Source organism: Lactuca virosa, chromosome 5 (genome assembly GCF_052849685.1).
Source record: "Lactuca virosa cultivar CGN04683 chromosome 5, Lactuca_virosa_CGN04683_v6, whole genome shotgun sequence".
Classification (NCBI taxonomy): domain Eukaryota; kingdom Viridiplantae; phylum Streptophyta; class Magnoliopsida; order Asterales; family Asteraceae; genus Lactuca; species Lactuca virosa.
In genome coordinates, this window is record NC_136430.1 from 201,787,653 (window position 1) to 202,076,010 (window position 288,358).

The 288,358-nt window shown below is 38.0% G+C and overlaps 9 protein-coding genes, 2 long non-coding RNA genes and 5 pseudogenes across 15 annotated transcripts; 4 read left to right on the forward strand and 12 right to left on the reverse strand.

Moving 5' to 3' along the window:
- Window positions 1-23,081: 23,081 nt before the first annotated feature.
- On the reverse strand, window positions 23,082-24,134 carry LOC145112243 (uncharacterized). The gene is made up of 2 exons (XM_079048433.1): window positions 23,826-24,134; window positions 23,082-23,651 (listed from the first exon to the last, which is right to left on the reverse strand). The coding sequence occupies exons 1-2, from the start codon at window positions 24,132-24,134 to the stop codon at window positions 23,082-23,084; spliced, it is 879 nt and encodes a 292-aa protein (XP_078904559.1).
- A 652-nt stretch (window positions 24,135-24,786) lies between these two features.
- On the forward strand, window positions 24,787-28,390 carry LOC145111107 (G-type lectin S-receptor-like serine/threonine-protein kinase CES101). Of its 2 annotated transcripts, XM_079047403.1 has the most exons (7): window positions 24,787-26,035; window positions 26,236-26,343; window positions 26,428-26,630; window positions 26,729-26,939; window positions 27,031-27,268; window positions 27,603-27,753; window positions 27,899-28,390. In XM_079047403.1, exons 1-7 carry the CDS (start codon window positions 24,868-24,870, stop codon window positions 28,205-28,207), a joined length of 2,388 nt encoding a protein of 795 aa, XP_078903529.1. In that variant the 5' UTR covers window positions 24,787-24,867; the 3' UTR covers window positions 28,208-28,390. The 2 variants fall into 2 exon arrangements, with proteins under 2 accessions (XP_078903529.1, XP_078903528.1); XM_079047402.1 differs by lacking the exon at window positions 27,603-27,753 and having other exon boundaries at window positions 24,790-26,035; window positions 27,899-28,012.
- A 2,286-nt stretch (window positions 28,391-30,676) lies between these two features.
- LOC145115024 (G-type lectin S-receptor-like serine/threonine-protein kinase At1g67520) lies at window positions 30,677-35,206 on the reverse strand. Of its 2 annotated transcripts, none has more exons than XM_079051171.1 (9): window positions 34,696-35,205; window positions 34,503-34,613; window positions 32,862-34,400; window positions 32,669-32,788; window positions 32,382-32,581; window positions 32,069-32,279; window positions 31,750-31,987; window positions 31,391-31,541; window positions 30,677-31,065 (listed from the first exon to the last, which is right to left on the reverse strand). In XM_079051171.1, the coding sequence occupies exons 3-9, from the start codon at window positions 34,165-34,167 to the stop codon at window positions 30,751-30,753; spliced, it is 2,541 nt and encodes an 846-aa protein (XP_078907297.1). In that variant the 5' UTR covers window positions 34,168-34,400; window positions 34,503-34,613; window positions 34,696-35,205; the 3' UTR covers window positions 30,677-30,750. The 2 variants fall into 2 exon arrangements, with proteins under 2 accessions (XP_078907297.1, XP_078907298.1); XM_079051172.1 differs by having other exon boundaries at window positions 30,959-31,179; window positions 34,696-35,206.
- A 17,241-nt stretch (window positions 35,207-52,447) lies between these two features.
- Window positions 52,448-53,164, reverse strand: LOC145112244 (uncharacterized). Its single transcript, XM_079048434.1, has one exon. The coding sequence runs from the start codon at window positions 53,162-53,164 to the stop codon at window positions 52,448-52,450; it is 717 nt and encodes a 238-aa protein (XP_078904560.1).
- A 160-nt stretch (window positions 53,165-53,324) lies between these two features.
- On the reverse strand, window positions 53,325-55,532 carry LOC145115026 (thaumatin-like protein 1). The gene is made up of 2 exons (XM_079051174.1): window positions 55,330-55,532; window positions 53,325-55,250 (listed from the first exon to the last, which is right to left on the reverse strand). The coding sequence occupies exons 1-2, from the start codon at window positions 55,421-55,423 to the stop codon at window positions 54,532-54,534; spliced, it is 813 nt and encodes a 270-aa protein (XP_078907300.1). The 5' UTR covers window positions 55,424-55,532; the 3' UTR covers window positions 53,325-54,531.
- Window positions 53,716-54,504, reverse strand: LOC145112245 (G-type lectin S-receptor-like serine/threonine-protein kinase CES101). Its single transcript, XM_079048435.1, has one exon. It carries the CDS (start codon window positions 54,502-54,504, stop codon window positions 53,716-53,718), a length of 789 nt encoding a protein of 262 aa, XP_078904561.1.
- A 54,785-nt stretch (window positions 55,533-110,317) lies between the features above and the next one.
- LOC145112246 (G-type lectin S-receptor-like serine/threonine-protein kinase CES101) lies at window positions 110,318-159,851 on the forward strand (annotated as a pseudogene).
- On the forward strand, window positions 112,671-115,458 carry LOC145115027 (uncharacterized). The gene is made up of 3 exons (XR_013711396.1): window positions 112,671-113,348; window positions 114,281-114,338; window positions 115,301-115,458. It is a non-coding gene; the product is annotated as an uncharacterized LOC145115027 (long non-coding RNA).
- LOC145115028 (uncharacterized) lies at window positions 144,615-147,917 on the forward strand. The gene is made up of 3 exons (XR_013711397.1): window positions 144,615-144,667; window positions 146,241-146,601; window positions 147,844-147,917. It is a non-coding gene; the product is annotated as an uncharacterized LOC145115028 (long non-coding RNA).
- Window positions 159,852-160,329: 478 nt separating the features above from the next.
- Window positions 160,330-162,454, reverse strand: LOC145112247 (G-type lectin S-receptor-like serine/threonine-protein kinase At1g11330; annotated as a pseudogene). Its single transcript, XR_013710474.1, has 6 exons — window positions 162,405-162,454; window positions 162,050-162,218; window positions 161,743-161,953; window positions 161,374-161,609; window positions 161,015-161,165; window positions 160,330-160,741 (listed from the first exon to the last, which is right to left on the reverse strand). The product of XR_013710474.1 is annotated as a G-type lectin S-receptor-like serine/threonine-protein kinase At1g11330 (transcript).
- A 5,085-nt stretch (window positions 162,455-167,539) lies between these two features.
- LOC145115025 (thaumatin-like protein 1) lies at window positions 167,540-169,339 on the reverse strand. The gene is made up of 2 exons (XM_079051173.1): window positions 169,031-169,339; window positions 167,540-168,956 (listed from the first exon to the last, which is right to left on the reverse strand). Exons 1-2 carry the CDS (start codon window positions 169,125-169,127, stop codon window positions 167,797-167,799), a joined length of 1,257 nt encoding a protein of 418 aa, XP_078907299.1. The 5' UTR covers window positions 169,128-169,339; the 3' UTR covers window positions 167,540-167,796.
- Window positions 169,340-193,924: 24,585 nt separating this feature from the next.
- Window positions 193,925-198,264, reverse strand: LOC145116074 (G-type lectin S-receptor-like serine/threonine-protein kinase At1g67520). The gene is made up of 8 exons (XM_079052437.1): window positions 197,964-198,264; window positions 196,090-197,889; window positions 195,898-196,017; window positions 195,612-195,811; window positions 195,299-195,509; window positions 194,976-195,213; window positions 194,614-194,764; window positions 193,925-194,336 (listed from the first exon to the last, which is right to left on the reverse strand). Exons 1-8 carry the CDS (start codon window positions 198,058-198,060, stop codon window positions 194,028-194,030), a joined length of 3,126 nt encoding a protein of 1,041 aa, XP_078908563.1. The 5' UTR covers window positions 198,061-198,264; the 3' UTR covers window positions 193,925-194,027.
- A 3,132-nt stretch (window positions 198,265-201,396) lies between these two features.
- LOC145116076 (G-type lectin S-receptor-like serine/threonine-protein kinase At1g11330) lies at window positions 201,397-203,210 on the reverse strand (annotated as a pseudogene).
- A 3,670-nt stretch (window positions 203,211-206,880) lies between these two features.
- LOC145116075 (G-type lectin S-receptor-like serine/threonine-protein kinase At1g67520) lies at window positions 206,881-211,302 on the reverse strand. The gene is made up of 8 exons (XM_079052438.1): window positions 211,000-211,302; window positions 209,126-210,925; window positions 208,934-209,053; window positions 208,648-208,847; window positions 208,335-208,545; window positions 208,012-208,249; window positions 207,650-207,800; window positions 206,881-207,372 (listed from the first exon to the last, which is right to left on the reverse strand). The coding sequence occupies exons 1-8, from the start codon at window positions 211,094-211,096 to the stop codon at window positions 207,064-207,066; spliced, it is 3,126 nt and encodes a 1,041-aa protein (XP_078908564.1). The 5' UTR covers window positions 211,097-211,302; the 3' UTR covers window positions 206,881-207,063.
- Window positions 211,303-213,986: 2,684 nt separating this feature from the next.
- LOC145116374 (G-type lectin S-receptor-like serine/threonine-protein kinase B120) lies at window positions 213,987-218,288 on the reverse strand (annotated as a pseudogene). Its single transcript, XR_013712045.1, has 8 exons — window positions 217,933-218,288; window positions 216,080-217,841; window positions 215,888-216,007; window positions 215,613-215,812; window positions 215,301-215,510; window positions 214,956-215,193; window positions 214,597-214,747; window positions 213,987-214,456 (listed from the first exon to the last, which is right to left on the reverse strand). The product of XR_013712045.1 is annotated as a G-type lectin S-receptor-like serine/threonine-protein kinase B120 (transcript).
- Window positions 217,264-218,029, reverse strand: LOC145112249 (thaumatin-like protein 1 pseudogene; annotated as a pseudogene).
- Window positions 218,289-288,358: the final 70,070 nt, after the last annotated feature.

Here is a 288,358-nt window from a genome sequence, read left to right on the forward strand (position 1 = left end):
CGGAGGGCAAAGATGTAAGTTCCTAAGTGTTATTTTGTTCAAGAGCATGGATCTCCTTTTGCATGGCTTCTTTCGAGGAAAATTTTTAATAGCCTGATGAAAGAACTTTATCTCATTGTGGGTGGCGATCGCAGCTAAAAAGGACTTGTGATCATTAGAAAATTTTTCATATGAGACATAATTAGTGAGAGGATGTACCGTGGAGGCGACTCAATTGGTAGCGGGTTGCGGATGACTTATCGAAGGAGGCAGATGTATGTCATAATCTTTGAAGCGAACTGGCTGAGATCGAGTTCGAGTCTCTCTGTTGTTGTCAGTGTTGCTGATTTCTTGGTTCTCTTGATTGTCGCTCTCTATGGGTTCGTTGTTTTCATCGATGGTAGCATTATCTAGCTCGAGAGTATCGTGATGATCTTGGGCTTCATCCCAGATGTGGCTATCGACGATGGAAGGATGCTGAACCGGAGTCGTGGTGACCTCCTTATCAGTGAAAACAAAGAGGTCTTCATATTCTTCATTTGTCTCCTTACTTTCTTGTATTCGTTTCATTGGAAATTCATGTTCTAGAAATATTACATCTCTTGAGACTACTACCCTTTTGTACTCCAAGTCATAAATTTTGTAGCCCTTCGTCCCCTGTGGATAACCAACAAAGATACCTGGTCTACCTCGCGGCTCAAACTTGTCTCCACCGGTTTCTGTGCTTCGGTAGTAGGCTAAACACCCAAATACTCTCATGTGATCATAAGTGGGTGATTGATTAAAAAGAACTTCATAGGGAGTGACCCCATTGAGCACTTTCGAGGGAAGCCTGTTGATCACGTAAGTAGCGGTCAGAATACATTCTCCCCAAAAAGCTTTGGGAAGATTGCCCTGGAAACGAAGGGCTCGTTCCGTCTCAAGAAAATGTCTATTCTTGCGTTCTATCACCCCATTTTGTTGGGGGTGTATATGGACAAGAAGTCTCCAAGACAATACCCTCTTGTGCATAAAAGCTATGCATTTTGTGAGAGACAAATTCTCTCCCGTTGTCACACCTTATACGTTTGATCTCCTTTCCAAACTGTGTTTTGACCATCTTGTGAAAGTTTATGAGGTATGTGCTAGCCTTATGCTTATGTTTGAGAAGGAATGTGCATACGGATCGACTAAAATCATCTACTATAGTCAAAAAATAAAAAGCCTTTGAAAAAGATGGGGTTCTATATTTTCCCCACACATCACAATGTATAAGATCAAAACAATTTGTAGTCTTTATTTCACTAATGGGAAAGGAAGCCTTGTATGTTTAGCCTTAAAACAAGCATCACACACTTCAGTTTGAGTATTTCTAGAAACATTTTTAACAAAGCCTAAACTAGAAATCTTCTTGGGTGATGGATGACCTAGCCTCTTGTGGCAAACCTCAAAGGTAGTAACGAAAGCTTTCCTCTCCATTGCCCCCATTCGATATAGTCCTCCAACGCAATTACCCGCACCAATCAAGTCCCTCGTCACTAACTTCTGCATCACAAAGAAATCAGGAAAGAAGGTTATAGCACAATGTAAGTTCTTGGCAAGCTTATTCACAGATAACAAATTATAATTGAAATTCGGAACATATAGGACTCCATTAATCTTAAGGCCTCCTAGAAGGGTATGTTAACGCTCCCCGATAACAGGTATTTTGTCACCATTAGGAATGATGACGGGTGCCTCCTTCGTGTAAGTGATTTTGTTATCAAGAAGATCACTCCTGTGGGTGATGTGATCGGTAGCACCCGAGTCAACGACCCATCCATCGTAAGAATTTTCTCTACCTGCCAAGTCAGCCTTCAGAATTGTCTCATTGTGTCACACCCCCAAACCAGAATGGCGGAAACGTTCAGGGGTGGATGACGTCATTTATAGTATCACAACTATTGCATGACAGTAATCAAAGTAAACACAACCATTACATTAATTAAGTAAAAATATTTACATCAGTTTGATTCATGTTTATAGACACCAAAAGGTATGACAAAAGCAAAAGACGAGACTCTATACGCCCCGTCTTCTCAAAACTCCAGGAGGTACCTGTCTACTGATTTCTTGAGAATACAAGCAGTTTTGAAAGAGTATCAACATAAAGCTAGTGAGTTCATAAGTATGTTTTGAGAGGATAAATCGGTTAAGAAATCAATGAATGTATTCGTATGCTTCCAAGAAAATCCATTATTTTCTAACATGTGTATTTTGTTAATGAATCTCATTGAATGTGTTGTGCATTGTTTGATTGAATAAGAAACCTCTATTTACAAGAAAAACTCTGGTTATCCCCAGTATGTATAGTAAGTTTCGGAAAGCTTTGAAAACTTTAATATGTATAGTAGTTTTATTATTATATAATAAAACTATTTAAAATTATCATCATTCATACATTTATTGTATATTTTTAGTTCCAAATTTATGAGTTGTTATAACCATACTTGACCATTGAATTGCCTGAACGACGTTCTTCAGCCGTCAGAATCGAAATGACTTTGTCACCCAGGCTTGCCGGCCTAACTGTAGCTAGCAGTTATGGTGCGGGATTGTCAATCCCGTATAGATCTATACACAAACTCACGTTCCCCCTCCAGGAGACTCTGGTTATAATCTTAGGACTTTTGTTAGTACTTAGGTAAGTACGCGAAGAATGCTTACTCATAAAATGCTGTACTAACGATTACATGTAGAATAAAATGAATCCATTGAATTTAACTTGCTGTCTAAATACCTCATAAACTACACATTTAATAGTTTATATGTCTGTGTGCATTGAATCTATGATTTGTACCTTGATATGTTAATTGTTCCATAAACTATACCTATTATAGTTTATATGTTCGTTCATGAATCCAAAATATGTTTTACATTAAAAGTTCTATGATTATGATGAAGACTTCCCTTATGCTCTGCATAATAAAAAAGGGACAAAATATCTACATATTTTATATACGTATAGAAATTGTATGATTGTATCAATTGCATCCGTTTTAAGGTTATTGAAATCCTTTTTTATAAATTTCATAAAGTTGTTTATGTTTGGCTTGTATTTCCCCCTGAAAACGTTAAAAACAGTAAAGACATAGGGGTATGAACTCACAGTTAGTCGTGTGCAAACGTCGAATTAACGAATTGGAATGAAGACCCTCGAGTTGTAGCGTATGACACTTAACGGAATCCTAATAACAATTAAATACATAAATGTATCTAAATTTGCGATTTCGTTAGATAAAGTGTTAGAAAAACACTTGCTTTTGGTTAAGGAATGTTATCGGGACAGGATTGAATCAAGAAAAGTGGGTTTTTAGTCAAATGCACCACTGAGGAAGTGTGTTCGGCCGTGAAAGGAGTGTACGACCGTGAACCGTGTACGGCCGTAGACTGCTTCTTGAATGGTGTACGGTCTCTGAAGGTGTACGACCATGAACCGTGTACGGTCAATGAACTTGAAGGTATACCGCCGTATACTCAAAAACATGAGTGTTGGAATGGGTGAAAAACGTGTCCTAGATGCTCTGAAATGAACCCCAATGGTGTTTTTCAATGTTCTTCGGAAGAATAAAGGTGCTTTAGGGGTGTACGGTCAAGAGTCTAGAGAGAGAAAGAGAAAGTGTCCGGTCAGAAACGTGTCCTAGGGGTAGGGTCTCGTATTTATAGGGATTTGTCGATGGTCGGTGGTGGGGTCCACCCAACATTGGCCGTAAACGAGTGTACGACCGTACACGGGTGTACAGCCGTGAACTCAAGTCAGGCCGTGAACCCGGTCTTGTTTGAAGGAATTTCCGAAATTTCGCGTGGTTTTGGTCCCGACTCCTGTATGAAGCTCAATTATATAAAAAACTGACTTTCCAAACCAAAGGAATTCGACGGGACTCAATAAAATTCACATTTTATTAACGGAAATTCGGTTACTGGAAACGGAAAAAGATTCGGGTTGTCACATCATCCCCCCATTAGAGGGAATTTCTTCCCGAAATTAAGACACATAATACAAATCATGGACTCGGAAATAGATGGGGATACTTCTGTTTCATTGAATCTTCGTGCTCCCAAGTGAATTCAGGTCCCCGTTTGGCATTCCAACGAACCTTCACTATCGGGATACGACTTTGTTTCGTTCGTTTAACTTCCCGATCCATGATTTCCATGGGTTCTTCCACGAAGTGTAAACTATTGTCTAGTTCAATCTCATCGAGGGGAATCACAAGTGTCTCATCGGACAGACACTTCTTTAGGTTCGAGACGTGAAAGACAGGATGAATGTTACTAAGTTCTCGGGGTAAATGAAGTTTGTATGCTACGGGACCGATCCTAGCGAGGATCTCTAATGGTCCAATGTATCTTGGATTCAGCTTTCCACGCTTTCCGAAGCGTATCATGCCTTTCCAGGGTGAGACCTTCAAAAGAACACGATCACCAACCTAAAACTCCAAGGGTTTTCGTCTCTTATCGGCGTAGCTCTTTTGTCTATCTCTTGAAGCTTTTAGTCGTTCCCTGATTTGTACGATCTTTTCAGTAGTCTTTCGGATGATTTTTGGGCCTGTGAGATGGATGTCCCACGACTTACCAAAATCTATGACACATGCTCTGAACATGTCTTCCAATGTCTGAATGGTCCTCACTCTGCCCGTCTGTTTGTGGATGATAAGTTGTGCTCATATCTAGTTTAGTTCCAAGATCCTTCTGCAGTGACTGCCAAAATCTCGAGGTGAATCTGCTATCTCGATCGGAGATAATGGACACAGACACACCATGCAGACGAACTATCTCTTGGATGTAGATTCGTGTAAGTCTTTCCATTTTGGAGTTTTCTTTGATTGGCAAGAAGTGGGCGGATTTAGTTAATCGATCGACAATTACCCAAATTGTGTCGTGCCCACTTGGAGACTTGGGCAACTTAGTAATGAAATCCATTGTAATCCTTTCCCACTTCCACTCAGGTATTTCTGGTTGCTGGAGTAGACCTGAGGGCTTTTGATAATCAACCTTCACCTTGGCGCAAGTCAGGCACTTGCCCACGAAGGTAGCGATCTCTGCTTTCATGTTCGGCCACCAATATAGTCACTTGAGATCCAGATACATCTTATTTGAACCTGGGTGAACGGAGTATCTAGTCTTGTGAGCTTCGTTCATGACAAAATCCCTGTAACCACCGTACTTTGGGGTCCAGATCCGGTTCATGAAATAGTAGACTCCATCACCTTTGATTTCTAGGTTCTTTTCCATCCCCCTCAAAGCTTCATCCGATTTGTTCTCTGGTTTCAAGGCTTCCTGCTGAGCCTCTTTGATTTGAGCGGATAAATGGGAATGGATGGTCATTGTCAGTGCCTTCACTCTACGACCTGAATACTCCTTTCGGCTGAGGGCATCTGCTACCACATTGGCCTTGCCGGGATGGTAGCGTATTTCACACTCATAATCACTGAGCAGCTCTACCCATCGCCGTTGCCTCATGTTCAAATCTTTTTGATCGAAGATATGTTGTAGGCTCTTATGGTCAGTGAAGACCGTGCACTTGGTTCCGTAGAGATAATGTCTCCAAATCTTTAACACAAAGACCACTGCTCCCAACTCCAAATCGTGAGTTGTATAGTTGACCTCGTGTACTTTCAACTGCCTCGAGGCATAGGGAATAACCTTTCCTCGCTGCACGAGCACACAACCTAGGCCCTGATTGGATGCATCACAGTAGACAACGAAGTCCTCCGTCCCTTCCGGTAGGGACAAGATAGGTGCGCTGCATAGGGCCTGCTTCAATGTCTGAAATGCAGTGTCTTGTTTTTCTTCCTAACTAAAGGTTACACCTTTCTATGTCAGGGTGGTTAAAGGCTTAGCAGTTTTGGAGAAATTCTAGATAAATCTGCGATAATAGCCAGTGAGACCCAAGAATTGACGAATTTCTGTGGGCGTCTTCGGTGCTCACCAATTCTCAATCGCTTTGATCTTGGAAGGGTCCACATGTATGCCTTCCTCGCTAACCACATGACCAAGGAAGGTTACTTTTCAGATCCAGAATTCGCACTTTGAAAACTTTGCATATAATTTCTCCGCCCTTAATGTTTCTAACACTAGTTTCAAGTGTTCTCTATGGTCTTCCTCACTTCGAGAGTAGACAAGTATATCGTCAATGAACACGATTACAAACTTGTCAAAGAATGGTTGGCACACCCGACTCATCAGATCCATGAATACCGCCGTTGCGTTGGTTAGACCAAAGGGCATTACTACAAACTCGTAGTGTCCATAACGAGTTCAGAATGCTGTCTTGGGGACATCATTCTCATGAACTCGCAACTGATGGTACCCTGATCTTAGGTCTATTTTCGAGAAGTAACTGGCTCCCTGAAGTTGATCAAAAAGGTCGTCGATTTTGGGTAAGGGATAACGGTTCTTGACGGTAAGCTTGTTCAGTTCTCGATAATCAATGCACATTCGAAAGGATACATCCTTCTTTTTCACAAACAAGACTGGGGCTCCCCAAGGTGAGGAACTCGGTCTTATGAATCCTTTGCTGAGTAGCTCATTGAGATGGATGGACAACTCTTGCATTTCTGCTGGCGCTAAACGGTAATGGGATTTAGCTACGGGAGTAGCTCCGGGGATTAAGTCGATGCGGAACTCGACTTGGCGCACGAGAGGGATTCCGGGAAGATATTCGGGGAAGACATCAGGAAAGTTGCAGACTTCGGGGATGCTCTCGAGGTCCTTAACTTCCTGCTTTTCGTTAACAACATGGGCGAGGAATGTATGGCACTCCTTCCGCAGACATTTCTGAGCCTGAATGCAGGAAATGATATGAAGGTTTGAGCTGAGTTTATCACCGTAGACTGTGAGGGTTTCGCCCGAGGGTAAATTGAGACAGATGGCTTTTTCGTAGCAAAGGATATCAACATGATTGGGGTTCAACCAATCCATGTCGATGATGACATCAAAGCTTTTTATGGAAATTGGCATAAGGTCGAGGGGGAAGGAATGATCGTTTAGGGTAAGGGTACAACCTATGAATATGCCGTTAGTGCTCTCTTTCTTTCTGTTAGCCATCTCGATGGTAAATGTTTCGGTTAAAGGTTGGGATTTATGTTTGAGTAGATGCTTAAATGCATGACTAACAAAACTTCTCTCCGCACCAGAATCGAAAAGAATGCATGCATAAGAGTCGTCGAGGAGAAACGTACCCATAACAACTGTGGGATCAGCAACTGCCTCCTCCTGGCCCATCGCCAGCACCCTCCCTGTGTTACCACCTGTTGTTGCCTTGGGGCAATTTCTTTTGAAGTGTCCAACCTCCCCACAGCCATAACAGGCCTGACCCACGCCCGTTTCAGCAGCCTGGTTAGTCGGTTGAGCTGGTGTCTTGCAGAATCGCGTTGTATGCCCCTTTCTGCCACATTTGTTGCATTGCATTTCTCTATAAACTCCCAAATGATGGAAGTTGCATCTGTTGCACAAAGGTAGGTTTCCAGCATAGCGGCTGAGAGTTGTTGGAGTAGTGGGAACTGCAGCAGGAGTAGTAGCAGCGTGGACTGCCACTGTTTGTTGTTTCTTTGAGGGCTCCTGTGAAGACTGGCCCTTTCGTTTGTTCCAAAACTTCTTCTTCCCACCACTTGCCTTCGGTGGTTCGGGAGCGACTGTCACTTCATCCAGATCAACCCCGTGATCTATCAGGGTCTGCGCCAGACACTTGGCGCTGTCAAAAGTGGTAGGCTTAGCAGCCAAAACATTTCCTTGAGTTGGGGGTGTCAATCCCCAAATATATCTTTCTATCTTCTTGCTTTCCGGGGTGACCATCCCCGGGCAGAGAAGAGCCAGATCGCAGAATCTAGTTGTGTAGGTAGCAATGTCGGAACCCTTCATCTTTAGGTTCCAGAGCTCGTGCTCTAACTTCTACATCTCGCCCCGTGGGCAGTACTCAGCAAGCATAAGCTCCTTTATGCTCTCCCAACCCATAGCATTTGCTACTGGCAGGGTTAGGGATTTGACTCGACCATTCCACCAGGTCAGTGCTCTGTCGGTGAAGGTGCAGGCGGCAAACTTCACCTTGCTTGCCTCAGAACAAGCGCAAATCTCGAAGATGGATTCGATCTTCTTGAACCATCAGGTTAAGGCAATGACTCCTCCATTGCCGTCGAAGGATTTAGGTTTCACATTCATGAAGTCCTTATAGGAACACTCCTTCTGATGTCCCTGATCGCCGAGATTCTGGGGATGAATACCACCTCCAGGCCCGCTAGCCCCACCAGGGTTAATTTACGCCATTACTGCAGTTACGGCGGCTGTAACTGCTGCCTGGAACATGGTAGGATCAAACTGAGGAGGTGGTGGCGGTGGAGGGTTGTTGTTCTTTCTGTTGGGTCTCTTTCTGGGAGGCATCTTGTTCAAAAATAACCAGGAAGAAGAGGATGGTAAGTCCCCTAGATTTTGAATCAAGAGATATGAAACAGGATATATCTCAGCCTGACAGATAAAGTGTTCTACTAAGCGATAAAGAGAGAAAGATTACTAATACAAGTAAACTATCTCTAGGAAGAAATGAGTAGCAACACTTGGAAAGAATTTCTACACTGTATTTGGCTCTAGCTAAAATACTCCTATAGTATTTTATGTTGTATGCCCTGTTCTATCGATATCTTGATGTATATAGCTTGGTAAGTTTTAGGCTTGCTGCAACACTACGATCACTCCCAGACACATGTTGGTCATGTCTCAAATAAATATAGTTGATCAGGCTATATTGATCCCCAAACATGATTACATAACTACCCAGGTTTAACCGCAGTGTCCAACATCCAAATACTTATGTTTTGTTCTACTCATGATATTGTTTTTGGTACTTAGGGATACTTGTATACTCTTTATAAATACTTATATTTTAAAAATATACTTTTAGTTCAGAGCACTTCGGCCCCTTAGTGTTTATAGTTATATACCATGTAAGGTTCGGTATACTTAGTTCACTATAAACAAGGGCTCTGATACCAATCTGTCACACCCCAAACCAGAACGGCGGAAACATTGGGGGTGGATGACATCATGTATAGTATCACAACCATTGCATTACAGTAATCAAAGTAAACACAACCATTACATTAATTAAGTAAAAATATTTACATCAGTTTGATTCATGTTTATAGAAACCAAAAGGTATGACAAAAGCAAAAGACGAGACTATATACGCTCCATCTTCTCAAAACTCCAGGAGGTACCTGTCTATTGATTTCCTGAGAATACAAGCAGTTTTGAAAGAGTATCAGCATAAAGCTGGTGAGTTGATAAGTATGTTTTGAGAGGATAAATCGGTTAAGAAATCAATGAATGTAATCGTATGCTTCCAAGAAAATCCATTATTTTCTAACATGTGTATTTTGTTACTGAATCTCATTGAATGTGTTGTGCATTGTTTGATTGAATAAGAAACCTCTATTTACAAGAAAAACTCTGGTTATCCCCAGTATGTATAGTAAGTTTCGGAAAGCTTTGAAAACTATAATATGTATAGTAGTTCTATTATTATATAATAAAACTATTTAAAATTATCATCATTCATACATTTATCGTATATTTTTAGTACCAAATTTATGAGTTGTTATAACCATACTTGACCATTGAATTGCCTGAACGACGTTCTTCAGCCGTCGGAATCGAAATGACTTTGTCACCCAGGCTTGCCGGCCTAACTGTAGCTAGCAGTTATGGTGCGGGATTGTCAATCCCGTATAGATCTATACACAATATAGCTTGGTAAGTTTTAGGCTTGCTGCAACACTACGATCACTCCCAGACACATGTTGGTCATGTCTCAAATAAATATAGTTGATCAGGCTATATTGATCCCCAAACATGATTACATAACTACCCAGGTTTAACCGCAGTGTCCAACATCCAAATACTTATGTTTTGTTCTACTCATGATATTGTTTTTGGTACTTAGGGATACTTGTATACTCTTTATAAATACTTATATTTTAAAAATATACTTTTAGTTCAGAGCACTTCGGCCCCTTAGTGTTTATAGTTATATACCATGTAAGGTTCGGTATACTTAGTTCACTATAAACAAGGGCTCTGATACCAATCTGTCACACCCCAAACCAGAACGGCGGAAACATTGGGGGTGGATGACATCATGTATAGTATCACAACCATTGCATTACAGTAATCAAAGTAAACACAACCATTACATTAATTAAGTAAAAATATTTACATCAGTTTGATTCATGTTTATAGAAACCAAAAGGTATGACAAAAGCAAAAGACGAGACTCTATACGCTCCGTCTTCTCAAAACTCTAGGAGGTACCTGTCTATTGATTTCCTGAGAATACAAGCAGTTTTGAAAGAGTATCAGCATAAAGCTGGTGAGTTGATAAGTATGTTTTGAGAGGATAAATCGGTTAAGAAATCAATGAATGTAATCGTATGCTTCCAAGAAAATCCATTATTTTCTAACATGTGTATTTTGTTACTGAATCTCATTGAATGTGTTGTGCATTGTTTGATTGAATAAGAAACCTCTATTTACAAGAAAAACTCTGGTTATCCCCAGTATGTATAGTAAGTTTCGGAAAGCTTTGAAAACTATAATATGTATAGTAGTTCTATTATTATATAATAAAACTATTTAAAATTATCATCATTCATACATTTATCGTATATTTTTAGTACCAAATTTATGAGTTGTTATAACCATACTTGACCATTGAATTGCCTGAACGACGTTCTTCAGCCGTCGGAATCGAAATGACTTTGTCACCCAGGCTTGCCGGCCTAACTGTAGCTAGCAGTTATGGTGCGGGATTGTCAATCCCGTATAGATCTATACACAATATAGCTTGGTAAGTTTTAGGCTTGCTGCAACACTACGATCACTCCCAGACACATGTTGGTCATGTCTCAAATAAATATAGTTGATCAGGCTATATTGATCCCCAAACATGATTACATAACTACCCAGGTTTAACCGCAGTGTCCAACATCCAAATACTTATGTTTTGTTCTACTCATGATATTGTTTTTGGTACTTAGGGATACTTGTATACTCTTTATAAATACTTATATTTTAAAAATATACTTTTAGTTCAGAGCACTTCGGCCCCTTAGTGTTTATAGTTATATACCATGTAAGGTTCGGTATACTTAGTTCACTATAAACAAGGGCTCTGATACCAATCTGTCACACCCCAAACCAGAACGGCGGAAACATTGGGGGTGGATGACATCATGTATAGTATCACAACCATTGCATTACAGTAATCAAAGTAAACACAACCATTACATTAATTAAGTAAAAATATTTACATCAGTTTGATTCATGTTTATAGAAACCAAAAGGTATGACAAAAGCAAAAGACGAGACTCTATACGCTCCGTCTTCTCAAAACTCCAGGAGGTACCTGTCTATTGATTTCCTGAGAATACAAGCAGTTTTGAAAGAGTATCAGCATAAAGCTGGTGAGTTGATAAGTATGTTTTGAGAGGATAAATCGGTTAAGAAATCAATGAATGTAATCGTATGCTTCCAAGAAAATCCATTATTTTCTAACATGTGTATTTTGTTACTGAATCTCATTGAATGTGTTGTGCATTGTTTGATTGAATAAGAAACCTCTATTTACAAGAAAAACTCTGGTTATCCCCAGTATGTATAGTAAGTTTCGGAAAGCTTTGAAAACTATAATATGTATAGTAGTTCTATTATTATATAATAAAACTATTTAAAATTATCATCATTCATACATTTATCGTATATTTTTAGTACCAAATTTATGAGTTGTTATAACCATACTTGACCATTGAATTGCCTGAACGACGTTCTTCAGCCGTCGGAATCGAAATGACTTTGTCACCCAGGCTTGCCGGCCTAACTGTAGCTAGCAGTTATGGTGCGGGATTGTCAATCCCGTATAGATCTATACACAATATAGCTTGGTAAGTTTTAGGCTTGCTGCAACACTACGATCACTCCCAGACACATGTTGGTCATGTCTCAAATAAATATAGTTGATCAGGCTATATTGATCCCCAAACATGATTACATAACTACCCAGGTTTAACCGCAGTGTCCAACATCCAAATACTTATGTTTTGTTCTACTCATGATATTGTTTTTGGTACTTAGGGATACTTGTATACTCTTTATAAATACTTATATTTTAAAAATATACTTTTAGTTCAGAGCACTTCGGCCCCTTAGTGTTTATAGTTATATACCATGTAAGGTTCGGTATACTTAGTTCACTATAAACAAGGGCTCTGATACCAATCTGTCACACCCCAAACCAGAACGGCGGAAACATTGGGGGTGGATGACATCATGTATAGTATCACAACCATTGCATTACAGTAATCAAAGTAAACACAACCATTACATTAATTAAGTAAAAATATTTACATCAGTTTGATTCATGTTTATAGAAACCAAAAGGTATGACAAAAGCAAAAGACGAGACTCTATACGCTCCGTCTTCTCAAAACTCTAGGAGGTACCTGTCTATTGATTTCCTGAGAATACAAGCAGTTTTGAAAGAGTATCAGCATAAAGCTGGTGAGTTGATAAGTATGTTTTGAGAGGATAAATCGGTTAAGAAATCAATGAATGTAATCGTATGCTTCCAAGAAAATCCATTATTTTCTAACATGTGTATTTTGTTACTGAATCTCATTGAATGTGTTGTGCATTGTTTGATTGAATAAGAAACCTCTATTTACAAGAAAAACTCTGGTTATCCCCAGTATGTATAGTAAGTTTCGGAAAGCTTTGAAAACTATAATATGTATAGTAGTTCTATTATTATATAATAAAACTATTTAAAATTATCATCATTTATACGTTTATCGTATATTTTTAGTACCAAATTTATGAGTTGTTATAACCATACTTGACCATTGAATTGCCTGAACGACGTTCTTCAGCCGTCGGAATCGAAATGACTTTGTCACCCAGGCTTGCCGGCCTAACTGTAGCTAGCAGTTATGGTGCGGGATTGTCAATCCCGTATAGATCTATACACAATATAGCTTGGTAAGTTTTAGGCTTGCTGCAACACTACGATCACTCCCAGACACATGTTGGTCATGTCTCAAATAAATATAGTTGATCAGGCTATATTGATCCCCAAACATGATTACATAACTACCCAGGTTTAACCGCAGTGTCCAACATCCAAATACTTATGTTTTGTTCTACTCATGATATTGTTTTTGGTACTTAGGGATACTTGTATACTCTTTATAAATACTTATATTTTAAAAATATACTTTTAGTTCAGAGCACTTCGGCCCCTTAGTGTTTATAGTTATATACCATGTAAGGTTCGGTATACTTAGTTCACTATAAACAAGGGCTCTGATACCAATCTGTCACACCCCAAACCAGAACGGCGGAAACATTGGGGGTGGATGACATCATGTATAGTATCACAACCATTGCATTACAGTAATCAAAGTAAACACAACCATTACATTAATTAAGTAAAAATATTTACATCAGTTTGATTCATGTTTATAGAAACCAAAAGGTATGACAAAAGCAAAAGACGAGACTCTATACGCTCCGTCTTCTCAAAACTCCAGGAGGTACCTGTCTATTGATTTCCTGAGAATACAAGCAGTTTTGAAAGAGTATCAGCATAAAGCTGGTGAGTTGATAAGTATGTTTTGAGAGGATAAATCGGTTAAGAAATCAATGAATGTAATCGTATGCTTCCAAGAAAATCCATTATTTTCTAACATGTGTATTTTGTTACTGAATCTCATTGAATGTGTTGTGCATTGTTTGATTGAATAAGAAACCTCTATTTACAAGAAAAACTCTGGTTATCCCCAGTATGTATAGTAAGTTTCGGAAAGCTTTGAAAACTATAATATGTATAGTAGTTCTATTATTATATAATAAAACTATTTAAAATTATCATCATTCATACATTTATCGTATATTTTTAGTACCAAATTTATGAGTTGTTATAACCATACTTGACCATTGAATTGCCTGAACGACGTTCTTCAGCCGTCGGAATCGAAATGACTTTGTCACCCAGGCTTGCCGGCCTAACTGTAGCTAGCAGTTATGGTGCGGGATTGTCAATCCCGTATAGATCTATACACAATATAGCTTGGTAAGTTTTAGGCTTGCTGCAACACTACGATCACTCCCAGACACATGTTGGTCATGTCTCAAATAAATATAGTTGATCAGGCTATATTGATCCCCAAACATGATTACATAACTACCCAGGTTTAACCGCAGTGTCCAACATCCAAATACTTATGTTTTGTTCTACTCATGATATTGTTTTTGGTACTTAGGGATACTTGTATACTCTTTATAAATACTTATATTTTAAAAATATACTTTTAGTTCAGAGCACTTCGGCCCCTTAGTGTTTATAGTTATATACCATGTAAGGTTCGGTATACTTAGTTCACTATAAACAAGGGCTCTGATACCAATCTGTCACACCCCAAACCAGAACGGCGGAAACATTGGGGGTGGATGACATCATGTATAGTATCACAACCATTGCATTACAGTAATCAAAGTAAACACAACCATTACATTAATTAAGTAAAAATATTTACATCAGTTTGATTCATGTTTATAGAAACCAAAAGGTATGACAAAAGCAAAAGACGAGACTCTATACGCTCCGTCTTCTCAAAACTCTAGGAGGTACCTGTCTATTGATTTCCTGAGAATACAAGCAGTTTTGAAAGAGTATCAGCATAAAGCTGGTGAGTTGATAAGTATGTTTTGAGAGGATAAATCGGTTAAGAAATCAATGAATGTAATCGTATGCTTCCAAGAAAATCCATTATTTTCTAACATGTGTATTTTGTTACTGAATCTCATTGAATGTGTTGTGTATTGTTTGATTGAATAAGAAACCTCTATTTACAAGAAAAACTCTGGTTATCCCCAGTATGTATAGTAAGTTTCGGAAAGCTTTGAAAACTATAATATGTATAGTAGTTCTATTATTATATAATAAAACTATTTAAAATTATCATCATTTATACGTTTATCGTATATTTTTAGTACCAAATTTATGAGTTGTTATAACCATACTTGACCATTGAATTGCCTGAACGACGTTCTTCAGCCGTCGGAATCGAAATGACTTTGTCACCCAGGCTTGCCGGCCTAACTGTAGCTAGCAGTTATGGTGCGGGATTGTCAATCCCGTATAGATCTATACACAATATAGCTTGGTAAGTTTTAGGCTTGCTGCAACACTACGATCACTCCCAGACACATGTTGGTCATGTCTCAAATAAATATAGTTGATCAGGCTATATTGATCCCCAAACATGATTACATAACTACCCAGGTTTAACCGCAGTGTCCAACATCCAAATACTTATGTTTTGTTCTACTCATGATATTGTTTTTGGTACTTAGGGATACTTGTATACTCTTTATAAATACTTATATTTTAAAAATATACTTTTAGTTCAGAGCACTTCGGCCCCTTAGTGTTTATAGTTATATACCATGTAAGGTTCGGTATACTTAGTTCACTATAAACAAGGGCTCTGATACCAATCTGTCACACCCCAAACCAGAACGGCGGAAACATTGGGGGTGGATGACATCATGTATAGTATCACAACCATTGCATTACAGTAATCAAAGTAAACACAACCATTACATTAATTAAGTAAAAATATTTACATCAGTTTGATTCATGTTTATAGAAACCAAAAGGTATGACAAAAGCAAAAGACGAGACTCTATACGCTCCGTCTTCTCAAAACTCCAGGAGGTACCTGTCTATTGATTTCCTGAGAATACAAGCAGTTTTGAAAGAGTATCAGCATAAAGCTGGTGAGTTGATAAGTATGTTTTGAGAGGATAAATCGGTTAAGAAATCAATGAATGTAATCGTATGCTTCCAAGAAAATCCATTATTTTCTAACATGTGTATTTTGTTACTGAATCTCATTGAATGTGTTGTGCATTGTTTGATTGAATAAGAAACCTCTATTTACAAGAAAAACTCTGGTTATCCCCAGTATGTATAGTAAGTTTCGGAAAGCTTTGAAAACTATAATATGTATAGTAGTTCTATTATTATATAATAAAACTATTTAAAATTATCATCATTCATACATTTATCGTATATTTTTAGTACCAAATTTATGAGTTGTTATAACCATACTTGACCATTGAATTGCCTGAACGACGTTCTTCAGCCGTCGGAATCGAAATGACTTTGTCACCCAGGCTTGCCGGCCTAACTGTAGCTAGCAGTTATGGTGCGGGATTGTCAATCCCGTATAGATCTATACACAATATAGCTTGGTAAGTTTTAGGCTTGCTGCAACACTACGATCACTCCCAGACACATGTTGGTCATGTCTCAAATAAATATAGTTGATCAGGCTATATTGATCCCCAAACATGATTACATAACTACCCAGGTTTAACCGCAGTGTCCAACATCCAAATACTTATGTTTTGTTCTACTCATGATATTGTTTTTGGTACTTAGGGATACTTGTATACTCTTTATAAATACTTATATTTTAAAAATATACTTTTAGTTCAGAGCACTTCGGCCCCTTAGTGTTTATAGTTATATACCATGTAAGGTTCGGTATACTTAGTTCACTATAAACAAGGGCTCTGATACCAATCTGTCACACCCCAAACCAGAACGGCGGAAACATTGGGGGTGGATGACATCATGTATAGTATCACAACCATTGCATTACAGTAATCAAAGTAAACACAACCATTACATTAATTAAGTAAAAATATTTACATCAGTTTGATTCATGTTTATAGAAACCAAAAGGTATGACAAAAGCAAAAGACGAGACTCTATACGCTCCGTCTTCTCAAAACTCCAGGAGGTACCTGTCTATTGATTTCCTGAGAATACAAGCAGTTTTGAAAGAGTATCAGCATAAAGCTGGTGAGTTGATAAGTATGTTTTGAGAGGATAAATCGGTTAAGAAATCAATGAATGTAATCGTATGCTTCCAAGAAAATCCATTATTTTCTAACATGTGTATTTTGTTACTGAATCTCATTGAATGTGTTGTGCATTGTTTGATTGAATAAGAAACCTCTATTTACAAGAAAAACTCTGGTTATCCCCAGTATGTATAGTAAGTTTCGGAAAGCTTTGAAAACTATAATATGTATAGTAGTTCTATTATTATATAATAAAACTATTTAAAATTATCATCATTCATACATTTATCGTATATTTTTAGTACCAAATTTATGAGTTGTTATAACCATACTTGACCATTGAATTGCCTGAACGACGTTCTTCAGCCGTCGGAATCGAAATGACTTTGTCACCCAGGCTTGCCGGCCTAACTGTAGCTAGCAGTTATGGTGCGGGATTGTCAATCCCGTATAGATCTATACACAATATAGCTTGGTAAGTTTTAGGCTTGCTGCAACACTACGATCACTCCCAGACACATGTTGGTCATGTCTCAAATAAATATAGTTGATCAGGCTATATTGATCCCCAAACATGATTACATAACTACCCAGGTTTAACCGCAGTGTCCAACATCCAAATACTTATGTTTTGTTCTACTCATGATATTGTTTTTGGTACTTAGGGATACTTGTATACTCTTTATAAATACTTATATTTTAAAAATATACTTTTAGTTCAGAGCACTTCGGCCCCTTAGTGTTTATAGTTATATACCATGTAAGGTTCGGTATACTTAGTTCACTATAAACAAGGGCTCTGATACCAATCTGTCACACCCCAAACCAGAACGGCGGAAACATTGGGGGTGGATGACATCATGTATAGTATCACAACCATTGCATTACAGTAATCAAAGTAAACACAACCATTACATTAATTAAGTAAAAATATTTACATCAGTTTGATTCATGTTTATAGAAACCAAAAGGTATGACAAAAGCAAAAGACGAGACTCTATACGCTCCGTCTTCTCAAAACTCTAGGAGGTACCTGTCTATTGATTTCCTGAGAATACAAGCAGTTTTGAAAGAGTATCAGCATAAAGCTGGTGAGTTGATAAGTATGTTTTGAGAGGATAAATCGGTTAAGAAATCAATGAATGTAATCGTATGCTTCCAAGAAAATCCATTATTTTCTAACATGTGTATTTTGTTACTGAATCTCATTGAATGTGTTGTGCATTGTTTGATTGAATAAGAAACCTCTATTTACAAGAAAAACTCTGGTTATCCCCAGTATGTATAGTAAGTTTCGGAAAGCTTTGAAAACTATAATATGTATAGTAGTTCTATTATTATATAATAAAACTATTTAAAATTATCATCATTCATACATTTATCGTATATTTTTAGTACCAAATTTATGAGTTGTTATAACCATACTTGACCATTGAATTGCCTGAACGACGTTCTTCAGCCGTCGGAATCGAAATGACTTTGTCACCCAGGCTTGCCGGCCTAACTGTAGCTAGCAGTTATGGTGCGGGATTGTCAATCCCGTATAGATCTATACACAATATAGCTTGGTAAGTTTTAGGCTTGCTGCAACACTACGATCACTCCCAGACACATGTTGGTCATGTCTCAAATAAATATAGTTGATCAGGCTATATTGATCCCCAAACATGATTACATAACTACCCAGGTTTAACCGCAGTGTCCAACATCCAAATACTTATGTTTTGTTCTACTCATGATATTGTTTTTGGTACTTAGGGATACTTGTATACTCTTTATAAATACTTATATTTTAAAAATATACTTTTAGTTCAGAGCACTTCGGCCCCTTAGTGTTTATAGTTATATACCATGTAAGGTTCGGTATACTTAGTTCACTATAAACAAGGGCTCTGATACCAATCTGTCACACCCCAAACCAGAACGGCGGAAACATTGGGGGTGGATGACATCATGTATAGTATCACAACCATTGCATTACAGTAATCAAAGTAAACACAACCATTACATTAATTAAGTAAAAATATTTACATCAGTTTGATTCATGTTTATAGAAACCAAAAGGTATGACAAAAGCAAAAGACGAGACTCTATACGCTCCGTCTTCTCAAAACTCTAGGAGGTACCTGTCTATTGATTTCCTGAGAATACAAGCAGTTTTGAAAGAGTATCAGCATAAAGCTGGTGAGTTGATAAGTATGTTTTGAGAGGATAAATCGGTTAAGAAATCAATGAATGTAATCGTATGCTTCCAAGAAAATCCATTATTTTCTAACATGTGTATTTTGTTACTGAATCTCATTGAATGTGTTGTGCATTGTTTGATTGAATAAGAAACCTCTATTTACAAGAAAAACTCTGGTTATCCCCAGTATGTATAGTAAGTTTCGGAAAGCTTTGAAAACTATAATATGTATAGTAGTTCTATTATTATATAATAAAACTATTTAAAATTATCATCATTCATACATTTATCGTATATTTTTAGTACCAAATTTATGAGTTGTTATAACCATACTTGACCATTGAATTGCCTGAACGACGTTCTTCAGCCGTCGGAATCGAAATGACTTTGTCACCCAGGCTTGCCGGCCTAACTGTAGCTAGCAGTTATGGTGCGGGATTGTCAATCCCGTATAGATCTATACACAATATAGCTTGGTAAGTTTTAGGCTTGCTGCAACACTACGATCACTCCCAGACACATGTTGGTCATGTCTCAAATAAATATAGTTGATCAGGCTATATTGATCCCCAAACATGATTACATAACTACCCAGGTTTAACCGCAGTGTCCAACATCCAAATACTTATGTTTTGTTCTACTCATGATATTGTTTTTGGTACTTAGGGATACTTGTATACTCTTTATAAATACTTATATTTTAAAAATATACTTTTAGTTCAGAGCACTTCGGCCCCTTAGTGTTTATAGTTATATACCATGTAAGGGTCGGTATACTTAGTTCACTATAAACAAGGGCTCTGATACCAATCTGTCACACCCCAAACCAGAACGGCGGAAACATTGGGGGTGGATGACATCATGTATAGTATCACAACCATTGCATTACAGTAATCAAAGTAAACACAACCATTACATTAATTAAGTAAAAATATTTACATCAGTTTGATTCATGTTTATAGAAACCAAAAGGTATGACAAAAGCAAAAGACGAGACTCTATACGCTCCGTCTTCTCAAAACTCCAGGAGGTACCTGTCTATTGATTTCCTGAGAATACAAGCAGTTTTGAAAGAGTATCAGCATAAAGCTGGTGAGTTGATAAGTATGTTTTGAGAGGATAAATCGGTTAAGAAATCAATGAATGTAATCGTATGCTTCCAAGAAAATCCATTATTTTCTAACATGTGTATTTTGTTACTGAATCTCATTGAATGTGTTGTGCATTGTTTGATTGAATAAGAAACCTCTATTTACAAGAAAAACTCTGGTTATCCCCAGTATGTATAGTAAGTTTCGGAAAGCTTTGAAAACTATAATATGTATAGTAGTTCTATTATTATATAATAAAACTATTTAAAATTATCATCATTCATACATTTATCGTATATTTTTAGTACCAAATTTATGAGTTGTTATAACCATACTTGACCATTGAATTGCCTGAACGACGTTCTTCAGCCGTCGGAATCGAAATGACTTTGTCACCCAGGCTTTCCGGCCTAACTGTAGCTAGCAGTTATGGTGCGGGATTGTCAATCCCGTATAGATCTATACACAATATAGCTTGGTAAGTTTTAGGCTTGCTGCAACACTACGATCACTCCCAGACACATGTTGGTCATGTCTCAAATAAATATAGTTGATCAGGCTATATTGATCCCCAAACATGATTACATAACTACCCAGGTTTAACCGCAGTGTCCAACATCCAAATACTTATGTTTTGTTCTACTCATGATATTGTTTTTGGTACTTAGGGATACTTGTATACTCTTTATAAATACTTATATTTTAAAAATATACTTTTAGTTCAGAGCACTTCGGCCCCTTAGTGTTTATAGTTATATACCATGTAAGGTTCGGTATACTTAGTTCACTATAAACAAGGGCTCTGATACCAATCTGTCACACCCCAAACCAGAACGGCGGAAACATTGGGGGTGGATGACATCATGTATAGTATCACAACCATTGCATTACAGTAATCAAAGTAAACACAACCATTACATTAATTAAGTAAAAATATTTACATCAGTTTGATTCATGTTTATAGAAACCAAAAGGTATGACAAAAGCAAAAGACGAGACTCTATACGCTCCGTCTTCTCAAAACTCTAGGAGGTACCTGTCTATTGATTTCCTGAGAATACAAGCAGTTTTGAAAGAGTATCAGCATAAAGCTGGTGAGTTGATAAGTATGTTTTGAGAGGATAAATCGGTTAAGAAATCAATGAATGTAATCGTATGCTTCCAAGAAAATCCATTATTTTCTAACATGTGTATTTTGTTACTGAATCTCATTGAATGTGTTGTGCATTGTTTGATTGAATAAGAAACCTTTATTTACAAGAAAAACTCTCCCCAGTATGTATAGTAAGTTTCGGAAAGCTTTGAAAACTATAATATGTATAGTAGTTCTATTATTATATAATAAAACTATTTAAAATTATCATCATTCATACATTTATCGTATATTTTTAGTACCAAATTTATGAGTTGTTATAACCATACTTGACCATTGAATTGCCTGAACGACGTTCTTCAGCCGTCGGAATCGAAATGACTTTGTCACCCAGGCTTGCCGGCCTAACTGTAGCTAGCAGTTATGGTGCGGGATTGTCAATCCCGTATAGATCTATACACAAACTCACGTTCCCCCTCCAGGAGACTCTGGTTATAATCTCAGGACTTTTGTTAGTACTTAGGTAAGTACGCGAAGAATGCTTACTCATAAAATGTTGTACTAACGATTACATGTAGAATAAAATGAATCCATTGAATTTAACTTGCTGTCTAAATACCTCATAAACTACACACTTAATAGTTTATATGTCTGGTTGCATTGAATCTATGATTTGTACCTTGATATGTTAATTGTTCCATAAACTATACCTATTATAGTTTATATGTTCGTTCATGAATCCAAAATATGTTTTACATTGAAAGTTCTATGATTATGATGAAGACTTCCCTTATGCTCTGCATAATACAAAAGGGACAAAATATCTAGACATTTTATATACGTATAGAAAATGTATGATTGTATCAATTGCATCCGTTTTAAGTTTATTGAAATCCTTTTTTTATAAATTTTATAAAATCGTTTATGTTTGGCTTGTTTTCCCCCCTGAAAACGTTAAAAACAGTAAAGACATAGGGGTATGAACTCACAGTTAGTCGTGCGCAAACGTCGAATTAACGAATTGGAATGAAGACCCTCGAGTTGTAGCGTGTGGCACTTAACGGAATCCTAATAACAATTAAATACATAAATGTATCTAAATTAGCGATTTCGCTAGATAAAGTGTTATAAAAACACTTGCTTTTGGTTAAGGAATGTTACCGGGACTTGATTGAATCAAGAAAAGTGGGTTTTTAGTCAAATGCACCACTGAGGAAGTGTGTTCGGCCGTGAAGGGAGTGTACGGCCGTGAACCGTGTACGACCGTAAACTGCATCTTGAATGGTGTACGGTCTCTGAAGGTGTACGGCTGTGAACTGTGTACGGCCAATGAACTTGAAGGTATACGACCGTATACTCAAGAACAGGAGTGTTGGAATGGGTGAAAAACGTGTCCTAGATGCTCCGAAATGAACCCCAATGGTGTTTTTCGATGTTCTTCGGAAGAATAAAGGTGCTTTAGGGGTGTACGGTCAAGAGTCTAGAGAGAGAAAGAGAGAGTGACCGGTCAGAAAAGTGTAAATGAGGGGTAGCGTCTCGTATTTATAGGGATTTGTCGATGGTCGGTGGTGGGGTCCACCCAACATTGGCCGTAAACGAGTGTACGACCGTGAACCCGGTCTTGTTCGAAGGAATTTCCGAAATTTCGCGTGGTTTTGGTCCCGACTCCTATATGAAGCTCAATTATATAACAAAATGACTTTCCAAACCAAAGGAATTCGACGGGACTCAATAAAATTCAAATTTTATTAACAGAAATTCGGTTACTGGAAACGAAAAAAGATTCGGGTTGTCACACATTGAGTGACTCCTCCTTGAAGTGTTCCACAAAGAGGTGATATTGCTCATCAGTTAGCCCTGGTATAGGGCTAGGACCGATCTCCACGCAAGCTGCCTTCGGCTTGGGTTTATCCTTCTTCCCGGGCCACCAGTCCGGATACCCTATCTTCTTGAAACACCCATCCTTATTGTGACCATTTTTCCCACAAAAAGTGCATTTATCTGCCTTGTCATTACTTTGCTTGAATGTCTTTGGAGTGGGCTTGCTAGCTGGTTGAGTTCCTTGCCCTTGTGTGTTTTTCTTCCCCATTAAATTCACTTGAAAAGCCACTGCTTCACCACCAACTCTTCTTAAACCTCCAGAAATTGCTCGTTGTTGCTCATCTTCAGCCACTAGACGGTATATTGCCCCCAAGGACGGAGCGGGCTTCATAGCAAGTATTTGTGTACGGATGATAGAAAAATCATCATCGAGTCCCATGAGAAATTCATAGATCTTCTCATTTTCTTTAAGTTCACTCAATCTTTTTCCCAATTCGCAGTCACATCCGTCACACGTGCAACGGGGCATGGGAAGAACAAGCTGCAATTCATCCCACACAGCCTTTAGTTTCGTGTAGTAAGAAGAGACAGAAGATCCATCTTGTCTAGTGGCATTTAACGACTGTTTCAACTCATAGGCACGTGGTGCTCCCTCCTTCTCGAATCATTCTTCAAGGTCCTTCCAGATTTCGGCTGAAGTATTTGCATATCTAACACTGGTTCGAATGTCTTTCTCCATGGCTGTTGTCATCCATTCCTTCACCATGGCATCGGCTCGCATCCAAGCCATGTACGCAGGTGCTGTTGATTCCAGCTTCTTGACTGATCCATCGACCAATCCTATCTTATTCTTTGCAAACAGAAAATTAGTCATCTCCTGCTTCCATTCATTGAAATTATTGTCGTTCAATATGTCGTTAACTTGCATCTGTTTCGGGTAGTCAGACGGGTGGATATAGAAGGGTGAATTGGCATCGATGACATCTCCGTCCTTCTTGCTTCCGTCTCCTTTCTCCCCCGTCATGATCGTCGTTAACCTATGACCTAATGGATCATAGGCTTTGATACCATAAAAGATCTAATTGAGAATTCGTGCACTCTTTCATTCATTCATTACGTAACAGGTTTTGAATACAAAGCAATCAGGATATATATATCCTGAGATCCTGAAATTCAGTAAAAGATAACAAAAACAAAGAAGTAGATAAAAAGAAATAGATAAATACGAAACATCTGTGATTATCCATTCACTGGAATAATCTAGATTCCTTTATAGCCTAACACCCCCTTAATTCCCAAAATCAACGCCACAGAATCCCAAGTCTAATTATTAGTTAATACTAACGTAGAACTTTATGAGCAGCAATTCTTTGCTCCGATTTCTATCAAGTATTGTTTTGATTAGATCTTCAGCACTGTCGGTTATGTGCGACCATGGATCGTTTGGAATGGGTTGAGTGCTGATTCCGATGCTATGGAACACCTATGATTCTGTGATGATGGAATGGTGACAGGTGATGAAGAAGCAGACAGCGTTTTGAACGTCTCTTTCATGGTAGCCAATTTTAAAATAATATCTGACTCTCCGTTTCTTCAAATTTGCTGACCAAAGAGTCTTTCTGCCCTGGGCAGGTGCCGGCCCGGTCAAAGACAAATAGTCGATGTCTGCACTTAATGGATCTGACCCCATTATAAAACATCAATCAAAATTCCACCTCAACTCTCTTTATTTTAATTCCTTCGTGAATTGTTGAAGAATGAATATTCTCATTATCTTCATTATCGTATGTACAAATCTAATCATCAACTGTTTTCTTGCCACTGGTGTTTCAACGATCAAAATTGGGGATCAACTCAACCTCACTTCTCAACTTCTTTCCCCTATTAGCAGATTCACATTAGGATTCTTCACCATTAACGCTACAAACCACACTTATTTAGGAATTTGGTACACCAATGATTTGGACTTCACGAAAGTATGGGTAGCCAACCCATCCACACCGATCAGGTCTAGCTTTGGGGTTCTCATGATCCATCCCGACACTAGGAGATTGATCATTTCCACGGGAGGAACAACCCTTTTGAATATCTCCGATAGTCAATACACTTCTAGTCCAAATTTGACAGCAACTCTTGAAGAAACTGGTAATTTCCAGCTGAAGAACCAAGAAACTGATGACCAGACTCTGTGGCAGAGTTTCGATTATCCAACTAACGTTCTTTTACCAGGTATGAAACTTGGAGTGGACCTTAGAACGGAGAGAAGCTGGAACTTAACTTCTTGGATGAGCGATGAAATCCCTGATTCGGGTGCATTCACCTTGAGTTGGGAACCCACTGGAAAAACATCTCAGAGATTTATGATTCGAAGAAGAGGACAACCCTACTGGACCAGTGGGAATCTAAATAATCAAATCTTTCCATACATGTTTCAGTTGAATATTCCATATAGCCGAACCATTTACAATCTCAGTTTTGTATACAGTCACGAAGAGAGATACTTCAGTTTCCATGACATCAGTGGTTATCTACCAATGTGGGTTTTAAATCCAGGTGGCCAAGTTCATGATAATGATAATATTGGAGTGTGGACTCCTGAATTCTGTTATGGGTATGATTCAGATGGGTGTGTGGCAGATTCTAATATGCTTCAGTATAGGAGCGAAAATGATAAATTTAGCAGCATAAAAGGGGATTTTGCTCGTGACATGACGAGAGTGTCATATGATGATAATTCAAGCCTCAGTATTAGTGACTGTATGGTGAGGTGCTGGAATGATTGCAGCTGTCTGGGGTTTATCACAAGTACCAACGGGACCACTTGTAACACATGGTATGGAACCAAATCAATCAATAACTTTTCAATCGATCCAGAAAGGAATGCTGCGCCAAAATATGTTTTAGTTTCTTCAAATCTGGGTAAAGGTAAATAATTCAATGGCTTGTGGGTTGCTTTGTTATGTATTTCTGTTGCTTTAATTCAACATACTGCCTAAACTCCTGATTCATATAGATATTGCCGCCAGTTTGATTATATATAGATACAAAGAGCTTAAATGATGCACTTACTGTTTTAATTAGTAAGGAATATGGCCTCAATATCTAACACAAGACATTATATACAGAAAATGCTAAAAAATGGATTTGGGCGCCCGTTGTTGCTTCCATTATTTTACTTCTGTTTTGCCTTGCTCTATTGTGGTATCTTAAGAAGAGTAAGCTTGGACGAGAAGGTTTGACACTTCAAGTATTCATTTGTTTTGCTTCTGTTTGTTAAAACAATTTCATTTTCTAAGTGATGATTTTTTTTACTAAAGAGGAGAATAGAAAAAAGAGAGACGATGAATATTTTCTGGAGCCGATGGCTTCAGACAACTTCAAGGATGCAACAAATCTCGAAAGTAATGGCAGAAAAGGAACTGACTTGGTGGTGTTCAGCTTTGCAGCTATAGCAACAGCCACAAATGAGTTTGCAAGTGAAAATAAGCTGGGAGAGGGTGGGTTTGGGCCTGTTTATAAGGTACTTATGTTTTTCACATGGGTTGTGCTTTCAGAAACTGCTAATAGTTTTTCCGCTACCATCTGACAAAAAGATATATTTTGTGTTTATGAGTAAAGGGGAAACTTAGTGATGAACAAGAAATTGCAATTAAAAGACTTTCAATAACGTCGGGGCAAGGACTTGTGGAATTCAAGAATGAACTCGTACTTATTGCCAAACTTCAACATAGAAATCTTGTCCGGGTTCTAGGTTGTTGTATTAGTGGAGAAGAAAAAATGTTGATTTATGAGTATATGCCCAATAAGAGTTTGGGTTTCTTTATCTTTGGTAAGAAAAATTACTAAACTAAATGAATTTGATGATTTGAGTTTAGGTATTACTTCATTGTATCTGAAATGGTTAAAACGTTTGCATTAAGATGAAACAAGAAAGACACTGCTTGACTGGCCTAAACGATGGAACATAATTGAAGGGATTTCTCAGGGCTTGCTTTATTTACATAAGTACTCTAGAACGCGAGTCATTCACAGGGATATGAAAGCAAGTAATGTTTTGTTGGATGAAAGTATGAATCCCAATATTTCTGATTTTGGTATTGCGAGAATCTTCAAACAAAATGAGTCCGAAGCAATGACTAATAGGATTGTTGGAACATAGTAAGAACGTCCTTCCCTTTCACTTGTCTATGTTGTATATTGGTTTTAGTCAAAACTGTTTACTTATACCACACAGGGTGGGAGCATAGTTTCTTTTAAGCTTCAAATTTAAATGTAAGACGTAATAATTATCAATGTCCCACATCAGCTTATATGTCACTATATATGTGTTGGAGTCTATCCTTTCTCCATAAGGGCTCTTTTGGAAAGAAAATTAAGACTCTACATATATCTTAAATACGATCGGATAATGGATATATACACATACATATCTTCAAGTACGAGTGTAATTTGGTGCTTGAGGTACTGAATCTATGTGAAATATGTTACACAGTGGTTACATGTCTCCTGAATATGCAATGGAAGGGACTTTCTCGGTGAAATCTGATGTTTTCAGCTTTGGAGTCTTAACCTTAGAAATTGTCAGCGGAAGAAGAAATACAAGCTTCTCTTATCTTGACAAAACAGTCAATCTAATCAGATACATAAGCTCACTTGAAATATATATATATATATATATATATATATATATATATATATATATTGCAGCCACTGCAATTGAATAATATTTTGCGTGACGTGAAAAAGTCGAATTACATGTAATAATTGAAGACTTTGGAATGGTTTTAGGCATGGGAGCTATGGTTGAAAGGGGATGCATTGGTGTTAGAGGACCAAACGCTAACAAATACTCATGTCATACACCAATTATTGAGGACTATCCATGTGGCACTTCTCTGCATACAAGAAAACGCATTAGATAGACCAGAGATGTCAGATGTGATCTCTATGCTTAACAATGACACCATGTCATTACCTGTCCCAAAGCAACCAACATTTTTCATTGGCAGAAGTGTCTTGAAGTCAACTTCAGTTGAAAGAAAGTTAGAGGACTATTCTGTAAACAATATGACCATTACAGTGATGGAGGCTCAATAGCGTATCATAGTCATTGTTGTCGAATCACTATATTAATACTAAATCCTTTCTACTATTTTTTTTTCTATAGCTTTAGACAAGTTGTTGAGATAAACACTTGGATTTTCTATTTGGTGCTTTTACTCGTGGGTTGGTGCCCAAACTTGAATTCATATTGATTCGACTTTGGGGCAACCAAGATTCTTTATGGTCAAGGTTGGTTTTGGTGTTTGATATTCGATTTTGTTGGAAAGTGATGGATGAAATCTCAGATTCCTCTTGACTGAATTTAAACATGTTTGGTTGCTCTTGTGAATGTGTATACAATTGACTGACACCATGAGGAAATTGAAGAGACAAATTAACATGATTTAAAACCTAAACTAATAAGGGAATGTAAAAATCTATGAAGGGATGATAATTATAAATTATTTATATATTTCCACAAATGCAGCCCAGTCACATTTCGATGATGCTTCTATTTAGTGACCGGTCTTCCCCAATCAAGCTGCATAAATTCCAGTGTAACACCCCGACTCTCGGGTACAAATTTTTACAGCTTTATTTTCATTTGGGAAGGCCTACTCGACGAGTTCGATGCCCCAACTCGTCGCGTAGGAACGAGTTTGGCCACGTGTTTTAAGTGACCAACTCGACGAGTTGGAGGACCCAACTCGACGAGTTGGAGCTGGAATGAGAAACCCTAATTTCCGGGGTTTTACACCCTATTTAAAGGGTCATTTGCCCCCTTAGCCTCCCTTACAACCCCGTTTTGAGTCCAGAAACCCTAAATCGATGTTTACTCTTCATTTTATATGTAAAGAAACTTGGAAGGTGATCTTGTGAAAGGAACTAGAAGACTAAAGGGATTGGAGCAAGGAGAAACGTGTGGATCCAGTTTCTACTTCTTCTTGGCATCATTTTGGAGGTAACAAGTCGTTACCTTGACTTATCCTTAGATAGATCTCTTCATGCAAGGTTTAGGGTCATTTTTAGCATAATTATGAGTCAATCCGGGTATTGGGGCATGATCTGAAGTTGTAACTTCAGATTTGGATTCCTATATGTCCCTATAGCCATAAAGTCATCAGATTTAGCAAGCTAAGGTCTCTCTTCTCGGTTTAACCTTCCCTTTATCTTGTTTTGACTCTTATGGCCTTACATGCATGTAAAGTCTGCAACTTTACGTAGTTAACATACCCTAGGAGGCTAGATCTACTGATTGGAGCATTGGAGTAGCTTAGAATCGCCTGGACAAGAAATGGACTGCATGAACTCGACGAGGTGGATAAGCCAACTCGACGAGTTGGGGAGGGTTTTCCGTTATTGGTTCCTGCATGGACCCGGCGAGTTAGTGAGACGACTTGACGAGTCAGTTAGGGTTTTCCCCGACTTTTGGACACACATAGACTCGACGAGTTGTCTGGAAACTCGGCGAGTCAACTAGGGTTTTCACGATTTCTCGAGTTCAAGAAGGACTCGACGAGTCTGTGAGCTGCACTCGACGTGTTGGGTCAACCTGGGTTGTTGACCTTGACCGTTGACTTTGACTTTGACCAAGGGTTCACCAGTTTGACTTCATGGGGGTATTTTGGTAAATTGGGAAATTATGGAAGTGGATCATTGGTGGATGTAGGTGTTGGAGTTGGGGCTATACTTGGAGGATTTGACTTTAGCACTCTAAGCTACTTGCAAGGTGAGTTGTCCTCACTATACTAAGGGGCCTAAAGCACCAAGGCCGACCCATAAGATTTGATATCCTACTAGTTATTGATATGTTGAGTATGAGTTAGCTATGTATGCTAGACTCGTACTGAGGGCTAATTATTTATATTCCAGTCCAAGGACCGAAAGAGCAAGCCAGAAATAGGTTGTGGGCCGTGGGGCAAGCCAGACTTATGCTTTGGGCTCGAGAGCAAGCCAGATATGAGCTGTGGGCCGGGGAGGGCATAGCAGACTCATATTGTGGGCTCAGGGGTAATCCAGTCTGTGTAGCTGTGGACCCATTACAAGCTGTTATGATATTATTGTTATTGTTATGTAGATGGTATGAGTATCGGTATATTGGGGGTAACTCACTAAGCCTTCGAGCTTACATTTATGAGTTTTGTTTTAGGTACTTCTGAGGACTGCGGGAAGGCGAAGGCGTGACATACACATCCTCATATTTTATGACTTGGGATTTCTGGGAACTTTGATATGAAACTATTTTGAAAACACTTTGTAATAATTAATGGTTTCTGAATGATTTTAAAAAGTTTTAATTTGACATGATTTTTATGCATGTTACATCCAGACTTCCTAGACTGAGAAAGCTTTGAAATTGAGCTAATAATGAATCTACTATCCACAAGCTTGCACAAGATGTTCTTTACTTATTTATCAACGTATTTAATATGGATAGACCTCTAAAAAGGGTACTTTGTATTTTGAAGTGGCAATTCTGGATGCATATAACAATTAACAAGTATAGAAAAGTGGATTTGCATCTCCTATAAAAATGAATAAATATAAATTATATTACAGAAAAGTTTTTCACAAAGAATGATATGCTGAAGCTACTTTCAAACCCTATCGACCCCAACAACAGAGATGGTCACATTATTCACAGAGAAATCTTCTGCTTTGATTTCATATGAAGTTGATTTTGAGTCCCCTCCACCTATCAAAAATGTTGGTCTGTTTGGAGTGGGTAGTGATATGGAGTCATTGAGAAGCATGGAGATCATCTCTGATGTTGTTGGCCTATCTATTGCATTCTTTTGTACACAGAGAAGGGCAACATGAACAATCCTCAAGAATTGTTGTTCATCACAAGTATTTCCAAGTGATGGGTCCTTTAATTCCAATGTATCCCCTTGTTGCCATAGCACCCATGCCTAAATCATTAACAGATGATTAATGATTTGATCAATTTTTCCTTTAATTCCAATTTTTCCTTAATTCCAATGTATCCCCTTGTTGCCATAGCACCCATGCCATAGCACCCATGCCTAAATCATTAAGGTTAAACTGGTTAATAAGTAATAAAAGTCAACGAGTAAATTCCCCTTTGCTTCTGTAGCTTGTATCAGTTAAGCTGTTTGGACATCGTGGATATATAGGTCAACCGTAATATATAATTGTGTGAGTGAATAATGTAAGATGGTCTCATTTTTATTTAAGATGCTAAAGATGTTAAAATTTGAATTTGACTTTACTTACATATCCAATAAGGTTGTATGTCTCATCAAGATGGACAAAGCTACTATTTCTTCTTCCACTGATGATTTCCAGGATCAAGACACCAAAGCTGAAGATATCGGACTTGACTGAGAAAATCCCCCTCATTGCGTACTCAGGAGACATATAACCACTGAATACAAAATAGTCCCCAAGACTTTTTAGAAATAGATAGCATTGAATCAGAAAAACAACAAATTCATCTAAAAGATACTCTATCTAGATTTGTATAATTATGCTAGTTCTCCTTGGTAATATTAAATCTAACTTTTTGATGATAGATGGACCATGAAAGAGAATAACTCAATGGGATTTTTGATATTTAAAGGGAGATGACTTACTATGTTCCAACCACCCTGTTAGTCATTGCCTCGGTCTCATTTTGCTCGCATATTCTTGCCATACCAAAATCAGAAATCTTGGGGTTCATCCTCTCATCTAAAAGAATGTTATTAGCTTTTAGATCCCTATGAATAACTTTCATTCTTGAGTACTTATGCAAGTACAACAACCCTTGAGCAATTCCTTCAATAATGATAAATCGTTTAGGCCAATCCAACTCTGGCTTTCTGTTTTCATCTGCAAGCCGGTGAAAGAGTTTATAATAAATGTCACAAGTAAAAGAATTGAATGCACTTATGTTTTAAACAATATGCATACCAAATACGAAGAAATCTAAACTTTTATTGGGCATATATTCATATATTAACATCTTTTCTTCCCCGTGAATGCAACAACCGAGAACTCGAACAAGATTTGTATGTTGGAGTTTAGCTATGAGTACTAGTTCATTCTTGAATTCCACAAGCCCTTGCTTTGATGTTCTTGAAAGCCTTTTGATTGCTATTTCTCTCCCATCACTTAGTTTTCCCTGTTTTTATAATTGAATGATATATCTTTTTGTTAAAATGGACATACAAATGCAAGAACCAAAAAGATCCATCATAAAAGTTTGAAGTGACAGTAGTGTAACCTTGTAAACAAGTCCAAAACCACCTTGTCCGAGCTTATTTTCAACCGAGAAATCATTGGTGGCAGCCATGATAGAGGAAAAGCTAAATAATAATAAATCATTTCCTTTCACACCATCTGGTTCAAGTCGATGTACATCCTTGAAGCTTTCAGAAGTTGTCAGCTCCACAAAATATTCATCTCTCTCCCGTCTCTCAATTTCTACAATCAAACATCAGTGACTTAACAAAAGATGCAACTAGAAAGTACAAACATCAGCTTGATTTAATATCGTTGCTGGTTCTATACCTTTTTGTCTATGCTTTCTCTTCTTTATATACCATAAAGCCCCAAAACAAAGGAAAACAAGAGGAATGGAAACAGTAATGGATATCCATATCCAATTCTTGCTCTTTTGTGTATTGTTTCCTGCATTTTGGCTTGTTTAGTTTTAAGGAGGTTTTAAATGGTATCAAAAACCATCGGAAATCAACATTATTACCTGTACTTCGATTGTCTGGATTTTGGCTGATCACATACTTTGATGTAGAGTTATCAAGAGGATTAACCAAAAACCTATTGATTCCTGTCCAAATTACACAACCAGTTCCATTGGTGGTATTACTATTGAACCCCACACACTTGCAATCATTCCAGCACTTAACAAAACAATCGTTAAAGCTTAAGCTTGAGTTCCCATCAGTAACACTTTTTGTCATATCCTGAGCAAAATCCCCATTCTTTTTACTAAAATTATCGTTCTCTGTCCTGCACTTAGGAAAACTCGACTCCACACAACCATTACCAGTATCGTATCCATAACAAAACTCAGGGCTCCAAGCAGTAGCATTATTAATATCTCTAATATGGCCGTTTGGTGTCAAAATCCACATGGGTAAAACAGAAGTACTACCATCATAGCTAAAGTATCTTTCTTTATTGTTGTATACAAAAGTGAGATTATACATGGATTGACTACCTGGGCCATTCAATGCAAACATATATTGAAATATTTTGTTGTTTAGATTCCCACTAGTCCAGTAGGGTCGTCCTCGTCGTCGAATCATTAATCTCTGGGATCCTTTTTGAGTGGGTTCCCAACTCAGAGTAAAAGGTCCTGATTCAGGGTTTTCATTGCTCAACCAAGAAGTCAAAGTCCAATTCTGGCCTGCTGTCATGTCATACCCAAGCTTCATGCCAGGTAAAAGTACATTGGTTGGGTGATCAAAACTCTGCCACAAAACTCTTTTGTCAACTTGGTTAATCAGCCGGAAATTACCATTATCTTCGAGGGTTGCAGTCACATTTGCGTTTGGACCCAGTTTAACATCGGTGATTCTCATTAGAGTTTTGGATCCTGCACTGATGACCAAGTCTCCGGTTTTGGCACTGATGGATAGGGTATGAGTGCCTGGGGTGGATATGATCGGTGCATTTGGATTAGCTACCCATACTTTTGTGGATAGAACATCGCTTGTGTACCAAATTCCCAAGTAACTGTAATCTTCACCAAAGAACCCTAATGTAAAATTTCCACGCACCGAAACAAGCTGGTCTGTAGACTTGAGTTGGCCACCAAGTTTGATTGTTGAAAATGAATCTGCAGCAGCACAAAATCTAATGGTGTAATTGGCACCATTACACGTATATATGCTAGACTTTCGATCGGACCTGGTAGTATATATTTCAGATCTTGGGCAGGCTGATCTAAAAAACTGATCATATGCTGTTGGCTTGCAAGATGAGGGTGACGAGAAGGAGTCACCGCAACAATACTCTGGAGAGCCAAAAGCTAAGCAAGCACTCATACATACCTTTCCATCTGCTGAACTTAGCTCCTTTGGACACTGCTTATTCAAGTCTTCAACACAACCCGTCTTCGCACAACTACTTAAACCTGAACCTGAACCTGAAGTGGCCTCCACAAGTATGGGCAAATTGTAGCCCTCGGAAATGCTGACATCATAAAAATCCTGGCTGTGGGTTTGGGTTTGATTGATGCTGAAATCAGTAAAAGTGGTCCCATTGCTGCCGTAGTCACCTGTAACACATGACCATTTATCTGACCTATTGAAGTTGCAACCTGTCCGACCCCATATACTACCTTCCCAGATAGTCGGAGCTTTTATAGAGCGTGAATTACCTTTTGCGAGCTCAAATCCGGTTTCATTTATAAAAGGTCGATAGCTATTGATAACAGGCCAGATAGTGAACCCACAGTCGTTTACAATAGTAAAAGTAACCCCGAAGGCTCCTGTAAGTCCGTATAAAATTGCATTAATAACGAAATTTTGTTGTGTACGAGTTTTTTTTTTGGTACAGACGCGTAGATGTACCTTTACAAAAGAAGAGGAAAAAGAGAAAGCTCAGAGTTTGAGAAACCACTGCTACATGAACTTGCGAAGATGCTGACAATGACCAAGAACCCGTTATTCAAATAATAAAATCTTGTATTTTCTAGAAAATGGTATCGATTTCTCAAAAAGATGTTTAACTAAAGTAAGAGACGTAAATCTTTATCTTGGTGCTTCTCCTTGTGCCCATATTGATGTTAGGCCTGGATGGAGCCAAGATCCTCCATGACAGCAGCTTGCCTACTCATGGCAGCTTTGGCCTTTGGGTGGTGGTGGTGGCTGCCGAACTTTCTTTTTTGATTAATTACTGACGTTGGTGGTGGGTGATTTGAAAACTGAATATGTTCCACGTTTATTAAAAAGAATATGCAAAGCAGAAACAAAAGGAAACATAATACTATATCATAGAGCCAAGTGAGCACGTTCATTAGAACTGGATGTACGTAGTTGACCGGGTCAACACCATAGCATCATTGTCTAGCACCATTCTCAATACTCGGTAAGCCAATGCTTTTTATAATTCACTCGTGGTTTTCTTTACATAATATACAAATGGGTACTTCCCAAAGTAATTCTTATAAAGATCCGCGCTTGGCTGCACCGTCATCTTTTACAGTTGCACATGGTAAAATTTTGTCTCATTATCACACCTGCACATGGACATTGAGGACTATGATGAGTCAGATTTAAAACTTACATACTTTTATTACTATTAAAAAGCAACGTGATGAAACAATTACTATATTAGTATTTTATTACCTACTTTTTTAAGTTATAAACATTGTGTTTCATGATTAATCCTGTATATGTATATGTATATGTATATGACTGTAGCAAATCAGCTAGATTGACTTCTGTTACCAAGGAGACCCACAGTCTTCGTCTTTTCCAATTTAATCAAATGCATGTAGTTGATCATATTTTATTATAAACTAACATTACATGTTAAAGAATCCATGTACGAACTTTTCATACATCGTCCATCGCTTAAAAAAACCAAATATTTTCATTCCATCCACGTTACTAGAAAACAACGGGTTTTGCTACAGAAAATAGCTACGGAAAATTTTCGATGGTAATTACCTATATAATACCTACAGAATGAGATGCCTTAATTTAGTAACAAAATAGCTATGGAATAGCGACGGACGTAAATACGTAGGTATTCTGTTGGTAATTAGCTACGGAACAGCTATATAATAGCGACGGAAGTAAATCCGTAGGTAGTTAGCTACAGAGTAGCTACATACTACTTACGGAAGAGAATAACTACAAAATAGCTAGGAAATAGCGACGGGTTTATAATTTTATTATTATTATTATTATTATTATTATTATTATTATTATTATTATTATTATCCCCGTTATTATTATTATTATTATTCCAATTATTATTATTTTTCATTATTCGAGTCTTAAAACTTTTTTTTAGATCGTTTTGTTTTTGCATATTTAAAACACAAACAATTAAAAATCATACTAAGAGTACTAATAATAATAATAATAATAATAATAATAATAATAATAATAATAAACATAATGATAATATATAATAATGATAACAAATGTGTTTAACATACAAACAAACGAACAAAAGAAAAAAAACTATGTTTAACACATTAATAAGGTGAAATAATATACGTTTAATGTATAAATAATGAAAAATAATGATAATTAGGGAAACATGTATATTTGTATAACTATATATGTGTGTATGTATTTATGTATGTATGTATGTATGTATGTATGTATGTATGTGAGTATATGTATGTACATATATGTATATGTATGTATGTGTATGTGTGCATGTGTGTGCTTCTGTATATGTATGTATGTGTGTATGTATGTGTATGTGTATATGTGTATTTGAATGTGTATGTGTATGTGTATGTGTATGTTTATGTGTGTATGTGTATATGTATGTATGTGTATGTGTATGTATGTGTGTATGTGTATGTGTATGTGCATGTATTTAAAAGAAACAAAGTAGCTTGTTAGTGAAAGTGTAAACATTACAATGTGAAACAATGAAATCAATAATGGACCCGAAGGTCCATACACCATTATGAATGATATTAATAGTTATAAGTTGGTGAAAATATAGATAATAATGTATAATAGAGGTGTGAAAATACGAAGTGGAAAAAACGACGTTCGGTGCTCGAAAATACAAAAATAAGAAAAATTTGTCACGAATCCGTAGGTAATTACTTACGGATTAGCTATGCATGTAGTTAAAGATGGTTCTCATACCAACAGATGTGATGGAAATATAGTGTTCAAGATCAAGTTTCAAAACATAAAATGTCGATTTTACAACAGAAGACTTTAAAATAAAACTTCGACAACATAAAATCGACAACAAGATCACTTTACATGTAGATGCAATATTTTAATACAACAACCACAAAAGGATAAGGTAAACAACCTTAGTTGTCCTTTGGTACTTACGGGAGGCTGACCGATGATGATGATGTTAAGAACTCGAAATTGAATCTCTCTAGATTAAGTCCGCCAACAAGCTCTAACTGCAACTTGGAATGCTAGTTCATTATTGTCGAAACATCCTTTTAAGATTGAAAATTGAGTCCAACATACTTTTGTTCTAAGAGAGGAAATTCAAAAACTAAGATTCTAGCTTTTATATTCAAAAGAAAAAGAAATGTAATGTCGAACCTTATAATATCATGAGTCGAATTAGTGTCAAGCAGATATTATGTTAACATCATTATCAACCGATGAATCTTTCAGTGCAACGTCACTTGTGCTTCAAGGTTCCAGATCTGTTATCTTAGTGATATGATCTTCTTTTGTATTATGTATATCTTATTGTATTTCAAATCCCTGATTTGTAGGGATTTCATTCTAGAATAGTCTTGACCCTAGTATACAAGTTACACTAGGGTTCTTTGTAAGATACGACACTTTGTGCATTTTCTCTTTGTGAGAGTTGTTAATCAAAATTGGTTTTTGATTAATCGTCGTTCTTTATTGCTTGATATTCTGTTAGTACATTCCAACAACTAGTATCAGAGTAGGTTTTCTTTTATCAAGCAATGGCATGTTCTTATGGATCTAAGCCTACTATTAGTTATATATCAGCTACCAAAATTCCTTTTTTCAATGAAAAGAATTTTGCAATGTGGAAATGCAATGCCATGGTTGTTCTTGAAACCGTGGACTGCAATATGTTGGATATCCTCCCTGACAGTCCACATATTCCAACTTTTAGAGACGAAAGAAGGTGTTCCCACTAGAGTAAAAAAGAGGACTCCACCACATCAATACACATACTAAGATAAGAAACTGCTCAATCTTGATGCTCGTATATGCTCTGTAGCAAACTCTCTTCCATATAACACATACCATCTTGTTTAGAATTGTACTTTAGTCAGAGAGATGATAGACACGTTAACTGTGGCTTATGAAGAGACTGATGAAGTTAAGGCTACCAGAGAGAACAATTTTAATCAAAAGTATAAACATTGTTTTGTTCACGAGAACGAATCTCTAACTCAAACTTTAAATCACTTTAATCTTTTAGTAACCAAATTAAAGTGATTTAAAGTTTGAGTTAAAGTGATTAATTATATTCGAAAGTATAAACATTGTTTTGTTTTGGTAAAGAATTAACAAACTAATTTCGTAACCAAATTAGTAAGTCCGGTGTGATGTTAATTTTATGATGTTAAGAACTAGAGTGTTAAATATCTTAAAATACGTTGAAGATCTTGGTAGAGCCCAAGATCCTAGGGAAAGGTAATGATATTTAGAAATCTATCGAACATAATTAATCCGTGTTAAAGTGAAAACAAGTGTATTTTAAGTAATTAGGACAAAAGTGGTTTTAAGACGATTCTCAAGTGATTTATAAATAAGAAGCTATTAAGTACTTAAAAAGATATCAAGATACCACATGATATCGTGATATTTAATCTGTAAATAAACTAACAATCAATTAAGTGTGCAAAAAGTGTTGTGATCGATTAAATAATCATAAACAAGTAAAATCAAGAAAGGAACACTATGATATATGAGGAAAGCTCTTAATTCTTTTGGATCTCTAACATAAAACCTCAAGAGGTGATAAACTCACATGCCTTAGAACTTATGTTAACTAAAAAAAAATGGTTAAAGTTGTTAGCTGATCTTAGAGAGAAAGTGTTTGTGCCCAAGTGTCAAGAGAATTAGAGAGATATGAGAAGTGAATGTGTTTGTGTGCATATACTAAACTAGTCTTTTTATATATAATGATAATAACTAAAATTTGGAGAAGCTTAGGATTCTCCTTGATGTTTTTTTGACCCGGATTTCTCAAGGGTCATCAACGTTCTTTTAGTATTAACCACATGATTTTGAATTGGTCTTGTTCTTTTTCGTTAGGTATTAACTCCTTGCATAAGATTTCACAAGAAAAACGATGAAAATCCGTGATATTGAATAAATACAATATCTTGGGCTTGACTGAGATGTTAGTTCAAGTTCAAGATATATGAATAGTAAGTTGAAAATTCTACCAATAACAATTACCCCCATAAATCTTCAATCCAAGATCCTCGGTGATTGGAGATTTCTAGAATCCTTGAGTCGAATAATTTAGTCGTTATTTACTGGAAAGTCGGAACGTCTGTTCAATTTCCGAACAAATTTGAATTAAAAATAATTCGTTTATCCATAAATTGTTATTACATTCTTTCATCTTCGTTCATCAAGTCCATTCCTTAGGTAAGCTTGTCTATTTCTTCTGCTTCTTCTAAAATCATAGATAAAATCATCATTGCCTTGAAAAATGACAATGAGGGTTTTATCTACAAAGACTTCATAGAATCAGGGGTGCTTAAAATAATAGAGAAACCAACACTTTCTCTAACACTAGAATCGAATCTGTTAGGACATAAATAGTATTCCCTTTGCAAACAATCTTCAGGTCGTATGACACAAGATTGAGATCCAGTTTCGTATATGCGTCACATATTTGTTTCTACCACATTCCTTTCCCGTTTGGGCTTTGTTTTACTTTTCCATCTTTGATTTTTGAATTCTTTGAGGTTACACGTTTCCCTTTTGTCCAAATCATGTCCATGGTTTTGCGTGTTTTGTTCTAGATAGATTATCTCAATAAAAAGAGAATCTTGATTTTGGTTTGTCTGATATTGCTAGTTTCTATGATCTTAAAACTTTTGGTTCTTCCCGTATTGCTTTGAAAATAAATCCAGAGAGAAACCATTTAGTTCTGAACACGTCTTTCCATAGTACTGGATGAAAAAAGAAATACTTTTTTTTGTTATTAGGAGTTCTCTGATTGATGGTGATACCTTAGGTGTCAAGTGGGTAAGTTCGGTAGGATCTTAGTTTTCTTTCTTCTGATTTCTATAATTTTAGGAGGGAGTGCTAACTTCTTGTTTTACAATAGTTCCCAAATTTGAAGATCGATTCCTACCTCGAAAGGATAGCGAAGAAAAAATTTGCAAGTTCTTGGAGCTATCTGAAGATTTGAGGTCTTTTAGAATTGTCTCGGATTGTACCAACTCATCGTAAGATCGGTCAACCCTCAACATGTCTATTGGTAGTGATTTATATCTTTTATTCTCGAGATATATTCTCTCTTCCTTTTATCTACTAACTCAGTGCAATTTTGACAGGTTCAAGAATCAATAGTTATGCTTCTATTTTTTCAAACTTCAATGTGGATGAGTTTTTCTCAAGTGGTTCTCTATTGAAGGCTGAAAAACTATCACACCCCCAAACTGGATAGCGGAAACGTCCGGGGGTGGAACGAAAACACAGTATCACAATAATTGTATACATTGAAACACAAGTACATAAATAACTATCATATCATATGATTATATCAGTTACAAGAACCAAATGTTACTTAGTACCAAAATACATTACAAGGTTTGCATGTTATCAAATAAAGTAGTTCTCGTAATGATATTTGATGTCTTGTCTTCAAAAGTAGCTCCACTGATCCGAGCATAATTGTTTACTGAGATTACATGTCGTTTTAAAGTCAACATAAAGTTTGTGAGTTCATAAGAGTTCAGTTGTAGAAAAAATACGATATTTTTCCGTAGATGAAATTTGTATCTCCGTGTTGCAAAAAGTTTTGTATTTGTACGCCTTCAACATAAAAGAAGAATGTATGCGTATAGTATGTATCCAAAAGCATTTATAAAATAAAAGTTCCCTTAACTTCTAAACTTATAAAAATGTGACTTGTCATGTGATTTTTATTATCGAAAAACCGTGTGTATACGTAAATAACCATACTTATAAATGTTGTGTATAAGTAAATAACCATACTTATATTGTATATTGCACTAGAATTTACTATTCGATATTATCGTGAGCCCCTATAATCGAGCTATCGACTGTAATGCTACCCGTCACGACGCTTCTTCGGACGTCGTGAAATGTTAAGACAATTGTCACCCCAGACCTGCCGATCTAGCTGTAAGTAGCAGCTTAGGTGCAGGATTGTCAGTCCCGTATAGATCTATACACAATTCTCCCACTCACTTAAGATTTAACGATTATAAGGTCCGGGACTTAGCGTAATGGTTGAAGAAACGTCTCACATAACACGTCGAAAGTATGTAATTCTAGCTTGTAAATGAAATCGAAGCTTTCCCATGTTCAAAGTGTTGTTCTACATGTATGTTGGTTACCCAATGTGTAATAGTATTTACCCAATGGATAATGGTATTATTTAATGGGTAATGGTTTTATCCAATGTGTAAACACAATGTTTTAATCTTTTAAAACTAGACTTTTGGTTAAAATGCTAGTTTGTGTTTATCCAATGTGTAATAATATTATCCACTGGATAAAGATACTATCCACCATACAATAGATCCAATATTAGAAACTTGTGCATATGAAAGAATGAGACTTGTGTGCTTTCCTTGAAAACATGAATATATGTATATATCTTCATAAATAGAACATAAACATGCATGTAATAGTATTACCCAAAGGTTAAAAGTTTATCCAAAATATATTAGATCTAGGACCTTTGTGTAAAGTTATTGTCCAACATGTATTTTGTTTGCATGGTGTAGTGGTGTTGATTATGATGACAAATGCTAAATATGAAAGATCTAGTGAATCATCATCCAAATCATGAACACATGGAGTAAATAAATCTTTTAAGCTCTCATTAGTTTGGTTAGAAAGAGTACAAATGAGTTTGCTATTTTCTCTCTCTAAAACTAATGCTCCCTAAAATGGTTCATTTCATAATGGGAGTCACTCACTTCCTATTTATAGGAAAGATTCAACCCATTTACACATAAAAGAGGGTAAGGCATAAAACTCCACATCCAAGCATGACATTGCACCCTAACATTCTCCCCCTTAATGTTAGGAGTGGATGTCCCAACTTCAATATCCAACGAGCTCGCGCAATCATGAAACATCCAAAAAATACGGTCCCAAAAATTTCATTTGTAATTTATAAATAATATCATGGTAACCCAAAACATCTCATAAAAACATAAATGATAGTATCTCAAAACATCATATCAAAACATTGTGTTGAAATTACATGTCCAAATATCAAAGTAAATCATCCCAGGCTAAACTCTATGGTGTGTGAAATGCAGTCATCCTTGCAATATGTAACTTAACGTATTCGTTTGATAGTTAATTAAAGATAAGTAGATCTCCTAAGAGCACGAAGCAAGCAGCATTCGAGCATTGAGTAACAAAACCAAGCATATCCTATTCAGGCCATCTTATCGCTGACTAATCAGTACTAGCATGAAATTCAATAAGCACATATAGCAGGGACATAAGGCATCTTCCTAGATCCTTAGCCCTAATCTAGCATGCAGTTCTCATAATCATATCATATCATAACATAACATATATGGGTATCTTGGGGAAAACTTACTTGAGCTCGGCCGGTTACACGCATCACACACACCTTGTTCTTTCTCAAAACTATTTATTTTAAATTTTAAAAAAACTAACTTCTTGTAAAAATCTTTCACACCGTCGATTTGAGTCCAGACACCCCCGAAGGTGTGTCCGAATCCCTCAAACCAAGGCTCTGATACCAACTTGTAACATCCCAAAAATACGGACCAAAAATTTCATTTTAAATTAAGCAAATATAAAACCATTTGTCTAAAAATCACATAGTAATAATACATAGATCAACCAATGTATCCATAGTCAGAACATATCATAACAAAATCATATCAGAGTATAAATCCCATAGATCTCTGGTGCGGAAAATCATGTGTGTGATGCGAGGCTACCGTGTCGGCTCCTTTCCCTTCGAGGAAGAAGTACTTGAAACCAAAACTGAAAATCGTAAGCACAAAGCTTAGTGAGTTCCCCCATCATACCACATACCATATAATCACATAATGCCTAGCATATTTGGGTGATGGCCTCCCCTTCGGTCTCTTTCAATCAGTAACCTGCCTAGCAAATTTGGGTGCTGGCCTCCCCTTCGGTCTCTTTCAACCGGTAACCGGGGACTATTTCACCCTACCACTACCACATAATAATCTAGCATAAACATATCAATCATATACAGCCTAACATATTTGGGTGTTGGCCTCCCCTTCGGTATCTTTCAACCGGTAACCGGGGACTATTTCACTCCCTATCTCTACCACATAATAACATAGCATACTGGCACAAAAAACATATCAGATAGTGGCATACCAGACAATTATCACAAAGACAATCATCTCATCTATAATCATCTACTAGTGAGCCGACATTGGTGCCTTAGACCCACTTCTACTGGAAGGTAACTCACCTCAATGTTGTGCATTAACTGAACTGTCCTCGGTGCTGGTATCAACTCTTTTCAAACTCCTACACATAACATCTCTTTTAGTTACTCTTTCAAACTTATAACCCCTTTAAGGGTCGACTCTGGTCAATGGTCAAGTCAAAGGTCAACACCCTGGTCAAAGTCAACCCTCTGGTCCAAGTCAACATTCTGGTTGACTCAACTCGCCGAGTTGGTCCGTCAACTCATTGAGTTCCATTATTCAAAGAACCTCGAACTCGCGATCTAACTCTTCGAGTTATGCTGTAACTCGCCGAGTTTCTCCTTATGACAGAATCGGGATATTCCGTTCGAACTCGTCGAGTCCTTCCTTGGATTCGTCGAGTTCTGCTTCATACAAGTCAGGACATTTTCTCATCAACTCGCCGAGTCCATCCTTGGACTCGTCAAGTTCCTTGATCTTCCAGTCTTTAAACACGTCCAACCTGTTGAGTCATCTTCTAGACTCAACAAGTTTGCTCAGAAACAGTAAAGGTTGAGGAACCACGACCCAACTCGCCGAGTCCTAAGAACAACTCGTCGAGTTCCCCAAAGTCTAAATCCATACAGTCGATTTTAGTCAGGCTTAATGCATCCAAAACGTAGATCTGGCCTCCTAGGGTCGATATAACACGTAAAGTTACAAACTTTACGTTAATTCATGGGTTATCTAGCTTAAAAGGCCCTAAAATGAGGATCACAAGTTGCATGGGACTCTCATGGCTATAAAGTTGGCACCTTTATGCCATGGAGCCCCTCAAAGGTTCCAGATCTGAAGTCAATACCTCAAGACATGCTTGCATTCATGAATGGTTCCAAAAATGGCTCCTTAAAGCCCTAACTACTCCAAGAAGAGATCTAATAGATGAATGGACAAGGTATAAACTTTATACCTCAAATGAGCTGGAAATGGAGCACAAACACTAGATCCACTTGCTTCCTCTTGAACCCCCAAGCTTCTTGTTTCTTTGCAAGCTTCAACATCACCAAAAGTACACAACAATGGTTCAAGAACACTCAAAATGGGTTAGGGTTTCGAATTAGGGTTTTCTGGACTAAGGAAGGCGATGAGGGAGGCCACAATGGGGTGTTAAGGCCTTTAAATATGGTGCAAACCCTGAAAATTAGGGTTTCACTCTGGCAGACCTACTCGTCGAGTCGAGGCTCCTCGACTCGTCGCGTAGCCTTCAAGTCCCGCGTCCAACATATCCAATTCCTACCTGACGAGTTTGGGGCCTCCAACTCATCGAGTCCCTTAACAAATATGAATAATTCTTATTTAAATACGTACCAGGAACCGGGCGTTACAAATCTCCCCTACTTATTTTAGACTTCTTCCTCGAAATCTGCTGCTACATCCGAAAAAAGCTCGGGGTAGTGCTCCCTTATCTCGTCCTCTGGCTCCCAAGTCTATTATGAGCCCTTGCGGTTCTGCCATTGCACCTTCACCAAATCGATCTTCTTGTTCCTCAGATCCTTCGTCTTCCTGTCAAGGATGGCTACTGGTCGCTCAATGTAGTTCAGGCTGTCATGCACCTGAATATCCTCTAGAGGCACCACCGCAGAGTCATCTACTAGGCACTTCCGCAGCTGGGAGACATGAAAGGTACTGTGGATCTGAGTAAGCTCGGCTGGCAGATCTAGCCTGTACGCCACCTTGCCCACCCGAGCTGTAACCCTGAAAGGTCCGATGTATTTGGGGCCCAACTTGCCCCGCTTCCTGAACCTGATGACACCTTTCCAAGGTGACACCTTCAGGAGAACCCTATCCCCGACCTGAAATCCAGGTCCGATCGGCGTTTGTCGGCGTAGCTCTTCTTCCGACTCTGAGCAGTCTAAAGCCTGCTCCTGACCTGTTGTATCCTCTCCGTCGTCTTGAGCACCACTTCGGTACTCCCCATAACCCTCTGCCCAACCTCTCCCCAACATATCGGGGTCTTGCACTTCCTCCCATAAAACATCTCGAAGGGAGGACGGTCCATACTCGCGTGGTAGCTATTATTGTAGGAAAACTCTACCAAGGGAAGGTAGGTATCCCAACTACCACTGAAGTCTAAAACACATGCTCGCAACATGTCCTCCAAGGTCTGGATGGTCCGCTCACTCTGGCCATCCGTCTGAGGGTGGAAGGCGGTGCTAAAATGCAGATGAGTACCCAACTCGTCATGAAATTTCTTCTAGAATCTGGAAGTGAATCGCACGTCTCGGTCAGAAATCACAGAGACTGGCACTCCGTGTCGTGCTACCTCCTCTTGAATGTAGATGTCGGCCAGCTTCTCGGTCGAAATGCTCTCCTGGATCGGAATGTTAGTCTAATGTTAACCGAGACTAATTAATAGTCTTGCTATTATTACTATTATATAAGCGTTAAAACAATACTCTTCACCCACTATATACAGACAGGGGCCAGACATGGAACACCGGAGGGCAGGATCATTTTGGCATATAACACTTCTGAAATCCAGCAACCCAAGCGGCCCTCCAAACCAAATTCCCCGTACCGTGAGTGGTTAAAAAGATATTATAACGACACTTATATAACTCATAATAATAGCCCAAATATTTATTATAAGGTCCTAATAACATTACTATATTGAAACATAAGTTATACTAAAGATAGGTTAGGCGTAGCTCACTTACAACGGGTTTTTCTCAAAATCGGGCTCCGCTGGAGCAGCGTTCCCGAGCCGAAAGGCTCTTTTTTCGGAGCCGTCGGGCGCTTCGGGGCTTCCGCCTCGTGCTAGGGAGGTTCCCTAGGCTTTTCGGGGGGTTTCGGGGCTAGAGAGAGGTTCTAGAGAGAGGGGGAAGTGATGGGAGGTGTGAGGAATGAAGAGGGCTTCACCTCTTATTTATAGGGGGCTGGAGGAAGATTCACATCGTGAATTTCTTGATGTTCACGTCGTGAGTGAGCTTGGGCTCCAAGTCTGAGCCAGGTGCTGACACGTGGCATCACACACAGGGTGGAAATCAGTCGATTTTCAAAAATTCATAACTTTCGCATCCGTTTTCGATGTTCTTTATACCCACACATAGGTAAAAATAAGATCTACAACTTTTATTTTGACTCCGTCGGCTAATTCTCGACCGATCTTAAATTTAACAGTACGAGGAGATTATATTGTTAAATATCTGCGTAAAATTCATAACTTCTACATACGGACTCCGTTTTCATCTTTCTTTTTACCGTTGAGTTCCTATTAATGAGATATTCAATTCTCATTTAGGTCGCATAGTCCAAAAACCGCTCAATCTAAAATTCGAGTTTCGGGGTGTGCAATGCTAAGCTAAATCTTAGAAAATTCATAACTTCCTCATACGAAGTCAGATTTGGGCGTTCTTTTTATGGACGCTCTCGGTTTTACATATTCTACGAATTTCGTTTAGATTACTAAGGCTAAAAAGTCCTCTATCATAAATTCACTATTTACATCTTCCGGTGTCGTGCCAGTTTTGCCGCGAAACTTCGATGTGCCATAACTTCTTCGTTATAACTCGGATTTTGGCGTTCTTTATATGTACGGAACCCTTGTAACATATGCTACAACTTGGTTAAGATTAATCCTTCTAAATAATCTTTCATCAAAAACTCATTTTTTGATGTTCATTGTCACTAAATTGACTACCCGGATCTGCGGGCGTTACATAAAAAGCTAGATGTGAATTCATTCTGCGGGCTTTACATAAAAACTTAATTTTTGATGCTCATTGTCTCTATTGGTGCATTTTAGCACACAATAAAGGTAAGAAACACATTAACCTAGCCTTATATATATATATATATATATATATATATATATATATATATATATATATATAGCGGTTCCGACGGGTACCTAACGGGTAGCGGTTCCGTAAAAATGAAAACCAGAACCAGAACCATTTAAGGCGGCTCCGATTCCGGAACTGACGGTTCTGAGGCGGTTTCGGTTCTGAAAGTGGGTAATCAGTTCCGCTGCTCATCCCTACTTTCGACACACATAATCAATTAATGTGTGAACATAAACCACTAATAGTCATACATAGTTTGTTTTACCATGACCATTGTTTACTTTTAGACACGCATAATAATTTAAATTGTCACACTCATAGCCGTACTTTATTATTATTATTATTATTATTATTATTATTATTAAACAATGGCCATAAATTACTTATAGTCACATGTTGTTTCCTTTAGCATTATTATTGTTTACCTTTCAACACCGATAAACAATTTAAGCGTGACCATAAACTAATAATAGTCATACATTTTTTGTTTTAGCACGACCATTGTTTAGTTTTAAATACACACAATAACTTAAACTGTCACCTTAAATTACTTATAGATATACTTTGTTTATTATTATTAAACAATGACTATAAATTATTGATAGTCACATGTTTCCTTCCTTTAACATTAACATTGTTTACTTGTCGACACACATAAGCAATTAATAGTCATTGTTTTGTTTGTTTTCCCGTGACCATTATAATCTTTTAGACACACATCTCAGATTCCGATTACCCTATATATTAATTATGATAAGATAAATAATTTTATACCTAATCTATATTAATTCATTCATGTTTAAAAAACCTTTTTACACTTTTTTACAAAAAATTATTTATAAAAAGCTTGACAAAAATAGTAATTATATAACCTTATCTGTAAAACATAATATTTGTATATATAATCTTGTCCATGTTATTTAATTAAATATTTGAATAAAAAATAATAATTATACAATCTTATTTATATTAAAAGAACAAAAAAGAAAAAGAAAAACATGATTTAAGTAAACTATGTTACAAATTATTATTATAGTAGTTATGTAATCTTTAACAAATATAGACAAATAAAATATTAAAAAATATATTCTAAAAAAACTTCAAAAAAATATAAGCAAAAAAATGTAAAAGAAAAACATTAAACAATATATTCGAACAAAACATCAAAAAAAATTTTAAATCATAAAAAATATATAAAAAACAAAAATAAATAAATAAAATTACATAAATGATCCATGTCACAACAACAAATTACATAAATGGTCTTTTAACAAATATAACCTAACAGAAAATGTTAACCATTAGGCAAAAGGACCTCCCATATTTATTTGAAACCTGAAAAGTACTCTTCGCGTCCAAACTTCCTAAAAAATCTGCAATAGCTTTTATTTATTTATTTTATTTTATTTTTTGTTTTTTAGATTTGTTTTTTTTTTCTTTTTTGTGTTTTTTTTGCAAACCACAAAACAAATATGTGATTTATCTAGGATTTTATGTTAAGAACTTTTTTTGTTTAAAGAAAACTAAAAAGTCTCATTGTCCAATGTAGTTTTTCTTTTCAATCATTTTTTTAAATAAAAAACAATCAAAAACTTTGAAAAACTCCATGGGAAACAAGCTCATAGCATGTTTTATTACAATTTGTTGTATATTTGATTGAGAAAATGATTTAGAAAGGTGATTAACTTTTCAATAAGTTCACATCTGGGTAACTATTTTTTTTTGTACACATCTAGGTAACAAACTTGTTGGAAGTGTTCACATATGACTATTATGACCGGCAGTAGCAGGTTACATCCTAGATGTGAACAATTTCACAAGTTCGTTACGTAGATATGTACAAAAAAGATAGTTACCAAATATGAACAAAACGAAAAGTAAGATTAAATTACACGAATGGTCCTTGTGGTTTGGGGGAATTTGTGTTTTGGGTCCCTAACTTATTTTTTAACTCGGATGGTCCCTACTGTTTATTTTTGTTGTGCATTTGGTCCCTCCCTGTCTTACCTAAAAAGACTATTGTGTCCTTATTAATTTATTTTTTAATTAATTTTCTTATTTATGTATTTATTTTTTATATATTTAAAAAAATTAGTCGACCTCACATATTTGTATCTCCTACCCTAAACCTGAAACCACATTTAAGAAATTTAATTTGGGTCCCATCGGTCTTCATCCCATCTGTCATCCTCCTCAACTTCTATTTCATTTCCATTTTTAGTGACATCGACGTCTTCATCATCGTTCTTTTTTGGTCCTTCAACTCTGGCGAACCAACACCATGAGGAAATTGAAGAGACAAATTAACATGATTTAAAACCTAAACTAATAAAGGAATGTAAAAATCTATGAAGGGATGATATTTATAAATTAGTTACATATTTCCACAAATGCAGCCCAATCACATTTCGATGATGCTTCTATTTAGTGACCAGTCTTCCCCCATCAGGCTGCATAAACACCAGACTTCCTAGACTGAGAAAACTTTTACATTGAGCTAATAATGAATCTACTATATCCACAAGCTTGCACAAGATGTTCTTTACTTCTTTATCGACATATATAATATGGATAGACCCAAGGGTGGTCCTACAATGGGGGCAGTGGGGGCAGCTGCCCCTACAACAAAAAAAAATAATTAAAAAATAATTTTTTTTCAAAAATATTATATTTTAACTATTCAAAATTATATATTTTAACTCTTCAAACAAATTTGCCCCCATAAAAAGTTTTAAAATTCTTTTTTGCCCCCCCTTTGAAAAATTTTTGGGTCCACCCCTGGATAGACCTATAAAGAGTGTTCATTATATTATGATGTGGCAATTTTGCATGCATATAACAATTAACAAGTATAGAAAAATGGATTTGCATCTCCTACAAAAGTGAATAAATACAGAAAAGTTTTTCACAAAGAATGATGTGCTGAAGCTACGTTCATACCCTATCGACCCCCAACAACAGAGATGGTCACATTATTCACAGAGAAATCTTCTGCTTTGGTTTCATATGAAGTTGACTTTGAGAAATCTTCTGCTTTGGTTTCATATGAAGAATGATTGGCCATAATTTCCAGTCTTTACTAGCTGCAAGAGCTAGCAGCACCCGTACAGTAGTTATCTTCACCACTGGACTGAATGTTTCATCATAGTCCAGTCCATATTGTTGTGAGAACCCTCGAGCCACCAAACAAGCCTTGTATCTTTCAATTGATCCATCTGTGCGTCGCTTTAATTTATAAACCCACTTGCAGGAAATGGGTTTTATATCTCTTGGTCTTGGTACCAGTTCCCACGTTTGATTCTGCTTTAAGGCTGTAACTTCTTCTTCCATTGCCTTCTGCCAAGCTTTATTCTTAATTGCTTCTTCATATGTCTCCGGCTCTTTAACACCGTCTTCTAAAATAGCTGCATTAGCATACTTGGGATTAGGCTTTCGGATTCTTTCCGTCCTTCGAAGTTGTGGAGGCGGCGTCTCCCTTTCACCGGCATTACTTGTTTGAGTTACTTCTTGCTCAATGACATCAATGTCGCTCGGATCTTCAGGTGTATCAACACTTGACCAAATGTGTGCAGTTTGCTCCCCCATCTTTTGTTTTAAAACTTCTTCAATATTTTCCGAGTCTGGTAATACTTTCTTCTCTAAGGACCACCATGAAGATGCTTCATCGAACACTACATCTCTTGAAGTGTAGCATCTTCCGCTTGTTGGATCACAACACCTCCATCCTTTTCTTTGATTGTCATATCCAACAAATATACACCTGACTGCTTTCTTGTCAAACTTGCTACGTAAATGACTAGGTACAAATACGTAGCAGACACAACCAAATACTCGAAAGTAGCTAATAGTAGGTTTCATGTTCCATAGTGTCTCAAATGGTGAGATGAAACCTAACCTTGGTTGGGGAAGTTTATTGATCACATGGGCAGCAGTTCGCATTGCTTCAGCCCAAAATCTTCCTGGGACATTCTTCGCGTGTAGCATGCTTCGACAAATTTCTGCAAGATGTGGATTCTTTCTCTCAGCTACACCATTTTGTTGAGGTGTGTTGGCACATGTGAATTGATGACGTATACCACATTCTTTTAGATAGCTATTGAATTCTTCCGAGGTGTATTCTCCTCCATTGTCTGAGCGTAGACACCGAATCTTCTTTCTCACTTCTCCTTCGACCGTTGTCTTGAATTCTAGAAACTTTGAGAATGTTTCAGATTTTTCTTTCATGAAGAAAACCCACACATATCTCAAATAATCATCAATGAATGTCACCATGTACCGCATCCCGCTAATTGATGTCTGCTTGACTGGACCGAACACATCCGAGTGAATTAACTCTAGTGGCTTCTTTGCTCTAAAATTTGACTCCTTGTATGGTAATTGATGAGCTTTACCATACTGACATCCAGCACAAACAACATCTGTTTTAACTTCAAGTTGAGGTAAGCCACTGAGCATGGATTTCTCCATTATTACCTTCAACTTGTGATAACCAACATGTCCCAGCCGTGCATGCCATAGATCTGCTGTCTCGTTCTTACGAGTCTTATCTACATAGGCAGACTCTGCGGAGAGAACATAGACGGACTCCACTCTCCGTCCTTCCATTGTTGGCTTTTCTGATATTTTAAGATCTCGATAGACCTTCACATCTTGTGGGCCAAACAAGACGTAGTTTCCTGATGATGTTAGTTGCGATACCGATAACAAGTTCTTCTTCATACCTGGCACGTGATAGACATTATGTAGTGACACCATGTCAGATTTATTACCAGGCATGATCGTTGTTTTGCCAATCTGAGCAATTGGAAGTCGTGCATTGTTGGCTGTAAGTACCATGCGACTCCCTTTGTACTCCTTCACGTCTTGTAGTTTGTTCTGATCACCAGTCATGTGATTGGAGCATCCTGAATCAATGATCCAGTCATTCTCATAGTTGATATGCTCTCCCATCATTGCCATGAGCGCCAACTCGTTTTCTTCTATGGCGCATAATGCCTCAGCATCCCATTCATCCTCTATTTCCTTTTTGGAAGTTACGACATTGCTTTCCACAGACTTTTTCTTTGACCAACAATCTTTGGACATGTGGCCCCACTTTCCACAATTGTTGCAGTTGCCTTCGAACCTCCTCCCCCGAGAACTCTTATTGTCGGTCTTTTGAGATCTCCATGGTTATGAGGTTCCTGGCTGACTCTTCCATTTGTCAGCATTTTTGTATCCTTCTTTAGAAGGTGGCTTGAAATTTCTCCGACTTTTACTTGTGTAGAGTGCTTCTTCTTCACTCTTCAGCGTGATGCCTCCCATTTGCTTAGCCATAGCTTCTTGGCTGGCCAACAAATTCTCAAACTCTACAAGTGATGGTTGAACGGGCCATCCTTGTACAGCAGTAACGAAGCTTCTATATTCCGGCCTCAGTCCATGGATGATGATCCTCTTCATTTGAGCTTCTGTAATGACGGATTGCGGATCTAGTTCAGTAATCTCCCGACATATCGACTTGACCTTGTGGAAATATTGAGCAATCGTCATGTCACGTTGTGAGATTGATAATAGCTCGTTCTCCAAAAGTTGTAGTCTTGTATCATTCTTCTTTGAGAAAAGCGTCACAAACGTGTCCCAAGCTTCTTTCGGTGTGTTCTCGTCCCGAATATGCTCCAACATCTCTTCTTCGATTGTGGTCTTCAAGGCAAACATTGCTTTGCCTGCTTTGATTTTCCATTTGCGTAGAGCGTCATTAACATCTTCCTCCGGAGGCGTGGTTTCGCTTCCGCCAACGACCTCCCATAGATCTTGTCCTTGTAAGTAGGACTTCATACATGTTTCCCATGTTTTGTAGTTGTTGTTGTTGAGTTTCTTGATTCCTCCGACGACTTGGAGATCACCCATCATGTTGGCAGTACCTCGGTAATACCAAACAAGCTAGTTTCGACACTAAACTTGCAGAGTCACAAACTACTCACGATACAACGAGAATCACTCGTTCTCACTATCAAGAAACCTTGCTCTGATACCAGATTGTTGAACACGACTCTTTGTATGGGAAACAAAAAGACTTTTATTAAGACACTTAAGAAGACCTTACACTTTGTGAGACTACTACACACTTTGCTCTCTTTGAGGCTTTCTTGGATGGTTTGGAGCAAATGAGCTCCACACCTATTTATAGGCCTCTTAGGAAGGTTCTAGATACTAGTATACACTTACTACCTACTAGATAACTCTAGAAATATCTAACATACTCTATATGCTTCCATATGTTTCTAGAATATTCTACCATGTTCTGGAGAGGTCTAGGTTGCTCCAGTGTCTTCTAGAATGATCCATAACCTTCCAGGGTCTTCCATGTCGTTCTAGAGTATTCTAGACTCTTCCGGTATATTCCGGAGTCTTCCATAGTCTTCCATAATGTTCTAGAATCTTCTAGAGCGTTCTAGAACAAGCTAAAGTCTTCTAGATAATATTTGTTCTATTGGGCTAGTGATGATCTTTAACACAGTATCGTATCCATAACAAAACTCAGGGCTCCAAGCAGCAGCATTATTAATATCTCTAATTTGTCCTTTTGGTGTCAAAATCCACATGGGTAAAGCAGCAGTATTACCATCATAGCTAAAGTATCTTGCTTTATTGTTGTATACAGAAGTGAGATTATACATGGATTGACTACCTGGGCCATTCAATGCAAACATATATTGAAATATTTGGTTGTTTAGATTTCCACTAGTCCAGTAGGGTTGTCCTCGTCGTCGGATCATTAATCTCTGGGATGCTTTTTGAGTGGGTTCCCAACTCAAAGTAAAAGCTCCTGATTTTGGGATTTCATTGCTCAACCAAGAAGTCAAGGTCCAATTCTGCCCCATTTCCATGTCATACCCAAGCTTCATGCCAGGTAAAAGTACATTGGTTGGGTGATCAAAACTCTGCCACAAAACTCTTTTGTCAACTTGGTTAATCAGCCGGAAATTACCATTATCTTCGAGGGTTGCAGTCACATTTGCGTTTGGACCCAGTTTAACATCGGTGATTCTCATTAGAGTTTTGGATCCTGCACTGATGACCAAGTCTCCGGTTTTGGCACTGATGGATAGGGTATGAGTGCCTGGGGTGGATATGATCGGTGCATTTGGATTAGCTACCCATACTTTTGTGGATTGAACATCGCTTGTGTACCAAATTCCCAAGTAACTGTAGTTTTCACCAAAGAACCCTAATGTGAAATTTCCACGCATGGAAACAAGCTGGTCTGTAGACTTGAGTTAACCGCCAAATTTGATTTTTGAAAATGAATTGGCAGCCGCACAAAATCTGATAGTGTAATCGGCACCACTACACAAAAATGTAGTAGTCTGTAGATCATATGTGGTACTATAAGATCTTGGGCAGGCTGACCTAAACAACTGCGCATATGCTGTTGGCTTGCAAGATGAGGGTGATGAAAACGAGTCACTGCAACAATACTCGGGAGAGCCAGAAGCTGTACAAGCGCTCTTACACACCTGACCACCTGCAAAAGTTAGCTCCCTTGGACAGCGCTGATTCAAGTCTTCAACACAACCCGTCTTTGCACAACTACGTAAACTGGAACCTGAACCGGCAGTTGGCTCCACAAGCATTCGCAAATTGTAGCCCTGGTCAATGCTGACATCATAAATGTCCTGGCTGTTGATTTCGATTTGATTGATGAAGAAATCAGCAATCGTGGCGGGTGTTGTTCTTCCATATGGATTACACTCCATTTCATTGGTGACATTTGTGCCGCAATTACCTGTGGTACATGACCATTTACCTGAGCTATTGAAGTTGCAACCTGTCCGACCCCATATACTACCAATCCAGTCACCCGGAGCTTGAAAAGAGCGTGAGTTACCTTTTGTGAGCGCAAATCCGGTTTCATTTAAACTCGGAATGCTAAAGATTGCAGGCCAGATAGTGAACCCACAGTCGTTTACAATAGTAAAAGTAACCCCCAAGGCTCCTGCAAATTCGTATAAAATTGTATTAAGAACAAAATCTTAGTGTGTGTATGTGTGTTTGGTACAGAAGTGTAGATCTACCATTTGAAAAGAAGAGGAAAAAGAGAAAGCTCAGAGTTTGAGAAACCACTGCTACATGAACTTGTGAAGATGCTGACAACGACCAAGAACCCATTATTCAATAAAATCTTGTATTTTCTAGAAAATAGTATCGATTTTTCAAAAACGTGTGTAACTAAAGTTAGAGACGTGAATCTTTATCTTGGTGCTTCTGCTTGTATCCATAATGATGTTAGGCGTGGATGGAGCCAATATCATCCATGATAGCAGGCTAGCAGCTTTGGCCTTTGGGTGGTGGTGGTTATTGTCAAACTTTCTTTTTGATTAATTATTAACGTTGGTAGTGGTGTTGATTTGAAAACTAAATATGTTCCACATTTATTAAGGAAATATGCTAATTGCTAAGAGGTAGGAAAATAGTTTATTTAAATAAATTAAAAATCAAGAACAAAATAGTTTTTTAGGTTAGACAGAAACAGAAATTAAATGGGTAATAAAAACAAATAGATTTGCAAGTTAAAAAAATAAATTAAAGACCAAACATATAAATTATTTTGTGTAATTAATTATTTTGTGTAATTTATATTTGATAAAGCAAAGTGAACGCGTGTTTATTACAATTGGATGTATATAGTTGACCAGGTCAACAGCATAGCATCTTTGTCTAACACCATTCTCAACAGTTTGAATATTATAATTCACTCGTCCTTTTCTTTGCATAATATACAAATGGGGACTTCCCAAAGTAATTCTACATAATGATCCGTGCTTCAGGTGTTTGGCTGCATTCCTGCATCGTCATCTTTATATTTGCACATGGTAAAGTTGTGTCTCATTATCGCAATGGCACATGGGCCTTTAGCACTACGATAGTCAGGTCATCATATTTTTTTGTAAACTTACATAATTCAGATATTCTATTATGCAAGAATTTCATATATACCCTTAATAAACAATAAAATATCATATTTATCCGACTTAATCTCTAAATATCATATATATCCTTTCTAAGCTTTCAAAATATTATATTTACCGAAAATTTTTTGTTTTAAACATTTTTAATCATTTTAAATTCTTATTTTTATCATTTGACTATTATACCCTTATAATAAAACTAAGTTTACAATATCACTTATACCCTTCATAAATTGTCAAAATATCATATTTACCAAAACTATTATTTTAATCAATTTGAATAACATAAATATTAATGCAACAAATTAACATAAAGAGCCTAACTAATTATAATTTTTTCAAGAAAAATGCCGCAAACCAATTTTACTAACAAAAAAACTAAGTTTATAACAGAATAAACTATACTCATAAATAAAACATGTAATTATTATTATGTGGAAGTGGAAGAATGATTCCTATGAAGACAATAAATCCATTACCCATATGTTATATTAAGTTCATACCGGTGATTTAGACCCATAAAATAGTTGAGACCCATAAAATAATGACCAAAATGAATTGGTAAACCGTTTCTTTAGATATTGTATTTCATCAAAGAAGTTGACAGAAAGAAAAGTGGCGTATTGGATCAAGAAACTGGAGTAGATACAAATAAACCAAGAAAAAAAAACACTAGTTAAATGGGAATCATCTCTATCAATTTGTGAACAGTATCAAGTAACAAGACATCATAATCTACAGTTCTACACATATCTAAGGAATTGACAAGAACATATGTATATCATGACCACTTTGTTCTCACAAGTTAATGATATTAGTAGCTTGAGTAAGAATAATGATCACTTGCTTTTGAAAAATCCATGGATTACTCTCGACCATCACTTTAAGCTCTTCCCAAGCACCTTTCCTTGGCCAAAAATAGTAAGGACTTAATGGAATACTCTCGTATCCTGGAATCACTTGGTCTAGTGCAAGACCGATGTTTTTCTCCATCCATATATACTTCAAACTAACCTTGGTTTCTCCATCGGCTTCACAACAACTCCCAGTAACACAGTAAAACACAATTTCAAATCCCTGATGATGAAATTAGTAATACAAGATTCCAAAATTGCTAATGATGAAATCAATAAAACACAATTCATCATCTTTTGGAATTAAAGTCGTTGGTGAGGAATTAGAAACGATTCGAAAACAAGAAGTCGTTGATAATGAAATCATGTGTTGGAATTGAAGTCGTTGATAAGGTAATCAACGATGATTCAAGAATAGAAGAGCAGTGACATCAATGCCCTGGTGGATCGAAGTTGCTGATGAGGAAATGGGCGATGGGTCTGAACGGCGGAGCAACGTGGACAATGGCTGACTTGGGTTGTTTGTGTTTCCACTTTCCAGACTTGGTTCGTGTTTGTGATGGGATACAAATTATTTTTGCAATCCTAAAATGAGGGTATTATTGTCAATTTCAATTTGTTTTTAGTTAAAATGATTTAGAATAATTAAAAAAATATTAAAAAATTGTTAAAAAAAAAGATTTGGGTAAATATGATATTTTGAAAGCTTAGGAAGATTATATATGATATTTAGAAATTATGTTGCTTAAATATGATATTTTGTTGTTTATTAAGGACATATATGAAATTCTTCCTTCTATTATTAATATACATATGAAATATGAAAAGCATAACTTGTTTATGAAGAGTGGCTTTTTGTGAGAGAATTTGTTTAAATTACAAAAATGGTTCTTAAATTTTATTGAACTTGACACTTTTGGTTTGATTTTTTATTTTTTTTACACTTTTGATCCTATTTTTTATTTTTTATATATATATTAAAGATATTTGTGAGAGAATTGTCTTAATTTAAATAAGTGGTCCCTGAATTGGCTTAATTTACATAAATGGTCCCTTTATTTTGTTGAACTTGATACTTTTGGTCCCATTCTTCTTTTATATATATATATATATATATATATACATAAGATTTTTGTGAGGGAATTGACTTAACTTAAATAAATGGTCCCTAGATTTTGTTGAACTCGATACTTTTGGTCCCATTTATGTTTGTAAAAAAATACACTGTGGGCGAAGCTCGAAATCACCTACTAGTTACTATTATTTAACAACGTGAGAAACAATAGCTATATTAATATTTTATTAACTACTTTCTGTTGTTTATAAACACGGTTCAAAATAACGCTAGACGGTCATCTGACGTCAATGTCAAGTTTCAGACTTTTACGATTTGTGGTGAGATATATCGTTTGTAAGCTGTGACTTAAGGCGACAATTTTATATATGATTAATAATTTTATGTATATATATATATTCTACTATTATTCATTTTTACATACATATATAATTTAAGGCGACATTTTGTTAAAACGGGACGTCGAGTACAAGTTTTTGAATCATGACACACCTTAACAAAACCATAACGAATTTTAGAACCTTGGTTATAAACTATCTATTTCAAGAATAATACTGTAATCTCTATTATAAACAAACTTGATAAACAGTAACTATATTAATTAACAAAGTTGATAAATAGTAACTATATTAATTATCTTATTACTTACTTTTTATTCATTATAAAGGTTTTTTCAAGTATAATATTCTATTTGGTTATAATATTATATTTGTCTCCAACTCATTTCACACCCAAAATCATTTTAATAAAGTCAAAAACCACCTATGTTTGTGTGAAACTTGTTTGTCAAAACCTGAAATCAATTACAATTATTAATAAAGTTTTTATTAATATTAATATATCAAACTGTTTTCACATAAAACGATGTCCATATATATACCTCAAAGTTAATCATATTTTACTTTATACCCTTCAAGTTTTATAAATCTATAAAATTACATTTTAATTTTTAATTAATGTTTTAATTTATTAGAACTTCATATAAAATGTGTTTTTTTCCAACACTAAAATATGATATTTACCATATTTACCAAGGTAATATAAAAAATTAAAAAAAAGTATTCAACTCGTAAATTACAAAGCAGACTCACAAATAAGAGACAACTCCACGGTTTCGAAAAGTCTCATGCTAATACTATTATACATGAAACCAACAATAAAAACTCAAAAAAATTATTGTTTGTTTATAATCTGATTAATTTAGTACCATAATTAGGCCCTCGCCTAAAAGTTAATACTATATTTTATATTACATGATATTATCAATAAAGTAAACCCATAAGAAAAAAAAAATAGTTTATTTTTTCACATATTTTTAAATCATGGATTTGTCCTTAGTTATGGTATTTTGTTATAAAACTGTTATACCATAATTAGCCTCTCAACTAAAATTTGACATTACCATAATTCTGGAGTAGCTCATAATCTCTTACAAATGTTACAATAAATATTTTTAACAAGACGGTAGTAAGTGCAAATTGTAATTTTTATTTACTGTACACATGCTTGATAAACAAAATAGTTGTATATATGTTTTTGTGTGACATTATTAATAATGCAGAGAAAAAAAAATTAGATCCCATCCAAATGACTATTAACATAATTTTTATTAATCGCAGATATAAAGATTAATAATCAACTAACTACACTATTTATGAGAGAGAGAGATTCTTAATAAAATTTAAAAGTATATAAAAAAAGAAAATTTAATTAAAATAACAATATAAAATAAAAAAATGTAAAAACATTTTTTACGGCAAAAAAAGAAAAAAAGGACAATGACGTGCAAATTTAAAACGACGGACACTAACGTGTAAAAGTTTTAATTATTACTTTTGTTTTGAAAAATATAGCATCAATTGTGCAATTTTATCTTATAATTATAAACATAGGCAAAAAGTTAATTAGTTTGAACCAAAAAGTAAAAATAAACAAAATTAATTATATCAAATACCACAGAAATTATATTAGGTATCATTAGTAGATATAGTCAATATATTTTTTAACATTTATTTTGATTGATCTGACTAAGGTGGTTTCTACTATGGTGCTGATAGAATGTATGGCAAGATTGTCTTCTATTACCAAGGAGATGAGTTGTCGAGCCTTCCTCCTTTCCAATCATTTTTTATTACCCTTTTTTAACCAAAACTTTTTGTAGATTTCAAATTCACAAAATTGCAAAAATGGTCCATTTTGATTTTTGAAAATTGTTATTTTGGTTTAAAAAGTTTTGGACTAGCATCACTATCACTAGTCCAAAATAAAAGTTTTTTTTTTTTTGTTTTTTTTGTGGTTTTCATCCATCCAAAATTAGAAGACCTTAAAATAACTAGTTTATTATTTTTATTTGGTTTTTTTCTTTTCATTTTCTTTAGTTAACAGTTTTTCTAATTAAAAAAATAATAAAGAAAATCACACCTACACACCTACCCATTTTTTCCACTAGTAATCTAATGTCTCACACCAATAATGACCAATTTTTCTATCCCCTTCTCCGCGCCTTCTCTCTCTTTCTCACCATGAATAACCATCTTCGCGAAGCGTATGTACTAGTCGCTCGCTAGAAATGTCCAACCTAAAGTTAGTTAGGGTTTACCGACAGGAAATGAGATAGAAAGCGAAGGAACAAATGTAGGATTTTCACATTTTGGACATAGAAACGCCACCATAATCATCAGTAATTTAGCGCTACCATTATCTTCATCGGTTAACCTAACGTCGCCGTCATCTTCATCGATGGATACTCGAAACCGTTGGAGGCTCGGACATGGAAATAAATGAAGATAATCTCGAGTGGGCTGTAGAAGGCGGTAAATCCAAATTAGGGTTTTCAAACCCTAAACCGCCCCTCTATTCTCCATGTCATATTTTGATAAAACCCTAGAATTATAGAGACATCTAAGTGTTAAGCGCTCAAGCGACAGTGGTTTGTTAAAGCTAGAGTTCAGGTGATGGCAGAGATTTGGTGATAATGGAGGCAAAAGATAAAGATACGGTTTGTAGGTTTAGGGTTTGAGTGTTCGTTGATATGTATTGTAGAGAGTGAATAGTATTAGACATAAGGACAAATGATAGATTAAATGATATACAAGAACACGATTGTAATGTTGCCACTTTTAGTCCTTATGTTTATAGTAACTTTTTTTAGTTTGATTTTAGCCACAATACTTTTTCTTTGTTGCCACTTTTAGTCCCTATGTTTATGCCTTTACAATTTTACCCCATGCAAAGCATGGGTTCTCCACTAGTTGATATTAAACCAAATTACCAAATCCAAAATAAAATACATGTATGTTTATGCCTTTACAATTGTATTTTATATGTATTTAATACTAGGAAAGAACAAACATTTGCTACCTACAACTATAATCACAATACAATATAAACACTAATATTGAAAGTCCAAAACACATTATTCAAACATCATTCCAAACTTTTACTTTTTTAGTCCCTTATTAACAACACAACATATTTACTAATCAAGTAACAATATCAAGTAATTACTTATCAAGTAAATTACTATATATTCGTATATTAAACCAAAAGAACGTACATATCATTAATTATCATAATATGAAAGTACATATCAACAAACTACTCATAAATTATACCAAACTCCCTAGAAAACAAAACGAAACAAGCATCCCACAAACAAATTTCACACCTAAACACCCATTTGTATCCATTCACAAAAGCGTCTGACACACTAATTACAGACTTATGCATTGCACAAGTTCTATGGAAGCCATGGAAGTGTACATGTTTCCTCCCCTCCCTATTCAAGTTGAGATGAACCTTAGAACAAGTTGCTCTAAGATTCCACTTACCTTTAATTTTGCTCTGTGGTAAGCATTTTTCAACATGTCCAAAGCTTCCTGCTTCATATGTCTCCCTTCAGCCATCACCATCATTCCCAGGACAAATGTTGAATCCAAATGTCCCAATGAAGATGCTTCCTCAAGCATCGTTTTCCCTTCATGATCAGCTTTTGAGAAAAATAACTTCATATGAAAAAAAACATTAAACACATAATTTCTAGTTAAAGTAATGCAAAACAAGAAACAAATTAATTAATACTATGCATATATATAACAACATACCAATCCATTCCTGAACAGAATATTTGGGTTTCTCATCTCTATGCATTTGTTGACAACTGTATGTTTCTGGTCAGACCAACCACGAAATCGTAATCCATCTACCTCCATATGTTTATATACTTCATTCGTTTTTCCTGCCTCATTAAAGAATCTGCAACTGCAAAGGAAACACAACATTCACTCCAAAATGTAAAGACAACTCAAATACACTTGCGAAACTGAATGATCGAAGACAAAACTTACACACTCTTTATCCTGAAAGCCTCGACTGCTGAAATTTTTCCCAAGTCGACTATTATTTTCTCCATCACTTCCAATGGCATGTCTGTTAGCGATTTCCTTTGATTTATTGATTACATCTTCAAAGAAGTACTGGCTTTCATAATAATAAACCTTCACTAAGATAACGATTCTGCGAAAATGATTTTAGGGTTTTTTGATTGTCGAAATTTTGAAATTGGGGTTTTTTGCAAGTGACTGAAATAAGAGTGAACAACTGAAACAACGTGTTTCGTCGGAAAACATTATGGCGCCTAGAAGATGTTCCATTATAAAATGACCAAATTGTCCTCATACATACAATGACTCATATTTAATTAGTAAGGGTAGTTTTGTCAAAAGTCATAATTAAAAGAAAAATCAATTTCTATTTTAATACACAACCGGCACAAATGATATATGTTGACCAATGACCCATATGTCATCCATGGGTGATACCATCACACCATAAGCAACTACCATGTTGACCAATGACCCATATGTCATCCATGGACACCATAAGCAACTATACCATGTTGACCAATGACTCGTATGTCATCCATGGACACCATAAGCAACTACCATGTTGACCAATGACTCGTATGTCATCCATGGACACCATAAGCAACTATCATGTTGACCAATGACCCATATATTATCCATGGACACCATAAGCAACTACACCATGTTGACCAATGACTCGTATGTCATCCATGGACACCATAAACAACTACCATGTTGACCAATGACCTGTATGTCATCTGTCACACCCCAAAACCGGAACGGCGGAAACGTTCGGGGGTGGAGGACGTCATGTAAAGTATCACAACAAAGCATAGTAGTAAACAAGCAACAACATCATCCATTGCATTAATAATATAATTTAATACAAGTGTGTTCTGTGAAGTTTATAAGACACCAAAAATGTAAATCAAAATAAGAGATGAGTCTTGAACGAGCTCCATCTTCTCAAAACCTGGCATCGGTACCCCGTCTACTGATGACCTGAGAATACAAGTTATTTTGAAAGAGTTTATCAGCTTTAAAGCTGGTGAGTTCATAAGCATTTTAGTGTCATTGTTTGTATGAAAAATGTTTGTAAGTGTTTGATGTATAAGTTTGTATATGTTTGTAGTAAATGTTTGTATCTCCTAGAAAATCCTATATTTTCTACTAAACGTAGCCTTCTACCAAGGCATCAAATGTTCAGTATGCTTGTTTCTTGTAAGAGTGTGTATTTTCCCAAGTGTGACTATCATCAACCAAAAATATAGTTTTTACATTACCCTTTATGTGAGAAGATCACAATGTGAATGCAATGGGGAAATAATAAAGTACTGTAGTGTTGTATTATAGTAACTACTGATGTACTATTTACCTTAATCCGGCCGTTAATTAAGGTATAATGTGAAATGGTTGCACCATACTATCGACTAATAACACGACGATGAAAGACGTCGGAAGAAATGACATTTGTCACCCGTATACTTGCAAGTCCCACTGTAGCGAACATCAAGGTGTAGGATAGTCAATCCAGTATAGATCTATACACAAACTCACGCTCTCCCTCCAGGAGACTCTGGATACAAATCGGGCCATGAAAGTGATGTCATGCCCCGAACAATGGTTCACATTTATGTTATAGTATACTTGTATATGTATTGTATGTACTATAGTACTGTATGTTCTCTCTGTCTAGTATATAGTATGTTCTGTTTCTCATATAGTATGTTCTGTTTCTCATATAGTATGTTCTGTTTCTCATATAGTATGTATTGACTCATGTATGAACTGACTCTTTGTATGTTTCCTTGTACTAGAAGTAATGAGTAGTATCTTCCTAAACTATACCTATTATATTTTACTAGTAGAATTGTTTGTATAACTGAATGTATTGAGCTGAGATAAAAGCTTTTATGTCTTATACATATATACATAATATATAACTAAGGATCAAACGAGACTCGGACAAACAACCGGGTACTCTAAGTCCACAACCAAACGAGGAACATGAAATAAAGTGAGTTATCAGTCCTAAGTCCTTCAAACCTTAATTATATAACTATATATGCATTAGACATGATTTTGACAATATATATAAGTTTAGAAAGAAGTTTTGTAAAACCTTTTGAAGAGTTTAAATAAATATTGATGACTTGATGTCATTTTATAAAACGATTTAAAAGCAGTTTGGCATATAGAAACATGTTTGATAAAGAGTTTAACGTGTAAAACAAGTTTGGTAAACAGTTTGAAGTAGTTTGTTTGATAAAGCAGTTGAAAGTATAGTAAATCCATTTGTTTGATAGTTATTAATCACATGTGATTGATATAATAACTATAATGTTTCAACTTGTATCCCCCCGCCCATAAAAGCATTTAAAATCATTTAAAAGGTAGATTAAGGGGGTATGAACTCACCTGTAGTGAGTGGTTTGGATGAACGAGTGGTATAGGATGCTAAGTGTCAAGTGAAGACTTGAGCACACACACGGATCCTATTTATCATATAATGATACAAATATGCATCAAATTAGAGTTTTAAACAACTAATTATGCAAGTAAAGACACCCTAGGACATGGAAAACACTTTGATTCAAGTGCTAGAAGTACCAAGGGTTGCATCTTAGGGTTGTAGGTCCTCACATTGGAGTTTACGGCCAACATGGATGTATCACATGAGTTTACGGCCCAGGGTTAAACCCCCATGAGTTTACGGCCATAAAATCATGGTATTTTGTACCAAATGGCGTTTTAAGGTCTTACAAGTCATTTGGAAGTGTTCTAGGTTCGAGTCTAATCCTTAGGAAGGAGTGGTGGCACAATTGCACCACTAAATAGTGTTTACGGCCCAAGGTGATTGCCTTGGCCGTAAACACCATATGTTCTTGAGTTTCTTGATGTTTTCTAAGTGTTTAACAAGTGATTCAAGCATATAACAAGCTAAGAGTAGTGTACTTACTTATAAGAAGCTTGTAAGGGTGTTTAAGGTCCAAGAACACTAGTGTGTGTTCTTGGTGTTCTTGGTGAAATGAAGAGAACTTGAAGATCTATCAAAATGAAGAGATTTTCATGGATGAAATCACTTACAATCACTAGATAAGGAGATGTAACAACAAATCAAGAGAAAGAATTATTACATTTTTGGAAGATCGGGATGAAGATCTTATGATACTTGAGAGAGAAATGGGGTTTCTAGCCTTGAAATGGAAGAGAAATGAGGAAAATGATGTAAACTCATGTATTTAACATGAGTTCACGGCCAAACTCATGAGTTTACGGCCCAAACATGAAGGTTTGGCCGTAAACTCCATTTAATGGGTTTAAGGCTTGATTAAGGTACACTGGACTCAAGCAGATACTTCCTAACACCCGATTCTTGAATATACTAGGCTTAGAACACTCAAACAGACTCTAAACAGTGCTAAATGATAGCAAAAACAAGTCTGACTTTGATTGAATTGATTGACTGTACAAGATAGAAATTTTGGGTTGTCACATCATCCCCTGTTAGAGAGAATTTCGTCCCGAAATTAGAATTTAAGAAAATAAGTAGTTACAAATAACTAAGTAAAAAGATGAGGATATTTCAATTTCATTTGATCCTCGCGCTCCCAAGTGAATTCAGGTCCTCGCTTGGCGTTCCAGCGAACCTTCACTATCGGGATACGGCTTTGTTTCGTTTGCTTGACCTCTCGGTCCATGATCTCTACAGGTTCTTCCACGAAGTTGAGGCTCTCGTTGATCTCGATCTCGTCGAGTGGGATAACAAGACTCTCATCGGACAGACATTTTTTCAAGTTCGAGACATGGAAAGTAGAATATACGTTACTGAGTTCACGAGGTAGATTGAGTTTGTAAGCTACAGGGCCGATTCTTGCGAGAATCTCGAAAGGCCCTACGTATCTTGGATTTAGCTTTCTACGCTTTCCGAAGCGTATCAAGCCCTTCCAGGGTGAGACTTTCGAAAGAACGCGGTCTCCCACCTGGAATTCCAAAGGTTTCCTTCTCTTGTCAGCATAGCTTTTCTGTCGGTCTCTAGAGGCTTTCAATCGTTCACGAATCTGAACGATCTTCTCTGTCGTTTCCCGAATGATCTCCGGACCTTCGGAGCAATTACCACTGCCCCTAACTCCAGATCGTGTGTTGTATAGCTGGCTTCGAGTGTTTTAAGTTGACGGGAGGCATAGGCAATGACCTTACCTCATTGCATCAGAATACAACCGAGCCCTTGATTGGATGCATCGCAATAGACCACGAAGTCTTCTATTCCTTCTAGGAGGGATAGTATCAGTGCGGTGCATAAGGCTCGCTTTAGCGTTTGGAACGCTTTCTCTTACTTCTCTTCCCAGTCAGAGGCCACGTCCTTCTGGGTCAAAGTCGTAAGAGGTTTCGCAATTTGGAGAGAAGTTCTGAATGAACCTACGATAGTAGCCAGTGAGACCTAGAAATTTACGAATTTTTGTAGGTGTCTTCGGAGCTGACCAGTTCTCAATGGCCTTGATTTTGGAAGTGTCCACATGAATTCCCTCTTCACTAACAACGTGACCCAGGAATTCGACTCTTCGAATCCAAAACTCGCATTTAGAGCACTTCGCGTAGAGCTTCTCTGATCGCAATGGTTCCAAGATCTGATGTAGATGCTTACCATGCTCTTCCTTACTAAGAGAGTAGATAAGTATGACATCTATGAAGACAATGACGAACTGATCCAAGTAAGGATGAAATACCCTATTCATTAAGTCCATGAATACTGCGGGCGCATTGGTCAATCCGAATGGCATCACTACAAATTCGTAGTGTCTGTAACGAGTTCGGAAGGCTGTCTTCGGGACATCCTCCTCTAGCACTCGTAACTGATGATACCCGGATCTCAGATCTATCTTTGAAAAGTAACTCGCCCCTTGAAGTTGGTCGAACAAATCATCTATGCGAGGCAGAGTGTAACGATTTTTAACGGTAAGCTTGTTGAGCTGATTATAGTCGATGCACATACGAAACGATCTGTTTGTCTTCTTGACGAACAAGACCGGAGCTCCCCAGGGTGAGACGATTGGTCTTAGAAAGCCCTTGCTGAGCAGTTCGTTAATTTGACCGGACAGTTCTTGCATCTCTACAGGTGCTAGATGGTATGGCGATTTGGCTATTGGGGTAGCCCCTGGAATTAAGTCGATTCTGAACTCGACTTGACATCGCGGAGGTAAATCCTGGGAGTTCTCCTGGAAAGATGTCGAGGAAATCTAAAAGAAAGTACGATTACTCATGAATTAAAGAAAGGATAAGTACTTCTGTTCTATTTGTATCTCTTGTCCCGATCGGCGGGAAAGGCATTTGTTTGGCTTCTAAGTTTATTCGTATGACATCACGATCACTCGTAATCTTGAGCAGTCTCCATCCTGAAGTTCATATTATAAGTCATATTTGGTTCATCAATCACAGCTTCGCGTATACGAGTCGTATATAATTAAGATTGAAAAGGCAGTCGAATAAATGATTCTTCTCTAAGCTCACATCCAAACAAGGGAAAAAAGTTAAAGCTGAATCATCAATTCTAAGCCTATAGAACCTTCATTATATACCACTCTTGCGTATACATTCCTCAGCGATAGATTAACCGTATGGGTCTTCGGATTGAACTTGACGTACTGTACGAGCTGTATACCGGGGAGGTTTCTTCGGGAAGGATACGAAACATAAGATACCCTACGCATGAGTATCTCGGAGTTCTGGAATGACGGCTTCGCTAGAAAGGCGATTACGGGGAAAAGGATCTTTGCACGAGACTGGTATTGTGAGGATTGAATTGACTCAAGTTACATGATAATATCGGACTACTCGGAATAATAGGCGTTAGACTAGATCATAAAAAAGTGTTACAAAAAAACATAATGGTGCAACTCTGACAGAGTTTCAGTACTTTAGTTTTATCTATGAAACTACTGCTGCGAACAAGGTATACTACAAAAAGCAAGTATACGCAGCACGAGAGTCCCTTGACTGACGGAATCTCGTAAAAAGATAAGACTCGAGTTGCACTAGTTTTTAACACTTTATAAGTCTACTATCGAAACGCCCTAGTATTTCAACGTGGGTCCGGAGTAGTCTCTCCTGCAGCAGTGATCCTTAGTATCTTCCCGTCTGCGCCAGAGTTCTTTGTTATTGGACAATCCTTCTTGAGATGTCCTATCTCACCGCATAAATGACATATATGGCTTGTACCAGCGTCGGTGGTGGAAGTGATGTGTCGGGTCGGAGTTATGTGGACACGAGTGCTTTCGTTGTTCCTCCCTTTTGGACAATTCCTTTTATAGTGTCCGGTTTCACCACAACCATAGCAAGCCGGACTGACCCCGATGCTAGTGGCTTGGAAGATGGTTCGTGCCGGCGCTCTACAGACACGAGTAGTGTGCCCCATTTGATTGCAATTATTGCATTGCAAATCACGGCAAACTCCGCTATGATGAAAATTACACTTTTCACACTTTGGGAGTGTACCCTCATATGGTTTGATCGGTGCTGAAGTGGCAGGGGTCGCCACTTGTTGCGGTTGCATGGCAAGTCTTTGAGATCGCCTGCGTTCCTTTTGGGCTTGACGCTTTCGTTTCTTATACTCAGATTTGTGGCTTTGGGTGTTTGTAACAGTTATCATTTGTTGATTTCCCAGATTGTTACAACAATTTGAATTGCCAACACCTTTTACAACCTCGATTGTGTTACCAGCGTTGAAGTGTGCAAGGACAGCTGCCACGACAGCTGTTACCGCGGCTTGGAAGGTGGCGGCGTCTATATGAAGGATCGGGGTTTCGTCGTTCGGCTGACTATTTCTGGATGACGACATGATTCTGTTATATGACAAGAAAAGGAGTTCGTGAGTGATTATGGTCGGTCCTAGATGTATTCTACTCATTCATGTAAATGTTTATTTTTCGTTTTGTTAAACTGTTCTCGGTGGTTTGACCTACATCCCTATGATGCAGTACTGGTAAAGAGTTGAAGTAAGTTCGTAGAATGATCACTAGACGATTGCTATTTCGAACTAGGCTATCATTGGTTGGTGGATAACATGATCCAACCTTCGACAAGAATTGGAAGTGATCCTTGAGCTAATTTACCATAGCTCAATAATTTGACGAAAGTGAGGTTTAGATAGAATTCTAACGATAGTATGATGAAAGTATTTGAACAAGGATTGTCACAGAAATTAGCCGACTGTCAATATCATTGATATTTAAGATGTAATAAGTTTGGGAAAAATGACCTTGGAGTAGGTCTTACATCATATCCGAAGTAGAAAAGTTTTGACAGCATAAAGGCCTATCTAAAAAGTACTCACAGTATAGGGATAGTTACATAGAAAAGTGCTACTTGGAGCATAGATAGGAAGACTATTCCTTAAACCAAGGAAAGAAAGGTAGAATATCTCCTACAGGTGACGGTTATCCCTCGAGTGAACCCTTAGTTCAGCCAGCTGACGCTCCACATCAAGCAGGTGCCTTTCGTACACCCTTTGGCATACTTAGAGCTCTATGACTTCAGCTCGAGTTTCAGCTAGCTCTTGCTGCAGGGCCTTGTGGTCTCCCCTAGATCTCTCACGAGCATCTTCCAGATGAATGGTGTGGATGGTATGCATTCTTGCATTGGCGTTAACTTCCGTGATTCGATGGAGAGCTGTCCTGCCCTGAATTTCATTTCGGGTAACTCTGCGGACCAGGAGTGGCAAGACTCTGTCTGCTGAGCCTCCTTCGCTCAGGTCATAAAAGCTTCGGTCTCCATTGAATGACGTGGGCTGATTCTGCTCTTGGCTCCATGTTTCCAAGCTTTCCACCCAAGAAGGCGTCGGGACTTGAAAAGCCGGATGAGGGTTAGGATTTGGTACAGGAGCCACCGGGGGTAGGTTATTAACCTCAGGCTCAGAGTCCGAACCATCAGAAAAGCCTTCAGCCTGGTGATAATCCAAAGGGATTGGGTGATCCTCCTCTGGCTCTGCTTCAAACCATCCTCCAATACCTTGGTTAGGGAAGTACGGGTCGCCGTGGGGATGGAATCCAACCATGTTATCTACGCGAGAAATAGGGATAAAGAAATAATTAATAGACGTACTAATTGGATAATTATAAGATGATCTTTATCAGTTACTTCAATACTTGTATAGTGCATACCAGTTATATGTAATCAAAACAGGATAGACCTTCGAATAAGTGAACCTAACTCCAAATCCACAAGGAACAGGGAGTAAAGCAAAGGTCACAGATTCTAAGTCTATGACATCCTAGTTACATATAACCTTAGCGTATCCACTTAACAACTATTGACCTACTAATGAAGACCTTTAGTTCTCAGATAAGTAATTATGGTAACGCAAAATACTCCTATAGTATTTTAGGTTTATGTTTTGTTCTAATGTTTTCATTGTAGTAGTATTGGTAAGTTTTTAGACTTGTTGCCACACCACAACCATTCTCAGGCATATGATAATCACTTCTCGGACCAACATGGTTGATCAGGCTATGTCACTCCCAGAACTGATCATACATCCCCGAGTCTACTTGTGATGTTCAACAATCGTAATACTTTTGCTCTGTCCTAGTGACACTGATTTTAGTATGAATGCAGGTATGTATACTTGGTTAAATATTTTAGTATTTAAAAGTATAAACTCTTGATCAGAGTATTTTAATCTCGCTGTGTTTATAGTTTGTATATCGTTTATGGGTTGATACACTCGATTCACTATAAACAATGCTCTGATACCAATCTGTCACACCCCAAAACCGGAACGGCGGAAACGTTTGGGGGTGGAGGACGTCATGTACAGTATCACAACAAAGCATAGTAGTAAACAAGCAAAAACATCATCCATTGCATTAATAATATAATTTAATACAAGTGTGTTCTGTGAAGTTTATAAGACACCAACAATGTAAATCAAAATAAGAGATGAGTCTTGAACAAGCTCCATCTTCTCAAAACCTGGCATCGGTACCTGTCTATTGATGACCTGAGAATACAAGTTATTTTGAAAGAGTTTATCAGCTTTAAAGCGGGTGAGTTCATAAGCATTTTAGTGTCATTGTTTGTATGAAAAATGTTTGTAAGTGTTTGATGTATAAGTTTGTATATGTTTGTAGTAAATGTTTGTATCTCCTAGAAAATCCTATATTTTCTACTAAACGTAGCCTTCTACCAAGGCATCAAATGTTCTGTATGCTTGTTTCTTGTAAGAGTGTGTATTTTCCCAAGTGTGACTATCATCAACCAAAAATATAGTTTTTACATTACCCTTTATGTGAGAAGATCACAATGTGAATGCAATGGGGAAATAATAAAGTACTGTAGTGTTGTATTATAGTAACTACTGATGTACTATTTACCTTAATCCGGCCGTTAATTAAGGTATAATGTGAAATGGTTGCACCATACTATCGACTAATAACACGACGATGAAAGACGTCGGAAGAAATGACATTTGTCACCCGTATACTTGCAAGTCCCACTGTAGCGAACATCAAGGTGTAGGATAGTCAATCCAGTATAGATCTATACACAAACTCACGCTCTCCCTCCAGGAGACTCTGGATACAAATCGGGCCACGACAGTGATGTCATGCCCCGAACAATGGTTCACATTTATGTTATAGTATACTTGTATATGTATTGTATGTACTATAGTATTGTATGTTCTCTCTGTCTAGTATATAGTATGTTCTGTTTCTCATATAGTATGTTCTGTTTCTCATATAGTATGTTCTGTTTCTCATATAGTATGTATTGACTCATGTATGAACTGACTCTTTGTATGTTTCCTTGTACTAGAAGTAATGAGTAGTATCTTCCTAAACTATACCTATTATATTTTACTAGTAGAATTGTTTGTATAACTGAATGTATTGAGTTGAGATAAAAGCTTTTATGTCTTACACATATATACATAATATATAACTAAGGATCAAACGACACCCGGACAAACAACCGGGTACTCTAAGTCCACAACCAAACGAGGAACATGAAATAAAGTGAGTTATCAGTCCTAAGTCCTTCAAGCCTTACTTATATAACTATATATGCATTAGACATGATTTTGACAATATATATAAGTTTAGAAAGAAGTTTTGTAAAACCTTTTGAAGAGTTTAAATAAATATTGATGACTTGATGTCATTTTATAAAACGATTTAAAAGCAGTTTGGCATATAGAAACATGTTTGATAAAGAGTTTAATGTGTAAAACAAGTTTGGTAAACAGTTTGAAGTAGTTTGTTTGATAAAGCAGTTAAAAGTATAGTAAATCCATTTGTTTGATAGTTATTAATCACATGTGATTGATATAATAACTATAATGTTTCAACTTGTATCCCCCCTCCCATAAAAGCATTTAAAATCATTTAAAAGGTAGATTAAGGGGGTATGAACTCACCTGTAGTGAGTGGTTTGGATGAACGAGTGGTATAGGATGCTAAGTGTCAAGTGAAGACTTGAGCACACACACGGATCCTATTTATCATATAATGATACAAATATGCATCAAATTAGAGTTTTAAACAACTAATTATGCAAGTAAAGACACCCTAGGACATGAAAAACACTTTGATTCAAGTGCTAGAAGTATCAAGGGTTGCATCTTAGGGTTGTAGGGCCTCACATTGGAGTTTACGGCCAACATGGATGTATCACATGAGTTTACGGCCCAGGGGTAAACCCCCATGAGTTTACGGCCGTAAACTCATGGTATTTTGTACCAAATGGCGTTTTAAGGTCTTACAAGTCATTAGGAAGCGTTCTAGGTTAGAGTCTAAGCCTTAAGAAGGAGTGGTGGCACAATTGCACCACTAAATAATGTTTACGGCCCAAGGTGATTTCCTTGGCCGTAAACACCGTATGTTCTTGAGTTTCTTGATGTTTTCTAAGTGTTTAACAAGTGATTCAAGCATATAACAAGCTAAGAGTAGTGTACTTACTTATAAGAAGCTTGTAAGGGTGTTTAAGGTCCAAGAACACTAGTGTGTGTTCTTGGTGAAATAAAGAACACTTGAAGATCTATCGAAATGAAGAGATTTTCATGGATGAAATCATGTACAATCACTAGATAAGGAGATGTAACAACAAATCAAGAGAAAGAATTCTTACATTTTTGGAAGATCGGGATGAAGATCTTATGATACTTGAGAGAAAAATGGGGTTTCAAGCCTTGAAATGGAAGAGAAATGAGGAAAATGATGTAAACGCATGTATTTAACATGAGTTCACGGCCAAACTCATGAGTTTACGGCCCAAACATGAAGGTTTGGCCGTAAACTCCATTTAATGGGTTTAAGGCTTGATTAAGGTACACTGGACTCAAGCAGATACTTCCTAACACCCGATTCTTGAAAATACTAGGCTTAGAACACTCAAACAGACTCTAAACAGTGCTAAATGATAGCAGAAACAAGTCTGACTTTGATTGAATTGATTGACTGTACAAGATAGAAATTTCTGGTTGTCACATCATCCATGGACACCATAAGCAACTACCATGTTGACCAATGACCCATATGTCATCCATGGACACCATAAGCAACTACCATGTTGACCAATGACCCGTATGTCATCCATGGACACCATAAGCAACTACCATGTTGACCAATAACCCATATATCATCCATGGACACCATTAGCAACTACCATGTTGATCAATGACCCGTATGTCATCCATGGACACCATAAGCAACCACACCATGTTGACCAATGACCCGTATGTCATCCATGGACACCATAAGCAACTACCATGTTGACCAGTGACCCATATGTCATCCATGGACACCATAAACAACTACACCATGTTGACCAATGACCCGTATGTCATCCATGGACACCATAAGCAACTACCATGTTGACCAATCACTAATGACCCATATATCATCCTTGGACACCATAAGCAACTACACCATGTTGAACAATGACCCGTATGTCATCCATAGACACCATAAGTAACTACCATGTTGACCAATGACCCATATGTCATCCATGGACACCATAAGTAACTACCATGTTGACCAATGACCCATATGTCATCCATGGACACCATAAGCAACTACCATGTTGACCAATGACCCATATGTCATCCATGGACACCATAAACAACTACCATGTTAACCAATGACCCATATGTCATCCATGGAAACCATAAGCAACTACCATGTTGATGCATGACCCTTATGTCATCCATGAATACCATAAACAACTACCATGTTGACCGATGACCCATATGTCATCCATGGACACCGTAAGCAACTACCATGTTGACCAATGACCTGTATCTCATCCATGGACACCATAAGCAACTACCATATTGACCAATGACCCGCATGTCATCCATGGACACCATAAGCAACTACCATGTTGACTAATGACCCATATGTCATCCATGGATACCATAAGTAACTACCATGTTGATTAATGGCCCATATGTCATCCATGGACACCATAAGCAACTACCATGTTTACCAATGACCCGTATGTCATCCATGGACACCATAAGCAACTACCATGTTGACCAATGAGCCATATGTCATCCATGGACACCATAAGCAACTACCATGTTGACTAATCACCCATATGTCATCCATAGACACCATAAGCAACTACCATGTTGACCAATGACCCACATGTCATCCATAGACACCATAAGCAACTACCATGTTGACCAATGACCTGTATGTCATCCATGGACACCATAAGCAACTACCATGTTGACCAATGACCTGTATGTCATCCATGGACACCATAAGCAACTACATTGTTGACCAATGACCCATATGTCATCCATGGGTGATACAATCACACCATAAGCAACTACGATATATATTGACATGAACCGTACGTCTTTTATATATAAATTTTGGTTTAAACATAAAAGCATAAAGATGTATAGTTTATTAATGTTTAATCCTCGTTTATAATTTAAATTAAAATTATACTATGAACACCTCGTTAGTTTATGTTCTTTCTTGATGTTACCTAGATGTATATACCCTATCTATCAATCTGGAACTACTTTAATAAATTTGAATTACTAAATATTTAGCGGTAATTAGCACAGTTCGAATTGTTAATTAGCGGAGCTTCAAAATATTTTTCAATTCCTTTCCCTCCAACCTGCACACGATTAGCCTGCATATTAGGGTAAGTTTACTAATTAGAAATAGGGTTCACATTTTCTGTAATCATCATCTACGGCGTCTAATTGATCGAAATCTTGGTTCATTATACGTTTGTGCACTGACTTTGGCGATATAGGTTGTCGCTCATCTAAAATTTATTTTTATTTAATTTACTGTTATCGTGATGATCGTTTCTTGTTCTGTGATCATCTTCATGTATATTATTATCTTAAATTACAAGTAAATTGGTTTTGATTGTATTCAATAGTTTGCATGCGTAGTAATGCCTTCATATATAATTATTTTTATTATTTGTTTCTCTCTTCTTATCAATAGTTTATCATCTTTAATACATTGGTATTGACTACAGTTTTTGTTAATTTTTAAGCAAGAAAGATGTCGAACTCGAAAGCAAAAGGAGTATCAGGTGCGAAGCCAAATAAATTCATTACACCACAGGTTATGTAACGCAACAGGATTTCAGCTGCAAAATTCATAAACAAACATTTACAAGATGAAGAAATCGACTTCCCAATACCAACAATCACATCCAAAGCACCTATAACATCTACAAAAAAACCCTATACCTAAATCATTAACATCAACCATGAGTACCACTTCCTCGGCATCACTTACAACATCCACACCGTCCTTAGAAAATACATCTAAAACTCCAGAAACTAGAACAATACAATCTTCAACACTTAAATCAATAACCAAAACTTCAGCACCTACATCATCTAAACCATCCTCAACACCGACACCAACTACCACATCATCAACGCCTAAGTCCATAACAATTGTTCGTATGAAACAATTGTTGGATAAGGTGTCTAAGTCCATAACTTATTTGGTATATACTTGACCCGACCCGACATGGTCCATTTGGGTTGCACTTCACCCGAACTATTTATATGGATAACATTATGAGAAGAGTATATTTGCGGCTTATTAATATATTATAAGTTATAATATATTAATATGAAATTGTATTATTTAATTAGTATTCGTCTTAAATTAATTATGAATTAATTTAGTGATCAAATGGTGACTAATTAAACATGGGCTATTATATTTATATAGTGTGGGCGAACACTCATTATGGTAATGGGCTAAGCTTATATGGGAGTCCATGGATGATCCATGGAGCTCTTAACCCATGGATCCTTGGAAAGGAAAAGACATGGGTTATTAGGGTTTACCCTAATCATGTGCACTATATAAACAAGCTTGTGATGCATGAAATGACACCCTAAGTGTGTGTGAAGAAAGGTGGCCGATTTCTAGAGCATAAATATACTCTCTCATAAGTTTTCCAAGTTTGTGGTGATTTGTGATTTCCATTTGAGGCATTCACATTATTGGTGCTTGGCTCTCAAACTCCTAAGGAATCAATTCACAAACAAAGGTATGTAATTCATCTAGTTCTTTTATGTTTAAAAGTTCCCCATGCCATGCTAGATAAGTTATAAACCTTGGAAAACAAATTTTGCATGTATTTTTGACAAACATAGATCCAAGGTTTATTAGGGTTGCATGTACACTTAGGAAGTGTTAGAATGCTCAAAACCCAACAGTGGTATCAGAGCCTAGGCTTGTTTGTTGATACTTGATGCAAAATTGTGTTAAAAATTGAAATTGTTTGCTGTCTGAACAGTGGACTCGCCGAGTCCATGGGGGGACTCGACGAGTCCAAGTGAAAATTCATCCTACTCGTCGTGTAGGTTCGTGCACTCGACGAGTAGAATGAACTGACAACAGATTTTCGACTTTTGTTGCTGGAAATGGACTAGAAACATTACCGTAAACTATTTTGGTGTTTTAAAACCTGTTTTAGATGGTGTAATGTTTATGCTAATCCATTTACAATGGCTTATATCAAAATTCCATGATTTTATTTGCTCATATAATTCTTGAAATCTTGATGATCATGTTCATGTTCTTATGAGTTTAGAAAAATGATAGGAATTATTTGCTGGATTGTTTATCATTAATTCTTGATCATTTATGTGTTTTAATGGAGTCCATAATTTGTCCTCAAGTTATGGATATCCAAAGGTCACTTTCTTTTAAACACACATTTAAACACATAAGTTACATAAAAATGAAGAGTCTTCATTTTTATGAACCATTAACTCATAAGTTATGAAATGAAAAAGTTTTGAAAAGTTTCAAAACTTGCCCTCAAGTTTTGGAATTTGTAAAGTTACACACACTTTAATATACTTTAATTCCAACCCTTAGAGTTTTAAAAGTTAAAATTCAACCCTTATACTATTTATAACATTAATGGTTAATTATTATATATATGTATAAGATCAAGTCGTTTTACCGTTAGTAGGCCTCATTCACGAAGCCGGTCTATAAGGGGGGTATAAGGTTGTTGCCTATAAAATGGCAACTTAATTGGTGTCCATTCTCACCCACCGCTTCCTTGATCGGTGGAGGGTCGTTAGCCGAACGGGTAGGACAATGACTTTAATTCTCATTAAAAGTATAATGATTATAAAGTAACTAAATATTTTTATAATTCTCAATCTTATTTACTTTAGGAAAATGTGAATTTGGTGCTAACCCATGAAATTCACACTTTGTACCTTACCAAGTCGTTGGTGGATCGTGTGTGGTTAACCGGCACACTAACTTGGACTAGTAAGGATCACGAAGGGTGACTTAATGTTTATCATAGATCGGTGGAGCGTGTGTGGTTAACCGGCACATCGATTAGGTGATAATATTAAGGGTACCAAGTGAGTTTGCATGGTTATTCACACCTTGTTTTGTGATCCTCGGCATCCCAGTCACAAAACTTGAAGGGCACAATCGAGATTGAAACATGTCATTGAAAGTTCAATGAATCTCAAAAGATCTAGGAGTTTCAAATCCAATTAAAACTTAATAATTTATTTTGTTTTTCATGGTGGAAATTGGTGAATCGTTATTCACCTACCTTCAAATATTTTATAGCTTGGATTACGACATCCCTCTTCCAAGTTATAAAATATTGTGTTGGGTCCTAGCCTTAATATTTCATATTGGGTGTTTTATTAAGGACTTAAAATCAACTAACTTGAATATCTCCCATTGTAGATGTCTGTTTTAGACAACTGTGATCTTCCCAAATCTCATGGAAATCATACTTCTCTACCTCCACCTCCTCCATTTATTCTCCCTGACCCACAAGCTCGAAGACTTGAAAAATTCAAGGTCACTCAAGCCCTACTAGCAATGAAACATAAAGATGGAAGACCTGTGTGCACTCATGTCTTAGGAATGAAGTCACACTTTGACAGGTTGAGAATGTTGGGTGTCGTTGTCCCAAGGAAGTTGGCTATTGACTGGGTTCTTCAGTCACTTCCAGAGTCATATAGTGAGTTCATTCAGAACTACTATGTGATAAATCACGACATGACCCTAATAGATCTATCTTATTTGCTTGTTGCTGCTGAGTCAGAAATGATGTGGCGCAATGGTCAAGCAAATATGGGTGGAAGGTCTATTTCTCAAACTTCCATGGACATGGACATTGGTAACATTGGAAGTCCAGAAAAGCCTTTTCTTCCCAATGGAAAGGGATCGGCCTTGGTCGACCCTGTTGACCAAAAGGCAAAGGGAAAGGCTAAGTTTGTGATAATCTCGTGTACCATTGCTAAAGAGTCTATATGTTTTATTGTCATGAGAAGGGTCATTGGAAGCGAAGCTGCCCTAAATACGTAAAAGATCTGAAAGCAAGTAGAAACAAAAGGTTTGACTCTGCTTCAGGTAAGTCCACTATCTAACTCTGTTAAGTTCCTTATTGATGATTCTTAATACAAAATGTGACTCGGTTACATTTTGGTGTCTGGAAGGATCAAGCAAAGGGAAGGACACTTAATAAAAGGAGTATGCTGAATCTGATAGCGAATATGGATGGTTCGAAGATCGGATTCTTGAGCTGCTACATAAGAGTTATGATAGATTGCTAGAAGATATGTAATAGCATAGTTTTCATTTAAAGTTGCATTGTAAGGAAAAAGTTTTTGTGCATTTATAAATAAATAAAATTTTGTTTTATTTTATTATATCTCCTTGCAATGGCATTTTATGAAAAATTGATGTTTGTATGGTTCTAGCAATAATGGAAATGTGCATTTGATTCTTTCATTAGTGGTAGTGTCTAAATTTATCAAATAAGGAAAGATTCTCATCACCTAAGGTTTCAATTGGACTGAAACTTGGAATCATGCAGGTTGTATTGCGTGAGAATTTTCATTTTTGGAAAGTTAAGACTAATTTCCTGACCACATGTATATGTGAGACAGGTGAAAGACTAAAGGATCGGGTACACTGGGTGTGCGCAGGTCAAAGTCCACCACAAAGATCGATAAGACTATTCGTCATGATTTACTAAAGTTTAGTAAATATGGTTGTACCTACAAGTTGAAGTACAATTCTGAAACATTGGAAAAGTTTCAATGTATGGCAGGACGAATGGGAAGAATCAAATTGGGCAGAAAGATAAAAGTTTCTCAAATCTGAAAAGATGGGAGAGTACTTTAGTATCTTGTTTTATGACCATCTTAATGATTAAGAAACCATGTCACAATTCATCCTCTAAGGACATCTTAGTGAATTTTATGGCTAAGAAGAGGATTCATGAATTGTTGGAATGGTTAAAATCAAGAAGATGAATCATACTTCGTTCCAAAAACAAGTCTTAGAGTCATACTCCAAGATTGTAACTTGAGTGACACATCTTAAAGAAGGTTTATAACACTTGTCAAATGTAAGAGTAAAATGTTTTCTACTCTTGTACATTTGAAATTGGTAAGTTGTGATGTTTTAGATAAAACAAAGACCAACTGACATCAATTGTGTGAAGTGTTTATCTTGATAAGAATCCGCACGGACTCTTGAATGTTTGTTTGGTTGTCAAGGAATGATTCTTGACAAAGAGAAACTTGCATGTCAAGAGGACAGTGGGAGTCTTAAAGGTCTTCAGAGTTTCAAGAGCCAATCAAGGATAAAACCTATAGTTTATCGCTAGCACACGACTTGAGGTTTGTAACCTATCGTGTTGACATAATTCTTGTTCCTGTGCCTATTCCGGTAAAGTTGACTATGTATGTGAGTTCTGTGAGTTCTCAATTGTATGCATAACAACTTGGAAGCAATGGTGGGCCCTTGGGCTACCAAGAGGCAAGAAATCAAGATTGAACAAGTTCAATCCATATGTTTTGAGTTTGTCACTAACCTTGTCTTTTGATTACGGTTTTGACAAATTCATATGGATAGGAACACTTACATTATAAAATCTAAGTGTCATAAGTTTTTTTTCCGATTCATGAAAATGATGGTAGGGAAACGCTTTCGCTAAGTAGATTTTAAGTAGATAGCAATTGTGTTGTTTGCATTCTCAAAGTCGTTAGTGGAGCGTGTGTGGTTAACCGACACACTAACATGGACTTGTGAGAAATGGCAAACAGGTCTAAACATTATGATTACGACATCCCTCTTCATAATTGTTTAGACACACATGTGAGATATCTAAAGAAAGATGTAAGAGTCTGGGAAGCTTAGATAAAGTTTTGTCGAAGCATCTCGTATCAGAAGTCAGAACTTTGGTGATGAAAGTCAATAAAGTATTGATTTCTAGAAGTCGATTTCTGAGTACATGTCAAAGCTAGTGGGAGCATAATTGTTGTGCTAAATAATTATTATGCTAGTGGGAGCATAATCAATTATGATGAGTATTGTTAATCATAGAAAACAAGATTTTCACTTGGAAAAATGTTGTTTTGCTATAATTAAGGGAAAGGAGATTATACTTCAGTTCAATCCTAACAAGTTTAGATTGAGATTTCAATCATCTTTAGTCAATGATATATATATATATATATATATATATATATATATATATATATATATATATATATATATATATATATATATGAATTTTATGTTGGAATGGTTCAACATAAGGAAATTCTATATATATTGCGTTCTCAAATTCGATTATGATCACGGCATCCCTTTTCATAGTCGATTTTTGAAAACATGGCAAATAAATTAAAAAAATACTGTAGCAAAAGACCGATCTAGTATCAGGTCTTTATGTGAGACATCATGAATCGTGTCCCATATGCTTCAGGTATAGGATCGGTCACATGTGCTATAATATTCATCCTTTCTAAATTTTCCAAATGCTCAGAGCATTAAGAGGGGAAAAGTCTAGAATTGGATAAGACTAAAATGATTAAGCAATTGTCGAGGACAATCTAAGGTTCACCAAAGATTGGTTGCTCAGGGACAGTTGGAAGTATAGTGTTAAATTTTGGAAGGACCATATGGATATATTCTGAAAAGAGGTAGCTCTTGTTCATATATGATAATCAAAATGGGAATATGGAAATTTTCCATATTGGGAGTTGGATATTAAGAATCTATGAGAAAGTTAAAAACTTTTATGCAAGAAGGATGTTCAAAGCAATGTACTTTGAATATGAGAGTTCGTTTCCATAGAAGTGACCTCCTTTGGAATACTCTATAATGACTGTTGACAAGTTTTGTAACTTTTGTGCATAGTCATTGCAAGAGGATCAATGCATATAAGTTTGGAATCTAACAGATTACAGTAAATGACAAGAATTTGGTATTCTTTCATTTACGGTAAGGATTTGGGACTGTGAAATGAGCATCATTGGAATCATGTTCAATTGATCTACTTCACAAAGTAAAGATCATAGACAAACATAGTGTGCACACTTGATGTATGGCATGACTATTGTTTAGAAAACATAGTGTACATGCTTGGAGCATGGGACAACTATTGTTTTAATTCAAGTGTTAAGTTGATAAATCGAAACAGAATAATGTGAATCAATATGGTGATGAATAAAAGGTGTTTTATTTATATTCATAAGGGCTGAAACCATAGTGGATTCAATTATTCTTGTGTTTCACTTTGCATGTTTTGACTTCCATAATAACTAGGTTATTCTTTCTGAATGATTAAGTTATTCAAACCATCCACAGTCGGTCATATGTTGGAAGTAGATATGAATCAAGACTGTCATGAGTTGGTTGTAGAGGTCTAAGATGTTGAACATGGCTACAACACTCATGAGTGCTCATAAGTTATGAGTATTGGATTCAACCCACGCTCACTTGCATCACTTCATGGAATTTATCTCAAGTGATCGTGAGACGGTAATATCATATAAGTCTTCAAACCTAGAGATATGAGTTGTTACCTATGAGTTGGTTGTACATTGATTGCACGAAAACGCATCAGTAACTTGATGTTATAAAACGTGCCTTTGTGTATAATTCAACAAATAGTAGAAACAAGTATATGAGTCGAAGTTTATCTGTTCCTTCTAGTCCTTGGAGGATTAGAAGCGATATCTGGGCCCCTCGATGATTTTGTTTTGACCTATGTACCGGGCCCGGTCAGAACTAAATTGATGTGTTCGATTAAGTTCTTTGTCAAACAAATCGGAAATCAGGAAATAAACTGCTGGACAATAAGTAAGACATTGTTCCATGTATTTGTCCGGCTGATATCATGAGAGCAGAGGATTATGTGATCACTTATCTAAAATGGCGTTTCATAGTTCAACAGAGTTTTCGAGAGCTACGATTGCCGGTTGGTTCCTGAAGTCATATAGGCAAATATAGTTATTAGACTTATCCAAGTGGGAGACTGTTGGATAAGGTGTCTAAGTCCATAACTTATTTGGTATATACTTGACCCGACCCGGCATGGTCCATTTGGGTTGCACTTCACCCGAACTATTTATATGGATAACATTATGAGAAGAGTATATTTGCGGCTTATTAATATATTATAAGTTATAATATATTAATATGAAATTGTATTATTTAATTAGTATTCGTCTTAAATTAATTATGAATTAATTTAGTGATCAAATGGTGACTAATTAAACATGGGCTATTATATTTATATAGTGTGGGCTAACACTCATTATGGTAATGGGCTAAGCTTATATGGGAGTCCATGGATGATCCATGGAGCTCTTAACCCATGGATCCTTGGAAAGGAAAAGACATGGGTTATTAGGGTTTACCCTAATCATGTGCACTATATAAACAAGCTTGTGATGCATGAAATGACACCCTAAGTGTGTGTGAAGAAAGGTGGCCGATTTCTAGAGCATAGATATACTCTCTCATAAGTTTTCCACGTTTGTGGTGATTTGTGATTTCCATTTGAGGCATTCACATTATTGGTGCTTGGCTCTCAAACTCCTAAGGAATCAATTCACAAACAAAGGTATGTAATTCATCTAGTTCTTTTATGTTTAAAAGTTCCCCATGCCATGCTAGATAAGTTATAAACCTTGGAAAACAAATTTTGCATGTATTTTAGATAAACATAGATCCAAGGTTTATTAGGGTTGCATGTACACTTAGGAAGTGTTAGAATACTCAAAACCCAACAACAATAGACTCGCTGGTGAGGCAAGCTTGGGCAAGGAAAGAAGCAACAAGTTATGGTCAATATCTCTTCAACATGCGGAGCCCAAAAAGAAACAAACATGGCTTTAAACTAGCTCATATTCCACAGGAAGTCTGGAACTCCTAGCAATTAAAATGGAATACAGAAGAATACAAGGTAAAATCTGAGCAGAACAATAAAAATAGGTGTAACGGTGTGGCTAATGGAGTAGCAAAACCTACACATAATGCTGGATCTGCAAGTCATTTGAAGATAGCTTCTGATTTGGTAATTTTTTAAATGGTACATCGTATAAATGTTTATATATGTTTATCTGTATATTTGAAATTTTATATGGTATATATGCAGAAGAGGAAATTAGGACGTGATCCACCCCATAGTGAATTGTTCCTGTATACACACACGAACAATCTGTTGGGTTATGAGCATAACATCATTCATATAGTGTTCATGCAACCTTAATTGCTTTGATCTAGGTTTTCTACTATGAACACAACAACATTGAATACCAAAGCAATGATCCTATGAACTAGCATATAACAATCTTATTGACATAAACTATGGTTTAGATCTTACCTTTCTCGTTCTGTAGTAATAGCAAGTTCTCCTTGAATATCCTTGACCTTTGAAAGTTTAGTGCCTCAAATGTTGCACCTCTAATGGAGTCACAAACACCACTAACAACAAGATGACTTAGGAAAGGGGAGGAAAGTGGCTAGGGTAACACCATGAAGCATAGGGTCGAAATCCTTATGTTAGGGGTCTATTTATACTTGTAGCTGCTAGGGTTTTTTAGGTGGAAACCCTAATATGATTGCTTAAGCCTTAAGCAGCTCATGGACTCCTTCTAGAATATCCCTTGGACGATTTTCTTATGGGCTTCCCATAGAATTCGTCCAACCTATATTCCAAGGTGATCCATCAGCCCAATTGCAATTATCTTATAATTACAGTTCCAATCCCCTAAGTTTAATTAATCTCTTTTGACCACAAAATTAATTAATTCTTGATCAATAGTAATTAAACAATATGATTTCTCTTTTAATATATTATTCATACAATATATTAATAAATCATAAGTAATCCTCTTTCTCCATAATTAATCCTATCAGTTGCTATGGTGAAGGCAACCCAAAAGGACCATGCTCATAATCGGGTAAAGTACATACCAAAATAGTTATGGGCTTAGAAACCTAATACAACAGTCTCCCACTCTGTTAAGTCTAATAACTATTTTGCAAGTACGACTTCAAAACCTGATCAGAAATCGTGGCTTTCAAAAGTCGCAGTTAACTCTGATCTTATCAGAAACGCGTTGTTTAGATAAGGGATAATATATTCCTCCATTCTAGATATCGTATGAACTAATATATTCCTCCATTCTAGATATCGTATGAACTGAGACTTGGATTTTAATCATACTCTCTGTTCATGTATTGTTTCCCAATTTCCGATTTATGACGACTGACAACAGACTACAATTGAACCCATCAACTTAGTCCAGGCTTGGCCAAACGCTTAAGGGTGTCATCACTAAATCATCGAGGGGCCCACATATATCTCTTTTATCGAACTTTGGGTAAAAGGAACGGATAAACTTCAAATCAAATGCTCGCTTGTACCTACTCATCAAATCACACACAACAATATGTTTTATAACACCAAGTTAATGGTGCGTTTACATATTATCAATGTGCAACCGACTTGTAAATTACAACTCACATGTCTCAGTTTCAAGAATATAAGATATTATCGTCTCACTAATCACTCGTGATAAAATCCATGAAGTGATTCAAGTGAGTGTGGGTTTAATCCAATACTCAAATCTTATTTCAGGAGTACTCATGAACACTGCATCAGACTTTTGCTATGTCTAAAACGCTTCAGACAATCTACAGTTGGATTCATGATAGTCTAGCTTCAATACCTACTTCCAAAGTATTTATCGACTGTGGATGGTTTGAATAATCTAATTATTCAGGAAGTCAAAACATGCAAAGTGAAACACAAGAATAATACTAATCCTATATGGCCCTAAACTTTTGAGTATAAATACACCTTTATTTAATCACCATATTGATTACTCATTATTCATTGTATAATGTTTCGGATAATCAACTTATTACTTGAATTATAACAATAGTTGTCCCATGCTCCAAGCATGCACACTATGTTTACCTATGGTCCTTACTTTGTAAAATAGAACACATTTCCAATGATGCTCATTTCACAATTCCCAATCCTTACCATAAGTGTAAGAATATCAAATTCTTGCCACTATTAGAATGTGTTAGATTCAAACATTTAATGCAACGATCCTTTCGTAATGTCACAGCACCAAAGCCACCAAGACTTTGCCAATTATATTACAAAATTATCTATTGGAGATTGTTACAAGGCAATTCCATAGATATGAAGTCTCACATTCAAAGTACATTCCTTTGAACATTCTTCTTGCATAAAAGTTTCTAATCTTGACATAGATTCTCGATATCCAACTCCCAATATGGAAACATTTCCACATTTTGCATATGACAACTCATTATTAATAGAATCATATCTAATCATAATAATGTCATTATGGTCCATTTGTTACTATACTTCCAACTGCCCATAAGTAACCAATCCTTGGCGAACCTTAGATTGTCCTTGACAGTCGTTTAATTATTTTAGTCATATCCGGTTTTGGTCCTTTTCCCTCTTAATGCCCTAGGCATTTGGAAAATTTAGAATGGTCGAATATTACAACATATGCAATCGATCCTGTACCTGAAGCGTATGGGACACGATTCATAATGAAAAACGTGATACTTTACCAGTTTCTTGCTATAATATTGCCATATATAAAATTCCCTTATGTTGAATCTTTTCAACATAACATTTATATATTTTCTTTTACTAAATTTGATTATAATTTCTCGATCTAAGCTTTTAGATTTGAAATGAGGTATAATATTCTCTCCCTTAATTATAGCAAAACAACTTTTCAACCCCTGCAACTTTGCAAAGTGAAACTTTTGTTTTCTATAATTAATATTGTTAACTTATAATACTTAAAATAATAATCATGCTCCCACTAACATGATAATTCTACCATACCAGCATAACATTTATGCTCCCACTAGCTTTGAAACGTATTCAGAAAACAGTTGGGCTTCTAGAAATCAATACTTGTTGACTTCCAAAGTTCATATTTCTAATACGATATGCTTTGATAAGCCTTTATCTAAGCTTCTCAAACTCATACACCTTTCCTTAGATAGCTCATATATATGTCTAAACTAATTCAGAACTTATAGAAATAATTCCTAAATGTTTAGACTAATTACCAACTCTCACAATTCGAACTATGAAGAGGGATGCCGTAATCATAATCGAATTTGAGAACGCAAATATCACAATTGCTATCTCCTTAAAATCTCTCTTAGTGAAAGCGTTTCCTCACAATCATTTTCATGAAGCGGAGAGAAACCTTATCACTTATATGTATGGTGTATGTGCTCTTATCCATGTGAATTTGTCATAACCATAATCATAAGATAAAGTTTGTGACAAATCCAAACTTATATGGACAGAACTTGTTCATTCTTAATTTCTTTCCATCAAGGGTCCCACCATTGCTTCCAAGTTTTTTACCAGCTCACCTATACTAGTCAATGGACTTTCATTGAACAAGGTGCTTCCCTTTATTCAGTCAATTGAGAACTCGTAGAACTCATATGCATAAGTAACTTTACTGGAATGACATATAAACAAAATTTTGTCAACACGATAGGTTATAAACCTCAAGTTGTGTGCTAGTGTCTAATAGGTTTACTCTTGATTAGTTCTTGAACCTTTTCAAGATCATTTAGACTCCCACTGACCTCTTGACATATAAGATTCTCTTTGTCAAGAAACATTTCTTGACAAAAAAATATTCAGAAGTTAGTGAGGATTCTTATCAAGACAAACACTACACACAATTGGTCTTAGTTGGTCTTTGTCTTATCCAAGATGTCATAGCTTACCAATTTCAAACGTGCAAGAGTAAGAAAAACATTTTTCTACTCCACATTTGATGAGTGTGTTAAAACTTCTTAAGATGTGTCACTCAAGTCACAATCTTGGAGTATGACTCTAAGACTTGATTTTGAAACGAAGTATGATTCATCCTTTTGATTTAACCATTTCAACAATTTCCGATTCCTCTTCTTAGCCATACTAGTTCACTAAGGTGTCCTTAGAGGATCAATTGTGATATGGTTTCATAATCAATGAGATGATCATAAAACATGATACTAAAGTATTCTCCCATCTTTTCAGATTGGAGAAACTTTTATCTTTCTTCCTTATTGATTCTTCTTATTCGTTCTGTCATACATTGAAACTTTTCAATGATTCAGAATTATACTTAATCTTGTAAGTATAACCATATTTACTAAACTTTTAGCAAATATGATGGGTTTTGAGCATCCTAACATCCTTAAGGTGCACATACAACCCTAGAAGCTTTGGAACTATGTTTTCTCAATTATACATGCAAAATGATTTCCAAAGCTTTAACATATCTAGCATGCAATCCTAGGTACATGAATAACAAAATTCTAGATAGAATTACATAACTTTTCTTTGTAGTGAGTAGCTTGAAGTTTAAGAGCCTAGCACCAATAGTGTGGATGCCTCAAGTGGTGTCACAAATCACCAAAACAAATTAGAAGCTCTTGAGAGAATAAGAACACTATAGAAATCGGCTCACCCTTATGCTCACAAACACACTAGTGCCAATTATTGAACCAAAGACTCCTTTATATAGTATGGAGGATTAGGGTTACATGCATGCAAACCCTAACACCCATGACTCTTCATTTACATAGGATCTTTGGGTTAAAAGATCCATGGACTATCCATGGACCTCATATACTCTTAGCCCATCCTAAATTAATCTTAGCCCAATCCATATATATAAATAAGAGTCCATATTTAATTAGCTCCATTTTGATCACTAAATTAATTCTAAATTAATTCTTGATCAATACTAATTAAATAATTATGATTTCATATTAATATATTATAACTAATAATATATTAATATATCATAAACATCTTATTCTCAAAAGTATATCCATACAAGTTGTTAGGTGAAGTGCAACCCAAATGGACCATGCCGGGTCGGGTCAAGTTGATACGAAATATAGTTACGGACTGAGACACATTATCCAACAGTCTCCCACTTGGATAAGTCTAATAACTATAGTTGCAAGTATAACTTCAGGAACCAACCATAAATCGTAGCTCTTTAAAACTCTGTTGAACTATGGAGCGCCATTTTAGATAAGTGATCATATACTCCTCTGTTCTCAAGATATCAGCCGGACAAACACATGGAACATGGTCTAACTTATTGTCCAGCATTTGTTTCTCGATCTCTAATTTGTTTGACATAGAACTAAATTGAACACATCAATTAGGTTCTGACCGGGCCCGACACATAAGTCAAAACCAAATCATCGAGGGGCCCATATATCACTTCTATTGCTAGAAGGAACAGATAAACTTTGACTCATATGCTTGTACTAACTACTTGTTGAATTATGCACAAAAGCACGTTTTATGACATCAAGTTACTGATGCGTTTTCGTACAATCAATGGATAACGAACTCATAGTCAACAACTCATATCTCTAGGTTTGAAGATATATATGATATTACCGTCTTGCGATCACTCGAGATAAATTCCATGAAGTGATACAAGCGAGAGTGGGTTTAATCCAATACTCAGACCTTATGAGCACTCATGAATGTTGTAGCAACCATTGCTATGTCTAATGCACCTTAGACAAATCATACAAGCCAAATTCATGATAGTCTTGATTCATATCTACCTCCGACATATGACCGACTGTGGAGAGTTTGAATAAAATAATTATTCTGGAAGTCAAAACATGCAAAATTGAAACAATAGTAAACGATCAACATAGGATAGTAACACTTTACTCATAAATAAATAACAACTTTTATTTAATCATCAAATGTCAATTACATTTTACAAGTTTCTGAAATCTAATTACTAAAGCTAATATCGTCCCTTAGTCCGATGCTTCTTGCATGCTGCAAATGCCTAACCCTAGTCAGTCCCTTCGTGAGGGGATCTGCAGGGTTCTCTTCTGACGATACCCTCTTTGCCACGAGGAGTCCTTCTTCTATCTTGTGTCTTATGAAGTGGTATTTTCTATCAATGTGTCTGGATCTACCGTGATCTCTTGGTTCCTTAGCTAAGGTAACCACACTATTGCTGTCATAGAAAATCTCCACAGGCTCTTGTATAGCTGGCAAAACTCCAAGATCTCCAATGAAGTTCTTCAGGCATATCGCCTCCTTCGCCGCTTCACTCGCTGCTATGTACTCTGATTCACAAGTAAAATCAGCTACTGTCTCCTGCTTGGAACTTTTCCAACTAATTGCTCCTCCATTTAGGGTAAAGACCCAGCCTGACTGAGAGCGGAAATTATCCCTGTCATTCTGAAAGTTAGCATCACTATACCCAATCACTCTCAAGTCATCACTCCCACCAAGGGTAAGGACCCAATCCTTAGTCCTCCGTAGGTACTTGAGAATATTCTTTACCGCAGTCCAGTGTGCCATGCCAGGATTTCCCTGAAATCTGCTAACCATGCTCAAAGCAAAGGCCACATCAGGGCGAGTACAAGTCATAGCATACATGATCGAGCCAACAGCAGAAGCATATGGAAACCGACTCGTCTAAGCTATCTCAGCCTCTGTTCTCGGACTCTGAGTCTTACTCAGTTTGGCATTGTACTGGATCGGTAAGTCCCCTTTCTTGGAATTCTGCGTGTTGAATCTTTTCAACACCTTATCCAAGTAGGTACTCTGAATAAGTCCAATTAGTCTCTTACTCCTGTCTCTCAATATCTTTATCCCTAGGATATAGGCAGCTTCTCCAAGGTCCTTCATAGCGAAACACTTCCCAATCCAGGACTTAACCTCCTGCAAAGTTGGGATATCATTTCCTATGAGTAGTATCTCATCCACATACAACACCAGAAAGCTAACTATACTCCCACTAGCCCTAACATACACACATGACTCATCTTCGCTCCTCGAAAAGCCAAACTCTTTGACTTTCTCATCGAAGCAAAGATTCCATCTGCGAGATGCTTGTTTCAATGCATAAATGGATTTCTCAAGCTTACACACCCTATTAGGGTACTTTGCATCGACAAAACCCTCTGGCTGAGCCATGTAAACATCCTCAGCCAACTTCCCATTAAGGAAAGCGGTTTTGACATCCATTTTCCATATTTCATAATCATGAAATGCAACTATGGCCAGCAAAACTCTAATAGACTTAATCTTCACTACTGGTGAGAAGGTCTCATCATAGTCAACTCCCGGAGTTTGAGTAAAGCCCTTTGCCACCGGTCTTGATTTGTAGGTGTGTACCTTCCCATCCATGTCGGTCTTCTTTTTGAAGATCCGTTTGCACCCAACTGTCTTACGACCTGGTACATTGTCAACCAAGTTCCAAACTTGATTGTCATACATGGACTGAATCTCGTTGTCCATAGCCTCCTTCCACTTAGCAGACTCAGGGTCTGCCATGGCTTCCCTGTAATGATTAGGTTCATCCAAATCTATTAGTGTACTATCACTAATAAATGTATCACCTTCAGTGGTGATGTGATAACCATAATAAAAATCAGGTGTGTTCCTAACTCTAGTGGAACGCCTCGGAGGTACGGACTCATCTATCGGCTCAACAGGAGTTTCCTCCTCAGGTTGGTTGATAGTGTTTGAGGTTCCTTCACCACTTGAATCTTGAAGCTCTTCAAGGTCAATTTGCCTCCCACTGTTTCCTTGGCTTATGAATTCTCTCTCACAAAAGACTCCCCTTCTTGCTACAAAGACCACATTTTTACTAGGCCTGTAGAAGAGGTAACCAAAGGATCTTTGTGGATAGCCGATGAAAATACACCTCTCACTTCGAGGTTCGAGCTTGTTGTGAGACTCACGCCTCACGAAAGCCTCGCAACCCCAAATCTTGATGTGATCCAAATTGGGAACTTTCCCAGTCCACATCTCGTGAGGTGTTTTGGCAACCTTCTTAGTAGGGACCAGATTAAGGATATGGGCGGCAGTCTCTAAGGCATACCCCTAGAATGAGATTGGTAATGAAGCTCGACTCATCATGGAACAAACCATGTCCAACAAGGTCCGATTGCGCCTATCGGCAACACCATTCAACTGTGGTGTCATAGGAGGTGTCAATTGTGAGACTATCCCACATTCCTTAAGATAGTCAAGGAACTCAAAACTAAGATACTTTCCTCCCCGATCGGATCGGAGCATCTTGATATTCGTGCCCAACTGATTCTCGACTTCCTGCTTAAACTCTTTGAACTTTTCAAAGGTTTCTGACTTATGCTTGATTAAGTAGATATATCCATATCTATTATAATCATCAGTAAAAGTCACATAGTACCGATTAGCATCCCTTGTGGCTGATTTGAAGGGTCCACGCACATCTGTGTGTATGAGATCCAACAAACCCTCACCCCTCTCACAAGTACCAGTGAAGGGTGACTTTGTCATTTTTCCAAGTAAACAAGACTCGCAACTATCATCTGACTTTAGGTCAAATGATTCCAAAACTCCAGCCTTCTGGAGTTGGCCTATGCGCTTCTTGTTAACATGTCCAAGACGACAATGCCACAAGGATGCTTTATCTAAGCTCATCGAAGAATCGATATGATATACATTATTTCATAAGTTGTCTACAATCGACACAGTTTCATATACACCATCACAAGGTAATGCTTTAAAATAAAACACATTATTATAAAAAGCAGCAATAGCACCAATTTTATTATCAAATGAAAATGTGAAACCTTATTTGTACAAACTATGAAGGGAAATAATATTTCTTGCCATTTCTGACGAGTAACAACATTTATTCAAATCTAAAGTTAACCCATTATTAAGAAATAAAGAATAAACTCGAATCTTGGTCACAGGTGATGCTTTCCTATTGCCCATGATTAGGTTTATCTTCCCGTGCTCCACTTCTTCACTACTTCTTAGGCCCTGCAAATCAGTACAAATGTGAATACCACAACCTGTATCAAGCACCCAAGAGTTAGTATGCAATGAGTTACCAGACAATCTAGTATAAATACCTGCATGGGTGGGTTTAACTTTCCCATCCTTTACATCCTGCAAGTATTTGGGGCAGCTTCGCTTCCAGTGCCCCTTTTCGTGGCAGTAGAAGCATTGTGATTCCTTTGGGTTTGAAGAAGGAGGAATGAGACCTTTCTTGGTCCCACTTGAAGAGGAGCCATCAAGGGACTTTCCCTTGGTACCCTTCGAAGGGGTCTTCCTGTTCTTCCCCTTTCCTTGCCCAATTGCCAGAACAGGGGCTGTTGTAGGAGTAGGAGTACAAGTAACAGCCGATTTACCTTTAAAGCCACTTTCAGCGGTCCTTAAAAGTCCTTGAAGCTTGCTAAGTGTGACTTCCTCCTTGTTCATATGATAAGTCATACGAAACTGATCATAACTTGGAGGTAAGGAATGGAGAATGATATCAATCGCCATGTCCTCAGGAAAGTCCACATTAAGCTTCAGCAACCGGTCCACGAACCTTTGCATTTTCTGCAAGTGACCGGTGATGGGTTCACCATCCTTCATCCTGGTTGTTATCATGGAGGAGATGATTTCATACCTCTCTTGACGCACGCTCTGATGGTACCTTTCCATCAGATCCAAGTGCATCTCATAGGGGTAGAAGTCTTCATAGGATTTCTGGAGTTCGGGAGTCATAGTAGCCAACATGATGCATGACACTTTGGTAGCATCCCTCTCATGTGTAGTGTACTCTACAGCTCCTCAGGAGTAGCAGAGGACTCATTTATGACCTTAAGCTCCCTATCAAGGACATATTCCTTGTCCTCATAGCGGGTAATCATCTTGATGTTTCTAATCCATTCATTTAAGTTAGACCCATCAAAAGTGACTTTCCCGCACAAGTTCATGAGGGAAAAAGATCTTGTAGGGTTTGAGCCAGCAACAGTGTTGTTTGACATCTGAAAAGAAAGAAGGACAAGTTTAATTAGATGAAGAATCCTTAATAAGTCACCCAAATGAAATATTAAGCCTAGGACCCTACAAACTATTTCATAACTTGGAAGAGGGATGCCGTAATCCAAGCTATATAATATTTGAAGGTAGGTAAATGACGATTTACCAATTTCCACCATGAAAAACAAAATAAATTATTAAGTTTTAATTGGATTTGAAACTCCTAGATCTTTGAGATACATTGAACTTTCAATGGCATGTTTGAATCTCGATTGTGCCCTCTCAAGTTTGTGACTGGGATGCCGAGGATCACAAAGAAGGTGTGAATAACCATGCAAATTGACTTAGTACCCTTAATTTTATCACCTAATCGATGTGTCGGTTAACCACACGCGCTCCACCGATCTATGATAAAACTTAAGTTACCCTTTGTCACTTTTACTAGTCCTTGTTAGTGTGTCGGTTAACCACACACGCTCCACTAACGACTTGGTAAGGTACAAAGTGTAATTTCATGGGTTAGCACCTATTTCACATTTTCCTAAAGTAACTAAGAATGGGAATTTATAAAGGTTTTAGTTACTTTATAATTTCATTATACTTTTAATGAGGTTTAAGGTCCTATCCTACCCGTTCGGCTAACGACCCTCCACCAGTCAAGAAAGCGGTGAGTGAGAGTGGACACCTATTAAACTGCCATTTTATAGGCAGTAATCTTATACCTCCATTATAGACCGGCTTCGTGAATGAGGCCTACTAACGGTAAGACTGACTTATTCTTATACATATATATAATAATTAAACTTTTAATATTATGGAAGTATAAGGGTTGAATTTTAAACTTTTAAAATTCCAAGGATCTATTTGGAATTAAAGTATTAATGTGTGAGACTTTACAAATTCCAAGACTTGAGGGCAAGTTTTAAAACTATTCAAGACTCTTCAACTTCATAACTTATGAGTTAATGGCCAATAAAATGAAGACTCTTCATTTTATGTAACCTATGAGTTATTTAAATGGTTTTAATGAAAAAGACTTTTAGTAATCCATAACTTGAGGAAAAATTATGGATTCCATTAAAACATACAATCATGGGTTTTAACTAATCATAATAATCAAACAAACATACATACATGATCATATTCAAACTCATAGTGCAAGACAATTCATATTATCAAATTCAAGACAATTAGCATAATCATATTAACACTAATCTTGAAAGTATGGCAACTACCTTGTAACTGGATTAGGATATTCATTACCATATCATAAAAAACAGTTTAAATGATTCAAAACAGTTATAGGTAAGGATCCTAACCCAATTCTGGCCAAAAAACTCGAACAACATGCATTCTGCTCATCAAACTCGTCGAGTTCCTTGAAAAACTTGTCGAGTTCATGCCAAAAGTCATGAACTCGTCGAGTTTTCTACATAAACTCGTCGAGTTTTGCAGTCTGGACAGATTTCAGCTTTGCAAAATCACATAAACAACAATATAACAGAAAACAAGCCTGGGCTCTGATACCACTGATGGGTTTTGAGCATCCTAACATCCTTAAGGTGCACATACAACCCTAGAAGCTTTGGAACTATGTTTTCTCTATTATACATGCAAAATGATTTCCATAGCTTTAACATATCTAGCATGCAATCCTAGGTACATGAATAACAAAATTCTAGATAGAATTACATACCTTTTCTTTGTAGTGAGTAGCTTGGAGTTTATGAGCCTAGCACCAATAGTGTGGATCCCTCAAGTGGTGTCACAAATCACCAAAACAAATTGGAAGCCTTTGAGAGAATAAGAACACTATAGAAATTGGCTCACCCTTATGCTTACACACACACTAGTGCCAATTCTTGAACCAAAGACTCCTTTATATAGTATGGAGGATTAGGGTTACATGCATGCAAACCCTAACACCCATGACTCTTTACTTACATAGGATCCATGGGTTAAAAGCTCCATGGACTATCCATGGACCTCATATACTCTTAGTCCATCCTAAATAAATCTTAGCCCAATCCATATATATAAATAAGAGTCCATATTTAATTAGCTCCATTTTGATCACTAAATTAATTCTAAATTAATTCTTGATCAATACTAATTAAATAATTATGATTTCATATTAATATATTATAACTAATAATATATTAATATATCATAAACATCTTATTCTTAAAAGTATATCCATACAAGTTGTTTGGTGAAGTGCAACCCAAATGGACCATGCCGGGTCGGGTCAAGTTGATACACAATATAGTTACGGACTTAGACACCTTATCCAACAAAATCATGACGAATACTTTTATCATTATTTGTGGCGGACGTGACTTAGTGCACAACAATGTGTACTAGATCCTTTATTCCTTCACTTGACTCACATACTTATGCGAACAAGGAATTAGTCTTAATTTCCCAAATATGAAGGTTCTCGTTCATCATACAATATAAGTCGCACGATTCCAAGTTTCTGTCCAACTGAAACTTGGGTGACGAGAATTTTCCTTATTTGGTAAATTCTGACACTACCACAAATAACACAACTAAGAATCACATTCACTTAATATTGCTTATAATAGAAACACACAAGCATCAATTTTCAAAAATGACATTGCAAGGAGATATAAATAAGACAAAACTCAAAATTTATTTTATTTATAAAAGGTGCGGAAAACTTGTCCTTACAATGCAAATTCAAATGAAAACTATGCCATTACATATTCCTAAGCAATCTATCATAACTCTAAGCAGCAGCTCAAAAATCCGATCATCGAATCATGCAATCGAAATCCATTTCTTCACGATCAGACTCAGCTCACTTCTTCCTTTAAGCTTGCTTTCTTTTCTCCGATCCTAAAAAACATCAAAATGTAATCTTATCACATCATATATTAAGAATATACAAATAGGAAGTTAATAGAGTTAGATAGTGGATTTTACCTGAAGCAGAGTCATACATCTTGACTCTCCCATCTCTTAGATCTCTCAGGTAGTCAGGGCAGCTTGGTAACCAATGCCCCTTCTTTTGGAAGTAGAAACATATGGATTCTTTTAGAATAGTACACGAGACTATCTCAGACTTAGCCTTTCTCTTGTGTAGAGAAAACTTTTCTGGACTTCGAATGTTGCCATTTCCTATAGAAGGATGGGATATTGATTTACCGGACAAATTTGCTTGACCAGTGCGCCAAATCATCGTTGATTCAGCAGCAATAAGTAAATAAGTAAAATCAATAAGGGCCACGTCGTCGTCCATCATGTAGTACTCTCCAATGAACTCACTATATAATTCGGGAAGTGATTGAAGAACCAAGTCAACAACCAACTTCCTTGAGACATCGACACCCAACATCCTTAACCTGTCAATGTGTGACTTCATCTTTAAGACGTGTGCACACACAGACTTTCCATATTTGTATCTTATTGCCAATAGGGTTTGAGTGATCTTGAACTTTTCAAGCCTTCGGACACGTGGGTCAGGGAGAATTATTGGAGGAGGTGGAGGAAGTGAAGCATGATTTTCATTTCCACAATCCAATCGTGGAACATCATCTTCACGTGGAAAACTTTTTCCAACGGATTCAGGAAGACCATAGTTGTTAGACTTTGACATCTACAAACGCGAGAAATTCAAGTTAGTTGATTGAGTCCTTAATAAAACACCCAAATAAGATATTAAGGCTAGGACCCAACACAATATTCTATAACTCGGAATAGGGATGCCGTAATCCAGCTGCAGAATATTTGAAGGTAGGTAAATGACGATTTACCAATTTCCACCATGAAAAACAAAAATTGAAAATTAGGTTTTAAATGAATTGAAACTCCTAGATCCTTTGAGATTCATTGAAATTTTCAATGGCATGTTTAAATCTCGATTGTGCCCTTCATGTTTGCGACTGGGATGTCGAGGATCACAAACAAGGTGTGGATAACCATGCAAATTAGCTTAGTACTCTCGAAGATGTATATCACCCAATCAATGTGCCGGTTAACCACACACACTCCATTGATATATGATAATCTACGAGCTACCCATTTCCATCCTTCATTGGTCCCATATTACTGTGTCGGTTAACCACACACGCTCCACTAACGACCAACAAGGTGCAATGTGCAATTTCATGGATTAGCACCAACTCCACATTTTTCTTAATGTAACTAATATTTGGGAATTTATGAGAGTGTTTAGTTACTTCGTATTTCATTATACTTATAATGGAAGGTTGTGTCCTATCCTACCCGTTCGGCTAACGACCCTCCACTAAGTGTGGTGGGTAAGAGTGGATACCCATTCAATTGCCATTTTATATGCAATTTCCTTAAACCCCCCTTAGATAACAGCTTTGTGAATGAGGCCTACTAACAGTAAGACTGATTACTTATACATATATAATATTAAACTTTTAATTCTATATAGTATAAGGGTGTATTTTACACTTTTAAAATACTATGTGGCATAATCTATTAATAAATTAAACTTTTAATTTAATTAACTTAAACCATATTATTATGGATTTATTAATTATCTTCTTTAATTAAACACTTAATTAATTTTATAAAACCATAAGGGTGTAATTTGAACTTTTCAAAATACTAGGGTCTTAGAATTTAATATTTCAAAATTAATATCTTTTAATTAAATTTTAAATTCCAAAACTTGAGGACAAGTTTTGAAACCTTTCAATAAATTAGGGTTTAACTATTTAAATTTCAAAAACTAAAACTTTTAAGTTCAAATTTAAACTATAAAACCTAAATGGTGTAAATTGAAACTTTTCAATCTTACTAGGTCACATATTTGACTAATAATAATCCTACATTATCCATATTTAACCAAATCCATTAATTTTGATGAGGATAACCATTTCAAACATAAAAAATCGATTTTAGGCAATAAAAACGAGTTTTGGAAGCAATCCTCAACAAAATCTGGCAGGAAAATCGAAAAATCCGGCAACAGACCCTTGGACTCTTCGAGTCCACTATGGAACTCGTTGAGTAGGACCTACTCGTCGAGTCCATATAGGGACTCGGCGAGTCTGCCGGTCAGAAGGCAAAATTTTCGATTTTCTTGAACTTTGGCAATTCACTTTTGCATCTATTCACTAGAAGAACGACCTAGGATTTGATACCATTGTTGGGTTATGAGCATAACATAATTCCCATGGTGTTCATGCAACCCTAATTGCTTTGATCTAGGTTTTCTACTATGAACACAACAACATTGAATACCAAAGCAATGATCCTATGAACTAGCATATAACAATCTTATTGACATATAAACTAGGGTTTAGATCTTACCTTTCTCGTTCTGTAGTAATAGCAAGTTCTCCTTGAATATCCTTGACCTTTGAAAGCTTAGTGCCTCAAATGTTGCACCTCTAATGGAGTCACAAACACCACTAACAACAAGATGACTTAGGAGAGGGGAGGAAATTGGCTAGGGTAACACCAGGAAGCATAGGGCCGAAATCCTTATGTTAGGGGTCTATTTATACTTGTAGATGCTAGGGTTTTTTAGATGGAAACCCTAATATGACTGCTTAAGCCTTAAGCAACTCATGGACTCCTTCTAGAATATCCCTTGGACGATTTTCTTATGGGCTTCCCATAGAATTCGTCCAACCTATATTCCAAGGTGATCCATCAGCCCAATTGCAATTATCTTATAATTACAGTTCCAGTCCCCTAAGTTTAATTAATCTCTTTTGACCACAAAATTAATTAATTCTTGATCAATAGTAATTAAAACATATGATTTCTCTTTTAATATATTATTCATACAATATATTAATAAATCATAAGTAATCCTCTTTCTCCATAATTCATCCTATCAGTTGCTATGGTGAAGGCAACCCAAAAGGACCATGCTCATAATCGGGTCAAGTACATATCAAAATAGTTATGGGCTTAGACACCTAATCCAACAGAATCACGATGGAGTCACTTTCACAAATGAAAAATATAGACAAATTCATGTAATATTCATTTCAGTGTTAAACTTTTATATTGTAGCTAGTCCATAATATCATTCATAAATTTAATATCTTTTAACTTATATTATTTATATTTTGTAGGCGGCCTATACAGAGAAACGGGAAGTGTTGGAAGCTGAAGGTGTTGAATTTGAGGAGGACAAGCTATTTTATGGTGTTGTTGGTGGTCATCATAAAAAAAGAAGACTTTATGGATTAGGTTCTTTTGCAAAGGTAGTTCCTAACAGGAATGGTAAAATGGATGTATCTTACATTCCGAAAAAAATGATGAAATAGAAGAAATGCGGGAGCTTGTTGCTAAACAAAAACAACAAAACGAAGATCTTAAAGAAATGATGAACGCCCAACAAGAAGAAAACAACGTAAGGGTCGGGCATCTTGAAAAACAACTTCAAACGGCATAGAATCTTATTAATGTCTTTACAAAACAACAACAATAGTAGGTTGATATATGTTTATTGTAGAGTATTTATTTTAGATTAGCAAGTTTCCTCTTTCCATGTAATAATTAATTATTGTATTATTTTATCATATAATGGTTTTGATTTTTTTGTTATTTTTGTTTTTCATATATTACTACAAAATAATTTGGATATAATTTATAAATCAATTATCCATCAGTCCATATGGAATCTTGTATATAATATACACCACGAAAATTGCTAGGGATTCATGACCACGGAATTTGCTAGTAAGTCATCAAACGGAATTCGCTAGGGATTCAACACGACGAAATTTGCTACGGAATCACCACCACGGAATTTGCTACGGAATGACCACCACGGAATTTACTAGGGAATCACCACCATGGAATTTACTAAGGAATGACCACCACAGAATTTACTAGGGATTCACCAGCACGGAAGTTGCTAGGGAACCACCACCACGGAATTTGTGATGGAATAACTACCACAGATTGTGTGACGGAAACCTACTACGGAATACACGACGGAATACCATCTACCACAGATTTCATTCCGTTGTCACATTTGTGACGTAAGTATAGTTTCCGTAGCAAACCTTCGCTACGGCGTTTTTAGGGACGAAAATGGGCCATTGCAAATTACATAGCAAATCATCGTTTATAACGAAATTTAAGCTTTTCGCAACGGATTCCTTCCGTAGCAAAGTTGTGTTTTTCTTGTAGTGTGCTCAGTTGGTGTTCGAGTGGGTGCGTGCGTGTTTTTTATCGGCCGAAAAGCGTGGGAGCCACCATGGCAGCCCGCCATGGTGGCCATTACCTTATTGCCGCCCCCTGCCACCCTCTACCACCACCGGCCACCACAAGGGTGGCTGTGTGTGTGTGTTTTTATGTTAGTTAGTGTGTGTGTGTTTATTTTTGGATTAAAGCATTGTAATTGTAATTAACAAAAAGAATAATGAAAAAAGAAACTCAAAACCACCACCGTGAGGTGGTGGCTACCACCTCCTGCCGCCACCAACCGTCATGTTGGGTGACAGTATGCTTAGTTGTGTTTGGGTTGGTTTTGGAGTGCTTGGACACGATTTGACTAGGACTATAACCACCACCGTGAGCCGCCGTTGACGACCACTACCCGAGGTGGTAGTGGGTGGTACCCGACTAGTAAAACCCTAATGGGGTTAAAAATTTAGTTTGGGCCTATTAGGCTATGATTGGGTTGGAAACCCTAATTAGGGTTTAGAAAACCCTAATTTTGGATATATGGGCCTTGGACTTATCGGGACCCACATTCGGTCATTGGAATGGAATTGTGAATTACACCCAATCACACCATATGACTTATCTAGTAGAGTGATGGACTTAATGGATTAAGTCCTTAATGGGTTAACTGATAAACACTTAACCCTAATCGTCATTTCATGTGACTCTTGATGGGCCAACTATTAACAAGTAAATGGACTAGAATATTTGGTTTGGGCTTTATGATAAGGCCCATTGGACAGGCTTCGGCCCATAGTTGGACCTTGATGATTATGAGATATTGCACCATTAGAATGTCAAGTGTTGGACCAAGAATAAATGGTTGAGCCTTAAGGCAAGACCATGTAGAGGTTTGGGCCCAATTTGGAAACATGGGCCATAGTTGGGCCTTGGTTCTTTATTAGACTTTTGGGCCTTTAGATTGGGCCTTGAGCTTGAGTAAAGCTAAGTTAGGGGTAAAGTAGTCTTTTACCCCAAGCATGGACTTATGGGTATGTGTTGGGAACCCAATTATTAATTGGGTGTTATTTTGATGTTGACAGATTTGGGAATCTGTCATCCAACAGCTAGGGTTTTGTCAGCGGGACTTCAGTAGTGTGAGGTGAGTCTTCTCCTATAGGAACAGGTCTAAGGCGCCAAGGCCGAGTTGTATATGTGTGATAGTATATGCCAGGGTTATCCCGATGTAGATGGTATGTTTCCGGACTTCGATCCGATGTCGGGGCAAGCCTGAGCAATGTTAGTATGCTTGATGTCTTTGTGATTATTGCATGTGTTTTTCTATGTGTTCTGGACTTTGCTCCGATGTCGGGGCGAGCCCGAGGAATGTTCATCGTATATGTTATGTGTTCCGTACTTCGGTCCGATGTCGGGGCAAGCCCGAGGGATGTTTAGCTTTTATGTGATTATGTTATACTTGTTGATATGCTATATATACCGGACTTCGGTCTGATGCCGGGCGGGGCCCGATGTCGGTTTCGTCCGATGTCGGGCGGGGCCCGATGTAGTGGGCTAGGCCCAATATGTGATTTTGTATGTGGCATGTGGTAGCTTGGGGAGACTCACTAAGTTTCGTGCTTACAGTTTTCAGTTTTGCTTTCAGGTACTTCGGTTTCAAAGGAGGAGCTCGGGATGATTGCAGTGCACACACCATTTATTCATCCTTGGATGTTTTCACTCTGATATTTTGACACATGATTTTGATACAGTATTTTGTTATGATGATTTGAGATACATGACTTTTGATCTTTACTGTGATGTTTGATGAATTATGGTTTTCTTAAGTGATTTTAAAACAAAATTTTTGGTCTGTATTTTTGGGATGTTTCAACGACGATGTAAATACTAGTGTTTAAGCTCTTTGATTGGATCCTAGAAGATTAAAAATTGATAACTCAAATAATGTAGATATTATTAGCGTGTAAAAGTATAGAACTCATTAACTTCTTATACATACACTCAACTATATATACATAGAATATTAAAGTCTATCTAATCATAAGAATACGCATTTAGGATGGCAAATAAGCACAAAAAGCTGCTCAAACTAGCACACGTTTATACTCAGGAGCATAATAGTCCACATGATAAAAACTATACCGAAGAAGTTTAATAAGCTGTACCAACTACTTCAGTATCAAAACATCTTCGGACCAACTCTAATTCTTCGGACAACATTACCCCCCTTTATGAAGGGTCATAATGTTGTAGATGTCACTCACAATTATGTACAACACTAATTATAGCTTTCCTTACTTCGATCCATAATGAAAGTTGATCTCGAATCTCCTTCTTATATTTTTCAGGATAAGACTTCAAGAAAAATTTGAACCATAAGAATTTGAATAGGTGATGTTGGAAACGTATACTTTTGATCAACTTCGAAAAAAAAACTTTTTCCTTAACCTCTTCCTTTCTTTTCCCAGATATACAATTCCCTAAGTCTTGATAACAATTTCTCCATCCTAATACTTCTTAATATCTTCTAACATAGTATCCGGGGATTCAATGGTCTTTCCAAACTCCTTAACTAGCACTATATCTATTAGTGAAATATGATTGTAGTAATATTGCATGAAAGCCCTCACATGTTGATAACCAATGTTGAAAATAGTTAATCAAAAATTATTTTGATTAATTAATTAAAAGGATTTAATTAATTAAGGAGGATGAATATTAATTAATCTAAGGGATTAATTGGGATATTCCAGAGCCTTATGGAGATGAGCATGGACAATTTACATATCCCTTGGATATGGATATGACATGTTCATTTCAGATAAGGATAAACCCTAGGGTTTGTATCATTCTTGAATATTCCTTGCCTGACTATAAATAGACTACTAGGGTAAACTATGGTTGCAAGTTATCCCTTTACCTGAAATTGTCCAACCTCTGCCCATCTCTCTCCTTGGACGAAAACTACAACGTCTCTCTTAGGGTTAGGTGATTTTCGAATAAACGTACCCTAGATTGGGTTAAATCATTTTGCTTTTGGTGTTGTGGATCTGTAGAGGGGTACTCTTTCAGATCTTTCATCTTTGCAACAAGTTGGCACGTATGAGATCACAAGCAAGCAATTCTGAGGTTGGTAATTCTTATATTTTGTTGTTTTTCAAATTATGTTGCTACATTTGGATTGTGTACTCGATGCTAATATTTATTGTTAGAGTGGCCTTTGCTTTAGTCATAAATAGAATTGTTTGTTAAGTCTTTAGTCACATCTATTTAAGAAAACTTTGAAAAAACTTTGTTGTAATAAAGCATTTTGTCCAATAATTGTGGCTATAAACTCTCTTTCTCTTTGCCCAACACCTCCGCCCAAACGGTTAATGGTAATGTACTGGCAGAGATCGAAACTTATTTGATGATGGTTGCTTATTAATACCCCCACTTCTTGAAGCCACCGTGCCTCCTCTCCGATTAGCTTATGTGTTTACTTTTTGGCACACGTAAGCAATTAAATTGAATAACTTGACGAATTTAACATCTAACCACTAATCGACTGTTCAAAAAAAAAAGAACATAATCAATTAAAACGTGACCATCAACTACTAATAGCCATGTCTTTTCTTTTTCCATGACCACTGTTTACTTTAAAACGCATAAAAACTTAACCCATCACCGTAAAATACTTATAGTTCAAGGTTTTTTCCATTAAACCGCAACCATAAAATACATATAGGCATACATTTTTTATTAAATTCTGACCATAAATAATATTTAGTCACATTTGTTATCCATTTATCATTAGTATTATTACTTTTCGACACACGTAGCCAATTAAACTATGACCATAAACTGTTTATAGTGATATATATATATATATATATATATATATATATATATATATATATATATATATATATATATATATATATATATATATATATTAGTATGAACATTGTTTACTTTTAAACACACAAATTTAAAACGTTACCGTAAAATACTTATAGTCGTATGCTTTTTTAATCTTAAAATGTGCCAATAAATTACTTATAGTCACATGTTTTTCTTTCTATCCTTAGTATTGTTTAATGTTTGACACATATAAGCAATTAGGGCGTAACCATAAACTACTTATAGTCATATATTTTTTGTTTTAACATGACGATTATTTACTTTTAGAGACACATAAAAACTTAGATTGTTGTCATAAATTACTTATAGTCGTACTTTTTTATTATTAAACAATGACCATAAATTACTTATAGTCATATGTTTTTCCTTTAACATTAATATTGTTTACTTTTTAACACACATAAGCAATTAAAAGTGTGACAATAAACTACTAACAATAATATGTTTTTTGGTTTACCGTAACAATTATATACTTTTGGTTGACATACATAATAACTTAAACCGTCACCATAAAAATACTTATATTACAAGTTTTCCCCCTAAAAACTGTGACCATAAAATACATATAGTCGTACGTTATTTTTCCTTAAACAATGACCATAACTTACTTATAGTCATATATTTTTTCCTTTACCGTTAGTATTGTTTACTTTTCGACACACACATAATCAATTAATGTATGACCATAATATCATCTGTTTTTTTATTTTACCATGATCATTGTATACTTTTAGACGCACATAAGAACTTATACGGTCACCATAAAAATACTTATGCTACAAGATTTTTTTCCTTTTAATCGTGACCATAAAATACATATAGCCGTACATTTTTTTTCTTAAACAATGACCATAAATTACTTATATTCACATGTTTTTCCTTTATCATCAATATCGTTACTTTTCAACACACATAATCAATTAATGTATTTTGACACACAAAATCAATTAATGTGTGGACATAAAACTACTAATAGAGATACATTTTTTGTTTTACCATGACCATTGTTTACTTTTAGATACACATAATAATTTAAATTGCCACCATAAATTACTTATAGTCGTACTTTATTATTATTAGGGGTGAGCAAAAACTGAACCGCAAACGGGAAAAACCGAAAAAACCGCATAAACCGAAACCAAAAAACCAAAACCGAAATGAAAACCGACGGTGCGGTTTTTAGTTTTGCAAAAACCAAAAATGTTCGGTGCGGTGCGGTTTCTAGTCTTGCAAAAACCACAAAAAAACCGAACCGCACCGAATATATATATATATATATATATATATATATATATATATATATATATATATATATATATATATATATATATATATATATATATATATTAAGTGGTGACATTTGTATAAACGAAGAACTCATGACAATTAAATTTTCTATAAATAGAAATATCTATCTTATCATAGGAGATGATTGTGTATTTTTATGTGTATTTTTAAGCATATATATACTGATATTTACAAAAACAAATAATGTTTATTATATTGTTTAACATTTTTAATATTAAGAGTACTAGTGATGGTAATATCAGTTTTATGAATACATTAATTGATATTATCATATGTACCTATGAAAAAAAATATTATATTTAATTCGTATTATATTCAAACATTAGAAGTATGTTAGATAAGTGGTTATGTTATTTAATTTCAAACCAAGAGGTGGTGGTATCGGTTCATCTCCAAGATATCATATGGACTTTAAATTTCTCAGCCTTATAAGAGTATCCCTCATCGCATTTGAGATAAAACCTTCACTATTCTCACATTTGATATAAGAGAGTCAAGTCTATGGCTTTTAACCCACATATTTGAGGAGTCGTACATTGTTGGGGATGAAAATTTGGTGCTCCTCATCTCTACATAAAGTTTCTTAAAAAATGATTAACACTTCTCATCCGAGTCGAAGTAACTCATTGAGTTACCTGAGTTTTAGTAAAAAGGCAAAACAAAAACCAAATAAAAAAACTGAAAAAAAATTGAACCGCAAAAATCAAGCCGCATAAAAACCGAACGGTGCGGTTTCTAAACTTCAAGAAACCGAAGCTGTGGTTTTTGGTTCGGTTTTGACAAAAACCCGCACCGAACCGCACCATGCTCACCCCTAATTATTATTATTATTAAACATTGACCATAATTTACTTATAGTCGGATGTTGTCTCCTTTTACATTATTATTGTTTACCTTTCAACACCCATAAACAATTTAAGTGTGACCATAAACTACTAATAGTCATATGTTTTTTTGTTTTATCATGACCATTGTTTACTTTTAAACACACACAATAACTTAGACTGTCACCATAAATTACATATAGGCATACTTTGTTTATTATTATTAAATAATGACTATAAATTACTGATAGTCACATGTTTCCTTCCTTTAACGTTAACATTGTTTACTTGTCGTCACTCATAAGCAATTAAAGTGTGATCATAAACTACTAATAATCATTGTTTTGTTTGTTTTCCCGTGACCATTATAAACTTTTATATACATATTTCGGATTCCGATTAGCCTATATATTAATTATGATAAAATAAATAACTTTATACCTAATCTATATTACTATTCATGTTTTAAAAATCTTTTTACACTTTTTTATAAAAAATATTTATAAAAAGCTCTACAAAAGTAGTAATTATATAACCTTATCTGTAAAAAATAATAATTGTATAATCTTGTCTATTTTATTTAATTAAATATTTGAATAAAAAATAATAATAATACAATCTTATTTATATTACAAGAACAAAAAAGAAATGGAAAAACATGATTTAAGTAAATTATGTTACACATTATTATTATAGTAGCCACGTAAACAAGATATTCGAACAAAACGTCAAAAAAAAATTAAATCATAAAAATATATAAAAATCAATAATAAATAATAGATAAAATTACATAAATGGTCCATGTCACAAGAACAAATTACATAAATGGTCTCTTGGCAAAAATAACTTAAAAAAAATGTTAACATGCAAAAGAATCTCCCATATTTATTTGAAAACTAGGCAAATGCCCGCGCGTTGCGCATAAATACATATATAGTTGAAATCTTTACAAATATATGTTTTTTTTTAAATATAACAATAATGTTGTTGTTAAATTTGATATAATAATCCGTATACTAAATTGATATAATATATTGATTATTTTGAATTATATGATAATATATACACCTATTATATCTGTATAATCTCAACCGTTTAAATGATTTCTACCCGCGAGTTACTCATGAATAAAATTTAACATAATATACGGCTTAATGTTATTTATAGTTTTTGTTATTGTTAATTAATTTTTTAAAATTTATTTTCTTAACATTTTAATTTCTATCATTATAATTATTTAAAACATTAGTCATTGTTTTTTGATTTTAAAGGTAATAATCATTTATATAGAGTTATTTTTAACTATTGTTATTGTAAGTGAATTTAAACTACTTATTTGAAAACTTTTAATGATTATACAAATATTTTTAGGAAATATTTTAGTTAAATTGATATTATAATTTAGTTTTTGCATTTAGCATTACAATTTATGACTTTTAACTATTCACAAAATATTCATTGAGTTTTTTAGTGGAACTGAAATTTATATTTAAGTTAACACTTTAATGTTATATATTTAAATTAACAATTTAAGTATTTTGTCCAAACTATTCAAAAATTATAGCTTTAAATTGATAATGGTTTACATACAACAACATATTAAATCTAATAAATTAAGGATAATATGTTAAAAGTTAAAGACATAACTTTATAAGTAGAAGTAAATATATTATTTTAATATTGAAATTTAGTTTATTTATGATTACACTTTAGGTTAGATATTTATTTAACCTTATTAACCAAATTGTAATCATTATTTGAAAGACACTACAATTTATCACTTTTACCTATTTACAAAATATTATTTGGATTGTTTAAGTTAAATTTATAATTTAAATATTTAATATAAATTGTTCAAAAGTTGTAGCTTTAAAATGATAATGGTTTACATCCAACAATATATTAAAACTAATAAATTAAGTATAATATGTAAAAAGTTAAAAAAACATAACTTTATAAGTAGAAGTAAAGATATTATCTTAATATTGAAATTTAGTTTATATATGATTACACTTTAGGTTTGATATTTATTTAATATTATTAACCAACTTATAATCATTATTAGAAATAAATTGAAAAGTCATGAGAGTTTAAAATGAATGTAGTGAAAAGAAAAATGCATGGGAGTTTCAAATTAATGTGGTGAAAGAAAAAAAATGTTTCCTTTATAATATAGTATGATTGAAACGAGAAAAATACTCTTCGTGTCCAAACTTCTTAAAAAAACCTGTAGTTATTTTATTTTATTTTATTTTTGCAAACTATAAAACAAATATGTGATTTATCTAAGATTTTATGTTAAAAACTTTTTGTTTAAAGAAAACTAAAAAGTCTCATTGTCCAATGTAGTTTTTCTTTTCAATCATTTTTTTAAAATAAAAAACACTCAAAAACATTGAAAAACTCCATGGGAAACAAGCTCATAACATGTTTTATTACGATTTGTTGTATTGTTGTATATTTGATTAAACACCCCCACAATTCAAAGTTTACGGACTACCGCATATAGAAAACGTGTAGACTGTACATAGAGGTCCAATGGACCGGTGGGAATGCTCTTCGCTGTTCCATCAGCCTTTCCGGCCCCGATGGACGATAATCCGATATCGACAATACTTATTATCAACGGTTATATGTGGTACGATTGTTGAGGGTCCTTTCTGCTGCTCTGGAACTGTCCTGGTGAAGGGTACTCCGGTAGTGAAAAAGAATCAGATGGTGTCACAATGGAACGGTGATCGACGATGATGAGCCCGGTCTTTTGGCTGTCGCTTTCATGGTATCCAATTTTAAAACTATTTCTGACTCCGTCTTTCTTCAAATTCGTTGACAAAAGAGAAATTGTCATTGATGGCTCCTGATAGATCAGAACCCTATAATATAATAAAGCATCAAACTCTCAAGATTCAAATTCAGGTATTTTTATTTCCATTAAAATACTAAAAAATGAAGATTCTAACCATCTTCACAATTCTATATACCATCCTAATCATAAACCTTTTCTCGTCCACCGGTGTTTCAACTATCAAAGCTGGTGACCAACTCAACCTCACTACGTCTCAGCTTGTTTCCCCGGGTGGCAACTTCACCGTAGGGTTCTTTAACACCACAAACTACATATATGTAGGAATTTGGTATACCAATGATGAAACCTTCAAAGTATGGGTAGCCAACCAATCCACACCGATCATATCCAGCTCTGGTGTCTTCATGATCGATCCAGACACTGGAAAATTGATCATCGCCACTAGAGGAACAACACTTGTAAACATATCTGACAATCAATCCAGTCTTGATTCTAATATTACAGCAACTCTCGAAGACACGGGTAATTTCTGGCTGAAAAACGAAACTGACAACCGGACTCTATGGCAGAGTTTTGATTATCCAACCAATGTTCTCTTACCAGGTATGAAACTTGGGTCGGACCTTAGAACGGGAATGAACTGGAACTTAACTTCTTGCTTGAGCAATGATATTGCTGATTTTGGTGTTTTTACTTTGAGCTGGGAACCAACTGATGAAGCATCTAAGAGATTAATGATTCGAAGACGAGGTCAACCCTACTGGACTAGTGGGAATCTAAATAATCAAAAAATTCCATACATGCCAGCGTTGAATAATCCATTTAGAAAATACCTGTATAATCTCAGTTATGTATACAATGACGAAGAAATGTGTAACGACCCGTTATTTCAAATCAATGTAATAGTTTAGATTAACTTGTAACTAGTTTTAAAAGTAATAAAGAGAAATTATTTGAATATGATGTGCATTTACTTATTTGATCCTCAAAAATAAAATGTTAAATAAGCATGATATCTATTAGGAAAGTAGTAGTGGTCGTGACAAGGATTCTGGTAATATAAGGAACGCTGAAATCCGAGTTGTAACGAAGAAGTTATGACCTATCGAAGTTTCGCGACAGAACCGACACAACGTTGTGTGACGTAAAAGTGAATTTACGATAAAATACATTTTAGCTTATACGATCTAAATGAAAGTCTTAGTATACGTAAAACCGAGAGTGTGCATAAAAAGAACGTCCAAATCTGACTTCTTTTGACGAAGTTATGAATTTTCTAAGAGTTGGCAAAGTAGTATGCAGCCCAAAACTCGAATTTCAGATCGAAAAAACTTTTAGTCAAAACAACCTAAACGAGAATCGGAGATCTTGTCAATAGAAATTCAAAGGTAAAAAGACAGATGAAAACGAACGTCAGATAAAGAAGTTATGAATTTTTAAGGGACTTTTCCTGTCCCGGCTTGTTAAACATATAACTTTATAAATAAAGTGAAAATTAGCTAACAGAGTCTAACTAAAAGTTGTAGAGCACGGTCTCACCTACGCGTGGATATAAAGAACGTCAAAAATTGAGCTCGTATGCGAAAGTTATGAATTTTTGAAGTTTGAAATATTAATTCTCGAAGGAGTACGCCCCGCGTACAAAAGAGTACGCCCAACGTACTCATACTAGCTTCGATGCGTGTTAGTATCCTTGACACATCCGAAGCTCGGAACCCGATCAGAGGACTCGTATCTCGTACACACAACGTACGAAGGTATGCTGTGCATACCGAAGTACGCCCATCGTACGGCGAGGCCTCAACCTCCTATAAATAGCATGCGAGACCTCCGGGTTTTGGTTACAATTTTTCTCACACTTTCACCTCAAAAACCCTTCTAAGCCCTTCTTGTAACATCCTGTTTAAAATGGGATAATTAATGATAAATCCGAAACCTCGAGAAGTAATTTTATTATGATTTTATATTATTATTGTCCAAAACCAAATAATAATTAGTTGGGAGTTGGTTCGGGAAGCCAAATGACAAGATTTATATCTGTAGGGGTTAAAGTGTAATTTTGGGACTTAATTTGTAAAGATTTTCATAAGTCAAGGGGTGTTTGGTATCATTTGGATTTAATATGAAAGGATTTTGGATGGATGAGGTTAAATGGGTAAATTATGTACCTAAGTTGAAAAGAAATTGTCATGGAGGGGCTATATGGTAACCTTTGGGGCTTGAATTGTTATAAATTTTGGATGTTGGGGGTTGTTTTGTAAATTGTACCCTTACTTTGAAATAGATTTCATGGGGAGGGGCCAGATATGTAAAATGTGTATAAGTTGTATGGAGCGGGACTTGAACCCGGCTCCCTTCCCCGTCGCCCTGTTAGCCCCATATATATATATATATATATATATATATATATATATATATATATATATATATATATATATATATATATATATATATATATATATATATATATATATTCTTTAACCGCATGCAACCCCCCTTTAACCCTAAACCTAATTCTCGCAGCCGCCACCTTCCTGTTGTGCTTCCAGCCGCCACCACCCTAGTTCCGTTCAACCAAGGTCGTCGACGGGGTTCCTGCTGTGGTCACTCCTGATTGCCATTCTCCTTCTGTTTCAGCGAAGATACGCCCCAGCCGTGCCCGTCGCCATCACAACTTGAGTGGCTGTTTTCTGTGGTGCTCCGGTTGCCGCCATCTCCAATTTTGCGGCTGTTTTCCTTCCGGTAAAATTAAGAGGACACCATGAGCACCGCCTGCCACCATCCTTCTTCTCGTATTTCCGTTAGTCGTTGCTGCTGCTGTCACCCTCTTCAGTCCTCTGCCGCCGCTGCCGGATGTTGTGGGCAACAAGGAGCTCCCTGTGGGACGTCGGAGGCCGTAGACGAGAGGTTGAACCGGAGCTGTGGTCGTATGAAGGGCAGGTCGAACCTGCTGCTGTTGGGTTTCGTTGTGGCTATCCGCCGCCGCCGGTAGTCATGGTTGTGGCCATTTGGGTTGTTACTGCCATCATTACACGCCACCAGGTGGGTGACCGAGCTTATCTCGCAAGCGGAGGAGTGTTTGTGTGCGTGTGTTTCACGTGTAAGGGCTGTGAGATCGTTCCTTGGCCGGAGATTCGAGGAAAACCCCGCTGCCGCCATGCACCACCGTAGGTGGGTGTGTTAAAGTGGCTGTGTGTGTGTATTAGTGTGTGTGTGTATTATTAGTATGTGTGTGTGTGTGTTTGGATGGTATTGTAAATTGTACAAATAGAATAATGGAAAGAAAGTCAAAACCACCACCGGCCATCGTGTCGGGTGGCGGTGTGTTTAGTTGTGTTAGGATTGCTTGTTGGATGTTTGGACAAAGGACTAAACCCTAACGGGCCAAAAGAAACCCTAGTGGGCCCAATGAGACCTTAATGGGCCCAATGAAGCCCTAATGGACCTAAAAGCCCAACCATTTGATTAATCGGCTAGTAATTGGGTTGGAAACCCTAGTTAGGGTTTGGGAAAAACCCTAATGCCATGAAACCCTAATTGTGGGAATCGTTTGGGACACACACGAGAATTAATTATTAAACCTAAAATAATAATTAATAATCATTGGCAAACTAGCTTAATGCAATAATGGACTTAATGGATTAAGTCCTTAATGGGTTAAGTAAGAAACTCTTAACCCTAACCATTATTTCATGTGAAAGCCCTAATTTCACTTGGGCCTTGAGTCGGGCCTTCCTATTGGGCTTTGGTGATTGGACTATTAATGGGCTTCCAACAATAAGCAAATGGACTAAATAATTATATGGGTTTTAGGAAAAGGCCCATGTGAGAGTCTTGGGCCCAATTTAGAAAATTGGGCCATTGATGGGCTATAATTGGGCCTTTATGATTATGTGATATTGGGCCATGGGAATACCAAGAGTTCGGACTAGAATTAATGGATGGGCCTTAAGGTAAGACCAGGTGCAGGTTTGGGCCCAATTTGGAAAATTGGGCCATATGTTGGGCTTTGGGCCATTACTTGACTTTTTGGGTCTTTGGAGTGTGAGTTGGACCTTGGACTTGGAACCAATTATTAATTGGGTATTGTTTGATGTTGACAGTTCGGGAAGCTGTCAACCAGCAGCTGGAGTTTTATCTGCGGGACTTCAGCAATGCCAGGTGAGTTATCCTCACTATATCAACAGGGTCTACGGCACCAAGGCCGACCATTTATGATTTACATCCTGGTTTAGGATGGTTACTATGTTATTGATATGCTAGATTACATCCTGGTTTAGGATGGTTGCTATGTTATTGATATGCTAATTACATCCTGGTTTAGGATGGTTGCTATGTTATTGATATGCTAGGTTACATCCTGGTTTAGGACGGTTGCTATGTTATTGATATGCTAGATTACATCCTGGTTTAGGATGGTTGCTATGTTATTGATATGCTAGATTTCATCCTGGTTTAGGATGGTTGCTATGTTAGATTTCGGTTAGATCGGTACCCTGGTTATAGTATGCTTGTATGCTGTTATGATATGTTAGATCGGTATCCTGGTAGATAGGATGTTGTTATGCTATTATGATTGTTATATCGGTATCCTTGTATATAGGATGATTCTATGTTAGTAACCTAGTTAGGTCGGTATCCTAGTTATAGGATGTTGCTATGATTGGTGATCTGTTAGATTGGTATGACTGTTTGATTTATGTAAGTGTATGATATCTATGTTAGTGACCTAGTTATAGGATATATATGCAAGTGTATGATATTTATGTACACATGCTGGTTTGATTTGGGGTTGGGTTGAGGCAGTCCTGCTTTGTGCTGGAGGCCAATATACCCAGGGCGGTCCGGATAACCTGAAGGCCCTGCAAAGGGATTCATTCAGACCGAAGGCCCGACGAGCAGTCCGGATAGGCTGTAGGCCCTGCGAGGCGGTCCAGACGTGCCGAAGGCGCGGAGAACAGTCCATATAGACTGAAGGCCTGTGAGGCGGTCCAGTCAGGATAACGACTCATTATGCATGCTGTTCTCTATTGGTTATATGATATGGTTATGTTTGTATGGTGTTGGTATTTTGGGGTAACTCACTAAGCTCTCGGGCTTACAGTTTCAGTTTATTGTTTCAGGTACATCAGATGATCGCAGGAAGGCAAAGGGGTGATCGTACAGCTCCTCATATTTTATGGTTTTTGTGAATTGATTCTGGGGATACTCTGATGTCTAAACTATTTTGAAAATAAACTATAATAGCTTGATGGTTTTAAAATGTATTAAAAAGTTTTAATTTGGCTTGAATTTTATGGGTGTTACAAGTTGGTATCAGAGCCTTGGTTTGAGTGAATTGGAGGAACATTCATGTGAATCCAGTCTCAAATCAAGGAAAGGTTTTCAAAATGATTCCTAAAATGGTTTTCAAAATAAGTAAATGAGGACGCAGAGTGTACGATCAGCCGGAGCCAGTAAGTAGACCCCAAAATACCATACAGTTATTTGATTATGTGATATGTTAGAACAGCATGCTAGTGCTAGGCTAGGGATCTTCAGGAATTGCATGATAGAATTGCTTGATTACATTATGCCTGCTAGCCTAGGGTTTCCTTTATATGAGATTGACATCATTATTGTAGTTACTTAGTGTATGCATCACGGTTATACATAATTAAGATCTTATAGCATGATAATGTTTGATTTGGCCTTATGTTCTGTTATTGTTTGACTGGGGGCTTAAGGTGGGATCGGATATTCGAAAGTCTATCGGGTCCAACGTTATGTATGACTAGCATACACTAGTGCTGCAGGGTTGGTGGAAGTTTCATGGATGGGCGGGTTATGTGAGGCCGGGAGGCCAGTTACAGAACATTTAGCATTCCTCTAGGAGTGAGGATTGAGCGCTTGCTATATTTATGTATATTGTTAGGGTGTTGTGATGATACTTGAGACAAATATGGGTAGGTGTGGAAGGTAGTATGGGCCCGTACTACTGAAAGCACAGGACCCATACGCGTAGCAAGGAAGTCACAACCCCTAAGGTTTGGTTGAGAGTTGTTCGCCTGTCATTATATGGATTATCAGAGATCTTTCTGGTGTCTTACCAGAATGATGGTTACGAGACGTCTTGAGACCGGATCCAGGTTAGGATCGGGAGCTGGTAGCCAGGATAGGCCAGCATTGTTAGATGACCGTGTCAGTGAGATCATCCGGGAGGAGGTGATTGAGTTTGTCTGGGGACAATTTTTGGAGATGTTTAGGTCTATTAAGACCGCCATGGTTGAGTATTTCGACGAGCTCTATGCAGCCATTGCCGAGACGGTTGCCGCGGCAGCTATAATAGCTGTAACGACGGCAAGGGGAGCAGCTGGTTGAGCTTTCTGGTACCGGGATTTGTTACTAAGACATATTCTGATGAGCAGAGGGCTGCAGTTACTTGGGACCAGGGAGATATTCTGTACTCGTTACATTCTGCAGGTTGAGCGGGAGAGTCTAGCACATGAGGTTCTATATTTGGGGCTTCGGGGGTTTTGCTCGAGGCCAGAATGTGAGTCGCGAGGACTCCGGAAAGGATTGATGATTATGTCCAGCTGGGGTTTTGCAGCGGGAAGTAGAATGGTTAATTGGTGGATTGGAATGTCGTTTTATAGGGCAAGGATTGTGCCCTTTCAGTTTTCGAGCTCAAAGGAGTGGGCAGACTTGGGACCCCAGAATCAGGTTGTGTTCCATCTCGGGTCAGCTAGTCGCAGGGGTTGGAGTCAGTATTTCAGCGCTGGTGAGCGCAGGCGGGTCGATGTGGCATGAGTATCTTATGAGGTGTACGCGATTACCATTCCGACTTCTAGGAGTTAAGATCCGATTCACCTTGGATCTCTTGTATCGGGCGGTAACGATTGATTGTACGATCTATTGCACTTTTGGGATTGGAGACTATGTCTTGGTGTTGAGTTGAAAAACTCTTTGATCGATTAGATCTTTAACAGGTTAAACAACAAAAACAAACAAGCAAACACAGAAAAACACAAGATGGAATCAAATAATGCTTAATGATTCAAAGTAGTCACGCCTCAGCAGAGCTCGATCAAGAACTTCCACTGTAGAGGCGTGCTAGGGTTTGTAGTACAATAATGAAAATAATAAAAGCGATATCTACTAAGGATGCATGCATGCACCATAAATACTAAACCCTAATAAAATAATCACGGTTGGATACGCCCAAACCGGATAACAAAATTGGGCTAAGGATCGAGCCCAATGACGCAACACAATTAGACCCAACATTCTCCCCCTTTGCGTCAAAAAGGCGAGATACTACTTTGGTTGAGTGACCTTGACCTGCTTCACAACCTTGAACAGCCGAGGGATAATCGCAAGAAGTGTCTGCCGAAACTGAATGTACCAACGAAGCATATCGGTGAACAACTTCTTGTCAGCTTGTGAATGGCAGATGCGATTTCTTGATCCATATTAGCTACTTCGTGAATGTAACAAACATGCATTTGCTTGATGTGATCAATAATCGGCTGATACTCCAGTGGATTGGATAACATAATGTTGTTGAGGAGTATCCAGTCATGCGTGTTCAAGTTCGGTAGATCAGCCAGGGAAACAGTATGGACCGAGCTATCCGAGCCTCGGGTTACTTTGAATTTGACATTAACAAATTTCCCAGCCGAAGAGGGCTTCAATACCTTGACCTATTGTAATTTTCTTCAGGCTCCATGTCAAGTATTGTGGCTGAGCAAACTCCCGATAAAATTCCAATAAATCCCGATCTACCTTCGGGTCTGGAGAGGGAACGACAGCAGTTGAGGTAAAGTAATGGAAGATAAATGCCTTTCGGTTGATTGGCATATCGAATTGAGCATCCTTCGAGTTCTCAAGACCGAACGACATCACAGGTTCAAGCCAGTGAGTACTCGGTTCATCAATGACTTCTCTCTGGAGCGATTCAATGGTCCATTCCAGAAACATTGACTTCTTTTTCTGTACGAGTTCCTTTTCTTTCATTTCTTTCTCCAAATGATCCATCTTTTCCCTAAGCTCTTGATCAGATGGCTTGAACTTCTGATTAGGTTTAGAAGGACTCCCTGTCATGATGTCTTCAACATCATCATCTTCTTCTACATCATCTTCTCCAATCTTTCTCTTTTTCTTTTCCCACTTACTGGCCGAAGCTACATTATCCTTCGGTCCAGCAGTAGCTTTTGGTTCTGGAGGGGGTGGAGGTTGAGTTTTGACAGTCTTGCCTTGTGAATTCTTTTCTCCCCTTGTTCCGGAAGAACAGTGGTCTCCGGAACACCCTCAATTCTACTTAGAATATCCAAAGTTGGGCGTAGCTTCTCAGCTAAGTGACGTCTAATAGAGATAGTTAAGATGGAGTCATGGGCGTCTAGGAGATGGAGCAAGATTGAATGGACATCACCCACAGAACTGCGAATCACCTGTCGTTCAGACTTTAAATCGTCAAGCTCTTTAGTTGCAGCTCGGAGCTTTAAATTCTGAATTTTGAGCTGAGAGGTTCGCTTGTCCAGCTCATCCATTATTTTGTTTTCGACAGCGAGCTCCGCCTCGAGCTGAGTTAAGAGAGTATCAACTTTGGTATGGTGCTCTTTGTTAGCAGATTCAATGGCTTGTCGAGCCGCTTTAAGTTGTGACAGCTTAGCCTCCAGTGATCGTGTGAGAGAATCAACAGAAGCGTTCACTGTTTGTGCATTTTTCTGAGCAGCTGCTTGCAAAGTATCCAAAAAGATTTGAGCCTCTGATATTAGTTTTTCGACTTTTGCGGTCGTACCCTTGCATTCTTTTGTTGAGGCTTCAACAGCAAGCGAAGCTTTCTGGCACTGGGAGGTAGAGGCGTCAATAGCCTTTGCAGCATTCGAGATGGAGGTATCATGTTCTTTGACAACTGAAGAGAACAAGGCTTTGAGAGCAGCTTCTGAGTAAGGACCAGAAGAGGAGGAAGAAAGTAACTGAACAATTTTATCAGTTACAATCTTGAGATGTCTCTTGGTGAGTGGAGCGTCTTCTTCGTCATCGCTTTGGACACGATAAGGACTGAAGTAAGTAGAATCAAACTCCATGTACTCACCACCAAGAACGGTATTGGTTTCGGTTGAACGGGTAGGAGATAGAGGTTTTGTGGTTACAGGGGTTTCGGGTGGTGAAGAACGAACCCCCGTATCAGATACGTTGGTTTGAACTCTAGTGGTGGTTGTAGTGGTAGTTTCAGTAAAAATGGGTGTAGGAATGGGAATGGTAGAAGAAGGTTGTGATGTGATAACTGGGAAAGTGGGAGGTAAGGAAATAGGTGGAGGAGAAGGTGCTTTGGAGCGAACTTGTACCTCTGGTGTTGGCGATCGAGGTGGGGTATCTCCACGAGCCGAACCATCATCATCAGAGCTTTCGCTCTCAGATTCGCTATGAATGGGTTGTTTATGTCCAGTAGGGATATACTCGGAGTCTGAGTCGTTTGATGATTGAAGGATAAGCTTCCGAGCGGGCTTCTTGGTCTTCTTCTGCTTGGGCTGGGAAGGTGCTGCCTTCTCAGATTTTCGCTTCCTTAGAGTTTGACCCTTTGAAACGAGACCCCCTTTATCTCCCGTTTTCGCTTCTTGCTTCTTTCCACGCTTAGCATGTTTGTCTGCTTCCTCAATAGATTTAAGCATTTCAAGAGAAAGTTCCCTTGGACCAGAAGAAGGGAGCTTCTTATACTCTTAAATAATCTTGCTCGCAGGAGAAACACAAGCGTACATTGCCTCAGGAATTGAGCCAACGAAATGAAACTTTGACGGATGTGTGACAATGATATTAATGGTGTGAAAAGTAGTTGTGGAGGAGAGAAGTGAGTCTGCCATGATAGGAACATGATAACGCTCCATAATCCATTGAGTTATGATGGTCCAGAAGCGGGCACAAGAAACCTCTGTGTGGCGAGAAGCAGATGTCAAACTCTGGACAAGTTGAAGCCATAGAACCATACCATAATCCAGGTTGATGCCAGTGTATAAACCATAGAGTAAAGTCATGAAGGACTTGCTAGCACCATCAGATGCAACACTTCGTTCAGAAAGCCCTTTGAAGAGAAGGGTGAAAAGGCCATTCCATTGAGGAGGGAGGCATGATTTCTTGAACCTGGTGACAGTAGTTAGCGTTTCAATGTATCCCATGTTGTAGAACATAGAGAAAAGCTGACCGGTGGGGATGGAATCAGGGTTCACCATGGATTCGTCATAAGAAAGACCTAGCAATGAGCAGAAACGATTCTTGGAGATCGAAGCCCTTTGGTTGAGAATGTCAAAGTAGATATTCTCTGCACCCTTGTCATACGTAGCGGTGGAATAAATTTGAGAAAGACATGCCATTGGAACAACTTCCACCATTGAGAGAGCCTTGACAAGTGGGGAATATTTTAGACATTCCACCACTTGATACATGTAAGTATCGTAGAGGAACGGGGAAAGATCAATCAGCAGATTCTGGTTAGACTTGATTGCAAGAAGAGTGGAGCATCCAGTGGTTTCTTGAACAGAGGAAGATTCTGCCATTGGTGTAACTTGAAGAAGACGAAGATGAACAGTGAGAATGGAATCGTCGGAAATTGCTTTGTTGCTTGTGAGAGAAGGAGTGTGGTAAAGATCAAGATGATGGTACCAAAAATCCTTATATACGATTTTGTGGAGAGAGAAGAAATCCAGAGTAATGATTCCTTTAATTTGGGAAACGACGCCTAAAAAGGCGTGATTAGACAACTGGCAACCCCGATAAAGTAGCTGATGATGCTTGCTTATGTAACTGTTCAAATTCACGCGCCTTTATCCTCCTTTCAAATGTCAATCGATTAAGCTTCCTGCTGAGTCACCCGTTGAACCTTTAAAGGAATCTTTTTTTCCTTAAGAACCAAAGGTGTTATATTTACTCATCCCTTCGTTTGAAAATAACTGCATTATATTGTTAAGAATCAAAGCTAGACTTTTGGAAAATCCAAGATTTTCATGCAAGATAGTGTCAAAGATAAAGAAATAAATCAAACTTTTTGTAGGATTTTGTGATGTCATTTAAGACATAAAGCGGTGGATCCCGGGCACGAATCTCTTCCTTCAAAGTCAAGAGAGACTTCAAAGTGCTTGTGTGTATTCCGGTTGAATTACGATCAAATACTTGTTGAGAAGTATTGAAAGGCATCTTTTTATATAAGGCCATTAAGGGTGGCCTTCACTTCAATTCTAGATTCTGATACTTGACATAAGATCAAAATAGAACGAAGTACTTGTGAGACCGGTGTGGCCTGTTAAACAAGTAGGTTAGTAACATATTCAGTGACTTATCGATAGATAATAATTGGAAATCTCAAACAAATAAAGAAATTTGGATCCTTTGGGTAGAAAAATCTTGGCGAAAGACATTTTCATAAGGATCTCTAAAAAAGAAAAGGAGATTTCAGGATACATCCACAAAAGTGTTTTCGTTAATTCAAGGTGAAAGCTAAAGCAATTATTTGTTCTCCGTCAATACATTATAGGAATTGAATCTTGGGTTTCACTTAGTACGTAGTGACACGAAACTAAGATCATGAACACAGAAGTTGTGTAACCATAAACCTCAGTGGTAGTGCTGAGAGTCTCAAGGGTTACAATTATGAAATGAAGGATTAATGGAGAATAAGATTAAGGAGGTTAACGAACGAATGTACCTCTGCTATGAAATAGGACCAAGCAGAAAAAATCTTAACTCATGTTAGAGTAGAGTTAGGTAGCTCATGATAAGAGTGAATTTGTTAGCCTAATAGGGAAGACATGATCGGTATTTATCAAGTCATTAAGGCGTCACTCAAAATCTTTAGAGGCTTGGGTCAACATACAACAGCATGCTTCCAGGGACACTTAGCTAATATAGAGATAAGGAATTATACCTGTCCCAGCTCCATCATCAAGAATGTTCCTTATATATTGATAAGACAAAGACTGAATAATTTAAAATAAAGAAAAATATTTTTGAGTTGTGGTTTGCATTTTCTTAAAAGAAATAAAAACAAAAATGAAAAATAAATTCTGGATTTTATAGTATTTTCTTAAAAAGATAATAATAAAGAAAATTTTTGGATTTTATTAAAACAAAGTAAAAACATAGTGTAAAATATAAGAAAAGGGAAAAGTAGACATACTATACAACTGAAACTGTCACTTGAAAATAGAGAAGCGAACCGAGCCCGGTAGGACCGAACCCAAAATAGACCGAGCGTTCGGTTCATTTTGGTTCCCAGAAGAACCGAACCCGAAATGGACCGAACCCGAAATAGACCGAGCTTTCGGTTCATTTCGGTTCCAACTTTTATTAAGGCGAAAGTGACTTTGGTACAGATTCAGCTTCCAATATTCCTAAGCCTTGTAGGATTTTATTAAAATTGGTTTCAGGCAAGGCTTTAGTAAAGATGTCTGCCAATTGATCAGTAGTCCTAACAAAATGAATTTCCACATTACCGTCTTCCACATGATCTTGATGAAGTGATACCTCAGTGCTATGTGTTTCGTCTTTGAGTGTTGAACTGGGTTATGACAAATCCTAATTGTGCTCTCTGAGTCACAATATAGTGGGATTTTCTTCATGTTCAGGCCATAGTCTCGAAGTTGACTTTGTATCTATATGACTTGAGAGGTGCACGATGCTGCAGCTATGTATTCTGCTTCGGCAGTTGAGAGTGAGACACAGGTTTGTTTCTTTGACTGTCAGCTAACTAGTTTGCCATCCAAAAATTGGCATCCTCCTGTGGTACTCTTTCGGTCTAGACCACATCCTCCAAGATCGGCATCTGAGAATGCTTGGACAAAGAATCCTAACTTCGCTGGGTACCGTAGGCCGAGCGAAGAAGTTCGCTTCAGGTATCGAAAGATATTCTTCACAGCTAGCAGGTGAGGTTCGCGTGGATTAACTTGAAACCTAGCACAATAGCAAACAGAAAACATTATGTCTGGTAGACTTGTTGTTAGATACATTAGCGACCCTATCATTTGACGATAGAGGGTCATGTCAGCAGCCGGTTTGTCCAGAGAAGGTGTTAACTTTGTGCCAAACGCCATAGGAACCTTCACTTTTGAATCTCCCAACATTCCAAACTTGGCCAGCAAAGTCTTCGTGTAAGCCTCTTGATTAATAAAAATACCTTCAGGACCCTGTCTAATATTCAAGCCAAGGAAAAAGTTAATCGGACCCATTGAGCTCATTTCAAATTTAGTCTCCATCAACTTCCTAAATTCAGTTGTTAAGCTAGGATTTGTGGAGTCGAAGATGATGTCATCAACGTAAATTTGAACTATCATAAGGTGGTCACCCTCTTTCTTTCGAAAGAAGGTTGGGTCAATCGAACCTTGCTTAAACTTGGACATTTTAAGAAATCTAGTCAGAGTTTCATACCATGCCCTTGGTGCTTGCTTGAGTGCATAGACTGCCTTGTCCATAATGTAGCAGTGACCTAGATACTTCTCGTTCATGAAACCGGTGGTTGCTCTACATACACCGTCTCTTCTACTTCTCCATTTAAGAAAGCACACTTCACATCCATTTGGTATACTTCAAAGTTCTTGTGTGCAGCATAAGCAAGAAAAATGCGAACTGACTCTAGCCTAGCTACGGGAGCGAAGGTCTCTTCATAATCAATGCCTTCTTCTTGACAATAACCTTTCACAACCAATCTTGCCTTGTTGCGAATTACATTTCCTTCCTTGTCCATTTTGTTCCTGAAAACCCACTTAAGTCCAACCACAGAAGCATCCTTTGGAGTTGGAATCAGTCTCCATACTTTGTTTCGCTCGAACTCATTGAGTTCGTCCTGCATGGCCTGTACCCAATCAGAATGATCGAGTGCAGTGTTGACCATCTTCGGTTCAACTTTGGAAACGAATGAATTAAACATGCAAAATTCCACATTAGAGAATAGTGCAGTTTGTTTCGCTTTCAGTTGAGAGCGCGTGAGAACTTTTTCTGGTGGTTTACCAATAATTTGTGTTTGAGGATGATCTTTGGTCCATTTGATGAGGGGTGGGTAATTAGGATCATAAGAAGGATCCAGTTCAGCATCCACTTCTTCTTCGAGTTCTGATTGAATATCATCATCGTTTGAATTTGCATTCTCCCCCTCGAACGATGATACTTCCTCCGGTTCCGGCTCAGAATACTTTCCCTGGACTTGGCTTTCGGTTGGTGTTGATGATGATGGACTCTCCCCATGGAATGATGAATCTTGGTTATTTGGATGAGACGAACCCTCCCCCTGAACATAAGAGATGTCTCTGGGAGGTTTGGTTGAGTTAGACTATTCGTCTGCTTGAGGTTGTTCAACTGCCATTTTCTTTGCAGCGTCATCGATTATCTTCTTCAGGTGATCTACCTTGTTGTCTATAGCTTTAGATTCAGAGTGAATGGCCGTTTCTGGTTCATCAAATAACATCATGTACTGCTCAAAGAGATTTGAAATGGGTACCGTAACTTGACCAGAAATGGGAAATAATTCCTCCACTGAGCCTTCGGTTGTCTTCAGTTTGTTGACATAGTTATCATCAAAGGTAACATAATAGGTCTCCTCTATTTTCTTTGAACGCTTGTTGAGAACTCTATATGCTTTGGAGGTTAAGGAATAACCCATAAAGTTTCCTTCGTCTGCTTTGACATCAAACTTGTTTCGGTGCTCCTTTGAATTGAAGATGAAGCATCTTGAACCGAACACATGGAAAAACTTTGCATTGGGCTTTCGGTTGTTCAAGATCTCATAGGGAGTGATTGAGAAGCGTTTGTTGAGATAATATTTGTTCTGCATAAAACATGCAGCAGCAATGGCGTCAGCCCAGAAGTATAGACGTAGAGAAGCGAAACTCAGCATGGTTCGGGCTGCTTCACATAGAGATCGGTTTTGCCTTTTGACAATTCCATTATGTTGTGGGGTATGTAGAGCCGAAAAGTTGTGAGTTGTTCCCTTCTCTGCGAGAAAATCTTCAAAGTCTTTGTTCTTAAACTCCAACCCGTTGTCGCTTCTTATGTTGCGAACTACTTTTCGTAGTTGAACTTCTATCTGTTTGATAAAGAGTTTAAGTTTGGGAGTGGCCTCTGATTTCTGTTTTAAAAAGAACACCCAAATAAACCGAGAAAAATCATCCACTATGACAAGTATGTACTTGTTGCCGCCAATGCTTTGGATTGAGGAAGGATCACATAAATCAATGTGCAGTAATTCGAGTGGTTCAATAACTTTTGTGTTGATTCGAGAGGGATGACTCTGCCGACTTTGCTTTCCCATTTCACATGCGGTACATATGTGTTCTTTATCGAACTTCAGAACAGGAAGACCTCGAACGTGATCCCCAAGCACCAGTTTGTTGATGTCTTTAAAATTGAGATGGGAGAGTCTTCGGTGCCATAGCCAGCTTTCGTCTGAATGAGCCTTTGTGAGCAAGCAAACTGCTGGTTTTCCTCGTATTGGATTGAGATTCAAAGGGTACATCTCTCATTTTCGTTTTGATTTCTGCAAGACGTTATTCGTCTTCTTTTCAATGATCTCTGAGCCATCGTCATCGAACGAAACCTTTAATCCAGTGCCGACCACTAGTTGAGAGACACTAATGAGGTTGTGTTGAAGACTTTCAACGTATGCCACTTTTCGAATTGAAAAATCACCATTGGTAATCGTGCCATAGCCTTTGATTGTGCCAAAAGAATTATTACCATACTTGACACATCCACCATCTTGAAGAGACCGAAATTCCCTCAGTTCTTCCTTTCTTCCTGTCATGTGAAGCGAGCAGCCACTATCTATATACCATTCATCATCGAACTGCTCGTCACACATAACCTGCAAAAGTTAAGCAGATTTAGGAACCCAAAGTTTCTTGGGTCCTTGTGAGCCTTTTACATAACAGGGAATGGTAAGAGAAACATCGACCATAAAGGTTCTTTTTATTAGAGTTGTTTCATCTTTTCTTTTTATGGTGAAAACTTTGATTTTATTAGATTTGAACTTTTCAGATTCAGTTTTTGATTTGACGTCAGCAATCTTTTGGTTCTTCACTTTGGAAACAAACACCATCTTCTTTTCAACTTCTGGAAGGAGCTTTCCTTTACCTTTTCTATCATTCTGTGAATGAGAATGAGAAGGATGAGATTTGGGGTTAGTGTAAGACTTTCGATTATTGCCCTTACTTGGTTGGGAGCCGAAACTACCTTCCCTTCGGTTCCTCTCAATGGATGATTTAGGACCGAAACCATCATTTTGGTTTCTCACAAATTGAGGACCGAAGCTTCCTTTTCGGTTGTCGTTCATCTGATGACTGAAACTTCTCTTTTGGTTATTGTGTCCTTTTGGACCGCAACTTTGTTTTCAGTTATCTTGATTTTGAGGACCGAAACTCCTTTTTCGGTTGTCCTGATTCTGAGGATCGAAACTCATCTTTCGATTGTCCTGATTCTGAGGACTATAAGGAGCTGAGTTTGTTTTTGTTTCTTCTTTTGATCTAGAAGCTTTTTCACAGCGAACGTAATTAGGATTTTGAGATCGCCAAAACTGCTTCCTTTCAGTGAGATTCTTCTTGTATCTTAAATTTAGTTGATGCTTTCTCTCTAACACTTGTTTTGGAGTTTTATGGATGTTGGCCTTTCACTTTGGTACTTGAGCATGACTTTCGCTCTTTAGAGAAGAGGTTTTGCTTGATATCTTGACTGGATCGTCTAAGTCAATTTTAGTACCACTTGTACTCGACACATCAAATCGAGTAGGATCATTAAGTGGTTCTGCCACATACCTACCTTTCACTCTCCATGATGTTTTCTGAGACAGACCTTCTGTTTCATCAGCATTATCTATCGGTGCTGACCAGAAAAACTCATCGCAACCATCAGCATTATCTTCTTCTACTAATGCCGTTAGTTCGGCTGTTTGTTGCTGTGTAACTCCTTGAATTGTGTAAACTTGATTTGGAGTTGTTTGTATCTTTTGATATACAACAGCTTTTGCCTTGAGGACTTTAGTCTTGTCTTTTGATGAGCGAGCGAACTCAACAGAATTTTCAGAAATAAGATTTTTATTGGTTTTGGGTTCGCTCTTGACAAATTCAGAACAGTCCACCTCATCTTCTATAGATATTTCACTGATATCATCCTCCTCATTGAATTCAGAAGTGTTTTCAGTGTCAATTTTGTTTTCTGAACTCAACTTGGCATTCATAGAGTCAAATTTCTGTACAGTTTCGGTTTTGATTTTTAGTTTGTCATTTTCATCCAAAAAAATTTTGAGCATGTCCTTATGGTCTTTTGACTTTATGAAGGACTCTATTTTGTCAAGACCAATTTTGTAAGAGGGAGAGATATCATCAGAAGAAACAACATTTTCACAGTTGTATGCATCGGCATCGATTTCATCCTCCTTGAACTCAAGGAAGAGTAAAATCATACGATGTATCTTCTTTCCTATATCACAATTAAGATGCAGTTGAGTAATGTTGGAACACAATCTTTTAGCAATTAAACAAAAAACATTCCGTTGTTTCAAAAGCTTTAAATTATCTCTTTGCAAATAAATTGTTTCATCCCTAGACCTAATCAACTCCTTCTCCTTTTGCTCTATCCAAATATGCCTTTCCTCACTCTTCGATGATACCCTGCTGATTTGATCAGTTAGGTTAGAGTTTGTGACGCGAGTTTGAGATAAACTACCACTTATACTAGAAAATTTAGATTTTAATCCATTTAGTTCCTTTTCATAGTTTGTGATGGGGATATTTAAAGAAACAAGAATAGATTGTACCTTTTTGATCAACTCATCGCATTCATTGATCTGCACACTGACATGTTTCGCTGCAAAACACCTATCTTCTCGCTCTTTCGTTTCATCTCGTCCCCCATCGGTGGTATAACCTCTCATTTTTGACACCTCAGAAGTCACCATTAGACACTTTCTAGCAAATTTTCCTTCTTTCACTAACAAAGCCCCGCCATGAGTTGGCTTCCTTACTTCCTCATCTTCAGAATCAGTCGACCAAACTTCAACACCGCCAAATTTATCATCAACAGTATTTCCCTGCACAATTAAAGCATTCATTGTGTTATGAGATCCAGCTTTCTTTTTCTTGATTTCATCCAATCGACGTAGAAGGCTTGCTTCCTCATCATCCTCTTCATTCTTTTCAGACTTCTTTCTCAACATACAATCTTTGGCAAAGTGGTTTTTGCCTCCACAGTAGTGACAATTAAAGCCTGAGTCACCGCCAAGTTTGGCTTCCTTCTTTGGTTCTTCTGTCTGTGAGACACTCTTCGGTTCCTCCTTCACTTTCTCAGCACTGTAGCTTCCCTACCAGTTTTGGTTCTTATTGGCTGGGAATCTTCTTTTGATGAACTTCTTGGGATTGGACACCATTAACGCAAAATTTTCACTTGTTAGATCATACTCAGAAAGATCTAAATCTTCTTCTTCTTCAGCATCATTCTTTCCTTTTGAGATTAGAGCTAATGATCCCATGCCAGAAACCACATTCGTTTCTTTAGATACTGCACTCTCATGTGACTTCAATATTACTACTAGCTTTGCAAGAGAGTAAGACTTAAATTGTTCGTGTTCTTTCACATTGGACACCACAGCCATCCATTCGGTTCTAAGGCCATTCATAAATGTGACCTTTTGTTCAATGACTTTCCTTTCTATCCCATGCTTTATCATTTTACAAAGAAGATGATTAAAGCGATCGAAAGCTTGAATGAGCTTCTCTTCAGGCTTCTGCTTAAAGTCACCAAATTCAGAGAGCAATAAAGTTTGGATGGAATGCTCAAGATCTTCATCTGTGGAATATAGTTCCTTCAACCTATCCCATATCTCCTTCGTTGTTGTGCATGAACTCACCAATCGAAACGTGTCCGATTGCAAAGCAAACCTAATCATCCTTAAGGCTTTGATGTTGCACTGAAACTTTTCTTTCTCATCTTGGGGTATGTCTTTCACATCATTAACAAGTTGATTGTACTCCTTTTGAATTTTGACAACTCTTGAAGTGCTTGAATGAGCGAATGGACCAACTGTTATCGCCTCCCAGATCAAGTATCCATTGTCTTCAGAACCAATCACGTAGTCTTCAAAGTGATGCGTCTAGACTTCATAATCCTGAGTGTACAGTATGGGAATTCTCGTCGTCGATCCAATGCTGTTGGAGATGTTGATTGGGTTTGACTGGGAATCATCCATGGACATGACTATGTTTGTTTAAAAACCTGCTAAAGATCAGACTTGTAAATAATGTTAGGGTAAGATTGATTTAAAGAACTACGTTAATAGATAATGACGGTTCTAACAGGATCAATCAAAGCGGAAAAACCCTAAGATCTTCTTCTACAGAAGAGATGTGTATGGATTACACAGTCTTCTGCTCTGATACCAATTGTTGAGTTGAAAAACTCTTTGATCGATTAGATCTTTAACAGGTTAAACAGAAAAAACAAACAAGCAAACACAAAAAAACACAAGATGGAATCAAATGATGCTTAATGATTCAAAGTAGTCACGCCTCAGCAGAGCTCGATCAAGAACTTCCACTGTAGAGGCGTGCTAGGGTTTGTAGTACAATAATGAAAATAATAAAAGCGATATCTACTAAGGATGCATGCATGCACCTTAAATACTAAACCCTAATAAAACAATCACGGTTGGATAGGCCCAAACCGGATAACAAAACTTGGCTAAGGACTGAGCCCAATGACACAACACAATTAGACCCAACACTTGGGAGTAGTTTGTAGCCCGGTATAGGGCAGAGGTTGTTTCAACTACTGCAGTTCCGATGTGGATGATCGAGTTGGTGAGTGAGTCAGGGTGCGAGACCCTGAATGATATGATTTCTAGAGTCGAGAGCGGGAGATTTGTTGGAGCACCTTGGAAAGAAGGGTATTATATGGGAGGTCTGCGGACAGGGTCCCACAGGATGGTTATTCAACATTGTCAGGATTCAGTGGTTTTAGTAACCGTTATTGATTGGCGGAGGAAAGCGCCAATTGAAGTAGCTCGTTGTTGAGACACTAGTTGGAGCATCTATTTTTGGACTTCAAGGTTTGTGTGTGGGATCATTCAAGTATTAGGGACCGTCGGTTTCACTGGGATTCAGGAAGTGTTCAACTATTTCTTAGAAGTGTGTGATCATCTGAGGTTGGCTAGTAAAGGAGTATTATTTGGAAAGGCCTGGTTGTCGTCAGATCGATCGTTGGAAAGTGAGAAGGATTGGGAATTCTCAAATTTTCATGTATTGTAAAGACTTAGTTGAATCTAAGTAGGGGAGAATCGTCCCGGAACGCAGAAACAGGATAGGTTTTGAAACTGGGATAAGCTTCGTATCGTTTTCAGGAAGGAAGACAACCCTAAGGGCTGCTTAGTTTGAGTGCTGTGTGAGTTGGGAGTTCGGTAAAACTCCCCAGCATATGAATCGCGTCTTCTCGGTGCTTGATAGCAGGACTTGGGGAAATCAGTTTGGAATTATAGCTATGAATTATGTTCAGTTGTGTGTTAGGTCGAGTGCGTGTTCGAACAGTATGGAAAGTGTTGTAAGACTACGGGGGTAGCCATAGCATTCACTAGCGATCAGGTAGTATGGAGAGTGTTGTAAGACTACGAGGGTAGCCGTAGCATTCACTAGCAAACAGGTAGTATGGGGAGTGATGTAAGTCTGTGGGTGTAGCCGCAACATTCACTAGGTTAGTAGATAGCATGGGCGCGTTGTTAGGACGAGGAAGGGACTGTAGTAACCACCAGTTTGGGTGTGGCAGTGAGGATATGGAAATCCACGGATGGGTTTATGGGTTCCAAAGAGGGACTAGACCTGGTTAAGCCAGTGATAAGACTGCAGGAACGTCACTATAGTTATGAGATCAAGGAAGCAATGGATTGCTTAAGGTTGCTTGTGATGTAAGGCTACCATTGGTCATGTAGCAAATCGCTTTTAGCCATGGATTTGGTAAGACAGGATTCGAGGCATGGATCCCATCGGTTGGATCAGGAAGTTGTTGGAGTCGCAGTGGCATGATAACTAGTGGCAACTAGTTCTAGGGAAGGGTTTCGTTCAAAAGTCGTGTGAGGCAACTTTATGGGAGCCCTTTAACTCCTCGATCGGACCAGAACCCGATATGTCAGATGATTGGTGAATGAATTGAGACCAGGGAGGGCTCGGTAGATTTTGGAAAGCAACCTTGTGGCAGCATACTGCTTCAGGCAGATTAGTGTTCAGACAGTTTCCGTGTTTAGGGCGATATTGACGAGTTGTGTCTTCAGGTGTATGAGAAGTATCTAGATGTTGGAACCCCCAGATATTAGAAACTGAATATCTAGATGAGAAACAAGCGGTCTGGGCTCAACAATAATGATTTAGTATGAGAGGTCTGTCAGGGAGCTAGACCATCTCGAGACTTCAGGTTTCGGATCGAGTAAATATGATCATATTGCCATGGATTCGTTTATTTACAGGTTTTAGAACCCTGCGAGGGGTGGTTACGGTTGCCTTGGAAAGGCTAGGGTTATGCTCGGGATTGTAGTTCAGGTTGTTTGACATGTAAGGAATGAGAATAAACGATTTCGAGGACGAAATCAAATTTAAGTGGGGGAGAGTTGTAACATCCTGTTTAAAATGGGATAATTAATGATAAACTCGGAACCCCTAGAAGTAATTTTATTATGATTTTATATTATTATTATCCATGATAAACCCGGAACCCCTAGAAGTAATTTAAAATGGGATAATTAATGATAAACCCGGAACCCCTCGAAGGAGTACGCCTGTCACACCCCCAAACCAAGGATGGCGGAAACGTCCGGGGGTGGATGACTTCATGTATAGTATCATAACAACAATTGTAATAGTAATTGAAGCAAACACAACCAACATATATATAATTGAAAAAGTGACATCATTGTATGAATTACATGTTTACGAATCAATTACAATATATTGACAAAATATGAAATAGTAGACGCCTTAGCGCCCCATCCTCAAAAGCACTTGGTTACCTGTTTAATGATTTCCTGAGAATACAAGTTGTTTGAAAAAGTGTCAACACAAAGGTTGGTGAGTTCATAAGCTTTTGTTTGGTATTATTAAAAGCCTTTCGTTTGTAAAAGTAGTATTTGTGTTAGAAAATCCAATATTTTCCTTAATGTGTAAATGTAGTCTTAAAACCCAAAGACCGAAATGTACAAGTAATTTGTCATATTTATAGTAAAACAATGCAAGTTTAAATCGACATAAACTCGTTAAATTTTAATGAAGTTCCTGTAAATTCCAATGTTTATTAATACTTTATGTGAGTTTATTATAACCATACTATGACCAAGGTTGCCTAAAACGACGTTCTTCAGGCGTCGGAAATGTTATGCCATTTGTCACCCCAGACCTATCGGTCTAACTGTTGCATGCAGTTTAGGTGTGGGTTTGTCAAACCCAATATAGATCTATACACAACTATCACGCTCTCCCTCAAGGAGACTCTGGTTACAATACAGGACTTAATGGTAATTTGAAGTAAATGTCTCACAAAGTCATTAACGGAATTACGTGTTATCAAAACTTGGTACCGTATGGCCGTACCTTGCTTAATGAAAATATCCTTTGTATAAATGTACCCTTTTTAAATGTATGTGTTATGTAATGTATCATAAACTATACCTATTATAGTTTATCAACCAAGGGTAGTACGTAGTAATGTATGCAAACTATATTCAAAATAGTTTATTAAATGTTTGAATGTATCGGTTGTACTTTGATTATAATCACTTGTTATTCTTTATATTTTATATGTCCAAATCCATTTGTAAACTGATGTGTGTCTAAATATTAAGATAAAATGTCATATATTGCCATAACATATAATCACATAAAGATATACACCTTGCTCAACATGTTACAAGGTGAAATGAAATTGACAGCAACTTTTCGTTAAATACAGTTTCTGTTACTGTTCTTAGAAAATTTATAGAAAAATCATCAAAGCTCCAAATCCAAATCCGCAAATTCTGAGAGTTTGGAATATGAGTCTAGTTTGTTCGTAAATTTTATCATGATTTTTAGTGATCTCTAACAGAGGTGAAAATGTTCATAATCACAGACTGGTCCGGGTTTGCCTCTGAAATGATAGGCAGTTTTGTAAAAATCACCATAAATTGTAGAAAAATCATATGGAGATGTGCAAGTAGCCATTTTAAAGCTACGAGTTTGAACTACTTGCACCTGGAACAGTTTTGAAAACTAAAATATTTAAGTTGACCAAAACAGTCCGTGATCGAAGTTCATCTTTTCTGATGTAATCTGATAGAAAAAGTTTAATTGTGTTCTTGATGATTTTACTTGTATTCCCCCCTTAAAACTTAAGAAAAACATGTAAATGTAGGGGTATGAACTCACCTTATGTGTTCTTAGAGGATGGATGTTGGAGAAGAGAAGTGTTCAACTCAAAAACACTTAGAAGATGCCTTGACGAATCGAGAACCAAGAGTGGAAGAAAGCTTGATGATTAACCTTGGAAGTCTTGAAATTGAGAGAGAATGGTGTAGAAAATGAGTGACTTAAGCCTTGTATTTATACTAGTAAGAATTACTATTCATATATAATTCTTTAATAATAAGTGTTAAATGTTGACATTCTCCATATAACTAGTTAGTGTATATGACATATTCATGATGTAATCATGACAAATGTTTCTAGAAGATGGTTAATACTAATTGGCTAATAATAGTAATTTTTAAAACGTAAATAGTAAATAGTAGGTAGTAAATAGTAAATAGTAAATAGTAAATAGTAAATATGATGAGATTTTTACAATTGTCATATTTGTAAACCCCGTTAAGCCATGTTTAAGAGTCTTACACAGCCCCCGATAATTGTGCAATAGTGTTTTATCGCTTTGGTTCGTTGTTTAGCACTGTTAAGGCTAAGGAAAATCAAACACATGAATTTTCCAAATGATGTTTTCTCATTAAAATAGCGAATTGTACAACGTAAACCTTAACATACAAGGGTTAATGGAGTTGACCGGTTTGACTTGTTGACTTTGTTTGACTTTGACTTGACCGAAATTTGACGGTTGTCACATCATCCCCCCGTTAGAAGAAATTTCGTCCCGAAATTTGCATTTTTGACTGGGACTTCAAGAGTTCGGGAATAGATGTGGATACTTTTGTTTCATCTGATCCTCGCGTTCCCAGGTGAATTCGGGTCCTTGTTTAGCGTTCCAACGGACCTTCACGATGGGAATACGACTTTGTTTCGTTCGTTTGATTTCCCGATCCATTATTTCGACTGGTTCCTCCACGAAGTGGAGATTTTCGTTAACTTCGATTTCGTCGAGTGGTATTACGAGTGTCTCATCAGACAAACACTTCTTTAGGTTCGACACGTGAAATGTGGGATGTACTTTGTCGAGTTCCTGAGGTAATCGAAGTTTGTATGCTACTGGCCCAATCCTAGCAAGGATTTCGAATGGCCCGATGTACCTTGGATTTAGTTTCCCGCGTTTGCCGAATCGTATCATTCCTTTCCAAGGGGAAACTTTTAGTAGTACACGATCACCCACCTGGAATTCCAAGGGTTTGCGTCGTTTGTCTGCGTAACTCTTTTGCCGATCGCGAGACGCTTTCAGTCTTTCTCGAATTTGAACGATCTTTTCTGTGGTTTCCCTTATGATTTCAGGGCCAGTGAGGGTGCTATTAGAGACTTGCCCTCTAGCTAGCTGTGTATCCCCCACCTCAGCCCAATACAGGGGTGATCTGCATTTGCGACCGTAAAGAGCTTCGAATGGAGCCACTTTGATGCTAGTATGATAGCTGTTATTGTAGGAGAATTCGATAAGCGGTAGATGGGTATCCCATGCTTTACCGAAGTCTATCACACAAGCTCTTAACATGTCTTCCAACGTTTGAATGGTTCGTTCGCTCTGTCCGTCGGTTTGTGGGTGGTAGGCCGTACTCATGTCAAGCCTAGTTCCCAATGATTTTTGTAGAGACTGCCAAAACCGTGAGGTAAATCTACTATCTCTATCGGAGATAATGGATATCGGCACACCATGGAGTCGTACAATCTCTTTGATGTACGTTCTAGTCAGCTTCTCCATCTTGTCGGTTTCTTTTATCGGTAGGAAGTGTGCTGATTTGGTCAATCTGTCTACGATTACCCATATGGTGTCAAGCCCGCCCGATGTCTTAGGCAGCTTGGTTATGAAGTCCATGGTTATTCGTTCCCACTTCCACTGAGGTATATCCGGCTGTTGTAATAGCCCGGATGGTTTCTGGTATTCGATTTTGACCTTGGCGCAAGTCAGACACTTGCTCACATAGGTAGCAATCTCAGCTTTCATGTTCGGCCACCAGTATAATTTCTTGAGGTCCAGATACATCTTATCCGACCCGGGATGGATGGAGTATCGAGTCTTGTGTGCTTCATTCATGACGACGTCTCGGAGTCCACCGAACTTCGGTGTCCAAATCCGGTTCATGATATAACGTGCTCCATCATCCTTGACTTCTAAGTTTTTATCCATTCCCCTTAATGTCTCTCCTGCCACCTTTTCTGGTTTCAAAGCTTCCAGTTGAGCTTCCTTGATTTGTATGGTCAGGTGGGAATGGATTGTCATTGTTAAGGATTTTACTCGGCGGCCCGAGTACTCCTTCCTGCTTAGAGCATCGGCCACTACATTGGCCTTGCCCGGATGATAACGAATTTCGCACTCGTAGTCATTCAGCAACTCTACCCATCTCCTCTGTCGCATGTTGAGCTCTTTCTGATTGAGGATATGCTGAAGACTTTTGTGATCAGTGAAGATAGTGCATTTCGTGCCGTAGAGGTAGTGTCTCCAGATCTTCAAAGCGAATACTACTGCTCCTAATTCCAGGTCGTGGGTAGTATAATTAACCTCGTGCGTCTTAAGCTGTCTTGATGCATACACGATAACCTTCCCTCTCTACATGAGCACACATCCGAGGCCTTGATTCGAAGCATCACAGTACACTACGAAGTCTTCGGTTCCCTCTGGGAGAGACAAGATCGGTGCGCTGCATAGGGCTTGTTTTAACGTTTGGAAAGCAGTTTCTTGTTTATTTTCCCACTTGAATATCACACCTTTCTGCGTCAAGGTGGTGAGTGGTTTCGCAATCTTGGAGAAGTTTTGTATAAATCTTCGGTAGTAGCCAGCAAGCCCAAGGAATTGTTGAATTTCGGTTGGCGTCTTGGGTGCTGACCAATTCTCGATTGCCTTGATCTTGGAGGGATCCACATGTATGCCTTTCTCACTTACCACATGGCCAAGGAAATCCACTTCTCTAATCCAGAATTCACACTTAGAGAACTTAGCATAAAGCTTCTCCGCTCTTAGTGTCTCTAGTACTTGGCGTAGATGTAGGCGATGCTCTTCTTCGCTTCGCGAGTAGATCAAGATATCGTCGATGAATACGATTACAAACTTGTCTAGGTAGGGTCGACACACTCTATTCATTAGGTCCATGAATACCGCAGGTGCGTTTGTTAAACCGAAGGACATCACCACAAACTCGTAGTGCCCATAGCGAGTTCTGAATGCAGTTTTGGGAATATCTTCTTCTTGAACTCGTAGCTGATGGTAACCTGACCTTAGGTCGATCCTTGAGAAGAAATTTGCTCCTTGGAGTTGGTCGAAAAGGTCGTCGATTCGGGGTAGAGGATATCGGTTCTTGATGGTGAGTTTGTTTAGTTCCCGATAGTCGATGCACATGCGAAAGGATCCGTCCTTCTTCTTTACAAAAAGGACTGGTGCTCCCCAAGGTGAGAAGCTTGGTCTGATGAACCCTTTGCTCAAAAGCTCGTTCAACTGACTGGACAACTCTTGCATTTCTGTTGGTGCGAGGCGGTATGGAGCTCTGGCTATGGGGGTAGCTTCGGGTATTAAGTCAATTCTGAAATCGACTTGTCGTGCGAGTGGTACACCAGGAAGATCTTCTGGGAACACATCCGGGAAGTTACACACTTCGGGGATGTCTTTGATGTCTTTCACGTCTTGTTTCTTGTCTACTACGTGGGCCAAGAAGGCGTGGTACTCCTTCCGGAGATACTTTTGGGCTTTGATGCATGAGATGATTTGTAAATTCGCACTAGGTTTGTCACCATAGATGAGAAGGGTTTCGTCATTTGGTAGATTGAGGCGAACGGCCCTTTCGTAACATAGAATGTCGGCGCGGTGAGGAACTAACCAATCCATCCGGATGATTACGTCGAAGCTTTTTATGGTGACTGGCATCAGGTCAATTTTAAATGTATGGTTGTCTAGAGTGAGAGTACACTCTGAGTATATATCGCTAGTTCGTTCTACTTTCCCATTTGCCATTTCTACTACATAAGTATCCTTTAGTGATTGGGGATTTTGTTCAAGTAATTGTTTATATTGGTGGCTCACGAAACTCCTCTCCGCTTCACTATCGAATAGTACGCATGCATAAGAGTTATTGAGGAGAAACGTACCGGTAACCACCGTGGGATCCTCGACTGCTTCCCCATGTCCTATTGCCAGGACTCTTCCTACTCCACCAGCATTAGGGGCTTGTGCTTTGGGGCAGTTTCTTTTGAAGTGACCGGAGTCTCCACAGTTGCAGCAGGTTCGGGTTGCCCCCGTACTGGCGACTTGGTTGATTGGTCGAGCCGGCGCTTTACAGAAACGAGCAGTGTGCCCCTTCCTGTCGCAGTTGTTACAGTGCATCTCCCTACAAGCACCATTGTGGTGAAAGTTGCACTTGTTGCACTTAGGTAGGGTTCCAGCATATGGCTTCGGTGGTGCTAGAGTGGTAGCAGTAGTGGCAGCATTAGTGGCAGCATGGACAGCAACAGTTTGTTGCTTCTTAGCGGGGTCCTATGCTGGTTGGCTCTTCTTTTGGTTCCAGAACTTCCTTTTGTTGTTTCCCCCTTTTGATTGATCAGTGGTGGTGGTTGTAGTATTATGACCGACTCGGTGGTCAACAAGTTGTTGTGCCAGCTCCCTGGCACTGTCAAAAGTAGTTGGCCTTGAAGCCAGGACACTACTTTGCACTTGGGGAGACAGTCCCCAAAGGTATCGCTCCACCTTTTTCTCCTCCGGAGTAACCATTGTTGGGCAGAGGAGAGCCAATTCATTGAATCGGGTGGTGTAGGTTTCAAGGTCGGAGCCCGTCATCCTGAGGTTCCAAAGTTCTTCTTCCAGCTTTTGAATTTCACCTCTCGGGCAGTACTCCTTCATCATCAAGGTTTTTAGTTCTGCCCAGGATATGGAGCTAGCTACTTCGAGAGTAAGTGAATTAATCCGACAGTTCCACCAAGTAAGGGCCCGGCCGGTGAAAGTGAAGGCTGCGAACTTAACTTTGCTCGCTTCGGGGCAAGAGCACACTTGAAAGACTACTTCAGTCTTTTCAAACCATTGCATTAAAGTGATGACTCCCCCTCTCCCATTGAAGTTGTCGGGTTTGCCATTGGTGAAGTCTTTGTAGGAACACTCTCTTGTACGCCACGTACTGTCTCCATGGTTAGAGTTTGTAGCACCCGATCCAGAACCACCAGCTCCGTTTGTCCCTATCTGCGATATTGCGGCCGCTACGACTGCTGTTACTGCAGCCTGGAACATCGCAGGATCAAACTGTGGAGGCAGCGGCGGAGGAGGTGTTGCTATGTTGCCGGAAGGTCTTGGTCTTCTCCTTGGCGGCATGGTTCTGTCGTAAGTCGTAAACCAATGTACTTTTAGTAAAAGTATATTTATAGGAAGAGAAATCTTTTATACATAAAGTATATTATTACGTTGTTTTCCGGTATGTTTACGATACATACGATTTTATACTTTTAATTGACCCAATACATTGGGTTATGAGGTAAAATGAAAGTATAAAATATTTTATTTGAGTCTCCTTGTTTCCAAGTATATGACTGTTTGTAAAAGTTTTACATATACTAATTTAGTCGGGACATAATTAATATATTATATTTTAAAATGATCTTTATCGGTTACTAAATTAGTTGCAAAGTGCATACCAGTCATATGTGATTAAGATATAATAGTCCTTCGAATAGATGACCCTAACTCCAAGACCACAACCAAACAAGGACAGGAAGTGAAACAAAGATACATAAATTCTAAGTCTATAGCATCTTAGTTACATATGACCTTAGCGCATCCACTTAGCAGCTATTGATCTATAAATAAAGACCTATTTAATTCTCAGATAATTTATTATAGTAACACAAAATACTCCTATAGTATTTGTAAATGTTTAGTTTTGAGTTCTTAAAGTATCATTTTGTAGTGTGTTATTAGGTTTGTTAGATTTGTTATCCATCCTGACCATCCCCCGGTATATGCAAGTAAATTCCCGGACATATATAGTTGATCAGGCTATATCCTTCCCAGATTTAATCCACATATACTAAGGCATACTCAAAATGTTCAACTCTTCTTCTTTTGCTTTATGTTTTCGCTAGTTATGATACCATGCGAGCATGTAATGTATGTATGTATACTTTAATCAAGAAAATCATTTATTTTCTAAGAGTATATTTATTTGAAAAATGCACAAATCAGAGACTATTAGTCCCAATTGTGTTTATAGTTTGTATATCTTATGTGGTTTGATATACTTAATTTACTATAAACTATGCTCTGATACCAATCTGTCACACCCCCAAACCAAGGATGGCGGAAACGTCCGGGGGTGGATGACTTCATGTATAGTATCATAACAACAATTGTAATAGTAATTGAACCAAACACAACCAACATATATATAATTGAAAAAGTGACATCATTGTATGAATTACATGTTTACGAATCAATTACAATATATTGACAAAATATGAAATAGTAAACGCCTTACCGCCCCATCCTCAAAAGCACTTGGTTACCTGTTTAATGATTTCCTGAGAATACAAGTTGTTTGAAAAAGTGTCAACACAAAGGTTGGTGAGTTCATAAGCTTTTGTTTGGTATTATTAAAAGCCTTTCGTTTGTAAAAGTAGTATTTGTGTTAGAAAATCCAATATTTTCCTTAATGTGTAAATGTAGTCTTAAAACCCAAAGACCGAAATGTACAAGTAATTTGTCATATTTATAGTAAAACAATGCAAGTTTAAATCGACATAAACTCATTAAATTTTAATGAAGTTCCCGTAAATTCCAATGTTTATTAATACTTTATGTGAGTTTATTATAACCATACTATGACCAAGGTTGCCTAAAACGACGTTCTTCAGGCGTCGGAAATGTTATGCCATTTGTCACCCCATACCTATCGGTCTAACTGTTGCATGCAGTTTAGGTGTGGGTTTGTCAAACCCAATATAGATCTATACACAACTATCACGCTCTCCCTCAAGGAGACTCTGGTTACAATACAGGACTTAATGGTAATTTGAAGTAAATGTCTCACAAAGTCATTAACGGAATTACGTGTTATCAAAACTTGGTACCGTATGGCCGTACCTTGTTTAATGAAAATATCATTTGTATAAATGTACCCTTTTTAAATGTATGTGTTATGTAATGTATCATAAACTATACCTATTATAGTTTATCAACCAAGGGTAGTACGTAGTAATGTATGCAAACTATATTCAAAATAGTTTATTAAATGTTTGAATGTATCGGTTGTACTTTGATTATAATCACTTGTTATTCTTTATATTTTATATGTCCAAATCCATTTGTAAACTGATGTGTGTCTAAATATTAAGATAAAATGTCATATATTGCCATAACATATAATCACATAAAGATATACACCTTGCTCAACATGTTACAAGGTGAAATGAAATTGACAGCAACTTTTCGTTGAATACAGTTTCTGTTACTGTTCTTAGAAAATTTATAGAAAAATCATCAAAGCTCCAAATCCAAATCCGCAAATTCTGAGAGTTTGGAATATGAGTCTAGTTTGTTCGTAAATTTTATCATGATTTTTAGTGATCTCTAACAGAGGTGAAAATGTTCATAATCACAGACTGGTCCGGGTTTGCCTCTGAAATGATAGGCAGTTTTGTAAAAATCACCATAAATTGTAGACAAATCATATGGAGATGTTCAAGTAGCCATTTTAAAGCTAAGAGTTTGAACTACTTGCACCTGGAACAGTTTTGAAAACTAAAATATTTAAGTTGACCAAAACAGTCCGTGATCGAAGTTCATCTTTTCTGATGTAATCTGATAGAAAAAGTTTAATTGTGTTCTTGATGATTTTACTTGTATTCCCCCCTTAAAACTTAAGAAAAACATGTAAATGTAGGGGTATGAACTCACCTTATGTGTTCTTAGAGGATGGATGTTGGAGAAGAGAAGTGTTCAACTCAAAAACACTTAGAAGATGCCTTGACGAATCGAGAACCAAGAGTGGAAGAAAGCTTGATGATTAACCTTGGAAGTCTTGAAATTGAGAGAGAATGGTGTAGAAAATGAGTGACTTAAGCCTTGTATTTATACTAGTAAGAATTACTATTCATATATAATTCTTTAATAATAAGTGTTAAATGTTGACATTCTCCATATAACTAGTTAGTGTATATGACATATTCATGATGTAATCATGACAAATGTTTCTAGAAGATGGTTAATACTAATTGGCTAATAATAGTAATTTTTAAAACGTAAATAGTAAATAGTAGGTAGTAAATAGTAAATAGTAAATAGTAAATAGTAAATATGATGAGATTTTTACAATTGTCATATTTGTAAACCCCGTTAAGCCATGTTTAAGAGTCTTACACAGCCCCCGATAATTGTGCAATAGTGTTTTATCACTTTGGTTCGTTGTTTAGCACTGTTAAGGCTAAGGAAAATCAAACACATGAATTTTCCAAATGATGTTTTCTCATTAAAATAACGAATTGTACAACATAAACCTTAACATACAAGGGTTAATGGAGTTGACCGGTTTGACTTGTTGACTTTGTTTGACTTTGACTTGACCGAAATTTGACGGTTGTCACAATGCCCCACGTACAAAAGAGTACGCCCAACGTACTCAGACTAGCTTCGATGCGTATTAGTATCCTTGACACATCCGAAGCTCGGAACCCGATCAGAGGACTCGTATCTCGTACACACAACGTACGAAGGTGTGCTGTGCATACAGAAGTACGCCCATCATACGGCGAGGCCTCAACCTCCTATAAATAGCATGCGAGACATCCGGGTTTTGGTTACAATTTTTCTCACACTTTCACCTCAAACACCCTTCTAAGCCCTTCTTGTAAAATCCTGTTTAAAATGGGATAATTAAAGATAAACCCAAAACCTTGAGAAGTAATTTTCTTATGATTTTATATTATTATTGTCCAAAACTAAATAATAATTAGTTGGGAGTTGGTTCGGGAAGGCAAATGACAAGATTTATATCTCTAGGGGTTAAAGTGTAATTTTGGGACTTAATTTGTAAAGATTTTCATAAGTCAAGGGGTGTTTGGTATCATTTGGGTTTAATATGAAAGGATTTTGGATGGATGAGGTTAAATGGGTAATTTATGTACCTAAGTTGAAAAAGAAATTGTCATGGAGGGGCTATATGGTAACCATTGGGGCTTGAATTGTTATAAATTTTGGATGTTGGGGGCTGTTTTGTAAATTGTACCCTTAATTTGAAAAAGATTTCATGGGGAGGGGCCAGATATGTAAAATGTGTATAAGTTGTACGGAGCGGGACTTGAACCCGGCTCCCTTCCCCGTCGCCCTGTTAGCCCTATATATATATATATATATATATATATATATATATATATATATATATATATATATATATATATATATATATATATATATATATATATATTCTTTAACCGCATGCAACCCCCCTTTTAACCCTAAACCTAATTCTCGCAGCCGCCACCTTCCTGTTGTGCTTCCAGCCGCCACCACCCTAGTTCCGTTCAACCAAGGTCGTCGATGGGGTTGCTGCTATGGTCACTCCCGATTGCCATTCTCCTTCTGTTTCAGCGAAGATACGCCCCAGCCGTGCCCATCGCCATCACAGCTCGAGTGGCTGTTTTCTGTGGTGCTCCGGTTGCCGCCATCTCCAATTTTGCGGCTGTTTTCCTTCCGGCAAAATTAAGAGGACACCGTGAGCACCGCCTGCCACCATCCTTCTTCTCCTATTTCCGTTAGTCGTTGCTGCTGCTGTCACCCTCTTCAGTCCTCTGCCGCCGCTGCCGGATGTTGTGGGCAGCAAGGAGCTCCCTGTGGGACGTCGGAGGCCGTAGACGAGAGGTTGAACCGTAGTTGAGGCCGTATGAAGGACATGTCGAACCTGGTGTTGTTGGGTTTCGTTGTGGCTATCCGCCGCCGCCGGTAGTCATGGTTGTGGTCATTTGGGCTGTTACTGCCATCATTACACACCACCAGGTGGGTGGCCGAGCTTATCTCGCAAGCGGAGGAGTGTTTGTGTGCGTGTGTTTCACGTGTAAGGGCTGTGAGATCGTTCCTTGGTCGGAGATTCGAGGAAAACCCCGCTGCCACCATGCACCATCGTAGGTGGGTCTGTTTTAGTGGATGTGTGTGTATTAGTGTGTGTGTGTATTATTAGTATGTGCGTGTGTGTGTTTGGATGGTATTGTAAATTGTACAAATGGAATAATGGAAAGAAAGTCAAAACCACCACCGTGAGGTGGTGGCTGCCGCCTCCTGCCGCCACCGGCCGCCGTGTCGGGTGGCGGTGTGCTTAGGTTTGTTAGGATTGCTTGTTGGATGTTTGGACAAAGGACTAAACTCTAATGGGCCAAAAGAAACCCTAGTGGGCCCAATGAGACCTTAATGGGCCCAATGAAGCCCTAATGGACCTAAAAGCCCAACCATTTGATTAATGGGCTAGTAATTGGGTTGGAAACCCTAGTTAGGGTTTGGGAAAAACCCTAATGCCATGAAACCCTAATTGTGGGAATCGTTTGGGACACACACGAGAATTAATTATTAAACCTAAAATAATAATTAATAATCATTGGCAAACTAGCTTAATGCAATAATGGACTTAATGGATTAAGTCCTTAATGGGTTAAGTAAGAAACACTTAACCCTAACCATTATTTCATGTGAAAGCCCTAATTTCACTTGGGCCTTGAGTCGGGCCTTCCTATTGGGCTTTGGTGATTGGACTATTAATGGGCTTCCAAGAATAAGCAAATGGACTAAATAATTATATGGGTTTTAGGATAAGGCCCATGTGAGAGTCTTGGGCCCAATTTAGAAAATTGGGCCATAATTGGGCCTTTATGATTATGTGATATTGGGCCATGGGAATACCAAGAGTTCAGACTACAATTAATGTATGGGCCTTAAGGTAAGACCAGGTGCAGGTTTGGGCCCAATTTGGAAAATTGGGCCATATGTTGGGCTTTGGCCCATTACTTGACTTTTTGGGTCTTTGGAGTGTGAGTTGGACCTTGGACTTGGAACCAATTATTAATTGGGTATTGTTTGATGTTGACAGTTCGGGAAGCTGTCAACCAGCAGCTGGAGTTTTATCTGCGGGACTTCAGCAATGCCAGGTGAGTTATCCTCACTATATCAACAGGGTCTACGGCACCAAGGCCGACCATTTATGATTTACATCCTGGTTTAGGATGGTTACTATGTTATTGATATGCTAGATTACATCCTGGTTTAGGATGGTTGCTATGTTATTGATATGCTAATTACATCCTGGTTTAGGATGGTTGCTATGCTATTGATATGCTAGGTTACATCCTGGTTTAGGACGGTTGCTATGTTATTGATATGCTAGATTACATCCTGGTTTAGGATGGTTGCTATGTTATTGATATGCTAGATTTCATCCTGGTTTAGGATGGTTGCTATGTTAGATTTCGGTTAGATCGGTACCCTGGTTATAGTATGCTTGTATGCTGTTATGATATGTTAGATCGGTATCCTGGTAGATAGGATGTTGTTATGCTATTATGATTGTTATATCGGTATCCTGGTATATAGGATGATTCTATGTTAGTAACCTAGTTAGGTCGGTATCCTAGTTATAGGATGTTGCTATGATTGGTGATCTGTTAGATTGGTATGACTGTTTGATTTATGTAAGTGTATGATATCTATGTTAGTGACCTAGTTATAGGATATTGTTTGATGTTGACAGTTCGGGAAGCTGTCAACCAGCAGCTGGAGTTTTATCTGCGGGACTTCAGCAGTGCCAGGTGAGTTATCCTCACTATATCAACAGGGTCTACGGCACCAAGGCCGACCATTTATGATTTACATCCTGGTTTAGGATGGTTGCTATGTTATTGATATGCTAGATTACATCCTGGTTTAGGATGGTTGCTATGTTATTGATATGCTAGATTACATCTTGGTTTAGGATGGTTGCTATGTTAATTATATGCTAGGTTACATCCTGGTTTAGGATGGTTGCTATGTTATTGATATGCTAGATTACATCCTAGTCTAGGATGGTTGCTATGTTATTGATATGCTAGATTTCATCCTGGTATAGGATGGTTGCTATGTTAGATTTCGGTTAGATCGGTATCCTGGTTATAGTATGCTTGTATGATGTTATGATCTGTTAGATCGGTATCCTGGTAGATAGGATGTTGCTATGCTATTATGATTGTTATATCGGTATCCTGGTATATAGGATGATGCTATGTTAGTGACCTGGTTAGGTCGGTATCCTAGTTATAGGATGTTGCTATGATTGGTGATCTGTTTGATTGGTATGACTGTTATATATATGCAAGTGTATGATATTTATGTACACATGTTGGTTTGATTTGTGGTTGGGTTGAGACAGTCATGCTTTATGTTGGAGGCTAACATACCCAGGGCAGTCCGGATAACCTGAAGGCCCTGCAAAGGCATTCAGTCAGACCGAAGGCCCGACGAGCGGTCCGAATAGGCTGTAGGCCCTACGAGGCGGTCCAGACGTGCCGAAGGCGCGGAGAACAGTCCATATAGGCTGAAGGCCTGTGAGGCGGTCCAGTCAGGCTGACGACTCATTATGCATGCTGTTCTGTATTGGTTATATGATATGGTTATGTTTTTATGGTGTTGGTATTTTTGGGTAACTCACTATGCTCTCGGACTTACAATTTCAGTTTATTGTTTCAGGTACATCAGATGATCGCAGGAAGGCAAAGGCATGATCGTACATCTCCTCATATTTTATGGTTTTATGAATTGATTCTGGGGATACTCTGAGGTCTAAACTATTTTGAAAACAAACTATAATAACTTGATGGTTTTAAAATGTATTAAAAAGTTTTAATTTGGCTTGAATTTTATGGGTGTTACACTTCTAAAACCCCCAAAGCCTAAGGAAACCCCCTAACACCCGAAGAAAGCCCGAAGCAATCGAATTCCTCAAGAAAATAAGCTTTTTCAGTCGAAACTCTGCCCGCGCGGAACTCGATTTTCACCAGAAACTCGTAATTTCAAGTAGCGAAGCGCTGCCCAAATCAACACTTATCAAGTGAGTTCATACCCCTACGTTTTCATGATTTTTCACTGTTTTATGGGGGAATACAAGTAAAACACAAGAAATTTGTGTTAATATATATATATATATATATATATATATATATATATATATGTTTTTTCAATATTTATTAATTGTTGCCATCAATAAAATTATATATTTATGTATATATAAATGATATAATTAGGATTCAACAGGCTTAGAATGGATGATTTGACTCCATTTCCTGTTCTTTGTTTGGTTGTGGGCTTGGGGTAGAATTATTTATTCGACTGTCTGTTTAATCAAAATTATTTAAATATTATAATTATATAAGTATAAATTCATTTTTAAACTTAGAGGGAAATACAGGTAAAACACAAGGAAATCTTGTGATAAACATCAATGTTATTCAAATAGTTTTCAGTTGACGTTTTCATACAAAAACAAACATATAAACTATAATATGTATAGTTTATGGAACAAACGTACTATTTTACAAGTTCAGGTTACATTACAGAAACAAGCATCTAAACTATGATAGGTATAGTTTATTCATTTCAAAATGAGTTTTCATTATTCTACACGTAACCGTCGATATAGCTTTGTGAGAAATACTTCAATCCCAGTCCTGAAATTATAACCAGAGTCTCCTGGAGGTAGAGCATGACACTTGTGTATAGATCTATACGGGACTGACAATCCCGCACCATAGCTGCTTGCAACAGCTAGGCCGGCATGCCTGTGGTGACAAATGTTGTACCAATTATTACGCCTAAAGAACGTCGTGTTCAGGCATTCTGATGTCATCAAGTGTGGTTATCATAACTCACAATTTGGTATTGAACAATACGATTAGTGTATGAATAATTAAACAACTTCACATAGTTTTATTTGAAAATAAAACTATAATACAATATTTTACCGTACAGCTAGTGAATCGAGGCACTTATAGTTACAGAGTTTTTCATACAAATACAAATACAGAGTACTATACCAGTACAGAGAAAACATACATTTAATGGTTTTATGTGAGTTAAAATTACGCTATACTATTTCAGAGTACAGTAACAACTACACATTTCGGTCTTAGTGTATTAAGACTAAAGAACATTTACAACGGAAAATATGAGATTTTCTGGGGAAAAACATACTTACATTTTCAAGGAACAAATGACCGATTTCCAATTACAAACATGCTTATGAACTCACCAACTTAATTGTTGACACTCTTTTTAAAACCACTTGTATTCTCAGGAAAACAATAAGCAGGTATCCACAGGTTTTGAAGAAGATGGAGCTTCATAGACTAATGTCTTTTTAACTTTGGATAAACATTATGTTATCATGTATACAATGGTTTTGAACACAAATGTAAAACTTATATTTTATCAATACATGGTTGGTGTACTTTGATTTCTATTATACAATTTTTGTGATACTGTATATGACGTCCTCCGCCCCTGAATGTTTCCACCGTTCCGGTTTAGGGGTGTAACAGATTGGTATCAGAGCATTGTTTATTGTGAATTAAGTATATCAAACCATAAAAGATATACAACTATAAATACAATGGGGCTAAAGCACTCTGACTAAGAGTTATACTTTTAAAATATAACAATATTTTTATAAAAGTATACATACATGTTTACATACCAGGACAAGTATCACAAGAAGAACAAAACAGAAGTATTTAGATGTTGAATACTACAGTCAAACCTAGACAGTTATGTAATCATATCTGGGATAAATATAGCTTGATCAACTATATTTATTTGAGATATGACCAACATGTGTTTGGGAGTGATCGTGGTGTTGCAACAAGTCTAAAACTTACCAATAAACCATACAGAGAACCTTTATCATTTAAAATACTATAGGAGTATTTTGTAATACTATAAAACAACATGTTTACATTCTTTCTATGCTTCTTACCTCTAAATTCTCGTATAGACATAATGGTAGGATATCCCCTGAACGGAGATCCCTACTTCCCTGATCAAGGGAATAATGGTTGGGTTGAAGATGATCCTGAAGAGGATCTCGAGGAGGACGAGCATGAAGAGAAGATGGATGAGGATTCCGATGAGGAGCCCCAGGTCTACAACCCACCTCCTATCCCTATTCCCAGACAACACTTTCATGGCCGACGCCCCACATAGGGTCAACACCCTCTTTTCGGTATGAACATCGATTTCTACAACCTCGAAGGAGGAAGTTGTGCCGACAGGGCCCTCCCTGTCATAATATACCGCGTCTCTCGCCAGATTGATCAATCACGAATATCGATCAACCGAATTCTGGAAGCTAACGCTACTTCCCAAGTTAACGTCGTTAATCTTCGTCGTCTGGACGGAGATCATGATCAAACTAGAAACCACAAAGAGAGGCTTCAAGAAGAGATGGTTGCTGCTCAAGCCGAAATTAGAGCACTTCGAGAGCATCAAACCACACTAGAGAGGCGTTTGATGGGAAAAGAGCACTTGGCTACAAAATCCATTGCCCAGAACCGTACTCGCCGTAAGTAGTGTTTACAGTACCTCTATTTTGATATAAACTAGGATCTCGGATATGTATACTACTTTTATCTATATGTAAAACTCCACCCTACGATTAAGTGAATACACTACTCGTAGGTCATAATGTTGTCAAATTTTCCCTAATGTAGATATAATATAGATCTATATCAAGGTTAAATATTTCCAACTGTATGTACAAAAATATGCATCAAATGACAAGCATTTTACTTCATTGGGAGTTACCATAATTTTCATAAACATTTTGTTTCATAACATTTTGGTTGTAGACTTAGGGCAGACCTATTATGTTTAACAATCTATTTAATCTTAGTTACATACAACTTGTATACATCAAATGAATATAGAAAAACCTGGTACAGAATACATTATACAAATTCATTACAAGTGTTGCTATAAACAAAATTGGCGATTGTTTACTTATATTAATAGAATTTTATTGTAAATCGCTTAATAGAACACTATAACAAGTCAGGAAATAATGCAACTAGAATTAAGATACGTCTTATTCAATATCACCTGACTCATGATCAATATAGAGTACTTATCACCATTTTTCTTAAATCATTATAGATAAATATGCCCCCAGGGAAGTCCAACAGAAAGAACAACAATCCACCAAATCCACCACCGCCGCCACCTCCTCAGTATGATACTGTTATATTCCAAGCAGCAGTAACTGCCGCCGTGGCAGCAACAATAACATAGATTAATGCCAGTGGCATCCGTGCGGCAGGTAGTGGTGCCCATCCTTCTAATCATTGGGATAGTAATGGTCTCCCGAAGGAATGCTCATATAAGGACTTCACCAATGCTAAAACTCGATCCTTTGATGGCACGGAAGGTGTCATTACATTAAGTTTTTGGTTCGAGAAAATCGAATCAATATTCGAAATCAGCACATGCCCCGAGTCTAGCAAAGTAAAATTTGTAGTGTGCACCTTTACAAATAGAGCTCTCACTTGGTGGAATAGCCAAGTCAAATCCCTGACTCTCCCGATAGCTAACGGTATGAGTTGGAATGATTTGAAAGAACTAATGCTAGCTGAATACTGCCCAATGCTAAAACTCGATCCTTTGATGGCACGGGAGGACTTCACCAATGCTAAAACTAGATCCTTTGATGGCACGGGAGGTGTCATTACAATAAGTTGTTGGTTCAAGAAAATCGAATCAATATTCGAAATCTGCACATGCCCTGAGTCTAGCAAAATAAAATTTGCAGTGTGCACCTTTACAGATAGAGCTCTCACTTGGTGGAATAACCAAGTTAAATCCCCGACTCTCCCGATAGCCAACGGTATGAGTTGGAATGATTTGACAGAACTAATGCTACCTGAATACTGCTCGATGGGCGAAATGCAAAAACTAGAACAGGAACTCTGCAGTCTGAAGATGAAGGGCTCCGACATCATTGCTTACACTGCTAGGTTCAGTGACCTGGCTCTACTGTGTTCCGGGATGGTCACCCCGAAAAGTAAAAAGGTGGAGAGGTATATATGGGGATTAACTCCCCCGACTCAAGGAAACGTTGTTGCCGCCAATCCACTTACTTTTGATAGTGCCAAACGTCTGGCACAAACATTAGTAGATCATGGAGTTATTCAAGATTCCATACCAGCCGTTCCTGAAAAGCCCAAAAAGGAGGCAGCAAAAAGAAATTTTGGAATAAACGAAAGGGGCAATCATCACAAGAGCCTTCTAAGAAACAACAAATAGTGGCGGTACACAGTGCTATTGTTCCTGTTGCTGTCCCATCCCCTATTCCTACTACTACTTCTGCTACCCCAACAACCCCAAGTCGATACACTGGAACTCTGCCAAAGTGCAATAAATGCAACTTCCATCACACGAGAATTTGTAGGGAAATGCACTGCAGAAACTGTAATAAGAGGGGGCATACTGCCCGTTTCTGCAAAGCGCCAGCACAGGCCATCTATCAAGTCCCCACCGCAAGAGTAAGTCAAGCTTGTTATGAGTGTGGGGAAATTGGGCACTTCAAGAGAAACTACCCAAATACAAAGAATGATGGTGATGTGGGGAGAATCTTGGCAATTGGCCATGAAGAAGCGATGACAGATCCTAACGTGGTTACCGTTACGTTTCTTCTCAACAATTCTTAAGCATGCATTTTTTTCGATAGTGGTGCGGAGAAAAGCTTTGTGAGCCATAAATTCAAACATCTATTAAGACAAAATCCTCAAACGTTAAAAGATACATTCACAGTAGAGATGGAAAATGGAAAGACCGAGAGCACAAATGACATATACATAGGATGCACAGTTACCCTAAACAACCATTCATTCCAAATTGACCTTATGTCGGTCTCAATTAAAAGTTTTGACATTATAATCGGCATGGATTGGTTAAGTTTTCATCGTGCTGATATCATATGTTTTGAAAGAGCCATTCATCTTAATCTACCAAGTAACGAATCTCTTTTTATCTATGGCGACAAATCCGGTGCAACTCTTCAAATCATTTCTTGCGTCAAGGCCAAGAAGTATATGTGCAAAGATTACTGTAGCTCATGTGGTTGATAAAACACAAGAAGTGAAAAACATCAAGGATATTCCTGAAGTCTGTAATTTCCCTGATGTATTCCCCGAAGATCTCTCAGGAGTTCCTCCTGAACGCCAAGTCGAATTCTGAATCGACTTGTTTCCTGGAGCTACGCCCGTAGCTAAATTTCCATACCGTTTAGCACCGTAAAAAATACAGGAACTATCCAGCTAATTGAACGGTCTTCTAAGAAAAGGATTCATAAGACCAAGCTTCTCACCCTGGGGAGCACCGGTCTTGTTCGTGAAGAAGAAGGATGGATCGTTCCGAATGTTCATAGACTACCGCGAACTAAACAAGCTAACCATTAAGAATTGATACCCTCTACCACAAATATATGACCTCTTCGATCAACTTCAAGGGGCAAGCTTCTTCTCCAAGATTGACCTGAGATCAGGATACCATCAGTTACGAGTCCAGGAAGCTGATATTCCAAAGACTGCTTTTAGAACTTGCTACGGTCACTATGAATTTGTAGTGATGCCCTTTGGTTTAACGAACGCTCATGCAGTGTTCATGGACCTGATGAACCGTGTGTATCGACCTTACTTAGACAAGTTTGTTATTGTTTTCATTGACGATATACTAGTCTATTCCCGAAGTAAGGAAGAAAACAACCAACACTTACGACAAGTCTTGGAAACTTTAAGGGCAGAGAAATTGTACGCGAAGTTCTCAACGTGTGAATTTTGTATCCGGAAGGTAGAATTCTTGGGTCATGTAGTCAGCAAGGAAGGGATACATGTTGATCCCTCCAAGATCAAGGCTATCAAAAACTGGACGACCCCACGAACCCCAAATGAGATTCGTCAGTTTCTAGGTCTCGCTGGCTATTATAGAAGGTTCATCCAAAATTTCTCAAAGACTGCAAAGCCACTCACCACTCTGACTCAAAAGGGTGTAACCTTCAATTATGAGGAGAAACAAGAAACTGCTTTCCAGACACTAAAGCAAGCCCTCTGCAGCGCACCAATCTTGTTCCTCCCAGAAGGGACAGAAGATTTTGTAGTGTACTCTGATGCGTCCAAGCAAGGGTTAGGTTACGTTCTTATGCAACGAGGAAAAGTCATATCTTATGCCTCGAGACAGCTTAAGAATCACGAGGTCAACTACACCACGCATGATCTCGAACTCGGAGCAGTGGTTTTCGCTTTGAAATCTGGAGGCATTACTTGTATGGTACGAAATGCACAATCTTTACTGATCACAAAAGCCTCCGGCATATATTTGATCAGAAGGAACTTAACATGAGGCAACGACGATGGGTAGAGCTACTCAATGATTATGAATGTGAGATTCGCTATCATCCCAACAAAGCCAATGTGGTAGCAGATGCCCTCAGTCGGAAAGAGTACTCAGGCCGTCGAGTAAAGTCTCTGACCATGACCATCCATTCCCACCTATTCACACAGATCAAGGAGGCTCAGCTGGAAGCCTTGAAACCTGAGAACATGACGAGTGAAGCCTTATGGGAAATGGAAAATAATTCAGAAATCAAGGGTGACGGAGTTCATTATCTCATGAACCGGATCGGGACACCGAAGTTTGGTGGCTACAGAGATGTTGTCATGAATGAAGCCCATAAAACTCGATACTCCGTTCATCTAGGTTCAGACAAGATGTATCTAGACCTTAAGAAACTCTATTGGTGGCCAAACATGAAAGCTAAAATTGCTACCTATGTGGGCAAGTGTCTAACTTGCGCCAAAGTTAAGGTAGAATATCAAAAGCCCTTAGGTTTATTACAACAGCCAAAAATACCTGAGTGGAAGTGGGAGCGGATTACAATGGATTTCATAACCAAGTTACCCAGGACAATAGGTGGCCATGACACCATTTGGGTAATCGTTGACAGATTAACCAAATCCGCACACTTCCTGCCATTAAAAGAAACTGACAAAATGGAGAAGTTAACAAGGACGTATATTAAAGAGATGGTCCGATTGCATGGTGTGCCAATATCCATTATCTCTGACCGAGATAGTAGATTTACCTTGCGTTTTTGGCATTCACTACAAAAGTCCTTAGGAACAAATCTTGACATGAGTACAGCGTACCATCCTCGGGCTGATGGGCAAAGTGAGAGAACCATACAAACGCTAGAAGACATGTTAAGGGCTTGTGTGATAGATTTTGGTAAAGCTTGGGATACCCATTTACCACTAGTTGAATTTTCATACAACAATAGCTATCACACTAGCATCAAAGTTGCACCCTTTGAAGCCCTCTATGGCCGTAAGTGCAGATCTCCACTGTGCTGGGCTGAAGAAGGTGATACGCAACTAGCCAAGAACCAAGTACCCGACAGTACTCTAACCAGTCCCGAGATCATTCGAGAAACCACAGAAAATATTATACAAATCCAGGAACGATTGAAAGCTTCTAGAGACAGAGAGAAGAGTTATGCAGACAAACGACGAAAACCCTTGGAATTCCAGGTTGGTGACCGCGTCTTGTTAAAGGTCTCGCCCTGGAAAGGAATGATACGCTTTGGCAAAAGTGGAAAACTAAGTCCAAGGTACATCAGACCATTCGAGATTCTTGTTAGAATTGGTCCAGTTGCTTATAAACTCAAACTACCGCATGAACTCAGTAACATTCATCCCACTTTTCACGTCTCAAATCTCAAGAAATGTCTATCTGATAAAAACCCTTGTAATTCCACTCGATGAAATCGAATTAAACGAGAGTCTACACTTCATAGAAGAACCTGTGGAGGTCATGGATAGGGAAATCAAAAGAACATAACAAAGCCGTATACCAATAGTGAAGGTTCGCTGAAATGCCAAGCAGAGACCTAAATTCACTTGGGAACGGGAAGATCAGATGAAACAGAAATATCCACATCTTTTCCCTAATTCATGAGTACCACTTTAGAAATAATTTCGGGACGAAATTCCCTCTAACAGAAGGATAATGTAACGACCCGTTATTTCAAATCAATGTAATAGCTTAGATTAACTTGTAACTAGTTTTTAAAGTAATAAAGAGAAATTATTTGAATATTATGTGCATTTACTTATTTGATCCTCAAAAATAAAGTGTTAAATAAACATGATATCTATGAGGAAATTAGTAGCAGTCATGACAACGATTCCAGAAATATAAGGAACACTGAAATCTGAGTTGTAACGAAGAAGTTATGACCTATCAAAGTTTCGCGATAGAACCGACACAACGCTGTGTGACGTAAAAAGTGAATTTACGATAAAATACTTTTTAGCTTATACGATCTAAATGAAAGTTGTAGTATACGTAAAACCGAGAGCGTGCATAAAAGGAACGTCAAAATCTGACTTTGTGTGACAAAGTTATGAATTTTCTAAGAGTTGGCATACCAGTATGCAGCCCAAAACTTGAATTTTAAATCGAGCAACTTTTAGCCAAAATAACCTAAACGATAATCGGAGATCTTGTCAATAGAAATTCAAAGCTAAAAAGACAGACGAAAACGGACGTTGGATAAAGAAGTTATGAATTTTTAACGGACTTTTCCTGTCACGGCCTGTTAAAAATATAACTTTAAAAATAAAGTAAAAATTAGCTAACAGAGTCTAAATGAAAGTTGTAGAGCACGGTCTCACCTATGCGTGGATATAAAGAACGTCAAAAACAGAGCTCGTATGCAAAGGTTATGAATTTTTGAAGTTTGAAAAATTAATCGTCGAAGGAGTACGCCCCGCGTACAAAAGAGTACGCCCTGCGTACTCGGACTAGTTTTGATGCGTGTTAGTAGCCTGGACACATCAGAAGCTCGAAACCCAATCAGAGGACACATATCTCGTACGCGCGGCGTATAAAGGTATGCTATGCATACCGAAGTACGCCCATCGTACAGCGAGGCCTCAGCCTCCTATAAATAGCATGCGAGACCTCCGGGTTTCGGTTACAATTTTTCTCACACTTTCACCTCAAACACCCTTCTAAGCCCTTCTAAAACCCCCGAAGCCTAAAGAAACCCCCTAACACCCGAAGAAAGCCCGAAGCAATCGAATTCCTCGAGAAAATAAGCTTTTTCAGTCGAAACTCTGCCCGCGCGGAACTCGATTTTCACCAGAAACTCGTAATTTCAAGTAGCGAAGCACTGCCCAAATCAACACTCATCAAGTGAGTTCATACCCCTATGTTTTCATGATTTTTCACTGTTTTAGGGGGAATACAAGTAAAACACAACAAATTTGTGTTTATATATATATATATATATATATATATATATATATATATATATATATATATATATATATATATACATATATATATATATATATATATATATATATATATATATATATATATATGTTTTCAATATTTATTAATTGTTGCCATCAATAAAATTATATATTTATGTATATATAAATGATATAATTAGGATTCAACAGGCTTAGAATGGATGATTTGACTCCATTTCATGTTCCTTGTTTCGTTGTGGGCTTGGGGTAGAATTATTTATTCGACTGTCTGTTTAATCAAAATTATTTAAATATTATAATTATATAAGTATAAATTCATTTTTAAACTTAGAGGGAAATACAGGTAAAACACAAGGAAATCTTGTGATAAACATCCACATTATTCAAATAGTTTTCAGTTGACGTTTTCATACAGAAACAAACGTATAAAATATAATATGTATAGTTTATGGAACAAACGTACTATTTTACAAGTTCAGGTTACATTACAGAAACAAACATATAAACTATGATAGGTATAGTTTATGAGACATACATACAGTTTATTCATTTCAAAATGAGTTTTCATTATTCTATACGTAACCGTCGATATAGCTTTGTGAGACATACTTCAATCCCAGTCCTGAAATTATAACCAGAGTCTCCTTGAGGGAGAGCATGACACTTGTGTATAGATCTATACGGGGCTGACAATCCCGCACCTGAGCTACTTGCAACAGCTAGGCCGGCATGCGTGTGGTGACAAATGTCGTACCAATTACGACGCCTGAAGAACGTCGTGTTCAGGCATTCCGATGTCATCAAGTATGGTTATGATAACTCACAATTTGGTATTGAACAATACGATTAGTGCATGAATAATTAAACAACTTCACATAGTTTTATTTGAAAATAAAACTATAATACAGTATTTTACCGTACAGCTAGTGAATCCAGACACTTACAGTTATAGAGTTTTTCATACAAAGAAAAATACAGAATACTGTACTAGTACAGAGAAAACATACATTTCATGGTTTTATGTGAGTTAAAACTACACTATACTATTTCAGAGTACAGTAACAACTACACATTTCGGTCTTAGGGTATTAAGACTACAAACATTTACAACAGAAAATATGGGATTTTCTGGGGAAAACAAACTTACATTTTCAAGGAACAGATGACTGATTTCCAGTTACAAACATGCTTATGAACTCACCAACTTAATTGTTGACACTCTTTTCAAAATCACTTGTATTCTCAGGCAAACAATAAGCAGGTATCCACAGGTTTTCAAGAAGATGGAGCTTCATAGACTAATGTCATTTTAACTTATGATATACATTATGTTATCATGTATACAATGGTTTTGAACACAAATGTAAAACTTATATTTTATATATACATGGTTGTTGTACTTTGATTTCTATTATGCAATTGTTGTGATACTACACATGACGTCCTCCGCCCCCGAATGTTTTCGCCGTTCCGGTTTGGGGGTGTGACAAGAGGTACTTTAGTTTCCATGGAATCAATGGCGTTTAACCCATGTGGTTTTTGACTCCAGGTGGCCGAGTTCAAGATGCGGATAACTATGCAGTTTGGACTACTAAATTCTGTTATGGGTATGATTTGGGTGACGGGTGTGTGGAAGATTCTAATATGATTCAGTGTAGGGATGAGAATGATAAGTTTAACTAGTTGAATGGAGATTTTGCACCTATGACGAGAAGCTCGAATGATGACAATTCAAGCCTAAGTATGAGCGATTGTATGGTGAGGTGCTGGAATGATTGTAGCTGTCTTGGGTTTACCACAAGTAGCAATGGAACTGGTTATATTACATGGACTGGAGCTAAATCAGTCGATAACTTTTCAATCAGTCCAACAGGGAGTGCTGTATTAAAGTATGTTTTAATTTCTCCAATTCCGATAATTTCTCCAAATCCAAGTAAAGGTAAACAGTTGTGATTGATTTAATGGTTTCTGGGTTACTTGTTAATTGTTATGTATTTTCATAGCTTTAAACCAACATATTTTCTAAACTCTTGAGTGACATGAATATAGTCCACATACAGTTTGATTATTAATATATAGCTTAAATTAATTATACACCAGGAAATGCTAAAAACTGGATCTGGGCACCCATTGTTGCTTCCATTATTTTACTTCTCTTTTCTGCTGGTCTACTGTGGTATCTAAAGAAGAATAAGCTTAGACGAGAAGGTATGACATTTTACACGTTCTTTTGGTATGCTTGAGTTGTTTAAAACAATTTCACTTTCTAAGCCATGATTTTTTTATTGAAGAGGAAAAGAGACAAAAGAGAGATGATGAATATTTCTTGGAGCTAATAGCTTCTGACAGCTTCAAGGATGCAAGTAATCTTGAAAGTAATGGCAAAAAAGGAAGCGACTTGATGGTGTTCAGCTTTGCTACCATTGTGACAGCCACAAATGACTTCGCAAGTGAAAATAAGCTCGGAGAGGGTGGTTTTGGACCTGTTTATAAGGTACTTTTATCTTTAATATTTATTGTGTTTTCAGAAAATGCTAATAGTTTTCTCTCTTCCATCTTACTAAACAAGATCTTATTTGTGGAGAAGAAAAAATGTTGATTTATGAGTACATGCGGAACAAGAGCTTGGATTTCTTTCACTTTGGTAAGAAAAAAAATTAAAAAATCTACAATATATTTCTACAATGATTTTAGCTTCAATAGAACTATGGTTTAAATGACTTGTTAAAACAATTGCATAGATGAAACAAGAAAGACACTGCTAGACTAGCCGAAACGATGGAACATCATTGAAGGGGTTGCTCAAGGGTTGCTTTACTTACATAAATACTCAAGAATGTGAGTTATTCACAGGGATCTAAAAGCAAGTAACGTTTTGTTAGATGAAAGTATGAACCCCAAGATTTCTGATTTTGGTATGGCGAGAATCTTCAAACAAAATGAGACCGAAGCAATTACCAATAGGGTGGTTGGAACATAGTAAGAATAGTGCTTTTTCTCTTTTACTTCTCTATGTTGGATATTTTGTCAAATAATCCTGTTTACCTTACACCATAGGGTTGGAACATAATTGATTTTAAGTTTCAATACTACATGTAAGAGATAATAAAATGGGATCATGGAGACATTAATATATACCTCGAAAGTATGAGTGATATTTGGTCTTTAAGGTACTGAATCTACGTGAAATACATTACACAGTGGTTACATGTCTCTCGAGTATCCAATGGAAGGAACTTTCTTCGTGAAATCTGATGTCTTCAGCTTTTGAGTCTTAACCTTAGAAATTGTCAGTGGAAGAAGAAATACAAGCTTCTCCTATCTTGACAAAACCGTCAATCTTATCAGATACGTAAGTTCACTTGTAATATACTGTTTTTACATCCCCTACATTAGCATAATATTTTTTTTGACTTGAAAAGTCGAATTACATGTACTGATTGAAGAATTTGGAATACTTTTAGGCATGGGAGCTATGGCTAAAATGGGATGCATTGGTGTTAGAGGACCCAACTCTAGCAAATTCTCATGTCATACACCAATTATTAAGGAGTATCCATGTGGCACTTCTCTGCGTACAAGAAAACGCATTGGATAGACCAGAGATGTCGGAGGTGATCTCTATGCTTAACAATGACTCAATGTCATTACCTGTCCCAAAGCAGCCAGCATTCTTCATTGGCAGAAGTGCCTCGAAGTCAACTTCAGTTGAAAGAAAGTTAGAGGACTATTCTATAAACAATATGACCATTACAGTAATGGAGGCTCGATAGTGTATCATAGTCATTGTTGTGGAATCACTATATTATTACTAAATCCTTTCTATTGATTTTTTTCTATAGCTTTAGACGAGTTGTTGAGATAAACACTTGGATTTTCTATTTGGTGCTTTTACTCATGGGTTGGTGCCCAAACTTGTATCCATATTGATTGGACTTTGGGGCAACCAAGATCTTTATGGTCACGGTTGCTTTTGGTGGTGGATATTCAGTTTTTTTGGAAAGTGATGGAATGAAATCTCAGATTCCGCTTGACTGAATTTAAACATGTTTGGTTGCTCTTGTGAATATTGTGTATACAATTGACTGACACCATGAGGAAATTGAAGAGACAAATTAACATGATTTAAAACCTAAACTAATAAAGGAATGTAAAAATCTATGAAGGGATGATATTTATAAATTAGTTATATATTTCCACAAATGCAGCCCAATCACATTTCGATGATGCTTCTATTTAGTGACCAGTCTTCCCGAATCAGGCTGCATAAACACCAGACTTCCTAGTCGACTGAGAAAACGTTGAAATTTAGCTAATAATGAATCTACTATATCCACAAGCTTGCACAAGATGTTCTTTACTTCTTTATCGACATATATAATATGGATAGACGTATGAAGAGTGTTCTTTATATTCTGATGTGGCAATTCTCCATGCATATAACAATTAACAAGTATAGAAAAATGGATTTGCATCTCCTACAAAAGTGAATAAATATAAATTATATTACAAAAAAGTTTTTCACAAAGAATGATATGCTGAAGCTACGTTCATACCCTATCGACTCCCAACAACAGAGATGGTCACATTATTCACAGAGAAATCTTCTGCTTTGGTTTCATATGAAGTTGACTTTGAGTCCCCTCCACCTATCAGAAATGTTGGTCTGTTTGGAGTGGGTAATGATATGGAATCATTGAGAAGCATGGAGATCATCTCGGATGTTGTTGGCCTATCTATTGCATTCTCTTGTACACACAGAAGGGCAACATGAACAATCCTCAAGAATTGTTGTTCATCACAAGTATTTCCAAGTGATGGGTCCTTCAATTCCAATGTATCCCCTTGTTTCCATAGCACCCATGCCTAAATCACTAACAGATGATTAATGATTTGATCAATTTTCCCTTGATTACTTTCCAACAAAGTGGTAAGGTTAAACTGGTTAACACGTAATAAAAGTAAACTAGTAAATTCCCCTTTGCTTCTGTAGCGTGTATCTGTTAAGCTGTTTGGACATCGTGGATATATATATATAGGTCAACCGTAATATATAATTGTGTGAGTGAATAATGTAAGATGGTCTCATTTTTATTTAAGATGTTAAAGATGTTAAAATTTGAATTTGACTTTACTTACATATCCAATAAGGCTGTATGTCTCATCAAGATGGACAAAGCTACTATTTCTTCTTCCACTGATGATTTCCAGGATCAAGACACCAAAGCTGAAGATATCGGACTTGACTGAGAAAATCCCCCTCATTGCGTACACAGGAGACATATAACCACTGAATACAAAATAGTCAGCAAGACTTTTTAGTAATAGATAGCATTGAATCAGAAAAACAACAAATTCATCTAAAAGATACTCTATCTAGATTTGTATAATTGTGCTAGTTCTCTTTGGTAATATTAAATCTAACTTTTTGATGATAGATTGACATTGAAAGCGTATAACTCAATGAGATTTTTGATACATCAAGAGATATGACTTACTATGTTCCAACCACCCTGTTAGTCATTGCCTCTGTGTCAGTTTGCTCGCATATTCTTGCCATACCAAAATCAGAAATCTTGGGGTTCATCCTCTCATCTAAAAGAATGTTATTAGCTTTTAGATCCCTATGAATAACTTTCATTCTTGAGTACTTATGCAACTACAACAACCCTTGAGCAATTCCTTCAATAATGATAAATCGTTTAGGCCAATCCAACTGTCTTTCTGTTTTCATCTGCAAGCCAGTGAAAGAGGCTATAATGAATATCACAAGTAAATTAAAGAACTGAATGGACTTATGTCTCAAACAATGCATATCACAAGTAAATTAAAGAACTGAATGCACTTATGTCTCAAACAATGCATACCAAATACGAAGAAATCTAAACTTTTGTTGGGCATATATTCATATATTAACATCTTTTTTTCTCCATGAATACAACAACCAAGAACCCGAACAAGATTTGTATGCTGGAGTTTAGCTATGAGTACTAGTTCATTCTTGAATTCCACAAGCCCTTGACTTAATGTTCTTGAAAGCCTTTTGATTGCAATTTGTCGCCCATCACTTAGTTTTCCCTGTTTTCATAATTGTATGATATATCTTTTAGTTAAATAGATATATAAATGCAATAACTAACAAGTGATAAAAGTTTGAAGTGGCATAAGTGTAACCTTGTAAACAGGACCAAAACCACCTTGTCCCAGCTTATTTTGAAATGAAAAATCATTTGTGGCAGCCATGATAGAGGAAAAGCTAAATAATAACAAATCATTTCCTTTCACACCATTTGATTCAAGCTGATGTACATCCTTGAAGCTTTCAGAAGCTGTCAGTATTAGACTAGCCGATTATATAATATATATTGTGATAGATTGTATTATTTGTATTTGAGAGGTTGTCAAGTGTAAATATTGTAACCTATTTATATTCACGTGAATAAGAGGGAACAGACGATTTTTGCCTGATTCTATTATGGTATCAGAGCGACGCCTTCTCTGTGAAACCTAGCAGCCGAAATTCTTCAACCCTAGTTGCAAATCATCGTCCCTCTCATCTCTTCTTCCTGTTCTACTCATTGGATCTCATCTAATCCAATGTCAACTCCTCTTCATCCTGCTGTATCAAACATCCGCAATTACATTCCTATTACTCTTGAGATCGAAAACGGACAATATACATCTTGGGCTGAACTATTCAGAATCCATTGTCGTGCTTTCCAGGTACTCGATCATATCCTGCCTCCTGCTAAAGTCACTCCCTCTTCTACCAGTGAAAAAGATAAAGATGTTGCTGTCAAGACCAATGAACAATGGTCCCACCTAGATGCCATTGTTCTGCAATGGATATATGGGACAATATCTAGAGATTTACTTATCACCATCCTCACTCCAGGAGCCACCGCAGCTGATGTCTGGGAAGCAATAGAGCATATCTTCATTGATAGTAAACCTGCCAAAGCTCTCTACCTTCAACAAAAATTCACCAACACCAAACTTGAAAACTTTGCCAATATGGCTGCCTACTGTCAAGAAGTCAAGAACCTTTCAGATCAACTCACTGATGTGGATGCTCCTGTTGATAATCAACGTTTGGTACTGCAACTCATCGTTGGCCTTACGGATCAATACGATAGCATTGCTACCCTTCTCCAACAATCTACACCGCTTCCCGACTTCTACACCACCCGATCAAAGTTATGTCTTGAAGAAACCATGAAATCTCTACAAACACCCACTGGCAACGCCCTTACTGCTTCATCCGTCACCACTGTCGCACCGCCATCAGTTAATGTCGTGCCTTCTGGCAGTCATGACCAGCGTGATATATCAGATACACCCCAATCTCATCATCCTCGGTCTTCGGTTAGAGGCACCTCCGAAGGTTTTCATCATGGCAGGGGCAAGGGCATGCGCGGAAGGGGTCGGGGACGCGGTCGTGGGCGCGGATCGTACACTCAACAGCAACACCCGCCATGGATGAACTGGAATGGCCCTACTTGGAACTCTCCACCGGTTCCATACCCTACAGCTCCTCGTTATCAGTTTCGCCCACCAGCAGCCGGCATTTTGGGTCCTTCTCCTGCACATGCTTATGCTACCTCTGAAGCTTACACTCCCACTAATATCGAACAGGCCATGCACACGATGACACTGAATCAGGACACCAACTGGTATCTTGACACAGGCGCCACCAATCACATGACAAATACCACAGGTAAAATCTCAACTTATGTTAATAATAGCGGACCAAACTGTATTGTCGTTGGTAATGGTTCACACATACCGATTCATGGCTCTGGACACACCACACTTCAGCCTCCCTTCCCACCTCTCAAACTCTTAAATATTTTGCATGCTCTGAACCTCATTAAAAACCTTTTGTCTGTCCGTCGCCTTACCACTGATAATTTTGTTACTATTGAATTTGACCCTTTTGGTTGTCTTGTGAAGGATTACCAGACGCAGATTCCTATCCTCCGATGTGATAGCACCGAAGATCTCTACCTTCTTTCACTGCCAAATGCACATGTCACATGTCCTTCCACATTTGCTGCTTTGTCACAAGATCTTTGGCACCATCGCTTGGGACATCCCGGATCTTCTTCTTTACGTGTTTTAAATAAAAACAAGTTTATTTCTGTTCGTTCTTTTTCTAATAAACATATTTGTCAATCTTGTGTATATGGAAAACATATCAAGTTACCATTTTATGCTTCTACATCCTTTACATCTTTACCTTTTCATATTGCTCATAGTGATCTATGGACCTCACCCGTTCTTAGCTCAGGAGGTCACCGTTATTATGTGTTGTTTATTGATGATTAAACTGATTATTTATGGACCTACCCACTATCCAACAAATCAAAAGTCTTCTCTGTTTTTCTCAACTTCTATAAACACATCACCACTCAATTTGAACGTCCCATCAAAAGTTTCCAGTGTGACAATGGCACCGAATATAACAACAAGTCCTTTCATAACTTCTGCACTACTAATGGTATGCAGTTTCGTTTTTCTTGTCCTCACACATCACCGCCTAAATGGAAAAGCGGAACGAACCATCCGCACCATCAATAACATGGTTCGTACTCTCCTTGCTCACGCGTCTCTCCCTACCACCTTTTGGCACCATGCCCTTCAAATGGCCACTTACATTCTCAATATTCTTCCACACAAAACAAAACACTATTCTACTCCTACTTTCCTTCTTTTTCACAAACATCCCACCTATGATCATCTTAAAGTTTTCGGTTGCCTATGCTATCCTCTTACACCTTCCACCTCCAGTCATAAACTTGCAAACCGATCCTCTCCTTGTGTCTTCCTTGGATATCCCTCCAATCACAGGGGGTATAAATGCTACGAACTTTCCACTCGCAAGATCATAATATCATGACATGTTGTATTCGATGAACATGTTTTCCCATTTGCTAAACTTCACTCGTCCCCTCCCGTCTATGACTTCCTTCAACATTCACTCACAACCGAACCACATCCAACCGTCTGGGATTCGGTTAACTATCCCACTGACCAAACATCTCCTGTTCCACTCCAACCTCTCCCAACTCTTCTCAGAATATCGAGTCAAGTAGACTCACACCCACATCCCCAAAGACTCCGACACCTATAAATTCCACTACTACCGCCGATGCACCACCCCTCATCCATACTTATTCTCGTCGCCGGCAGACCAACACTCAACAAAACATATCACCACTTCCTACAACCAACGCCCAATCACCCACTCATATTCCCAATCCACCACCTCCACCTCCACCAACTCGCACCATTACCACCCGGAGTATGTCCGACATCACTAAACCAAAACAACCTTTATCCTTACATACTTCTACCGCCACCACCATTGCTCCCCTTCCTCGCAACCCCATTGATGCTCTATCCATACCTGAGTGGAACCATGCCATGACTGACGAGTTTAACGCTCTTATTGATAATAATACTTGGGATTTAGTACCTCGTCGCTCCAACATGAACATAAAGCGTGTTTGGTTCCTTAGAGCGCTATAAAGCGCGTTTGGTTTGTGATGGCAGGTCTCAACAGGTGGGTGTCGATTGCGAGGAAACTTTCAGCCCGGTCGTTAAACCGGCTACCATCCGGACGGTTCTCAGCATTGCTCTATACAAAAAGTGGGCGATCAACCAACTCGACGTCAAAAATGCCTTCCTTCATGGGCACCTCTCTGAGACTGTTTTTATGCATCAACCCCTTGGTTTTCGAGATTCTAGATTTCCTAATCATGTTTGCAGATTAAAGCGGTCCTTATACGGCTTGAAACAAGCACCCCGCGCATGGTACCAACGCTTCACAGACTACGTTACGACTCTCGGTTTTCGGCATAGCACATGTGATCACTCTTTATTTGTCTACAACCATGGCATTGACACTGCTTATTTCCTCTTATATGTAGACGATATCATCTTCACCGCCTCTTCTTCGGTTCTTCACCAACAACTTCTATCATGCCTTTCATCTGAGTTTTCCATGAAGGACTTAGGTCCCTTACATTACTTCCTTGGCATCTCGGTCAAACGTGACACTACCGGCATGTTCCTGTCTCAAGCTAAATACGCTTCAGAAATAATAGCACGAGCCAAAATGGGAGATTGTAACCCTGTACACACGCTGGTAGACACAGCCGGAAAACTAAGTAGTTAACATTCACCAGGCCCGACATATCTTACGCTGTTCAGCAAGTTTGCATGCACATGCATGCACCTTGATTTGCCCACTAGAACGCTCTAAAACGCATAATTCGATATGTTAAGGGCACAATGCATATGGGATTATACATGAATGTCAGTACACCAACCAACCTTGTGTCCTACACTGATGCAGACTGGGCGGGTTGCCCGGACACCCGTCGTTCTACCTCAGGCTACTGTGTTTACTTGGGGGACAACTTGATTTCCTGGTCATCTAAACGTCAAACAGCTATTTCTCGATCGAGCGCTAAGGTGGAATACAGAGGGGTCGCTAATGTAGTCGCCGAAATTTGCTGGATACGTAATCTGCTTTTAGAGCTTGGTCTACCACCTCGACACACGTCTTTGGTCTATTGTGATAATGTAAGCGCCATTTATTTATCTCAGAATCCGATTCAGCATCAATGTACCAAGCATATTGAGATTGATATTCATTTCGTTCGGGAGAAAGTTCAAAGAGGGCAGGTTCGAGTGTTACATGTACCCTCAAGATATCAGTTTGCTGACATTTTTACAAAAGGCCTACCTCGTGTCCTATTCGATGATTTCCGTTCCAGTCTAAGCATTCGTCAACCTCCTCCTTAGACTGAGGGGGTATATTAGACTAGCCGATTATATCATATATATTGTGATAGATTGTATTATTTGTATTTGAGAGGTTGTCAAGTGTAAATATTGTAACCTATTTATATTCACGTGAATAAGAGGGAACGGACGATTTTTGCCTGATTCTATTAGTCAGCTCCAAGAAATATTCATCTCTTCCGTCTCTCGTATTCTACAATCAATCTCAGTGACTTAACAGAAGATGCAACTAGAAGTACAAACATAAGCTATTTTTAATATCGTTGCTATTTCTATACCTTTTTGTCTATGCTTTCTCTTCTTATATACCATAAAGCCCCAAAACAAAGGAAAACAAGAAGAATGGAAACGCTAATGGATATCCATATCCAATTCCTGTTCTTTTGTGTTTTGTTTCCTGCATTTTGGCTTGTTTAGTTTTACGGATGTTTAAATGGTAGCAAAAACCATTAGAAATCAACCTTATTACCTGTATTTCGATTGCCTAGATTTTGGCTGATCACATACTTTGACGTAGAGTTATCATGACGATTAACCAAAAAACTATTGATACCTGTCCAAATTACACAACCACTTCCATTGATGGTACTGCTACTAAACCCCACACAATTGCAATCATTCCAGCACTTAACAAAACAATCGTTAATGCTTAAGCTTGAGTTCCCATCAGTTGTACTTTTTGTCCTATCTTGATAAAAATCCCCATTCTTTTTACTAAAATTATCGTTCTCTGTCCTGCACTGAGGCAAACTCGACTCCACGTAACCATTACCAGAATCCTATCCATAACAAAACTCAGGGCTCCAAGCAGTAGCATTATTAATATCTCTAATTTGGCCTTTTGGTGTTAAAATCCACATGGGTAAAGCAGCAATATTACCATCATAGCTAAAGTATCTTTCTTTATTTTTGTATACAAAAGTGAGATTATACATGGATTGACTACCTGGGCCATTCAATGCAAACATATATTGAAATATTTTGTTATTTAGATTCCCACTAGTCCAGTAGGGTCGTCCTCGTCGTCGAATCATTAATCTCTGGGATCCTTTTTGAGTGGGTTCCCAACTCAGAGTAAAAGGTCCTGATTTAGGGTTTTCATTACTCAATCAATAAGTCAAAGTCCAATTGTGGCCTGTTGCCGTGTCATACCCAAGCTTCATGCCATGTAAAAGTACATTGGTTGGGTGATCAAAACTCTGCCACAAAACTCTTTTGTCAACTTGGTTAATCAGCCTGAAGTTACCATTATCTTCGAGGGTTGCAGTCACATTTGCGTTTGGACCAATTTTAACATCGGTGATTCTCATTAGAGTTTTCGATCCTGCACTGATGACCAAGTCTCCGGTTTTGGCACTGATGGATAGGGTATGAGTGCCTGGGGTGGATATGATCGGTGCATTTGGATTAGCTACCCATACTTTTGCGGATTGAACATCGCTTGTGTACCAAATTCCCAAGTAACTGTAATCTTCACAAAAGAACCCTAATGTGAAATTTCCACGCACGGAAACAAGCTGGTCTGTAGACTTGAGTTGGCCACCAAGTTTGATTGTTGAAAATGAATCTGCAGCAGCACAAAATCTAATGGTGTAATCGGCACCATTACAAGTAAATGTAGTAGTCTGTAGATCCCATAGATCGGACGGGGTACTATACGTAAAAGATCTTGGGCACGCTGATCGAAACAACTGATCATATGCTGTTGGCTTGCACGATGAGGGTGACGAGAAAGAGTCACTGCAACAATACTCTGGAGAGTGAAAGGCCATGCAAGCGCTCATACACACCTTTCCATCGGCTGAACTTAGCTCGGTTGGACACCGCTGATTCAAGTCTTTAACACAACCCGTCTTAGCACAACTACGTAAACTAGAACCTGAACCGGAAGTCGCCTCCACAAGTATTGGCAAATTGTAGCCCTGGGCAATGCTGACATGATAAAAATCCTGGCTGTGGGTTTGGGTTTGATTGATTCTGAAATCAACAACTGTGGCGGGTATTATTACATCATATACACTACAATCCATATCATTGGTGCCATTGATTCTGCAGTCACCTGTGGCACACGACCATTTACCTGACCTATTATAGTTGCAACCTGTCTGACCCCATATACTACCAAGCCATACACTCGGAGCGTCAAAAGAGCGTGAACTACCCTTTGGGAGCTCAAATGTAGTTTCATTTAAACTCGTTGTGCTAATGATAACAGGCCAAATGGTAAACCCACAGTCGTTTACAATATTAAAAGTAACCCCCAAGGCTCCTGCAAATTCGTATAAAATTGCATTAAGAACAAAATCTTACTGTTTATTTTTGGATACAGAAGCATATACATACCTTTAGAAAAGAAGAGGAAAAAGAGAAAACTCAGAATTTGAGAAACCACTGCTACATGAGCTTGTGAAGATGCTGCTAACAACGACCAAGAACCCATTATTCATTCTAATCTTGTATTTTCTAGAACATAGTATCGATTTCTCAAAAAGATGTGTAACTAAAGTTAGAGACGTGAATCTTCATCTCGATGTTACTGCTTGTATCCATATTGATGTTAGGTTTGGATGGAGCCAATATCATCCATGATAGCAGGCAAGCAGCTTTGGCCTTTGGGTGGTGGTGGTGGTTGTCAAACTTTCTTTTAGATTAATTATTAACCGGTAGTGGTGGTGATTTAAAAACTAAATATGTTCCACGTTTATTAAGGAAATATGCTAAGCAGAAGGAAACGTAATCATATCTAGCATTTTTCTTCAACATGCATTTGAAACCCCCATAAAAATTGTCAACACCTCATGCATTTGAAATCCCACACCATTTCACTTTCAAAGTAATTAATCACACATAATCTCATTCCAAGAAAATCACACACTCTATAAGTTCAACACCTCATGCATTTCAAACCCCCACACCCTTTCACCTTCATTATATATGTAGTTATATTAGTATATTTTTCTTACAAAAAGTCGTCATTTGGTTGAAGATATTATGATTTAAAATTTTTCATATAGTTGAAGCATTCACGATACAAATATGATGATTTGAAGAAATGGGTTATCTCGCACTCGATGGTAATTGTAATATGATTTTTTTCTTTCAACCAAAACAAATGAAGCTTTTCTATTCTTTCTTTATATTCAATTTCTCATTTGACCTTTATATGTGATTTGTATGTATTACTCAATCTTGAATGTGACTCTCCAAACATCAATGTTTTGCTTGTAATATCTTTCTCATTCTTCTTTTTCAAGAAAAACATTTTGATTGCAGGTTAGTGAATAATTGTCATCAAATTTCTATGGTTGAATGGTGTTCAATAAAGAAAGAAGATTCAGAAAACGAATATAGGTTTTTTTTGTTTGAGCAAAGTAGACGAATGTTAGTTTTTTCTTTTAATTTAAATGTATATTTATGTAACATTTTTATTTATATATTCAACCACCCAATGTTCTTATTTATTTGATTGTAGTTTTTCTATTTTGATTATGTTTATTTTCTATTATTTTTTTGTTGGGTTATCCTACACAACATATTTACAAGACAATATTTAAAAGATAACATAATTTTTAACATTTGATATGTAATTATGATGACTTATCATGATATGTTCTTCATATGAAATTAATTTATCCATATTACTACGACAAAAATTACATATGACATTTACGAAAATATATATTATATGTGATTTGTTTAACATATATATGCACATATGTATGTTATAATTTATAATTTAATATCTTTATGTTTAATAATTGAAGGGATTAAAATGATGCATCAAAACCAATTATTTAGATGAATATAATAATAATAATAATAATAATAATAATAATAATAATAATAATAATAATAAATACACATTTCCAAGTAGTGTATTCATTTGAAACTCACACTACAACTCAAGAGTTTTCTAATTTATGTATATTTATTAGTTACAACTCAAGAGTTTTTAACTTATGATTATTAATTAGTAATCACTAATAACTTTTTATTTTCCTTTCTTTTATAAGGTTGTAAAGTTTTGCTCATTAAAAACATTAATGTATTTTAAGAGATTTGTGATTTAAATATGAAAATTTAATATAAATGTTATAATAAATGTTTTAGTGTTTTTGTGTTATTAAAAGTTCTAGTATTTATTTTTCATATTTTTTATTATTCATTGTATATATATATATATATATATATATATATATATCTTTTTTAATACAAATGTTATAATCGATGCTTTTGTATTTTTATGTTACTAAAATTGTAGTTCATATTTTTTATTATTAATTTGAAACTCACACTACAACTCAAGATTTTCTAATTTATATATATTTATTAGTTACAACTCAAAAATTTTTAACTTATGATTATTAATTAGTAATCACTAATAACTTTTAATTTTCCTTTCTTTTATAAGGTTGTAAAGTTTTGCTCATTAAAAACATTAATGTATTTGAAGAGATTTGTGATTTAAATCTAAAAAGTTAATATAAATGTTATAATAAATGTTTTAGTGTTTTTATGTTATTAAAAGTTGTAGTGTTTATTTTAATATTTTTTATTATTCGTTGTATATATATCTTTTTTAATACAAATGTTATAATAGATGTTTTTGTATTTTTATGTTACTAAAAGTTGTAGTTCATATTTTTGTTCATACATTTTGTTACCCGTTATATATAGATTATCATACTTTTGATATATAATTTACATAATTTTAAAGGATTTATAAAATTATCAAATAATTGTATATATCACAATGACTTAAAAATTAAAATTATAATCATCATATCATACTATATTATAAAGGAAACATTTTTTTCTTTCACCACATTCATTTGAAACTTCCAACTTTTCATATTTCCATACAATATACTTAATTTATTGACTTAAATATGGTTTTAGTTGTAAACATTATCATAAATGGAAGAATTTGTGACTTATCAATATGATATACTTAATTTGTTAACTTCAATATATAGTTAAATAAATAACCTACATTAATATATCAAATAAACTTAAAAATTTAGTGTAAAATTTAAAACCTAAAGTAAAATATCAAATAATATTTTAAAAAAATCAATATATATTTTTAAACATAGTTAAAAGGAAAACATTAAATATAATAATAATAAAAGAACCTAAATTGATGAATCGAATTAACTAAAAGGTGTCTGAAAACTATATTCTAACATATATTTTTAACATGTGCCGTGCGTTCGCAACATGCGGGAATTCATCTAGTATTTAATAAAGCCAAGTGAACGCGCAGCATGTTCATTAGAATTGGATGTATATAGTTGACCTGGTCAACACCATGGCATCTTTGTCTAGCACCATTCTCAATACTCGGTAAGCCAAGGCTTGGATATTATAATTCACTCGTGGTTTTCTTTGCATAATATACAAATGGGGACTTCCCAAAGTAATTCTACTTAATGATCCGTGCTTGGCTGCGTCGTCATCTTTACAGCTGCACATGGTAATATTGTGTCTCATTTGACAATTGCATATGGAAATTGAGCAATGTGATAATCAGATCATCATATTTTTTTAAAACTTACATATTATATTACGATTATTTAACATCGTGAGAAAACAGTAATTATATTAATATTTTATTTCCTACTTTCTCACTACAATAAATAAAGCATTTAGGGACGCCACCTTTAGCAATGATGCTGACTTAAGCGGCGATATGACACGCCTAATGTCGCCCCTGCTAAAGCCAAAGTCGTCGCTAAAGATTCACATCAGCAGTCTGTGTGTCGATGCCAAGATTCAATCTTGGTCCTACATTCTTTCGTTGACCTAACGGTTGGGGTTCCTCCGTACATACCTAATAGCGACGTCCTCAATAGAGATGTCGATGTCGTCGCTAATGGTCTCGAAAATATGAGCAGGAACACCTCCCTCCAACTCGTCGCCGCAATTAGGGGTATCCCTTTAATTGATCTCTTGTCCCAGAACAGCTGCTCACGATCATTTCCTCTCCCACCTTCGATTCTCCGACGGTTTCAGTCGAGTGTACTCAGCCGAGTTACCAGTGCCACCTGCATCCTCCACCACTTACGTCGACGATCTATTTCCACCCTCACCGAAGGTCGAGTTTACTGACGCTGATAAAACACTTCGAATCTCCGGGCTTCGTCGGCGACGATAGGTGCTCATTTCCCTCTTTCCTCTTTCTTTATATATGTTGAACGAAATTTGTACTCTAGTTTGATGATTTTAGTGATTTTAGGGACTATTGCATACCACCACCGTCGCTGCACGATTGTTCTCCGGCGAGTACAACAACCACAACCACCGGTGAAATCCCCTACTTTCTCTTTCTCTTTCTGTTCTAACCTTTTGTTTGAACTTAATTTTATGAATTGATAGTTTTCAGGCATCAACATCGCCATTGTGTTCTTCTCCAACGACCACCATCACAACACCATCGTACAACACACTTTTCTGTTGATTTCCGGCCACATGTGTGGTTTTTTAAAATTATGTATATGAATGTGTGTATTGGTTTATATGTTGAACACTTTTTCTGTTTATATGTTTCTTTGCATGCAAGAATGAAATTATTGGTATAAATGTGTTTATTTTGTGGAATATGTGTGTATTTTGTGGTACATGTGTGTATTTGAATATATAAATGGATATGTATTTATATATATATATATATATATATATATATATATATATATATATATATATATATATATATATATATATATATATATATTTGTTTATATGTTCCTTTGTGTGAAATTAGAAGTATGAAATAGTTGTATTTGAGAGATATGAAATTAGAAGTATGAAGAATATGTGTGTATTTGTATATATGAATGGATGTGTATTTGTATTGTAATGACGTAAATTTTCAAAACAATTTTTCATTTTTCAAACAACATAATTATCATTTAAACATTCTCAAATCTCATGTTCAACAATTGTCATCAAATAAAACATATCCCAAGATCATAAATAAAATCCTCGGTCTGTGTGTACGGATCATGCCGGCGCCTTCCCGCGATCGTCGCTAGTACCTGAAACACATAACACATAACACTGTAAGCATAAATGCTTAGTGAGTTCTCCAAAATACCACATACAACACATATTAGCCACTCGAGGCTATAACTCTGTATGACCCTCTGGTCAAAGTGTCTCAGTGGGACCCTCCAGTCCCATAACTCTATGGACCCTCTGGCCCTAACTCTGTAATCTCTGAATCACACATAGCACAGAATCACATAGATATCACATCATATATTAGCATACAACATACTCTGTCACATACTCTAATTACCACTCTAGGTAAAGTATAGTGAGAAGACTCACCTCGGGTAACTCGGTAAATCTCGAACTCGGAAATACTGATCTAGCCTCCGCCTAATCACATAAAATAATTACTCTAATCAATACGACTCTCAAAGGCTAGGCTATTACCTCTCTAAGTTCTCTCAGGAGGGTAAAAGACCATTTTACCCCTCCAATGGCTCAAAAGTCCAAACATTGACTAGACCCTAAAAGTCAACGAAAGTCAACGGTCAACTTTGACCAGACTCGTCGAGTGCACATAGGTGACTCGGCGAGTCCAAGCGTGTCCTCTGGGTCTATCTAAACCTCACTCGACTCGTCGAGCGAACCTTCCAATCGACGAGTTACCATTGGTCATGAATCGCGGGGCAACCCGACTCGACTCGTCGAGTCCCCTTATGGACTCGGCGAGTTCCTTCCATGGCAACACTCAAACGACCTTCTGAGGTCAGATCTGCTTCTCCAACTAGTAGATCTAACCTTCTAGCACTCAAAAGTCACGTAAAGGTTCGAACTTTAGGCCCATGCATCACACTATCATCTCTATATGCCAAAATAACCCTTAATATGATAACCTAGGCCCAAAAACTCATAAAGGATTGCATAAAGCTGAAGAATAGGGACTCTCTGGACCTCTCAAGGTCCATATCCGATAATATTGTCACAAGGGGACATCACACACACTAGATCTCTTACCAAAAGTGAAGAGAAGAAACCCTAGATTCATGAAATCTATTACTCAAATGAAGATGGACATGAATCCTTACCTCCCACAGCAGCTCTGAATGAAATGATGGAAGATTTGAGTCCCACAAGTCATCCTAGCTCGAAATCCTTCCTTCCCTTTGCTAAAACACACCAAAGAATGATGAATTAGCCCTCCTCTTGCTCTACAAGCATTCTCTCTTCTCTCTAGGGTTTCTCAGGGGTGTAGTGGCCGCAAATGAAGGCCATAAAGGCCTTTAAATAGGGAACATACCCAAAGATTTAGGGTTTCTGCCGCCATCACAGACTCGTCGAGTCACCTAGCCGACTCGTCGAGTCCATTCATTAATCCAGTCAGCGAATCGCGATCCTACTTGACGAGTCTAGGCGTCAACTCGTCGAGTCCCTCTCTTTAACTCAAAATAAAAGGTTAAAATAAAATACCTGGGAATCCGGATGTTACAATTCTCCCCCACTAGAATCAGACTTCGCCCTCGAAGTCTCGCTCTGCAAACAACTCTGGATACTGCTCCCGCATCTCCAACTCCGGCTCCCAAGTCAGCTCGGACCATCTCCGATGTTGCCACTGGACCTGAACCAGGGGCACCTCCTTGTTCCTCAGAACCTTGACCTTTCGATCCCGGATCGCGATCGGTCTCTCACATAATTCAGGCTTGCATCCACCTGAATATCCTCCAGCGGCACCACCGCCGACTCGTCGGCTATACACTTCCTCAACTGAGTCACGTGGAAGGTATCATGTATCTGGTTCAACTCCACAGGTAGCTCCAAACGATACGCTACTCTGCCCACCCTCGCGGTCACCCGAAAACGGACCAATGTACCGGGGTCCTAGCTTGCCCCTTTTCCTGAATCGGATCACTCCTTTTCAAGGAGATACCTTCAGGAGAACGAAGTCTCCCACCTGGAACTCGAGCTCGGATCGTCGCCTATCCGCATAACTCTTCTAGCGACTATGAGCTGTCAACAATCTCTATCTGACCTGCTGTATTTGCTCTGTCGTCTGAAGCACTATCTCGGTGCTACCCATCACTCGCTTCCCTACCTCTCCACAGCAGATGGGAGTCCGACACCTCCTCGCATACAACAACTCAAAGGGAGGCATGCCAATACTCGAATGGTGGCTGTTGTTATAGGAAAACTCAGCCAATGGCAGATACGTGTCCCAACTCCCTCCGAAGTCCAACACACATGCTCGAAGCATGTCCTCGAGCGTCTGAATCGTTCGCTCACTCTAACCGTCCGTCTGTGGGTTTTAAGCGGTACTGAAATGAAGCCTCGTGCCCAACTCCTCATGGAACTTCTTCCAGAACCTGGAAGTGAAACGTACATCTCGATCTGACACAATCGAGATCGGCACTCCATGCCGCGATACCACCTCCCTCACATACAACTCTGCCAGCCTCTCAGCGAAAGAGCTCTCACTAATAGCAAGAAAGTGAGCGCTCTTCGTCAGCCGGTCGACGATCACCCAAATTGCATCGACACCCCTTGCGGTCCTCGTTAATTTGGTGATAAAATCCATAGAAATCTGTTCCCACTTCCACTGGGGAATCTCAAGTGGCTGCAACTTGCCATGCGGACGCTGGTGCTCGGCCTTAACCCTGCGACAGGTCAAGCACCTCTCAACGAACCACGCTACATCCCTCTTCATACAGGGCCACCAATATTCTCTTTTCAGGTCTAAATACATCTTAGTGGCCCCGGGATGGATCGAGAACCTGGACCTATGCGCCTCCTTCATCAGTATGGTACGTGTGTAACATCCAAAATTTCACGTCCAAAAATTTCATTTTTAAATCAATACTATGGAAAACATTTGTGAATAAACATCGTTTGATCATATCATTTCATAAACATATTTCGTGTCTGAAAACCAAAACATAAAAACAACCATAATGTCAGAGTACAAAATCCCAGAATAACTCATGGTGCGGAAAACATTGTGCGTGTATGATGTGCCGCTACCGCGCCAGCTCCTTCCCCTTCGATGAAGAGGTACCTGAAAACAAAACTGTAACTGTAAGCACGAAGCTTAGTGAGTTCCCCCATTGTACCACATACCATACAAACACATAGCATACATACTACCGGGCAATTCTGGGGTGCCCGAGCTACCCGATACGGCCATTCTGGGGTGCCGACCTACCCGTGTCAAGCCATTTTGGGGTGCTGACCTACCCATGTCAAGCCATTCGGGGGTGCTGACCTACCCATGTCAAGCCATTCTGGGGTGCTGACCTACCCGTTGGTCCTAACAACCGAACTTGGGGCTATTCCCCACCTACTACCACTATCACATATAACATAGCATGCCAACATATAAACATATCATCACATGCTGTCAGACATATCTGGGGTGTCTGACCTACCCTTCGGTCCTTACAACCGAACTCTACTACTATCACTTATAACATATCATGCCAGCATATAACATATCAGGTAGCAGCAAAACTAGATGATATCACAAAGACAATCACCTAACATACAACTCCAAATGGTGGGCCGGCATTGTGGCCGAAGACCCACCGCTACTGGAAGGTAACTCACCTCGTAGTAGCTGCTGATCTGTGCGGGAAATCCTCTGACTGTTACTGCTGCTGCCCCGGAAATCCTCCGGCTATAATTCCCACAAAACACTTAGTCATACACTGCCAACTGCTTTTAGGGTAAAATGATCATTTTACCCCTGACTAAGTCAAAGTCAAAATCAAAGTCAACTTCCAGTTGACCTGACTCGCCGAGTTGGTTCGCCAACTCGCCGAGTCCCTATCCTTCTATTTGACCTTATACACGTCTCTACTCGTCGAGTTAGGCGATGACTCGACGAGTTTTCCTGCTAATTGAACATCTACTGAATCTTCATCCGACTCGCCGAGTTGTATGAACAACTCGTCGAGTTCATCTTCAACGGATGAACAGGTCATGTCCTTGACTCGCCGAGTTGTATGAACAACTCGTCGAGTTCATCTTCAATCTTAAGAAGATTGCCTTGGACTCGCCGAGTCTGTTCATGCACTCGCCGAGTCCCATGAATTCCAGAACCTTGGCTTAGTCCAGAACGTTGGGTCACTCCCCGGGACCTCCCTGAAACCTTTCCACACTTAACTGGGTCCTTGACCCATAACAGAAAAGGGAGTCAAGCCTCGGACTCGCCGAGTCCCAAGAACGACTCGCCGAGTCGAGTATGTCCAAGTCTCATTTTCTCGATTTCAGGTGTACAACACTTGTCCAAAAGGTAGATCTAGGCTCCTAGGACCGTTCTAGCATGTAAAGCTACGAACTTTACGTGCATGCATGAGACTTTTGAGCCTAAAGGCCCTAAAATGGCTCCTACAATGCATGGGGCCTTCCTTGAGTGCCAAAAGCCACTCCTTTCTGCCTTGTAACCCCTCCAAGGACCTAGATCTGAAACTTCAACCCCCAACCATGCTTGCAATCATGGTTGGTGACCAAAATGGCTTAGAAAAGCCCTAAAACTTCACAAAATGGGATCTATCAAATGGAAGAGCAAGGTACAGACTTTTTACCTTCAATGAGCTGAAAATGGTGCACAAACTCGGATCCCTTTAGCCTCCTCTTGTTCCTTCAAGCTTTTCCTTCCCTCCTTGGATCACAAAAGCACCAAAGTCACTCCAAATGCCTTAGATTGCTTCAATAACGGATAGGGTTTGCTATGGGGGTCTTCTGGGAGCAAATGGGACGAAGGAGGCCGAGTTAAAGTGTTTAAATAGGGTGCAAACCCTCGGATTAGGGTTTTTGTCCAGACAGGGTCTACTCGCCGAGTCCGGGACCCGACTCGCCGAGTCCACCGCTTAAGTCTCGCGTCCCCTCTCGCTTCTACTCGGCGAGTTGGTCCTTCAACTCGCCGAGTCCAAGGCCAAAAATGCAAAATATTTAAAGAACTACTAAAAAGAATACGTACCAAGAACCAGGTGCTACAAATCTCCCCCACTTATTTTAGACTTCGTCCTCGAAGTCTGCTGCTCGTTCCTGAAACAGCTCGGGGTAATGCTCCATCATCTCGTCCATCGGCTCCCAAGTCCACTCCGACCCCTTCCGGTGCTGCCATTGCACCTTCACGAGTTCCACTCTTTTGTTCCTCAGATCCTTCGACTTCCGGTCAAGGATCGCTACAGGCCGCTCGATGTAATTCAGGCTGTCATCAACCTGAATGTCCTCCAAGGGTACTGCTGAGTCGTCCACCAGGCACTTCCGCAGCTGGGAGACGTGGAAAGTGATGTGGATCTGGCTGAGTTCGGCTGGCAGATCCAGCCTGTACGCCACCTTGCCCACCCGGGCTACGACCCTGAACGGTCCAATGTACCTTGGGCCCAACTTGCCCCGCTTCCTGAATCGAATGACGCCTTTCCAAGGCGACACTTTCAGGAGAACCATATCCCCGACCTGGAACTCCAGGTCTGATTGACGTTTATCGACATAACTTTTCTGCCGACTCTGAGCAGTCTGAAGCCTGCTCCGGACCTGCTGAATCTTCTCTATCGTCTTGAGCACCACTTCGATGCTACCCATGACCCTTTGGCCAACCTCACCCCAGCATATCGGGGTCCTGCACCTCCTCCCGTATAACATCTCAAAGGGAGGACGATCAATACTCGCGTGGTAGTTGTTGTTGTAGGAGAACTCAACCAATGGAAGGTAGGTATCCCAACTACCTCCGAAGTCTAACACGCATGCTCGCAGCATATCCTCCAGAGTCTGGATGGTCCGCTCGCTCTGACCATCTGCCTGCGGGTGAAAGGCGGTGCTGAAATGCAGACAAGTACCCAACTCGTCGTGGAATTTCTTCCAAAATCTAGAAGTGAACCGAACATCCCTGTCAGAAATCACGGAGACCGGCACCCCGTGACGAGCCACCACCTCTCGAATATAAATATCGGCCAGCTTTTCGGCCGATATGCTCTCCTGGATCGGTATAAAATGGGCACTCTTGGTCAACCGATCCACGATGACCCATATGGAATCCACTCCCCGCGCGGTCCTGGGAAGCTTGGTGATGAAATCCATAGTAATATCTTCCCACTTCCACAGGGGAATATCCAACGGCTGCATCTTGCCGTGTGGCCTCTGGTGCTCGGCCTTGACCTTCCTGCAGGTCAAGCACCGCTCCACATACCATGCTACATCTCGCTTCATGCAGGGCCACCAATAATCAAGACGAAGATCCCTATACATCTTCGTCGCCCCGGGATGAATGGAGAATCGGGATTTGTGCGCCTCCTCCATCAGAACCTGGCGCACGCCTCCGAGGTATGGAACCCACACCCTGCGGTGTAATGTCAAAAATCCCCTGCTGTCATAGTCGAAGGAGGAAACCTGACCCACTATACGCTCACTCTTCCGATGTTCCTCCTTCATAGCCTCCTGCTGGGCCTCTCGGATCTGCTCTAATAACAGGGTCACTACTGTCATCCGCATGCAGATATCTCTGATCGGCGCCGCATTGCGATTAAGCGCATCGGCCACCACGTTGGCCGTCCCCGGTTGGTAGAGGATTTCACAATCATAATCCTTCACCACGTCCAACCACCGACGCTGCCTCATGTTCAGATTTGGCTGATCCATGAGATACATCAGGCTCTTGTGGTCCGTGTAAATGGTACAACGAACCCCATAGAGGTAATGACGCCAAATCTTGAGGGTGAATACAACAGCCCCCAACTCCAAATCATGTGTCGGGTAATTCGCCTCGTGAGGCTTCAGCTGCCTCGAAGCGTAGGCAATAACGTGCCCTCTCTGCATCAAAATCGCGCCTAAACCCGAAATAGACACGTCGCAGTATACCACAAAATCCTCTACGCCCTCTGGCAGGGCCAAGATTGGCGCCTCTCATAACCTCTGCCTCAGTGTCTCAAACGATGCCTGCTGTTCAAACCCCCAACGAAAGACTACGGCCTTCTTCGTAAGCCGAGTCAAGGGCACGGCTATCTTAGAGAAATCCTGGATGAATCTCTGATAGTAGCCAGCTAATCCCAGGAAACTCCGAATCTCAGATGGAGACTTCGGAACCTCCCACCTCATCACGGCCTCCACCTTGGCCGGGTCAACCAGAATCCCGTTCTGATTGACAAGGTGCCCAAGAAACTGCACCTCATGCAACCAGAACTCACACTTGGAGAACTTGGCATACAAGCTCTCTCTCCTCAGAGTATCCAAAACCTCTCGCAGATGCTCCTCATGCTGCTCCTACGTCTTGGAATAGACCAAGATGTCGTCAATAAATACTATCACGGACCGATCCAGCATCGGTCTACATACGCGGTTCATGAGATCCATGAACGCGGCAGGAGCATTGGTGAGCCCGAAGGGCATCACTACGAACTCATAATGACCATAGCGAGTCCGAAACGCCGTCTTCTGCACATCCTCCTCTCTGACCCTCATCTGATGGTAACCTGAGCGCAAATCAATCTTGGAAAACCAAGATGCCCCCTGCAGCTGGTCAAAGAGGTCGTCAATCCTCGGGAGTGGGTAACGGTTCTTCACCGTTACCTTGTTCAGCTCCCGGTAGTCTATGCACATACGGTGCGACCCATCCTTCTTCTTGACAAATAGGATCGGGGCTCCCCAAGGTGAACTACTAGGCCTGATAAATCCCTTGTCTAGCAGCTCCTGCAGCTGTATAGACAACTCCTGCATCTCGGGAGGAGCCAACCGGTACGACGCCTTGGCAATCGGGGCCGCACCAGGAACCAAATCGATCCTGAACTCCACCTGACGCTCCGGGGGAATCCCAGGAAGCTCCTCCGGGAACACATCTGCGTAGTCTCGCACTACCGGAACATCGCTCACTGACGTCTTACCCGCCTCTCGGGTGTCCATGACATAGGCGACATATCCTGCGCAACCCTGCTGAAGGTAACGCCTAGACCTCGCTGCCGAACATAAAGCTGGTCCTCGCTGTGGCCTCTCGCCCTGAATCACCAGCTCTCCCCCACTTGGGGTCCTGATCCGCACCAACTGCTGCGCGCAGTCGATCACCGCCCCATTGGGGCTTAGCCAATCCATACCGATAATCACCTTGTTCCCTCTCAACGGAATAGGAACCAAGTCTACCAAGTAGCGCTCCTCGAATAACCGCAACACACAATCTCGGAATAACGCCGATGCTCGCACCGATCGGTCATCAGCAATCTCTACCTCTAAAGGGCATTCCAACATGCCCAAAGGCTCAGGAAACTTCTTGCTGAGCGCAAGAGAGACAAATGATCGGGTAGCACCCGAATCAAACAATACCTGCACTGGGATCCCGTTCACATGGAACGATCCTAAATAGGGCACATTCATCACATAACCAAAATCACAGCAGCGAATCATAAAACATAAATAAGAAATCATACCTGTCACCACATCGGGTGCAGCGCGTGCCTCCTCGGCAGTCAACTGAAATGCCCAACTCCTCAACACTGGAGCCTCTGCCTTGCCTTGTCGGCCATCTGTAATCTGCAGGGTCGCTGGAGCTGGCGCCTTCACTGGCGCTGCTACTGCTGTCAACTTGGGGCAATTGGCCTTCTTGTGGCCCCTCTGGTTGCAGTGGAGACACAACAACTCTGATGTCTGAAAAGTGGGTGCAGGGGCGGTACAATCCCTGCTGAAATTCCCCATCTTGCCGCATTTGTAACAGCCCGACGATCCCATCCTACATGCTCCCTCGTGCGGCCTGCCGCATTTCCTGCAGCGGCCCTGTCCTGACTGGCCTTTCGGCCTACCATCTGATCCCTTGGGCTTCTTCCCCGAAGCCCCAGTCACCTGCCCCTCCTCTACCTTCCTCTTCCGGATGTGCTCCAGATCAATCTCCCTCTTCCTTGCCCTGGCAATCATGGAATCCAGGGTAGGGCAAGCTGAAAACTAACATGCTCCCGAATGTCAGCTCGCAGCATGTCATGGTAGCGGGTCCTCCTCATGTCCTCATCTCCCGCATACTGGGGCACTAGCAACGCCCTCTCCCGGAACTTGGCGGTGATCTCCGCCGCAGTCTCAGTAGTCTGTCTCATATCTAAGAACTCCCTCGCCAACTGCTGGAGCTCCACTGCTGGTGCAAACTCCGCTCTGAACCGAGTCATAAAGTCCGACCATGTCATAGCCTCAACCGCCGAGGCTCCTAGAGAGTCACCAACCGAATCCCACCAATCTCTGGCCCGGTCCCGCAGACATCCTGCTGCAAATCGTACCCTCGACCCCTCAGGGCAGAAGCTAGTCAACTGTGCAGACTCAATGTCTGCAATCCATCGTCTGGCAGCAATGGGGTCCTTCGCCCCATGGAAATCTGGCGCACCACTGCCCCTGAAGTCCTTAAAGGACAGCGTGCGAGATCCTGACTGGCCAGATACCATGTCACTCCTGAACGCCCTGAGGCGGTCCTCCATCAGCTCAACTATCCCTTCCTTGATCGACCCGAAAATGATGGGGGTCGACTCAAGGATGCCTCTGGTGATCTCTGACGCGATGAACTCGCGTAGCCTCTCATCTACTGGCTCGGAACCTGATCCCGAACCCGATCCCTCTCCTGAACTGCCAACTGCTGGCCTCGGACGTAGTACCACCATTATGCAATACATACAGGCAACCATTAGTGATACTGATACCTCTAAAGGGATCACATCTACTACAAGTTCCCTGGTCTTGCCTTAGCCTTCCTCGATTCAAGTACAGATCCTCTACTTTCAGTAGTACGGGCCCATACTACCTTCCATATCTATCCGTACTTTCCTCAAGAATCGCCTCGACTCCACCAAGTCCCTTCTACTACTACTGCTGATCTCATGCTAATCTCATCCTAGGCTTGCCCTAGGTAATCACCAACCCACTCTCCGCCATCAGCTGCATAAGAAGTCCCTGCTTTCTTCCCCTAACTAGCTCGCGAATACTATTACATATTACTCAGACTAGATAATTCTTCGAATGAGAGGTCCTACCCTACAACGGTTGGACTCAAACAAGAGCTGCGAAATAGAGCTAGACCCAACCTTCTGAAATTATTTAGTCCTTGCAATATGTAACTTAACATATTCGTTTACTAGTTAGTGAAAGACAACTAGAACTTCTAAAAGCACAAAGCAAGCAGCATTCGGGCATTGAGTACACATAATCAAGTATATACTACTCTGGCTATCATACCGACTAATCTGTAATAGCATGCAGTTCTCAATAAGCTGGTACACATATAACAGGCACATAAGGCATCCTTCCTAGATCCTTAGCCCTAAGTTAGCATGCAGTTCTACTGAAACTGAGACTGGTAATCATATCATAAACTTGTATGGGTACTTTGGGGAATACTTACTTGAGCTCGGCCGGTCGCGCACATCACACACTTCGTTCTTTTCCAAACTCTTTATCTTAACTTTTAGAAAATCATTTTCTTTTGTAAAAATCCCTTTAGTCCCTCGATTTGAGTCCAGACACTCCCGAAGGTGCGTCCGAATCCCTCAAACCAGGGCTCTGATACCAACTTGTAACATCCCAAATTTCACGTCCAAAAATTTCATTTTTAAATCAATACTTTGGAAAACATTTTTGAATAAACATCGTTTGATCATATCATTTCATAAACATATTTTGTGTCTGAAAACCAAAACATAAAAACAACCATAATGTCAGAGTACAAAATCCTAGAATAACTCATGGTGCAGAAAACATTGTGCGTGTATAATGTGCCGCTACCGCGCCAGCTCCTTCCCCTTCGATGAAGAGGTACCTGAAAACAAAACTGTAACTGTAAGCACGAAGCTTAGTGAGTTCCCCCATTGTACCACATACCATACAAACACATAGCATACATACTGCCGGACAATTCTGGGGTGCCCGACCTACCCGATACGGCCATTCTGGGGTGCCGACCTACCCGTGTCAAGCCACTCTGGGGTGCTGACCTACCCATGTCAAGCCATTCTGAGGTGCTGACCTACCCATGTCAAGCCATTCTGGGGTGCTGACCTACCCGTTGGTCCTAACAACCGAACTTGGGGCTATTCCCCTCCTACTACAACTATCACATATAACATAGCATGCCAGCATATAAACATACCATCACATGCTGTTAGACATATCTGGGGTGTCTGACCTACCCTTCGGTCCTTACAACCGAACTCTACTACTATCACTTATAACATATCATGCCAGCATATAACATATCAGGTAGCAGCAAAACTAGATGATATCACAAAGACAATCACCTAACATACAACTCCTACTGGTGGGCCGGCATTATGGCCGTAGACCCACCGCTACTGGAAGGTAACTCACCTCGTAGTAGCTGCTGATCTGTGCGGGAAATCCTCTGACTGCTACTGCTGCTGCCCCGGAAATCCTCCAGCTATAATTCCCACAAAACACTTAGGCATACACTGCCAACTGCTTTTATGGTAAAATGACCATTTTACCCCTGACTAAGTCAAAGTCAAAGTCAAAGTCAACTTCCAGTTAACCTGACTCGCCGAGTTGGTTCGCCAACTCGCCGAGTCCCTATCCTTCTATTTGACCTTATACACGTCTCTACTCGTCGAGTTAGGCGATGACTCGACGAGTTTTCCTGCTAATTGAACATCTACTGAATCTTCATCCGACTCGCCGAGTTGTATGAACAACTCGTCGAGTTCATCTTCAACGGATGAACAGGTCATGTCCTTGACTCGCCGAGTTGTATGAACAACTCGTCGAGTTCATCTTCAATCTTAAGAAGATTGCCTTGGACTCGCCGAGTCTGTTCATGCACTCGCCGAGTCCCATGAATTCCAGAACCTTGGCTTAGTCCAGAACGTTGGGTCACTCCCCGGGACCTCCCTGAAACCTTTCCACACTCAACTGGGTCCTTGACCCATAACAGAAAAGGGAGTCAAGCCTCGGACTTGCCGAGTCCCAAGAACGACTCGCCGAGTCGAGTATGTCCAAGTCTCATTTTCTCGATTTCAGGTGTACAACACTTGTCCAAAAGGTAGATCTAGGCTCCTAGGACCGTTCTAGCATGTAAAGTTACGAACTTTACGTGCATGCATGGGACTTTTGAGCCTAAAGGCCCTAAAATGGCTCCTACAATGCATGGGGCCTTCCTTGAGTGCCAAAAGCCACTCCTTTCTGCCTTGTAACCCCTCCAAGGACCTAGATCTGAAACTTCAACCCCCAACCATGCTTGCAATCATGGTTGGTGACCAAAATGGCTTAGAAAAGCCCTAAAACTTCACAAAATGGGATCTATCAAATGGAAGAGCAAGGTACAGACTTTTTACCTTCAATGAGCTGAAAATGGTGCACAAACTCGGATCCCTTTAGCCTCCTCTTGTTCCTTCAAGCTTTTCCTTCCCTCCTTGGATCACAAAAGCACCAAAGTCACTCCAAATGCCTTAGATTGCTTCAATAACGGATAGGGTTTGCTATGGGGGTCTTCTGGGAGCAAATGGGACGAAGGAGGCCGAGTTAAAGTGTTTAAATAGGGTGCAAACCCTCGGATTAGGGTTTTTGTCCAGACAGGGACTACTCGCCGAGTCCGGGACCCGACTCGCCGAGTCCACCGCTTAAGTCTCGCGTCCCCTCTCGCTTCTACTCGGCGAGTTGGTCCTTCAACTCGCCGAGTCCAAGGCCAAAAATGCAAAATATTTAAAGAACTACTAAAAAGAATACGTACCAAGAACCAGGTGCTACAACGTGCGCCGCCCACGAACGGCACCCAAATCCGACCCTGAAAGGTCATAAGCCCTCGGCTATCGGTAACGAATTCAGATATCTGCCCGATCACCCGCTCTCTCTTGCGGTTCTCCGGTCTCACCGCCTCCGCCTGGGCCCCTCGAATGGTATGCAACACCGGAGTCATCACCGTCAACCTCATACAAACATCTCGTATCGGGATACTCTCCGCCCTACGGCTCAGGGCATCGGCTACCATGTTAGCCTTGCCCGGGTGGTACAGGATCTCACAATCATAATCCTTTACCACATCCAACCATCTCCTCTGGCACATATTTAGGTTGGGCTGATCCATCAAATACTTCAAGCTCTTGTGGTCCGTGTATATGGTACACCAAACCCCATACAAATAGTGACGCCAGATCTTGAGGGTGAACACCACGGCCCCCAACTCCAAATCGTGGGTGGGATATCTCACCTCGTGAGGCTTCAACTGCCTCGATGCGTACGCTATCACATGCCCTCTCTGCATAAGCACCGCACCCATACCCGATATCGATGCATCACAATATACCAAAAAATCCTCCATCCCTTCCGGAAGGGCTAACACTGGGGCCTCGCATAATCTCTGGCGAAGAGTCTCAAATGAGGCCTGCTGCTCTGGACCCCATCTGAAAGTCACGCCCTTCCGGGTCAAACTGGTGAGAGGAACGACAATCTTGGAGAAATCCCTGATAAATCTCCGATAATAGCCGGCCAACCACAGAAAACTCCTAATCTCGGTGGGGGATCTCGGCACCTCCCAATTCATCACCGCCTCAATCTTGGCCGGGTCGACCAATATACCGCTCTGATTAACGAGATGCCCCAAGAACTGGACCTCTCGTAACGAGAAATTACACTTGGAGAATTTGGCGTAAAGCCTCTCCGATCTCAAGACTCCGAGAATCTCTCTCAAATGCTCCTCATGCTGCTCTTTGGATCTCGAGTACACCAATATATCGTCGATGAACACGATCACCGACCGATCCAACATCGGCCTGCACACCCGGTTCATGAGATCCATGAACGCTGTCGGTGCATTAGTGAGCCTAAAAGGCATCACCACGAACCCGTAATGCCCATAAAGAGTCCTGAACACCGTCTTCTGGATATCCTCGTCCCGCACCCTCATCTGATGATATCCAGATCTCAAATCAATCTTGGAGAACCAAGACGCTCCCTGCAACTGATCGAACAGATCATCGATCCTCGGTAAAGGATAACGGTTCTTGACCGTCAACTTGTTCAACTCCCGGTAATCAATGCACATCCGGTGTGAACCATCCTTTTTCTTGACAAAAAGGATCGGCGCTCCCCACGGTGAGCTACTCGGTAGAATAAACCCCTTCCCCATCAGCTCCTGAAGCTGCAAGGATAACTCCTGCATCTCTGGCGGCGCAAGGCGATAGGGTGCCTTGGCAATAGGCGCCGCTCCTGGAACTAAATCGATGCGAAACTCCACCAGCCTCTCGGGAGGCACACCCGACAACTCCTCGGGGAAAACGTCCAGGAACTCTCGCACTATCGGTACATCATCAACCGAACTCGGCCTCTCCGCGGCCACTCGGGTGTCCATCACATAGGCTACAAACCCACTACAGCCCTGCTGTAAACTCTGTCTCGCTCTAGCAGCCGAACAAAATGCTGACCCGGAACGGGTACCCTCGCCGTACACCGTAAGCACTCCCCCACTAGGGTCTCGTATGGTGACCAGCTGTCGCTCGCAGTCGATGACCGCTCCAAATCTACTCAACCAGTCCATGCCCAGGATGACACAGACATCCCCCATCGCAATCGGGACCAGATCTATCGGGAACTAAACACCGAAGATCTCGAGTACACATCCTCGAATCACCTCAGTAGCATATACCGCTCGCTCGTCAGCTATGGAAACTTATAGAGGTCGACTCAACGTCTCTCGACAGATACCGATGTGCTGACTAAAGGCTAACGACACAAAAGATCGACTCGCACCCGAGTCAAATAACACCAAAGCAGGTACAGAACTCACAAGAAAAGTACCTATGCATATCATAATATAAGCACAATATCTCAAACTCAAAATAAATAGATGAAGGAATACATACCAGCCACAACATCGGGCGTTGCGCGGACCTCCTCCGCTGTCAACTGGAAGTCTCTCTCGCCGAGCCTTTGGCGCCTCGGCCTTCACTGGCCGACTCTCAGTAGATCGTACAGCAGCAGGGGCAGATCCCTGCGGTGCTCCCTGTGCCGACCCCCGCAGCTGTGGACATTCAGCCTTCCGATGGCCAGTCTGGTTGCAGTGGAAGCACACCGCAAATCCCTTGGGGCAATCCTTAGCCATATGCCCCTCCTTGCCACACTTGTAGCAAGACCCTGCTCGACAAATCCCCTCGTGGCTCTTGCCGCACTTGCCACAAGTGCGGCCCTTCTGGTTCCCTGATCTCGAATCGGCGGGCTTTGCCCGCTTGGCTGCCGGCTGGGACTGTGCCGGTCGCCGATCCCTCCCTTGAGACTCCGCCTCCTCCCTGGCCTGAGTCTCGAGCTCAATCTCCCTCTTCCGAGCATTTTCCTGAAGCTCGGTAAATGTCCGGTACGTCGAGTTCGCCACGAACTCGCGAATGTCTCTCCTCAGAATACTCAGATATCGACTCATGCGTGCCTGCTCCGTAGACACATGCTCAGGGCAAAACATCGCCCTCTCGTGAAACATCCTGGTGATCGTAGTAACGGACTCAGTACCCTGCTTGAGGGTCAAGAACTACTGGGCCAACCGTTCCATTTCCACCGGGGGAACGTACTCATCTCGGAACATAGTGGTGAACCTCTCCCAGGTTACCGCGACAAGCTCTGCAGAAGTGAAGTGCGCTGTCACAAACTTCCACCAGTCCTTCGCTCCCAAGCGAAGCTGGTTCAGTGCGAACCGTACTCTCAGATGCTCCGGACACGAACATGTGTAGAAGCACCCCTCGATGTCAGAGATCCATCTCATCGTAGCTATCAGATCCTAAGTCCCATCAAACTCTGGTGGCTTCGTGTTGCTGAACTCTCGGAACAGCAACGAGTCACCCCCTACGGCCTGGCAGCAGCAACGGCTGCGGTGGCCGCAACAACAGCAGCATCAGTAAGAGCGGCGTACCGCTCATCAAAAGTCTCGATCAGCGTGGTCTTGATAGACCCAAACATCTCCGGAATCTCAGCCCGGATGGCCGCAGCCACCTCCTCATGAATCAACCTGTGGATCTCCTCATCACTAACACCGCTGCTCTCAGGTGTGTGGCGTGTCCCAACCATGATGTCTCTCTGAAATACAACATAAAAATATCAGAGACCCGCTCGAGCATACTCGCACTCGATAACTCAACCCTACTTGCTCTTCAGTACCCTAAGGATTCTTACTTGGACTGCGCACTGATCCGGTGTTTCCAGTAGTACGGGCCCTTATACTACCGTCCACACCGCATCAGTATTCACCCCAAGTCTTCCTCCTAGGATCCCAGATCACAAGTACTCTAACCTTGCTACGTATAGGCTACTCTCTAGCAGACCTCTCATACGCTCCTCGCTGCTACCTATTCACTCTCAAGCATCTCATAGCAGCAGAAATCTCCTAGGCTAAGGCATCACAAATCAGGCCACTCTAGTCCTAATATGAGTACCTAGCCTACTCTAGCATGCATAACATATCATAACGTATCTCATAACATATAATGTAAGGGTATTTTGGGAAATCACTGTTCGGGCGCTGGCTGACCGTACACAATGCTCTGTTCTGCTCGTCTCAAAACCTTTTACTCTTTTTAGAAAAATTGTTTTATTGCGAAAAATTCCTCAAATCCTCAGTTTGAGTTCAGATACGCCCGAAGGTGGGTCCGAATCCCTCAAACCAAGGCTCTGATACCAACTTGTAACGACGTAAATTTTCAAAACAATTTTTCATTTTTCAAACAACATAATTATCATTTAAACATTCTCAAATCTCATGTTCAACAATTGTCATCAAATAAAACATATCCCAAGATCACAAATAAAATCCTCGGTCTGTGTGTACGGATCACAAACATATCCAAGGCTCTGATACCAACTTGTAACGACGTAAATTTTCAAAACAATTTTTCATTTTTCAAACAACATAATTATCATTCAAACATTCTCAAATCTCATGTTCAACAATTGTCATCAAATAAAACATATCCCAAGATCACAAATAAAATCCTCGGTCTGTGTGTACGGATCATGCCGGCGCCTTCCCGCGATCGTCGCTAGTACCTGAAACACATTACACATAACACTGTAAGCATAAATGCTTAGTGAGTTCCCCAAAATACCACATACAACACATATTAGCCACTCGAGGCTATAACTCTGTATAACCCTCTGGTCAAAGTGTCTCAGTGGGACCCTCCAGTCCCATAACTCTGTAGACCCTCTGGCCCTAACTCTATGGACCTTCCGGTCCTAACTCTGTAATCTCTGAATCACACATAGCACAGAATCACATAGATATCACATCATATATTAGCATACAACATACTCTGTCACATACTCTAATTACCACTCTAGGTAAAGTATAGTGAGAAGACTCACATCGGGTAACTCGGTAAATCTCGAACTCGGAAATACTGATCTAGCCTCCGCCTAATCACATAAAATAATTACTCTAATCAATACGACTCTCAAATGCTAGGCTATTACCTCTCTAAGTTCTCTCAAGAGGGTAAAAGACCATTTTACCCCTCCAATGGCTCAAAAGTCCAAACATTGACTAGACCCTAAAAGTCAACGAAAGTCAACGGTCAACTTTGACCAGACTCGTCGAGTGCACATAGGTGACTCGGCGAGTCCAAGCGTGTCCTCTGGGTCTATCTAAACCTCACTCGACTCGTCGAGCGAACCTTCCACTCGACGGGTTACCACTGGTCATGAATCGCAGGGCAACCCGACTCGACTCGTCGAGTCCCCTTATGGACTCGGCGAGTTCCTTCCATGGCAACACTCAAACGACCTTCTGAGGTCAGATCTGCTTCTCCAACTAGTAGATCTAACCTTCTAGCACTCAAAAGTCACGTAAAGGTTCGAACTTTAGGCCCATGCATCACACTATCATCTCTATATGCCAAAATAACCCTTAATATGATAACCTAGGCCCAAAAACTCATAAAGGATTGCATAAAGCTGAAGAATAGGGACTCTCTGGACCTCTCAAGGTCCATATCCGATAATATTGTCACAAGGGGACATCACACACACTAGATCTCTTACCAAAAGTGAAGAGAAGAAACCCTAGATTCATGAAATCTATTACTCAAATGAAGATGGACATGAATCCTTACCTCCCACAGCAGCTCTGAATGAAATGATGGAAGATTTGAGTCCCACAAGTCATCCTAGCTCGAAATCCTTCCTTCCCTTTGCTAAAACACACCAAAGAATGATGAATTATCCCTCCTCTTACTCTACAAGCTTTCTCTCTGCTCTCTAGGGTTTCTCAGGGGTGTAGTGGCCGCAAATGAAGGCCATAAAGGCCTTTAAATAGGGCACATGCCCAAAGATTAAGGGTTTCTGCCGCCAGCACAGACTCGTCGAGTCACCTAGCCGACTCGTCGAGTCCATTCATTAATCCAGTCAGCGAATCGCGATCCTACTCGACGAGTCTAGGCGTCAACTCGTCGAGTCCCTCTCTTTAACTCAAAATAAAAGGTTAAAATAAAATAACTGGGAATCCGGATGTTACATGTATATATTTGTTTATATGTTTCTTTGTATATGTGAAATATATAGTATTTGTATGTGTATATGTGTAATTAGTATATGTATAAGTGTATTTGGTACATGTATATATGTATTTGTACGCAAGCACATAGAAATTAATGTATGTATGTGTATTTGTATGTAATGACCATGTGTGTATAATGTATATATATATGTGTTTAAAATGCATGTATGATGTTATGACTTAATTAGGTGTAGATGTCGAATGTAGTTGTGAGGTGTCGATTGTCATTGATTAGTTTCGATAGTTTGTAATGTTATTACAAGGGCTTGTTATGTTTCGAAGCTTACTGTGTCTAGTCTCTTGTATTTTTTGTTCTCTTTCATGTTCCCTATAAATAGGGAATTGTACTAGAGTCAGAGAAGAACTTTTCGTGTAATTGTCTAAAACACTTTGTCCTCATGAAAGCTTAATTGAGCCAAACATATATTATTTAGATGTTGTGTTCATCATTCATAATTTTACTCTTGTCTCGTAATACATACTTGATTTCATTACGGCTACATTTGGTATCAGAGCAGGATTCATACAGAATTGTTCTAACTTTCTGAGTTTTAGCAAAAGTTTTGAGTCTCATGTTAGATCTCAATTTTCCGCTCTTTTGCTTCAGAAAATAATCTTAGATCTTCTATTGTGAGTCAATTTTGCATTCTAGTTGTAAAATCGAGTGTTTGATTGGTGTTTTCTGAGTGTTTTAGCTGTTTGATCTCATTCCAATTTAAGCTTTTCTCAAAAACATTCCGTACAACAATAGCGAACTTCAACATGAACACGATGACGTCTTACTCTCATCTCCTTGGTTCATCAATGAAGATTCCAATGCTGATTCCCGAGTACTACGATCAGTGGGCTGATCGTATGGAGGATTACTTAAACGGAATCGATGAAGAACTATGGAAGTGTATTCTCGGTGATGTTCGTCCACCTCCTGCTGTACAGAGTATTGGAACTTCTTCCAACAATCAAAATGTCAATGAACAAACTGAAAGATTGTTGAAGAATGAGAAGAAGTGTATGAGAGAACCCAGAGGTGCTCTACCTCCTGTTGTTTACAATTACGTTCGTAGTTGTAAAACTGCAAAAGAGATCTGGAATACTCTAAAGAAAAAGTATCAAGGGAGTGAAAAGACAAAAATCAATTCAGCGAAAAATTGTGTGGTTGAATTAAGTGAATTTAAACAAAAAGAAAGTGAATCCATCGAATTGTACTATGATCGTCTGAATGAGCTCATCTACAAGTGCAATCGATATCGGAGCACCAGGTCAACTATGGAGTTTAATCTCACATTCATAATGGGCTTCGTAAAGAGTGGCAAAATGTTAGTCTGTTAGTCTGATGGAATGAAATATCAGATTCCGCTTGACTGAATTTAAACATGTTTGTTTGCTCTTGTGAATGTGTATACAATTGACTGACACCATGAGGAAATTGAAGAGACAAATTAACATGATTTAAAACCTAAACTAATAAGGGAATGTAAACGGATGATATCTATAAATTAGTTATATATTTCCACAAATGCAGCCCAAACACATTTCAATGATGCTTCTATTTAGTGACCAGGCTTCCCCAATCAGGTTGCATAAACACCAAACTTTCTAGACTGAGAAAGCTTTGAAATTTAGCTAATAATGAATCTACCATCCACAAGCCTGCACAAGATGTTCTTTACTTTATCAACATATTTAATATGGATAGACCTGTAAAGAGGGTCCTTTATATTCTGAAGTGGCAATTCTGCTTGCATATAACAATTAACAAGTATAGAAAAATGGATTTGCATCTCCTACAAAAGTGAATAAATATAAATTATATTACAGAAAAGTTTTCCACAAAGAATGATATGCTGAAGCTACGTTCATACTCTATCGACCCCCAACAACAGAGATGGTCACATTATTCACAGAGAAATCTTCTGCTTTGGTTTCATATGAAGTTGACTTTGAGGCGCCTCCACCTATCAGAAATGTTGGTCTGTTTGGAGTGGGTAATGATATGGAGTCATTGAGAAGCATGGAGATCATCCCTGACGTTGTTGGCCTATCTATTGCATTCTCTTGTACACACAGAAGGGCAACATGAACAGTCCTCAAGAATTGTTGTTCATTACAAGTATTTCCAAGTGACGGGTCCTTCAATTCCAACGAATCCCCTTGTTGCCATAGCACCCATGCCTAAATCATTCAAATAAGATTAATGATTTTGATCGACTTTTTTCCCCTTACTTTCCAACAAAGTGGTAAGGTTAAATTGTTTAATAAAATTCAACTAGTCAAATCCCCTTTGGTTCTGTAGCATACGTTAGTTAAGCCGTTTGGACATCGTGAATATATAGCTAGGTCAACCGAAATATATAATTGTGGGAGCAAATAAAGTAATATGGTACTCTCATTTTCATTGAAGATTGTATAGTGTGTAAAGATGTTAAAAGGAGATTTTGACTATACTTACATATCCAATAAGACTGAATGTCTCATCAAGATGAAAGAGGCTACTATTTCTTCTTCCACTGATGATTTCCAGGATCAATACTCCAAAGCTGAAGATATCGGACTTGATTGAGAAAACCCCCCTCATTGCATACTCAGGAGACATATAACCACTGAATACAAAATGGTCACCAACACTTTTTAGAAATAGATAGCATGGAATCAGAAAAACAACAAATTCATCTAAAAGATACTCTATCTATAATTGGATAATTGTGTTAGTTCTCATTTGTAATATTAAATCTAACTTTTTGCTAACAGATTGACCATCAAAGCATATAACTCAATGGGATTTTTGTTACTTCAAGAGAGATGATCACTTACTATGTTCCAACCACCCTGTTAGTCATTGACTCGGTCTCGTTCTGCTCGCATATTCTTGCCATTCCAAAATCAGAAATCTTGGGGTTCATACTCTCATCTAAAAGAATGTTATTAGCTTTTAGATCCCTATGAATAACTTTCATTCTTGAGTACTTATGCAAGTACAACAACCCTTGAGCAATTCCTTCAATAATGATAAATCGTTTAGGCCAATCCAACTCTGCCTTTCTGTTTTCATCTGCAAAAGCCAGTGAAAGAGTTTATAGTGAATATCACAAGTAAATTAAAGAATTGAATGCACATATATTTCAAACAATGCATACCAAATACGAAGAAATCTAAACTTTTGTTGGGCATATATTCATATATTAACATCTTTTCTTCTCCGTGAATGCAACAACCAAGAACTCGAACAAGATTTGTATGCTGAAGTTTAGCTATGAGCACTAGTTCATTCTTAAATTCCACAAGCCCTTGACTTGATGTTCTTGAAAGCCTTTTGATTGCAATTTCTCGCCCATCACTTAGTTTTCCCTGTTTTCATAATTGGATGATATATCTTTTTGTTAAAATAGATATACATATGCAAGATCCAAAAAGATCTATCATAAAAATTTGAAGTGACAGTAGCGTAACTTTGTAAACAGGTCCAAAACCACCTTGTCCGAGCTTATTTTCAATTGAGAAATCATTGGTGGCAGCCATGATAGAGGCAAAGCTAAACAATAGCAAATCATTTCCTTTCACACCATCCGGTTCAAGTCGATGTACATCCTTGAAGCTTTCAGAAGTTGTCAGCTCCACGAAATATTCATCTCTCTTCCGTCTTTTGTATTCTAAAATCAACATCAATGACTTAACAAAAGATGCAACTAGAAAGTACAAACATAAGCTGGATTTAATATCGTTGATGGTTTTATACCTTTTTGTCTACGCTTCCTCTTCTTTATATACCATAAAGCCCCAAAACAAAGGAAAACAAGAGTGATGGAAACACTAATGGATATCCATATCCAATTCTTGCTCTTTTGTGTTTTGTTTCCTGCAGTGTAGATTGTTTAGTTTTAAGGAGGTGTAAATGGTAGCAAAAACCATTAGAAATCAACATTATTACCTGTATTTCGATTGCCTAGATTTTGGCTGATCACATACTTTGACGTAGAGTTATCATGAGGATTAACCAAAAAACTATTGATACCTGTCCAAATTACACAACCACTTCCATTGATGGTACTGCTACTAAACCCCACACAATTGCAATCATTCCAGCACTTATCAAAACAATCGTTAATGCTTAAGCTTGAGTTCCCATCAGTTGCACTTTTTGTCCTATCTTGAGCAAAATCCCCATTCTTTTTACTAAAATTATCGTTCTCTGTCCTGCACTGAGGTAAACTCGACTCCATGCAACCATTACCAGAATCATATCCATAACAAAACTCAGGGCTCCAAGCAGTAGCATTATTAATATCTCTAATTTGGCCTTTTGGTGTTAAAATCCACATGGGTAAAGCAGCAATATTACCGTCATAGCTAAAGTATCTTGCTTTATTGTTGTATACAGAAGTGAGATTATACATGGATTGACTACCTGGGCCATTCAATGCAAACATATATTGAAATATTTTGTTGTTTAGATTCCCACTAGTCCAGTAGGGTCGTCCTCGTCGTCGAATCATTAATCTCTGGGATCCTTTTTGAGTGGGTTCCCAACTCAGAGTAAAAGGTCCTGATTCAGGGTTTTCATTGCTCAACCAAGAAGTCAAAGTCCAATTCTGGCCTGCTGTCATGTCATACCCAAGCTTCATGCCAGGTAAAAGTACATTGGTTGGGTGATCAAAACTCTGCCACAAAACTCTTTTGTCAACTTGGTTAATCAGCCGGAAATTACCATTATCTTCGAGGGTTGCAGTCACATTTGCGTTTGGACCCAGTTTAACATCGGTGATTCTCATTAGAGTTTTGGATCCTGCACTGATGACCAAGTCTCCGGTTTTGGCACTGATGGATAGGGTATGAGTGCCTGGGGTGGATATGATCGGTGCATTTGGATTAGCTACCCATACTTTTGTGGATTGAACATCGCTTGTGTACCAAATTCCCAAGTAACTGTAATCTTCACCAAAGAACCCTAATGTAAAATTTCCACGCACCGAAACAAGCTGGTCTGTAGACTTGAGTTGGCCACCAAGTTTGATTGTTGAAAATGAATCTGCAGCAGCACAAAATCTAATGGTGTAATCGGCACCATTACAAGTAAATGTAGTAGTCTGTAGATCCCATAGATCGGACGGGGTACTATACGTAAAAGATCTTGGGCACGCTGATCGAAACAACTGATCATATGCTGTTGGCTTGCACGATGAGGGTGACGAGAAAGAGTCACTGCAACAATACTCTGGAGAGTGAAAGGCCATGCAAGCGCTCATACACACCTTTCCATCGGCTGAACTTAGCTCGGTTGGACACTGCTGATTCAAGTCTTCAACACATCCCGTCTTAGCACAACTACGTAAACTGGAACCTGAACCGGAAGTCGCCTCCACAAGTATTGGCAAATTGTAGCCCTGGGCAATGTTGACATGATAAAAATCCTGGCTGTGGATTTGGGTTTGATTGATTCTGAAATCAACAACTGTGGCGGGTATCGTTACATCATATACACTACAAGCCATATCATTGGTGCCATTGATTCTGCAGTCACCTGTGGCACACGACCATTTACCTGACCTATTATAGTTGCAGCCTGTCTGACCCCATATACTACCAAGCCATACACTCGGAGCTTCAAAAGAGCGTGAAGTACCCTTTGTGAGCTCAAATGTAGTTTCATTTAAACTCGTTGTGCTAATGATGACAGGCCAAATGGTGAACCCACAGTCGTTTACAATATTAAAAGTAACCCCCAAGGTTCCTGCAAATTCGTATAAAATTGCATTAAGAACAAAATCTTACTGTTTATTTTTGGATACAGAAGCATATATGTACCTTTAGAAAAGAAGAGGAAAACGAGAAAACTCAGAATTTGAGAAACCACTGCTACATGAACTTGTGAAGATGCTGCTAACAACGACCAAGAACCCATTATTCATTCTAATCTTGTATTTTCTAGAAAATAGTATCGATTTCTCAAAAAGATGTGTAACTAAAGTTAGAGACGTGAATCTTCATCTCGATGTTACTGCTTGTATCCATATTGATGTTAGGCTTGAATGGAGCCAAGATCATCCATGATGGCCTTTGGGTGGTGGTGGTGGTTGTCAAACTTTCTTTTAGATTAATTATTAACTGGTAGTGGTGGTGATTTAAAAACTAAATATGTTCCACGTTTATTAAGGAAATATGCTAAGCAGAAGGAAACGTAATATTTGATAAAGCCAACTGAACGCGCAGCATGTTCATTAGAATTGGATGTATATAGTTGACCGGGTCAACACCATGGCATCTTTGTCTAGCACCATTCTCAATACTCGGTAAGCCAAGGCTTGAATATTATAATTCACTCGTGGTTTTCTTTGCATAATATACAAATGGGGACTTCCCAAAGTAATTCTACTAATGATACGTGCTTGGCTGCGTCGTCATCTTTACAGTTGCACATGGTAATATTGTGTCTCATTTGACAATTGCACATGGACATTGAGCAATGTGATAATCAGATCATCATATTTTTTTTAAAAGCTTACATATTTTATTACTATTATTTAACAACGTGAGAAAACAGTAATTATATTAATATTTTATTTCCTACTTTTTCACTACAAGAAAGCCTTAAGCGACGGCACAAATAGCAACGATGCTGGCTTTAGCGACAGCACAAATAGCAACGATGCTTGCTTTAGCGGCGACATGACGCACCTAATGTCGCCGCTAAAGCCAGAGTCGTCGCTAAAGGTGGCGTTGCTAAAGATTCACATCAGGTCAATGCCAAGATTCAATCTTGGTCCTACATTCTTTCGTTGATCTAATGGTTGGGTTCCTCCGTACATACCCAATAGCGGCGTCCTAAATAGCGATGTCGATGTCGTCGCTAATGGTCTCGAAAATATGAGCGGGAATACCTCTCTCCAACTCGTCACCGCAATTAGGGTTATCCCTTTAGTTGGTGTCTAGTCCCAGAACAGCTACTCACGATCATTTTCTCTCCCACCTTCGATTCTCCGGCATCCTTGATTTCTCTGGCGGTTTCAGTCGATTGTACTGACGATTTCAGTCGAGATATTGTTTCCACCGGCGTCCTCCACCACTTACGCCGGCGACCTATTTCCATCCTCACCGAAGGTCGAGTTTACCGATGCTGATAAAACACTTCGAATCTCCAAGCTTCGTCGGTGACGGTAGGTGCTCATTTCCCTCTTTCCTCTTTCTTTATATATGTTGAACGGAATTTGCACTCTAGTTTGATGATTTTGGTGATTTTAGGGACTATTGCATACCACCACCGTCGCCGCACGGTTGTTCTCCGGCGAGTACAACAACCACAAAACCACCGGTGAAATCCCCTTCTTTCTCTTTCTCTTTATGTTCTAACCTTTTGTTTGAAGTTAATTTTCTGAATTGGTGGTTTTCAGGCACCAACATCACCACTGTGTTCTTCTCCGACGACCACCACTACAACGCCATCGTACAACACACTTTTTTGTTGATTTCCGGCCACAGGTGTGTTTTTTTATGAAATTGTGTATATGTTGAACACTTTTTCTGTTTATACGTTTCTTTGCATGCAAGAATGAAATTATTGATATAAATGTGTTTATTTTGTGGAATGTATGTGTGTATTTTGTGGTACATGTGTGTATTTGTATATATGAATGGATATATATATATATATATATATATATATATATATATATATATATATATATATATATATATTTGTTTATATGTTTCTTTGTGTGAAATTAGAAGTATGAAATTAGTTGTATTTGAGAAATATAAAATTAGAAGTATGAAGAATATGTATGTATTTGTATATGTGAATGAATGTGTACTTGTATGTATTTGTTTATATGTTTCTTTGTATATATGAAATATATAGTATTTGTATGTGTATATGTCTAATTAGTATATGTATAAATGTATTTAGTATGTGTATGTGTATTTGGTACATGTATATGTGTATTTGTATGCATGCATATAAAAATTAATGTATGTATGTGTATTTGTATGTAATAAAGATGTGTGTATAGTGTATGTATATGTGTTTAAAATGTATGTATGATGTTATGACTTAATTAGTTTAGTCCTCAAAACTACATAATATGTAAAGTATCATGTTATAATTGAAAAAACAAAAAGTAGGATGCTATAATTTACAATGTCTTTTAAAGTACGATACTATAACAAAAACAACACGATTATGATGCTATAAATAAAAATAAATATGAAAAACTACAATTTCGTAATAGAAAAATAAAAACAATAATAAGTTTATTTAAATAATAAAAATAAGGAAAATAAGATTATATAAATAACAAATATATACTACAATCGCTTAAAGTACAATGTTATAATAAAAATAAAAAATGAAAAATGAAAAATGAAGAAGCTAAATATACTAAGTTATAATTTAATAACTTAATTATTTAAAGTACAATGCTATAATAAAAAGCAGGGTTTTTAGTTTAACTCTCTTCCTTTTAAATCATCAAAAGCCTAGAAATCCTCGCCCGAAATTGATTTATAAATTAATTTCGGGCTGCCCCCGTTTTGGGACTGCTTTTTTAATACTTTATCTCATTTAGGATGTGAATGCGTATTACACGATTGATTGTTTAAGAAAGATTCGGTTGTTATTTTTTTTTTTGCTCATCGGATATATATATATATATATATATATATATATATATATATATATATATATATATATATATATATATATTTCTATATATACTTGGGATCTAAGGGGAAATTCTGCCGAATTTTTCTTAAACGGTCAATCATGTAATACACATTCACATATGATGTAAAATATTCAAAAAGTGGGTTTAGAAGCCTAACATTGTGAATACTCTATCTGATTTTGCAGTTACTCTATCCTTATGATATTCAATACGATTTTTAGTTCTTGTAGAGTAAACACTAAAACTTAAATTATATTTTAGTTGCAACATGATTGATAAAACCTGGACTACTATAAAAAACCGTAACTCTTCCGCGTTCTAACAATGACTCAAACCTTTTCTCGAGAGATCCAAAGCATGCGTCGATGACAAATGTCAAATCAGACGCCTGTGTAAGAAATGTTCTTTATCAACATATTTAATGTGGATAGACTTGTAAAGAGGTACTTTATATTCTAAAGTGGCAATTCTGCATGCATATAACAAGTATGAAAAAATGGATTTGCACCTCCTTCAAAAGTGAATGAATATAAATTATAGTACAACAGATTTTTCACAAGGAAAGATATGCTGCAGCTACGATCATACCCTATCGACCCTCCACAACAGAAATAGTCACATTATTCACAGATAAATCTTTTGTTTTGCTTTCATATGAGGTTGACTTTGAGTCCCCTCCACCTATCAGAAATGTTGGTCTGTTTGGAGTGGGTAATGATATGGACTCATTGAGAAGCATGGAGATCATCTCGGATGTTGTTGGCCTATCTGTTGCATTCTCTTGTACACAGAGAAGGGCAACATGAACAATTCTCAAGAACTGTTGTGCATCACAAGTATTTCCGAGTGAGGGGTCCTTCAATTCCAACGTATCCCCTTGTTGCCATAGCACCCATGCCTATATCATTCAGATATGATTTAATGATTTGATCTAATTTCCCTTACTTTACAACAAAGTGGTACGCTTAAACTATTTAATCAAATTCAACTAGTATGTAATTGTGTGAGGAAATATGTTAAAATCTGAACTTGACTTACGTATCCAATAAGACTATATGTGTCATCAAGATGGACGAAGCTACTATTTCTTCTTCCACTGACGATTTCCAGGATCAAGACTCCAAAGCTGAAGATATCAGACTTGATTGAGAAAACCCCCCTCATTGCGTACTCAGGAGACATATAACCACTGAATACAGCATGGTCACAAAAACTTTTTAGAAATTGATAGAATTGAATCAGAAAAACAATAAATTCATCTAAAAGATACTCGATCTAGATTTGGATAATCGAGTTGATTCTCCTTGGTAATACTAAATCTAACTTTTTGCTGATAGATTAACCATGAAAGTATATAACTCAATGGGATTTTTGATACTTCAAGAGAGATGACTTACTATGTTCCAACCACCCGGTTAGTCATTGCCTCGGTCTCATTTTGATTGCATATTCTTGCCATACCAAAATCGGAAATCTTAGGGTTCATCCTCTCATCTAAAAGAATGTTATTAGCTTTTAGATCTCTATGAATAACTTTCATTCTTGAGTACTTATGCAAGTACAACAACCCTTGAGCAATTCCTTCAATAATGATAAATCGCTTAGGCCAATCCAACTCTGCCTTTCTGTTTTCATCTGCAAGCCAGTGAAAGAGTCTATAATGAATATAACAAGTAAAAGCATCTATAATGAATATCACATGTAAAAGCACGGAATGCATTTATGTTTCAAACAATGCATACCAAATACAAAGAAATCTAAACTTTTGTTGGGCATATATTCATATATTATCATCTTTTCTTCTCCGTGAATGCGACAACCAAGAACTCGAACAAGATTTGTATGCTGAAGTTTAGCTATGAGTACTAGTTCATTCTGGAATTCCACAAGCCCTTGCCTTGATGTTCTTGAAGCCTTTTGATTGCAATTTCTCTCCCATCACTTAGTTTTCCCTGTTTTTATAATTGCATGATCTATCTTTTTGTTAAAAGAGATATACAAATGCGAGAACCAAAAAGATCTATCATAAAAGTTTGAGGTGACAGTAGTGTAACCTTGTAAACAGGTCCAAAACCACCTTGTCCAAGCTTATTTTCAACTGAGAAATCATTGGTAGCAGCCATGATAGAGGGAAAGCTAAATAATAATAAATCATTTCCTTTCACACCATCTGTTTCAAGCTGATGTACATCCTTGAAGCTTTCAGAAGTTGTCAGCTCCACGAAATATTCATCTCTCTTCCGTCTCTCATATTCTACAATCAATATCAGTGACATAACAAAAGATGCAACTAGAAAGTACAAACATAAGCTAGATTCAAATTATATACCTTTTTGTCTATGCTTTCTCTTCTTTATATACCATAAAGTCCCAAAACAAAGGAAAACAAGAGGAATGGAAACACTAATTGATATCCATATCCAATTCTTGCACTTTTGTGTTTCGTTTCCTGCATTTTGGCATGTTTAGTTTTAAGGTGGCATAAATGGCAGCAAAAACCAATGGAAATCGACATTATTACCTGTACTTTGATTTTCTGGATTTTGGCTGATCACATACTTTGATGTAGAGTTATCATGAGGATTAACCAAAAACCTATTGATTCCTATCCAAATTACACAACCATTTCCATTGGTGGTATTACTATTAAACCCCACACACTTGAAATCATTCCAGCACCTAACAAAACAATCGTTAATGCTTAAATTTTCAAAACAATTTTTTATTTTTCAAACAACATAATTATCATTTAAACATTCTCAAATCTCATGTTCAACAATTGTCATCAAATAAAACATATCCCAAGATCACAAATAAAATCCTCGGTCTGTGTGTACGGATCATGCCGGCGCCTTCCCGCGATCATCGCTAGTACCTGAAACACATTACACATAACACTGTAAGCATAAATGCTTAGTGAGTTCCCCAAAATACCACATACAACACATATTAGCCACTCGAGGCTATAACTCTGTATGACCCTCTGGTCAAAGTGTCTCAGTGGGACCCTCCAGTCCCATAACTCTGTGGACCCTCTGGCCCTAACTCTATGGACCTTCCGGTCCTAACTCTGTAATCTCTGAATCACACATAGCACAGAATCACATAGATATCACATCATATATTAGCATACAACATACTCTGTCACATACTCTAATTACCATTCTAGGTAAAGTATAGTGAGAAGACTCACCTCGGGTAACTCGGTAAATCTCGAACTCGGAAATACTGATCTAGCCTCCGCCTAATCACATAAAATAATTACTCTAATCAATACGACTCTCAAAGGCTAGGCTATTCCCTCTCTAAGTTCTCTCAGGAGGGTAAAAGACCATTTTACCCCTCCAATGGCTCAAAAGTCCAAACATTGACTAGACCCTAAAAGTCAACGAAAGTCAACAGTCAACTTTGACTAGACTCGTCGAGTGCACATAGGTGACTCGGCGAGTCCAAGCGTGTCCTCTGGGTCTATCTAAACCTCACTCGACTCGTCGAGCGAACCTTCCACTCGACGGGTTACCACTGGTCATGAATCGCAGGGCAACCCGACTCGACTCGTCGAGTCCCCTTATGGACTCGGCGAGTTCCTTCCATGGCAACACTCAAACGACCTTCTGAGGTCAGATCTGCTTCTCCAACTAGTAGATCTAACCTTCTAGCACTCAAAAGTCACGTAAAGGTTCGAACTTTAGGCCCATGCATCACACTATCATCTCTATATGCCAAAATAACCCTTAATATGATAACCTAGGCCCCAAAACTCATAAAGGATTGCATAAAGCTGAAGAATATGGACTCTCTAGACCTCCCAAGGTCCAGATCTGATAATATTGTCACAAGGGGACATCACACACACTAGATCTCTTACCAACAGTGAAGAGAAGAAACCCTAGATTCATGAAATCTATTACTCAAATGAAGATGGACATGAATCCTTACCTCCCACAGCAGCTCTGAACGAAATGATGGAAGATTTGAGTCCCACAAGTCAGCCTAGCTCGAAATCCTTCCTTCCCTTTGCTAAAACACACCAAAGAATGATGAATTATCCCTCCTCTTACTCTACAAGCTTTCTCTCTGCTCTCTAGGGTTTCTCAGGGGTGTAGTGGCCGCAAATGAAGGCCATAAAGGCCTTTAAATAGGGCACATGCCCAAAGATTAAGGGTTTCTGCCGCCAGCACAGACTCGTCGAGTCACCTAGCCGACTCGTCGAGTCCATTCATTAATCCAGTCAGCGAATCGCGATCCTACTCGACGAGTCTAGGCGTCAACTCGTCGAGTCCCTCTCTTTAACTCAAAATAAAAGGTTAAAATAAAATAACTGGGAATCCGGATGTTACATGTATATATTTGTTTATATGTTTCTTTGTATATGTGAAATATATAGTATTTGTATGTGTATATGTGTAATTAGTATATGTATAAGTGTATTTGGTACATGTATATATGTATTTGTACGCAAGCACATAGAAATTAATGTATGTATGTGTATTTGTATGTAATGACCATGTGTGTATAATGTATATATATATGTGTTTAAAATGCATGTATGATGTTATGACTTAATTAGGTGTAGATGTCGAATGTAGTTGTGAGGTGTCGATTGTCATTGATTAGTTTCGATAGTTTGTAATGTTATTACAAGGGCTTGTTATGTTTCGAAGCTTACTGTGTCTAGTCTCTTGTATTTTTTGTTCTCTTTCATGTTCCCTATAAATAGGGAATTGTACTAGAGTCAGAGAAGAACTTTTCGTGTAATTGTCTAAAACACTTTGTCCTCATGAAAGCTTAATTGAGCCAAACATATATTATTTAGATGTTGTGTTCATCATTCATAATTTTACTCTTGTCTCGTAATACATACTTGATTTCATTACGGCTACATTTGGTATCAGAGCAGGATTCATACAGAATTGTTCTAACTTTCTGAGTTTTAGCAAAAGTTTTGAGTCTCATGTTAGATCTCAATTTTCCGCTCTTTTGCTTCAGAAAATAATCTTAGATCTTCTATTGTGAGTCAATTTTGCATTCTAGTTGTAAAATCGAGTGTTTGATTGGTGTTTTCTGAGTGTTTTAGCTGTTTGATCTCATTCCAATTTAAGCTTTTCTCAAAAACATTCCGTACAACAATAGCGAACTTCAACATGAACACGATGACGTCTTACTCTCATCTCCTTGGTTCATCAATGAAGATTCCAATGCTGATTCCCGAGTACTACGATCAGTGGGCTGATCGTATGGAGGATTACTTAAACGGAATCGATGAAGAACTATGGAAGTGTATTCTCGGTGATGTTCGTCCACCTCCTGCTGTATAGAGTATTGGAACTTCTTCCAACAATCAAAATGTCAATGAACAAACTGAAAGATTGTTGAAGAATGAGAAGAAGTGTATGAGAGAACCCAGAGGTGCTCTACCTCCTGTTGTTTACAATTACGTTCGTAGTTGTAAAACTGCAAAAGAGATCTGGAATACTCTAAAGAAAAAGTATCAAGGGAGTGAAAAGACAAAAATCAATTCAGCGAAAAATTGTGTGGTTGAATTAAGTGAATTTAAACAAAAAGAAAGTGAATCCATCGAATTGTACTATGATCGTCTGAATGAGCTCATCTACAAGTGCAATCGATATCGGAGCACCAGGTCAACTATGGAGTTTAATCTCACATTCATAATGGGCTTCGTAAAGAGTGGCAAAATGTTAGTCTGTTAGTCTGATGGAATGAAATATCAGATTCCGCTTGACTGAATTTAAACATGTTTGTTTGCTCTTGTGAATGTGTATACAATTGACTGACACCATGAGGAAATTGAAGAGACAAATTAACATGATTTAAAACCTAAACTAATAAGGGAATGTAAACGGATGATATCTATAAATTAGTTATATATTTCCACAAATGCAGCCCAAACACATTTCAATGATGCTTCTATTTAGTGACCAGGCTTCCCCAATCAGGTTGCATAAACACCAAACTTTCTAGACTGAGAAAGCTTTGAAATTTAGCTAATAATGAATCTACCATCCACAAGCCTGCACAAGATGTTCTTTACTTTATCAACATATTTAATATGGATAGACCTGTAAAGAGGGTCCTTTATATTCTGAAGTGGCAATTCTGCATGCATATAACAATTAACAAGTATAGAAAAATGGATTTGCATCTCCTACAAAAGTGAATAAATATAAATTATATTACAGAAAAGTTTTCCACAAAGAATGATATGCTGAAGCTACGTTCATACCCTATCGACCCCCAACAACAGAGATGGTCACATTATTCACAGAGAAATCTTCTGCTTTGGTTTCATATGAAGTTGACTTTGAGGCGCCTCCACCTATCAGAAATGTTGGTCTGTTTGGAGTGGGTAATGATATGGAGTCATTGAGAAGCATGGAGATCATCCCTGACGTTGTTGGCCTATCTATTGCATTCTCTTGTACACACAGAAGGGCAACATGAACAGTCCTCAAGAATTGTTGTTCATTACAAGTATTTCCAAGTGACGGGTCCTTCAATTCCAACGAATCCCCTTGTTGCCATAGCACCCATGCCTAAATCATTCAAATAAGATTAATGATTTTGATCGACTTTTTTCCCCTTACTTTCCAACAAAGTGGTAAGGTTAAATTGTTTAATAAAATTCAACTAGTCAAATCCCCTTTGGTTCTGTAGCATACGTTAGTTAAGCCGTTTGGACATCGTGAATATATAGCTAGGTCAACCGAAATATATAATTGTGGGAGCAAATAAAGTAATATGGTACTCTCATTTTCATTGAAGATTGTATAGTGTGTAAAGATGTTAAAAGGAGATTTTGACTATACTTACATATCCAATAAGACTGAATGTCTCATCAAGATGAAAGAGGCTACTATTTCTTCTTCCACTGATGATTTCCAGGATCAATACTCCAAAGCTGAAGATATCGGACTTGATTGAGAAAACCCCCCTCATTGCATACTCAGGAGACATATAACCACTGAATACAAAATGGTCACCAACACTTTTTAGAAATAGATAGCATGGAATCAGAAAAACAACAAATTCATCTAAAAGATACTCTATCTATAATTGGATAATTGTGTTAGTTCTCATTTGTAATATTAAATCTAACTTTTTGCTAACAGATTGACCATCAAAGCATATAACTCAATGGGATTTTTGTTACTTCAAGAGAGATGATCACTTACTATGTTCCAACCACCCTGTTAGTCATTGACTCGGTCTCGTTCTGCTCGCATATTCTTGCCATTCCAAAATCAGAAATCTTGGGGTTCATACTCTCATCTAAAAGAATGTTATTAGCTTTTAGATCCCTATGAATAACTTTCATTCTTGAGTACTTATGCAAGTACAACAACCCTTGAGCAATTCCTTCAATAATGATAAATCGTTTAGGCCAATCCAACTCTGCCTTTCTGTTTTCATCTGCAAAAGCCAGTGAAAGAGTTTATAGTGAATATCACAAGTAAATTAAAGAATTGAATGCACATATATTTCAAACAATGCATACCAAATACGAAGAAATCTAAACTTTTGTTGGGCATATATTCATATATTAACATCTTTTCTTCTCCGTGAATGCAACAACCAAGAACTCGAACAAGATTTGTATGCTGAAGTTTAGCTATGAGCACTAGTTCATTCTTAAATTCCACAAGCCCTTGACTTGACGTTCTTGAAAGCCTTTTGATTGCAATTTCTCGCCCATCACTTAGTTTTCCCTGTTTTCATAATTGGATGATATATCTTTTTGTTAAAATAGATATACATATGCAAGATCCAAAAAGATCTATCATAAAAATTTGAAGTGACAGTAGCGTAACTTTGTAAACAGGTCCAAAACCACCTTGTCCGAGCTTATTTTCAATTGAGAAATCATTGGTGGCAGCCATGATAGAGGCAAAGCTAAACAATAGCAAATCATTTCCTTTCACACCATCCGGTTCAAGTCGATGTACATCCTTGAAGCTTTCAGAAGTTGTCAGCTCCACGAAATATTCATCTCTCTTCCGTCTTTTGTATTCTAAAATCAACATCAGTGACTTAACAAAAGATGCAACTAGAAAGTACAAACATAAGCTGGATTTAATATCGTTGATGGTTTTATACCTTTTTGTCTACGCTTCCTCTTCTTTATATACCATAAAGCCCCAAAACAAAGGAAAACAAGAGTGATGGAAACACTAATGGATATCCATATCCAATTCTTGCTCTTTTGTGTTTTGTTTCCTGCAGTGTAGATTGTTTAGTTTTAAGGAGGTGTAAATGGTAGCAAAAACCATTAGAAATCAACATTATTACCTGTATTTCGATTGCCTAGATTTTGGCTGATCACATACTTTGAAGTAGAGTTATCATGAGGATTAACCAAAAAACTATTGATACCTGTCCAAATTACACAACCACTTCCATTGATGGTACTGCTACTAAACCCCACACAATTGCAATCATTCCAGCACTTATCAAAACAATCGTTAATGCTTAAGCTTGAGTTCCCATCAGTTGCACTTTTTGTCCTATCTTGAGCAAAATCCCCATTCTTTTTACTAAAATTATCGTTCTCTGTCCTGCACTGAGGTAAACTCGACTCCATGCAACCATTACCAGAATCATATCCATAACAAAACTCAGGGCTCCAAGCAGTAGCATTATTAATATCTCTAATTTGGCCTTTTGGTGTTAAAATCCACATGGGTAAAGCAGCAATATTACCGTCATAGCTAAAGTATCTTGCTTTATTGTTGTATACAGAAGTGAGATTATACATGGATTGACTACCTGGGCCATTCAATGCAAACATATATTGAAATATTTTGTTGTTTAGATTCCCACTAGTCCAGTAGGGTCGTCCTCGTCGTCGAATCATTAATCTCTGGGATCCTTTTTGAGTGGGTTCCCAACTCAGAGTAAAAGGTCCTGATTCAGGGTTTTCATTGCTCAACCAAGAAGTCAAAGTCCAATTCTGGCCTGCTGTCATGTCATACCCAAGCTTCATGCCAGGTAAAAGTACATTGGTTGGGTGATCAAAACTCTGCCACAAAACTCTTTTGTCAACTTGGTTAATCAGCCGGAAATTACCATTATCTTCGAGGGTTGCAGTCACATTTGCGTTTGGACCCAGTTTAACATCGGTGATTCTCATTAGAGTTTTGGATCCTGCACTGATGACCAAGTCTCCGGTTTTGGCACTGATGGATAGGGTATGAGTGCCTGGGGTGGATATGATCGGTGCATTTGGATTAGCTACCCATACTTTTGTGGATAGAACATCGCTTGTGTACCAAATTCCCAAGTAACTGTAATCTTCACCAAAGAACCCTAATGTAAAATTTCCACGCACCGAAACAAGCTGGTCTGTAGACTTGAGTTGGCCACCAAGTTTGATTGTTGAAAATGAATCTGCAGCAGCACAAAATCTAATGGTGTAATCGGCACCATTACAAGTAAATGTAGTAGTCTGTAGATCCCATAGATCGGACGGGGTACTATACGTAAAAGATCTTGGGCACGCTGATCGAAACAACTGATCATATGCTGTTGGCTTGCACGATGAGGGTGACGAGAAAGAGTCACTGCAACAATACTCTGGAGAGTGAAAGGCCATGCAAGCGCTCATACACACCTTTCCATCGGCTGAACTTAGCTCGGTTGGACACCGCTGATTCAAGTCTTCAACACATCCCGTCTTAGCACAACTACGTAAACTGGAACCTGAACCGGAAGTCGCCTCCACAAGTATTGGCAAATTGTAGCCCTGGGCAATGTTGACATGATAAAAATCCTGGCTGTGGATTTGGGTTTGATTGATTCTGAAATCAACAACTGTGGCGGGTATCGTTACATCATATACACTACAAGCCATATCATTGGTGCCATTGATTCTGCAGTCACCTGTGGCACACGACCATTTACCTGACCTATTATAGTTGCAACCTGTCTGACCCCATATACTACCAAGCCATACACTCGGAGCTTCAAAAGAGCGTGAAGTACCCTTTGTGAGCTCAAATGTAGTTTCATTTAAACTCGTTGTGCTAATGATTACAGGCCAAATGGTGAACCCACAGTCGTTTACAATATTAAAAGTAACCCCCAAGGTTCCTGCAAATTCGTATAAAATTGCATTAAGAACAAAATCTTACTGTTTATTTTTGGATACAGAAGCATATATGTACCTTTAGAAAAGAAGAGGAAAACGAGAAAACTCAGAATTTGAGAAACCACTGCTACATGAACTTGTGAAGATGCTGCTAACAACGACCAAGAACCCATTATTCATTCTAATCTTGTATTTTCTAGAAAATAGTATCGATTTCTCAAAAAGATGTGTAACTAAAGTTAGAGACGTGAATCTTCATCTCGATGTTACTGCTTGTATCCATATTGATGTTAGGCTTGAATGGAGCCAAGATCATCCATGATGGCCTTTGGGTGGTGGTGGTGGTTGTCAAACTTTCTTTTAGATTAATTATTAACTGGTAGTGGTGGTGATTTAAAAACTAAATATGTTCCACGTTTATTAAGGAAATATGCTAAGCAGAAGGAAACGTAATATTTGATAAAGCCAACTGAACGCGCAGCATGTTCATTAGAATTGGATGTATATAGTTGACCGGGTCAACACCATGGCATCTTTGTCTAGCACCATTCTCAATACTCGGTAAGCCAAGGCTTGAATATTATAATTCACTCGTGGTTTTCTTTGCATAATATACAAATGGGGACTTCCCAAAGTAATTCTACTAATGATACGTGCTTGGCTGCGTCGTCATCTTTACAGTTGCACATGGTAATATTGTGTCTCATTTGACAATTGCACATGGACATTGAGCAATGTGATAATCAGATCATCATATTTTTTTTAAAAGCTTACATATTTTATTACTATTATTTAACAACGTGAGAAAACAGTAATTATATTAATATTTTATTTCCTACTTTTTCACTACAAGAAAGCCTTAAGCGACGCCATCTTTAGCAACGATGCTGGCTTTAGCGGCGACATGACGCGTCTAATGTCGCCGCTAAAGCCAGAGTCGTCGCTAAAGGTGGCGTCGCTAAAGATTCACATCAGGTCAATGTTAAGATTCAATCTTGGTCCTACATTCTTTCGTTGATCTAACGGTTGGGTTCCTCCGTACATACCCAATAGCGGCGTCCTAAATAGCGATGTCGATGTCGTCGCTAATGGTCTCGAAAATATGAGCGGGAATACCTCTCTCCAACTCGTCACCGCAATTAGGGTTATCCCTTTAGTTGGTGTCTAGTCCCAGAACAGCTACTCACGATCATTTTCTCTCCCACCTTCGATTCTCCGGCATCCTTGATTTCTCTGGCGGTTTCAGTTGAGTGTACTGACGATTTCAGTCGAGATATCGTTTCCACCGGCGTCCTCCACCACTTACGCCGGCGACCTATTTCCATCCTCACCGAAGGTCGAGTTTACTAATGCTGATAAAACACTTCGAATCTCCAAGCTTCGTCGGTGACGGTAGGTGCTCATTTCCCTCTTTCCTCTTTCTTTATATATGTTGAACGGAATTTGCACTCTAGTTTGATGATTTTGGTGATTTTAGGGACTATTGTATATGTTGAACACTTTTTCTGTTTATACGTTTCTTTGCATGCAAGAATGAAATTATTGATATAAATGTGTTTATTTTGTGGAATGTATGTGTGTATTTTGTGGTACATGTGTGTATTTGTATATATGAATGGATGTGTATTATATATATATATATATATATATATATATATATATATATATATATATATATATATATATTTGTTTATATGTTTCTTTGTGTGAAATTAGAAGTATGAAATTAGTTGTATTTGAGAAATATAAAATTAGAAGTATGAAGAATATGTGTGTATTTGTATATGTGAATGAATGTGTACTTGTATGTATTTGTTTATATGTTTCTTTGTATATATGAAATATATAGTATTTGTATGTGTATATGTCTAATTAGTATATGTATAAATGTATTTAGTATGTGTATGTGTATTTGGTACATGTATATGTGTATTTGTATGCATGCAAATAAAAATTAATGTATGTATGTGTATTTGTATGTAATAAAGATGTGTGTATAGTGTATGTATATGTGTTTAAAATGTATGTATGATGTTATGGCTTAATTAGTTTAGTCCTCAAAACTACATAATATGTAAAGTATCATGTTATAATTGAAAAAACAAAAAGTAGGATGCTATAATTTACAATGTCTTTTAAAGTACGATACTATAATAAAAACAACACGATTATGATGCTATAAATAAAAATAAATATGAAAAACTACAATTTCGTAATAGAAAAATAAAAACAATAATAAGTTTATTTAAATAATAAAAATAACGAAAATAAGATTATATAAATAACAAATATATACTACAATCACTTAAAGTACAATGTTATAATAAAAATAAAAAATGAAAAATGAAAAATGAAGAAGCTAAATATACTAAGTTATAATTTAATAACTTAATTATTTAAAATACAATGCTATAATAAAAAGTAGGGTTTTTAGTTTAACTCTCTTCCTTTTAAATCATCAAAAGCCTAGAATCCTCGCCCGAAATTGATTTATAAATTAATTTCGGGCTGCCCCCGTTTTGGGACTGCTTTTTTAATACTTTATCTCATTTAGGATGTGAATGCGTATTACACGATTGATTGTTTAAGAAAGATTCGGTTGTTATTTTTTTTTTGCTCATCGGATATATATATATATATATATATATATATATATATATATATATATATATATATATATATATATATACTCCCAAGGGGAAATTCTGCCGAATTTTTCTTAAACGGTCAATCATGTAATACACATTCACATATGATGTAAAATATTCAAAAAGTGGGTTTAGAAGCCTAACATTGTGAATACTCTATCTGATTTTGCAGTTACTCTATCCTTATGATATTCAATACGATTTTTAGTTCTTGTAGAGTAAACACTAAAACTTAAATTATATTTTAGTTGCAACATGATTGATAAAACCTGGACTACTATAAAAAACCGTAACTCTTCCGCGTTCTAACAATGACTCAAACCTTTTCTCGAGAGATCCAAAGCATGCGTCGATGACAAATGTCAAATCAGACGCCTGTGTAAGAAATGTTCTTTATCAACATATTTAATGTGGATAGACTTGTAAAGAGGTACTTTATATTCTAAAGTGGCAATTCTGCATGCATATAACAAGTATGAAAAAATGGATTTGCACCTCCTTCAAAAGTGAATGAATACAAATTATAGTACAACAGATTTTTCACAAGGAAAGATATGTTGCAGCTACGATCATACCCTATCGACCCTCCACAACAGAAATAGTCACATTATTCACAGATAAATCTTTTGTTTTGCTTTCATATGAGGTTGACTTTGAGTCCCCTCCACCTATCAGAAATGTTGGTCTGTTTGGAGTGGGTAATGATATGGACTCATTGAGAAGCATGGAGATCATCTCGGATGTTGTTGGCCTATCTGTTGCATTCTCTTGTACACAGAGAAGGGCAACATGAACAATTCTCAAGAACTGTTGTGCATCACAAGTATTTCCGAGTGAGGGGTCCTTCAATTCCAACGTATCCCCTTGTTGCCATAGCACCCATGCCTATATCATTCAGATATGATTTAATGATTTGATCTAATTTCCCTTACTTTACAACAAAGTGGTACGCTTAAACTATTTAATCAAATTCAACTAGTATGTAATTGTGTGAGGAAATATGTTAAAATCTGAACTTGACTTACGTATCCAATAAGACTATATGTGTCATCAAGATGGACGAAGCTACTATTTCTTCTTCCACTGACGATTTCCAGGATCAAGACTCCAAAGCTGAAGATATCAGACTTGATTGAGAAAACCCCCCTCATTGCGTACTCAGGAGACATATAACCACTGAATACAGCATGGTCACAAAAACTTTTTAGAAATTGATAGAATTGAATCAGAAAAACAATAAATTCATCTAAAAGATACTCGATCTAGATTTGGATAATCGAGTTGATTCTCCTTGGTAATACTAAATCTAACTTTTTGCTGATAGATTAACCATGAAAGTATATAACTCAATGGGATTTTTGATACTTCAAGAGAGATGACTTACTATGTTCCAACCACCCGGTTAGTCATTGCCTCGGTCTCATTTTGATTGCATATTCTTGCCATACCAAAATCGGAAATCTTAGGGTTCATCCTCTCATCTAAAAGAATGTTATTAGCTTTTAGATCTCTATGAATAACTTTCATTCTTGAGTACTTATGCAAGTACAACAACCCTTGAGCAATTCCTTCAATAATGATAAATCGCTTAGGCCAATCCAACTCTGCCTTTCTGTTTTCATCTGCAAGCCAGTGAAAGAGTCTATAATGAATATAACAAGTAAAAGCATCTATAATGAATATCACATGTAAAAGCACGGAATGCATTTATGTTTCAAACAATGCATACCAAATACAAAGAAATCTAAACTTTTGTTGGGCATATATTCATATATTATCATCTTTTCTTCTCCGTGAATGCGACAACCAAGAACTCGAACAAGATTTGTATGCTGAAGTTTAGCTATGAGTACTAGTTCATTCTGGAATTCCACAAGCCCTTGCCTTGATGTTCTTGAAGCCTTTTGATTGCAATTTCTCTCCCATCACTTAGTTTTCCCTGTTTTTATAATTGCATGATCTATCTTTTTGTTAAAAGAGATATACAAATGCGAGAACCAAAAAGATCTATCATAAAAGTTTGAGGTGACAGTAGTGTAACCTTGTAAACAGGTCCAAAACCACCTTGTCCAAGCTTATTTTCAACTGAGAAATCATTGGTAGCAGCCATGATAGAGGGAAAGCTAAATAATAATAAATCATTTCCTTTCACACCATCTGTTTCAAGCTGATGTACATCCTTGAAGCTTTCAGAAGTTGTCAGCTCCACGAAATATTCATCTCTCTTCCGTCTCTCATATTCTACAATCAATATCAGTGACATAACAAAAGATGCAACTAGAAAGTACAAACATAAGCTAGATTCAAATTATATACCTTTTTGTCTATGCTTTCTCTTCTTTATATACCATAAAGTCCCAAAACAAAGGAAAACAAGAGGAATGGAAACACTAATTGATATCCATATCCAATTCTTGCTCTTTTGTGTTTCGTTTCCTGCATTTTGGCATGTTTAGTTTTAAGGTGGCATAAATGGCAGCAAAAACCATTGGAAATCGACATTATTACCTGTACTTCGATTTTCTGGATTTTGGCTGATCACATACTTTGATGTAGAGTTATCATGAGGATTAACCAAAAACCTATTGATTCCTATCCAAATTACACAACCATTTCCATTGGTGGTATTACATTAAACCCCACACACTTGAAATCATTCCAGCACCTAACAAAACAATCGTTAATGCTTAAGCTTGAGTTCCCATCAATAACACCTTTTGTCATATCCTGAGAAAAATCCCCATTCTTTTTAATAAAATTATCGTTCTCTGTCCTGCACTGAGGCAAAATCGACTCCACGCAACCATTAGCGGAATCGTACCCATAACAAAACTGAGGGCTCCAAGTAGTAGCATTATTAATATCTCTAATTTGGCCTTTTGGTGTCAAAATCCACATGGGTAAAACAGAAGTACTACCATCATAGGTAAAGTATCTTGCTTTATTGTTGTAAACAGAAGTGAGATTATACATAGATTGACTACCTGGGCCATTCAATGCAAACATATATTCAAATACTTGGTTGTTTAGATTCCCACTAGTCCAGTAGGGCAGACCTCGTCGTCGAATGATTAATCTCTGGGATCCTTTTTGAGTGGGTTCCCAACTCAGAGTAAAAGGTCCTGATTTAGGGTTTTCATTGTTCAACCAAGAAGTCAAGGTCCAATTCTTCCCTTTCCATGTCATACCCAAGCTTCATGCCAGGTAAAAGTACATTGGTTGGGTGATCAAAACTCTGCCATAAAACCCTTTTGTCAATTTGGTTAATCAGCTGGAAATTACCATTATCTTCGAGGGTTGCAGTCACGTTTGCGTTTGGACCAATTTTAACATCGGTGATTCTCATTAGAGTTCTCGATCCTTCACTGATGATCAAGTCTCCGGTTTTGGCACTGATGGATAAGGCATGAGCCCCTGAGGTGGATATGATCGGTGTATTTGGATTGGCTACCCATACTTTCGTGGATTCAACATCGTGGGTGTACCAAATTCCCAAGTATCTGTCATCTTTCCCAAAGAACCCTAATGTGAAATTTCCACGCTTCGATATAAGCTGGTCCGTAGAGTTAAGTTGACTGCCAAGTTTGATTGTTGAAAATGAATCGGGTGCGGGACAAAATCTGATTATGTAATCAGCACCCGTACACATAAATGTTGTAGTCGTGGTGTTAAAGGATCTCGGGCATGCCGATTCAAACAACAGAGTGTATGGTGCTGACTTGCAGGTGGAGGGTAGTCTTGACGATGATGAGGTGCTGCAACAATACTCTTTGTGAGCGAAAGGCCTCACAAGCGGTCATACATGTTACTCCACTGGACCAAAGAAGCTCTGTTGGACACCGTTGTAACAAGTCGTCAACACAACCAGTCTTCGTGCAACTGTGTAATCCAGAACCTGACCCACCGGTTGCCTCCACAAGCATTGGCAAATTGTAGCCCTTGAAAATGCTGACATCATAAAAGTCTTGGCCCCTGGTTCGATTGAGACTGAATTCTGCAATCGTAGTGGGTGATATGCTTTTGTTTCCACCACACTCCATTTCACCGATGTCACAGTCACCCGTGGAGCAAGACCACCAACCCGGCCAATTCGAGTTGCAACCGGTCCTACCCCATATGCGACCCACCCACTCAGGCGGAGCTTCAAAAGAGCGTGAATTACCCTTTGTAAGCTCGAATCCAGTTAAGTTTGGAAGAGGAAGACCAAAGATTACTGGCCAAACAGTGAATCTACATTCGTTTACGATAGTAAAAGTAACCCCCAAAGCTCCTGCAAATTTGTAAAAAAAATTACATCAAGCACAAAATCTGTGTGTGTGAGAGACTGAGAGCCAGATTTTGGTAAGGAGACACATATATACCATTAGAAAAGAAGAGGAAGATAAGAAAGCAAAGAATATGAGAAACCGCTGCTACATGAAATTGTGAAGATGATGACCATGAAGAAGAAAAACCCATCATGCCGTTGTATCTTCTAGAAAGAGTTCGGATCTCTAAAATAGTTGTTAGAGTAATGGTTGAAGACTTTATTTTTTATCTTGGTATACTTCTGCTGTGTCCATATTGACGTTAGAATTTGGGTGCAGCTAAGATCCTTGATGCTAGCAGCTCGTTCATGGCTGCTTCGGGTGGTGTGGTTGTCGGAACTTTCTTTCCGATTGATTATTAACGTTGTGAAGGTGATAGTGGCGATTTCAGAACTGAATGTGCTCCACACTCGCTTTTTCCAATATCAATAAATAAATAAATAATAAATAAATAAATAAATAAAAACACTATCCGGGAATAGAATTTACTTTAGAACCCATATTAACAATTTCAAAACATATTATTCATTTTGATCCCTCCACCAACTTTGAAGTTTCAAATATTAACAATTTCAAAAACAAATATTCATTTTGATCCCTACACGGTGTCCTACATATTTACCGCCGAACAAGCTAATGTCGTTTGCTTTACCGGCGGCAAATGCCAACCCCAATACATTTTTTGCCGGTAGCAAATCTCATAGGTATATTTTATGGATTGCAAATTATGAATTCTAACTATTGATTGGTCAATGGAGGTTATTATTATTTTTTTTAAAGTAAAAATATCATCACATCCTACTATAAATTGTGGCAATGGTAAAATCATTAGTAAGGTCGGTTACACTTTTACCCTTGACAAAACAATTATCACACCCTTTAGCCTTTTAATAAAAGAAACATTTTGATTGATACATGACACTTTTAAATGCACAATGATGCAACATGTCATTTCCATATTGAATTTATATTTATTTTTTATTTCATTTGATATAACTCCCAAAATTTAAAGAGTTTAAAATTGAATGCCATATTTTTTTTTTCATATATTCATAAAAGAAACTTATTTTCTTTTGTAATGCTTTAGAATTCACTTGATACAAACCCTTATTTAAAGGGTTTAATATTAAATAGCAATCTATTCTCGATGTTCTTCGTACAATAATTTAAACATATTAAAAATAAAAAAAAATAATATATATATATATATATATATATATATATATATATATATATATATATATATATATTCATTATTTACATATTTATAGTTATATATAATATTTTTTTTCTTATTGAACTTTTTTATATCTCATCAGTGTAGTAAATAAGTTTGTAAATATATATATATATATATATATATATATATATATAAATATATATATATATATATATATATATATATATATATATATATATATATATATTTGTCCATTGACCAATATTGATCAATGGTTGTGATTTAGATGGTGTTTTCATTAATTTTCATTAAAATGATTTGTTTTTAATTAATTTCAAGGGTAAATTGGTAAAACAATATGCATCTTTTTTAAGAATGTATACGGTTACTAAACTGATTCCGAAAACAACTCCCCTGTTTTGCAACACTAAGCCTCATTTTCCCTCATCTCTTCAGCCTCCATTTCCCTTGAGACGTTTTTGCAAACCCTGGCCCTTTGACCGTGTGTTTTGAGCTTAAATGTGTGTTCTTGGTGTGTTGAAGAATGAAAGAAGATACATTGAGGATCCTTGGTGTAGAAGCATCTTAGATCTGGGATTTATCTTTCATTTGCAAGCCTTTCAAGGTATAAAGCTTGCACCTTTGTCTTCTAATAGATCTAGAAATTTTGGTCCTAAAAGTCCCATCTTGTGCATGGGTTGTTTTTATCGTTTTGAGTTGTCCTTTCAAACCCTAGGATGGGTCCTTAGCCATAAAAATGAAGTCCCTTTGGTTAGATTTGCTCCATGCATCTTGTAGGAGGTCTTAAAGGATTAAGACCTTGTGTTAAGCTCTTCTTAGGTGTGTAAAGTCATAAAGTTGGAAACTTTATGACTCTAGGGTGTGTTTTGATCATCGATCTGAAATATGGGCTTAAGTGCTTAAGCCATTAATCACTAAATGGAGTTTGGAGGATGCGAGGGTACGCCCCGCCTACATGGGAGTACGCCCCGCGTACTCGGTCAATCACCCCGATGAGCAGTCAGCTGCGAGGCTTCGCGTACGCTAAGCGTACCTTCGGAGTACGCCCCGCGTATTCGCACGGGCCAACCTTGTTGAGTTGACTCGGCTGGGTTGACTCAGTTGACTTAGTAGGTTTGACCAGTTGACTTTGACTTTGACCAATTTTAACCTTGAGGGTATTTTGGGATTTTGATGGAATTGGTCACTTGGTGGAAATAGGTATCGATTAGAGAGCTGAGATTCGGATTCGGACCTCATCAGTTCTGTTCAGTTTGCGAGGTGAGTTTTCCTCACTCTATTTACGGGTTGAAGGCACCAAGGCCGACCCATTGGTTTGATAACCTGATATTCATTGATATGCTAGTTTTTTTTATCTGTATATGTTAGTATCTATTATATGTCGACATATTGTGTGGGTTGGGTTGAGGTTGTATTGCTTCGTGGGGTAGCCAACAAACCCTGGAGCAATCCAAATATAAGTTGAGGGCCGGGTAAGGCATGCTAGACTCATACTGAGGGCTCATGAGCATTCCAAATATGAGTTGAGGGTCGGGTAAGGCATGTCATACTTGTACTGAGGGCTTGATGGTAGTCAGTCTGAGGAATGATCTGGCCGGGAGCAAGCCATACATAAGTTGTGGGCCCCGAGGACAAGCCAGACTTATGCTGTGGGCTCGGGGGTAATCCAGTCTTTTAGTTATGGACCCATTGCATGTTGTTATTGTATATACGTTATTTTTTTGTGTGTTGGTACTTTGGGGGAACTCACTAATATTTGGGCTTACAATTTTGGGTTATGTTTCAGGTACCTCAGATGACCACGGGAAGGCGAAGGCATGATCGTACACCTCCTCGTGTTATGGTTTATGATTTTGGGAAAACTCTGTTATTAAACATGTTTTGAAAACTATATTGTAAACAATGATGATTGTTGGATTGGTTTTAAAAGTTTAAATTTTTCATGACTATTATGGGTGTTACAAGTTGGGATCAGAGCCTTGGTTTGAGTGAATTGGAGGAACACTCGTGTGAATCCAATCTCAAACTAAGGGAGATTATGCGATGTATACGATCAGACGGAGCCAGTAAGTATACCTTAAATTACCACACAGTTATTTGAGATTATGTTATGATATGTTAGAACATCATGCTAGTAACAGGATAGGGATCTTTGGGAACTATATGATAGAATTGTTGGATATATGATGCCTTATCTCTTATAGAATACTTCATTGATTGTTGTATGAATCTTTCGCGTGTGAACTGACTATTGAGTGAATATGCCAAGTCACATGCTACATGGGTTAAACGATCTTAAGGTAAGGGATTTGGTCCTACTGCGCAGCTCTTGTCTAAGTCCAACCGTTGTAGTATTAAATCTATTAGTCTAAGACTGTTTAAGTTGTGCGGCATGCGATTGTATTCATGCGATAGTTATCTGGCACCAATGGAGGGTCGTGTAGCAGATTGTGATAGGATGAGTTATGTGGGGTCAGCGTGCCATTTGCATTATGTCTAGCCTTCCATCGCCGGTTCACATCAGTAGCGCATCCTCAGGCCAACGGGAAAAGTGAGATATCAAACAAAACCTTAGTTAATGGTTTGAAGAAAAGGTTACTCCGATCAAAGTTTACCTAGGTGGATGATCTCCCGACAGTGCTATGGTCATACCGTACCACAGCAAGGTCAAGCACGGGAGAAACACCATTTAGCCTAACCTATAGGACGGAAGCCGTTATCCCATTAGAAATAATGGTCAGCTCCCTATGTACAGAGAGCTTCGAGGAAGCCACCAACGAGGAAGGACGGCGCCAGGACCTGCACATGCTCGACAAGAAACGTGAGGCAGCACAAATGCGCCAAGCACTGTACAAATCACGAACTGAGAACTATTATAACCGCCAGGTCTAGGTCAAGAATTTCAAAGTGGGAGAATGGGTGCTAAGAAAGAACGAGTCTAGCCACGCTGGACCATTGGGGAAACTCAGTGTCTGTGACAACCTGGAACTTTTATCTCGCACACTTAGTCAATTCAATCTAAGTGAAACTGGTTTTGTTGACTTCTTGCACTGTTTGAGGGTTCGTTTAAGTGATTCTAAGTTTGAGTACAACCAAGGTTGAGGTTAGCAATGAGTCAACAAGTCGTATACTGTCAAAACAAGGACATACACACCTTTAGAGGGAGTGTACGGCCGTACACATGGGTGTGCGGCCGCACACACACCTCCTGGTAGCACACTCCCTCCTAGACAGCACACCCACCCTATATAAAGGGTAGGCCCCTTTCCTTTCATTTCTTTAACACCTTGGCAGCACACAACACTATTTCTCTCAAGCTTCTTCAACCACAAACCCTCCAAGGCTGCAAAAACGTCAGTAATCTATCCCTTAGCTTGTTGTACTATAAGGACCATTTCATCTAAGCCTTGATTCATCAAAGTTTCACCATGTTCTTCATCATATGAAGGAGTACGGCCGCACACCTTCATAAGGGTGGCCGTACACTCTTAAAACACCCTCCAAAGTGAGAGTGTGACTCCCATATTCGAGATAGACATGCCCCTAGCCTTCTTGCACCTTGAAAATGGCATTTTTGACATCATCTTGTGGGGTGTACGACCGCACACACCAGTGTATGGCCGCACACACCCTAGTGTGCGACCACACACCCATCCTAGGGCCACAAACACACTTCTAGGACCCCTAACTTGCACTACAATTGAGTATAGACCTAGGACACTTCATGGATTGCAAGTATGGACCTTGAAACACCCCAAGAACACCTTCCATCATGAGTGTACGGCCCCACACCCCTTGGTCCGCACACCCATGGCCGCACACACCTTAAAGGTGCCCATACACTCCCCTCATGCAATCCTTTAAGGTCCTAACACTTAGTGCAAGTAGTTCCAAGTCCCTAGAGTGGTTCTCCATCCCATTTAGTGGTGAAATACCTTCATTTGACTCCTTTATGTATCATTACTTGTTAATTAGGATCAAATCGTGTTCAAGGCTTCACTTGAACATCCCGCATTCCGTATCGATCCTTCATTCAAATCACCCGAGGTGAGTTCATACCCCTACATTTTTCCGTGTTTTTAACGTTTTCAGGGGGAGAATACAAGCAAAAGCATGAGGAAACTTGTGCTCAAAATATGTTATTTTGTTTAATATAATTATATTTTCAGTATACTTTTAACCAGGAAAACAGTTTTGCCAACCGATTAAGAAATCAACACGTAGAAACAGTTTTCAGAACTAAGGCAATAATCTTTTGAATCTTATAGTAAAATGTATCATTTTATAAAGGATTCATGATTATCATAAAAAGGATTTTCAGTATTATTACTTGTAAGTTTGTTAGTCTAAGTTTGAGACACGTCCTTGGTAACACTCACCACAAGAAACAGAGTGTAGGACTAGCACTTGCGATCAGAGTCTCTTGTAGGGAGAGCGTGGCTGTTGTGTATAGATCTATATGGGACTGACAATCCCGCACCCCGTTGCTAGCTACAGTCGGACTGACAGGTCCATGGGTGACAAAGTCATTAAGGATACCGGCTCCAGTACATGCCTTATCCAGTCAGTTATGATCATGAAACTCAAAACCTAGATAACAGGAATTTACTTTTGTAATAATGAATCAAATGAACTAACCTCATAGTAATAACCGACAGATTACTGGAGGGTATTAATAATACCTTCAGGACTGAGTTCATCACGGTTTTCTTTTACTTAATTTTATTTAATAAGGCTAATATACCTCTCTGGGTGTAACCAGGGTTTTAAAAGAAAACTGCTTTTATCAATACGAGTACGGTAGATACTTGCACACCTCGGTTTAGAACGGATAATCAATTATCAACCCTTAGGGAAAATATAGGATTTTCCCGGGATAACCCGGCTATTCAAAAACAGATTGTTTAACATGTAATCAATGGATATTCATATTCCTTCCACGACACCTTCGATTTTACATATCTTGTATAAATCTGGAAGTCATGGAAGGAATGGGTTTTTCAAACACGCTTTTCATAAGAAAATATAGGATTTTCTTGAGGAACACTTTTCAAAAGGATTCAAAGAACACTTTTCCACCTAAACTAAATGCTTATGAACTCACCAGCTTTATGCTGATATTCTTTCAAAACTGCTTGTATTCTCAGGGAATTAGTAGACAGGTACTTCTAGGAGTTCGGAGAAGTCGAAGCGTTAGAGTCGCGTATTTCTATTTTACTTTTGATATGAACAAAAACTATGTATTAAACAATGTAAACCTTTTTCATATATGTATTCAATGTCTGGTTGTGTTTACTATGCTTTCTATGATACAATTGTTATGATACTATGTATGACGTCCTCCACCCCCGAACGTTTCCGCCGTTCCGGTTTGGGGGTGTGACAGATTGGTATCAGAGCCCTTGTTTATAGCGAACTAAGTATACCGAACCTTACATGGTATACAACTATAAATATTAAGGGGCCTAAGCGCTCTAAACTAAAAGTATACTTTCAAAAATACAAGTATTTTTATAAAAGTATATAAGTATACCCGAGTATCAGAATCTGTGGCATAAGTAGAACCAAACAAAAGTATTTGGATGTTGGACATCGCGGTTAAACCTAGGCAGTTATGTAATCATGTCTAGGGTCAATATAGCCTGATCAACTATATTCATTCGAGACATGACCAACATGTACTTGGGAGTGACTGAGGTGTTGCAGCAAGCCTAAAACTTACCTAGATACCAGAAGAGTTCTAGAGCTAAACATAAGGATTAAAATACTATAGGAGTATTTTAGGATGCTACAACAACCAAGCCTGAAACTTACCCAAGAATCAATTCTTCAAGAACCAATTATGTAGCTATAATACATTGGAAATATTAATAGATCTGATGCCTATTAACTATTCATTTACCCTCACCTCGCGTAGATAGCATGGCTGGATTCCATCTTCCTGGCGACCCGCACTTTCCTAACTAAGGAGATGATGGATGGATCGAACCAGAGCCAGAAGGAAACCATGAAATCCCTTTTGACGATGGCATTGCCGAACCATTTCCTGAAGAGACTGACTCGGAGCCAGAAGTCGAGAACTTACCCCCAGTGGCCCCAATACCAAATCCCAACCCTCAGCTTGTACTCGAAGGCCCAACGCCTATGTGGGTCGGAAGCCTAGATAGGTGGAGTCACGAACAAGGCCAACCCCACCCGTATAATGGGGATCACCACTTCTACAATGTGGACGGAGGAGGCTCCGCAGATAGAGCCCTTCCAATCATAGTCCGCCGAGTGGCCCGCAATGTCGAAATGAACGTGGCGGCCATTCACCGAACTGTGGAACTTGAGGCAGACTTAGATGCCAACACGAACCGTATTCGCAGTCTCGAGGTTGCTCATGGGAGGATTTTGAGAGACTATGAAGCCCAGCAGCGAGAGCTAGCTGCAACCCGAGCTGATGTTGTAGAGCTCCGAGCACGTCAATCAGTATACGAGAGCCGCCTGCTTGGCATGGAGCGCCAGCTGGCTAACTTAAGGTTCCGCCCAAGGAGTGTCCGTCGCCAGTAGGAATATTCTATTTATCCTTCCTCTTGGTTTAAAGAATAGCTTTCCTATTTATGTTCTAAGTAGCTCCTTTCTCTGTAGACACTCTTGTCTTGCAGGTACCGATTCACTAGTTCTTTATGTTGTCAAATTGTTTCTATGTTGGTACGTTGTATACCTACTCCTAGGTCAAAATTTTCCAAACTCTGTGTAATCTTAATATCGACAATGGTGGCAACTAACATATTTCAGTTAAAGATTATCATTGTCAAAAGTATACCATAGAGCGGTAGCATTCAAATTGAGCAACCTTAACAAAGTCCTATCACTGTTTTGTCCTCAAAACATCATAAGATGTACTTAGACGATTATTCTTTTTCCCCATCAATTTCATATCAGTTTCCACAAAAGCTTCGATATCCTAATCGGCACGAAATGGTTAAGCCTCAAATCATACTGATGTCCTTTGCTTCGAGAAAGCGATTCGTCTCAATCTTCCCTTCAACGAAATCCTCACTGGTCTCAGTGATAAGATTTTTCCGAACCTTTGTATCATTTCCTGAGTCAAGCCTAGGAGCATCTGCGGAAGGAATGCTATGCATTCCTGACTTATGTTGACGATGAGACTCAAAAAGTAAAAGACCTCGAGAGCGCCTCTGTTGGGTCAAAAATATGGTTTATACTTTGCTTTTCTAAGCATTTATTGTTTTTATTATTTGGGCCAAAAATAGTATATGATTAATTGTAGCTTGGACCGAGCATTGGATTATTTGTATTTTGGGATTGGCCTTAGGTCCATATATATAGGGTAAGGAGTGCATGTGAAGAAAAAACACATAAAATAGAGGAGCTTAAGTGTGTGCATTTGAAGGTGTTCTAGAGAGAGAGAAAAGAGAGTGCGTGTTAGTGTGTGTGAATCTTGTATCCGGATCTTCATTCATATCAATACATACAAGATTCATCATATTTTTCTTCTCCTTCTCTTCTATTTGATCTGACATCATCCGTTTGATTGGGATTCCGCACCATCAAACGGATCTGATTGATACACAAGCAGATTAGGGACTTACAATTGGTATCAGAGCTTGGATTGTATTACTCTTCTTTGTCAGATCTAGAGCCGATTTGATCTTATTTTGGAAAGATTCTTGCGTTTTTGGATAGATCTCTGAAAATTAGGGGGGGTTTGTTCTTCGCGTTTTTCATAAAAACGAGTTTTTGATCGAGTTTTGGAGCAAAAATGGTGAAAAACGCCATTTTTTTCGCGATTTGCAGCTGTGTTTACGGTCCTTGAAGAGTTTACGGTCCGGAGTTTACGGCCGGAAACGTGTTTACGGTCGCCGGAGTTTACGACCGTAAACGGTCGCCGAAGTTTACGGTCGGCGGTTTACGGTCGCCGGAGTTTGCGGCCTCGGCTCGGAATTCGGTAGCGGCTCGGTGAACGGCTTGAAGGACGGCTCGGTGAGCAGCATCCTCGCACCAGGTCTTCGCCTCGCACAGCAGCTTCGCACACGCGCCCCGTCCTCGCAAGCAGCAGCCTCGCATCAGCGCTTCAATAAAAAGGGAAACGGATTTGGGGGTTGCCGGGGATCGAACACGGGACCTCTGGTTGATCAAACACGCGTCTTACCAACTCCTCTAAGCTCCTCCTTGGTTCATCACTTCCGATTTTAATTCAAATACATTGCCATTCGCACCTACTTTCGCATTTTTGTCAAATTCAGCCCAAAATTGATTTTCTTTTAATTTTAAATTCCTTTTTTCAACCAAAAATTTTAGTTTTTAAATTTTGAATTTTATTTTTGATTTTTTACTTAAAATTTTGACTTTGACTTTTAAAGTTTGACCTTTGACTATAAACTTTGACTTTCTCGTTTGACTTTTAAATTTTCAAATTTAGTTTTTCGGTTTGACTTTTGAGTTTGACTTTTTAAATTTGACTTTTGAGGTTAACTTTTGAGTTTTTAGTCAAAGGGCATATTTTTCAAAACAATGAGTTCTTCAAACGTTCTAGTCAATAAAGTTTCATGTACTCCATCTTGTGAAACTACGATTAAATTTCTTCGGGAACAAATTGATTTATTAAAAAGAGAAGTTGAGGACCTGAGGTATGAAGGATATCAACTTAGAAAAGGACAGAAACCCCTAAAGGCCCAGTTAGAAACAAAAATTAAGGACTTTAAAAGAATTCAGACAGAATACAGTGAAAAATGTGAGCTTTATGATTATGTTAAAAGACAAAATGATGAGCTAATTACCGAGCTTGATACATTAAAAGGACAATTTGAAACTGCAAATTTTGATTTTAGAAAATTTGATGGATCAAGCGAGGTAGTTGCCAACATGATCGATCACTGCATGCAGTTCAAACGAAATCAGTCAAAGGGTTTAGGATATGATAGTGTACCTCCTCCTTATAATCATACATATCAGTATCAACCCCTATCCAAGGATGAGATTGCCAATGAACCGTTTATGGTTTATGGCAAGCCATCTGCTTTCGTTTCAGGCGGATTTATTAATGTTGAAAGTACTAACATTTCTACTTCCCCTGCAGATCAATCCTTAGATCAGTTAAAGCACAAAGTTGAAGGATCTGTTTCTGATAACAAAACTGAGCCTGAACCTGATGTTTCTGTTTCCAATGAACAACCTTCTGTTTCTGATGTTAAAGTTGATGATACATCTTGTGATGCCTTTGATGCTTTTGCATCGGATCATGTTGAGTTAATTTTTTTGACATATTTGATTATTTGTTTGAAAATACTGATGTTCCTGTTTCTAGCACATCTACTTCATATGCAGGTAAAGTAGCAGAAGATGAGAACAAGGAGAACACCATTGAACAAACCAACATCTCCTTGAGCTCTGAATCTGTTGCTTCGAACTCAGTTGCTTCTGATCAACCTGCTGTTCAGAAATACAGGCCACCAATTCCAGTGAAACAGAGTGCCTGTTGTGATTGTGCTTGTGGGAACAATAAGAGACAAGGCAAGGTTACGCCACCAGGGGCAGGAAGAAACAATTTCCCAGTGAAGAAAAGGACTTGTTTTCACTGTGGAACACATGGACACATTGCCAGACATTGTCCAAATCGCGCATACGTTCCTTACTATGCACAAGGGTGGCAGAACGTGTTGGATTAGTGTCTAAGTCCATAACTATTTTGGTATGTACTTGACCCGATGGTGCATGGTCCTTTTGGGTTGCCTTCACCAAAGCAACTTGATAGGATGAATTATGAAGAGAAAGGATTAATTATGATTTATTAATATGTTATGAGAATAATATATTAAAGGAGAAATCATATTGTTTAATCAATATTAGTTAATAATTAATTAAGAATTAATTTTGTGGCTAAAAGAGATTAATTAAACTTAAGGGACTGGAACTGTAATTATAAGATAATTACATTTGGGCTATGGATCATTTTGGAATAATAGGTTAGACGAATTCTATGGGGAAACCCATTAGAAATCGTCCAAGGGATATTCTAAAAGGGTCCATGGGCTGCTTAGGGCTTAAGCAGTCAGATTAGGGTTTCCTAGTTGAAAACCCTAATAGCCTACATGTATATATAGTACCCTTAAGCCCCAAAAACGTGGCTAAGAGTTCCACTAGGGTTTCTGGACGTTTTGGGCAGCCTCCTCTCTCCTTATTCTTCATCCTCTTGCTCTTGGTGTTTGTGAGCCATTAGAGGAGTGACGCTTGTGACTCTAAGTTTTCTAAATCCATTACAAGGAGGATTTGAGATTGTTATTGCTACATAACAATCAAGGTAAGATCTAAAACCCTTTCACATGTTAATATGATTAATTGTATGCTAGATCTAGGGTTTATAGCTTTGGATATTCAATTGCATGTTCATTAGACAAACTAGATCCAAAAGCTATTAGGGTTTGCATGTACACCATAGGAATGATGTTTTGCTCAAAACCCATCAGTGGTATCAGAGCCTAGGGCTGTTTGTTAATGAATTGATGCTTAATTGTTCATTGCTTGCTTGAAAAATCGATTTTTTTTGGCCCCTGACTGATGAACTCGGCGAGTTCCAATGTGAACTCGGCGAGTAGCTCCAACTCGGCGAGTCCATAGAGGAACTCGGCGAGTTCGAGCGTCAGTTAGAGAAGATTTCGGGATTTTTACCTTTTTTGACTTAGGATAATTGCCATAATTGTTTAAAATTAATAAAATACGAATTTTATTGATTCTTTATGATTATCTTTGTCAAAATAAAATATTTTGGTCATCTAATTAGATAATTGTTACCTTATTTGATAAATGTTAAATTATTTGAATTATTTGATCATTATCTTGCAAGAATTTGAACGAGATCTAATTAGATAACCACCAATTAATTGTTAATTGCCTTATTTGAATTATGTGATCTAGAATATTCTTGATAAAGTTTGGAAAAGTTTCAAATTAATCCCTTTAGGTTTTATAGTTTAAATTTGAACTTAAAGGTTTTGTTTTTGAAAATTTAAATAAGTTAAACCCTAATGTTTTGAAATGTTTCAAAACTTGCCCTCAAGTTTTTGGAATTTAAGAGTTGGTTAAAAGTTTAATTTAAAATGTTAAATTCTAAAACCCTAGTATTGTTTTGAAAGGTTCAAATCACACCCTTATGGTTTTATTAATTAATTAAAGTGTATAATTAAAAGAGATTTAATAAATCCATAAAGTTTTGGTTTACAATTTAATTTAAATTAAAAGTGTAATTTATAAAATTAAACCACCTAGTATTTTAAAAGTGTAAAATACACCCTATACCATATATAACATTAAAAGTCTAATATTATGTATAACTTAAACTGCTAGTCTTACCGTTAGTAGGCCTTATTCACGAAGCTGATCTATAAGGGTGTTTAAGGAAATTGCCTATAAAATGGCGATTGAATGGGTATCCACTCTTACCCACCGCACTCTTGACTGGTGGAGGGTCGTTAGCCGAACGGGTAGGATAGGGCGAACCCTCTCCTCATTAAAAGTATAATGAATAAAGTAACTAAATGTTTTTACTAAATCCCCAAATCTTAGTTACTTTAGGAAAAAGTGAAATCGATGCAATTCCATGGAATTACACTTTGTACCCTTGTCGAGACAATTAGTGGAGCGTGTGTGGCTAACCGGCACACTAAGTTGGGTTTGGCATTGGTAGCGAAGGGTGACTCGATGTTTGTCATAGATCGATGGAGCGTGTGTGGTTAACCGGCACGTCGATTAGGTGACTGTAACATTGAGGGCATCATGTACATTCGCATGGTTATTCACACCTTATTTGTGATCCTCGGCATCCCAGTCACAAATGAAGGGCATAATCGAGATTAAACATGACATTGAAAAATTCAATGAATCTCAAAAGATCTAGGAATTTTCAATACATTTAAAACTTAAATTCTTTTTCGTTTTTCATGGTGGAAAATTAGTGAATCGTCATTCACTTACCTTCAAATATTCTGCGAGTTGGATTACGGCATCCCTCTTCCAATTTGTAGGATATTGTGTTGGGTCCTAGCCTTAATATCTCATTTGGGTGTTTTATTGAGGACTCAATCAACTAAACTTGAATTTTCTCCCGTCTTATAGATGTCAAAGTCTGACAACTATGGTCTTCCTAAATCCGTTGGAAAAAGTTTTCCAAATGAAGATGATGTTCCATGATTGGATTGTGGAAATAGAAATCATGCTTCTATTCCTCCACCTCCTCCAATAATTCTCTCTGACCCACATGTTCGAAGACTTGAAAAGTTCAAGGTCACTCAAGCCCTATTGGAAAAAGACATGAAAATGGAAAGTCTATATGTGCTCATGTCTTGGATAAAAGGTTACATATTGATAGATTGGGATTGTTAGGAAGTTGGCTGTTCAGTCACTTCCCGAATCATATGGTAAGTTCGTTAGAGAGTACTATATGATGGACCACGACATGACCCTTACTGATTTGACTCATTTGCTTATTGCTCCTAAATCAGAAATGATTTGGCGCACCGGTCAGCAAATCTGTCTGGTAAATCAATATCCCAACCCTCTATGGGAAATGGTAACATTGGAAGTCCAGAAAAGTTTTCTCTACGCAAGAGAAAGGCTGAGTCTGAGATAGTCCCTTGTACCATTCCAAGAGAATCCATATGTTTCTACTGCCAAAAGAGCGGGCATTGGTTACGAAGCTGCCCTGACTACCTGAGAGATCTAAGAGATGGGAGAGTCAAGATGTATGACTTTGCATCAGGTAAAATCCACTATCCTACTCCATTAAGTTCCTTTTAGATTCTTAATACATGATTACATTTGGTGTTTTGTAGAATCGAAGATAAGGGAAGCTTAAAAGGAAAGAAGTGAGCTAAATCTGGTAATGAAGAAATGGATTTTGATCCCATGATTCAAAGATCAGATTGTTTGAGCTACTACTTTAGAGTTAGGATAGATTGCTAAGTAATATTTACATAGTTTTCATTTGTAATCGTGTTGTAAGGACAATATTTTCCGCAATAAAATAAATTTTAATTTATCTTATTTATATTTCCTTGCGATGGATTTTATGAGAATTGGTGTTTGAATGGTTCTACTGTTAGCAATATTATGAATGGATTTGATTCTTAGTTATGTTATTTGTGGTAATGTCAGAAATTTACCAAATGAGGAAAGTTTCTCATCACCCAAGTTTCAATTGGACAGAAACTTCGAATCATGCAACTAGTATTGTGTGATGAATGAGAACCTTCGTATTTGGGAAATTGAGACTAATTCCTTGTTCACATAAGTATGTGAGTCAAGTAAAGGACTAGGAAATCTGGTACACAATGTTGTGCACTGGTCAAATCCACCACAAAGAACGATAAGTTTATTCGTCATGATTTACTAAAAGTCTAGTAAACATGATTATGCTTACAAGATTAAGTGTAATTCTGAATTATTGAAAAGTTTCAATGAATAGCAGAACGAATAAGAAGAATCGATGAAGGCAGAAAAGATAAAGGGTTCTCCAATCTAAGAAGAAGGGAGAGTACTTTTGTATCGTGTTTTATGATCGTCTTACAATTCATCCTCTAAGGATACCTTAGTTCACTAGTTTGGCTAAGAAGAGGAATGGTGAATTGTAGAAATGGTTAAGTCGATAAGATGTATCATACTTCGTTCCAATATCAAGTCTTAGAGTTATACTCTAAGATTGTGATTTAAGTGAGATAATCTTAAGTAGAAATGTTATTACACTTGCACATTTTGTAAGTTGTGATGTCTTGAATAAGACAAAGACCAACTAGTAACCAAATTGTGAGTAGGTTTGTCTTGATAAAGACACACACTAACTCTTGAGTATTTGTTTGTCAATAAATGTTTCTTGACAAGAGAATCTTATATGTCAAGAGGTCAGTGGGAGTCAAAGGATCTTCAAAAGTTTCAAGAATAAATCAAGAAGAAAACCTATTAAACACTAGCACACGACTTGAGGATTGTAACCTATCGTGTTGACAAAATTTTATTTCTGTGCCAATCCAGTTGAGTGATTATGCATATGAGTTCTACGAATTCTCAATTAAATGCATAAGGGCAAACACCTTGATCAATGAAAGTACATTGACTGGCATAGGTGAGCTGCTAAATAACTTGGAAGCAATGGTGGGACCCTTGATGGCAAGAAATTAAGAATGAACAAGTTCTGTCCATAAGAGGTTGAATTTGTCACGAACATTATCTTACGATTATGATTATGACAAATTTGCATGGATAGTAACACATGCACCATAAAATCTAAGTGTCATAAGGTTTCTCTCCTTCATGAAAATGATTGTGAGGAAACGCTTTCGCTAAGAGAGATTTTAAGGAGATAGCGATTATGTAAATTGCATTCTCAAATTCGATTATGATTACGGCATCCCTTTTCATAGTTCGAATTGTGAGATTTGACAATTAGTTTGAACAATCAAGACTTATTGCTAAAAGTTCTGGAATTGTTTAGACACACATGCGAGCTGTCTAAAGAAGGGTGTATGAGTTTGAGATGCTTAGATAAAAGCTTATCAAAGCATATCGTATTAGAAACAATGAACTTTGGAAGTCAATAAGTATTGTTTTCTCGAAGTTTAGCTAGTTTCTGAATACATGTCAAAGCTAGTGGGAGCTTAAATGTTATGCTAGTATGGATATAATCATCATGTTAGTGGGATCATGATTATTATTACAAGATAGCAATATTAATTATAGAAAACAAAAATTTCACTTTGCAAAGTTGCATAGGTTGAAAAGTTGTTTTGCTATAATTAAGGGAGAGAATGTTATACTTTGTTTCAAATCTAAAGGCTTAGATCGATAAATTTTGATCAAATTTAGTCAAAAAAATATATGGATGTTATGTTGAAAGGATTCGACGTAAGAGAATTCTATATATGGAAATATTTGTTGCATTCTCACACTCGATTATGATTACGACATCCCTTTTCATAGTTCGAATCGTGAGAACATGGCAAATAGAAATATTATAGCAAAAGACTGGTAAAGTATCATGTCATTGTAATATTCGACCGTTCTAAAAAATTTTCCGAATGCCTAGGGCATTAAGAGGGAAAGAGGACTAGAATCGGATTTGACTGAATTAGTTAAACCACTGTCAAGGATAATCTAAGGCTCGCCAAGGATTGATCACTTGTGAACAGTTGGAAGTATAATAATGGAAGGACCATATTGACATTATTATCATTAGGTATGATTCTATTAATAATGAGTTGTTATATGGGAAATATGGAAATGTTTCCAGATTGGGAGTTGGACGTTAACAATCTATATGTCTAGATTAGAAACTTTTATGCAAGAAGGATGTTCAAAGGAATGTACTTTGAATGTGAGACTTCATGTCTATGGAATTGTCTTGTAAATAGAGCATTTTGTGATTTCATTGGCCGAGTCTTTGTGACTTTTGTGCCATGACATTACGAAAGGACTGTTGCATAAAGTGTTAGAATCTAACATGTTCTATAAGTGGCAAGAATTTGGTATTCTTACATTTGTGGTAAGGATTGGAAATTGTAAAATGAGTATGATTGAAAATGTTGTTCAATTATATTATTTTACAGAGTAAGGACCATAAGTAAACATGGTGTGCATGCTAAGAGCATGGGACAATTGTCGTTATAATTCAAGTAAGAAGTTGATTAACCGAAACAACAAATAATGAGTAATCAATATGGTGATTAAATAAAAGTGTTTTATTTATACTCAAAGTTTGGGGCCATATAAGATTAGTATTATTCTTGTGTTTCAATTTGCATGTTTTGACTTCCTAAATAATTGAGTTATTGAGAATAATCGAATTATTTGAACGTTCCGCAATCGCTCATACTTTGGGAGTAGGTATGAAAGAAGATTGTCATGAATTGGTGTGTAGATTGTCTAAAGTGTATTAGACATAGCAAAAGGTTGCTACAACGTTCATGAGTGCTTACGAATATGATTTGAGCATTGGATTAAACCCACGCTCACTTGGATCGCTTCATGGATTTTATCACGAGTGATTGGTGAGACGATAATATCTTATATTCTTGAAACCGAGATGTGTGAGTTGTATCTTGTGAGTCGGTTGCACATTGATAATATGTAAACGCACCAGTAACTTGGTGTTATAAAACGTATTGTTGTGTGTGATTCGGTGAGTGAGTACAAGCGAGCATTGAGTCAAAGTTTATCCGTTCCTTTTACCCAATGTGGGATAAAAGCGATATCTGTGGGCCCCTCGATGATTTAGTGATGACAAAGGAAAGTGCTCGGCCGGGCCAGGGCTAATTTGATTTGTTCAATTAGTCAGTCGTCGTAAATCAGAAATTGGGAAACAACACATATACTGAGAGAATGATTTCAATCCATGTCTCACGTCTATACGATATCTAGAATGGAGGAATATATGATCCCTTATCTAAAGGACACGCTTCTGATAGGATCAGAGTTGACAGCGGTTTTTGAAAGCTACGATTGCGGATCAGGATCTGAAGTCATACGCAGAATAGTTATTAGACTTATCCAAGTGGGAGACTGTTGGATTAGTGTCTAAGTCCATAACTATTTTGGTATGTACTTGACCCGATGGTGCATGGTCCTTTTGGGTTGCCTTCACCAAAGCAACTTGATAGGATGAATTATGAAGAGAAAGGATTAATTATGATTTATTAATATGTTATGAGAATAATATATTAAAGGAGAAATCATATTGTTTAATCAATATTAGTCAATAATTAATTAAGAATTAATTTTGTGGCTAAAAGAGATTAATTAAACTTAAGGGACTGGAACTGTAATTATAAGATAATTGCATTTGGGCTATGGATCATTTTGGAATAATAGGTTAGACGAATTCTATGGGGAAACCCATTAGAAATCGTCCAAGGGATATTCTAAAAGGGTCCATGGGCTGCTTAGGGCTTAAGCAGTCAGATTAGGGTTTCCTAGTTGAAAACCCTAATAGCCTACATGTATATATAGTACCCTTAAGCCCCAAAAACGTGGCTAAGAGTTCCACTAGGGTTTCTGGACGTTTTGGGCAGCCTCCTCTCTCCTTATTCTTCATCCTCTTGCTCTTGGTGTTTGTGAGCCATTAGAGGAGTGACGCTTGTGACTCTAAGTTTTCTAAATCCATTACAAGGAGGATTTGAGATTGTTATTGCTACATAACAATCAAGGTAAGATCTAACCCTTTCACATGTTAATATGATTAATTGTATGCTAGATCTAGGGTTTATAGCTTTGGATATTCAATTGCATGTTCATTAGACAAACTAGATCCAAAAGCTATTAGGGTTTGCATGTACACCATAGGAATGATGTTTTGCTCAAAACCCATCAGAACGCGCCAAGAGGGAGATACTTCAAAAGAAACCCCTCAAGGTCATGTTCAGACCATGGTGACTGGAACGCGCAGAAGGCCAAGAATCAAACCTACAAGGCCAAGAATCCGAATCCTAAGGGAAATAAGGGAATGCCGGCCAAGAAGCCAAATCCAAGAGATGCTCCCGTGAAGCCAATATCAAAGTCATCTCAACGGCCGGCATCAAGATCAAAAGCAAGTACTGAGCCACCCATCGGATCGAAAAAGAAATGGGTTAAACCCAACTACAGATGGGTACCAAAGGTTCAATCTCCCAAATCTCCTAATGCTTCTAACGTTTCTTCATCTTCTGTTTGTGATAAACAGGACATGTCATGGGAGAATGTATTTTGCGTAGATGACAAAGGTCGACCCAGTTTCAAAATGGACTGGGTTCTAAAGACCAACTGATCCCGCTCTGTGTCGGAGCAGCTATGGAGGCATATCATCAGACTTCGGTTTGTTGGTAGTGGCTGTTCCTGACACATGATAGGAGACATCTCTCAACTGTACAACACTCAGAACATTGTTTGGGAGTATGTGTCCTTTGCGGGAAAGGAAGAAAGGAAGAGATCACAAACGGGGTTAGTGCTTAATGACATGAAGAATTTTCGGATCTGTTCTGAGATTACGCGTGTTGTTCTCAGACCTTCTGGATGCAAATTCAATCGGTGACTTACGGTTTGAGTTTTCTTCTCTATACTCTTGAGTTTTTCTTAAGCTGATTCGCTTTAAAGACTATTTTTTGTTTTAGGATAGTTTAAATTTGCGTATTTACTTTCGTTTCTCTCCTATGCACAAATTTAGGGGGAGAAATAAAAACAAAACAAAAATTAGAAATAAAAAATAAAAAAAAAATCCAAAAACATTAGAAAATCAGAAAATCAAAAATATGCTGTTGATAGTTTTTGTTTGTAGATGATGTTTTGGGAAGTGATATAATCATGTGATAACAGACAATCTGAATCTGTGTAAGGGACTGAATCTGAATTGTCTAGGTTCTGTGTTCGATGCACTGGTAGGCACGAGAGATTAAAATGGACTTGACTAGGCATTAATGAACTTAAGGAATCTAGAGACTTGAAAATTTTTGACCTAGTTAGATCCGTTTAGCCTGACAATACAACGCTCAGATAGGTTGAGCGGGGAGATAAACACGGGAATCTACTGGTTACACTAAAGAACTCGTATCTGGAACTGTGGATTAACTTTTCCTTGATGTGCGGATTATGTCCTTAATCCCGGTATTGATGGGGTGACTGGTGAATTCCGATAAGTTAGGTCTGTAGAAGGTTATATTCTTTCTTTCTATCTATTAGTCATGTGTTGCCTCCTCTGCGTGATCGAAAGATCCGACCTGGAATGTAGCATATGCAACTCTATCTCTCTGCATCTTCTATCTATGCAATTCTTTTAATCTGTTAGCCATATACGGTCTCCTTTGCGTGACTCACAATCCGACCTGGTACACAGTATATGCATCATTCTTTTTCTCAATCTCTCTAAAACTTCAGTTAGTCATATGTTTCACCCTCTGTGAGATTGGAAGAGATCTGACCTGGGTGTATAGCATATGCATTCTAAATCTATCTTCTCTCTCAATAATTGTCTGCTCACCAGATGTAAGGAGTATTCTGGAAGTCCTTGATTACTGGAGCATATCAAGAAGCGGGAACCATGTTCTAGTACAATTAAAAATTGAACACTTACAGATTGTCTATAGATCTCGCTGCTCAATTTAGGTGGACAACAATATCCCTGGTCGTCGTCAGCTGAATGGTCCTTAAGAAATAGTATCTAGGAACTTAGGATCACTTTGTCTTATAACTTATAGTATGTCCTAATTTTGTCACAATCTCTCGTGTTTAAGTGGACCACAATACCGGCGATTGACCAGATCTATTCATGAAGGGAGAGGTACTGATAAACGGATAAAGGCTGTCTAAAAACTTTGATCCCAAATCACTCTTAAAGTTAGATATCATTTTATTTTTGTTAAATTTGTTCATAGTTTTCTTCTAATTTAAATATTAGGGGAGAATTAAAAATTAAAAATTAAAAAAAAAACCAAACAAAAATCAGAAAATTAAAAATCCAAAAATAGTGTTATTTCTGTTTTATTTCTTTTTCAGAAAATATGAAAAATCCAAAAATATTGTGTGCTAAGTTTTCTTTTATTTTTGTTTTGTCTTGAAAAGTGAATTCAGGTGAAGATGAAACTCATGGAAGATTTCTGAGCCAAGGCTTCATCCGTGAGCATCGAAGAATTCTCATTCGAAGGAGCAAGAAATGAAGATTATTCTTTCGACATTCAATCTTTCAACCCCAGAAGCAAGGTGAAGCTACACTTGAAGATTAGGTGACGGATTACATTGAAGCCTCCTCAATCAGTCTGCTGCTATCTTAAACCTGCTGAAGTGATCCAGAAGATTTGTTCTCTCTGACGTTCTCTCTAAAGATTCTCAAGCTGAAAGCGCTATCTTTCAAGAATCAGTACAAGAAGCCTCCTCATCCGACGTGCGTTCAAAGCCAAATTCTGAATAAAAGCCCAACTGCTCAAGATGAAGTCATTCATTAAAGATTCATATGTTCATCTTGAAGTCATGAAGATATCAAAGAGTAAAGCTGAAGCCAAAGCTCCCAATGAAGATTAACAAGAAAGCCAGCTATTTTTTAGGGGGAGCTTGTTGGGTCATTTAAGAAAAGAAAAGAAAGCTATAAACCAAGGGGGAGATTGTTGGGTCAAAAATATGGTTTATACTTTGCTTTTCTAAGCATTTATTGTTTTTATTATTTGGGCCAAAAATAGTATAGGATTAATTGTAGCTTGGACCGAGCATTGGATTATTTGTATTTTGGGCTTGGCCTTAGGTCCATATATATATAGGGTGAGGAGTGCATGTGAAGAAAAAACACATAGAATAGAGGAGCTTAAGTGTGTGCATTTGAAGGTGTTCTAGAGAGAGAGAAAAGAGAGTGTGTGTTAGTGTGTGTGAATCTTGTATCCGGTCTTCATTCATATCAATACATACAAGATTCATCATATTTTTCTTCTCCTTCTCTTCTATTTGATCTGAAATCATCCGTTTGATTGGGATTCCGCACCATCAAACGGATCTGATTGATACACAAGCAGATTAGGGACTTACAGCCTCCGAAGTCTGCAACTTTCCAGATGTCTTTCCCAAAGACATTCCAGGGGCTCCTCCCGAGCGTCAAATTGGATCCCGTATCGACTTGACTTCCGAAGCTACTCTTATAGCTAACCCTCTATATCGTCTGGGGCCGGAGAAAATGGGCGAGTTACTCAGCCAGTCCGATGAGCTGAGCAACCAGGAGTTCGCAAATTTATTGTATGGGAACTTTGTTGTGTTCAAATCTTTTCTATTTTGCAAGGATCACATCATAGGGATGTGGGTCAAATCAATGAGAGCCAGATAGCAAAACGGGAAATCTCAATGCATAGATAAACATGTAGGATACACCCAGAGGCAACCATTGTTGCTCACAAGATTCTTTTCTTGACATGTAGCAGATCATGCCTCCGAAAAAACAGAACCAATCCACCAGTAAGGCACCAATCCTCCAGATGGACTCAGCTACGTTCCAAGCTACTGTCACAGCAGCTGTAGCAGCCGCTCTAGCTGTTCTTAATGCTAACAACCCAACTGGGAAGGGGAACAGTTTCCACACCTCGAATTGTAGCAGCACACCAGAAAACCAACAAGGACTTATCCAGGAGGACACTCCAACTCCCAGACCCAAGAGCGCCAAACGGAAATTCTGGATAGGGGTGAAGCGCAAGTCGTCTCAGAAACTAGCTAAGAGACGACAACCCGTGATAACTCCTACAGCCACCACCTCCGCCAAACCAGTGCCAATGCCAGTGCGACAATATGCTGGAAAACTTCCAAGCTGCGAGAAATGCAACTTCCACCACGTAGGAAAGTGTCGAGCACTTCAATGTAGGAACTGCAACAGACAAGGACACACCACCCGGTATGAAGATGGGGCAGGTTTGCTACAATTGTGGCGAACCCGGACATTTCGAAAGAAATTGTCCAAGGGCTAAGGATGGCAAGGAAACCCGCTACGCAAATACCCCGACCCAACACATCACTTCCACTACTGATGCTAGCATAGCCCAAGTGTGTTGCGTATGTGGCGAAATGGGACATCTCAAAAGAGACTGCCCAACAGAGAAGAACAATGAGGAAACAGGAGGAGTCTAACCTCAGGGAATGAGGAAGCATCAAAGAAACCTGCTGTGTATTGGTACGTTTTCAAAACCTCAATAATTATTCATAATCGTGATTTCTTTTCCGTCCAAATTTAATCACGACGTACTTTTAAAAGTTGATGCCCTAATGGGTGAATTATGGTAACCTACTGTATATATTAGAGCCAGTTGTGATTATACATTACGTGTATATGCCAAACAATCATAGGAAAATCCAGTGAGAACCATTCCATCGAGAGTCCATAGTTTCAAAACATTTGGACCCTCGTATTAGTAGTACCCCCCCCCCCCCAAGTCCAAATCAAACGCAGAAAACACCAGAGACGTTCATCTAGGGATACCAATGTGCTAGCAAAACGATCCTCCCGGAATAACTTAACGTGCGATTCTACGACACCATCATGTCTAGTTCGACTGAGTCTATGTTATACCAAACCCTTTTGTCTTAAATCGTTCGATCGCGAAACTCCCGTCGCTCGCGACGACAAACTAGATGCAAAATTCAAAAATTCATCCCTCTTCGGAGCTCAAAAGTATTCATGCGAAGAGTATCATCCACCAAGAAATGGACAAAATAAGAGAACAATCCAGACAATTGAAAATGCGTCGTGGGACACTCAACTACCCTTAACTGAACTTTATTGCAACGACGGCGACCTCCCCAGTATCAAGGTTGCATCGGTCGAAGCCCTCTATAGTCGTAAGTACAGATCCCCTCTGTGTTGGGCTGAGGTGGGCGACACGCAAATAGTCAGGAGTCAATTCCCCGACAGCACTCGCACGAGTTCTGAAATCATCCAAGAAACGACTTAAAAGATCGTACGAGAGGGCTACGCCGATGAGAGACAAAAACCATTGGAGTTCCAGATTGGTGGACGTGTCTTTTGCAGGTCTCACCCTGGGAAGGCCTGATACGTTTCAGAAAGCGTTGAAAGCTCAACTCAAGACACGTTGGACCATCCAAGATCCTTGTTAGGATCGGTCCCATAAGCATACAAACTCCAGTTACCCCGAGAACTCAGCAAAGTCCATCCCATCTTCCTCGTGTCGAACCAAAATGAGTGTCCGTCCGAAGAGCACCTGCGAATTCCCCTCGACAACCTCAAGTTAGACGAGAGTCTACACTTTGTGTGAGAATCACCTGAACTCACGGATCGAGAAGTCAAGCGAACGAAATAACGTCACGTCCCGATAGTGAAGGTCCGTTGGAATGTCAAACAGGAACTTGGATTCACTTGGGAGCACGAGAGTCCCATGAACCTTAAGTACCTCCATCATTTCCAAGACCATGAGTTATATTCTTATTCTTGAATTTCGGGACGAAATTCCCTCTAACGGGGGATGATGTGACAACTCGGAACTTTTATCTCGCACACTTAGTCAATTCAATCTAAGTGAAACTGGTTTTGTTGACTTCTTGCACTGTTTGAGGGTTCGTTTAAGTGATTCTAAGTTTGAGTACAACCAAGGTTGAGGTTAGGAATGAGTCAACAAGTCGTATACTGTCAAAACAAGGCCATACACACCTTTAGAGGGAGTGTACGGCCGTACACATGGGTGTGCGGCCGCACACACACCTCCTGGCAACACACTCCCTCCTAGACAGCACACCCACCCTATATAAAGGGTTGGCCCCTTTCCTTTCATTCCTTTAACACCTTGGCAGCACACATCACCATTTCTCTCAAGCTTCTTCAACCACAAACCCTCCAAGGCTGCAAAAACGTGAGTAATCTATCCCTTAGCTTGTTGTACTATAAGGACCATTTCATCTAAGCCTTGATTCATCAAAGTTTCACCATGTTCTTCATCATATGAAGGAGTACGGCCGCACACCTTCATAAGGGTGGCCATACACTCTTAAAACATCCTCCAAAGTGAGAGTGACTCCCATATTCGAGATAGGCATGCCCCTAGCCTTCTTGCACCTTGAAAATGGCATTGTAGACATCATCTTGTGGGGTGTACGACCGCACACACCAGTGTACGGCCGCACACACCCTAGTCTGCGACCACACACTCAAGTGTACGACCACACACCCATCCTAGGGCCACAAACACACTTCTAGGACCCCTAACTTGCACTACAATTGAGTATAGACCAAGGACACTTCATGGATAGCAAGTATGGACCTTGAAACACCCCAAGAACACCTTCCATCATGAGTGTACGGCCGCACACCCCTTGAGCCGCACACCCATGGCCGCACACACCTTAAAGGTGGCCATACACTCCCCTCATGCAATCCTTTAAGGTCCTAACACTTAGTGCAAGTAGTTCCAAGTCCCTAGAGTGGTTCTCCATCCCATTTTAGTGTTGAAATACCTTCATTTGACTCCTTTATGTATCATTACTTGTTAATTAGGATCAAATCGTGTTCAAGGCTTCACTTGAACATCCTGCATTCCGTATCGATCCTTCATTCAAATCACCCGAGGTGAGTTCATACCACTACATTTTTCCGTGTTTTTAACGTTTTCAGGGGGAGAATACAAGCAAAAGCATGAGGAAACTTGTGCTCAAAATATGTTATTTTGTTTAATATAATTATATTTTCAGTATACTTTTAACCAGGAAAACAGTTTTGCCAACCGATTAAGAAATCAACACGTAGAAACAGTTTTCAGAACTAAGGCAATAATCTTTTGAATCTTATAGTAAAATGTATCATTTTATAAAGGATTCATGATTATCATAAAAAGGATTTTCAGTATTATTACTTGTAAGTTTGTTAGTCTAAGTTTGAGACACGTCCTTGGTAACACTCACCACAAGAAACAGAGTGTAGGACTAGCACTTGCGATCAGAGTCTCTTGTAGGGAGAGCGTGGCTGTTGTGTATAGATCTATATGGGACTGACAATCCCGCACCCCGTTGCTAGCTACAGTCGGACTGACAGGTCCATGGGTGACAAAGTCATTAAGGATACCGGCTCCAGTACATGCCTTATCCAGTCAGTTATGATCATGAAACTCAAAACCTAGATAACAGGAATTTACTTTTGTAATAATGAATCAAATGAACTAACCTCATAGTAATAACCGACAGATTACTGGAGGGTATTAATAATACCTTCAGGACTGAGTTCATCACGGTTTTCTTTTACTTAATTTTATTTAATAAGGCTAATATACCTCTCTGGGTGTAACCAGGGTTTTAAAAGAAAACTGCTTTTATCAATACGAGTACGGTAGATACTTGCACACCTCGGTTTAGAACGGATAATCAATTATCAACCCTTAGGGAAAATATAGGATTTTCCCGGGATAACCCGGCTATTCAAAAACAGATTGTTTAACATGTAATCAATGGATATTCATATTCCTTCCACGACACCTTCGATTTTACATATCTTGTATAAATCTGGAAGTCATGGAAGGAATGGGTTTTTCAAACACGTTTTTCATAAGAAAATATAGGATTTTCTTGAGGAACACTTTTCAAAAGGATTCAAAGAACACTTTTCCACCTAAACTAAATGCTTATGAACTCACCAGCTTTATGTTGATATTCTTTCAAAACTGCTTGTATTCTCAGGGAATTAGTAGACAGGTACTTCCAGGAGTTCGGAGAAGTCGAAGCGTTAGAGTCGCGTATTTCTATTTTACTTTTGATATGAACAAAAACTATGTATTAAACAATGTAAACCTTTTTCATATATGTATTCAATGTTTGGTTGTGTTTACTATGCTTGCTATGATACAATTGTTGTGATAGTACGCATGACGTCCTCCACCCCCGAACATTTTCGTCGTTCCGGTTTGGGGGTGTGACAGTGTCACGTGGGAAGGACCATACAAAATCGTGGAAGCCCATAAGAATGGTGCTTATGTCCTAGAAACTCAGGACGGGCGTGCCATTCCAAGAATGTGGAATACGCAAAGCCTGCGACACATTTACTCTTAAAATGAGTATTAAAGGTAGATCAAATGCTAGAAAAATCATTTTATATTAGTTTTGACATGTAAATGTAATAAACAAAACTTACATTACCATTTTCAGTTTTATAACACTCCAACATTAAAACTAGAAAAAAAAATCAATTCAGATGCTTCTTATTTTCAAGCTTGAAAAATAAAACAAAGAGGCTATGTATATTTACCGTGTGACAACGAGGACTGATCATCCAACGCCACACGAGCGAAATCGTTACAAGGAGGTAGCCAGGGGGTTTCATCAAAAAGGTTCATAACCTTTCCCCCAAAACATGTTTATCAATTACATTATAGCAAACATATGAAAGAACATATAACATAAGTGTCGAAGAGTCATAACCTTCCACTGATGAGAAAAACAAAATTGGGTGAGCCTCAAGATGATGATCTTGGCTACACCTAGGGTCTTTAAGCAGCAAATTAGAACAAATTTCTCAAAGACCAGCTTTAGTAAAGCATAAAGAGTTCATCAATGAAAGAACTCAGAACAGGGGTGTAAGCAGACCCTGCACAAATATCATGTGGTGGCCAACATAAACCACACATGAGGCAACTAAACAAGAGGGTATGTGCGGTAACAAAAAACATCCATACCCATAAATATAAAGTAGAAATTGTCAAATTGTCGGAATCCCGGACTTTTAGGCTGCCTCAAAGGGCAACAAAGACAAAAGACAAGAAAAAAAAACAAGAAAAATTGTTCACTGAGATTACATAGCAACAAATCAAGCAAGTAGCACTACTTGGGGGCAGGGGGTGTTACAATCACCAGGGGAAGGGCTTGGGCCAAGACCCGATCCATCGCTCTGAGCATCTTGGCAAAGGTCGCGAAGCCCGGCTATGTCTAGATTACCTAGGTGAAGATAGCTGGCAAAGTCTGTTTCAGTAAAAGCAGCTAGGGCATCTTCCATCTCTTGGACCTTGGTGGCTACGTCCACCTCAGCCTCTGTGTTAAAATCCCTGACAATCACCAACTCTTTAGCAACCCACTTTCCCTGCTCCACCCCCGCCGCTACACAAGCTGCCTCCACCTGAACCAAACCCTGAAGGAACTGAAGGCTCTCAATCACCTTTTCCACTGCCCGGCTGAGCCCGTCGCTAAGGATCCAAGAAATATCCTTTTCCAACGCTCCCCTTGCGGCGTTCTCAGCAACCAGATCAACCTCCAGTTCTGCCATCCGCCCGCTCAGACCGACGTTCTCCAGACTCAGGGCCCCCACACGATCGTTCAGGCGCCTCACCTCTTCCTCCAGCTTTGCCACTTGCTCCGTGAAGCTTGTCTTCTCGAGCAGCGCCACCTCCTACTTAGCCTCCCAGCTGCGTTTGTCGGCTTCTAACTTCACCACATGGGCCTTCAGTTCTTCTTATTCGATACTCTTCACGTCAGACTCAGACTGGAGAGTCTCCATATCGTAAATACGTTCAGCGGTCGCAACCAAGTAAGATGACACTTCGGCGGCGGCGTAGCGCAAGCCGTTGACCATATGCTCGTCTGACAGGACAGATAGGGCTTCAGTGGTAGCAAGAGGAAAAGCATGTTGACACCACTGAAGAGCGGTGTCATGATCGGAGACAAGGTGTTGGACAGTTAGTCTCCAAGTTGGTTCGTATGCATTTGGATGAGAACCTGCTAAAAGGGGGATGGTTGCGGATTTACCGGAAGAAGTTGGTGCAAGACCCTGGGAAGGCAAAGACCTGGTCTTCGCCTTGGCTCCACCAGCAGAGCGAACAGGGCAGGTCTTATCGGTGCTTTCTTCCTCAATATGACTGGGCGGTTCAGTCGCCCTGGTTTGTGCCCCCTGCAGCAGTTTCAAAGGATTTTCATCGGGGGAACGGTTGGAACTCTTGGTTCCCCCTAGTAAGAAACTCAGATTATGTTTCTTACATATGGGGGCTCGATGCTAGCCATCTCAAACCGACCACCGGAAGAGGCTTCCATGAGATCAAAACGCCTCTTGACACGGCGAAGACTCCTCGGCGATCCGAAAGGCGTAGGATCCTTCTGAGAAGCACCAGTGACCACAACGTCTTGAAGCTCCAGAGCCTCGTCGGTGGTAGCGGTACTGTCGGAACCGATGGTGGTCCCAAATCCTTGGCTAGAAACAGGGGGTGGATGAGCCTCCACAAGTTCGACGTCACGGCACTGAAGCTCACCGTCGAACAGACCCTGAAAAGCTTTCTCTAAAGAAACAACTTCCTCTACATCTGGAAGCAAAACAAAAGATAACGACGGTTAAACAAAATGTTCATTTAGACGTGCTTTACCAATTTTTTTTAAAAAAAGGGGAGCAGAGGATCAAGAGAGATGCCTTCTTTATCAACAGAGAACTCAGGTATCTTCCCGCGAGGCCTCCATGAGGCGCTCATTCCGCCGACGGCCAAGAAGCAGTCAAGCTAATCGGCACCGTTGATGCTGATCTTCTCTAGGACATCGGCTAGTTCTTGGTCAGCACCAAACAGTGTGGGAGCACGGCCGACATACACCTTAGCCCTTGGGTAACTGAGCACCACAAGATCATTGTTCACCCATAAGAACTTCTCCTGCCAGTTTTCCTTGGACTTCGTATCATGGATAAGAGTAGGGACTCCTCGCCGACGGGAAAGGGTTCGAGTCCCCGAATGAGTAGAGGCATTGAAGAAGTGCTTGAAAGCCGGAACAGTCGGCAGGTGGCCTAGGGCACGACAAAGGAGTTCAAAACCCACTATCTTGTTTATAGCGATAAGGGTCAACTCTCTCACTGAAAACCCGTATTCCCGGATGATCAGGTTGAAGAAATCAGTGGTGCAAGCGCAGACCTGTCTCAAACAAGGCGATTGGGATGCCGACTTTACCTTCAGAAGGACTGTAGTGTGACACATCGGGTAGGGGGATTTGCACTCCGTATTAGGAGACGAACCCGAATCGGAACTCAAAAGATTCCCATTCCTCAGCGGTAAGATCTCTCCCCAAAGCGCGAGCGGTAGCCATGGAAAAATATGAAGAAAGGGTTGAAAGGGTTGTTCCTAAGAACAAGGAGTCAAAGAGAGAAAAGTAGAAGGTAAGGAGGAAACGCCAGGAAGAACAGAGCCTTAAATGCCACAAAAGGGGCAGCGAACCGTTTTCATGATGAAACCTCTGAACAACGACGTTTTCGCCCTTCCAACTGCACAAGCTGCCAGTAGCAGTCCACCACGTGTATGTGAGTAGACCAAAACAACTCTGCTACGTCATGAACACAGAAGTCTACTGGCCTAAGGGACTTGTTAACGTTACCATGAACGGTCACGTTAAATGTAACGAAAATCATAAACGAGACGTTATCTCGTCAGTACCTTGGCCAAGGCCCGGTCTTGGTTAAGGCAGTCTAGCACCAGGGTGGCAGTTCGTTTCCCTCCACGTGGGACGAATATCCCCCGTGATCTTCTCATTCAATCACGACCAATCAGGACGTGACAAGAAGCTTAGGTGACGCCCAGAACTGACGTCCCCAGGCAGTTAGTTATCGTGGACGTGAACCTCCCAGTCAGAGGAGGCCACGTCTCACGCTCATCGAACGAGGTCCCCACGATCCGTTAGAAGCAGGTATAAAAGGATCTCTTCCACCTCCAGGAAGGGATCCATCTTCTCTCTCACTGAATTTACCCTAATTCTCTCTCTCAGCAAACTAACGTGATCGTCGGAGTGACGTCTCGGGGGAGCACCCGGTCGTCCTCTAACGGTTCTTCTGTGATTGTGTTCTCAGGAAAGCTCCCAAGGCAGATCCCTCACCAAGTGTCACACCCCCGAACCAGATGGCGGAAACGTCTGAGGGCCCGTGTGACTAAAATTGAAATATCATCACAATGAATACACATGAAACATAACATAAACATCACCATGCATTAATACATTACAACCGTCATTGTTCACATCAAGTACATTGTTTACATTACATAATCCCAAAACATAAATTGTTTATTAAATGACATCACAAAAGACATTCAGACGCAAGCTTGATAATTCTTCATTCTAACGGTTACCTGAGAACACAAGTTATTTTGAAAACGGTCAACATATATAATGTTGGTGAGTTCATAAGCAGGTTTGATATGAAAACGTTTTGTATTGTTTGTAAAACCCAAAAAATCCGATATTTTCTGAAACAGGAATTGTTTACGAAAAAGGTGTGATGATCCATAAGTATACGTGTGAATGATTTCAAAACATGTAAAAGTGATATGTTTTTCATAATAGTTTCTTGTATTATAGTTGTTGTAAGTAAAAGTGAATAATGTTGTTCCCCCGGAAAACCCGATGTTTTCCGATATAAATAGTATGATAGTTTGTATTATTGTATCGTCACAGCATATGAACATGATTTCCCAATGATTACTTAGATGGTAATGGATCTCTATGTGAGTCGTTATAACCATGCATAATAATGACTAAGTCGTCTGTCTTGGCATTTTATCGAATGTCAGTCTTGAATTAAGATTTTGTCACCCTAGACTGGCCGAGTCTAACTGTAGCGAATAGCTTAGGTGTGGGGGAGTCACCCCCGTATAGATCTATACACAAACTCTCGCTCTCCCCCCAGGAGACTTTGATTATAACTACAGACTACGACCGACACTTATTGGTGTCACCCGTTATTTCTCACTAAATCCAAAGGAAATTGAATAACATTGTTTACAACCCGATTTATGTTTACTTGTATAAAAGGTAAGCGTAACAGACAAAGAAAAGAGGACAACGGAGGCCCACTAACTTTGTATGTTATTACAGGCTGTCGAGTATGCTACGGACACGTTATAGCCCATTAAGCATATTATGAATGTTTAGGGTCTTATTAGCAATGCAAATTGACCATTAAGGCCTAATATCATGTTAAAGCTGACAAAGGCCCATTGGGTATGTAATTGGGTCACCGGAAGCCCAATAAACATATGTGATTATATTCGGCCCAATAATCATGATATTGGGTCATAAAGGCCCAATAGCATGAATAGAAGATATTTGAGCCCAACCATTGAATCATTTATAATTTATTGATCTTAAGTTCGTAATTTAGCTATTTGGTGTAAGCGAAATGTTTATTCGAAATATTATAATACTCTGACGTTTGATTTATAACGAAGTTTTGGTTATACGTATATATATATATATATATATATATATATATATATATATATATATATATATATATATATATATATATATATATATATATATATATATATATATATATATATATATATATATAACCATACGTTATAAACTTAATATTTTTAACCCAATAATTTAATATTCGTCTAATTGGCCCAAAAACATTTAGTTTGACCATTTCAGTCCCTTTATCTATAAAAATGGCACTTTTAGTCCCCTTTCATGAAAATTGACATTTTTGGTCCTTAAACCGGTTTTCTTGACGTTTTAGACCCAAACTTTATTTGAAATAATAAATTCAGCCCAAAACTATTGTATTTGCCATTTCCAGCCCTTAGTTGAAAAAAGTTTACATTTTTGGCTCAATTTCCGTAAGTTTTACAAATTTTGACCCCAAAGTCGAAAACTTTGCATTTTTAGTCCAATTTTTACATCAAAGTCATTTTCAGCCCTTAAAACAGTTTTATTCACGTTTTAAACCCATAGTTTGTTAACTTTTCCATTTCAGCCCCTCAAATACTTCATTTTTTGCAATTTTGGGCCCAAAACTCGTAAGGCCCAAATTTAAAGCCCATTAAGCTAAAATTTATGTTTTTGACCCCTAGACAAGTGTTATTTTCATAAAAGTTAGATTTCTGTGTAAATAATACTATTTTGTCCTTATAAAACCGAAAATATCATATTTTACCCAAACTTTGATTATTTTTGCAAAAATGACACTTATAAGGATTTTGACTTTGTTTTCGCTTCTTAAGCCTAAAGATCCTTAGATCTTTGAAGTAGGTTGTTTATTATGTACATTGTTTATGTATTCTTTGTGAAGATATTTCAATTTAAGTCACACGATCCCTCGGACGCTTCCGCCGTCTGGTTCGGGGGTGTGACAGGTTGGTATCAGAGCTCTGTTTATAGTGAACTGTCATATCTAACCACACATTGATATGCAACTATAAACCCAAAGAGGGAATAAATAACTCTGAACAAAACAACTAGATTATAATAATAAACACTCTTACTTGTGCGACTTAGAAAAATAAACATAATAACAGTTCAAATAAGATGATTGGAAAAATCCTGACATCTCAGTTAAGCCAAGGCTGTCCACAATTGTATTAGGGATGAATGTAGCCTGATCAACTATATTTCCTTCAAAATAAAACTATCACATGCCTTGGAGCGATCGCGATGGTCAGTAAACCTGAGGCATACCCCTTTTGTTAACCAAGGGGAGAACATCAACCCAATTTTTATAACAGCTAAAATATCTTAGGATTAATAATAGTTTATTTATATACCCTCATTACGTGTTCCTCATCACAGTCACCATGGAAGAGGAGCATCAAGGCATTCAGTTTCACCAGGCCTTGGTGGCCCACGGAATGATTGAAGACGACCCCGAGGAAGGACAAGGGGCAGCATACGACATTAGGCCCGACGAGTACACGGATACGGACTACGAGTTTGAGGGGACCGATGATGACATGGAGGAGGAAAGAGACGTAGATGAAGCCTCCGTCAAACCACCTACCGATGAGACACATCAGGACCACCCTGCCCCACCAGGAAATCCCGTGGGAGAGGATCGTTCTCCTGAGGCAGAGGCTGTCGCACTACGGCAACAACTATTTTCCATGGAGGCACGAGCGGTGCAGGCTGAACTGGAAAGGGATGAGGTCATCGGGGAGATGACCGAGATGGCCCAGATGTTGGCACAACATTTCAGAATATGATTTCGCTACCACCGTTGGGCGCCTCCTAGTGTGTTTAGAATCAGTAGACCCCCTTACTAGTGATATGTTCTCTTATGTTTGCCATGTTATGTACTACCGACTCCATGTTTAAGTGATTACACTACCCATAGAGTCGTTATGCTGCCGAACTTTGTATCCTTATGTATGCTCTTTCGAGAAAATCGTCATGTATCAAAGTACATATATTATTAGTGGAAAATATTATGTGTTTTATCGTGATGTTGTTATATTCTTATTGTTTGGTGTAAATATATGGAATCAATTAGATGCACAATCGATTCACGGAATTCCCAACTTAAATACAATACGTACTCAACATCTTCCTGTTCCATAACAGCAAGATGGCGCAAAGACCAAACCGTGGAAACAATCAACCACCGACGCCACTAAAAATCAACTCAGTTGCATTTCAAGCAGCTTTATCTACCGCAGTCATAGTAGCACTGGCGCAGATCCACAACGGGAACAATGGTGGAGGCAACGGACAGGGGGTCGGAAGTTCAAACAACGAGATGAACCAAGGACCTACCAAGACATGCTCTTACAAAGACTTCACCAACGCCAAACCACGAACCTTTAAGGGCACAGGGGGAATGATAACCCTGAAAAGATGGATTGAAAAGGTGGAATCGGTGTTCGAGATATGCGGATGCCCGGATGAAGTCAAGGTGAAGTTTGCAGCATGTACATTTGTTGATCAAGCTCTCACCTGGTGGAATGGACATGTGGAGGCTATGACTCTTCCGGTGGCAAATACCATGCCATGGACGGAATTGAAGGAAATGCTAATGGCTGAATACTGCCCGTGTGGCGAGGTTCAGAAAATGGAGCAAGAGTTATGGAATCTCACTGTCCGAAACTCTGACATCGATGCCTACATATCAAGGTTTAGTGAACTGTCTCTGTTGTGCCCTGGCATGATTACTTCTAAAGGGAAGAAAATAGAATGATTCATCTGGGGATTAACTCACCCAATTCAAGGAAACGTGATAGCCGCAAATCCTGAAACCTTTGACAGTGCCAAGAGGTTGGCCAAGAAGTTGTACGACCACAACAACAAGAAGGGAGAGAAAGCGGGGGAAACTGAAAGCAAGAAGGAGAGCGATAACAAGAAAGGAAAGAATAACAAGAGGAAGGGACGACAAGGCTCAGAGTCGTCGAAGAAACAAAAAACAGTGACAGTTCATGCTGCAAGCACCGAAGTTCCCTCCACACCACATGCTCCAGCCTCATCCACCCCAAGTGCCCCTAAGCAGTATTCCGGAAATCTCCTAAAGTGCAACAAGTGCAATCTCCATCACAATGATGAATGCAGGGAGATGCAATGTACCAGTTGCAACCGAAAGGGTCACACAGCAAAATACTGTAGGACCTATCCTCCCCAGAACCAGCAACAAGGAAACAACAACAACAACCACACCAACAACAACACCAACAACAACAACGGCAACAAAGCTGGGTCTAGCCACACCTGTTATGGATGTGGAAGGACTGGGCATTTCCGTCGAAACTGCCCCAATGTCAACAACCAAGGGAAGAGAGGATCAGGGAGAGTGCTGACCATGGGTCAAGGAGAAGCGGTTCAGGATCCCACTATTGTCACTGGTACGTTTCTCCTTAACAACACATATGCATGCATCATGTTTGATATCGGGGCAAAGCAGAGTTTTGTAAGTAATAAATTCAAACATTCGCTAAAACAACAACCCCAGAAGCTTAATGAAACCTTTACGGTGGAAATGGCTAATGGGAAAACAGAATCAACTGGGGAAATCTACGTAGGATGTACCCTAACCTTAAATCACCATGCATTTCAAATAAACTTGATGCCTGTAACTATTAGGAGTTTTGATGTGATTATCGGCATGGATTGGTTGAGCCCCCATCATGCCGAAATTATGTGTCGCGAGAAGGCCGTTCGCCTTCATCTCCCTAACCACGGAACCCTAATTATATACGGAGACAAACCCAGTACGAACTTTCGTCTTATATCATGTATTAAGGCACAGAAGTGTCTACAAAAGAAGGACTTAGCGTTTCAGGCTCACATCATGGATAAATCCAAGGAAGAGGTTAGTATTCGAGACATCCCAGTGGCTTGCGATTTCCCTGACATCTAAACTGAAGATCTTCCGGGGATACCCCCAGAAAGACAAGTCGAGTTCCGAATCGACCTTGTGCCAGGAGCTACACCCATCGCCAAATCGCCCTATAGGTTGGCTCCTGCGGAGATGCAAGAACTGTCAAGCCAACTCAGCGAACTCTTGAGCAAAGGATTCATCCGACCTAGCTTCTCACCCTGGGTAGCTCCGGTCCTTTTTGTTAAGAAGAAGGACGGATGTTTTAGGATGTGTATCGATTATAGAGAACTGAATAAGCTCACTATCAAAAATCGCTACCCACTTCCACGAATCGACGATCTATTCGACCGGCTTCAAGGAGCAAATTACTTTTCTAAGATAGATCTGCGATCCGGCTACCACCAACTCAAGGTCCGGGAAGAGGATATCCCCAAGACCGCTTTCCGAACTCGCTATGGACATTATGAATTTGTTGTAATGCCCTTCGGTCTAACGAATGCCCCTACCGCATTTATGGACCTAATGAATCGAGTTTGCCGACCATTCCTCGACAACTTTGTCATCGTTTTCATCGACGATATTCTAGTCTATTCTCAAAGCGAAGAGGAACATAGTCGACATCTTCGACAAATCTTAGAAACCCTGCGAGCCGAAAAGTTATACGCAAAACTCTCTAAGTGTGAGTTCTGGCTCCGTAGCGTAAACGTTTTAGGTCATGTTGTCAGCCAAGAAGGGATACATGTGGACCCTTCTAAGATCAAAGCCATTGAAGGATGGGCAGTCCCAACGACATCCACATAAATTCGTCAATTTCTGGGTCTCGAAGGCTATTAAAGAAGATTCATTCAGAACTTCTCCAGAACAGCCAAGCCACTTACCATGCTTACACAAAAGGGCGTACCATTTGAATGGACAGAAAAGCAGGAGGTTGCCTTCCGAACTCTGAAACGAGCTCTCTGTAGTGCACCAGTACTATCATTACCAGGGGGAACTGAGGACTTCGTAGTTTACTGCGATGCTTCGAATCAGGGTTTAGGCTGTGTACTCATGCAGCGTGGGAAGGTGATAGCTTATGCATCCCGACAACTAAAGACAAATGAGGTGAATTATACCACCCATGATCTCGAATTGGAAGCTGTGGTCTTTGCTTTGAAGATTTGGAGGCACTACCTTTATGGTACAAAGTGCACCATTTTCACTGACCACAAGAGCCTCCAACACATTTTAAATCAAAAGGAGTTAAACATGAGGCAGCGAAGATGAGTTGAGCTGCTAAACGATTATGAGTGCGAAATCAAGTACCACCTAGGCAAGGCTAACATGGTAGCTGATGCCTTGAGTCGGAAAGAATACTCAAATCATCGTGTGAAAATTCTTTCAATAACCATTCAATCCCATATGTCCTCGCAAATCAAAGAATCCCAGTTTGATGCCATGAAGACAGAAAACAGAACAAGCGAAACGTTACGTGGAATGGAAAAGAACTTCGAAGTCAATGAGGATGGAGCATATTATTTCATGAACCGAATTTGGGTTCCTAAACTTGGGGGATTCAGAGAGGTATTCATGAATGAGGCCCATAAGACACGATACTCCATCCATCCGGGTTCAGATAAAATGTACCTGAATATCAAGCAACATTATTGGTGGCCTAACATGAAGGCAGAAATTGCCACTTACGTTAGCAAGTGCCTCACTTGCGCTAAAGTGAAGGTAGAATATCAGAAGCCCTCGGGACTATTACAACAGCCGGTAATACCTGAGTGGAAATGGGAAAGGATTACCATGGACTTTGTGACCAAATTACCCCAAGACAACTGATGGATTGGATGCCATATGGGTAATAGTTGATAAGTTGACAAAATTCGCTCATTTCCTGCCAATAAAGTAATCATACAAGATGGAACGATTGACGAGAATCTACATCAAGGAAATTGTGAGACTCCATGGAGTGCCAATATCTATCATCTCAGATCGAGATAGTAGATTCACTTCACGCTTTTGACAATCACTTCAGAAAGCTATGGGAACACAACTCGACATGAGCACTGCTTACCACCCACAAACGGATGGTCAAAGTGAGCGAACCATTCAAACGCTTGAGGATATGCTTCGAGCATGTATGATAGACTTCGGAAGGTCGTGGGATACCCACTTACCTTTAATTGAGTTTTCGTACAACAACAGTTATCACACAAGCATCAAAGTTGCTCCTTTTGAAGCATTATATGGGCGTAAATGTAGATCACTGTTGTGTTGGGCTAAGGTAGGTGACACTCAGCTAGAAAGAGAACAGACACCAAAGAGTGCTTTAACAGGGCCAGAAATCATACATGAAACGACAGAGAAGATAGTTTAAATCAGAGCTCGACTTCAAGCATCACGAGACCGGCAGAAGAGCTATGCTGATATATGGCGAAAGCCCTTGGAATTTCAGGTCGGGGATCGGGTGTTGTTAAAGGTCTCTCCACGGAGAGGGGTGATTCGTTTCGGAAAACGGGGAAAACTAAACCCACAGTACATTGGGCCATTCGAGATTCTTGCCTGAATTGGTCTAGTGGCCTATAGGCTGTAGCTACCTGGTGAGCTCAGCAGTGTACACCCCGTGTTCCATGTTTCTAATTTGAAGAAGTGCTTATCCGACGAAACTCTTGTCATCCCATTGGAAGAAATCGAAATCAACAAGAATCTCCTGTTCATCGAGGAACCAGTTGAAATCATGGACAGGGAAGTGAAGCGTACTAAGCAAAGTCGCATTCCGATTGTGAAAGTTCGGTGGAACGCAAAACGTGGACCGGAATTCACATGGGAACGCGAAGACCAGATGAAGCAAAAGTACCCTCACCTATTCTCGCATTCTCAAATCTAGCTTCAAAAAGAATTTTGGGACGAAATTCCCTCTAACGGGGGGATGATGTCACAACTAGGAATTCTAATACTTTTGTAAACATTAACAATGATAACATTTGTGACTAAAACTTGAAAGTATGCATGATGTTTATTCAATAACACCAAAGTTCCATCAATCACCCTATGCAAACACTTCAAATAGTCAACAAAAGATTGGAAACTCTAAAAATCCCGGTTTAAGTCCATTATGGACTAGGATTTCCTTATTGGGCCTAATGGACCAATAAGTTTCCAATTTGACTAGTTTGGGCTTAGAACCCTTAATTGGGCTCTAATTCAACCCACCTTCATGAGATTTGACATTTTTGGGCCATATTGGGCCTAAAATGGAAATAAACTACTCCAATAAGCCTTATTGGGCCATAACTAGCCTAATTAACCTTGTTGGGCCATAACTAATCTAATTAGCCCTAATGAGCCGCAAACCTAATCTTTTATGCTAATTGGGCCATGAACCCCCCTAAGGGCCCAATGGGCCAAAAACTCCTTTATGGACCTCATGATTTCAAGAAAGGATCAAGAATTGGGACAAAATGAATCCTCTTCCCTTCTTAATGCAATTCTCAGCCCATTTAAAAAGAAAGAAAAGATTAGAAGAAGAGTTAATAGAAAATGAATTAAGGAGAAAAATTGTGAGCATGCCACCTCCTTATTGTATGGTGGACATCCATGCAATGTCACCTCACCCTCTCTCCCCTCTTCTTCTTCTACTCTCGGCCGAGAGCATCAACACACACATACACACACTTAATTCACTTCCAAATACTTCCAAATCCTCTCAAGAACACCTTCATTCTTCCATCAAAAATTTCGAGATTTGCAAGCATTCCAAGAAGGTTCTTCACTCATATCACAAATCCTTGGTAAGTTTTTACTTAGATCCATGGATAATCTTCTATATCTTATCAAAAATCTTCTCTTACTTCATTCAAATTCATGATCATGCTTCTTAGAACCCATCTAAGCCCAAAGATTTCTCAAGAAGCTTGCTAGGGCCGAGAATCACCTCAACCCCTTCCATTTCTTCTTCAAAACCGTGAGCAACAATGCAAGGTGAGTTCATACCCCCTTGTTTTCGGTTTTTACTTGTTTTTGGGGGAGAATACAAGTACTATGTGTTGATCTATGTGTGTATGCTTGTTATATGTGATTTCTTTGGTTTATGTTGTGAAAATATGATATTATTTGCTAAACCTTGAAATCTATGGCTAAAGTGTGAAGAATACATAAACAATATGCATAATAAACAACTTACTTCAAAGATCTAAGGATCTTTAGGCTTAAGAAGTGAAAACAAAGTCAAAATCCTTATAAGTGTCATTTTTGCAAAAATAATCAAAGTTTGGGTAAAATATGATATTTTCGGTTTTATAAGGACAAAATAGTATTATTTACATAGAAATCTAACTTTTATGAAAATAACACTTGTCTAGGGGTCAAAAACATAAATTTTAACTTAATGGGCTTTAAATTTGGGCCTTACGAGTTTTGGGCCCAAAGTTGCAAAAAATGAAGTATTTGAGGGGATGAAATGGAAAAGTTAACAAACTATGGGTTTAAAACGTGAATAAAATTGTTTTAAGGGCTGAAAATGACTTTGATGTAAAATTTGGACTAAAAATGCAAAGTTTTCAACTTTGGGGTCAAAATTGTAAAACTTACGGAAATTGAGCCAAAAATGTAAACTTTTTTCAACTAAGGGCTGGAAATGGCAAATACAATAGTTTTGGGCTGAATTTATTATTTCAAATAAAGTTTGGGAATAAAACGTCAAGAAAAACGGTTTAAGGACCAAAAATGTCAATTTTCATGAAAGGGGACTAAAAGTGCCATTTTTATAGATAAAGGGGCTGAAATGGTCAAACTAAATGTTTTTGGGCCAATTAGACGAATATTAAATTATTGGGTTAAAAATACTAAGTTTATAACGCATGGTTTATATATATATATATATATATATATATATATATATATATATATATATATATATATATATATATATATATATATATATATATATATATATATATATATATATAACCAAAGCTTCGTTATAAATCAAACGTCAGAGTATTTTAATACTTCGAATAAACATTTCGCTTACACCAAATAGCTACATTACGAACTTAAGATCAATAAATTATAAATGATTCAATGGTTGGGCTCAAATATCTTCTATTCGTGCTATTGGGCCTTTATGACCCAATATCATGATTATTGGGCCCAATATAATCACACATGTTTATTGGGCTTCCGGTGACCCAATTACATACCCAATGGGCCTTTGTCAGCTTTAACATGCTATTAGGCCTTAATGGTCCATTTGCATTGCTAATAAGACCCTAAACATTCATAATATGCTTAATGGGCTATAACGTGTTCGTAGCATACTCGACAGCCTGTAATAACATACAAAGTTAGTGGGCCTTCGTTGTCCTCTTTTCTTCGTTTGTCAGGCTTACCTTTTATACAAGTAAACATAAATCGGGTTGTAAAACAATGTTATTCAATTTCATTTGGATTTAGTGAGAAATAACAGGTGACACCAATAAGTGTCGGTCGTAGTCTGTAGTTATAATCAAAGTCTCCTGGAGGGAGAGCGAGAGTTTGTGTATAGATTTATACGGGGGTGACTCCCCCACACCTAAGACGTTCGCTACAGTTAGACTCGGCCAGTCTAGTGTGATAACCATCAAATTTCGGTCAAGTCAAAGTCAAACAAAGTCAACAAGTTAAACCGGTCAACTCCATTAACCCTTGTATGTTAGGGTTTACGTTATGTAATCACTGTACAATTCGCTATTTTAATGAGAAAACATCATTTGGAAAGTTCATCTGTTTGATATTCCTTAGCCTTAACAGTGCTAAACAACGAACCAAAGCGATAAAACACTATTGCACAATCATCGGGATTGTGTAGGACACTAAATCATGGCTTAACGGGGTCTATGGACCTTGCGTTGCGAAGCCGGACACTCAAAAAGATCACAAACGAAACCTCTCTCAATCTCATTCAAACCCTACTCAAGATTACTTGACGCTAATAGGATCAAAACTCATACACTACGATATAAATTGACGTTAATAACAACATAGTATAGTACAACGTTATAACTATAATCAAATTAAATTATGATACCATATTAAAATCAACTCAAAGTATAATGCTCTAATTAAATTTAAAAGAATCAAACTTGAATGCTATAATTAAACTTCAAATCAAAGTAGATTGTTATAATCAAATAATAACTCATCTTTTATAAAACTCCATTTTTATAAACTTTACATTAAATTTTATAAAACTCTATTTTTATAAACTTTACATTAAATTTTATAAAACTCTTATATTAATTATGTAAAAGATGCTTGTGTTAGTGGGAAATTATGAAGACCACCAAAAGGAAAAAGATTATTCCCATGGTCTCCCACTCACACCTCCCATCCACTTTCCTTTCCTTTTTCTCCCAGCACATTATTCTCTTCACCACTTAAACCTTCTCTATTCTTTCTCTCACTCTCAATCTCGAAATTCATCCAAGAAATACTCATATTCCAGCCAAGAACAATCTATTATACTCAAATCTTCATCCCTCTTGAAGCATTCATCAAGGTATGTTGTTAAAAGTTTCAAATTCATACAAGAAACAAATTAAATCCACCAAAATATCTAAAACTCATTTTATGCATAAACCTGATTTTTCTCAGAATCCCATCAATAAAATAAGAAGTTTTGGAAATTTTCAGAAAATAACTTATTTTTATTGAATTACTATAACTATTGCAATAAAGTAGGGCAATAATTCACATAAAATACTTTTTGCATTCAATAAATTCTGAGAAAATTCTGCGATGACCAATATATTGATTAAACATAATTTATGAAGTTTCGTGCATTTATATTGTTGTTTACTATTATTTATGATTTTATTGATTAATTAATAATGAAATATATAAAAAATACTTCCCATAGCCACAAATATCCGAAACTTATACACTGGGCTCTATATCATGTTATAAAACTATGGTTAATTTTACAGAATTTTTGGGAATCATTTATTATTTTTCCCGAATTTTGTTGTTGTTTAATCATTAAAGTATTAAATAAATACTAAAACAGTTCAGAAAAATATAAAAATTTTACAGTAATTAATATTGTATGAAATAATGATTTCCTAATAATTTCATAATTTTTCAATACTGTGTACTATTTAAAACCATTTTCCTAAGTATTTAAGCATGTAAAAATGCATTTTAACGATTATTTCATATAAATAATTGTTAAAATCTGTAAATAATTATAATTGGGCAAATTATTATTTTAATAAGAAATTATTAAAATCTGACCTAAATTGAAAATATAAATTAATTATGCAAAGTAATTAATTCAATTTAAAATTCATTTAACAAATGAATACCTTAATATTATAATCAAAATGAATTATTATTAATTCATCTAATATAAGAATATGTGTCTAATTATTTGTATTAGTACTCTATTCTCGTTTAGCAGTTCCTAAACCAAAACTATTAATTATATTAGGTTCTACGCCATTTTGACCCGAACCGTCTATCGTACGACACACGCATTTCGTTTTGGGACTAATGTGAGTAATCTACCCCATATTTTATAATTTTCAATACTTTTGGGGTGTATCATGTGGTTCTAATATATTCCAACTTCATTTTATTGTTTTATCACAATTGAGACATTGTTGGGACATTTATACGTGAGTCATTAATTGTATAACTATTGTTTGTTTACGCTACATGTACTAGTAGTGCATTACCATTTTTAGTCTAATCTCCATGACTATGCCCGTATTCTTGAGGTACGTTATGGACAATAATAGCGCTATTGGGTTGACCACCCCGCCTTGGGACGCTAAGGTGATTGATCGCACGTGGTTGAGTGTGTATGATGATTAGATGCTCCATCCTATATATATTTATATATATATATATATATATATACATATGCATATATAGGGTGAGGACTTATTGTTGTTGTTATCATTTGTTAATCAATTTTTGATTTATAAACCGTTATCTCAAATACAATTGTTTGCCGACTTCAAAAGAAAACCAATTTCCAATTATAAAGGTTTCAACTTCACAATTTTCTCTACTAAAATTAGATTACTCACCAACTCTCGTAGTTGACCTGTTTTTACCCATGATGCAGATTTGAAGAATGAAGTTGATGAAAAATAGGTTGTGCCTTAGAAATCCACAAGACTATTTAAATTTGATGTAATAAATGTTGTTCGTATTTGGATTTGTATTTGTATGTTGTGGATCTTGTTTGCATACTTAGTACTTAATTGAATCTAATCATATTATAACATAGTTGTCATGAGACTTTGAACAATATATCACGCCTCGATCGATTCTGACAAGGATCGGGGTGTGACAGATTGGTATCAGAGACCTTGACTATAGGGAATTAGGTTAATTGCCTTAACCTAGTCTATAGCCTCTAGGGTCCTCTCGTATGCTAGTTTATAAAATGCACACACAACTGCATGCAATTCACACTTAGAAAATCCTAGGAATACCTTTGTGTGTTAATTGCTCCCTTATGTGCATACGTATTACTCCTGACACTTATATGTGTGCATACACTTGTGAATATTCTCCACTTTCTCTGAAAATCACACACATACTCAAGTTGTTTAACAAAATGTATATACATATATGTATTCCTTAGAGCTCATAGGAAATTCAAAGTCATCCACTCTAGTTGGGTAGGATCATAGTAATGGACGCGTAGTAACTGGAAGGGGGAGGTGCCGGTAGCCCGAAAGCCCTGACTAGGTAAGCATTCGTATACATCCCAATCAACCGAGGGACCAGTTTGCTTATCTGGGGACCAAAGGCGAGAGTTCCCAAACCTATAGGCCAAAGCGCGTCATTCACATTACTTTTGAGCCATCAAAATACCCGACCTTATCAAACATATCCGAAAGGATACACTCCAAAATGGCCAACTCATTGGACTATTAAGTTCCCTAATGGGCCTAGAAGTGGGAAAGAAATGTGAAAACTTAGTTTTGTGGGGGCCCACGCAAGTGCTACATGTTTCACATTTAGTAACCATGGAAAGCCCAAAAGGTGCCCAACACTCCTAACCATGGCCCAACAAGTGTTTTACAATTATTTTACCCAACAATGTCTAAAAACTTTATTTCCATAATCAATTTACAAATAACTCACAAGTCCATATGCGTGTTTCTCGTAGTTGACTTGTTCCTTGTTTGGTTATGGACTTAGGGTAGACTCATTAGGATCAACAGTCTAATAAAATTTTAATTACACGTAACTGGGGGCATGTCGAGTGAGTCTTAGGAGTGGATCAGACATGGAACAAATCACAAGATTATAATCAAGTTATTCCTACTAAATTCATAAGTCTATTTATATAGACCTCTAGTATAGAGTCGCCGGCGTAGTCGTGTCGGCAATCTAGAATATGGCTAAATACATAATACAAACTATAATACCTAAATTATACAAAATTTTCTGCATAAAAAAATCAATAGACAAACAAGCACAATGAAACTAAAAAGGGTATCAAACTATCAAGAGAAAAACACATACAATGTAGATTAAAATCCACTAATTATAACAAAATGGCTAAAAGAAAAGGTAAGGACTAAGGATTGTTAAGTCCTCTCTTCTTATAAATAGCTTTGAAGCAAGCTTGCCTAAGCTTCTTTGTTCTTTCTGTCAATTCCATACCTGGCAATTTCTCCATCATCTTCTTGTGCCCTTCTAACGTCTCTATCTCCTCCTTTAATCCCAACTCCTAGTTTTTTTTTTTTTTAAAAAAAAAGGTAGATGCAATATATTTTTCGTGTGAGTTCACAAAATTTACAATGAGTTAAGTTTATATAAATATAAATCAGGAAATCGTAGTAAATCAATTGAATTGATGTGGAATATGCCTAGGGCCATTGTTTATGTTATAAAGAAACTAATAATTAAAATTTTAGAAAATACCAAAACTACTTTGGTTACCAAGTGCAAGCATGCATGCATGAGTAATGTATAGAAGGTTATTATCGTAATTTACCTTGGCATTTTGAATGAGGGATTGTAGGCTCGTAAGTTTTCTATGAGGCCATCTGTTTATGTTTAGCTCTCTGCATATTTTCTTCAACAATGTTAACCCTATCCCTAGTTCCTTTGCCGCCATGATTATCGGCATCTCAAAGTACTTCGCTATCTCTTCAAACTCCAATGGTCTCAATCTCTTTGCCACCTTCCGGCCACCGTGATCAGTGGTGGCAGCACTAGAACTACATGTAGCCTCACCACCGGATTTACAGTCTTCACTGAAACTAACCAATGGTAAATTACCATCCTCCCAACAATCCCATAAGCTTATGTCTTTAAGGGGATCTAAATCGTGAAACTCATTTCTAGAAATGATGTTTTGATCTTTGTTAAGTACTGTGGAAACGTTCTGATCGAGCACTTCATACAATTTTTCCGACAACTCGTAATCATGATGGCCGAGCCTGTCACCACTGCAAAAATCCAAAAACTCAAGATAATCAAATCCAACACGATGGAAGACTCTTTTTGATCACTACAAATCCAAACCATGTTTTGATCAATATAGACAAAATCACTTTTTTGTGCGAAAGATGGGGTAATGAGTGACGTTTATATATACCTGAAAAGATCTTGATGATCAAAGTACTGAAACCAATCGAGGTCATATATGGGGTTTTGATGATCTGCAGGTGGATCCATTTGTGAGGGAGAAGTTAAAAATAACGGTAAGAATGTGATGATTTATATAAGTGAAGTGGGAGAAGTAATTAATAACAAATAAAGAGGAAATGAATATATATGGTCTATGAGCCGTAACCTTCTTCTTCAATTCACACACATATACGTATATGTTGCTGCAAATTATGACGTACGTGCCTCATGCATTTAATGCATCACATGCCTACTGCATATTCTTGACTTTGAAGCTACGTACCAGTTTCGAATTTCCCCAGTAGCACACTTTTCATTAGAAAGTACTCCAAGTCTTCACACATGAACCAGTTAGAAAGTACTCCAAGTCTTCACACATGAACCAATTAGAAAGTACTCCAAGTCTTCACACATGCAAATTATGACTTGTGTGTCGCTATAGGTAACTAATAAAACTTTATTTTTTTAACCCCTTAAATATCAGTACAAGCTTCTAACATCGACGTTTAAATTCTAAATTTCTTTTTATTACTAAAACTAGCATCAATTCAAGTATATAAACCATGAATCTTGAGAACACGGCAAAACCCAAATAAGTCTTATCATCTATGTAAAAACTCAGGGTTTTTACTAGTGAATCTATCAGTGGCGGAGCTTGAACAATTAACTTGGGGGGGGGGGCGAAAATATTATAAACTGAAATTAACAAAAAAATAATAATAATAATAATAATAACAGATTGTTTTCAACAAATAAACACCAAAAACACCTAGAAAAAGAATTACAACTCAGCCCGACGGCCTTTAATGTCTTTAAAAACAGATTATAAATGATATATTAGTAAGCAGACAACAATTTCTCTTTCAATGTTTTCATCTTTCCCATGATTATATCTAGAAAAATCAAAATGAAGGAACAATTGATTCAATCAAAAAAATCAAAAATCAAAATTTGAACAATAACCAATAACTCATTTAACAATAACCAAATCAATCTTTGTTTTCACTTTTCAGTTTTGTTTGAAGCTGCCTAGCTGTTAAGCATAACCAAATCAATAACGAAATCTAAAAAAAAAAAAATCAAACTAAAAACAGCAGCAACAGTACAAGACCCAACACCAACAATAACCAAATCTATAAGTTCATAACTTATAAATCAAATTGGCAAATCGCCAAATCGCAAATGACATCCAAATTAAAAAGAAACTCAGTAAGACAGTAGTAACGCATAAATAGGCAACAGATTGACAGAAAACAGCAGCAGCAGTGCAATACGCCAACACCAACAATCAACAATCTTACAATCAGAAAAGAAAGAACAGCTGAACAGGATTTGGGTCTCGGGATTACATACCTGATTTATGTGAAGTGAGAATGGGGACTTGGGCACTTGGCGATGGCGATTGGCGAGAGTGAGACCAGGCGACTGACTTGGCGAGACAACGACAAACGAACAGCAGGCGAGATAAGCAGCGAATTAGGCAAATGGGGATGAATCGATTTTGATTTCTTGATACCGCTTGGTCGCTTGGAGAATTTGGAGTATTGGACAATTCTGATTAGGAATCGGGAGGGGCCAAAGCCCAAGTTTGAAGATAGCAGGCTTATAACTATTTTATTTTGAACTACAATTCCTACTTCTAGCCCAAAAATCAGGAGGGGGCCACTGCCCCTCCTGGCCCCAATAATACTACGCCCCTGGAATCTATGATGGCTAGTGTAAACATTATGGTCATATATCATTAAGATTCTATAGACTTAGAATATGTGATTCCGCCTCATTCCCTGTTCCTTGTTTGGTTGTGGGCTTAAGGCGGGGTCACCCATCCGAATGCCCTTGCAATCTTAATGATATACGACTAGTTTACGCCAAGCTACTATAAAAGAATTGGTAGGACTTATAATGCAAATTTCGTCAAAATTTGTTGAAACATAAGTAATGATGGAACTCGCTAACTACGTTGTAAAATATTCATAGTGGTAATACCAAGGATAAAACAGGGAGTATAAAAGCACACATAGAATACTCTATCATCCCAAAACAATAAACTACTTTTAAATCGACTCAGTTCAAGTTACAATAAGAAATTTCCAAGGTCATTATGTGACATCAGGCGGGTTGTTCCTCACCAAAATTAATTTCTTGTACTACGAAACGTTTTCCACATCTTTTTCCAAACTCTTGAAGTCCCAGTCAAAATGCAAATTTCGGGACGAAATTCCCTCTAACGGGGGGATGATGTGACAACCATCAAATTTCGGTCAAGTCAAAGTCAAACAAAGTCAACAAGTTAAACCGGTCAACTCCATTAACCCTTGTATGTTAGGGTTTACGTTATGTAATCACTGTACAATTCGCTATTTTAATGAGAAAACATCATTTGGAAAGTTCATGTGTTTGATATTCCTTAGCCTTAACAGTGCTAAACAACGAACCAAAGCGATAAAACACTATTGCACAATCATCGGGATTGTGTAGGACACTAAATCATGGCTTAACGGGGTCTATGGACCTTGCGTTGCGAAGCCGGACACTCAAAAAGATCACAAACGAAACCTCTTTCAATCTCATTCAAACCCTACTCAAGATTACTTGACGCTAATAGGATCAAAACTCATACACTACGATATAAATTGACGTTAATAACAACATAGTATAGTACAACGTTATAACTATAATCAAATTAAATTATGATACCATATTAAAATCAAATCAAAGTATAATGCTCTAATTAAATTTAAAAGAATCAAACTTGAATGCTATAATTAAACTTCAAATCAAAGTAGATTGTTATAATCAAATAATAACTCATCTTTTATAAAACTCCATTTTTATAAACTTTACATTAAATTTTATAAAACTCTATTTTTATAAACTTTACATTAAATTTTATAAAACTCTTATATTAATTATGTAAAAGATGCTTGTGTTAGTGGGAAATTATGAAGACCACCAAAAGGAAAAAGATTATTCTCATGGTCTCCCACTCACACCTCCCATCCACTTTCCTTTCCTTTTTCTCCCAGCACATTATTCTCTTCACCACTTAAACCTTCTCTATTCTTTCTCTCACTCTCAATCTCGAAATTCATCCAAGAAATACTCATATTCCAGCCAAGAACAATCTATTATACTCAAATCTTCATCCCTCTTGAAGCATTCATCAAGGTATGTTGTTAAAAGTTTCAAATTCATACAAGAAACAAATTAAATCCACCAAAATATCTAAAACTTATTTTATGCATAAACCTGATTTTTCTCAGAATCCCATCAATAAAATAAGAAGTTCTGGAAATTTTCAGAAAATAACTTATTTTTATTGAATTACTATAATTATTGCAATAAAGTAGGGCAATAATTCACATAAAATACTTTTTGCATTCAATAAATTCTGAGAAAATTCTGGGATGACCAATATATTGATTAAACATAATTTTATGAAGTTTCGTGCATTTATATTACTGTTTACTATTATTTATGATTTTATTTATTAATTAATAATGAAATATATAAAAAATACTTCCCATAGTCACAAATATCCGAAACTTATACACTGGGCTCTATATCATGTTATAAAACTATGGTTAATTTTACAGAATTTTTGGGAATCATTTATTATTTTTCCCGAATTTTATTGTTGTTTAATCATTAAAGTATTAAATAAATACTAAAACAGTTCAGAAAAATATAAAAATTTTACAGTAATTAATATTGTATGAAATAATGATTTCCTAATAATTTCATAATTTTTCAATACTGTGTACTATTTAAAACCATTTTCCTAAGTATTTAAGCATGTAAAAATGCATTTTAACGATTATTTCATATAAATAATTGTTAAAATCTGTAAATAATTATAATTGGGCAAATTATTATTTTAATAAGAAATTATTAAAATCTGGCCTAAATTGAAAATATAAATTAATTATGCAAAGTAATTAATTCAATTTAAAATTCATTTAACAAATGAATACCTTAATATTATAATCAAAATGAATTATTATTAATTCATCTAATATAAGAATATGTGTCTAATTATTTGTATTAGTACTCTATTCTCGTTTAGCAGTTCCTAAACCAAAACTATTAATTATATTAGGTTCTATGCCATTTTGACCCGAACCGTCTATCGTACGACACACGCATTTCGTTTTGGGACTAATGTGAGTAATCTACCCTATATTTTATAATTTTCAATACTTTTGGGGTGTATCATGTGGTTCTAATATATTCCAACTTCATTTTATTGTTTTATCACAATTGAGACATTGTTGGGACATTTATACGTGAGTCATTAATTGTATAACTATTGTTTGTTTACGCTACATGTACTAGTAGTGCATTACCATTTTTAGTCTAATCTCCATGACTATGCCCGTATTCTTGAGGTACGTTATGGACAATAATAGCGCTATTGGGTTGACCACCCCGCCTTGGGACGCTAAGGTGATTGATCGCACGTGGTTGAGTGTGTATGATGATTAGATGCTTCATCCTATATATATTTATATATATATACATATGTATATATAGGGTGAGGACTTATTGTTGTTGTTATCATTTGTTAATCAATTTTTGATTTATAAACCGTTATCTCAAATACAATTGTTTGCCGACTTCAAAAGAAAACCAATTTCCAATTATAAAGGTTTCAACTTCACAATTTTCTCTACTAAAATTAGATTACTCACCAACTCTCGTAGTTGACCTGTTTTTACCCATGATGCAGATTTGAAGAATGAAGTTGATGAAAAATAGGTTGTGCCTTAGAAATCCACAAGACTATTTAAATTTGATGTAATAAATGTTGTTCGTATTTGGATTTGTATTTGTATGTTGTGGATCTTGTTTGCATACTTAGTACTTAATTGAATCTAATCATATTATAACATAGTTGTCATGAGACTTTGAACAATATATCACGCCTCGATCGATTCTGACAAGGATCGGGGTGTGACATCTAGGGTGACAAAATCTTAATTCAAGACTGGCATTCGATAAAATGCCAAGACAGGAGAATTAGTCATTATTATGCATGGTTATAACGACTCACATAGAGATCCATTACCATCTAAGTAATCATTGGGAAATCATGTTCATATGCTGTGACGATACAATAATACAAACTATCATACTATTTATATCGGAAAACATCGGGTTTTCCGGGGGAACAACATTATTCACTTTTACTTACAACAACTATAATACAATAAACTATTATGAAAAACATATCACTTTTACATGTTTTGAAAACATTCACACATATACTTATGGATCATCACACCTTTTTCGTAAACAATTCCTGTTTGAGAAAATATCGGATTTTCTGGGTTTTACAAAGAATACAAAACATTTTCATATCAAACCTGCTTATGAACTCACCAACATTATATATGTTGACCGTTTTCAAAATAACTTGTGTTCTCAGGTAACCGTTAGAATGAAGAATTATCAAGCTTGTGTCTGAATGTCTTTTGTGATGTCATTTGATAAACAATTTATGTTTTGGGATTATGTAATGTAAACAATGTACTTGATGTGAACAATGACGGTTGTAATGTATTAATGCATGGTGATTTTATGTTATGTTTCATGTATATTCATTGTGATGATATTTCAATTTAAGTCACACGAGTCCTCGGACGTTTCCGCCGTCTGGTTCGGGGGTGTGACACTTAGTGAGGGACGTTTCCGCCGTCAGACGTTTCCTTGATAGTGTAACGTCCCAAAATACAACCCAAAAATTTTTGTTTGAAAAATTTACTAAACCATAATATCAAATATTATAAGAGAAAACCATGAATCATGTATCTCAAAACGTCATAATAAACTTATCAAATCGGAACTAGTGTCAAATCATATCAAGATAACAGAGTAAAACTCTCAGGATAAAACTATAACTGTGGTGTGTGCCATGCTATCATCCCGAGCTCTTCCCCTTGCTATCAGAAGTACCTGAAACCAAAACTGAAACTGTAAGCACAAAGCTTAGTGAGCTCCCCCAAACTACCACGTACCATACAATAACATATAAAGCACAAACTGGGCCTTGCCCACTGCATCGGACCGAAGTCCAGAAACTGCATCGGACCGAAGTCCGGAACTAACCAGGGCCTTGCCCTCTGCATCGGACCAAAGTCCGGAAATTGCATCGGACCGAAGTCCGGAACTAACTAAACATAGTATGGCATAATCATAACTACTAGCATAAACACATATATTGCATACTGCATCGGACCGAAGTCCGGAACACATAACACAGAGACAGGCTTGAATCACAAAGACATCAAGCACACTGAATTACTGCATCGGACCGAAGTCCGGAACTACTGTTAATAAAACGGGCCGGCATTGTGGCCGTAGACCCGTTCCTACTGGAAGGAAACTCACCTCGTAATGCTGGCTGCTGAGATGCTAAATCTGAAACTGTCTGACTGCTGCTCCGGAACTCCCCGGCTACAAATCCCATAAACACTAAATCAGATACTGATAACTATTCTCAGGGTAAAATGACTATTTTACCCCTGGTCAAAGTCAACTTTCAGTTGACCGGACTCGTCGAGTTGGGCTGCCAACTCGCCGAGTCCCTATCATCCTTTCTAATCCTCTACCCGCTTCTACTCGTCGAGTTTGGCAAAGGCTCGACGAGTTCCTCTTCGATACTAACATCTAGTTCATCATCATCTGACTCACCGAGTTGTATGAACAACTCGTCGAGTCCTCCTTCATCCTATGAATGAGATCAGTCCTTGACTCGTCGAGTTGTATGAACAACTCGTCGAGTCCCTCCACTACTAGATCTGAGCCTTAACTCACCGAGTCCATTACCTACTCACTGATTCCACCTTAAACTCTCAAATGGGGAAAATCGGGGACTCGCAACTCGACTCGTCTAGTCTGAAGAACGACTCACCGAGTCCCATGCATGTCATTACTAAACAGTCGATTCTGCTCGAATCCAGTGCATTCCATTCATAGATCTGGGCCCCTAGGGCTGGTTTTTCACGTAAAGTTTCTAACTTTACGTGCATGCATGCTAATATGAAGCTCAAATAACCAAAATAAGCTAAAGGAGGAGATCTAAGCTTGGAATGGAAACTTGGCTCAATAAAGGTGGAAACCTTGAGCTTAAGAGGCTCTGGAAAGCTTAGACCTGAAGTCCATTCATCATATTAACTCTTAATTCCACCTTAAGGTCTAGAAAGGGCTCAAAATCAACAAGTGCAAACTTCTCAAGAGATCTAATTGATAATAAGCAAAGATTCGAGCTTGATACCTCAAAGGGGACTGAAATGCAACCAGAAGTCTGGATCTACTTGCTCCCCTTGAATACTTCTCTTCTCTCTTCTTTCCCAAATCCCTAAGATGCACTAAAACCTTCACAAGTGAGAAAATGCTCCAAAAATGCTTAAGAACGGCTAGGGTTTCGTATGGGACTCTTTGCGGGTGAGGGAGGCTGGTCTTGGGGCACATAAGATGTTTAAATAGGGTGCAAACCCTTGAAATTAGGGTTTCATCCAGACTGGCAGACTCGCCGAGTCCGGGAATATGGACTCGTCGAGTCGCCAACTTAAAACGCGTGCAAATCCCGCTTCTACTCGACGAGTCGGGCTACTGAATCGTCGAGTACCCCTTAAGAAATGAAAATTACTTTATTTAAATCACATATCGGAAATGGGGCGTTACAGATAGCTTGGGGTTCCTCCCTGCTTCCACCACCGGGTCTTGGTGTGGAAGAGCTGAATTTTGCCCTTCATGCTCTGCAGGCGCTCGCATTTCCCCTTCTTCTTGACCCAACGCGTGATGTGACTGTGGGAAGCGTCTCCCCTTGGCCGGGTGAAAATCCACTCGCTCTTTTCTGCATGCCTATCAATCTTGCATTTCGCACGGTTATTTGGGGTTTCGTTTTATTCATCAGAGGCCATGATTTGTTCTCTTCTACAGTAAGGATTGCGTGTTAGATTGAGTGACACTCCTTCACTATCTTTGTTGTTTCTAGCGCTTAGCTTCTTCATCCCAAAGGGGTTTGGTTCATCTTGACATTGGCGAAGATCCAGTTCGAGTCTCGAGTCATTCTTTGTTTGGGCATGGCTTGGCCATCGATTGCGGGCAAGACTGATGCCCTTTCCCACGGGTAGGCATTCCCTCGCTTTGTGATTTTTTCCCCGTGCTCTGGCTGGACCATCTTTGGATTAGCGTTTGCTTCTTTCCGTGAAAGAGATGTTGTGATTCGTCTGTACACGTCTCTTTGCCTTTTCCTAGACTCGTGGACCAGCATTTATGATGTTGTTGATCTCCGTTGTGGATTCTCCACCTTCTGGAAACTTTCGCTTCGACACGATTTGGTTTCTTGCTTTGCTTCTTGTTGGATACTGCGTTCATTATCTGGCCTGGTTGCTACGACCGTCGCCGACCCGTCACTTGTGCCGAATTTGAGAATGCCATGGAAAATGGACGGAATCACTTGTAGCTAAAAAAGTGCAGGTCGACCCAGTAGGATATGGTGTTCAGTTGGACAGTCAACAACCGAAAACTCGAGTACCCTCGTTACCTGTTTTGTCCCATCATGAATGACTAGAGTAAACGGGAGCATGATTGTACCTGCTGGCCAGATGCTATGAACAGTGACATGATTGTACCTGCTGTCCAGATGCCATGACCAGTGAACCCGACTAGCGGGCCCTGCTATGGTGGTTGGAGATACTTTTGCCACTCGATTGGCAACCACCGAAGGCAGTGCTCGTAGATTACATTGACCCTTCTTCCGTTATCAATGTATACATGCTTAACACAGTTTTGGCTAACGAATCCTATGATGTGTAATGGTCGTTCGGATCCCAATATTTTAGTCTGGCATCACTCATTGAAAAGGCTATGTTAAGCATGTTTTGATTGTATACTGTCGCAATTGCGTGTTGGCTTTGGCAATTGTTGCATGGGCAAGGCCCGGTGATGGTAAGTATCTCTGGCCTCTTATCATGGTCCTTTCCCCCATCCCTTTGATTTCTAGGCTGGTGTTTGTCCTCATCAAATTTTTCTCTGAGCTCTTTTGCGATGTCAACAATGTTTCCAACTAGTTGTTCTCATCTATCTCCCTTTTCAATACTGTGCATTCGGTGGTATCATGAGTTTTGCTCTTGTGATATTCATAGAACTTGGTCTTGTCCTTGCTCTCCTTTGATGGAGTTTTGTTGATTGCATGAACATCTGCATGACCATTCTTGTTTTCGTCTTTGTTAAACGGCCTGTACCTCCTCGACATGTTTATAGAGTAGCGATTGTGTTTCTGCTGGTTATCGTCTTGCCTCTCCTTTTGGGCTGAGCTCGGTCGGGACGCCGCCTCCTCTTGTTTGATGTATGTGTTGGCTACAGCTTTGAGATTGGCCTCCTTTCGCTCTTCCCCTTCGATTTTTCTCAGGTATTTTTCCACATGGAACTTGAGCTCGTCCCTGGATCTGGGGATTGTCCCTTGCATCTTCTTAGATAGGGGCCCAGGAAGCAGACCTTAGGCAAAGGCGCCTGTCACCAGGAACTCTTCATGTCCTGGGACATTCAAGGTAGCTAGCGTGAATCGATCGTAATAGTCACGAATTGACTCTCTTTCTCTTTGCTTACATGCCATCACAAAGTTGGCGTCCCCTTTTCCTTTCCTCAACTGCATGAAGTTGTTGAGGAAAAGGTATTTCAGCTGCTCAAAATTCGAAATACTGCCTAGCCTCAGAGACTTGAACCATTTCCTGCGTTTCCTGTTAGGGTGCAGGGGAAATAGGTGTAGGTGAAGCGACGATCTATCTTAAGAGATGTCATCATCCACTCGTAGTTGTCGATGTGGTCATCTAGGTCAGTAGTATCCTCGTATTTTGGCATGTTCGGTATCATTGCAGTGTGGAATCTCGTATTGCAGCATTTAATGGCTGAAATTAGAGCTTTCACTTCACATGGGGTTGTCCATGTACGAGTACGACATACCACCATAGGCCATATGTTGTTGCTCCTGGTAGGGCTCACGTACATCTGGTTGTGCATGGCTCCCGGCGAGATGTACGGTTGATATTGTTGTAAGGTTGGCTGCGATCCAAATTGCTGGAATACGTATTGCCCTGTCGGGTGAACTATGTATGGGTTCGCTCCTGTGTACTGTTGCGTGGACAGGTTGAATGGTTGAGCGGTCGCCATGAAGGGGTTGAATTCAGGTGCTACTGTGAAATGAACACCAGGTCCATATGAGCTGGATCCCTGGTTGATCGAGGTCTGCACACCTGTGACTTGTGGTTGACACTCTTCTGGGATTGAACCTGGAGCCTATTATACGAACGGGTTGAAGACCGGTGGTTGCTGTATGAACAGCGGCACGTAAGGCAAGCCTGCCATGGTGGCGTGCGGGTAGACCATCGATGAATATTGTGATTGCGGTTGAATATTTTGAGGGATCCAGGTTCCGGTGCCCGAAGTGTGTGGAAACGATTGTTGTTGCGAAACAGGTATCTCTGTTTGTTGTGTTGCAACAATCTGTGGAGCTGTGGTTACGATTGCTACTTGTGGAGGTGGTTTAACTGTTGGGCGCCATAGACCGGCTATGTAGGTTGCCGTCGTTTCAACTGCAGAGCTGGATGGTGTCTGTGAGACAGGCATGCGATTTGAAGCGTGTTCTTCCTGGATGGGAACTTTCCCTCCGTCTAACGGTTGCATTGGACGCACTGGGCTTGTCTCCGGTGCTCTTGACGTCGCCAGAATTTTGTCTGCCATTTTTGCTCTTTGGTTGTGCTTTGTGGATGTATCGTTCTGGAGATGCGTCCGGATGCCACCAAATGTTGTGATATGTCGGAGATGGTTGAATTAAGATCGAGAGTGAGAATCGAGCTGGTTCCTTCTCCTGATATCGCAGTATAAAATAGAAAGATGATCGTTAGTCGACGTCCGGGAGGGATTCCCGGAAGAAACTCCGACGATCAAGTTAGAATTAATTCTGAGAGAAGAAAGGGTAGTTCTGAGGAAAAAGAGTTATGTCCCCTTCTTCATGAGGAAGAAGGGTCCTTTTATACCTGATTGTGAAGTGCGTGCCTCCTAACTGATTATGTTGAACCTTCCCTCGTGAAACGTGACATGGCGGATCCGTATTGAAGGATCCTCCATCACGTCTTTCTGTCTCGTCAGATGGGCAAGTGGAACTCTCTGATTGGTTCCACGTTTGTCGGGGTATTTCTTTTAGGAGACGAGGGCAAGGCGCAGTTCTTCCCCTTAACCGTCATACCTGTGAATCCGCGTTAGCGGAGGCCCGGTCTTGGCCTCAGACTGGATACGACCAGATTCTAACCAGACCAAACTTGGCGTTAGTTTGACTTCTCCTTTTTTAACGTTTTTCCTGAGAGATACGTTAACAGTGGTACTATTGGTTTAATGTTTATTACTGTACTATTGACTTAGGCAATTTATTAAGTCTTGCATAATATGAATTAGTATAATAGATCTAGGAAAGCTATCCCGATGATAAATAACTTAGAAACATATGATTAAGGATATGGAAATTGAATTAATTACTTCAGGAATCGGTAAACAACAGACCAATATCTATTACACACGATAGAAATCAACAATTAGAATAATGAATGATTAAGTTGAAATATGAATACCTTTAGAACTGTTTTTCATATAGTCAACCAAGCTTGTTTATTTGATTGTATAGTTGAGCGACATATATCATAAATTCCCTTTTATATGCTTTTTTAGGTTGATTAATAATTAGATTTAGTAATCGGAGTACATCTTTGTTTCCCATGTGTTGACACCATTACATACTTAAGTTATGCTATTCATGATCGCGTACATCGCCTGGTGTAGATAGTTTCAGCTTGGTTGGTTCGATTTTATAAATTTAAAAAAAAAATATATATATATATATATATATATATATATATATATATATATGTGTGTGTGTGTGTATGTGTGTGCATGCATACATACATGAATACATATATGCATGGAAGCATGTTTAACCGTATAATTATACATTACATGCAAAATTACATGTTTAGTCAGGACTTAAAAACGAACAATAACTCGTAAAACTTGAGTTTTGACATTGAAACTACTTCACATGTCATGGCTTCAAAACTTGGCTTCAAAACTTGGCTTCAAAACTTTATCTAGAAGGGATATATGTGTACTTTTTTTTCTTATTTTTAATTTCAAAGTAAGTAATTGTCTTTTTCATAAATTACAAATAAATAAATAAATAATTTTAAAATGTGTTAAAAACGTTTTTAGCTATAAATTTAAGGTTGATATAATTTTTTTCTTCATAAGGCTTACTATTATCTTTTAATACATGTGCGTTTTTTTAGAGAAAAACTATAACTACTATTTTTAATTATAAAAGCATTTACTGTCGTTTGAAAACAATTTGTATATACAAAACTTTTGGAATACTTTTCTACTAACGATGTGTTGGTGCGATTATCAGTATTTGCAATATTTTAATATGCTATACTTTATATTTTACTTGGTCTAAATTCGTGGAAACCACGGTGGAAAGGAAAACATTATTTATAATTTTAAATCGTAACGACTAATCAAAGATTTGCAAAAAAAAATCATTAATTTACAAAGATAAAAGTTTAGTACATAAGTTTATAACGATTAATTAAAATTAACAAATACAATATTATAAGAATCACGTTTTTTATGTGTAGATATTTGATAATATTATGATTTTATAAAATGTAATATAAATTTGAATATAATATGGCTGAAATAAAAAATAAATAGGTAGTTTTATGTAATAAAGTAATATTATTCAAAAATAATAAAAAGATAATCATAAATCAAAATTTTTCAAAAGGTTCTTTTTATATAACATTGGGTGTAATATTTTCATGTCGTGTTTATTTTAAAAAAATAATATAACATAGAGACTATAAAATCATAATGATTAATCATAAATGTAACATCCATAAGAATCATGCCAAATTTAAACTTTTTAAAACATTTCAAAACCAATGATTATTACAAAACTTGTTTTCAAAACAGTATAATATCAGAGTATCCCCATAATCAAATCATGAAAATACAATGAGGTGTACGATCACGCCTTCGCCTTCCCGCGATCATCAGAAGTACCTGAAACATAATCAACAACTGTAAGCCCGAAGCTTAGTGAGTTCCCCCAAAATATCAACGCCATACATATATAACCGTTGTTGAAAATATATTACAATCTGATTACCACGAATAAAAGGCTCGGTTACCAGTTACTGGGTGACAGATATATATATATATATTTAATGAGATTAGATGCGGAAAGATAAGAAGTGCGGAATAAATAAATACTGGAAAGCTATAAATGACTGAAAGCTATAAATGAAATAAATGACAGTATTTAAATGACATAAAACGTTAATAAAATATATAAATATATATATAGTAGGTGGTGTTAGAACGGGACTTGTGGAACGACTGTTTTGTCAAGTTGTTAGTCAAATAAATGACTAACAGGCTTAGGGTTGGACTGGATCTTAATAGACCGTGTCTCTATTTGTTCAAAGTTCAATCCGGTAAGTAACAATAAGTTCTTTTTATGTAACAATGAATTGTTTACAAAACGATACAAAATACACGGGTAATGTTTTTTTGTATGTGGGTATGGGTTTTTTTTAAGGTGATTTGATGAGGTTGAAGTGGGTATTTGGAGGGTGGTAGAAGGTGTAATAAAGTTGTAGTTTTGGTGGTATAAGGTAACAAAGAGGGTGATGTTGAAAGAGCTTTGGGTGGTTACAAATATAGATTTTCGTAGTAAATCTCTCTGGATAGCCAATTCTCTCTCGCGTCTCTCTGGGGTTTGCAGTGGTCAAAAAAATCGAGGAAAATTCTTGGATGTAGGTAAGGTCCTGAATAATTTGCGTTGCAAATCTCTCCCGTATTATCTTGTTGAGTTGTGCTCGGTGAATTTTTTCTTAACTTGCAAATTCTGAAGTCGAAAATCAGCAAGGTGATGATGGTTGTGGTGATTTGAAAGGGTTTTTGGAGGAGGTTTAAGGAGGGTATTTGGAGGGTGTTTGGAGAGTATTTTGAGGTTGGCTATGTGTTTATTCTTCTGGAGATGAGAGAGTAATAGGAGATATATTACAAGGAAACACAAAACACACACGAACACTTGTATATATATATATATATATATATATATATATATATATATATATATATATATATATATATATATCCAATTGTGAATTGAATTTCCATTTTTGACCCTTGAGGTTTTTAAATTCTTGACAATTTTAGTCTTGATTTGTTTTGTCTTCAAACGACCAAATATTGCGTCTATTTTTCCGTCTTTGCGTATTTCGTCTTTTGCATATTTTTCTATTTCATAATTAAACACGAATCCACGCAACCTGAAATAACTGATAATATTTGTTAGATAATATAAAACCAATTCGTCTTATTTCAGTGATGATCACATATAAAAACATTTTTCAACAATTTCCCCCTATGTGATCATTGATGAAATAAGGATAGATATAATCACATTAACAGTTTTAATCTTGAAGATTTGGGATAAAAGTTTTGTCAATGAGAAGATATATATAAAACCATTGTAATCGTTTTGAAAGTTTGTGACTTGGTTTAACATATCTTATGTAAAAGATTTTCAGAAATTTGTTTCCGAATCAAAGTCTCGGGTTCGGTTATCAAAGGGTAGTCATATATGTATCTAAAGAAATTTCCTTAGATTTTATAGCATTATTAATGACGACAAGTGGTCTAACAGGTCGATTCAGATGAACGCTCATAGGTATAGCTCACACTTCACTTGGGTGTTTGGTTGTTCTGGCAGCAGAACAAGTTAATGATCACTAAAAATAAGTGATATCTCTCTCTGACGACTCACACTCATATTGGAGGTGTTCAGCTATGCTTTTCCTGTAAAGTCACTTAGTCTCATTATTAGATAATCAATCACATAAGACTGGTTTCGGCATTACTCAGCAGGTTTCTTCATTCATGCCATTAAAGTTCACTCTCTCTCCGTCGGGAAATACATGTAGAGGGGTTTAGCAATTTTCATAGTGCAGTTTGCAACTAAGATTCTTCAGTGATGAAGGCTACAGTATCCTGGGAAATCCATTGTTGTTGCAGCTTCTTCTTTGATAGTATCCTGTTTGTTGATCAATATCGATTTATTGTAAAAAGATATTTTGTTTTAGCATTGAGAATTTGCTACATTTGAGACCTTTTTAAGAGTATTTGACTTGAGTGATTGAGATATCTTCTTTTGTGAAAAATGGTTAAAACAAATCGCGGGATTTTATGATTTTTGTTTTGAAATAACCATTTGGTTGAAAGTTTGTTTGAAAATACCAAATATAGAATATTTTTTTTGTTTGGTATATCTTTATTGAATCCATTTGTTTTCTTGTTGATTTGTCTTTGAGGATTGGATGTTGATAGATATTTGTTTTTCCTTTGGTTTTCTTGTAAGGATATGTCGTTGTTTGCTTGATGGATCATGGGATCGCAAGTCTTTATTTTTGGTTGGCTTTTATCTAGGTAGGGATAGGTGGCATAAAAGACAGTTTGTCTAGTATGTAAGAAATGAATGTATCGTCCCTGGTCATTTTGATATCTAAGCAAAAATGAGACCGTGACAAGGTATAATTGGGTATACCTTATAAGCAATAGTGACACACCTAAGCTCACAAGAAATGATTTCCACAATGATTTAGATCGACGAGGCACAAATTCTCACATGGGTTTTTGTTTTCATCTGAACCTCCTAACCTTATGTCCCTTGATTGTTTAAAATCGTCAATAATGAAATAAAATCGAAGGAAATAAAGTTATATACATTATGAAAAGTAGGATATTTGAACCTTCACTCCAATTGAGAATCAATATGACTTAAAATCTTCATCGAGCATAAGCATCTGAAAATTAAGTCAAGAGAAGATTAATCACAAGGTTCTATAAAAGCTTATTATGGCAAGTCTTTTATTAATTTTTTTGAAGATTTGTTTTTCTGAATGTTTTTGGAAATATTGGTTATTTGAATGTTTTTGGTAATTTTTAAAAGGAAAGCAATTTTCAATTGTTTTTGAATTTTCCTTTTGAATGAAAGTAAACACACTTTTGTACAAACAAAAAGTAAAAGTTTAAGGATAGATGTTATCTGGATTTAACATTCCTAGACGGCCTAGGAAGTATTGAAACTTTGTTTCATCAAGAGCCTTAGTGAAGACATCAGCAATTTGATCTTCGGTGTTGATGAAGTGCAATTCGATATGACCCTTTTGAATGTTGTCTTTGATGAAATGATATCGAATGTCGATGTGCTTTGTCATGGAATGGTGAACGGGATTGTGAGAAATGGCAATTGCACTGGTTGAGTCACAAAATATGGGAATTTGTGAAATTTTGAAGCCATAGTCTCGCAGTTGAGTTTGCATCCATATGACTTGCGAACAACAGCTGGCGGCAGCGACGTATTCAACTTCTGCTGTTGATGTGGATACACAAGTCTGTTTCTTTGAAGTCCAACTCACTAGTCTACCTCCTAGGAATTGACAGCTACCAGATGTACTCTTTCTATCTAACTTGCATCCTCCATAGTCTGAGTCGGTGAAAGCGTTCAGCTGAAAATCGGATTTAGCTGGATACCAAAGGCCAAGTTTGGGAGTGCCTTTTAGGTATTTGAAGATGCGTTTCACAGCAACTACATGGGATTCCATAGGATTTGCTTGGTATCTGGCACAGACACATGTAGAAAACATGATGTCAGGTCTGCTGGCAGTGAGGTATAAGAGTGATCTGATCATTCCACGATATCTTTTCTGATCAACAGGTTTGCCATTTAAGTCTGCATCGATTTTGTATCCAAAAGCCATTGGGGTTTTTGCGGTATTGGATTTGTCCATTGAAAAGCGAGTGAGTAGGTTTTTGACATAATTCTCTTGGTTGATGAAAATGCCATCAGTTGACTGTTTGATTTGAAGTCCGAGAAAAGTAGTCATCTCCCTAATCATGCTCATTTCAAATTTGCTCTTCATTAGATCTGCAAACTTAATACTCAAAGATTCATCAGTAGAACCGAAAATAATGTCATCAACATATATTTGTACGATTAAAAGATGTTTATTATAGATTTTACGAAAGAGGGTTTGATCGATTGAACCTCTTTTAAAACCTGATTCTTCGAGAAAGGTTGTCAATGTGGCATACCAGGCTCGGGGTGCTTGTTTCAAGCCATAGACAGCTTTCTGCAATTTGAAGCTGTGATCAGGAAATTTGGGATCTTCGAAACCTGGTGGTGGTTGGATGTATACATCACGATCTAACTCTCCATGTAGGAATGCACATTTAACATCCATTTGGAATACTTTGAAGTTCTTATGTGCAGCATATGCAAGAAAGATGTGAATTGCTTCAATTCTGGCAACTGGAGCATATGTTTCATCGTAGTCGATTCCTTCTTGTTGTGAATATCCTTTGACTACGAGACGTGCCTTGTTTCGACAAACGATTCCTTGATCGTCAGTTTTGTTTCTTAATACCCATCTTGAACCTATAACAGAAACATCGGGTGGGGTAGGGACAAGATTCCATACGTCATTTCTTTCAAATTCTTCTAGCTCTTTTTGCATAGCTTTTACCCAGTCTGGATCTTTGAGAGCAGAATGTATGGTTTTGGGTTCAGTCATGGATAAGAAGGCTCCAAATAAAAAATCATTAGAAGTTGCGGCTCTAGTTTGGATGCCTGAGTTTGGATCTCCGATGATTTGGTCAGTTGGGTGGTTTCTGGTCCATTTTATTAAGCGATTCTCTTCCGCTATAATAATTGGAATTTCAGTATCCCATTGTTCTTCTCCGGGAGTTTCATCTTGGAATAGGTTTGAAGGTTCCCCCATAAATGATGCATCGGGATTGTTTTGGATATTTGGGGATGGGGTATTTAAAGGAGGATTTGGTGTTTGTTCCAATGAAGAAGTATGTGTAGGTGGTTCCCCCTCGAATTGATCTGCATCATTTCGGTTTGTTTGTGGAGTTCCTTCAGTGGTTGTTCCTGTAGAATCAATAGAAGTAGTTAGAAGTTCAGAATTGTAAGCGGTTTTGGGTTGTTCAAAAAGTAAATCAAGATCGATTTCAATATCTCTGTCAGGAGAAGGTGTTTGTTGAATTGGATTTTGAAAAATATTATCAATCATTTTAGAACCAAAATGTTCACGATCCAATTTTCTAACATAAAATTCATCGAAATGAACATCGGTACTTTCTTCAATTACTCTGGTACGTTTGTTCAGTACACGATAAGCAGCTGAGGAAAACGAGTAACCAAGGAAAATTCCTTCGTCCGACCTTGATTCAAATTTTGAAAGGTGATCTTTATTGTTCTTTATGAAGCATCGACAACCAAAAATATGGAAAAATTTGATGTTTGGTTTTCGGTTGTTAATGACTTCATATGGTGTTTTATGAAGATGTTTATGGATTAAGGAACGATTTTGAGTGTAGCAAGTTGTGGCTATTGCTTCTGCCCAGAAGTATTGTGGCAGATCAGCGAAGATAAGCATTGATCTTGCAGCTTCACATAGAGTTCTGTTCCTTCTTTCGACAACTCCGTTCTGTTGTGGAGTGTATGGGGCTGATAAGTTATGTTCAATTCCTTTGTCTTTGAGAAATGAATCTAGAGTCTTGTTTTTGAACTCTAAGCCATTATCACTTCGGATTCTTCGAACAGGTCGTTTGAGCTTCAGTTCGATTTGTTTGATGAAGTTGATCATCTCTTCAGGTGCTTCTGATTTTAGTCTTAAGAAGAAGACCCAAGTAAAGCGCGAGAAACCATCAACGACAACAAGAATATACTTCTTCCCTTGTATGGTTTGGGTTTTAGCAGGGCCACAAAGGTCTATGTGCAACAATTCTAGTGGTTCGGATATACTAGATTCTGAGATGCTTTTGTGAGTGGATTTGGAAAGTTTTCCCTTTTCACATGCATCACACAGAGTTTCATTATCAAGCTTCAGAAGTGGCAGTCCTCTAACAAGATCATCGCCGATCAGTTTGTTGATGTACCCAAAGTTTAGATGGGAAAGGCGGCGGTGCCATAACCAACTGATATCTGCTGGGGCTTTTGATAGCAGACATATATCGGGTTTACCATAGATAAGATCCATGTCAAGTGGATACATATTTCCAGCACGGTAAGAATCAACAATGATTTCTTTGGTTTTGGCGTCCATGATCAAGCTTCTTTGTTTGGTGAATAGGACTTCAAGATTGTTATCACACAGTTGAGAAACACTGATGAGGTTGTGTTTCAGGTCATCGACATAGGCAACTTATTTATGGTGAAATTACCATTTGTTATGTTTCCATAACCCTTGATTTTTGCCGTCATGTTGTTGCCGAAGGTAACGTCTTGATTGGTTTGGGTGGGTTTGAAGTCACGAAGGTAGTTTCGGTTTCCTGTCATATGCTTGGAGCAGCCACTATCAATATACCATGTATCATCCTTGGGTTCTCCAGCATTAGATACCTGCAATTTAGACAGAAGATTTAGGTACCCAAATCTGAATGGGTCCTGGTTTGTTAGTTGTTTTTATTTTGGGTTTTTTGTTTACCGAACTTCTTGTAGCATTTGACTTCATATTGCTATAAGAGTTTGGTTTATAAGGATGGAATGGTTGAGGTTTGATTTTATTTATCAAGTTTTCCCAAAATGTGATTTGTTTTTGAAAACCTGTGGGTTTATAAAATCTGTGATTTGGTGAACGATATCCTAGATGTGAAGATTTGTTTGAAAAGTTCTCTTCATATCTGGGATGTGATTGGCGGTTATGAAAAGCTTTTTGAAGATGATGGTTTGGAACTTTCTGATTTGGTCGTTTTTTAAAGTTCCTTGAATGGTTAAAGGTGATCTCTTGAAAGCGGTTTTCAAAAGGTTTTTGAAAAGGTTTTGGTTTTTGTTTGGAAACCTGTTTTTGAGGTATGAGGTAAGGTTGAACTGGTTTCTTTGGTTTGTTTTCAAAAACTTTTGGTTTGTTAAGTGGGGTTTTGGTTGCTTCATTGGTATGTTTGATTTGGTTTGTTGAAGAACTAGCAGAGTTTGTTTCAGATTTGACAACTCTTTTGATAGACTTTTTGGAAACAGTGAAAGCAGTGTCATCTGGGCTACAGTTGATAACTGTTTCGTCATTTGAATCTTCATCATTAGCAGATGTGAAAAGATCTGGAAGAGTGGATTCAGAGTTTTCACAAATTGTCATGTTTTCTTGTTTAGCTAGTTCATTTTCAAAGGATTCTCTTCCAATTCCTGGTCTGTAATTCGTATCAATTTTGCCAGTTCCTAAGGTGTTTGCTTTGGTGAAAACATCATCACTTAGTTTTCTAGCAATTTTGATAGAATTCATATTCCATATCAATCTTTTGTTTTCAGATTCAAGAAAATTGGTTTGGTTTAAAGAATTAGTCAGTTTTTCATTTAAAGTTTTGTATTTTTCAGTTGATTCTTGAAAGTTTTGTTTCAACTGAAGGATTTCCTTTTCTAAAACATCTTTTGTTTCAGAGGAAATGACTGACTGATTTTTTTGTTCCAAATCCTTTTTCTGAATTAGGGTTTAATTTAATTGTTCCAAGGCGTGATTATAATCTTCTGATTTTCTTTCAACGTCTCTTTCCAATTTGTTCTTTATCCTTGTTGATTCTCCAAATTTGAGTTGCAAGGTTTGTAACTCAGATTTGCAGATATCGGAATTGATCATTGTGTCATGATATTTTTTGAGATCAGCTTCTAGACTTTTCTCAATCTTGGTTATATGGGACTCAAAAATTGATTTCGAAAGACCAAGTTCAGAGATCATAGACCATACCTGTTCTATGACGTTTGGAGCTCTTGAAGGTCTATCAACACCAACTACGAAACAGAAGTTTGATTGTGTTGGTTCATTGTCAGCTTCGTCTTCAGAAGTTGGCCAGTATTCCACGTTTGGTTCATGGATTGCCATCAATGCTCTTTGCTTATCTTGATTTTCCTGTTTCTTTAATTCATCGGCTTTTTAAGCATAGTATGCTGAGTCTTTGACTTTGGTTTTGTTTTTAGCTCGGCATTCTCTGGCATAGTGATTAGTTCCTTTGCAGTTGTGACAAATGATCACTTCTTCATCACTGTCATCCTTTTGACTTTTAATCGGAAGTCTTTCAGGAGCTTGAGTTTAGATTTGTTGGGAAGATTGGGAAGGGTTATGTTGGAATCCAAAATTTTGGTTGTTTTGAAAGCCATTGTTTTGATTAGTGTAACCTTGATTTTGGAATCCTCTGTTTTGGTTTTGAAAACTGTTGTTTTGGTTATTGTTATGATGACTTGAGTTGGGATTGTTTTGAAATCCCTGGTTTTGAAAACCTTGGTTTGAATTGTTTTGGAAGGAAGGTCTTTGAAAATTTTGTCCAAAATAAGGTCTTGGTTGAAAACCTGAGTTGTTTTGAACAGGTTGAGGTCTTGGTTGAAATCCAGAATTATTTTGTCCAAATGATGGTCGGTTTTGAAAATTTGGTTTGAAATTCGATTGACCGTGATTTGGAATAAATCTCTGGAGGTTTGTGTTTGCTACCAAAGCACACAGTTGTTGGTAGTCTGCTTCATCATTTAAATCAGATTGATCAAAAGAATTGTTCAAAAAGGGTTGGTTTTGAAAAGATGTCTGATTAAAATGATTGAAGTTTTGTTCATTAAAAGGTGTTTGGTTTTGAGAAGATGTGGAAACGAGAGCAAGTGGTCCTCCAAAAGCTGTAGTGGTTGGTGGGTCAATCGAGGATTCATACAATTGAAGTTCTCCATACAAATTGTATAAAGTTTCAGTATGAATGGCTGGATTTCCCTGAATGATGAGTTTAACCATCTTCCAGCTTTCGTAAAGATTGTTTAGAAACTTGAGATTTATCTCGTGTTGTGTCTTTTTGATGCCCAAATTGTTCATTTTTACCATGATAAAATTGAACCTATCATGAGCATCATGGATGGTTTATGATGAAAGCATCTTGAAATTATCGAATTCATTTAAAACAGATGTTCTTTTGTTTCCAATAATTCTTTGATTTCCACAAAAACGATTTTTTAAATTTTCCCAGATTTGATTTGCAGTCAACAGTATTATGTCATCCATTTGACTTAGAATACTGTGGGGAATTCCAGACACAAGTTCCTTTTTGGCTTGGAGTTGCAGCCTTTTTTCGGTTTCAGCAAGAGTGGCTTGATTTGTAACAAGAGTAGCCATGTCTTCTGGAGTAATATATGTTCCTTCTACACAATTCCAGACATTTTCATTTATGGAGTTGAGATGAAGATTCATACGGCCAACCCATGAATTATACTCTTCGGGAATAAGTATGGGTGCCCGTGAACCAGATCCCAAGCTGTTAGCAATAGAAACAGAGTTCATGTTGGAATAATTAGCAGAAGACATAATAAAATTTTTGTTTTTGAAAGGATTTTGAACAAGTGATATTAAAATGAAATTTTTAAAGAAAAACTTATGGAAGGTTTATAAACGCTAACCAAAAGTTTTCGACAAAAATTTCAAAGTAAATCACACAAGCTCTGAATTTTTTTTGTTTCAGATTTTTTTTTTTTTAAATTTTTTTAAATTTTTTTTAATAATTTTTTTTAAGGATTTTGAACAAGTGATATTAAAATGAAATTTTTAAAGAAAAGCTTATGGAAGGTTTATAAACGCTAACCAAAAGTTTTCGACAAAAATTTCAAGGTAAATCACACAAGCTCTGAATTTTTTTGTTTAAGATTTTTTTTTTAAAATTTTTTTTTTTAATTTTTTAATAAATTTTTTTTAAAGATTTTGAACAAGTGATATTAAAATGAAATTTTTAAAGAAAAGCTTATGGAAGGTTTATAAACGCTAACCAAAAGTTTTCGACAAAAATTTCAAGGTAAATCACACAAGCTCTGATACCAATTGTTGAAAATATATTACAATCTGATTACCACGAATAAAAGGCTCGGTTACCAGTTACTGGGTGACAGATATATATATTTAATGAGATTAGATGCGGAAAGATAAGAAGTGCGGAATAAATAAATACTGGAAAGCTATAAATGACTGAAAGCTATAAATGAAATAAATGACAGTATTTAAATGACATAAAACGTTAATAAAATATATAAATATATATATAGTAGGTGGTGTTAGAACGGGACTTGTGGAACGACTGTTTTGTCAAGTTGTTAGTCAAATAAATGACTAACAGGCTTAGGGTTGGACTGGATCTTAATAGACTGTGTCTCTATTTGTTCAAAGTTCAATCCGGTAAGTAACAATAAGTTCTTTTTATGTAACAATGAATTGTTTACAAAACGATACAAAATACACGGGTAATGTTTTTTTGTATGTGGGTATGGGTTTTTTTTAAGGTGATTTGATGAGGTTGAAGTGGGTATTTGGAGGGTGGTAGAAGGTGTAATAAAGTTGTAGTTTTGGTGGTATAAGGTAACAAAGAGGGTGATGTTGAAAGAGCTTTGGGTGGTTACAAATATAGATTTTCGTAGTAAATCTCTCTGGATAGCCAATTCTCTCTCGCGTCTCTCTGGGGTTTGCAGTGGTCAAAAAAATCGAGGAAAATTCTTGGATGTAGGTAAGGTCCTGAATAATTTGCGTTGCAAATCTCTCCCGTATTATCTTGTTGAGTTGTGCTCGGTGAATTTTTTCTTAACTTGCAAATTCTGAAGTCGAAAATCAGCAAGGTGATGATGGTTGTGGTGATTTGAAAGGGTTTTTGGAGGAGGTTTAAGGAGGGTATTTGGAGGGTGTTTGGAGAGTATTTTGAGGTTGGCTATGTGTTTATTCTTCTGGAGATGAGAGAGTAATAGGAGATATATTACAAGGAAACACAAAACACACACGAACACTTGTATATATATATATATATATATATATATATATATATATATATATATATATATATATATATATATATATATATATATATATATATATCCAATTGTGAATTGAATTTCCATTTTTGACCCTTGAGGTTTTTAAATTCTTGACAATTTTAGTCTTGATTTGTTTTGTCTTCAAACGACCAAATATTGCGTCTATTTTTCCGTCTTTGCGTATTTCGTCTTTTGCATATTTTTCTATTTC

What these genes read in the sequence shown, in the direction of transcription:
- LOC145112243 (XM_079048433.1), bottom strand. Translation starts at nt 24,134, where the DNA reads ATGACGGGGGAGAAAGGAGACGGAAGCAAGAAGGACGGAGATGTCATC. An exon ending in AGAAAGACATTCGAACCAGT is followed by an intron (nt 23,652 to 23,825) that starts GTTAGATATGCA and finishes GATGAATTGCAG; the next exon opens with CTTGTTCTTCCCATGCCCCG.
- LOC145111107 (XM_079047403.1), top strand. Translation starts at nt 24,868, where the DNA reads ATGAATATTCTCATTATCTTCATTATCGTATGTACAAATCTAATCATC. An exon ending in TTCTTCAAATCTGGGTAAAG is followed by an intron (nt 26,036 to 26,235) that starts GTAAATAATTCA and finishes CATTATATACAG; the next exon opens with AAAATGCTAAAAAATGGATT. An exon ending in GGTTTGGGCCTGTTTATAAG is followed by an intron (nt 26,631 to 26,728) that starts GTACTTATGTTT and finishes TTATGAGTAAAG; the next exon opens with GGGAAACTTAGTGATGAACA.
- LOC145115024 (XM_079051171.1), bottom strand. Translation starts at nt 34,167, where the DNA reads ATGAGTGCTTGCTTAGCTTTTGGCTCTCCAGAGTATTGTTGCGGTGAC. An exon ending in GTTTTGGACTTGTTTACAAG is followed by an intron (nt 32,280 to 32,381) that starts GTTACACTACTG and finishes TTATAAAAACAG; the next exon opens with GGAAAACTAAGTGATGGGAG. An exon ending in TTTAGATTTCTTCGTATTTG is followed by an intron (nt 31,988 to 32,068) that starts GTATGCATATTG and finishes ACCGGCTTGCAG; the next exon opens with ATGAAAACAGAAAGCCAGAG.
- LOC145112244 (XM_079048434.1), bottom strand. Translation starts at nt 53,164, where the DNA reads ATGATGGGTGATCTCCAAGTCGTCGGAGGAATCAAGAAACTCAACAAC.
- LOC145112245 (XM_079048435.1), bottom strand. Translation starts at nt 54,504, where the DNA reads ATGCGTGGAAATTTCACATTAGGGTTCTTTGGTGAAAACTACAGTTAC.
- LOC145115026 (XM_079051174.1), bottom strand. Translation starts at nt 55,423, where the DNA reads ATGGGTTCTTGGTCGTTGTCAGCATCTTCACAAGTTCATGTAGCAGTG. An exon ending in TTTCCTCTTCTTTTCAAATG is followed by an intron (nt 55,251 to 55,329) that starts GTAGATCTACAC and finishes ACGAATTTGCAG; the next exon opens with GAGCCTTGGGGGTTACTTTT.
- LOC145115025 (XM_079051173.1), bottom strand. Translation starts at nt 169,127, where the DNA reads ATGGGTTCTTGGTCGTTGTTAGCAGCATCTTCACAAGCTCATGTAGCA. An exon ending in TTTCCTCTTCTTTTCTAAAG is followed by an intron (nt 168,957 to 169,030) that starts GTATGTATATGC and finishes ACGAATTTGCAG; the next exon opens with GAGCCTTGGGGGTTACTTTT.
- LOC145116074 (XM_079052437.1), bottom strand. Translation starts at nt 198,060, where the DNA reads ATGGGTTCTTGGTCGTTGTTAGCAGCATCTTCACAAGTTCATGTAGCA. An exon ending in TCTAGGCAATCGAAATACAG is followed by an intron (nt 196,018 to 196,089) that starts GTAATAATGTTG and finishes TCTACACTGCAG; the next exon opens with GAAACAAAACACAAAAGAGC. An exon ending in GAGGAAGCGTAGACAAAAAG is followed by an intron (nt 195,812 to 195,897) that starts GTATAAAACCAT and finishes TGTTGATTTTAG; the next exon opens with AATACAAAAGACGGAAGAGA.
- LOC145116075 (XM_079052438.1), bottom strand. Translation starts at nt 211,096, where the DNA reads ATGGGTTCTTGGTCGTTGTTAGCAGCATCTTCACAAGTTCATGTAGCA. An exon ending in GAGGAAGCGTAGACAAAAAG is followed by an intron (nt 208,848 to 208,933) that starts GTATAAAACCAT and finishes TGTTGATTTTAG; the next exon opens with AATACAAAAGACGGAAGAGA. An exon ending in CATTCAGTCTTATTGGATAT is followed by an intron (nt 207,373 to 207,649) that starts GTAAGTATAGTC and finishes TGAATGATTTAG; the next exon opens with GCATGGGTGCTATGGCAACA.